A 256,550-nucleotide genomic window follows, 5' to 3' on the forward strand; every position below is an offset into this window, starting at 1 on the left:
TTTTTGTACGATTGCTTAAGTTCGAATGAATTGTAATTTTTAGGACTCTATATGCCCTAACTAATGCAAGTTGTTTAGCCTTAAGATAATGCAGGTGGGTCCTACATTCTATGTATATCTAGGCTATGAAACCTAATGAAAACTATGGGCTGACTATATGCTTCCTAGTCTAGCCATCGGTTCGACTAAATGTCTAACCGATCGACTCGAGGCCTCCTAACTCTAGGGACACTCACACGACAGGACACACCACATCAATACAAATCAGGACCAACTCCAACTCTAAAACACCCTAAATATCTAGGACAGACTCCTAACTCTAGGGGAAGATCCTTTTGAAAAAGGTTTTGAAGTTTTTTTTGTATTTTTGGGAATGTTTGAAATGTTTATTTTTAAAGGTTTGGCTGGACCTGGGATGTGGATCCCAAGCTGCACTACGTACCTCGTGGAAGGGGATCAAGCCAACGTAGTTCGGAAACGATTTTCCTAACTACTCCTAAATGACTCAAGATTTTTGAGATTTTTGGATTTTCAGATGTTTTTGATATTTTTTGACTCAAGAGGACAAAATCCTATCATCATAAGGGGAGGACAAGCTCCCGATATCCCGCAAAGGTTGGACAGCATCCTATGCTTTGCGGGGGGAAAAGACAGAAACACGACTCTGCAAGGGTTGGACAGCATCCTATACCTTGCAAGAGCGGATAGAAGAACATGATCTGATGAAAGGTTGGATAAAATCCTAACCCCTATGATGATAGAATTTGATTCCTGAACAAGAGGACTGACTCTCTAGACTAAGGACGGATTCCTATGCTATTGGACTTTCAAACCAAAATAAAGCTCACAAGTAATAAGGAAAAAAGAGACCCTGTGCATATTTGGCAAAGGAAAAACACCCAGCCGGGCCGGACAGCTACCTAGCCCTAGGGTGCAACAAATGTGCAACCCAATACCCATAAGGGTAGGGGTATGTTGCCAAGCCGAGTAAGGTGTTCTCCCAAAACCAAACGACGCACAAAGAGGAGGTTTAGCAAGAGAATGACACTGGGTAAGTCTCTTAGACACAGAGGTAGGATAGAGAAAAATGCTAGCAAGACTGGGCAAGTCTCCTAAGCATAAGGATGAGCTCCAAGTAACCTTATCATTGCCTAAACAATGATAAGAAAATGAGATAACTGACAGACCAAGTTGGTCTTCGACTAGAAGAGGGTTTAAGACCTGTGAGACTAGAAGTAGTCTCCTATGGGTTGACTCAGGTTGATTCATTAATGAGACAATGCCTGTCTCCAAAGATTTGGATCTAAAAGACTAGGCAAGTCTTTTGAGAAAATGGAATGCTATTTGGACTGTTCAAGTCTCCCTAGAGATGGGCTTGAAATGACAAAGGAAAGAAACCTGAAAGACTTAAACAGTCTCATAAAAGGAAGAAAAGATTAGAAGGGAAAGCATTACTAGGACTATGCAAGTCCTCTAAAATAATGGGCTCGGGATGACTCCTTCATAGCCCTTGCAATGAGAGGGGATTCTAGTATCTAAAGAAAATTAACAGAAATCTATAAGACTGTGTTAGTCTATCAAAGATAGAAGAAAAGGCTACCAGATAATCGCAAATTCCATTCTATTCTTATAAAAATAAATCAAGTGCTAAGCAAAGAAGAATTTTTAATAAAAAAAAATCTATAGTAATCATAAAATGATAAACAACATTAATTAGTCCAGACCAGCCGCTGGATAGCCTAATAAAGTAAAAGAAAACAATATCAAACACTTTTATGCCCAACCACAAACACCACCCCAATATGGGGATGAAATCAGATGATGCTAAAGTAATCATCTGATATCACATACACATGATAATATTTCTATACCCCGCCTTGAAATCAGACAGTACTCATGTCGATAATATCGAATAGAGTAGTCATCTGATCTCCTTCTTCCTATTAAACAATTTATTTAAATAAAAAGGAATGAGTATAATAAGCTTTGAGATAATCTCACCTGAACAATCCATTTATTACCGTCTTCGAACCCTAACTCAAAGGTTAGTATGAAAGAGAAGTATTAAATTTATAAATACTGGACTATAGGCTTAATGTTGGAAATCCTTATCGAAATCTTCTCAAATTTTATTTCAAAGTACTCTTTATTCAATTTTTTTTTATATATTTATCAAGACAAAGAAAAATGATTTTCTCTGCATAAGACATAGCTTGTCTCCCTAAACAGGGACTCTAGAGAACTCTTTCATTGCCCATGCAATGAAAAAAGGAACCAAAGGTCTAAAAGACTAGGCAAGTCTTCTAAAGAAAAGAGATAAAAGAGGGTGTTAGTGAGACCGGGCAAGTCTCCTAAAAGAGAAACTGGATTCCAAGTATCCTTATCATTGCCTCTGCAATGATGAAAGGATTAGGACAACTACCAGACCAAGTTGGTCTTCAAAAAAAGGAGTTTCTAATAATGAGGCTAAGCAAGCCTCCTACGCGCGACTCAATAATTAGACAAAGCCTGTCTCTTAAGGATTTGAATTTCATGCTGAGACATAGCTTGTCTCCCTAAAAAGGCTCTAGATGACTCTTTCATTACCCTTGCAATGAAAGGACAAATTCTAAAGGTTTCTAAAGACTATGTAAGTCTATAGAGAGAGAAGAAGAAAGAAGGGGGTACTACCACGACCAGGTAAATCCCTCTAAAGATGGGCTTAGGCTAGTGCCTTCATCGCCCTTTCAAGGGAGGAAAGAACTACTGGATAATGACCCCAAATGAGGCTCAAATATCAACGCAACACCTAAAGGAGGAAAAAAAGTAAGCTTTTGGTACAAAGTACTGTTTAGTTGCCAATAGGTCCAAATAAAACCATATTTCATATTTGCATATGGAGGCCAATAACATAACTAGATCAATATCTTTAAAATTGGCCAAGCATGAATCTGTAAATTAACACAATATACACGACACATTATAGATCACAATTATGGGATGAATAATATAGAGAAGAGTCAAATCCACATTTACATGATCAAGACACATACATACATTCACAGATACACTCACACACAGACATATAAATACACACACACACACACACATACACACACTAATGTGGACATTACCACAAGTTATTGGAGCAAACAGCTCCTATTCACGCCCACTTATTTATGCATTTATAAACACCATCGTATCTGTAATTATCAGAATGAAAATATGGATGCCAAATATTAAGATGAAGTGGTGGGGACACAAAGAAATGTGTACATTTAACTTGTATTTGCAAAATTCAGCATGGATTGAAATCATTTCGATTCACATTATCAAATGAAACTATAGTCATGGATTAGATTTCATATTTGCTATTGTATAAGGGAACATGAACTGACCTATTATAGCTTCAAGAGATGTAGCTTCAAATCACAATCGGTCAAACTAATATGCTAACTGAATGCAATGCCACTATTTTGCATCCAAAGATATTTGGTGCAACAAACCAAAACCATGAGCAAATCACATGTTCATCACTTGTCTCCCAATTCAAAACAGAATAATATGAGGAAGAAGTAAAAACAAAGATAATATAACAGAGAGCACTAAGAGTGAAATGAAAGAAGTGAGTAAAGGAGTTACTGGATTAAAGTTGATAGTGGCCGGAGCCAGATTGCAGTATGGTGCGAGCTTACCAGACTTTTAGGCGAGTGACCGGAATTTGGATGAATGGAGTACGGAGCCTGCTCTTCAGATCTCCCTTTCTCTGCTCAGCTTCCTCTTTCAAACCCTCTCTCTCACTCTCCTCTGGAATTTTCTATCAAAAATGGGAGTAGGCCCTAATTCTCTTCAATCTCTCTACTCGGAGGATCCGCCATTAAAGCTCTAATCGATGCAAATAGTCATTTAAAAGTAAAGATTTCGGAGAAAATTAGCACAAAGTTTTCAAGAATCTGCTCTTCAAAGCTTTAGATCTGCCCTTAGAGCTCTAATAACATGAAATCAAAATTTCACGAGCTTAAAGTAAAGAAGAAGGGCTTGTAATTCCTAGAACTGAGTTTGGGATTTCAACAAAACCAAAGTTTACAGAGAAGGATCTTTAGTCTAAATGAAAAATTAGGAATAAAATGAAGAGGACAAGTTGATCGGAGCTTGCCGGAAAAGCAATACCGGAGAAGAAAGATTTCAACCGGAGAAGAAGGATATGAACGAAGAGGGTTTGAAATCTCAGATCCGTTTTCTCTCTCCTTTTCTCTGATTTTCTCTCGGGGAAGAAGATGCCGGACGGAGATTTGCCGGAGAAGATGCAAACGAGCTAGGGCTTTGAACAGATTTTTCCTTCTCTCTTTCTCTCCTTTTACAGATCTGGAAATCGACTCCCTCCTCCCTCTTTCTTAGATCTGATTTTTGCAAAAATCCAGAGAGCAAATGAGACGAAAAAATCAATATTTATTAGGCATTTTCGGGTGATGATAATGGCACTACCATTTGTGATGGGCGCGCGGTTGCGCGAAAAAAGTGATAAGCGTGCGGAGAAATCATGTCCTTTCTGGAATAAATTCGCCCCCTCTCAGGATAAACTCACCCCCTTTCTGATTTACACCACGAACACCTCTTTGGTTCGTTCGCTAGGCAAACGCACTCGGATTTCAACGAAATTTTGCAGGGACCTAGCTGGGATCCTAACCTAGCTTAGGGTGAAATTTGAGGCCCTAGCTGATTGATTTGGTTAGGTTTTGCTCAAACATGGGAGGTTTTAGGGCACGGTCAAAATGGGGTGTCTACAGACTAGTGTAACTAGATCGATGGCACGGTTGCTATCCATAGCAAACGCTCATGATGAGGCTGGACTCTTAACTCTAGGACTCCCTAAAACTTAGGACACAACGTGACGTAAGTGTTCCTAAGGGCCCCTAAAGGTTCCTACGATAGGAGATCGTAATCCAACGGCTCCTAAGGCGCGGATCGAGTTAATTCGATTTGTTGAACTTAATGATTTTTAATTTTTGAGAATTTTCGATTCCTAAACATCTAAGGAATACCAAAGGCTCTGTGGTTCGCAAGTTTCGGCCTTTAATCGCAACCATGGAAGGGAATCGTGCTCTCAACCCTTGTATAATTTAGCACGTAAGTTATAGTATCTTATTGCCTGGCATGTTTCTCAGGATTTTCGTGGACAGTGGACCTCGGAGCCAATAACATACTATAATTTACGCACTCTAATCATGCTGGATCGATCGCAATTAGTATACGATTATGGTTACGATCTCGGCAGTTAAATTGTCACAGCATAGCCAATTTACAAAGGCAATCTATGAACCCTAAGGTTTCTGTTTCAAAAACGTTAGGGATTGAATTTATGATGAAAATTAAGGTTTTTTTGGAGATTTTTACTGACTTTTGAATTGATTTGCTATTAAATTGTGATTTAATATCATTAAGACCAGATTGCTAGGATTAGACAGTAACCCTAAGCAATCGAACTCCAACTCAGTTGAAACTTTTCCAGTAACAAGATATGGATGATTGTGGCTTACTGAAAAAACTTCATGAATTATCATTAAGATTTGATATCAATTTCTAATTTTTCAAAATTCAAATCAGATTATAGATTAACACAGTAACCTATATCATATCAATTTTAAATTACTCCAAAATTTTACAGAATAAAGATATAGATGATTAAATCTTACGAAAAAATTTGCATGAATTAGCATTAAGATTAGTTATCAATTTCCGATTTTTCAAAATTGAAATCAGATTATAGATTAACACAGCAACCTATCGCATATCAATTTCAAATCAACTTAAACTCTTACAGTATAAAGATAATCATGATCTTAGACTACTGTATGACTTTCATGGATTTTTATTACGATTTGATGCCCATTTAAATTCACACAAAAATCATATGAAACCAACGAATTACTTAAAAAGCACACCTAATGGTATCCTAAAATCAAATAAAAACTCTCAGTAGATATATAATAGATTATAAATTTTTTTATCAAAATTTCAAAACTTTGAAAATTAAATCTCCTCCATAAAATTGGTTTTTAAATATAAGAGATCAACTTCTTTCCTAAGCGTTAAAACCCGTTCATTAAAATAAATTGTAAAACCTTATCAAATCTTTGCAAAATTAATTGAAAATATTTCTCTAATATTCCAGTAACCTAAGTTACTGGTTTGTAAAGAAAAATTTTAAAAATATATTAATTTAATGAAAAAGAATTATGCAACGTAAAATGGGGAAGCGATTAGAAACAGTAAAAACCATATTTATTTAAAAATATTTTTCAATGGAAACTTCCATTTATTATTAGGATTTAATTCTGGAAAGTTTCATCAATTTTTAAAACTATTTGGTATTTATTAAAAATAGGAGAAATTTAAAATAATTAATAATCCGATTAAATAAACTCCAAAAAATATGAAATTTTTTTGGTGATCTAAAAACCTTGTAAAACTATTGGAAACAAACTTTCACTAAATTTGGACATTATTTGATATACTTTTGGCTCCATTCATTAAGAAATAACCCTTTTCGGGGTTATTATTTGAAAAATAGAATGAAAAATAAAACGGCCGAACTGCGGTTGGAAATTAAGTTTTCAGTAGTTTTGTATTTTATATAAAACATAGAAAATATCATTTTTAAAAAAGAACCATGTTTTCAAACACTTGCTTTGATAATCTAATTAAATCCATATTAAATAAAAACAAAAGAAAACCATTTTTTAATGGAGAAAAATTAATTTTTGGATTTTGAAAACTCATAATCTATATTATAACATACTGGAATTTCAAAGAAAAACTCGTTGATTTGATCCATCAAAATTAAAACCCTAGCATGCTTTTTCTACTTCACAAAGATAAGGAATCATTACCGTTGATCGCGATCCTTGTCTCTAGGGTTGGTGATCCAAGTTATACGCTTTGTCCAACCCTTTTATATGCTAAAAAAGATCCAAAGAACACTTCAATAATCCTTGATTGTGTGATACTTTGGAGAAGAAGAAGGAATTCAAGAATTCCTTTTATGAAGAACACTTGAGAGAGATATGAACACACTTCAAGAGAGAAGAGATTTTTTTTTTTGGTAGGAGAGCGAAAAAGGACGAATTTGGATTTTTTTGGATCTTTTCTAGGATTGTTTGCTTTGATTTTTATACAAAAAAGCTATGGTTAAGAGAGAAATAGTAGTTTCCAATGTAAGAGCTCTCTTTTTGGCTTGTTTTCAAATTTCCCCTCTTGCTTTCTTTCTTTCTTGTTTCCAAATTGGATTGATTCCAATCTTAATTTCTTGTCAATCAAGACATGCTATTCTTTATTCCACATTGCTTCTTTGGAAGAAAACCTTTTTTAAGCAATCATTCATCTTTTCCTTCTTTCATTCTTTTCTTTTTTTATTCTTTTAACAAATATGATGTCACCATTGTGACATCATCAAGGTTGGGTGCTCAACTCATGTGGGTCAGCCATGTGAGGCGCCCACCATGGTGGTCGACCCATATGGGTGAACCCACTTGAGCTCCATCTTTGCGGGCTTTAGCCCAATGGGCTATTTTACACGGGTTTCGGGTTTTTCCGTAAAAATTCAATAAAATCTTTCTAAATTCAACATTCTATATATGGACCCAACCCATTTGACATTTATGGTGCATCCCTCACACATGATCGAACCATCTTTTTTGAGAAAATAATTTTTCGGACCAAAATGCCCCTATTTGACAATTACACATCTAAATGTGACCAAAATAACCTTAAATTGGTTCACCACTAAAGGAAAAAGTTAAAAATGGAAAGTCTTTGTGATCAAACTTAAAAAATAGAAACTTTTAAAGTTGGGTCCTTTTGATGAGCAATATAAAACAGGATCATTTGGTACCCTGAAAATACCCAAAATGTCCTTCACACATAAAATTTCCAAGTCAAGCGAAACCCCTGAGAAATTCTAAATTTAGCAGGTTTTCCAAAATTCAGGAAATCATTCATAATCTCTCAGACATATTTCGGGGATCAAAAGAATTACACAGCGAAAGACCAAATTACCCCGAGGTGCTAGAATTTGGCGAGACTAGGGAAAACCCTGAGAAATTCCCAAAATAGCAGATTTTCAAAAATTTATGAATGGAGTCAAGATTTCTTAGACACAACTTAGTGACCAAATATGATATATTGGAAATGTCTAAAATACCCCCGAAGTGCAAGACTAAGAGAAAATCTTGAGAGATCTAAATTTAGCAGGTTTCCCAAATCTTACGAAATTACTCCTAATCCATCAACTGTACCCTCAAGATGGTTTTGGATATATGAGAAATGATTGAAATATCCATAAGATGATGAAAATGTGGAAGCCCCGTGAGTTTCTAAAAATAACAGCTTTTTCAAAATTTGTAAATTCACTCCAGATTTCTCAAATATAACTCGGGGGTCAGACGAGACACATCGGGAATGACCAAAATACCCCTGTAGTGTAAAATGGGCAAAAATGAGGGAAACCCTGAAAATTCTAAAAATAGCAGGTTTTTTCATTTGCTTGCAAACTTGAACTTTCATCTTTCAGAGGCCAAAGGAACACCCTAGAAACCTTTAGGATCGCGAATCAACTTCAAAATTCCTTCAATGAAGCGAAATCTACCTTAAAATGCACAGATGCCTAATCCTAGGTGGAATACGGACTCGAAACTTGACAAACTACCAAATCTTTTACTTTTTTAAAGTCTAGCAAAATGGGGGTGTCTACAGATGCCCCTCTTCGGTAGAGATGACGTTGTCATCGAATACCAAAGCAAAAGTGACAGAACCATTTTGCATAGCATTAATCAACAAATGATTCACTTAACAAAATGCAACCTAAATGCAAATACATACTAAATGCTTCCTAATGCAAGACTCTAGACGAAGTCCTAGAATTGAAATGATCATTTACCCTAAACACCGTGACTTGGTGGTTTAGAATAATGGAGAAATGGATCCAATCTGGTTTGTAAAAATTACACAATTCAGAATAAAAGATAATTAGGAGGCAGGGCAATGAGGAAATGGGAGATCATTTTCGAATTGATACCGCTTTCAGACAGGCTCAACAGAAATGAGGGACCGTAATTGTACAGGCCAAAGGGAAAATAAGAGATAGATCATTTTCGAATGGACTCATAGAGAATGAAATGCCATGTTTATACAGATTCCAAGAAAATAAGATATCATATTTATATGGATCCCAAAGAGGGACAAGAGACCATTTTAAATGTACTCAGAAAGGATGAGATACAGTATTTGTACAGTTCTCAAAGGAAATGAGACATTATATTTATATGGATCCCAAAGTGAAACAAAAGAACATTTTTAAATGAACTCAGATATGATGAAATACCGTATTGTTACGGATTCCAATGAGGTGAGACATCACATTTGTATGATGCTCAAAGAGAATAAGAGACCATAGTTGTATGGACTCGAAGAGAATGAAATACCATATTTATACGAATTCCAAGAAAATGGGACATCACATTTGTATGATGCTCAAAGAGAATATGAGACCACTTTTGAATGGTCTCAGAGAGAATGAAATACCGTATTTATACGGATTCCAAGGAAATAAGACATCATATTTGTATGATGCTCAAAGAGAATAAGAGACCATTTTTTAATGGACTCAGAGAGAATGAAATACCGTATTTTTACGGATTCCAAGGAAATGAGACATCATATTTGTATAAAGTTTAAAGAGAATTAGGAGATCATTTTTTGAATGGATTTAGAAATAATAAAACACCATATTTTTACAGATTCCAAGGAAACGAGACATCATATTTGTATGATGTTCAAAGAGAATTAAGAAACCAATTTTTAATGGACTCAGAGAGAATGAAATACCGTATTTTTACGGATTCTAAGGAAACGAGACATCATATTTGTATGATGTTCAAAGAGAATTAAAAGACCATTTTTGAATGGACTCAGAGAGAATGAAATACCATATTTATACGGATTTCAAGGAAATGAGACATCACATTTGTATGATGCTCAAAGAGAATAAGAGACCATAGTTGTATGGACTCGAAGAGAATGGAATACCATATTTATACGGATTCCAAGGAAATGAGACATCATATTTGTATGATGTTCAAAGAGAATAAGAGACCATAGTTGTATGGACTCGAAGATAATGAAATACCGTATTTATACGGAGTTCATGGAAATGAGACATCACATTTGTATGATGCTCAAAGAGAATAAGAGACCATTTTTTAATGGACTCAGAGAGAATGAAATACCATATTTTTACGGATTCCAAGGAAACGAGACATCATATTTGTATGATGTTCAAAGAGAATTAAAAGACCATTTTTGAATGGACTTAGAGAGAATGAAATACCATATTTATACGTATTCCAAGAAAATGAGACATCACATTTGTATGATGCTCAAAGAGAATAAGAGACCATAGTTGTATGGACTCGAAGAGAATGTAATACCATATTTATACGGATTCCAAGAAAATGAGACATCATATTTGTATGATGTTCAAAGAGAATAAGAGACCATAGTTGTATGGACTCGAAGATAATGAAATACCGTATTTATACGGAGTTCATGGAAATGAGACATCACATTTGTATGATGCTCAAAGAGAATAAGAGACCATTTTTTAATGGACTTAGAGAGAATGAAATACCGTATTTTTACGGATTCCAAGGAAACGAGACATCATATTTGTATGATGTTCAAAGAGAATTAAAAGACCATTTTTGAATGGACTTAGAGAGAATGAAATACCATATTTATACGGATTTCAAGAAAATGAGACATCACATTTGTATGATGCTCAAAGAGAATAAGAGACCATAGTTGTATGGACTCGAAGAGAATGGAATACCATATTTATACGGATTCCAAGGAAATGAGACATCACATTTGTATGATGCTCAAAGAGAATAAGTGACCATAGTTGTATGGACTCGAAGAGAATGGAATACCATATTTATACGTATTCCAAGAAAATGAGACATCACATTTGTATGATGCTCAAAGAGAATAAGAGAACATTTTTGAATGGACACAGAAAGAATGAAATACCGTATTTTTACGGTTTCCAAGAAAACGAGACATCATATTTGTATGATGTTCAATGAGAATAAGAGACCATAGTTGTATGGACTCGAAGAGAATGAAATACCGTATTTATACGAAGTTCATGGAAATGAGACATCACATTTGTATGATGCTCAAAGAGAATAAGAGACCATTTTTAATGGACTCAAAGATAATGAAATACCGTATTTTTACGGATTCCAAGGAAATGAGACATCATATTTGTATGATGTTCAAAGAGATTAAGAGACCATAGTTGTATGGACTCGAAGAGAATGAAATACCGTATTTATACGGAGTTCATGGAAATGAGACATCACATTTGTATGATGCTCAAAGAGAATAAGAGACCATTTTTTAATGGACACGGAAAGAATGAAATACCGTATTTTTACGGTTTAGAAGGAAACGAGACATCATATTTGTATGATGCTCAAAGAGAATAAGAGACCATAGTTGTATGGACTCGAAGAGAATGGAATACCATATTTATACGGATTCCAAGGAAATGAGACCGTAATTGTACGGACTCGGAAGGAACATGACGCCGTAATTATACGGACCCTGAAGGGAATCAGACACTGTAGTTATACAGCCTCAAAGGGAATAGGACATTGTAGTCATACAGGCCTAAAAGGATAAGAGTCCATAGTCATATGGACTCAAAGAGAATGAGACACCGTAGTTGTACGGGTTCAAAAGAGATATAAGACAACTTCGGTTGAGATGAATTAATGAATTCGACAATGAAGAATTTGTAGATTTTTCATGAACTTGAATTTGAGGTAAACTCGAATTTGATGAATTTTAGATGCTTGAAATTGGTGTAGGATGATATCGGGGACAATAGAAATCGTGCCCGATGAAGATATGGGAAACTAAGACTTTGACGAATGACGAGATGACAAACCTTAGGAACTATGCAACATGATTAACGAGAATGGTTTAGGAACGCTATCAGGAAGCTTCAACATGATTTTTTTTTCACAAAGAGATTGTCTGTCTTTTCTTCTGGGGATTTTGATAACTGAAACCTTGATCTAACTACCTGGTATTGGTAATCTAGAACAACGGTTCTCTTGAATACTGAAAATTGGGAACTGGGATTTTTCCTTTGATAGGTGTTTAGATAAACACTTCTTGACTAGGATAATATTCAACTACCAGGAAGGAAATTAAAATTTTTAAGGGTTCATCTTTCTGAGAAACTGGCCCAATCATCATCACATATGAAATCCTCCATGCCTCAGGTGCCTTTCTGGGGCATGGTCCTCTTATGGAAACTCCACTTCCCGATGTTTCTACTTCGGAATGCTTCTGAGCTGATCTTCTTTAAAACGAAGCTCTTTGACTAGATTCTCGAGATCTTTTCTTTAGGATTAACTTGGCACAGATACAATCGTAGGGAGCTGATGACACCGGGCCTATTTCACTGAGACAGTTGCATCATTTGGACACAGGGACGATGGCTGACTCTTCTTAAAGAGGAAATTTGGGTAAATGACACTATTCAAAGGATTGAGAAACTCCGAAAGAGTGAACTTAGAATGACAAAGATTGACTAATTACACTGATAGACACAGTGATGCTTCTGACTTAGTTAACGTTTTGTTTGGTAAGTCTATCTTTTCAAAGAGTAGTTTCTCAATTAATAAACACTGGACTTCTTCCTTAAAATAGTAATGCATCAAGGATTTGGTTACCATTCCTAGGATTGCTTAGTTTCAATGCCCCTAATTTCAAGGATGACACTTGAACTCGCTTGAACTTCTTTTTGATCTTCAGTCTTGATACCGGCTGTTGCCTTCTTATAATGATTCTCTTATCGTGACCAAGTCATCTCTTCAGGGTTTTTAACTTGGCGGACCGTGCTAGCCTTAACTTTTGCCTGAACCGCCTTTCTAGGTTTTCGATCCAGCAAGCTATCTCCTTAGCTTTTGCCTAAGCCGCCCTTTCGGGTTTTCAACTTAGCAGGGGAATGATCTTAAATTTTGCCTAAACCGCCTTTTCAAGTTTTCAGTCTAGCAGATCTTCAAACTCCGTTTTTTTTCTTATTCATCGTTTTTATTTTATTTTTAGGAATAGATATTTCATTCTGAACATCTGAAGGACTTTAGAGGTAGGATAGTGCTTTTCAAAGAATGGCTTACGGTTTGAACAAAGATTTCGACCGAACCTGTGAATAGGTTGCCTACGTATCCCAGGGTAGGAATCAGGTAGTGTGTAGTTCAGGGCGAATGCCCCTAGTTTGAAGATAAATTGTTTGAAGGTTCATTGATTTTTCTTTTTTTCTTTCTTTCTGGAATAATTTACTTCTCTTCTTTTGGAACTTGTCCCTCTCTTTTTTTTTCTGGAACGATTAAATTTCTTTTCTTTTTTTGAATCGACCGAACTCGGTTTAACCGAGCTGCCTACGTACCCTAGTGTAGGGATCATGTCTCGCGTAGTTCGGGGCGAATACCCCTAGTTTGATGGGTTTTCAAGAAAATTTCATTCAGGTTCAAAGGGTTTGGAAACCGGTATTTGTTTTGACATTGGGTTATGATTCTGGGATTTGTTCGGCCAAAGGTAGCCTTCCAATGTTCAGGTTTGAAATTGATATAGGTTGATGAGTTCTCTTTATTATTATTTCTCTTTTTTTTCGGAGTTTGACGGAATTTCCAAGTAAGAGATAATGGATCTTCTTCTTTCAAGATTCTAATATGTGCTTTCGAGTTTCATAGAGCGAAACTTGTTCTTTGACATCCTCCATCTATGGATTTGTAACTCTTGATATTTGATGATTACTTTTCAATGCTTGCTCTTGAACTTCTTATCTTGAATTTGTTGGCTTCATGTTATGAATTTGAGAACCAAGGTCATTGATTGGAAATATGAAAGTTGTTTCCACTCTATGCCCCTTGTATAGCATATGTCTCTCACTTTCTTCATTCTCTTGAGCTTTCTATCTATGTCTTGCCCCTGGTATCGGTTGTATCGTTTCTAGACAATCTTCTTATTCTTGAAATAAGTTTATCAATTCTCCACACTCTTGAGAGGGTAATGTACTTTTAATCGGCATTCACTGAATCAAAGTTTCAGTGCCAATGTTTATCACTTCAGTTTTATCTTTAAGAGGCCACGCTCGACGCTCCTCTTGTTTGCGCATATGCTACAAACTAAGGGGAGTTTTGTTGGCATTTCTTTCCTCATTCGAGACGGGAGTCTTATTTTTATTGTTATGAAAGTTAGAAGCAAACACACTAGAATGTATGAAGAAGCAAGATTTATTGAATGGAAAGAAATTATATCATTATTGGACTCATCCTGAACAAGCTCAAGATTTACACTATCAGAAAAGGACTCGCTTGGACAAGGCACTGACAGTGACTTAACTGACATGGCCAAAATAAAAATTTATTCAAACTTCAGAAGACAAAACTAGATGACTAGACTCAATAAAAATAGCAGACGGACTAAGACTCTAACAGTTGCGACTGTCTGGTGTTGAAGGCTCGGCGAAGGCTGGTTCGTTCTGAATCATCATGATGGCTGATACTTTCAATTTTGGATTCTTCATGTTCTACTGCAGCTAGACCTGAGCTTCTCAAACTTCGATGTGTCTAAGCCTTATCTGGCAATGGTGCGGCATGGTTCCACTCAACATTTGGCGTTTGCTGGAATGATAGCTTGTGCTCATCAATCAATTTTTGGATCACATGTCTCAAAGTTATACACTGATCGGTGGTGTGCCCTGATCTTCGGTGAAAGTCGCAATGTTCATCTGGCTTCCACATCCTGGGGAGTGGATTTGGAGAATCCCTAATGCGAGGTAAATAGATATCGCCTGAAGCCAACCCTTGTTGCTATATAACAGATGGTGGAAGCGAGAGGGGGGCGAATTGCATATCGGGCTTTTGCTGAGGTGTAGGTCTCGGTTGATCATATTCGATTACCATAGGCTCCTGTGACCAGTTAATCCCCTTTTTCCTTTCCTTAAACCCTTTCAGGATACCAGATCGTGATATAGGCAAATCAGTGAATTTTCTACTCTGTTTTGAAGCTGGCTTCTCTTCTTTACAGACTAGAGTCTCAAGAGGTTTTTCGCAATTTTAGGCAATACTGCCTTGGGCAGTGACATCTTCACGCATAATATCCATGTTGATGAAGTGCTCAGAACTTTGACATTGACAACAATGGGTGGACATATAATGTATCTGATTCTTCACTTGACTGACTTCGCCAACTACCACGGCTGTCTGCAGAGAGAGGTTCATGAAGAATTTCTCCATCTTTATGTACGCATCATTTTGAGACGATTTCAATGCATCATAGAGGTTATGATTTTTGTCCTTAGAAGCAATAGTGGCTGGGCCAAGTTTCTCATCCAGCTGAGCCTTAATGCATTGATTCTCTTCCTTAAGTTCTTTCATCTGTTGGACAAGCAGAGCCAGGGTTTCTGTGACATGAAAGAGTTGGAAATTTTCCATAGAATCTGCCATCGGTAGGAAAAAGTTGATAGAGAGACTTTCAACACAAATGGGGAGTTAAATTTTCTCACTTAATCCAGAATAAGTTCAAACCCAAGAAATTTTCCAAGATTCTCAGTGATGACCAATCCTGACATAGAAACAATAAACACGAGATGTAAGCTTGACATTCAGGGAATTTTTTTTTCTATGATTGATATGATAATTATGATACGACTAGTTAAGGAATGGGAGATAAAAGGATGGTTCCTCAAAACAAATAAATATAACCATGATGACATGATAGCACATGGGGATGCCTCTGGTTTAAGGATTATCGGAATGAACTCTGAAGGAATTTAGAAGATGATCTTGAAAAAGGTTCCCCCTAGAGTAAGAAGGAATTGACCTTAAGCTAGGGATGCAATGATCTTAAGAGAAAGATGATCTAGGCTAAACAATTTGAATATGTAAACTACATCCCAGATGTATGAACTGCCTTAGGGAAAGCCTAAGTGATAGGTCACACGACCTATAATGACACAAGCATGACTAGGCCATTGAGAGAGAGAAATTAAGATATCATAATCATATGATTTAGCAAGATCGTGCAAGATAGATCTGAGAGATAGATCGAGAGGAAGCTATCCTATGAAATCTTTGGAATGATGGGATTTATATCCTAATCTCAAAGGAAAAGTTTTTTAATCTTCTTACATTTTAACAAGTGCTACCTGAAGGCATCAATCCTAATCCTGATCTAGCGGAGTGGAGAAAGAATCTCGACTCTTGACTTTGTTTGTATACCTAAGGACCAATCGCAGCCATTGGAAGATGGACTACCGCCTAATCTAGACAAAAATGGGTAGGATATCGTAAACTAGGCTCACACACATGGTGCACGTGTGTTCGTATACTATATGCATGTATGGGTTAATCTAGGGGTAAGGCCAAGAATTCCCTTAGCGCGAATCCGTGTTCGATACACTGTACCAGTGTTCGGCGTATCAATACGTGAACCAACGAATCCGTTTACGCACCATAAAGGTACTAAGCTAAGGCTAGAATGCTTCTCTAGCACAGAGGCACCAGGTGATGAAATCCCAGTCAACCATGCTAGATAACACTCCGAGTTCCTAAATATGATGTGTGTGCATGTGAGATGCAAGAGTTTAGATGCAAGTGATGTAAGTGTGTGTAATATGTTTGCGCAATCTATGATGCCTTCAGGTTTTGTTAGATTAAGTTTGAGTATTATGTGATGAGAAAGTAAAGCAAGCAAACTAATCTACCAAGTATAAGATATAAGATAGAGTGTTTTATGCGCCAGTTAAATTAAATTCAAACGAGTTATCCTTTGAAGTTTTAATGAAGTTAGGTGATCCCCAGCAAAGTCGCCAAACTGTGGGACCCCGATCCCGCGAGAGGGGTGAGGCGCGAGCCGCCACGCTCTCTCTTGGTCTCTCGTACCCACGCGAATGGCGTGTGCTTTTTATTATTGATTTTAATTACCCAACCAATCAGGCAGTAACCAAGCCATAGGGTGCAAACAAACGTGCAACCCAGTACCCATAAGGGCAGGGGTAAGCCGCTGAGCCTAGCAATGTGTGATTTAATTCATCTTTTCCGTGAATTTGGGATCACTAAGGCAATCCGAATTCCACACAAAAGAGAGTTATAGAATCGCCACCTAGATGTGGGATCTAGGACCCATAATTGACCAGAAATCTAGACTCGTTACCTGGTTACGAGAATTGAAGGTATGGGGAGTTACCACCACATGCACCATTCCTGCCCGATAATCGGTCTTCAATTCCAAAAGTTAACTCTTTTGAATTTATTTTGAATGGCTCATTTAACTCTATATTATTGTGCGAACTACATGACATGCATCCTAAGATCTAATTTCAGTGTAATTCCTAATGTGTATCTTGATTTTCTTAATTTGTTTGAATTCAATCTAAGTGAAAGTTCTCCTAAAATTCTAATTTCATGGAAAGTCCTAAGTGATTTAATTACTTTTAATTTAAGGATTAATGTACAAAAGCCCACCAGTTATGTGTGGAGCCGACTCGGGCTTGGTATGCCATTCAAGTATCCAAGTTGCCTACGTATCCCAGCCTCACTGGAATCAGAGTCGATCGTAGTTCGGTGCACCTGAACTAAGCTACTTATGCTTAACTCATCTAGGACACCGAGCTAGACTGGATTGACTGTTTTAATAGTTTAAGAGAAATTATTTAATTCAAGTTGAAGATTTTATTATCCTATGACTTAATCTAAGATACTATATGGTCCTATCTAAGTGCAAGACGTCCCTTAGACTAATGCAGGTTAACCTACATCCTAGGTAACTAGGTTTGTCCTATGGAAAAATTGGGTGACTAGTGTAACTAGATCGATGGCACGGTTGCTATCCATAGCAAACTTCCGTGATGAGGTTGGACTCTTAACTCTAGGACTCCCTAAACCTTAGGACACAACGTGACGTAAGTGTTCCTAAGGGGCCCTAAAGGTTCCTACGATAGGAGACCGTAATCCAACGGCTCCTAAGGCGCGGATCGAGTTAATTCGATTTGTTGAACTTAATGATTTTTGATTTTTGAGAATTTTTTATTCCTAAACATCTAAGGAATACCAAAGGCTCTATGGTTCGCAAGTTTCGGCCTCGAATCGCAACAAGGGAAGGGAATCGTGCTCTCAACCCTTGTATAATTTAGCACGTAAGTTATAGTATCTTATTGCCTGGCATGTTTCTCAGGATTTCCGTGGACAGTGAACCTCGGAGCCAATAACATACTATAATTTACGCACTCTAATCATGCTGGATCGATCGCAATTAGTATATGATTATGGTTACGATCTCGGCAGTTAAATTGTCACAGCATAGCCAATTTACAAAGGTAATCTATGAACCCTAAGGTTTCTGTTTCAAAAAAGTTAGGGATTGAATTTATGATGAAAAGTTAAGGTTTTTTGGAGATTTTTACTGACTTTTGTATTGATTTTCTATTAAATTGTGATTTAATATCATTAAGACCAGATTGCTAGGATTAGACAGTAACCCTAAGCAATCGAACTCCAACTCAGTTGAAACTTTTCCAGTAAGAAGATATGGATGATTGTGGCTTACTGCAAATATTTCATGAATTATCATTAAGATTTTATATCAATTTCTGATTTTTCAAAATTCAAATCAGATTATAGATTAACACAGTAACCTATATCATATCAATTTTAAATTACTCCAAACTTTTACAGAATAAAGATATAAATGATTAAATCTTACTGAAAATTTTACATGAATTAGCATTAAGATTAGATATCAATTTTCGATTTTTCAAAATTAAAATCAGATTATAGATTAACACAGCAACCTATAGCATATCAATTTCAAATTAACTTAAACTCATACAGTATAAAGATAATCATGATCTTAGACTAATGTATGAAGTTCATTGATTTTTATTACGATTTGATGCCCATTTAAATTCACACAAAAATCAGATGAAACCAAAGAATTACTTAAAAAGCAAATTTAATGGTTATTAAAATAAATTGTAAACCCTTATCAAATCTTTGCAAAATTAATTGAAAATATTTCTCTAACATTCTAGTAACCTAAGTTACTGGTTTGTAAGAAAATTTTTTGAAAATATATTAATTTAAGAAGAAAAAGAATTATGGCACGTAAAACGGGGAAGCGATTAGAAAACAGTAAAAATCATATTTGTTTTAAAATATTTTTCAATGGAAACTTCCATTTATTACTAGGCTTTAATTCTGAAAAGCTTCATCAATTTTTAAAACGATTTGGTATTTATTAAAAATAGGAGAAATTTAAAATAATTAATAATCCGATTAAATAAACTCCAAAAAATATGAAAATTTTTGGGTGATCTAAAAACCTTGTAAAACTACTGGAAACAAACTTTCACTAAATTTGGACATGATTTGATATATTTTTGGCTCCATTCATCAAGAAATAACCCTTTTCGGGGTTATTCTTTGGAAATTAAGTTTCCAGTAGTTTTGTATTTTATATAAAACCCAGAAAATATAATTTTTAAAAAGAACCATGTTTTCAAACACTTGCTTTGATAATCTAATTTAAATCCATATTGAATAAAAACAAAAGAAAACCATTTTTAAATGGAGGAAAATTAATTTTTGGATTTTGAAAACTCATAATCTATATTATAACATACTAGAATTTCAAAGAAAAACTTGTTGATTTGATCCATCAAAATTAAAACCTTAGGATGCTTTTCTACTTCACAAAGATGAGGAATCCTCACCGTTGATCGCGATCCTTGTCTCTAGAGTTGGTGATCCAAGATATACGCTTTGTCCAACCCTTTTATACGCTAAAAAAGATCCAAAGAACACAACACTTGAGAGAGATATGAACACACTTCAAAAGAGAGGAGGTTATTTTTTTCTTTTTTTTTGGGAGGAGAGCGAAAAAGGACGAATTTGGATTTTTTTGGATCTTTTCTAGGATTGTTTGCTTTGATTTTTATACAAAAAAGCTATGGTTAAAAGAGAAATAGTAGTTTCCAATGTGAGAGCTCTCTTTTTGGCTTGTTTCCAATTTCCCCCTCTTGCTTTCTTTCTTTCTTGTTTCCAAATTGGATTTGATTCCAATCTTAATTTCTTGTCAATCAAGACATGCTATTCTTTATTCCACATTGCTTCTTTGGAAGAAAATATTTTTTAATCAATCATTCCTCTTTTCCTTCTTTCCTTCTTTTCTTTTTTTATTCTTTTTATTTTTCTTTTAACAAATATGATGTCACCATTGTGACATCATCAAGGTTGGGTGCACAACTCATATGAGTCAGCCATGTGGGGCGCCCACCATGGTGGTCGACCCATATGGGTGAACCCACTTGAGCTCCATCTTTGCGGGCTTTAGCCCAATGGGCTATTTTACACGGGTTTTGGGTTTTTCCGTAAAAATTCAATAAAATCTTTCTAAATTCAACATTCTATATATGGACCCAACCCATTTGACATTTATGGTGCATTCCTCACACATGATCGAACCATCTTTTTGGAAAAATAATTTTTCGGACCAAAATGCCCCTATTTGACAATTACACATCCAAATGTGACCAAAATAACCTTAAATTGGTTCACCCCTAAAGGGAAAAGTTAAAAATGGAAAGTCTTTGTGATCAAACTTTAAAAATAGAAACTTTTAAAGTTGGGTCTTTTTGATGAGCAATATCAAACAGGATCATTTGGTACCCCCTGAAAATACCCAAAATGCCTTTGACACATAAAATTTCCAAGTCAAGCGAAACCCCTGAGAAATTCTAAATTTAGCAGGTTTTCCAAAATTCACGAAATCATTCATAATCTCTCAGACATATTTTGGGGATCAAAAGAATTACACAGGAAAAGATCAAATTACCCCAAGGTGCTAGAATTTGGAGAGACTAGGGAAAACCCTGAGAAATTCCAAAAATAGCAGATTTTCAAAAATTTATGAACGGACTCAAGATTTCTTAGATACAACTTAGGGACAAAATATGATATATTGGAAATGTCTAAAATACCCCCGAAGTGCAAGACTAAGAGAAAATCTTAAGAAATCTAAATTTAGCATGTTTCCCAAATCTTACGAAATTATTCCTAATCCATCAGCCGTACCCTCAAGATGGTTTTGGATATATGAGAAATGATTGAAATATCCATAAGATGATGAAAATGTGGAAGCCCCATGAGTTTCTAAAAATAGCAGCTTTTTCAAAATTTGTAAAATCACTCCAGATTTCTCAAATATAACTCGGGGGTCAGACGAGACACATCGGGCAAAAATGGGCAAAGGAACACCCCTGTAGTGTAAAACTTGTAGTGTAAAAATGGGCAAAAATGAGGGAAACCCTGAAAATTCTAAAAATAGCAGGTTTTTTCATTTGCTTGGAAACTTGAACTTTCATCTTTCAGAGGCCAAAGGAACACCCTAGAAACCTTTAGGATCGCGAATCAACTTCAGAATTTCTTCAAGGAAGCGAAATCTACTTTAAAATGCACAGATGCCTAATCCTAGGTGGAATACGGACTCGAAACTTGACAAACTACCAAATCTTTTACTTTTTTAAAGTCTAGCAAAATTGGGGTGTCTACACCTGGGTGTCTGGTGCATGCCCTGTATGTCATTCACGCCAAAAGCAGTAGAGGATTAGAAAAGTGAGTTCTAATCTTAGAAAGTACGGAAAAGTAGAAAGGATGGTGGACCATATAAGATTGCAATCTTTCTACGAAGTTTCCCAATCAAATTTCTTTTTTGGTACGACTACATTAGAGGCAAGTTTAAGGGAGAAGAGTAGAAAAAATTCAAAAGAGGATTTCTTAATTAAAATATTTTTCTAATTTTTCCAACTCGGGATAGGATGCAAAGTTTAAGTATGGGGTATTCTTGTTCTTATATTTTGAGTATTTTATCAAAGAAAAATGATTAGAAATTTTTGGCTTTATTCTATAGTGAGATTTGGAAAGAAAAGTTTATTTTTGGAATTTTGTGTATATTCACTACAAACGCTCACGAGATACAATTCGTCCACTAGGGTAACCTAGGGGTTTAAAGGCTTGTTGCACTTGCTAAGTACAATAGTGATTCCTACGAAAGTGAGTTAGGATTTTGTTTTTGTTTTGTTTTTATTTTTATTTTATTTTTGTTTGCTCGAGGACAAGCAAAGCTTAAGTATGGGGGAATCTGTTGAGCACATTAATGTGTGAATTGTAGGTAGGAAAAACATGCGTATTTTATGTTTAGAGTGGTACTACTAAGGTATTTTGTGTTTTTTGGTGTTTCAGGGTTCTAATTGAAGTTTTGAAGGAATTAAAGCTAAAAATGAAATATCAAAGAGAAACAACCAATTTCCAATGTTGACCGAATTTCAAAAGAGACCAACGTGGCTGAATTATACAGAAAGCCAAATTATCTCATAGCACAAAAAATTGATGGTCTAGATCGTCCTATGAGATTTATTAAGCGGCCATGATCAATTCACCTTATGGCCCATTTTTGGAGTGAGACAGAGGGTGGAAATTTTGATTATATATGATCATCCGGACCATTTGTAGGGCAACCCAACCTTTGGATTTGTTGAAATATCGGGACAAGATAAACTCCCACTAATAATTTTTGCACCACCATTGAGGCTTATTATTTGATGGGTTTAGATCATCAAGGCTCACAAAATTGATGGATCGGATCATCTTGGATCACCTGATTGGAATTGTTTAAGGAGTGCAATTAACATTTATATTATGGCCCAATGAAGTGAACAGTTTGGATCGGCTTGTGGGAATTGATTAGAAGGGACACCATTTATATTGTGGCCTAATTAAATGAACGGTTTTGATCACCCCATAAAATAGACGTGCATGTGTGTGTTTTTTTAAGAAAACACAAGATCGTACAATTAGTATGGGGATGATCCGAATCATCCATTTGGTGAAGACCAATGATTAAAGTAATCAAGAAAAGTGGGGTCCAATAAGGAAGACAAGTAGAAAATGGCAACCTCTTAGTTTTCCAACTATATACTTTTGTTAACAAGCTCCATCTAAAGCCTTAATTAGCAACCCACAATTTCCGTTTGTGTAAAGATGGTGTCCATGAATGGCTGCAATAATTTGTCATCATCTTTAAACAATATTTAGCAAGTCCCCAAGTGAAAAGGTTGCTAAACTTTCGCCCATTCCCAATTTTGTATGGGTCCCATGTTTTAACGTTTTGGCAAATGCCCCTCCATTAGAAAGTGGCCCAATCAAGTGAATGGTTTGGATTGCCCAATTTGATTCAAGTGGGCTCACCAATGTGAAGGAAAATATATATTAATTATTGGAGAGAGACATGTTCGGCTAAGCTTGAAAGAAGGGGCTCACCAATATAAATATTTGATTTAATTATGGTTGGATGAGAATTACATCAAGCCCCACGTACAGTTGTGGATACACCATGCATGGGTGTCTAAAAATAATGAGAAAGAGAAAAAGAATGTGTAATTATTGTCTTACTTTCTCTTTTACACTATTGGTTGCATGGTGAGAAAGATGGAAAACCTATTTAGAATAAGAAATTCGAAGAAGTCCTTTTGTAGACACTTGCTAAAAGAGAGGACATGTGTCACAATTGCGCTATTCCTTTTTGTAAATAAAATCTTTCTACATATTTTTTTGGAAAGTATCCGTTGATAAGATACCAAAAAGAGGCATTTTTTGGACTCTTCCTATTGGGTAAAAGGGGAGGTCTAAGCATGATTGTGGAAAATTTGCTCATTTTTGGAAAGAAAGATCTCGGATTCACATGAATAGCAAGAGGGTATTTTCACGCATGTCTCTCACGCATAATATTTTCTCCACCGTTTATTATTGGCAAGTTTAAGATTTTGGAAGATAATTTGCATGACCGTTTATTATTGGAAAATTTGCATGGACGAAAAGACAAGCAATTGAAGGAGGGCCATTATATATATTTTCTAGCTCTCTTTCTCTTCATCCCATTGGAATTTTCGTTTTCTCTTTCTCTTTCCCTTCTTAATATTTTTAGCCCAATTTCTCTTTCTTTCCCTTTAATTTTTCATCCATTTTACCTCTCTTGCTCTCTCTCCCTCTCCTCTATATTATTTTTCTCTGTACACACTCTTTACATTCTCTACTCTCTCTTTCTTTCTACCACTCTCAAGCTTTTACTATCTTGTTCTCTCTTTTTCTTTTTCAAGTTCTTTTTCTCTCTCTACCAATGATCAACCATCCAAGGCTCCACTCCAAGCTGACATCAAGAGAAGGAGAAGGACAAGTTGGCCGTTGCTCGAAGGAGAAAAAAACTAGTCTTCTTTATTTTTATTTATTCTTGTTTCAAGTTGGTGTAATCTTGTTATAAGAGCAATTAAAGAAGAGTTTTTTTTAGTTTATTTTTCTTTACATTTAGATGGATATGTTTGTGTTCTACATTAATTTCTGTGATTCTTTTTCTTTGTCCATGAACAACTAAAACCCTCTACTTAGGGTTTAGATGAAACCATGGGGAAGGGGAAGGAGTTTTGATTAAATATTTTGATGCATAAAATAACATAACATATATAGGTTGTATAATTGCTTTATCCCAATCAATCATGCCATCGGCTTTCCCCATTCGTATGATTAATTGTTGATGAAGTAGATTATATACTCTTACATAATCTTTAAAACTTATTAGAGAATCGATAACAACTCATGGGAAATGATATCTTTCGATCTTATCTTTCATACACCTTGTTTATCAATTATATAATGAGTTAAAGAAAAATTTTGGTTTAATTAATTATCCCAACCGGAACCTGTGGACCCCGATCCGAGGACGGTGGGGGAACGAGTCCCTACATCCTCTGGATCATCCACGTGAATGGAGAGGTCTACCAAAGAACTCTCGAAACGGATGCCACCCTCACAGCATAGCATGAGTGGCGATATAAAAAGAAAGAGATACATCCTGATCAGGAGCCAAGGCTCGAAATCAAGATATACCTAAAATAAACTCAGAGTCGCCATCCATGGATACGCCATGGAACAAAAAAAAATGCTCTGCTTGCAACAGATAACCAGAGATACAGAAGGTCCGTGCCTGATGACGAATGGAGAAGGTCCGAAGAGCACCCCCAATTCGCCCGAGTGCGAACACTTGGTCTCTTATGCCATTTATTTATTAACTGCAAATAATTTTGGGTGAAATCAAGTGAAATGGGAACAAAATATCCCCGAGTGAACGTCTACCTAATCATGCATGACTCGAGGATGAAATAATAAACACGCATAGAATAAAATGAAAGATGTGTCACCTAATGACAACTAGGTTGTGAGTGACATGCCTAACTGGTGTCTAAGTTCTGGTGGACATACACATGCAAGCTACAGCTACAGGTATAGGGTCTGCACAAGAAAGTAAGAAGCACAACAAAATATATAATATAACAGCACAACAAATCCTAAGACTCTAAACGATTTAGCCCGAGTCCTTGGATGGTTTGATGTTCATCCAAAGAAGCCTAAGTATCCCCGCCTCCACGAGAATCAAGGCAACGTAGTTCTTCGCACCTATTCTAAACTATGATGCCTAAGACACCTAGACATCTATCTTAGACTCGATCTAAAAGACCGGACTAGTTCTTAAAGCTTCTCGTACGATTATTTAAATTCCAGTGAATTGTAGATTTTAGGACACCCTATATGCCCTAACTAAATGCAGGTTAGCCCTAAGCTAATGCATGTGGTTCCTACAACCTATGTGTAACTAGGCCGTATTTCCTAAGGAAAACAAAGAGTTGACTAACGCATCCTATTCTAGTCATCAGTCGGCGATGTGAATCGCCCACTGACCGGACGGAGGCGCTCCTATAACTCTACGACAAACCCCTAACTTTAAAACAAACACAAACAAGCACACAACAAATCAAAGACAAACTCATAACTCTAAAACTCTCTATCTAGGACAAACTCCTAACTCTAGAGGAAGATCTTGTTGAAAATAAGATTTTGAAGAAAAAGGGTTAAAGCATTTATTTACAAAGTTTGGCTGGACTTGGGATATGGATCCCAAGCTGCACTACGTACCTCGTGGAAGAGGATCAAGCCAACGTAGTTCGAAAACGAACTTTCCTAATACGCTATAAAACTCAATACTTTAGATTTTTTTTAAAGGTTTTTTGATATTTTCAAATGTTTTTGAAGTGCTTTTATGTTTTTGACGTTTAAAAAGTGTGTTAACACCCTTTCGGCTAAAGGGGATCCGATAGAAGAGCCTCTATACCCACCATATCACGGTAGGGTATTAAAGAGGGAAACGGGATCCCTAAAGCCTTGGGGAAAGAAGACAAACGAGGGAACTAAAATTCCGATAAGAGAAAAATAATCTCAAAGAGATGACCAAAAGCTGACGAGGCTTAGCCAGTATCCAAAAGAGACGAGTTCTAACCTGCGAGGGAAAACCCTAAATAAACGAGAGATGAAAAACCTCTAACCCAAAGGGGAAACTTCTAAACAAAAGGGGACAGATAAAAACTCTACAAGAAGATCTACTAAACGATCAGCCACTTAGGAACGGTCCTAACTGGCTAAACACTCTAAGAGGAGAGAATCCCTTAACCTGCGAAAACTCTAAGGCAGGAAGGGAAGAGGCTGGCTCAAGAAACATTCTGTCATTGCCCTAACCCGACAAGATGTGCTCCCAAGATCGATGGAATCTTAAACTTCGAAAGTGATCCCGAGGGACATGCGAAGAATGATCAGAGAAGAAAGGAAACCCTGCGAAGACCCTAAGATGGGGAAAATGATAAGAAGGGCAAGGGGCTGGCTCAAGAAATATTCCGTCATCTCCCAGGCCAGACAGAAAACCTCTGAAATTGATGGACAATATAAAAATCCTAAAAACTAAGAGAAGCCTCGAAAGGGAAGGAAAGAGAAAGATAATGGCGCTCAATAGTAGACGAATCCGGCATATGGGACATCTCTTGAAGTGGAAGAGGATGTCATTGACCTCATTTTTGGTGAGAAAAGGGGGAGATAAAAGTACAAGCACAGGGCATTTTGACACAATATCCGCCTTTGACTGCCTCGAGCAAGATAGGATTCAACACAGGTTCTACATTTATGAGCCCAAGACTAATGAAAATGACCAACATATTCATATATATTTCTTAAAGAATATATACCATTAATCAATGCGACCGAACCCGTGCTCCCCAAAACTAAAATTATAAAATCAGTATAAACAAAAATGAATAGGGGCTGAGTTACAAACGGCATGGACTGAACCTGTGCTAAAACAGGGGCAGCAATGGACTAGTATAGTGCTGAAACAGGGGCAGCAATGGGGCTGAATCTGTGCTGAAACATGGGGCTGAAATAACTAAATGAACTTACACCACCAACCCTCTATACTTTTTCCACAACATCAGATGCCACATTATTCAGAAATTAACATGCATGTACTTAGATCAGATACCGCTCAAACAATGACCAAAACAGAAATCCAAATGTAAAAGAATCGGTTATCATTACCTAAAGCATGTGACACACTAAACAAATATAAATATAAAATATATATGAAGGAAAACTGAAGCTGACTCTAGCAATTACCTCTTAAAGGCACCATTTTCTTTGAAATAGGCACTTAAAATAGAGAAAGAGATGTACCTGTTATGAGCCAATTTTGGTATCATGAAACAAATCAGCTGCAGAAAATGATATTTGATTGTAGAAGCAATCGAATTTTCCAACGAGAATCAACTCAGTAAGCTTCCAAATTTTCCTGCTTCGTAGCTCTGAGAAACAATTACGGTATCTCCTTCTTTAAGACAAGAAAATGCTCTAATATGGAGATGATATTCTGATTTTTGTGAAAACCCTCAGATCTGCTAGCTAAAAATCAACATCTAAACTTGAGGCCAAAAGAAAAGAAAATCCGAAGACCTCTAGCTCTGGATCTAGATTTTTTTCGCTGAAATAAGGACCGTATCTCTTGCTATAAAGAGGTAGCAAGAGTTAGAAAGCTAAAGGAAAATGGAGAACAAGGAGATCATACACTCAGACTCCTAGCTGGAGCTCCGGCAAGCTCGCCGGTGATGGTTAATCAAAGAATATGAGAACGAAAGGTTAGGGTTTGTCTGGGATTTGAAGCAAGATAACAAAGAGAATCAATAGCTGAAATAAGGAAGAAATCAAGAGAGATAAGGCGAGATTAAGATGAAAAAGGTGCTTGCAGGAGAAAGTGAATTCGCCGGCCCGAGGTTTTACCGGAGAAGACGATCGGGAAAAGGGGTGAGATAGAGGTGGCTGTGAAGTGGAGGGTAGAGATGGTGAAATGGGGAAAATGAAGTGGGTTTTGAAGAAGATAATGGACGTTGGAAATGGGTTAGGGTTGAGGAAATAGTGGGATGGTAGCTGACAATGGAGGAGGGCTTGCCGGATTTCGGCCAAAAATGAGGCCGGAGAAGAAGATGGTGGTGATAATGGTGGGTGTGGGTTTTGAGAAAAAATAAAAGAAGAAGAAAAAGGAGATGGGTTTAATGGAGGTGGATTTATGGGGGGTGGTGGCTGAAATGGTGTTGCCGGATTCCAACCGGTGGTGGTCGGAGGTAGAAGAAGATGGTGCCGGATTGTGGGTTCGATGGTGGCTCAAGGTGGTCGGATTCCGGCCAGGGTGGCTGATGTGGGTTTCGATGGAGATAAAAGGGAAATGGGTTTAATCCAATGTCAGAATGGAGATGAGGAATCGGGTCTCTGAGATGGGGAAGCGATGGTCGTCGATGGAGGGTCGGAATGGTCGGAGAAGATGGGTTGGCCGGCCGGAGATGATGGGTGGAGGAGATGGGTTTTCTCCTTATTCTTCCTCTTCTCTGCTCTGTTTTGGTCGAGAATCCTCCCTCTCTCTCTCTGTTTCTCTCCCTCTCTGCAAATGTTTTTTTTTTTTCTTGCGGCTGCCCAAAATCCAGCTCCTCTGTTAGGAGAAGAAAATGAAGAGCCTCCCCTTAGCCCTAATTCGTTGTCCTTTTTATAAGGGGAATGATAAATTCGACCCCCCCCCCTTTTGCATTTTGGACAACCCTATGCTCATTTGCATTTTGACTACTCTTTTACTCTTAACAGACCCTTCTAGTGTATTATGAATGCTCTTTTCAACTCTGCAGGGGGGCCAAGTAGAAAACAGGGTACACTTTCTCTTCTTTTCTGGATTGATATGGGCACCTTCCTGAATGGACAATCCGCTCCCCTTCTGCCTTTGCACCGTGCACACTGCACTACGCTCGTTTGCTAGGCAAACCCCGACGGTTTTCGACGTAATTTGGCACACATTATTGAGGTTCTAAACCAGGTTAGGGCATATTTGGGAACACTAATTCACTTATTTAGAGGAACCTTATTCAGAATGACAATTTGGGGTTCGGTCAAAATGGGGTGTCTACAGAACCATGGTGGATTCCAAACCCTAAGTAAGTTTTTAATCTATCATTTATCTCTTAAACAAATCTTGGTTTTAGTTGTCTTTTAATTCTAGGTTTCAAGTTTGATTTCTAATATGATTTTCCCGTTTTAATGTTGTTAGTCAATTTTTAAAGCCAATTTTGGACAGGTAAACGACCAAATTAGGAAACATCGTAAACATAAAAGTTTATAGCTTTAAAATCCTTCGAAATGAGTACTGAAGGGTGAAAATTCGAGTTACGATGAGTGAGATATGACTGTTTTATTAAACAGTATTTTTAATTCCAGATTCTAAAATTCAGATTTTAGTTTTTGATTTTCTAATTAGAATAGTTTTAAGTTGTTTGTTAATTAGAACTGATTTCTCTCATTAATTGGAACTGATTTTCCTTATTTAGTAGGTACTTAATAAAATTATTAAATCTTTGGTTCACTTTGCCTAGATATAGGAAATAAAGTAATAATCAAATTAAAGTTAGTTTTGATCTTCGTTTTGTTTAAGGAGTAAATTTATAGTAAGTTGTTGGCACCGAGGTAAATCCACAGAAATCCTGAGACCCATGCCAGGCAATAACTTATTATACTTTTATTTTCTAAATAATATAAAGATAGAAAGTCTACATTCTCTTCCCTGAGATCGATCCGTGACTGCATAATGTATGTGCACTTGCGGTTATTTAATATCACAATCAGTAACAAAGAGTTAGGATAATAACGGTAATAAAATAATTAATAAAAGAAGAAAAAGAAAAAGAAAAAAGGCTTTGGGCCCACGCGCGCGGCCGCCGACCCACGCAGGGCCCCGCAGTGCTCGTGTGGTATGGTCTAGCCCACCGGGCCGCCCGACGGCTCATGCGCTAAGGACCCTACTTTTCCTCTTCTCATTCATAAGACATAGAAAAGTGGATCTATATATATATGCCCATAAGTTTATCCTCTATTCTTCGATCTAGGAAGAGTTGGAGGGAAACTCAAAATTTGAGCTAAACGGCTCAAAAGGCAAAGAGAGTCACAAAGGACAAACCATAAAATGGCAAATCCACCATTTGTAATCTTGAATTACAATTTGGTTTTTTCAATAAAGAAAAATCAACAACTGTACTTACCTTTGGAATCTAATAATTGTTACCTTTTCTCACAAAAAAAAAAAACAATCAATTTTAGACTCATAATAAGTTCTAAAAACCCAAAACAAACGTGGCCAAATTTGAGTCCAATGATCAATCTTGGACTCACAATCGGTTCTCAAAATCCTCACAATCGGTTCTCAAAATCCATAACAAACAGGGCCTAACAACTTAAACTTTTCAAGTAATTAGTTGTTTCACATTACCTTCTGAGGTGAGACTGTATATTTCTTCCTCCTCTCCATTTTTTGCGACGGTGAAGAGACCCAGATGGGCGAGGCAGCGCATCATCCAGCAGAGGACGTCGGTGTTTGTACAGGGCGGTGTAAGGGAACAAGCGAATTGGGAAAGTGTGATCGGACGACCATGATTGAGTATTATGTTGCTATTCCCAGCTCAACCATCCATTCTGTAAGGACTGTGTCCATAAACCCCACTGTCTGTTTCCAGACACAGGCACGATTTTTTACCTCTTGTGTTTCTTCCATGGTCTCCATTGCTATCTCCTTCTCTACAATCTTTGGTTTGTTCACTTCATTGTGTGGTGTTTATAGTGCTACGAAGATGAAAAGGTCAGAGAATTGAAGTTGGGGACTTCGATTTCTGCAGTCCTTGCACTCCTTTGTTTCAACAATGAAAGTGACTCTGACCTTTAGTACTTTTATAATTTTCTTTTCAAAGCTGTTATATATAATTTGCAAGATACTCTCAATCATTGTCCTACTCGCTTGAACCTTTTAACTTCCCTGAGTTTTTACTTGAGTTTTGGCCTCAATTAAGACTGTGACGGGAAAAAATCGAGTTTAATACAAAAAAAAAATATAGCAAAAAGATGAAAACACAACAAAACCCTTTAAAATTTTGTTATTTTCAAAATATAGCAGGGATAAATTTGAAAAATTGGCGGGAAAACGAGTTTAATATGTTTAAAATGTATTTTAAATGTTTTCTCTAAAAATTAGAGCTTTTAGTGTTGGTGGGAGGAGAGATTTGAGAGGGCACGACGGATATGGAGTGATGAGAAGTAGCTAAAAAACAGGGAATAGTCAATCATATTTTGAGTAGAGTCTTATGTTCAGGCTTTTTTTTTTGCCCTCTTCCCACTCAGTCACTCTAGTATCTATCCCTCTCCCGCAATCCCTCACCATTGGGTAAGCTAACATTCCAGGGGAAAAAAGTTCATGGTCGCCAAACGTGCCCTAAAAGTTGTAAACAGAGTATTAAATGGCAAACCAATAAAACATGTTATTTTTTCAAAAAACACCGTTTAAAACAGTGTTTTGCTAACTATGTCTGGAAATGCCGTTTTGCTAACAATGTATGGAGTATAAATGATTAAATAACACTTACTATAACATCTTAAGCTTTTGGAGTAATTGCTTGATTAACAATTATACCTCACTGTAGGTCTAGGATTCAAAACCCAACAACTTCTTAATATTAAAAATCCAAATGCATGGCCAACCTAAAAAAAGAGGGGTCACACATGAGGGGGAGTGTTGAAATATAAATGATTAAATACCACCAACTCTAACCACTTAGTAATCATGGGTCATGGGTTGAACGGTTTTCAAGTTGAAAAATAGGACCCAATCACAAGATAGGTCATCAGGTATAAAGAAAAAAAACTTGAAATCGGACACAACTCTTATAGGTGTGCTTTGGGTTTTTAATGACCTCTTGAATAATATTGTTATAAATGCTTTCATTGAGGTCGTCAAGTTTGTGTGCAAAAGCAATTTTTAAAAAAATTTCTTTTATTAGATGACTTAAATTTAGTGATTTTTGATGAGAACATTTGTTGTTTTCTACATTCTTGGAAATTAGTCTCTACCATAAGCTAAATATTAAAAACACGACCTGGCTTGAGAGACAATCTCCGGTAGGGTCAGCTTTTCCCATAAAAGAACCCGACCCAACCCGACATGAGATAATTTCTTCGGTAAGTTAGGATTTTGAGAAACCCAACCCGCCCAAACCGATATGCAATCCTAGTCCCATCCATATGATTAAGGCCTACGATATTCAAAAGCTTTATCATTTTCCTGGTGGAACCATTTGCAGGTCATATGATATATGGGGTCCATTCGTAAGTGCCCCAGTAAAAACGAAAAAACAAAGGAGGTCAGTCATTGGGAAATGATATCCCCCTCCCTTCTCTAACTGTTTCCGTGAGAACCACTGCATGAGGATAAATTCACCCCCTTTTAAAGATTTTCTTTGCCTTTAAAACTTAACGAAAACCGTTCTGGGGGGATTTTATCCGCCAAGGGAGGAGAAATATGATTTCCCCAGTCATTGGGTGATGATAAATTTGCACCCCTTGTGGGATGATTCACACCTTTAACGTGAATTGACATCAAAAAGCGTTAAAGTGTGACACTTTTTTGACGTCAAGTCACGTTGCAGGGGTACGAATTTATCATCTCCCTTTTGGAAAAGCCAAATGGGCGTGGAAATATCATTTCTATTATTTATATTTATGTGTGGGGAGTGAGAACCACGTTCCAATCTTTAACGGGATATCGCGTTGAAAAGGGAACTGGTATTTGCCACCCCCTCTTTTTGTCTTTCTGTTGATAAAAAATGGGAAGTCATATTTCCCATCCCCCCCTCTGACGGATAAAATCTGTAAGAATCAGTTTTCCTTTTTCCTATTCTGCTAATTTAGATTGTTTTCTTTATTTAAGTTATTTTCATATTAGAGTAGGATTTCCTTATTTCTTTTTTCTATTCTGCTGATTTCTGTTTCCATATTTTGCTTTTCCTAATTTCTATATAATGAGGATGCCATATGGCTTTTTGAGCAATGAATGATCAAATTACGTGCAGTTTGCATATTGGAGGTTGAGTTTCCTCGAATTAACTCTTTGGAGGCATGAGTTTCCTCGAATTAACTCAATCTTTCCCTTTTTCTATCATCTTCTTCCCTATTTTCTTTTATGATAGAACGATGTTCTATCAATGATAGAACGATGTTCTATCAATGATAGAACGATGTTCTATCAAGTTGGTATCAAAGCACTTTCCTGGTGGATGCCTCTGACACGTCTTCAAAAGAACGAGCTCGGTATTAGAGATTTGAACGCTTATTCCATTGTTGCCGGGAACAAGAATGGTTCGTCATAAGAAGAAGCCTTGGAAGCGAAGTTGGATGCAAAGATCACGAAGTTGGATGCAAAGATCGATTCGAGATTCCAAGCTTTCGAAGAGAAAATAATGAAGATGTTTAGAGAATTTCTTTCTCAAAATCCCAATCTTCCTCAGGTGATGGCACTAGCACCTGGCATGAAGTTAGGAGAGCCTCTAAGTGAAGAGTTCAGCGAGAGCACAGTTGAAAAGGCTTACACGATAAAAAAGAAAAGACGAAACAGAAAAAAGAGCGAAAGAAATCAGTTCAAAGAGAAAACAAAAAAGCCACAAAAGAAAGGAGTTCATAATTATCAATGTTCTCGAGTCCAACAACGTCGACGCCGAAAAATTTGCCATGCCTCTCAGCCTTTCCAACACCATAGAAGCTTTGATGAATGTCATGATGGGATCGGTTTGCAATTGTTGTGGCTTCAACCCTTGATGATGGTGACTAATTACAAGACAAAGAAAGGACAAGAAGAACGGAGCAAGAAAAAAGAAAATGAGAAGTGAGAAGAGATTTGGAAAGTCTTGCACAAGATCAATCTTCAACCTTGGGGACAAGGTTGAAATTAAGGGCGGGGGAATGTTAGAATCTGTTTTCCTTTTTCCTACTCCGCTAATTTAGATTGTTTTCTTTATTTAAGTTATTTCCATATTAGAGTAGGATTTCCTTATTTTCTTTTTATATTCTACTGATTTCTGTTTTCCTATTTTGCTTTCCCTAATTTCTATATAATGTAGATGCCATATGGCTTTTTGTGCAATGAATAATCAAATTAAGTGCAGTTTGCATATTGGAGGTCGAGTTTCCTCGAATTAACTCATTGGAGGCCTGAGTTTCTTCGAATTAACTCAATCTTTCCCTTTTTCTATCATCTTCTTCCCTATTTTCTTTTATGATAGAATGGTGTTCTATCAAGTTGGTATCAAAGCACTTTCCTGGTGGATGCCTCTGACACGTCTTCAAAAGAACGAGCTCGGTATTAGAGATTTGAAGGCTTATTCCATTGTTGCTGGGAACAAGAATGGTTCGTCATAAGAGGAAAAAGCCTTGGAAGCGAAGTTGGATGCAAAGATCGCGAAGTTGGATGCAAAGATCGATTCGAGATTCCAAGCTTTCGAAGAGAAAATAATGAAGATGTTTAGAGAATTTCTTTCTCAAAATCCCAATCTTCCTCGGGTGATGGCACTAGCACCTGGCATGAAGATAGGAGAGCCTCTAAGTGAAGAGTTCAGCGAGAGTACCGTTGAAAAGGCTTACATGATAAAAAGAAAAGACGAAACAGGAAAAAGAGCGAAAGAAATCAGATCGAAGAGAAAGCAAAAAAGCCACAAAAGAAAGGAGTTAATAATTATCAACGTTCTCGAGTCCAACAACGTCGACGCCGAAAAATTTGCCATGCCTCTCAGCCTTTCCAACACCATAGAAGCTTTGATGAACGGCATGATGGGATCGATTTGCAATTGTTGTGGCCTCAACCCTTGATGATGGTGACTAATTACAAGACAAAGAAAGGACAAGAAGAACGGAGCAAGAGAGAAGAAAATGAGAAGAGAGAAGAGATTTGGAAAGTCTTGCACAAGATCAATCTTCAACCTTGGGGACAAGGTTGAAATTAAGGGCGGGGGAATGTTAGAATCCCTTTTCCTTTTTCCTACTCTGCTAATTTAGATTGTTTTCTTTATTTAAGTTATTTCCATATTAGAGTAGGATTTCCTTATTTCCTTTTTTCTATTCTGCTGATTTCTGTTTTCATATTTTGCTTTCCCTAATTTCTATATAATGTAGATGCCGTATGGCTTTTTGAGCAATGAATAATCAAATTAAGTGCAGTTTGCATATTGGAGGTCGAGTTTCCTCGAATTAACTCATTGGAGGCCTGAGTTTCCTCGAATTAACTCAATCTTTCCCTTTTTCTATCATCTTCTTCCCTATTGTCTTTTACGATAGAATGGTGTTCTTTCAAAATCCCCCCTTTTAACGTTATTTGTTAAGTTTTAAAGGCAAAGAAAAATGTTAAAGGGGGTGAATTTATCCTCAAGCAGTGAACCATTCTCACAAAAACCGTTAAAAGGGGGATTTTATCCATTTGAGAGGGGGGGGGATATCATTTCCTTAGAAAACATGTGTAGACTGATTTCAATGGAGGCCACTTGTTTCAACGATTCTAGTATTTGCCTTATATGAGTCATGTGCAAAAGACTTTTTTTCATAAAAGCATTTTTGGATACCTCTAAATTTTTTTTGCATATAATACAATATACAATTGGTTTTAATGTTAAATATGATTAAAAATAGAAATATATACCTAAACCACGAACTGAGGAGCTACTAAGGAACTAGAAGCAAAAAAAAGCACTACTTCTCTATGGAGCTTGGAAAGTGATCTCTCCGAGGAAGACTACACATAAAATCAGCAATCACATCAAGAAATTTCCAAGGAAGAAAGAAATTCGAGTTGGGATTTCCTCTAGCTTAATGGTTCATTAAGGCTTTCTTCTTCAACCTAGAGGTCAGAGGTTCAATCCCAACTTAATTACCTACCAAAGAACAAGGGAAAAGTCCAGTTTTCATATGTTGCGTGTGTGAAGTGCAATATTTTTCATAAAGTAGAGTAAGGCCCACACTAGAGAATGATCCAAACCATTCATTTTTGGGCCACAATGTAAATAGGTTGCACCCTGTAGATAATCTCAATAGTATGGTTTAACATTCCTATCTATATAAGTTTCTATAATGTACAGTCCCTCTGCAGATCAAAGGGTTAAAATCATCCCTATGGAAATGATCTACAGGGTACTGCCTATTTACTTTGTGGCCCAGTAAATGAATGGATTAGATCATCCTATGAAGTGGGTCCCATTGTACTTTCTGAAAAAAATTCTAGACTTCACGTGCACTCACCATATAAGATCTCAAAAGAATTCTCTAAAGAAGATTACCCAAGTCTTTTAAACATTTGATGATGCCAAAATCTGGATCCGTGATCATGCGGCCGATAAAGAATCTCCGGTTTATACCTACAATCACAGATAAAGGAGGTCAGGGGGTCTAGGCTTGGTCCCGGACGACCACTTTGACACCCAAGTCAGATTTCGACCTCAAACAAATAAATGAACCAGCAAGGTAATGGGATGGGTAATTAGATTACCGGATTCAACTACGGGTTCTTTATAGGGTGTGGGTGATTCAAGGAGGGAGTAGGGTTCGGGGGAAGGAGAGTAAGGGCGTCTGGCACGTCTTACACTTCCTTTCCAGTAGTTATCCTCTTTGACATGCAATTAAGGCCCTTCTTTAATGGCGAAGAATGCTCCTCTGGTTTTTCCTGGTTTTTGGACATTGAGATCTCTCTGTTGATTCCAGTCCCTTTCTTGTCGTTGTTTTTCCGCATATATCTTGTTTGTCATACATGCAATCTCTTTTGTTGTGTGCCATGTGACTTTCCTCATCATTTGAGGAAAAAGACTTCAGTTTCTTGGATTGGGTAGAATGTTGGTTGCCATAGGGAGTTAATAACGTACGCCGCTTGCTTATTCTCTTTTAGAGATAATAGATAATGATCATGATGAGTAATGATGAGAGATCTTTTATGGATAATTATGGACACGTGGCATGATCTTACGATTATAACGTATTTTACCCCATCATAATACCTCCCTACTCCTTTGGTCCATTAAATGGGCCAAGGGAGTAAAAATCCTTACTCTGTCATCGAGGTGCTTTCCATAATTATGAAGGCTTTGGAATTCGAGAGGACGGGACGGTTACTCGGTTGCATCCTTTGAGGGATTCCAATGTAATTATGGAACGTCTGTTGACCCTCTTGTTAAAACACGTCACGTGGAGTGCGCTTTTTACCTTCTCCTTCCTTGGAAATTTATTTATACCAGAGAGTAAAAAGTTTAAGTATCCCTCTCACAAACGGATTCTTTCTTCTTCTCCATTGTTCTCCTTTTTTCTGAAAAAATGTCGAGATCATTTGGTGGTCCCTCCCTTAACTCTAAGGGTAAGGCCCCTATAGTTGTCAATGATGACTCAGAGTCCGATCGGGACTTAATGAACTCGCAATATTCCTCGAAGAGAGCCAGGAAAGATAGGACCTCCGCTCGGCTTTCCCCCTCAACATCTTCCTTCCCCTTCTCAAGCAAACGAGCCCACGGAAGCTTTTGTTGCCAAGAAGAGGATGTTTTTCTCTTATGTCCACCATCAAGAAATGGAAATTTACTATCGGATGTTGGAGATGAGCCAACAGCTTAGGAACCTTCAAGTGGAGAATTACTGGCTAAAGAAGAAGGTTTGTGAGCTTAGCGACCAATTGGTTGTTTATGAGGTGGATCCCCTCATGGAGAATTCTTCAGAGGAGAGGACAAATAACGAGGGCGTTTCTGATGAAGAGAACTCGCTCAACAGTCAGTCGGATTGAGGGGTGCTTGTGGGGCCATCATTTCAACGGCTCTGACTTTTGAAGATCTTTTCAAGAAATTTCTATACTTAGGTTCCGTTGCTTAAGAACCTTCTTTTTTCTTCTTCTTTCTTTTCACTTTTATTTTTGTTTTTGTGGAAGGGGCCCTTGGGGCCAGGTTGTATGGGGCCTTCGGGCCAAATCTTGTATGGGGCCTTCGAGCCATTTTGTGAAGTGAATAGAATCTTTTTTGTTTCAATGCTTGTCTGCTTTTCTGTTATCGTTTTCTATCTTTACGCTCTAATAATCATGTTGGAGGAATCTGGGTCGATAGGGTAGCTTCTTTATAAAGCTCAATCTTTTCTTCGTTCAACTCAATTATTTTCTTCCCTTACAGTAAGATTTAGGGGAATCCGAGCCCCTTTTACTTAACCTGACTCCCTTCTTGACCCAGAAATGGGATTCGGGGGAATTTGAAGGTAAGGGGAGGATTTCTTTATTGAATCCGTGCTCTTTTACTCAACTTGATTCCCTTCCTTACCCAAAACTTGGATTTTGAGGGAATCAGAAGGTAAAAAGGGGATTTATTTTGCTGAATCTGAACCCTTTGCTCAACTTGATTCCCTTCTTTACCCAGAAATGGGATTTCGAGAAAATCAGAAGGCAAGGGTCCTAAGTGAGGTAGTTCCATTTTTCTTCGGATCACAACAAAACTCCCTCTCACAATACATACAACTAGCCTTAGGTTCACCCACCTCATTAAAAAAATTTGTAAAATGGTCCCACACATCTGACCTAGGCTTCATCCCCTTTCTCTTCCGTGCGGTTCTAACCGTTTGGTTTGAGTCTGTGGGGTTTGAAGATTGCTCGCTAGAAATAAGATTAGGAGCTTCTCCTTCTTGCGACATCTACAAAGATGATAGAAACAAGACACTAAGGCACCCATTACCCAACACAAAATAAGCTACCCAATAGAAAACAAGATAGACAACAAATGAGAATGACATGACTCATAAGTGATTAAGTGTTACCTTCGTAGTTTGTACCCAATAGCAACGAGCCAAAGAAGATAGAATGATGCTAACACTAATAGCCCCTTGAGTGGTGGCTCGAATCCAACTATCCAAGAACAACAAACCTATATTGAAAGTTACAAACCAAGAACAACAAATCCAACTATTTGTCAGCATACAAAAAAAGCAATCCAACTATCCAAGAACAACTAATCATAAGTTAACATACAATTATACAAAGTGTTAAAGTTACAAACCTCAATTCTAACAAAGAAACTCTTATCAATCTATTTCTTGAATGTAGTATATCAACACCTACATGAAGGAAAAAGAGATCGAGAAACATTAGAACTCCACTTGGGTAGGGTTGGGTAACTTGGGTAACTTGGGTCTTGGGTTGAGCTTTTGCTAAAAATGAATAGATATCAATCTGAACCAGTGAACCATACTACCCCATTTTAAGGTAAAAGCTCAACCCGAACCAATGAACCAGTCCAAATTTTCCTGAGAAAAGAATTCCCACAAGAAGTATTTTTCTAATGTTTGATATTTCTAAAATTCCCACAAGAACTACCCCATATCAGGTATATTTGATATTTCTTGAATATGATTGGTATGTACACTCCCACCCTCCATTGTTGGGTATTAAGGGTGCAACTGTGATCGATTTTTGGGAATTTTGGTTGAGCTTTTTCAATAAAATCGGGTCAGGTTTCGGTTGATTTCAATTCAGTTTTTAGCAAAGGCTCAGCCCGACCCGACCCAAATTGCACCCCAGCCTATTTGGTATTGGGGTGCAACTCAGTCCATTTTTCGGAACTTTTGTTGAGCTTTGCAATAAAATCAGGTCAGTTTGAGTTGATTCATATTCATTTTTTTAGCAAAAGCTCACCCCAACCCGTCCCCAACATCTGTCCTCTAATTTTATTGTGATTTTCAGTATTTTAGGTTAAAATAAAAATAAAAAATGGAACCCACTTTTGTAGAATTTCAGAAGAGATAATGCCGCTTGTACCCCTAAATCCTTCACTTCTTCATCTGGGTATAACATACAAAACACAAATACTCAAAAAAATATTTAGTAAAATGAAATTAATTGATAATAAAATCTAAAATAAAAGAAAAGAATAAAGAGATACCTTGAATCGTACTCTGTTTAGAATCTTTTTCCAATCCTTTGATGGGGGAAAATCACAAATACAAAACACAATGCTGTGGTGATTTCTAATTTTCTATGGATGCAAAAGAAAGAAGGGGAAAACCGGAAAGGTATTACTATCCTTTCGGGTAGAGAAATAGAAAAGCACAAATCCAAAACCAAAAACGAAAAAAAGAAGAGAGAGAGAGAGAGAGAGAAAGAGAAAAGAAGGATAATGCTAGAGAGAGAGAGATGCGTAGTTGCATACCTCTGTGAGCTTCGAGAGAGATGTTGAAGAAGAGGGTTTGACGGTGTTCTCAGATTCCGGCACTTCTCTCCGCTCAAATCTGGTTGTTCCTGTGGAAAACAGAGAGGGAATGAGAAGAGAAGGAAAGGAAAATAAAATGAAATAAAATAAAAGAAAAGCTTTGGGTATTTCTTCTTACATGAAGAAAAATCAAAGCTTCTTCCTTTCAATATTTCTTCTTAAATGGAAAAGGATGAGGAGATGAGGGCATGAGGCGGCGTCGCGGCGGTAGAGTCGTAGAGAGAAGAGGAGATGAGGAGAAACAACAAAAAACCCTAGCTTTTGCCTTTTGCCTTTTGCCTTTTGCCTTTTGCCTTTTGCCTAAAAGTCTTTTGCTGTTTTGCAATTTACACTTATGAATGTGGGTTTTGAAAAAAAGAAAAGAAAATTATGAATCCTATTTTTTACTAGGGACAACCCACTTGTCTAGCTGTCTTTGACTCTTTGTCTTCTTGCCTTGAAGGAAGGCTTGAATCTCATATTCATATAAATATATAATGACCAATGGGGCCATGGGGGCTGTCCAAAGTGAGAAAAAAGGGGGCGTGGATCCCATTCTTAATTTCGGTCTCTAGAACCGAAACCGGAAACCGATACCGAAAACCGAAATTTAAAAGCTTCAAATTTAAATTTTGGTTTTCGGTTAAACCGAATTTTGTTCCTTCCGAAACCGACACCGAAACCGAAAACCGAAATTCTTATTGGTATAAACTGAAACCGAACCGACACACCCTGAAACCGAACCGAATTGACCGAATTAATTCGGTTCGGTCGGTTTATTCGGTTTAAACCGATTAATGCGCACGCCTACTTGCTAGGCTCGGCGGCTTACCCCTGCCCTTATGGGTACTAGGTTGCACGTTTGTTTGCACCCTATGGCTTGGTTTCTGCCTGCTTGGTAGGGTAATTAAAATCAATAATAAAAAACACACGCCAACCGCGTGGGTACAAGAGACCAAGAGAGAGTGTAGCGCCTCGCGCGCTCGTGACCCTCTATCGACCCTCTCGCGGGATCGGGTCCCACAGTAGCATGCATGTGTTTGCCCACTAGAACTTAGACACCTATTAGGCATGACACTCATAACGTAGCTATGCTTAGGTGACATTTTTTTTATTTATTTTGTATGTGCTTATTATCCCCGGGTCATGCATGTTTAGGTAGACATTTTTCTCGGGGATATTTGTTCCCATTTCACATTATTTTCGCTCAAAACTTTTCAAAGTTAATAATAAATGGCATAAGAGACCGAGTGCTTGCACTTGGGTGGATTGAGGTGCTCTTCGGACCTTCCTCATTCGTAACCAGGCACGAGCCCATATATTTCTGGTTATATATTGCACAGAGGATTTGTTTTTGGGTTCCATGGCCTATCCATAGATGGCGACTCTAATTTGTTTTAGGTACGTCTTGGTTTAGGGATTTATCCTTGGATCAAGAGGTATCTCATTTTTATCGCCACTCGTGCTTTGCTATGAGGGGTGGCACCTGGTTCGAGAGTTCCTTGGTAGAACTCTCCTTCATGTGGTGATCCAAAGGACCGACGGGGGACCTGTTTCCTCGCCGCCTCTCAGGATCGGGGTCTACAGTTGGGACCAGTATCCCAAAAGGATAGGAATTTGCTGTGGGAGGAACTAGAGAATGCTGACGAGAGATGGCATCATCCTTGTTGTGTAAGGGAAGATTTTAATGAAATAAGATTCATAGAGGAAAGGGTGGGGGGATGACGGATTGAGTTACAAGAATATGATTGCTTTTGAGAAAAAAATGGCAGAGAAGACTTTTTATTCGATCAATTGAGAAAAAATTGCTGAATACAATAATATTCCTTCATGTAGTTTCTTATGATCTAAAAATCAATAAAAGAATTTAATGAATAAATGATTGAGTTTAATGATAAAACAACTATTCGCCAAGGTATGTGCAAGGCTTCAAAAACCAAAACATGTCTAGAGGCCTTGCCTCAGTGCTAGAAACTGAGATTTTCTTGTTTTCTACATCTTCCACCACTGGTTGCTTTGTTATCCTATTCTGCTCCACCTGTTGAAGAATCCCTCTCACCTAACCAATCAATTAATAAATAATGTAAGAAAATTCATCCAAAATTGTTGTATAAATTATGTAGAGTTGATATTTCCATTAACGAAATGCATTTATTATTTTAATTTTATACTTTTCGGTGCCACTTATATATTTGTCTATTCCATTATAAATGCACATTGCTGAGATGGTCCAACTAGGGCACACTTGCAAGGTTGGACTTCAGTATAGCCTTTCACTTTTAGTAAATAATTTCAATAAGGGCTCGTTTGGATGCCGAGAAGATTGATTTTGATTTGGAATTCTCACATTTGCAGCCCTTTTTGCGTTGACATTTGGATCCCGATCAAGTCCTTGAATTTCCAATTCAGCGACTGACAGTGAAAAGAATCAGATTTCCAAATAAGCTGTGGAAATAAGAAATCGGGAATCCACAGATGTGCCAGTTTCCTTCACCCTCTTGGCTCCTCAACCTCTCCCCTGCAGCAGGAATTACCCCCTTCCCTCCCTCAACATGAGCTGGGAGATCTATTCATTTTGTATTGAAAACTCAATTCCAAATCCAAATACAAAATCTGAGGTATCCAAACGGGCCCTAAGGCTATGTTTGGATACCTCATTTTTTTGGATTTGGATTTGGATTTGAGTTTTGAATACAAAATACATCAATCACATGCTCATGTTGAGAGAGAGAGAGAGAGAGAGAGAGAGAGAGAGAGAGAGAGAGAGAGAGAGAGTCTGGCTACTGCAGCAGCAAGGGTGAAGGTACCACAAATATTGATTCCCAAATAATGTCTTGTAGAACAGATTTGAAAATCAGATCTTTTTTCACTGTTGTAGCTGATTTGAAAATCTAAGGATCTGATCAAATTCCAAATCTCAATTGCAAATGTGAGAAATCCAAATCTAAATCTTGTCAGTATCCTAAGGGATTTGCTAACGAATTTCACATAAAGCCATTTCGCAGCTGGCTGTTGCATTTAAGAACAGCCACGCAGGTTGACTTTTTGGCATATTTTTGTCTTCATTTAATCCATCTGAGCTGGTTGTTCTCCCATGCAAAAGCCAGCCGCGAAATTGGGTAGCAAACCCCTACATATCTTACACTTTTTAATTGGCCGTTAAGAGCTTTTGGGGATTTGTAATAAAAAACAAGGTGAGTTGGCTGGCTCTATTATCAAAACATGTTCCTGGGAATATCAAAACATGTAATAAAAAACGAGGTGAGTTCGCTCTCTTGTGGAAAGCTAGCCGTAGACATAAGGTTTGCATTTGCATATGCATATGCAAAACATGTTTCAGGGGTGCATATGCTACCTTGCCTGTGTAGCTTGCATTCCTCATTTATTATAAACTTTGTTATTGACACTTTTTTGGCAACTAAGAAAAAGTGTAAAATAAAGAGAGGAGTGCCATTATAAAGACAAGGGAGCATATGTATCAACTGGCATGAATGAATGGAAGAAGTAGAGGGACTTACTCTCGGCTTAGGAGGCTTAAGAGAGGTGGTTTTGGTGAGCTTTTGTGGGTTACAGGGGGATGAAAAGCGCTGAGGAGAGGGAGGACATGATCTAACTTGTAAAAACCGCTGCTCGCGTTTGCCAACATTTGTTGAGACAGTCAAAACATGAATGTCTTCACTCTCTTCATTTCTGTTGCAATTTCAAATAGACATCAAATTAAGAGGTAGGAAATCTAATGAGAGCGCCAATAAACGAGCTTTTTCAAAAATACAGTGGGACCCACTTTATTAGAAAGATCCAAAACATTCATTTGTTGGGCTTAAAATGTGCCCAAATATTACCTACATAGGATAATCCTAACCCTCTGATCTTTAGAGAGAACACCGTATAGAAACCTCCACAGATGGGAGGGGGATTTGGATTAGAGATGGTTTTCAGAGCACCAAAATACATTTAAGTATTTCTTTAGTTGTACATTTTTCAGAACTATTATAAATGCACTTTGATCATGGGGATCCAACGTGGGGGCGTGTTCTTGGGTACATTTTTACAAGGCGCAGGGAGCAGCACATAGTAACTTGCCAGTGGTAGAAGTACAATAAGGGCATGTTTGACAACCGTGAAAAAAATATTTCCTTCGAAAACAATTTTAAGGGTTGGTAATAAGTTTTGGTTACTGATCCCATCTTTTATTTTTTATTTGGCTTCGAAGAGCTTTTTGGGAAATGTAATAAACTTTGACAGCTGTATAAATAATAATGCTCCGTTTGGTCAATCTGAGGCCTCCCACCACAACTCACTACATCTACCTCTTCAGCTTTAATAACTGTATTTGCCAAGTGTTTACTTACCAACTTCTCCAAAAGCTTAAGCTGTTGGAGAAAGGCGTTATTTATCTTTTATACTTTAACACTTTTAACACTAAGTGGGTTCTGCATGAGACCAGAAATTGGGAAGAAGATCAGTTAAGACTGGTTCCGTTTCTCAGTTCGTGGACTTTCTAATGGATGACATGAACATTATGTTGGCCATTTAAATTAAGCAATACACATGATAGGAACACCGATATGAAGTTCTTGGAAGGAAAGCACTTGAATTTACATTTATGAGGTTCTAAATTGGGGACCATTATCAGCACAACCATGTTTTGATAATGGGACGAATCAACAGCCAATTAAGGAGGTGTAAAACAAGGTGATTACGTTATAAAAACCTTGTCGTACTCCTCATTCTATATCTCCGCATATTATTCCTTTCCCCATTTTAACTCCCCTGAATTCTGTCCCTCACTCTTCAATTCTTCCTACTTTCTCTTTCTAATTTCCTAAATTCCTAAATCTCCTCATTTAAACTTGTCCTAAATTCTCCACTATTATCTTTAGCTACTGATTTTGACACTAACATGTTTCAATAATTGCACAAACTCAACCTGTCTTTACTTTATTAATTGGCTGCAGAGAGCCTTTTGGGATATGGAAGAACCTTTGATAGCTGTTTAAACAATGGGAAATTATATGATGCCCGACCGTCAAAATGTAAAGGGCAAAAACTGCTGCCTTGGTTTTTGAACCAAGGAAAAGTAAAAGACGGTGCTTTCCCTTGGATCAAAAATCAAGGGAGAGCTTCTCTCCGTCCTTTATTTTGACGGTAGGGCATCATATAATTTCTCTTAAACAATAAAGAGAAGCTGAGTTAGTGCAATTATTAATACATGGTAGTGCCAATATCAGTAGCCCTATCGTTTTCTTTTATTTAAAGAGATGGTCTCATATAAACGAAATCCACCTTAGATGGCGCATAGCTACACGAAACTATTTAATCTACTACAGAACTGTTCATCCCTCGATACCCTGAAACAACCCCACGCACTAGCCGTTACAACATCCCTCTATTCAAATCCCATCATCATCTCTAAAATCCTATCTCTCTATGCAACTTCACCCTTTCTGATCTCTACTACGCCCAAAATATCTTCCACAGAATCGAAAACCCAACAACCCACGTTTGGAATTCTATGATTAGAGGTTTTTCAGCCTCAAATACCCCGCAGAGAGCTCTATCTATGTACACCCACATGCTCATTTCAGGTGATTTTCCCGATAAATTTACTTTCCCTTTCCTTTTAAAATCTTGTTCTAGATTACAAGCAACAACGGTAGGAAAATTGGTTCATGTTCATGTGATAAGACTTGGTTTAGAAATAGACGTTTTTGTTCAGAGTGCTTTGATTCAATTGTATGTTAAATGTGACAAAATTGAATGTGCCCATAAAGTGTTTGATGAAATTCTTGTGAAGAATGTTGTTGTTTGGACGACTATGATTAGTGGGTATGTAAGAGCAGGTGGTTTTAAGGATGCAATTGGGTTATTTAGGGAAATGGAGTTGGAGAATGTGAGACCAGATGAGGTCACACTGGCGAGTTTGTTGTGCGCTTGTGCGAATTTAAGGGATTTAGAATTGGGTAGAAGGCTTCACCATCTTTTAGGTGAGAAAGATATTGTTTTGGGTACTTCTCTGGTTGACATGTATGCGAAATGTGGGAGGATTGAGATTGCACGGAAAGTGTTTGATAGAATGCCTCAAAGAGATTTGGTTTGTTGGACTGCAATAATTTCCGGCAATGTTAGGTGCAATTGTCTTAGAGAAGCTTTTGAGCCCGTTCAGAAAGATGGGTTCACAGAATTTTACGCCAGATGAGGCTGTTATCGTCACTATGTTATCTGGCTGTGCTACATCTGGTGACTTGGATATAGGTAAATGGATACATCATTATATAGAGGTTGGAGAGGTTGGGTACAATATTATGATTGGAACCTCCTTGATAGATATGTATGCAAAGTGTGGAGAAATTGATATTCCGTATCGAATTTTAACAGAATGTACACGAGGAATGTTTGTTCTTGGAATGCCATGATTGGGGGACTGGCCATGCATGGTGAAGCAAATAGAGCTCTTGATCTCTTTGCACAAATGCAAGGTGTTGGCATGGAGCCCCAGATGAAGTTACCTTCATTGGAGTTCTGAATGCATGTGACGACAAAGGTGAGCACTACTTCAATTGCATGAGCCGAGTCCATGGTATTGAGCCTAAGCTTGAGCACTATGCATGCATGGTTGACCTTCTAGGTTGTTCAGGGCATCTACTAGAAGCCGAAGAGCTTGTTACCAATATGCCAATGAAGCCCGATGCTGTTGTTTGGGGGGCTCTTCTGAATGCCTCTAGAGTCCATGGCAATGTTAAGCTAGCCGAAAGAGTGGGCAAGGTACTTCTTGAGTTGGAGCCTCATAACCATGGTGTCTATGTGCTGTTGTCAAACACATATGGTCCAGCCAAAAGGTGGGAGGATGTAGACAGAGTAAGAAAATTGATGAAGTTGAAGGGAATAAGAAAGACAAGAGGGTGTAGTTCAATCGAGGTGAATGATGTTGCACATGACTTTGTTGTAGGGGACAGATCACATGTTAGAGCCAAAGAAATTTATGAAAACTTAGATTCAATAGTAAAAAAGGTGGGATTGATGGGGTATGTAGCAAAAACATCTCATGTGTTGTTTGACATAGAGGAAGAGAAAGAACATCAACTCTATTGTCATAGTGAAAAGCTTGCTATTTCATTTGGTCTTATTAGCACAAGCCCAACAACAACACTGAACATATTGAAAAACCTTAGAATTTGTGAAGATTGCCATAGTTTTGCAAAGCTAGTCTCTAAAAGTCTCAAAAGAAGAATAATTATTAGAGATCTGTATAGATTTCACCATTTTGAAGGCGGCATATGCACATGTGGAGAGTATTGGTAAATGTTACAATTTTGCTATTATATGTTGTAATCTTGTTATCTAATCACAGGGAGAATGTTTTTTAAAAACAATTAACACTTTATTCCATAGGTCATGAATCATACATCAAGCAAGGGACAAGATGTCCCCAAAAATGATACAGATTACAGGCCAATAAAAAAAAAGCCTCCCACAATGAGAGAACTTCAAGATGTGCCCTTCCATCAAGTTGGCTGAACCAAATGATCGGCAATGGTCATCCTTGTTGCCACTCCAGATGCCCCATTGCGAGCTAATTCGTCCGCCATCCCGTTAGCGGATCTCCTTCTATGTTCCGATATTGGGCGTAAATGGAAAGGCGCCATGGGCGATGCCCGGGCATCGTCCTGAAGCCCAGGCGATAGTGTTGGAAGAGTCCCCTTCCACAATTAAAGGGCTCAAGTTGTTCTCGCAAACCATTTCAATCCAAAGAGCAGAAGGAAAGATGAGCAATGCTCAACCAAATTGATATATTATCAATAATTTAAATTTATTCAAAATCCTCCACTTATAGAACTTCTACATTGGATTCTCCGCACAATATTAACTACTATAATTCTCAAACACCACAGCTTACTAGACATAAAGAAACACAACTTACTAGACTTAGCTAATGAAATACAACTTATTAGGCACTAGTTAATAAAGCACAACTTACTAAACGTCTTAATGAAATACAACTTAGTATGACCAATAATGCAGTAGTTGTAGAAAAGTCTTCCAAGATTGATTACAAAACAACCTTCATACTTTATTTCTCCCAAAAAAAAAATCTTGGATACTCTCCCAAGCCACCTAGGTGTGGCTACCAAGTTGCCACTGCATCAAATACAATGATGTTCATTCATCTCCTCTTAACAGAAGAATCAGTAAGGAATTCTAGGGAAATGCTTCAATTACAGACTGCAAAGTCAAGGTGCGCTTTATATTACATCCGCTGAATCCGGCAGTTGACAGCAGTTTTCTCCATTCTTTCTCAGTCCTCTCCTTTCCTCCGGTCAGCGCTACCATCATCATGTCGTAAACCAATCTCACATGGTCTAAGTCATCTCCTTCACCTATATCAACTACAATATCAACTATGATCAACTTCCCTGTCTCTGGTATAGCTTTCTTGCAATTCTTCAGTATCTTCAAACACTCCTCATCAGCCCAGTCGTGCAGTGCACACTGCAACCAACACATTGGTAGAGAATAGGCAAAAAGAAATGTGTTAGATAGAGCTACAGATTTCAACAACCAGACTAAGCAAATATTCATCATGGGATAGATATCAGCTATGTGAAGAAGAACCTGAAACAGTTGATCATCTTCTTCTTGTGCAGTGTTAAGTACATGGATCATATCATATGTTGTATCAGTAAGGGTATGAGTTTTCGAATCCGACATGGGTATCTAGTGTCAGATTCCGCAAAACTCAAAAAAAAAAAAAAAAAAAAAAAAAATTTGTTGATTTGCCAAAATAGTTTAATCAATTCTCAATTTTAAAATTTTTTACATAATAATAAGATTATAACAAGTAATATATTGAAATTATTAATAGGCTAAGTAAACATCGCGTTGTATTTCCATTTAGGAAACTTACTATTAAGATGGGTAAAACTCAAAATATGCTATAAATGTAAAGTTATTGTAGTAATATTAGGAAAAAAACAGATACACGTAAAGTTATTGTAGTAGTCCAGTATTTTTTCAAAAAGCACAGTGGGACCCACTTCATAAGATGACCCAAACCATTTATTTATTGTGCCCCAATGTCAACAGTTTGTACCCCATAAATCATGACCCACTTCATAGTGTCAGGGTTAGACTTAGTCAATTTGAGCCGGTAGATCCTTTCACCTTCTTCATGAAAATTTTCTAAAGAATTCATTAGCCGACTCCAACTCGTTTGGGATAAAGGCTTAGTTGAGTTGAGTTAAACAACCGGAAGATTGGAAATTCTGGAAAACTGCTTCCTTTCAAAAAAAAATTGACAAAATTCCTGCAATGCAAAGAGGGTGTCGCTTGTAACCACACATCCTTGAAGTCTTTTTTTTTTAATGTTGTCATTTACAAGGCATGTTTGGACTGTGGAAACCATGAAAACATTTTAGCAGTGATATATTTGCTCCCTTTTCATCCTTGGGATTGGCCCCTCTAGTGTATTTATAACTACGCTTTTACATTACAAGTGGGTGGCTCTAGGAAGAAAAAGGCCCGAAATTCCCAAAAACATTCCATGGAATATTTGTGGGGCTAGTTGTGCGAGATGACAAGAGAGAGAGCTTGAGAGTGCGGGTGCAAAGACCTTAAAAACAGAAAAGTAACAATTAATTCTAACTAGGGTAGGGTATTTATTTTCACAATTGGGCCCACTCATATTGGAAGGAATAATTTTTCATGGCTGCCAAACGGGAAATAAAAAAATTCATATAAAAATATTTCATAGAAAATAAAATTCACAATTTTCCATGAAAATATGAAAACTTTTTTATTTTGGAAAACTAATCTAGGAAAATGAGTTAGCCAGACAACAAAAAAAATCACTTTCAACAAAATTTTCCCTACATCCAACCAGGCCATGTTTGGCCACCATGGAAAAATATTCTAATGGAATATTTGATATTTGTGGGGTCAGTTCTGAGAGAGGGCGGGTGATGGAGAGATTTATGTACGAAGGTTTCCCTCTAAATAAGTCATGACAATATCATTTGGATCCCATAAAAAGGCATCCAAATTTTAATTCCTCATTAGGCCCTGTTTAGATTGCAGGAATTTCCTTGAAAAGTTAGGAAAGGAAAATCTTTTCCAGAATTTCCTACCTTTCCATTATTGGATTACACATGAAAATAAGTAACTTTGAGAGTATGTATAAATTCATGTTCCAAAGACCAATTAAATGACACTTAATGAGTGCCCCATTACCAAAGCCCTTGAACTATATATCAGAGATCTTGTGATTAGGGTTAATATGCTTACCATCAGCAAAACTGCATCTGCCTGTGGTACAAAAGAAAACATGTCCCCGGCCACACAATCTATACCGGGGTTTTCTGGTAAGGTCTCCACCACATGAGGAAGGTCAAAAACAGTGCAGTTTATATGTGGAAATTCCTTGTTTATCTCATACAAGGCCGTACCAGTGCCTCCTCCCACATCCACCAGAGACCTTATCCCCTCTAAGGTCTCTCTACAAGCACCAATCAAAGTGGGTGTCAATATTCTGCTAGAAGAAGCCATGGCCTCATTAAAAATATTGTTCTGATTTTTATCCTTAGAGGCATAAGACCACAGGCTCTCCCCATGAACCCTCTCAAAGGCCGGGATGGAAGCTTCTCCTTGTAAGCAGTACCCAATTGCAGCCATTGACTCTTTGGTTTTCTTTAGCATTTGAAGTCTCATCATTGGGACGATGCTCTTCTCTGCGTCTTTCAAGAGGTACTTACCTGTTAAAGTACAAATGATTAGTAATCGGTTGTTTCACATGGTATCAGAGCGGTTTTTAAGTTCAAAACCCAACAACTCCTTGATATTAAAAATCCACAAACCAAAAGCAGTGTTGAAGTATAAGGACACGTTTGGCTACCATGATTTTTTTTTTTTCATGATAAACTACGTCTCAAAGTGATGAGAGAGGGGCAGTGCAGGGTGAAGTGACTAATCAAGAAAATGGCTAAAAGTAAGGAAACAAAAAACTGTACTCAAAATAGGATCGACTTTTTCTTGATTTTTAGCCACTTCTCACTCCCATCTCAATAGTGAGGTTCAAATCTCTCACCTCCCAGCCAACTTACCCTTTCTCACCACTTTGAGACACTAATTTATCATGAAAAAAAAAATTTCCTCGCTGCCAAATAACACCAACCATAACAGCTTTATCTTATGGAGTAATTGGTTGTTTCACATTACCATCTGAGGTGAGACTGTATATTTCTTCCTCCTCGCCATTTTTCGCAATGGTGAAGAGACCCAGGTGGCCCAGGTAGCACATCATCCGACGGAGGAAGTCAGTGTTTGTACATGGAGGTGTAAGAGAAGAAGCCAGTTGGGGAACTGTGATCGGACGGCCATGATTGTGTATTATGTCTGCTAATCTCAGCTCAACCATCCATTCTGTGACAACAGAATCCATGAAACCCACCGTATGTTTCCATACACGCGCATGACTTTTTACCTCTTGTATTTCTCCCTTGCTCTCCATTGCTAGCTCCAGCTCTGTAATCTCTACTTCTCTGCAATTTCTTGCTCTGTTTATGTTATTGGTTTTCGTTTGTTCACTTTATTGTGTGGTTTTTATAGTGCTAAGCAGGTGAAGAAGTCAGAGTTGTCTATTTGAGAATTGATACGTGCTGTCCTTTGGTTCAAATACTTTTCTAATCTTCTTTTAAAAGCTGTTATAATTTCCAAGATACTCTCAATCATAGTCCCGCACCCTTGTACGCTAAATTAGTGTCTCCAAGTGGTGAGAGAGGGGTATTGCAGGTGGGAGAAGGAGAGATTTGGGAAAGCCAAACAGGCGTGGAAATATCATTGATTCATTTCCCTTATTTAAATTAGGTATATATTAATTATGTTTGGGGAGTGAGACCCACGTTCCAATCTTTAAGGCATAGTTGGTATTGAAAAGGGAACTGGTATTTTTTTATTTATTTTTGGTAGGTAAGCTGGGCAGCTACAAGGGAAAGAAAGCAAATATAATACAAATTTCCAATATCCCAATAACCCAAAGCCAAGAAACAGGCAAGCCAAGACACAAACAACAGTTGGAGGGTGTTATAAACGAGTGTAAATTGTGCCGGTATCAGATCAAGAGGGAGGGAATCAGTTGGGATGAAAGAAGGGGTGGGAACTGGTATTTGCCACCCCTTCTTTTTGTTTTACTGTTGATAAAAAAACATGTGCATATACAGATTTCAATGGAGGCCACTTGTTTCAAAGATTCTAGTCTTTGCCTTAGTATGCAAAAGACTTGTTTTTCTTAAAAGAAGAGGATGAACGTGGATGTCAGAGGTCAAAATAGAAAGATATGAAAAAAATTGTACCTAAGGCTGTGTCTCTTTCGACATAAAATGGGGGTAAAAACAAATTTTACTCTCACTTTTACACTTAAAAATAAAAATGAGCCTAAAATCTATTTTGTGTCCTTTTATACGTCCGAAGTGTTGGACAATTTCAAATAACTTAAATAGAAAAGTCAAAGATACTTTTGTTTTGTGTTTAAAATTTGGAGGGAAGATTCAAATTAAAGTTCTCCCCCTCTTTCTTTGAAAACTAGAATCAATTGCATGAATGGGGACTTGAACCCAAGACCTTGATGTGTGTGTGAACATTGTGCTCTCTAAACCAAGGCAAAACAAATAGTCCCACATAGGAGCTTGAGAGAATTTTTCTCATCCATATGAGATGGAGAGTTGGAGAAGCTTTAGAATTTGTTGGGTCTTGGGCTTTTAGAAGAGCACAAGCCTATGTGTAAAAAACACACGCGCCCGCACCTCACCGGGTCCGGGTTTGGGTTTGGGTTTAAATGAAAAGGTTATTTTATTGCAAAAAACCGTTTTAATTTTTATCCTTTGGTTTTAATATGGACACACCACCTTAATTGCAAAGAACCGTTTAAAATCTCAACGGTCACAAAAATGACTATTGGGAGAAAAAACGTTACTGGCCTTTAAGGGTGTGTGTTAATGGTGGCTCTCCCCAACAGACATTTTCTGGTCTATAAAAGGGAACGAGACAGATTGTTTTGGACACAGAAAATTACACAGACGTTTTTGCACCTTCTGTTATGTTCTTCTTCCTCCTTCGTTCCGTTCTTTCTTAGCACAGTTCCATTGGTGATTCTGGGTGGACCAGTCAGCGAGTGCACGTGGACTGGGGCCAATTTCAGCTGTTTTATCTTGGAGCGTCGGTTCGCAAATCCCGGTTGCACCGGTAGGGGGCGGATACGATTCTTAAGGAGAGTGACCAGTGGCACGACTCAGCCTTATTCTTTTCAATCCGATTTCCAGATGGTTTTTTCAATCAAACAGATAAGTTCTATTTTATTTCTGATTTCCAAACAGAAAGAGTTTTTTCATTTCAAATTGAATTTTTGGGTTCGAATAAACCATAGATCAAATCCATATTCTAAATATTATTATTTTCCAACAGTAGAAACGGAGCCCAGCTCAATAGAAGACCGAAAAAGCCATCAACAATGGCAGGTGCACTACTTTTCTACGGAGCTCAACCACCTTACACGGTCGAAAGTGATCTCTCCGAGAAAGACTACACATGAAATCATCAATTACATCCAGAAATTTCCAAGGAAGAAAGAAAGTCAAGATGAGATTGAGCCTCTAGCTAGCTCAATGATATGACGTTCAATCCCAACTTAATTACTTACTAATGAAAAAGAAAAAAAAATCATTTTCATATGTTGTGTGTGCATGAAGTCCAGTATTTTTCAGCCAAAACTAGGGGATGATCCAAACCATTCATTTTTGGGATACAGCGTAAATAGGCTGCACCCCTTAGATGATCTCCATAGGATGGTCCAACCCTCGGATCTATATAAGTTTCTATAATGTACAGTCCCTCTCCAGATTGGAGGGTTAGGACCATCCTATGGAAATGATCTAAGGGGTACAACCTACTTACGTTGTGGCCAGTAAATGAACAATGTATCAATGGCTAAAGGGGAGCTACTGTACTTAACGTCAGAAGAATCCAATGGATTTGATTGCCACGTACACTGGCGTTGGGTGTCCCTGGTAATCAAAAGGGACGTAAATATCATTTCTCGGCATTTAATGCCTTTGACTTTTTACATTTTTTGTACTATTATTATAAGCCCAATGGTTTCCAGTTTGGCATTCACATCTTATTTTGATGATTCCAATACACAAGTGATTTATGATCACTAATGTGTTTGATTGTCTAAGTTGTAGATCACATTGGTGCTAAGACAACATTGCTTGGATTGAGGCCAAGAAGATCTCATTGGACCACATCATGAAGGCCAAAGACATCGAAGTCCAAGACAAATGAAGACTTGAAGAATCCATTGAAGATCAAAGTCATATTTGAATGTATAAGATCAAATCTTAGTTTTAGATTTTAAGAGGCATAATTAAGTTAATCTCACACACCCTAAATGTATAAGAGATTGTCCTTGTGGTATTCCAACACCTTGGAATCCTCATAGCAATCCCAACTTGGTTGAGAATTGGAAGCCCAAAAACAAAAAGTGAAAATCTACTCAACATAGGCTTCTCGGAACTCCGAGAAATCCTCGGAGCTCCGAGCTCGGAACTCCGAGAAATCCTCGGAGCTCCGAGATTTGGACCAGTAGACATTTTCATCTTCTTTTTGTATTCCCGGAACTCCGAGAACACTAATAACGGTCAGATTTATATCCGTTGGTGTTTTTTCTAGAATTACCACTATGCCACCAAACGGTCATATTTGGGTTTTTCTATATATATGGGCATTCTAAACTTCAAGACCATCAATCCTAATACTCTAAAACTTCATTTGAACATCCAAAGAGTGAATCAAACTTGATTATGCCTCTCATCCTCTAAAGATTAGGATTTGGATCATAGGCTAAATTTGTACATCTTCTACAATTCTTGTAAACCCTTGTGAGGGATTTTTTGCTCTTTCTTTCTTATTCAAAGACCTTGTATCGGGCGAGTGTTCGGAGAAGCGTAACCCACTCTCCGTGGTGAAGATTGCCACCAAGGTTAAAGGCATTCGGAATTGTAATCGGCATTGATCTTCGCCGAAGTTAAGAAGATCGCATAGTGAAGCCATCAACGGGTTTGGTTGGTGGAGTGGAGTAGGCCTCACATTTGGATGACCGAACCACTTTAAATCTCGGGTGCAATCTCTCTTACTCTTGCTCTTTATTTGCATTTGCACTTTAGATTTAACTTGTGTGCTTGAATTTTATTGTTGATCTCTTAATTTCCAAAATTGGGTTTGAGTTTTCAAAAGAGTTAAAACTTGTTAGCAACCTAATTTCTCACTCCTCATAAGTTGCCGTACTCGGGACCACCCTTGGAATTTCAATTGTAAGTGCACTTTAGTGGGTTTCAACCAATGGGGGCACCCTTTCATCTTATTTATGCAAGAGCGCCTTGTAGTTTAGACTTCCTCTTAAAATAATCATATTCCTCGTAAATAATGATTAATTTTGGTTGCGTTCAAAAGATTCATTTTCTTAATCATCTGATCGAGGAGAACTTTAGTGCATGGCTCATACATAGCATTAGCAAGGTCTATAAGAAAAATGGGCCAGATGTTGAATACGTAGGCCCCACTTCTGCATACCCATAATTTTACAATAACTATGACATTGATATCTGCACCATCATATTTTGATCGTGGCACTACTCACTTTGTATTATACTTTTCTTATGGGATGGAGAGAGCACCCTTTGAGAGTAGTGTAACAGCCTTGAAAAGCTAACTAAAAAGGTATAAAACAAAGTGAGTAGTCCCGTTATGAAAATGTGGCAGTGCCTACTAAGTAGGGCTGCAACTTGAAAACCCGACCCGCATCGACCCTACCCGAAAATAGCTTGGGTTGGGTTCATGTTTCTCGAGTTTCAGGCTGAGCCAGGTCTACGATCCAAAAGCCCACATGAATCTCGGGTCGAGCCGGGTTTGAAGGGGGCCCGACCCCAGTTACTTAAGTTATAGTATGTATTTTTTTTTCCTAAAACTTTGTTACTTTAAAAGTGAAAACTTAAAAGTAAAACTCACGCACGCACGCAATCACAGGAACTCTTTCCATCTTCTATTCGTTTCCCCCTTTAACTCTAGGGTTTCAAGTTTCAACTAAATAGTTAATGCACTAAATAGTTTGTTGTTTATCTCATATGAGTATAATCATTTCCATTTGGTAATGCATCAATTTAAGAGTATATTCTTGTACCCATGCACATTTTCTGCATAGTTTCATCTCTTCACTTGCATTTATTCAACGCGGATAATATCATATTTATCTCAAATTTTATTTTTTGGGGCATAACCGATCTCTGTGTAATTTACCATAAATCTATTAGTACAACTAATCAGGCATAGCCTTAAAAGCCTTTTGCTTCATGAGCTGAAAATGCACAAATATTTTTCTTTTCGATGACCAATATAGGTTGACTTTGGATGCAACTTTTGGATAAGTACAGAATTCCTTTCATTTGGTTGAAAGGATTGATTCCCCCATTACTTCAGTTATGTGTTCTCAATGCTAGTGTTTGTTGGATGTTCAACAATGCTAGTGTAATAGCTGTATTTCATGACATCTTTAGATTTTGTTTACACTATAACATTTTTTTTTTTTTTTCTTAATTTGAATTTTAGCGACATAATAGTAAGCCAGATATAGGCTTCAGCTGTAGCAGTTGTTGGACTGTTGTGCTAATAATATAGTAGTTTGTCATCTTCTTGTTTCGTGTCTATTAGTTTTATGTTGACTGCACTATTACTCTCGTCAGCTCAATGACTGATATCTTATTGAATCTCATTTTCTGCCTCATCTTTTGCTTGGGTTGATATCTTAAATTATTAAGGTATGTTTTTATGGCCTTCCTAACAGCTCTTCGATTATGTATTTGGCTCGTAAATATCACAAATGACAACATGTGAACACTAGAATTTTATCTAGCCATCAAGAGTCCATGACTTGAGAGCATAAATTGGGAGCCACATAATTTTTCAATATAGTTCTATAGCAACATGGAGTGTAACCATTATGATCTATGTTTGATGATGTTAATCATAGATACAATTGCTGGCGGACCTCAACTTGAAGAAAACACCTCAGTTGGTAGAGTTAGTTGATGTTAGTAAGGTGAAGACTATCCCTTTCTTGATTGTGATTTTATTTGTCTTCGAAATATTTTCATTTTTCTCTCTTCAAATAATTGCAAATAGTTGCACAATTGAGTACTTTGTTATGGTTTGATATTCAGGATGTTGAGGAGCTAATGAGTCTACCACCAGAGAAAATCTTACTAAGGTGGATGAACTTTCAGCTGAAGAAAGCAGGGTACAAGAAAACCATAACAAATTTCTCTTCACATGTGAAGGTAGGTAAAATGTGGGTTTGATTAAATTATTGAAGCATTTTCATTTTATCATATTATGTTTGGAATTTATATTTATTTCTTTTCTTATCATCTTGAACTAGTATATTGTCATGTAGTGAAACTATGCCAGCTAAGGGAGTGTTGCATTAAACTGTATGTATTCAATTCTTTTATGTTTGCTAATGAGTTGGACAAAGGTATGAAACCTTGAACTTGATTGTGGTCATGTAAAAAGAATTGAGAATTTTGTAAGATTTGATTGAGTCTTTATTACTGGTTGAGTGATCTGATTCTATTGAGTTTGAAGTTGACTCTTCAGGCTTCTGAACTCTGGATCTGTCAGGGTCTTACTCAGTGCACTTTTTGAAAACTCCCCAAGCCAATCCTTGACTCGTCTAAGTTGACTCGGTTTTACCTTGATCGAGTTCTTGTCTGAGTCCAAGTTTGTCTCTATAAAGTCAATCAAAAACTCCTTCCAATCGTCCTAGTTGATGAAAATTTGACTACATCAAATATTTACTTGCCCGAGTTGATTTTTTACCTTGGTTGAGTTCTGTCCGAGTTCAAGTTTTTCAAGTTTGTGTGGAGTTTGATCTTGAGGTGCTTTGATATAAAGTGGTTTTCACAGCTTTTTTGATTGATCTTTTTAGCAATTAGATAAACTTGTCCTTTGGGGATAAATATATCCATGGTTAGAAGATTGCCTCAAAGATTAAGAGTAAATAAAATAAATACCTCCCCAATACTATTTAATTCCCATAATATGCCTCTTGCATGGGCATTGGAGCATTATTGTTCCATGGGACTTGTTATATAGCTTTTTTCAGTGCAAAGCTGAAGGACAGTAGGCGTTGATAGTCAACATACTATGTTGAGTTTTTTGCCATTGTTCAGGCTCATAGTTATTGGAGGCATTATTTGATTTCACGGGAATTCATTTTATTTTCGGATCATGAGGCCCTAGAGCACATTAACCTAAAACACAAAATGAGTAGTTGACATGATAGATGCGTGGGGTTATATAAAGGAATTTACCTTCTTCATTCATCATAAGGCAGGAAGTTAGAACATAGTGGCTGATGCTTTGAGTAGAATAGTCGTTATTTACCTCTATATATGCCAAAGGTATCATGTTTTACATGATACTAGAGTTACATTCAGAGGATGTGGATCATTCTATAATCTAGGCTCAATGTAGGGTTGCAACTCAGGTCGGGTGGGTCGGGTTTTCCAGAACCCCCTACCCTACCTGAGAAGTTATCTCGGGCCGGGTTGTTTTTTTTTAAAACCCGAGATTCCTAAATCCGACCCTGCTCGAGATAGTTTTTCATGTTGGGTCGGGTCGGACACGGTTTTTCTACATTCTCAATACATGCAACATGAGTACGGATTGCTTGACCCTTGTTCTCTTTAATCTCTTTTATGTTATAACTGCTGACCAAGTGCCTACCCTTGTAAATTGTAATATTGACTAATAATTCACTTTAATCTCAATTTATTCTGCCTACCTGTCCACTAGCTTGTAAATTGTAACCGTGATTTCAGTTTGGGAGAGCAACAGTACATGGTGCATTGGGAAATGGTAATTAAGTACCATGGGTAAAGAATTTTAGTTGAAAATTAAGTACCATGGGTTTGATAGATTCGATTACACGATCCCCAACAAAATCAATGAAGCCCATCTCAAGCTTTAAGATCTTTCCTTACTACTCTTTTCTATTAGATAAATACTCATATCCATCATCATCGTCAGCAAGTAAGCACACCTTTCTAGGATCAGAGGAATTTTAGAGGAAACACAATTCTAGCTACTTGAATTATATCCTATTGGTTGATTGTTACAAGTCATCATTTTTCTATTTTCTTTCCATTCATTACACAAAAATTGGAGTTGCAACTCAGGTCAGGCGGGTCGGGTTTTGGAAAACCCGACCCTACCCTACAATCTATCTTGGGTCGGGCCGGATCATATTTTTTTTAATAAAAAACCCAAGAGTTTGCCATGCTTGAGTTTTTCTACTTCTATGAGTTGAGTTGCCTTGCCAAACAAGAGTTTTCCTTAAACAATTGCGTCAACGTAAAAAAACCCGACCTGGCCCGTCTCGACCCAGGCGTAAGACCGGGTTTGAGAATCGTGGGTTTTCCAGAAAAAAACCCGACCTGAGATATTTCTCGGGTGGGGTCGGGTTCTTCAAAACCCGACCCGCCCGACCCTAGTTGCAGCCCTACTACTAAGTCCCCTAAAAATATTGGTCTACATAAAAATCAATTGTCGTATGTGTCATGGGACCATATTTTTCGCATGCTGGTCACGCCAAGGGGCTGGGCTTTAAGACAAAATCACGATGTTAAATATCTCATTGAAAATAGGTGTCACAGCATTTGACCGTTGGCAAAGAAAACGAGGAATAGGAAAGTGAAATGATATCAGCACAACCGTATTTTGATATTTTCGCTAACCCATCTTTTCTTTTCGTATTTAAAGAGCGACAAAGGTTATTACATTTGCCAAAAAGCTCTCACGAGCCAATTAAAGAAGAAGAGACAATTAGGTTTGTGCAAATATCAAAATATGGTCGTGCTGATATCATTGCCCATAAGAAATAATTACAAATTCAGTTTTGTTTTCTTAAAAAATAACTACAGGGCGTGGATGTAATGGTTGACGAAGAGGACTTTGCCTCATGTAATATTTTCCGCCTGACTTTTGTTTTGTAAACCTTGTATGTATATTATTAGGACGAAAACACTTTCAAATTGTGATTTCGTTTGGAAAATAAAGACCAAAGTGAAATTGACAAATCATAATTCGGTCATTTCTAATTTTTGCAGACGAAATCCTGTTTTGCTAGCAGCTCAACACATCCAAAACAGGAATTTGTTTGGAAAATAAAAACCAAAGTGAAAATGAGAGACTAGTTGGTCATTTTCACAATGGTTCCGATTAGAAGTCCTTCTATCATGTGTTTCAGCACACTCAGAAACATTAGAATCACTAGCATTTTTGGGAGCACTGAGGCTTTTAGTTTTACTTCTTGTATTATGAGCCATTTAATGCCGCATAATGCATCGGGTCCAACCAGGCGTGCCAAAAAGATAGTGTTTGGCCTAAATGCGCTCTAACGCGATTGATGGGTGCAACCATGTGCGGAGTGGAGCGTGTGTGTGCGCACAGGCATGCCAGTTTCTCTCGAGGCAAGAAATCGGAAACTCAATTCGAGGGTTCAACGACCGAAATGTTTCCATCCCATGAGAGGAGTGGGTTTCAGACGATTGAGAAGAAGGGAATGACACTTCTTCCTTGGGCTCCTCTGTCTTTTCACATGTCAAAAGGACTTTTTTAGGTGCAGATTCTTCTTCCTTGGGCTCGTTTACCTTTACACAGGTGGAAAGGATTTTTTAGGTGTAAACACGTCGCAAAATGTAAGAATGTCAACACGCGCAGAACGTGAATGACTCATGACTGGTCGATGCACGCATAATGCAAACGACTCCCATGATCAATAGACCATCCGATTCAAGCAAAATGACACAAATGAAACACCAATGCGAGGGATAGATGAATTAAAGAGAAAGACTCACCTGGGAAGATGAATTCATTGCTTCCTTAATTCTTGTAAAAGCTACAGGTACAAAAAAGTAAAAATATAGGTGCTGGAAAGTAAAGATAAAATGCTAATACACATTTGGATTTGCTTCTGGGACAACTTCCTCAGAGACAGATGCCTCCTTATATAGCCTTATTCAGGTAACCGTTCCTCATTACCCCACATTCTCTTGGAGGGAACTTTTGGTAGCTACGCATGCTAGGCTCGCTTATTCTCACAGCCTCCATTTCAAGGTGGCTATCATCCACCTTCCCACAATTGGCAATTGTAGTGCCACATCTTTGACTCAATCCAACCGGATGGTACTTTGACAACTAGGTCTTTTATGACCGATTGTACTCAGAAATGGGTGCAAACACCATGATGGGGGGCGGCATGCATGGTGAACCAAATAGAGCCCTTGATCTGTTTGCACAAATGCAAGGTGTTGGCATGGAGCCAGACGAACCTACCTTCATTGGTGTTCTGAATGCATGTAACCATACCGTGTTGGTGGACAAAGGTGAGCACTACTTCAATTTCATGAGTAGAGTACATGGCATTGAGAGTAAGCTAGCTTGAGGACTACACATGCATGGTTGACCGTCTAGGTTGTTCAGGGAGTCTACTAGAAGCAGAAGAACTTAGTTAACAACATGCCAATGAAGCCCGACGCTGTTGTTTGGGGTGCTCTTCTCATTGCCTAGTCCATGGCAATGTTGAGCTAGCTGAAAGAGCGGCCGAGGTACTTCTTGAGTTGGAGCCTCACAACCATGGTATCTATGTGCTGTTGTCAAACACATATGGTGCAGCCAAAAGGTGGGAGGATGTGGACAAAGTAAGAAAATTGATGAAGTTGAAGGGAATAAAAAAGACAAGAGGGTGCAGTTCAATCAAGGTGAATGATATTGCCCATGGCTTTTTTGTAGGGGACAGATCACATGTTAGAGCCAAAGAAATTTATGAAAACTTAGATTTAATAGTAAAAGGGCTGGGATTGATGGGTTATGTGGCGAAAACATCTCATGTGGTTTTTTTTTCACATGTGTTGTTTGACAAAGAGGAGGAAGAGAAAGAGCATCAACTCAATTATCACACTGAAAAGCTTGCCATTTCATTTGGTCCTATTAGCACAAGCCCAACAGCAACACTGAACATATTTAGAAACCTTAGAATTTGTGAAGATTGCCATAGTTTGCAAAGCTAGTCTCTAAAAGTCTTAAAAGGAGAATAATTACTAGAGATCTGTATAGATTTCACAATTTAAAAGAAGGCATGCACACGCGGAGAGTATTGGTGAATGTTACAATTTTACTATTATAACTTGTTATCTAAGCACAAAGGGATATAGAAAATGTCATTCTTCTATTTTGCGTTTTCTCTAGTACTAAAATGCAAGGGGTAAGAACCCAAGTAGAGAAGAGATATGGAGGTCACAATTTCACTGCTGAATGCACAGAAAGAAACACCTTTTTTTTTAAAGAAAACTTTATATGTTGTGATAAACAACAAAGTTATTTTTCCCCACATCCCCATAGTTTTCTTTCTAAGAATCTCAAGAAAGTAACAATTACTAGGCAATCCTAAAAAACAAACTGAGTAAATACACCATTTTCCATATAATCCCGGGCCTATTGACTAGAAATACACTACTATTCATTCATCCCCTCTACAGAAGAATCATTGAGAAATGCTAAGGAAACGCTTCAATTACAGACTGCAAGGTCAAGGTGCGCTTTATCTTACATCTGCTGAATCCGGCAGTCGCTAGCAGCTTTCTCCATTCCTTCTCAGTCCTCTACTTTCATCCGGTTAGCGCTATCATCATCATGTCATAAACCAATCTCACATGGTCTAAGTCATCTCCTTCACCTATATCAACTACAATGTCGACGATAATCAAGTTCCCTCCCTCTGGTATAGCTTCCTTGCAATTCTTTAGTATCTTCATACATTTCTCATCACCCCAATCGTGCAGTACACACTGCAACCAACACATGGTAGAGAATTGGAAAGGAAATGCGTTAGAGCTGCAGATCTCAATGGACATACAGTTATGCAAGAAATGAAATGGCATTTAGATGCATACATATGATGCACCAATATGGGAGAATCTGAGACAGATGACTTGTGGATTCGCCAAAATATTTTATTCAATTCTTAAATTTTAGTTTACTTTACATAATAATATGATTATAGGAAGCAATATAGTGAAATTTTAAATATAGTGAACTTTTAAATATGTTAAGTAAGTAGAACGACTTATTTTCATATAAAAACTAACTATCATGATGTATAAAACTGAAAACATGCGGTAATTGAAAACTTGTGGTAGTAATATTCAGAAAGAAAAAAACATATAAAAGAGATCTAGAAGTGCCACAAAGAATCCTAAAGCATTGGACTCCAACACATGTTGGACGCGGGGTACTTTGCCCATTCAAAAGAATACGTGGACAAATGAAGCTCTACTCTTCGCTCTGGTTAGAGTAGAGTATATGATAAGGATGGTGATCTGAAACATTGTTAGTAAGAACTAATCAAATAAAAGAAAAATAGTAGGGAATTTTGATGGAGTCTTAAGAACAAAAGCATATGATTACATTCCCATATGAAACCAACCCAGAAAATAAATTTTGTTCAGCCAAAAATATGATGTCTTCCGTTTGTTGACATTCATCTTCTCATAGTAGATTCAATAAAAAGACATCCAAATTTTAATTCCTCAAGCCCTGTTTGGATTGCAGGAATTTCTTGGTAAAGTTTGTAAAGGAAATACTTTTCTAGAATTTCCTCTTTTTCCTTGTTTTATGACTGATGAAAATAAACAACTTAAAGCAGTTCTGTTTGGTTGCACGGCATAAACTTGGATAGTGGAATAAATAGTCAACAGGGAGGAGACAGGTTTGGATTTCCCCGTAATTTTCCTTGGAGTTAGTGGTAAGTAGTGTTTGGTTGTCACCCTCATAGAGTAGCAGTAGGGCCGTCATTACCAATACAGAGAGAGGTGAGAGAGAAAAAAAGAGAAAGGGCATCATTCCCAATAAATTCGAGCAAAATTCCACCTATTTTTGTAGATTTTGGCTTGGAAATCTTAGGGAGGGGACAATGTTAACAGTCACAGGACATGCAATTATTAGCCAGGAAAGATGTAAATACTATATTAAATACTATATTGGCAACCAAACATTGGATTTTGGTTATGTTGCACCCAAAAACCAAGCAAAACCCCTAAGGCCCTGTTTGTTTGAGATTGTGACAACTGATTGTAGACCCCAAACCAATTATAGGACTCAAAATTACATTTAGTTTTGAGTCCTGTAAGCGGTTTAGGGTGTTGAAAATTAAATTGATATTTTAATGTTTGTCGACAACTCTTGAGATTGGTAGATCTTTGGCGGTTGGGCAAAATAAGATACGTGAAAATCCTTTAGCATTGTTTTTCTTTGTTTTGCATTGAATGTGTAAGGTGTTATGTGATGTAATTTGAAAATGACATGCATTCTATATAATGCATGGTGTGTGAAATAAAAGAAATACGAATCTTAACATCTCTCTCTCTCTTAGCTTTCTCCTTATCCAATAGAAGAAATACACTGGTGCAAATATCAGTTTCCAAAACGAGAGTTATTTGAGTAGTTACTACAGAGTTTCTGGTTCCAACATCTGGTATCAGAGCCAGGTTTGTCAGTTGAATCATGGCGGCAACAAATTCGATTCATTTACAACTTCCAAAGCTCATGGGGAAAAATTACGACAACTGGTCCGTCCAGTTAAAAGTATTTTTTCGGGCCCAAGATTTGTGGAATCTGATGGAGAGCGGCTACACCGAAGTAGTCGATTCAACAGCATTTGAAGCATTGAAGAAGGAGGAGAAAGATCTATTGACGGAGACTCGCAAGAAGGACCAAAAGGCACTGTATGCCATCTTTCAAGCTGTAGACGAGTCGGTACTTGAAAAAATATCGGCGGCGGAGACGGCACACGCGGCTTGGGATCTTTTGTAAAAATCCTATAAAGGCGATAATCGGGTCTAGCGAGTGCGGCTACAAACGTTGAGAGGTGAATTCGAGTCTCCAAAAAATGAGCGAATCGGAATCTATCTCAGAATTCTTTGATCGGGTGCAATCCATAGTTAACCAATTAAGGGTTAACGGTGAAAAAATTGAAGATCAAAGGATTGTGGAAAAGATCATGCGATCTTCGATTACGAAATTTGACTATGTTGTCGCCGCAATTGAAGAAGGGCAAGACACATCAAATGCTGAAGGCCGAATCAGTATTAAACGAGCAAATGATGAACCATAAGGCCGGCAGCTCTAACATGGAGCATGCGTTGCAGAGCAGATTTGTTCAGACAAATCGTGGTGGCTATCAAGGCAGCCGAGGCCGAGGACGTGGTCGAGGTAAAGGAAGAAATAATATCACTGGTAAATATAAAGCTGGTGATTTTAATAATTTCGGTGGTCGCGGTGGTTATACCGGAGCACGTAACAAGTCCAAAGTTAAGTGCTACCGATGTCAACAGCTCGGGCACTACAGACTTGAATGCCGAAATCAAATGCTGAATGAGCAGGCAGAGCATGCAAATACAGTTGAAGCTGAAGAAAACATGGTTCTGGCGTGCAACGATGTTGAACCAGATTGCGAGCGTACAAATATCTGGTATCTTGATACCGGGTGTAGTAATCATATGTGTGGAAGAAAGGAGTTTTTCTCACGCTTGGCCGAATCAGTACGTGGTGAAGTTAATTTTGGAAATCGATCCAAAATTCTAGTGATGGGCAAAGGTGGCATAAAAATCCAGTCTAAGAATGGTACTGACATTACCATTACAGACTGTAGACACCCCATTTTGACCGAGCCCTAATTGGCTTTGTGTAAATAGATACCCCATCAAACCAATGATTTAGAGCCCCAAATTTCACCATAAGCTAGGTTAGGATCCCACCAAGTTCCCTGCGAAATTTCGTCGAAATCCGAGCGTGTTTGCCTTGCGAACGAGTCAAGCAATATCGTAGTGCAAATCCATAAGGGGGGTGAATTCTTCTGGAGAAGGCCGACCCAGGTTCGAATGAGACACGATCCAATCGCGCACCTCATCAATTTTTCTACGCAAACCGCGCACCCTATCAAAGTGTAGTGCTAATATCAATTCCTAGAAAACCTATAAATACCACTTAACCTCTCATTTTTCATAAAAAAAATTAGGGTTTCTCTAACCTAATTATAGAGAGAAAGAGAGAGATTTTGCTTTTCCCCAAATCTCAAACCCTAATCATTTTGCATCTTCTCCGGCGAGATTCCGGCCATGTTCCGGCAAGCTCTGGTTGATTTTCTCCTCAAATGATATTTGTTGTTCCTTCATTAGTCTTTGCTGTCTCTGTTTTTCTTCCTCTTGCATCTTTAAATCCTAGATTATTCTTTTGAAACCCTAACTCCGTTCGTCCTTCCTTCTCCGGCCAAGGTCCAGTCATATTTTGGCCAAACGTTTCTTGTAATCTGTGTGTGAATTTCCATTTCATCACTTCATTTCTTTCATCTTTTGCTGAAAATTCACTTTCGTTCTCATGTAAAACCCTAACTTTTTCACATCTTACAACATGATTTGTTATCTTCCTCTTTGAAGCTTTAGATTCTTTCAAAAAAAATCAACATTTAAGCTCGGAAATCTCAAAATCTGAGTTGTTCTAAGCGATTTTTTTTCGCATTTCGTTGAAGAGCTTTGGGATTTTGTGGACCCGATCCCGCGAGAGGGGTGGTGGCGCGAGCCGCCCCGCACTATCTCTTGGTCTCTCGTATCCACGCGATTGGCGTGTGCCTTTTATTATTGATTTTAATTCGTCTTTTATGTGAACTTGGGATCACTAAGGCAATCCGAATTCCACACAAAAGAGACTGACAGAGTCGCCACCTAGATGTGGGATCTAGGACCCATAATTAACCAGAAATCTAGACTCGCTACCTGGTTACAAGAATGGAAGGTATGGGGAGTTATCCACCACATGCACCATTCCTGCCCGATAATCGGTCTTCAATTTCAAAAGTTAACTCTTTTAAATTTATTTTAAATGGCTCATTCAACTCCTTGTTAATGTGCTATCTATGTGACATGCATCCTATGATCTAATTTCAATGTGAATCCTAAATGTGTATCTTGATTTCTTAATTGGTTTGGATTCAATCTAAGTGAAAGTTCTCCTAAAATTCTAATTTCATGGAAAATCCTAAGTGATTTGATTGTTTCAACAGTTTTAAAAGTGATTAGCCCGAGTCCTCAGATGGTCTGGTATTCATCCAAAGAAGCCTACGTATCCCCGCCTCCACGAGAATCAAGGCAACGTAGTTCTTCGCGCCTATTCTAAGCTAGGATGCCTAAGACACCTAGACTTCTATCCTAGACTCGATCTAAAAGATCGAACCGGTTATTAAAGTTTCTTGTACGATTATTTAAATTTCAGTGAATTGTGGATTTTATGACACCCTATATGCCCTAAGCTAATGCAGATTAGCCCTAAGCTAATGCAGGTGATTCCTATAACCTATGTGTAACTAGGCTGTATTTCCTAAAGAAAACCAAAGGTGGACTAGCGTATCTTACTCTAGTCATCACTCGGCGATGTGGATTGCCGACTGACCGGACGAAGGCGCTCCTATAACTCTAGGACAGACCCCTAACTCTAAAAACAAGCACACAACAAACAAACAATCAAACAACCTATCAAAAGAAAAATCCTAACTCTAAAACTCTCTATCTAGGGGAAACTCCTAACTCTAGAGGAAGATCTTTTGAAAACAAGATTTTAAAGGTTTTTGAAGAAGGTTTAAAACGTTTATTTACAAAAAAGTTTGGCTGAACTTGGGATGTAAATCCCAAGCTACACTACGTACCTCGTGGAAGAGGATCAAGCCAACGTAGTTCGAAACGAACTCTCAAACTACGCTTCTAAAAGAAACACCCACACTTCAGATTTTTTAAGGTTTTTTTATATTTTCAAATGTTTTTGATATTTTTAAAGTTTTCAAATGTTTTTGAGTTTTAAATTTCTAATATTTTTGGATTTTAAAGCTTTTCCAATGCTCAGGACCTTTAGATGAATTCACTCTTACAGAGAACAAACAAGCATAACCATAAACTAGGGCAGAGCCCTAAAGCAAAAAGGGGAAACCCCAAACAAGCAACTAACGCCTCAAAGAGACGAACCACAACAAGAAAGATAGCGTCCCAAGAAGAGAGAAAACGATCCAAGATCTCAAGCAAGCAAAGCTCTAATAAGACTGAGTTAGCCTCTAATCAAAGCGAAGTAATCAACAACTCTAAAGGAGAAACTCCGAACTAACAACACTAAAGAGGGGAACAAATGAGTCAGAGACTCTCTAATAACACTACCGAGTCAAAGACTCACTCTAAAAGAGGCTAGGTAACTCTAACATGAGGCTAGGTAAGCCTCCTAAAGGGGAAACTCTCTACATGAGACAAGGCTTGTCTCCGAGACACAAATGACGTAAAAAGGAATAAGAGACCTTGTGCACATTTGGTAAAGGTAAAACACCCAGCTGGGCCGGACAGCTACCTAGCCCTAAGGTGCAACAAATGTGCAACCCAATACCCATAAGGGTAGGGGTATGAAGCCAAGCCGAGTAGGGTGTTCTTCCAAAATCAAACGAAGCACAAAGAGGAGAACTAGCGAGAGAATGAGACCGGGCGGGTCTCCCAAACATACACAAAGATGGGCTCTAAGCAACCTTATCATTGCCCTTGCAAGGGGGAAGCAAGGCTAAGACAACTAATTGACCAAATTGGTCTCTAATTAACAGAGGCACAAATTGAGGTGCAACCTCAGAGAGGATTCTACAAATGAGGCAAAGCAGACCTTCTTAAGGAATTAAGATGTGACAGAATTTAAGGTCCTTTAAAGATTTTAAGATGATTTTCAATTAATTTCAATTTTTAATGGATTTTACCAATTTTTAACCATATAAGTGATTTTACAAGTGAAACTGTTACAAACGAATTCGAAATGATTTGAAATTTCTGTAGCAACAAGATGTGATAGAATGTAGCTTACTGGAAGATTTTTACAGATTTCTACATTAAACTCATATTTAATTTCGATTTAAAAATTAATTGACCAGATTGTAAAATAACACAGAAACTAATAGAAATAGAAATATAAATTCAATGAAATTTCTACAGTAATAAGATATAAGTACAAATAGCATGCTGTGAGATTTTCATGAATTTTGGAAACCATTTACTATCAATTTCGGATTTTTCAATTGTCAGACCAGATTATGAATTAACACTACATCTCACATGAAAACAGATCCAAATCACTTGAAAATGTTACAGAAACAAGGAATATGGAATATAAGACTACTGTAGAAATTTTGAGAATTTTAGCTGTGATCTCATGTCAGTAACAATTCTCCCAAAATCTGTTAATTTTCAAAGAAAGAATAAAATAATATACCAAACGAAATCCAAAAATCTTTAAAAATTCATGGTAGAAAGTATCAGTACCATATTAGTTTTCCACGAAATTTCATTAATTTTGGAATCTGTTTAGTATATAATTTATTTTTCTTCGTCAAAAAGATGTTTTTTGAAGAGTTTTCACGATTTTCGGAAAAATTCGGAAAAATTCGGAAATTTTTCAAGAACAATGTACCTACTTGTGGTGGAGATCTCCGCCGAATCCGAGAGCCGAAGAAATCCGAAAATCCGGCCGACGTGCGATCCGCTCCGCTTCCTTCTTTGTTTTTTTTCTTTTTTCCTCTCTCTCTCTCTCTCTTATTTTTTCTCCCTCTCTTCTTTTCTTTCTCCCCTTCTCTCCTTTTTTCTTTTTTTTTTTCTTCCTCTCATCACCTCTCTTTATATAGTGAAAAATTTAGTGGACAGGTGGAAATAAATAATGAGAATGGTGGGTGTAGTGGAGAATAATGGAATATAAAATGGTAATGGTGGGAATGGTGGTGGGAATAATGGAATATATAATGCTAATGGTGGGTGTGGTGGAGAATAATGGAATATATAATGGTAATGGTGGGAATGGTGGTGGGAATAATGGAATATATAATGGTAATGGTGGGTGTGGTGGAGAATAATGGAATATATAATGGTAATGGTGGGAATGGTGATGGGAATAATGGAATATATAATGATAATGGAGATAATGGTGTTATTTTAAAGGGAAAAATGAAGTTAGTAGAAATGGTAGAGAAAGTTAAGTCATGCTAATGGTGAGTCCCACTTTGTGGGTTCCGCAAGTAATGGGTCCTGCCGATATTGGGTCCCGTTTGGTGGGTCCAATGTGGGCCCCCCCGGTTGATTCGAATTTAAACAAATGTTCAATGCGGGCCCACCAAACGGGTCCAAATTTAATCAAAATGCATGATGCGGCCCCACCACATGGGTCCAACTTCTTTCTTGCTCGGATTCTTATGAATAATCTTTCTCAACATTTAGCGGGAAAATGCGAAACACGACGGAAACGACCAAAAATATTTAGAAATGTAACAAACGGACGCGGGAAGGAAAGACATTGGAAAACCGATGGAAAAACCCTAATTTCTTAAGGCAGAGCAAAATGGGGTGTCTACACGCCCAAGCATAGCGAACTTGGGTCCGGTCAAAATGGGGTGTCTACAGATTTAAACTTCTGTTGACAAGATCTGATCATTATAATATCATTGCTGATTTTGAAAGCTCCGATCGAAGCTTTATGTTGATGAAATAGCAGTACAAAGACATTTGACAATTATTTTGGGAGAAATTTCAGGTAATAACTCTGTTTCTTCTTCAATTATACTTAGTGTGGATGTAGATATTAATAGTTGCTATGCACGTTTGAGTGTAGGATAAATAAAGGTTCATTATACATTATTTTCGCTTTGGTTTACAGATTTGATTACAGTGAATTTATTTTCTGTTAAAAATAACTTTATAGCTTTCAAATTTTAGTCTTGGGGTCCAATCTATTATGATGACTACTCTTTTCAGATGATATTCATGCTCTCAGAATTTTACTTACATTTCATTAGCATTAATTGTCTTATGAGCCATATAAATTGTGATCTTTCATTAGGCTTTGATGATAATACCATGTGTTATGATTCTTTGGGAGCTGGGATAATACATTTATATGGATCGTCTTCTTTGATTTGTTGTGCTTATAATGTTTCAGGCATCATTTACATGTTTCCCTTTTTAAAGTTCAATTTGAACGATGTATGTCTGGAGATTTGAAAGGCATTTGTTGTGTTTGCATTAGCTTTTATATCATAATGATGCCTTGGTATTTGTACAACTCAAGGGGCACATGTTAGACATTGGCTAGGTATAATTTCAGTCCATTAAAAAAAAATGTGTTGTTTGTATTCAAACTAGCAGGATCAGGATTGGAATATGTCCTAGTTTATTTTTTCCTTTTGGTTGTTCTACTGAAATTTTTGGGACTAAAGATGTAATACATATCAGTGCACACACAGTAAACATAGTGACGTTAATGTTATCTTCTGTTAAATGATTACATGAGCTGGATTGTTAAGTATATATATTTCATGAGCCCTCATACTTATTTGATATTGACAGCCCACACTCTTGTGATATTAGAAGCCCTTACTTCCCCTTGATAATGGCAGCCCTTACACCATTGTGATATTAGCAACTCACACTCATTTAATATTAATAGCCCTCATGCATTTTTTATAATGGCAGCCCTTGTGACCTTGTTTTGAGAGCTATGCCCTTGATAATTGCAGCCCTATGCCCTTGATGATAGCAGTCCTTATACTCTTGATAATGGTAGCCCTTTTCATCTTAATAATGACACCCCTCACACCCATGATTGGGCAGCCCTTTCATCTTGATACTGACATCCCTCATTTCATTTTTGATATGTACAACCATCTTTACATTTTGATATTGACAGCCCTCATTTTGTTGTTTGGGATAGAATAAAGTCCATAGCAGCCCTCCCTTTTGTTGGATGAACATGATGATCTCTATAGTGGCATCATCTTATAAATTCTTGCTCAATTCCGTTCTTTTGATCAAAACTAGATAAATTTTGTTATGTTTTAAGATTCCTTGGAAGTTCTAAAAATGGTTAAATTTGTGTAGTTTGCTTGTGTGTTCCGTTCTATATGAAGTTTAAAGTAATATTTTATAGAAATCCTGGTTAAAAGTATGTGAGGTGAAAGAATAATAGGAAAGCTGGAACTTGTTGAAAATGTAGGTTCTTTTCTTTCATTTGGAGTTGAATTGTTTACCTCCAAATATGAGATTTGGAGCTGAAAGATCCTTGTCCATAAATTGATTTATTTAGCTTGTCCTGAAACCAACGAAGTGAATAGTCATACCAGTCATGTAGTTGATTTCATGTTATGCTTATAGCCTCATTCATTGCTGTTGTGAAGGTTTTCTTTTTTATGAAAACGAGCATTTGAGGTTGGTGCAATTGGATGTTGTATTGCTCTGTTTGTACTATAGTATGTGGTTAGTTTTGTGTTTTTATTTAGGGGAAATTAGCAGTATGATAATATTTTTCAGAAATTGACATAATCCGAATTATTGGTCAATGAAAACTTATATGACTTGGTTTATTGGATCAATTTTACAATGTTTATAAAATAAATAATAGTATAAAATCTGTTATATTTGGTTTCCAGAAGATGAATATTTGTATTAGTATGAATGCTTGCATGATTGAGCTATCACTAGTTGAACACAGATGATAAGCACTTATTATATCTATATAGTAGTTTATATCCTTAGGAGGTAATGCCTTTGAAATGAGTTTATTTGGTTTTAAACTACATAGTTATTCATACATGAACTGTTTGGGTGCAATGAATTGTATAATCGTATGCCTGACTCACTAGAATGATGTAATGTTTTCCCAAAAATGGTTATCTTTCTAGGTGTTGTTGAAATTTTAATATAGCTATACCTTAATCCTTACTCCTTTTAAATGCAACACATTCTAGAAAATTGCATATGAACTTTACTAGATTTTTTTATTATTATTATTGCAGGATGCTTTACTTGGTTTTTTTTTTTTTTTTTTAGAAAGTCATAATGGGTTTAGGTGGTACTTTGTTTGTAAAAGAGTTGAAATTTGCATTGGTTTTGGAATCTAGTTGTCATCATTTTCTTTCAATGGACTTGCTCAGTCCTAATAGCAACCCCTCTTCCCCTTTATAAAGACTTATATAGTCTCTTAGATAGAATCATTCCCCCATGGCAAAGGCGATGAAGGCGTTAGCCCAAGCCCATCCTTAGGGGACTTGCTCGGTCCTAGTAGCACTCCCTTCTTCTATTTAGAAGACTTTCTTAGTCCTTTAGATACCCTCAGACATAGGTTTTCTTGTTCATTGCAAGGGCAATAAAAGAGTCATCTAGAGCCCACCCTTTTAGGAGACAAGCTATGTCTCGGTAGAAAAGTCAAATCATTTGGAGAGAGGCTTTGTCTCATCAGTGAGTCAACCCTATTGGAGACATTCAGTGTCTCACTAGAGTTAGTTGTTTCTCTCATAGGAGACATGCTTTGTCTCATTGGCTCTAGTTATCCTCTTCTTTTAGGAGACATGACATGTCTCCTTAGCACCCTTCTTAGAGTCACTAGCATAGGAGTCTGTCCTTAGCCAGAGAGTTCGTCCATTAGATAGGAGTATGTCCTCTAGTGTTAGGAGTCAGTCCTTCAGTCTCAGGAGTCTGTCCTATCATCATAGGGAGCTAGGATTCTGTCCAAGCTCTCATCAAGTCACGTGATTCTGTCCAACCCTTGCAAGGCATAGGATTCTGTCCAACCCTTGCAGAGTCGACATTCTGTCTACCCCTCGCAAAGTATAGGATTTTGTCCAACCTTTGCGAGATATCAGGAATCTGTCCTACCCTTATGATGATAGGATTCTGTCCTCTTTAGTAAAAAAATATCAAAAACATCAAAACATCTGAAAAACCAAAAATCTCAAAAGTCTAAAGTCATTAAGAGTAGTTAGGAGAGTCTGTTTACGAACTACGTTGGCGTGATCCTCTTTCACGAGGTACGTAGGTAGCTTGGGATTCTTATCCTAAGTTTAGTCAAACCTTTCAAAATAAACATTTCAAACCTTCCAAAAATATAAAAATTCTTCAAAACATTTTCAAAAAGATCTTCTCCGAGAGTTAGGAGTCTGTCTTAGAAGTTTGGGGTGTCTTAGAGTTAGGAGTCTGTCCTGGTTATGTGGATGCTTTGTGTGTCTTGTCATGTAAGAGGCCTCGAGTCGTGGTCGGTTAGACACTTAGTCGAGCCGATGGCTAGACTAGGAAACACTTAGTTAGCCCATGGTTTTTCTTAGGACACACAGCCTAGTTACACATAGGTTGTAGGAACCACCTGCATTAGCTTAGGGCTAACCTGTATTTAGTTAAGGCATATAGGGTGTTCTAAAATCCACAATTCACTGGAATTTAAATAATCGCACAAGAAGCTTTAAAAACTAGTCAGGTCTAGTTGATCGAGTCTAGGATAGTGGTCTTAGATGGTTAGGCATCGTAGTTTAGAATAGGTCACCAAACTACGTCGACTCTTATTCTTCCCGAGGCTGGGATACGTAGAGAAGCCAGGATGGATGGCCATCTTGGTCCGAGTCAAGTATCACATTAGAGTCTAGGGTTTGTCGTGTCGAGTCGTGGTTTTGCTGTGTTTTCTTACTTTCATGTGCAGACCTTATACCTTTAGCTGTAGCATGCATGTGTTTACCCACCAGAACTTAGACATCAATTAGGCATGACACTCATAACTTAGCTACTCTTAGGTGACACTTCTTTCATTTATTTTGTGTGTGCTTATTATACCCATCTCCGAGACATGCATGATTAGGAAGATGTCTTCTCGGAGATATATGTTCCCATTTCACATGACTTTCGCCCAAAACTCTTCAAAATCAATAAATAAATGACATAAGAGACTAGGTGCTTGCACTTGGGCGGATGAGGTGCTCTTCGGACCTTCCAAATTGGTAACCAGGCACGAACCTTTTGTATCTCTGGTTATCCATTGCAACAGAGCATAGTATGGGATCCAAGGTCGACTTCCTTGGATGGCAACTCTTCTTTGTTGAAGGTACGTCTCGAATCCGGACTAGTCCCCGAATCGAGAGGTATCTCACTTTAGATCGCCACTCATGCTGTGAGGGGCAACTTTTTTAGAGTTCCTTGGTAGAGCTCTCCTTCACGTGGATGATCTAGAGACTTTCGGGGGCTCATCCCCCCCTCTCTCGGATCGGGGTCCACACGGACATATTCTTTGTGCCGGCGTTGTTCTGGAATTTGTTGAGTATGGAGCAAATTTCAGAGAAAGGGCACGATATTCATATCCTAAATGGTGTGTGCACCATCAAAACTAAAGGCGGACGTATGATGGCAAAGGTGCAGATGAGAAAAAGCCGAATGTTCTCATTGAATCTTCACACGAGAACCGAGATGAATTTACAAGCGATGGAGAAAGATATCAATTGGCTATGGCATCTTCGGTTTGGTCATCTAAATTTTCGAGGATTGAGGCTCTTGGTGTAGAAAGATATGGTAACGGGACTACCTTTTATCAATGCTCCAGATCGGCCATGTGAAGGTGTCTTCTCGAAAAATATCATTGTGATTCTTTTCCGGTCTGAAAATCACGGAGAGCCAAACAACCGCTGGAGTTGTTTCACACAGACATATGTGGACCAGTTGAGAAAGAATCTCTCGGACACAAGAGGTATATGCTACTTTTCGTAGATGATTTTACGTGAAAAAAGTTGGGTTTATTTTCTAAAAGAAAAATCAAAGGCATTTGAAAATTTTAAAGAGTTTAAAGCCCTTGTTGAAAAACATAGCTGCTTTAACATAAAAACGTTGAGATCAGATCGAGGAGGAGAATTCACCTCAACTGCATTTAACAATTACTGCAAAATTCAAGGTATCCAACGTCAACTGACAGCTAGCTATACACCTCAACAGAATGGTATAGCTAAAAGAAAAAATAGGACAATTTTATAAATTATATAACCCAGTATCAGGTGCAGTGATCGTGAGCAGAGATGTCCAGTTTGTTGAAGATGAAGCCTGGTCATGGAACCAAAAAGATGTCCTCATCGAAAATGAACCGTGGGAGGACGGACAGATCTTTACCCATCAATTCATCCCCTTTACAAAGTTCTCAATCACAGGCAACAGTTCTGGAGCCTACGGAACGACCAAAGCGAACGCGGGTGATTCAGGCCCACTTACAAGACTATGTGATCACTTCAGACAACGATACTGATAAAGATATTACTGATGAAACTTTAGTAAATTTTTGTCTATTCGCAGATTGTGACCCAGATTTCTATAAAGATGCACGATGGATTCAAGCTATGGATGAGGAGATCCATGCAATAGAAAAAAATGCCACATGGGAATTGACTTCTTTACCATCTGGAAAGAAGCCAATTGGTGTCAAGTGGGTGTACAAGACAAAGTACAGACCCGACGGTCAAGTCGACCGATTCAAGGCAAGGCTGGTGGTCAAAGGCTACAGACAGAAGCCAGGGATTAACTACTTTGAGGTGTTCACACCTGTTACCAGAATGGATATCATCCGGATGATCGTAGCACTTGCAGCTCAAAATCGGTGAAAAATCCAACAGATGGATGTCAAATCAGCATTTCTAAATGGCGTCCTTGAAGAGGGGGTTTATGTTGAACAACCAGAAGGTTATGTCAAGAGAGGCCATGAGAATCAAGTGTGTAGGTTGAAGAAGGCATTGTACGGACTGAAACAAGCACCACGTGCCTGGTACACGTGAATCGGCACATACATGCTGGTAGATGGGTTCCAGAAATGTCCTTATGAGCACACGTTATATATCAAGTAAAAATCCAACAGTGATATGATGATTGTATGTCTTTATGTTGATGACTTAATATTCACAGGAAATTGCAAGGCAATGTTTGCTGAATTCAGGGAGGCGATGACCCGTCAATTCGAAATGACAGATATGGGATTGATGACCTATTTCTTGGGCATCGAAGTGCAACAGACAGATGATGGCATATTTATTTCTCAGAAAAAGTATGCTAATGATATCTTGAAGAAATTCAAGATAGACACCGCGAAGCCAATTCGGACTCCGGTTGCAGAACGTCTAGAGATGAAGAAAGAAAGAAGTGGAGAACTGGTAAACCCCACGTATTTTAAAAGCATAGTCGGTAGTCTACGATATTTGACGTCCACTAGACCAGCTATTGTTTATGGAGTGGGGCTTATCAGTCGATTCATGGAGACACCACAACAATCACATCTACAAGTGGCAAAACGGATCTTGCGGTACGTCGGCAGTACTCGAGATCATGGAATTTTTTATACATGTTCTGACGATTTCAGTCTAGTAGGTTACACAGACAGTGATTGGGGAGGTGATATTGAGACTCCGAAAAGCACTTCCGGGTATGTTTTCTATCCGGGAGTAGGAGTGTTTACGTGGTCATCAAAGAAGCAACATGTTGTTGCGCTGTCAACAGCAGAAGCAACAGGTTCAGGGGCATGTCAAGTAGTATGGTTGGGTTGCATGCTGGATGAGTTGAGGTACAAACATGGAGGCCCTACCAAAATCATGTGTGATAATAAATCTGCAATTGCACTTGCCAAGAGTCCAGTTTTTCACGGCAGGAGCAAGCATATTGGGATTAAATATCATTACATTCGAGATTTGGTCAAAGATGGGGAAATCGAAATCGAATTTTGCAGATATGAAGATCAAGTGGCAGATATTTTGACAAAACCGCTGCAGGCAAATTCATTTGAGAAATTGAAGATGATGCTCGGTGTTGTTGATTTTAAAAATCGATTTAAGGGAAGCTGTTGAAAATTATGTTTGTCGACAACTCTTGAGATTGGTAGATCTTTGGCGGTTGGTCAAAAATTCGGCGCATGCAAATCCGAAAACATCAAAGCATGCAAAATAAGATACGTGAAAATCCTTTAGCATTGTTTTTCTTTGTTTTGCATTGAATGTGTTAGGTGTTATGTGATGTAATTTGAAAATGACATGCATTCTATATAATGCATTGTGTGTTTAATAAAAGAAATACGAATCTTAACATCTCTCTCTCTCTCTCTCTCTCTCTCTCTCTCTCTCTCTCTCTCTCTCTCTGCTTTCTCCTCATCCAGTAGAAGAAATACACTGGTGCATATATCAATTTCTAAAACGAGAGTTATTTGAGTAGTTACTACAGAGTTTCTGGTTCCAACATAGGGCCCACAATCGGTTGCCACAATCTCAAATGAACAGGGCTGATCCATTCGGGCTTTTGTGCAACCACCATTAATTTAAGATTAAACTCCATATCATATTATATTTTAAAAAAAAAACTAAGTGACTTAAAAGAGTTAATTATCTTACCATTAGTAAAACTGCATCTGCCTGTGGTACAAAAGAAAACATGTCACCGGCTACACAATCTACACCGGGGTTTTCCGGTAAAGTTTCCACCACATGAGGAAGATCAAAGACGGTACACTTTATATGTGGAAATTCCTTCTTTATCCCATGCAAGGCCGTACCGGTTCCCCGTCCCACATCCACCAAAGGCCTTATTCCCTCTAAGGTCTCTCTACAAGCACCAATCAAAGCGGGTGTCAATGTTCTACTAGAAGAAGCCATGGCCTCGTTGAAAATATTGTTTATGTTTTGATCCTTGGAGGCATAAGACCAAAGGCTCTCCCCTTGAATTATCTCAAAGGCCGGGATCGAAGGTTCCCCTTGTAAGCAGTACCCAATTTCAGCCATTGCGTCTTTGCCATTCTTTAGCATTTGCATATGAAGTCTCATTAGTGGGGCAATGCTCTTCTCTGCGTCCTTCACTAGGTACTTGCCTGTTAAAAGTATATATGATTGAATAACATCAACTCTAAGGCCCTTTGGCTGGGTTTGTTTTGGATTTTGAGAACGGATTGTGTCCAAAACTGATTGTTGGACCCAAAATCCAAAACAAACAGGGCCAAATTTGATTTTGAGTCCAATAATCAGTTTTGGGGTAACATTCTAGAAAAACTAACGAGGAGGCAGATGAGCTCGCTAAGGAGGCCAGGGTGGAAAAACATGAGATGGAAATCATAATCATGAATTTAGGTAGCAGCCGGAATGGTGCACAGGGACAATGTTAGAGGGAATAGGGTTAGGCAATACATTATGTCACGCCCCGACCACACTGTGTAAATATTGTTCGGTTCTGGGTTTTCCTACCCTTTCAGGTTTTGTTGTTCGGTTCTGGGTTTTCCTACCCTCTCCGGTTTTGTTTTCCAGCAGCACTAACCATGCCTGAATCCGCTCCGCAAGGCCCGTCCCTTGGAGATGCTGAAAACGTGTCTACATAGGGAGAAGGAGGTTTTACATATACAGCCCAGAAACTCTCTCCCTTTCCGATGTGGGATCTTACGCATTGGTTGTAATGAAGCCGGATGACAACTTTTCGGCCACTTCATCACTTACCCGCACTTACCTGTACTTACCTTTGGAATCTAATAATAGTTACCTTTCCTCCAGAAAAATAAAATAAAATCAGTTTTAAAAATCCAAAACAAACGTGGCCAAATTTGAGTCCAATAATCAATCTTGGACTAACAATCGGTTCTCAAAATCCAAAACAAACTGGGCCTAACAACTTAGGCACTCTTTGTTTTAGATTATGACAACTGATTGTGGAGTCCCCAACCAATTATTGGACTGAAAATTGCACTAAATTTGAGATTGTATATTTCTTCCTCGCCATTTTTTGCGACGGTGAAGAGACCTAGATGGGTGAGGTAGCGCATCATCGCGCGGAGGACGTCGGTGTTTGTACATGGGGGTGTAAGAGAAGAAGCTAGTTGGGGAAGTGTGAAGGGGCTCCTGCAGGGACGGATCCACGGGGGGTCCGGGGGGGCAATCCCCCCCTCTCCATTTTTGCATAAAATTTCCTGAGTCGAGGGGATTGGATAGCCCAATTTTTTTTTCCTCTCTACGGAAAGCCAAAAGCATAGTGGTAGATTTTGATGTGGGTCCCATTTGTTGTTCAAAATCGAAACGTTAGCCAACACCATAATGGTAAGGTTTTTTATGTGGGTCCCATTCATTGTTCAAAATCAAAACGTGACATGAGGACTCGCTGCGCTTAAAGGAGAAGTTTCAGGAATAAAATATAGGAAATGATATACTCAACCCTTTTATTAATTGGGACAGCCCACTTTATTGTAAAAGAGGAGTCACAATTGCACTAGAGGGGCTGTCCCAAATAGATCATTACTTTCCATTTTTTTATTTATGGAAAATTATTATATTTCTAGTTTGGGAAATGTTATCAACACAACCATATTTTGATATATGCACAAACCCAGCTCTATTTTCTTCTTTAGTAGGCTCTTGAGAGCTTTTTGGGAAATGTAATAACCTTTTGACGAGAAATTATATGATGGGTGGCCATACAAACTCATATTTTCAAAATGTACACTACGGCACATTCCATAGGATGATCCAAAGCGTCAATGTGTTCGGTCACAACGTAAATCGGTTGTGCCCAAAAAAATCATTTACATGGGATGGTCCTAACCCTTCGATCTATAGGGAGACTGCACATTATGGAAACTTCAATAGATTGTAGGGTTAGGATCATCCTATGGAAATTGTTTTTGGGGCCCAACAATTGGACGGTTTGGATCATCCTATGGAGTGGGCCGTACTGTACATTATGAAAAATAAGAGTTTGTACGGCCACCCATCATACAATTTTTTAATTGAAAGGTTTGTACAGCTACCCTCATATAATTTTAAAAGTGAAACTAATTTGAATAGAAATTTGTGCAACTTTAATTTTTTTACTTTATAATAATTTATTAATTGATGTACAACAACTATTTTTTGCCCTCTCTGGTGCACATTCCTGGCTCCGCCCCTGGGCTCCTGTGATTGTGTATTATGTCTACTATTCCTAACTCAACCATTCATTCTGTGAGGACAGTGTCCATAAACCCCATCGTCTGTTTCCACACACGGGCGTGATTTTTTACCTCTTGTGTTTCTTCCATGGTCTCCATTGCCATCTCCTTCTCTACAATCTTTGGTTTGTTCACTTCATTGTGTGGTGTTTATAGCGCTACGAAGGTGAAGAGGTCGGAGGATTGTAGTTGGGGACTTGATTTCGGCCGTCCTTTGTTTCAACAGTGAAAGTGACTCTGACCGTTAATACTTTTCTAATTTTCTTTTCGAAGCTGTTATAATTTACAAGATACTCTCAATCATTGTCCTACTCCCTTGTACCTTTTACCTTCCTCGAGATTTTACTCGATTTCCAGTTTTGCCGTCAATCTATAAGACTGACGGGGAAAATTCGAGTTTAATATACTTCATTTGGTTTAAAATTTTGTCATTTCCAAAGTACAGGTGGGATGAAGTTGAAAATAGGCCGAAAAATAAGTTTATTATGTTTAAATTGTGTTTTAAATGTTTTCTCTAAAAATCAGAGCTTTTAGTGTGGGAAGACTGAAGAGAGATTTGAGAGGGCATGACCAAGATGGAGTGGGAAGTGGCTAAAAATCAGAAGAAAAAAAAAGTCAATCATATTTTGAGTAAAGTTTTATGTTTTCTAACTTTCCAAGCCTTTCTTTTGCCCTCTTCCCACTTAGTCGCTCTAGTATCTATCCCTCCCCCACAATCCCTCATCATTCGGTAAGCTAAAATTCCACGAAAAAAATTCATGATCGCCAAATGTGCACTAAAAGTTTTAAACGGAGTATTAAATAGCAAACAGATAAAACACGTTTTTCTTTCAAAAAAAAAGTTTTGCTAACTATGTATGGAAATGCCGTTTTGCTAACAATGTATGGAGTATAAATAATTAAATAACACTAACTAAAACATCTTAAGCTTTTGGAGTAATTGCTTGTTTCACAGTTATACCTCACTGCAAGTCCTGGGTTCAAAATCCTTCAAGTCCTTAATATTAAAAATCCATGTGTACGGCCAACCCTAAAAAAGAGAGGTCACACATGAGGGGGAGTGTTGAAAATGATTAAATACCACCAACTCTAACAGCTTAATAATCATGGGTCTTGGGTTGAGGCAGTTTTCAAGTTGAAAATACGACCCAATCTAAAGATAGGCCGGGTTTAAAGGAAAAAAAAAAACTGAAACCACAAATCTGGCCTGACTCTTTTAGGTAGGGCTGCAACTTGGGTCGGGTTTTACCCCACCCGCATCGACCCGACCCGAAAATAGCTTGGGTTTGGTTCATGTTTCTCGGGTTTCGGGTCGAGCCGGGTCTACAATCCAAAAGCCCGCATGAATCTCGGGTCGAGACGGGTTTGAAGGGGTTCGACCCAACACGACTTACTTAAGTTATAGTAAGTATTTTTTATTTTTTTTCTAAAACTTTGTTACTTTAAAAGTGAAAACTTAAAAGTAAAACTCACGCATGCACGCAATCACAGGGACTCTTTCTGTTCGTTTCCCCCCTTTAGCTCTAGGGTTTCAAGTTTCAACTAAATAGTTAATCCACTAACTAGTTTGTTGTTTATCTCATATGAGTATAATCATTTTCATTTGGTAATGCATCAATTTATTCTCTTTGGACTAGTTATTAGTTAATGCACTAAAGAGTTTGCCATGCTTGAATTTTTCTACTTCTATGAGTTGAGTTGCCTTGCCAAACAAGAGTTTTCCTTAAAAAATTGTGTCAATGTAAAAAAAACCCGACCCGACCCGAGATTTATCATGCGTAAGGCCGGGTTTGGGAATCGTGGGTTTTCAGGAAAAAAACCCAACCCGACCTGAGATATTTTTCGGGTAGGGTTGGGTTCTTCAAAACCCGAGTTGCAGCCCTACTTTTAGGTATACTTTGATTTTTTTTTACCTCTTGAATAACATGACAAATTATTTTCCAGTATATTGTTATAAATGCTTTCATTGAGGTGGTCAAGTTTGTGTAGTGAAAAAAGCAATTTCTTTCTTAAATTTAGAGATTTTCGGCCAGAACATTTGTTGTTGTCTACATTGTTTGAAATTAGTCACTACCATAAGCTAAACATTAGAAACCCGACGTGGCCCAGGAAACAATCTTGGGTAGGGTCAGATTTTCTCGCAAAAAAACCCGACCCGACCCGACCTGAGATAATTTCTAAGGTAAGGTAGGGTTCTGAAAAACCCAACCTGCCCAAACCGATATGCAATCCTAGTCCCAACCATATGATTAGGGCCTACGATATTCAAAAGCTTCATATTCTTTCTGGTGGAATCATTGCAGGCCATATGATATATGTGGTCCATTCGTAATTGCCCTAGGAAAAAAGAAAAAACAAAGGAGGTCAGTCATTTTTAAAAGCCAAACGGGTGTGGAAATATCATTTCCGTTATTTAAATTGGGTATATATTTTTGCGTGGGGAATGAGAACCACGTTCCAATCTTTAATGGCGGGGCGAAAAAATTTCGCCCTTGATGGGGTGCTAGCATTCAAAAGGGAACTGGAGCCTAAGTCAATGGAAGACCAACAAAACCATCAGCAATGGCGGGTGCACTACTACTTCTCTACAGAGCTTGGAAAGTGATCTCTCCGAGAAAGACTACTCATAAAATCATCAATCGCATCAAGAAATTTCCAAGAAAGAAAGAAATTCGAGTTGGGATTTCCTCTAGCTCAATGGTTTAGGCTTTCTTCTTCAGCCTAGACGTCGGAGGTTCAATCCCAACTTAATTACGTACCAAAGAAAAAGAAAAAAAATATATAGTTTTCATTTGTTGCGTGCTCATTAAGTCCAATATATTTCATAAAGTAGAGTAACGCCACACTAGAAAATAATCCAAACCATTCATTTTTGGGCCACAATGTAAATAGGCTGCCCCCGGTTAATCTGAGCTTATCAGAAGCTTGGTCTAAAATTCCCGAAAAATTAGCTTTTTATGATTACATCGGTAATAATTCGGTGAAGGGGGGATTTCTGGATCCATCTCACGTCAATAACTCGACCCTTTCCGCCTATAGGTAATTTTAGACTAGTTTCCTTTGCAGTGGATACCTGAATTCAAAGTATGGTTCCAATCTATGTAAGTTTCTATAATGTACAGTCCCTCTACAGATCGGAGGGTTAAAATCATCATATGGAAATGCTCTACGGGTACTACCTATTTACCTGGTAAATGAATGGATTAGATCATCCTATGAAGTGGGTCCCATTGTACTTTCTGAAAAAAAATACAAGACTTCACGTGCACTCACCATATAAAATCTCAAAAGAATTCTCCAAAGAAGATTACCCAAGTCTTTTAACATTAAATAGAGTCGCCCTCAAAAATCAGCGTCGGCTTAAGCTGAAGTTAGTCCTACTCCTTTGCCGCAGCCCAGAGTATCATAAGCTCCCCCTAAATATGATTATATGCAAAAATTGGTTATAATAATTTCAGAAATAATTTAATTAAAGATGCCTTAATATCCTAACTACAAATAAGATTAAATTAAAATAATCATATTCCTTGTAAATTATGATTGATTTCGGTGGCGTACAAAAGAGTCCTTTTCTTAAACTCACCTTGTCTTCTCTTTTAAATTGGATTGTGGGCTTTTTCTAGATGTGGGACAAGGGGATAACTCTTAACAGGTTGTTACTAAAAGACAACGAGAGTTGGTGCAATTATCAAAACATGATAGTGCAAATATCAGTTTACATGATTTATAGATATTTTCCTAACGAATCAAATCTAGACCGTTGTTTTTTTATTTTTTAAGCTCTTCAATGTCCCAAATTGAAGGCTAAAAATCATCTGATTAAGGAGAACTTAGTGCATGGCTCATGCATAGCATTGGCAAGGTCTAGTAGATAAATAGGTCAGATGTTGAATAAGTAGGACCCGCTTCTGCATACCCATATTTTACCAAAATAATTGTTATCCGCACTATCATATTTTGATTACGGCACTACTCTCATACTCTACTCGGTGGATGTAGGTAGCACCATTTGAGTATTGTAACAACCTTGAAAAGCTAATTAAAAGGGTATAAAACAAACTGAGTAGTGCCGTTATCAAAATATTGCACTGCGGATACCACTCCCCTAAAAATATTAGGACGAGTTCAAGCTTTGACTGTATTTTTCTTAATGGTCATGTAAAAGGGACTGTTCAAAATAGGTATCACGGCATTGACGGGAATCACCTGTCGCAGACAGTTGCCAAAGAAAACACGCCTTATTTGACTGGTTAACAAAGAAAATGACGCTGCCAAATTGTCCAGCTAGCCAAGAGGGACAAAGATTTGGAAAATCCTAGCTTGAGTATTCTTTGGGTAAGTATCACCGTAGGTGGGGGCGGGGAGAATTTAAATGTCTGGTAAAGCAAAGCAAAGAGTAAGTATAGTTCAGGAAGAGACATAGAGATATAAAGTTAGAGAGAGCCAGAGACTAGGGAGGATTACCTAAAAATCTCTTTCATTTTTTAGATATTTCATATGAAAAAAGGACTGCTGCCGTGTCACCCAGACATGCAGCACATTTTTCTTTTGTGGTAATCTCTAAGGATTTTGGTGTTACTTTGGCAAACAAAAACCACAAGTAAAGCAAAACATGCATTTTTTTACTTGGGGATAGCTTAATGATCCCTTTTACTTGGCATCCAAACAGAGCCTAAGAGTCACGTTTGGATTCAATTTAAATCTTTTTGTTAGATTCCTCCTACAAGTTTTTTCTTTATTTCATTTATTTGTTTCCTTCTTGTGCCAGGAGTTAGAGATCTTTTTTTTATTCTAGCTATTAGTAGGTTTTTGACGAATATGACTTGTTGCCTTTACCTATAATTTGAGTCCATAGGTTTAGAAACTAGAAAGTGGAGTTTTAGTAGGAAAGGAACATGGCGTTTATAAATACCCTAGGTGCAAGGGATGTTCGCACATTTTGACCTTTGTTTTGCAATTAAAGAAAATTTCACTTTCGTTCTTGGAGAAAGCGTTGGTTATTTCTTATTCTTTATAGATTCGTAGAACAGCTCTTCGTGGATTCAACAAGCACCCTTCGTGGATTCGAAGGTTATTCTGATCGGAGGTTGAAGGCGGTCAACCCCCGACTCGTTCTTCGCGATTACGGCTATGCCAGGTGGTTTTAAAAACTTGTTAAGTTCCATGGCTTCACATGGAGAATGGGATAATCAAGAAACTGTGACAGTGGAGATGTTCAACACTCTACAAGCTACCGTCATGGTTTAAAATTTCGGTTTCGGTAACCGTTTCAAACCCCATCAAAAACAGAAATTTCAGTGAAATCCGACCGAAATTCGGTATATGGCGAAAAATGAAATTTAGGTAAATTTCGGTTTCGGTCCCTACCGAAATCCGAAAACCATGACTACCGTTAATCAAATAGTGGGGCAATTGGCACGGTTGAATCCCATTGCACACGAGCAACCGATATCGATGCCGGTGATCGGCAATAACATGCCCAAGTTGTACACCGAGTCTCACTTCCTGGCCCTAGAGTTACGTATTTTTTCGATGATGAATACACTAGCAAGGAGGAATTTGAAGATATCATCCATCTGAGGTATACCCGTGGCCCCGCTCCGCACACTGCGGCTTGTGATCACGATTATCATATTAAGGTGGATTTGCACGAGTTTAATGGCTAACTCCGTATCAAAGATTTTCTTGATTGGCTTACGGCGGTCGAGAGATTGAAAGACTACGTGAAAGTACCCGATGAGAGAAAGAAAAAATTCATGGCTTTAAAGGAGGAGCCTCGGCATGGTGCAAGCAAGTCTAACTCTCTCGTAAAAGGATGGGAAAGCAATCATTTTGGACATGGGCACGGATGCGTCATATCCTTCGTGAGAGATTTCTACACATCAATTATGAGCATATACTTTTTTAGCAATATCAAAATTGTCGCTAAAGTAGTAGATCAGTGCAGGATTACACAGAAGAGTTCTACTAGCTATTATCCAGGAATGATATTGCAGAGATCGAGATGCAACGTGTGACACGCTACATCAACAGTCTTCATTAGGAAATCTATGACCACGTAACTCTTCACCCGGTTTGGACACTATCTGAACCCGTGAAGATGGTAGAACAAATTGAGACCATGATAACCCGTCCGGAACTCTTCACCCGGTTTGGACACTATCTAAACCCGTGAAGATTGTAGAACAAACTGAGACCATGATAACCCGTCCGGCTGAAAGGACTTTTTACGTGAGTCAAGCCATGGTAGAGACACCACATACGGCAATTTTGATGGCAAAAGAGAAGGTAGAGACACCACATACGGCAATTTTGATGGTTCTCAATCCTAATATCGGGGAAAGCAAACCTGCCCAAGTGATCCCGACGCGAGGAAGAGGACGTAAAGATATTCCATCTACTTCGGCAACGACTCCAATTCCACGATGGGATCCGTATGAATCACAATTCGAGCAACTAATCATATGCTAGTATTGGGATTTTGAACTAAGAACGCAGTTGGAGCATCGGCGGGGATTTTAGTAGGCTGGGATTCAGCTTGTTTGTTATTAATTGACTCATGGACGGGTAGTTTGGTGTTACTTTGGCAAACAAAAACCACAAGTAAAGCAAAACATGCATTTTTTTACTTAGGGATAGCTTAATGATCCCTTTTACTTGGCATCCAAACAGAGCCTAAGAGTCAAGTTTGGATTTAATTTAAATCTTTTTGTTAGAATCCTCCTACAAGTATTTTCTTTATTTCATTTATTTGTTTCCTTCTTGTGCCAGGAGTTAGAGATCTTTTTTTTATTCTAGCTATTAGTAGGTTTTTGACGAATATGACTTGTTGCCTTTACCTATAATTTGAGTCCATAGGTTTAGAAACTAGAAAGTGGAGTTTTAGTAGGAAAGGAACATGGGGTTTATAAATGTAATAACCGGTAATATATATATATATATATATATATATATATATATATATATATACAAATAAATAAAAATGGCCTCATAGGTGAGTAATCATCGGCCATTACTCATTTTACCCCGAGTTAATCGGGCATGAGGACATCTGGCATAATGGGGCATACGCGATTCGAACCCAACGCTGAGCGAGGATTGAACGGCTTCCTACCACTAAACCACCGTCCCAGATGTCAACTAAAAATGAGTAGATACTTACACATATTAAAAATTACCAATAGTCACTATTCATAATTATTATTCACAATAGTCACTATGCAAGATTACTATGCAGAAATACTACGTAAGATTACTATGCAGAAATACTATGCAAGTTAACTATTGAGATAAACTATTCAAAAATTACTATTCACAGTAGGACCCACCGAGTACTATTCACAAGCGGGTCCCACCAACAGTGGGTCCCACATCAGCAGGCCCCACACAAGCGGGTCCCACATCAGCGGGCCCCACACAAGCGGGTCCTACCACCAGTGGGACCCACAACAAGCAGGACCCACAAATAGCGGGACCCAACGCCAGCGGGACCCATCACCAGTGGGAACCACTACCAGAAAGACACATCGCAACCACTTTCATTAACTCATTGGTTAAGCGGGTCACTCCACAACCACTTTCATTAATAAGTAGTTGCGCTTCACCGACGAAAATAATAATTAAATAATATTAATCATCATGTTACTATTCAAGCAGCCTTTACTATTCATTTATTTATACCTTTACTATTCCTATATTTTTGTAAAAGCATTTAAGAGAAGCATTTAAGAGAGTAGTTGTGAATTTAAGAATGTAGTATCTATAAATAGAGGCTCTCATTTTGTTATTTCGACAAACCCTAGTAGAGCTAAAAAAATTCAGAGAAGAAAGAGTAAGAGAGAGAGGAGAAGGAAAAAGGAAATCCACTTCATCACTACCAAGGTAAGTCTTTCATATAGATAGTTAAAGTATTTATTATTGGTAATATGGTTGGTTCTACCACCTATGTAAATATTAGGATAAAGCATGCATAAGAGGCGATAACTCGCTATAGATTATGCAAGTTTTATCATCTTATTTGAACGGTGAAATGCTAGCATAGTAACCGTAAAGTAAACTTTAATCAAAGAAAGGCGAACTGCTGAGCATAGTAGCCCATCTTATTTGAACGGTGAAATGCTAGCATAGTAACCGTAAAGTAAACTTTAATCAAAGAAAGGCGAACTGCTGAGCATAGTAGCCAAGAAATAAACTAAATCAAAGAATGGTGAACTGCTGAGCATAGTAACCTGTGGGGTCCACATGAATAGTAACATGTGGGGTCCATATGAATAGTGCATGCTGGGCCCCATGATTTTAAAAAATTTAATAGAAAGAACACTGAACACAGGGAACATTATTTTGGACATAGATGGACATTACCTGGACATAAAGGACACTGCCTTAAAACATGAATTTGATAAAATTAGAATATATTTACAGGTTATCCACTCCAAGGTGTAAGCTCAAACAAACCTGTGATCAGAAAGCTATATGTAAGGGTTGTAAGGGTTTTTCTTCCATTGATTCTCTTTTGCTATATGTAAGGGTTTTCGTCCATTGATTTTCTTTTGATATATGTAAGAGTTTTCTCCATTGATTCTCTTTTGATATACTGGATGTGAATATTTCATATTCTTTGATTCTCTTTATACGCAATTGCTATAAGAGTTTCTATCCTTCTAAGATCCACAACTGATGAGAATCCAAGGGGGATCCTTTCTTTCAGACCCCATTCCTTTCAGATAAATGATTTTACTGATAAAGCTACAATTCTATTTTGTATCCTCGAAACTTGTTTCCGTGAGATATGTTTATGTTTAGGGTTTATCTTGTGATACCCTAATTCTGGATATGGACTGAGTTATGATATGATGACGGGTGGATGCCTTATAGTCCTCCATGTGCACGTGGGTAAAGACGACTCTAGAGAGTGTAAATCTAGAGGATTATGAGCCGAGGTATGGCTATGAATGGGCCGAGATATGGCTATGAATGAAAGCATCTATGCTTAATGAAGTCTATATATATAATTCTATATATAATTCTTGATATCAAGTTCTGTAAGTTTTCTCTATACGTTTGGAAAGTATGTTGTGCTTATTCTTTCTTTCCATGTTTATAATGTGAGATGTCCTATCTGCAAAATATCATGTTCTTATGAGCTCTGCAAAATATCATGTTCTTATGAGCTCTGCAAAATATCATGTTCTTATGAGCTTGACAATTCTACATCACTTGTTGTTTATACCCTACTGGGCTATTTGAGCTCACCCCTTTCTTTTTCTTGTTTTATTGTTCCAACCCCCAGGTGAAGTATAGATGAAAGATGAGGAATGCTAGAGTTGAATGCAGAACTGTTCTAAAGGACAAATATGTTTTAAATATGTATCAACTATGTCTTGAATTAAGATGTAATAAGTTAGACCTAATTTCTGTAAACCCTCTAAACGTAGTTGTTGTATTTGAGATCTTGAGAATAATGAAAGTTTTTTAAAAGATGATGTAATATTCTTCTACGCACCGAGTTGGTATTTCCAAAAATCTGGAGCGTTACAATAAATACCCTAGGTGCAAGGGATGTTCGTACATTTTGACCTTTGTTTTGCAATTAAAGAAAATTTCACTTTCGTTCTTGGAGAAAGCGTTGGTTATTTCTTATTCTTTATAGATTCGTAGAACAGCTCTTCGTGGATTCAACAAGCACCCTTCGTGGATTCGAAGGTTATTCTGATCGGAGGTTGAAGGCGGTCAACCCCGGACTCGTTCTTCGCGATTCCGGCTATGCCAGGTGGTTTTAGAAACTTGTTAAGTTCCATGGCTTCACATGGAGAACGGGATAATCAAGAAACTGTGACAGTGGAGATGTTCAACACTCTACAAGCTACCGTCATGGTTTAAAATTTCGGTTTCGGTAACCGTTTCAAACCCCATCAAAAACAGAAATTTCAGTGAAATCCGAAATTTCGGTCCGAAATTTGGTAATTTGGTTCGAAATTTCAGCCGAAGTTTTGTAACACTTTTTTTTTAAAATAAATAATGGCATGTAATTGTAATTTAGGACCGAAATTCGGTATATGGCGAAAAATGAAATTTCGGTAAATTTCGGTTTCGGTCCCTACCGAAATCCGAAATTTCAGTCGAAATTTAAAACCATGGCTACCGTTAATCAATTAGTGGGGCAATTGGCACGGTTGAATCCCATTGCACACGAGCAACCGATATCGATGCCGGTGATCGGCAATAACATGCCCAAGTTGTACACCGAGTCTCACTTCCCGGCCCTAGAGTTACGTGTTTTTTCGATGATGAATACACTAGCGAGGAGGAATTTGAAGATATCATCCATCTGAGGTATACCCGTGGCCCCGTTCCGCACACTGCGGCTTGTGATCGCGATTATCATATTAAGGTGGATTTGCACGAGTTTAATGGCTAACTCCGTATCAAAGATTTTCTTGATTGGCTTACGGCGGTCGAGAGATTGAAAGACTACGTGAAAGTACCCATTGAGAGAAAGAAACAATTCATGGCTTTAAAGGAGGAGCCTCGGCATGGTGCAAGCAAGTCTAACTCTCTCGTAAAAGGATGGGAAAGCAATCATTTTGAACATGGGCACGGATGCGTCATATCCTTCGTGAGAGATTTCTACACATCAATTATGAGCATATACTTTTTTAGCAATATCAAAATTGTCGCTAAAGTAGTAGATCAGTGCAGGATTACACAAAAGAGTTCTACTGGCTATTATCCAGGAATGATATTGCAGAGATCGAGATGCAACGTGTGACACGCTACATCAACAGTCTTCATTAGGAAATCTATGACCACGTAACTCTTCACCCGGTTTGGACACTATCTGAACCCGTGAAGATGGTAGAACAAATTGAGACCATGATAACCCGTCCGGAACTCTTCACCCGGTTTGGACACTATCTGAACCCGTGAAGATGGTAGAACAAACTAAGACCATGATAACCCGTCCGGCTGAAAGGACTTTTTACGTGAGTCAAGCCATGGTAGAGACACCACATACGGCAATTTTGATGGCAAAAGAGAAGGTAGAGACACCACATACGGCAATTTTGATGGTTCTCAATCCTAATATCGGGGCAAGCAAACTTGCCCAAGTGATCCCGACGCGAGGAAGAGGACGTAAAGATATTCCATCTACTTCGGCAACGACTCCAATTCCACGATGGGATCCGTATGAGTCACAATTCGAGCAACTAATCATATGCTAGCATTGGGATTTTGAACTAAGAACGCAGTTGGAGCATCGGCGGGGATTTTAGTAGGCTAGGATTCAGCTTGTTTGTTATTAATTGACTCATGGACGGGTAGTTTCTCTGTGACAGTTGGGTTAAAGAAATTTATAATGGTTTCATGTGGACCTTTTCCAATGTGTAGGGACCAGTATCCCAGAAGGATAGGAATTTGCTATGGGAGGAACTAGAGAATGTTGGCGAGAGATGGCATCATCATTGGTGTGTAAGGGAAGATTTCAATGACATAACATTCATGGAGGAAAGGGTGGGGGATAACGGATTGAGTTATAAGAATATGATTACTTTTGAGAAAAAAATGGCAGATGTTAGGCCCAAGATCGGTAACAGATATGACAGTGACAGAAGAGCTGATCTGGCGGGTCCCAGCAGTTAACTCAAGAGTTATCATGCACAGGAGCGTACAAGGTCAGAAGACCAACCCGGAGTGGTAGCTCCGGATAGGCTCTTTGACACTCAAGTCAGTATGAGTAGGAGAGAAGCCAAACATGGGATTGTAACTTTTCTTAGGGATTTGTGGACCCCAATCCGAGAGGGGCGGGGGACGGGCCCCCACGCTAAGTCTCAGGATCATCCACGTGAATTGAGAGCTCTACCAAGGAACTCTCGAAAGAAGTGCCTCTCACAGCATGAGTGGCGATAAAAGGTGAGATACCTCTCGATTCGGGGACTAGCCCAGATTCGAGGCGTACCTTAAACAAAGAAGAGTCGTTATCCAAGGAAGTGGGCCCAGGATCCCATATTATGCTCTGTTGCAACGGATAACCAGAGATATAAAAGAAGGTTCGTGCCCGATTACGAATTTGGAAGGTCCGAAGAGCACCTCGTCCGCCCAAGTGCAAGCACTACGTCTCTTATGCCATTTACTTATTGATTTTGAAGAGTTTTGGGCGAAAGTCATGTGAAATGGGAACGAATATCTCCGAGAAGACGTCTATCTAATCATGCATGTCTCGGAGATGATTGATAAGCACACCTAAAATAAATGAAATAAGTGTCACCTGAGAATAACTAGGTTATGAGTGTCATACCTGTGGACCCCGATCCGAGGACGGAGGTGAGGGAACGGGTCCCTACCACCCTCTGGATCATCCACGTGTGAAGGAGAGCTCTACCAAGGAACTCTCAAAACGGATGCCACCCTCATAGCATAGCACGAGTGGCGATATAAAAAGAAAGAAATATGTCTTGATCTGGAACCAAGGTTCGAAACCGAGACATACCTAAAATAAACTCAGAGTCGTCATCCATGGATATGCCATGGAACTCTAAAATCAAATCCTCTGTCCAATGGATAACCAGAAATATATATGGGTTCGTGCCTGGTTACGAATGGAGAAGGTCTGAGAGCACCCCCAATTCGTCCGAGTGCAAGCACTTGGTCTCTTATGCCATTTTCATTAACTCCAAAGAAGTTTGGGTAAAAATCATGTGAAATGGGAACAATTCTCAAGAGTCGTCTATCTAAGCATGCATTTTTTGAGAATACAAATAATAAACACACATAAAATAAAATGAAAGATGTGTCACCTAAGCATAGCTAGGTTATGAGTGACATGCCTAATGGGTGTCTAAGTTCTGATGTGCAAACACATGCAAGCTATAGCTAAAGGTATAGGATCAGTACAAGAAAGTAAGAAAACACATCAAAACATACAATGACTACACAACAAATCCTAAGACTCTAAATGATTAGCCCGAGTCTTCGGATGGTCTGGTATTCATCCAAAGAAGCCTACGTATCCCCGCCTCCACGAGAATCAAGGCAACGTAGGTCTTTGCGCCTATTCTAAGCTAGGATGCCTAAGACACCTAGACCTCTATCCTAGACTCGATCTAAAAGACCTGACCAATTATTAAAGTTTATTGTACGATTATTTAACTTCCAGTGAATTGTGGATTTTAGGACACCCTATATGCCCTAACTAAATGCAGATTAGCCCTAAGCTAATGCAGGTGGTTCCTACAACCTATGTGTAACTAGGCTGTATTTCCTAAGAAAAACAAAGGGTGGACTAGCGTATCCTATTCTAGTCATCACTCGGCGATGTGGATCGCCGACTGACCGGACGGAGGCGCTCCTATAACTCTATGATAGACCCCTAACTCTAAAACAATCACACAACAAGCAAACAAACAAACAACCTATCAAAAGAAAAACCTAACTCTAAAACTCTCTATCTAGGAGAAACTCCTAACTCCAGAGAAAGATCTTTTGAAAATGAGGTTTTAAAGATTTGCTTATTCAAAAAGATTTAAAATGCTATTTATAAAAGTTTGGCTGGACTTGGGATATAAATCCCAAGCTGCACTACGTACCTCCTGAAAGAGGATTAAGCCAACGTAGTTCGAAACGAACTCTCCTAATTGCTAATTCTAAAACATTCAACATTTTAGGCTTTTGATATTTTTTTAATGTTTTTTATGTTTTTAAATTTCTAATGTTTTTGAGTTTTAAAATATTCAATGTTTTTGAATTTTAAAACTTTTTCCAATGTTTTTGAAGTTTAAAGAGTTTTCACCATTTTGGTCAAAGACCTAAGGGAATATACAAAGCAAAACTCTAGGGTTAAAACCCAGGGCTAACAGGGGAAACCCCTAAACCAGATAAATTAACGCCAAAGACGAGGGAATGATCTAAGATCACAAACAAGAAAAGCTCTAATGAGACTGTGCTAGTCTCTAACAAAGAAGAACGGCGACAACACTAAGGAGAAACTCCCAACTAATAACACTATCGAAAGAGAAGGTAAATGAATCAAAGACTCTCTAATATCATCAACAAAAGAACGAATGAGTCAAAGACTCTCTAATAAAGCTATTAAAAGGATAAATGAGTCAAAGACTCTCTAATAACACCTAAAGACAACTGAGTCAAACACTCTCTAACAACACTACCCGAAGGACGAAGGAGTCAACGACTCTCTAACAAAGCTATTCAAAGAACGAGTGAGTCAACGACTCTCTAATAAAAACCACTAACGAAAATAAATGAGCCAAAGGCTCTCTAATACTACAACTTAAAGGAGGAATGAGTCAAAGACTCTCTAAAAGGAGCTGCTCTAATATAAGGCTGGGTAAGCCTTCTAAAAATGGAAACGCTCCAAATGAGACAAGGCTTCTCTCCAAATAGGGGCTCAATAAATGAGGCAAGGCATGCCCCCTCTGGGTATACTCCCTACCAAACTAAAGCGACCTCCCTAAGGGTAGGTCCAAAATAACAAGGCTTGTCTACGAGGGAGAAACACCTTAATGAGACAAAGCATGTCTCCTAGCACGGAACTTGCTAATAAGACCACAATGGTCTCCTAAATGAGGAAGAGAAACTATCACTTAAAGGTTTCTAAAAGACTAGAGAAGTCTCTAAATAAAAGAGGGGAAGCTCTACTAAGACTGAGCAAGTCCCCCGAGGCCGGGCTTAGGCTAGCGCCTTCATCGCCCAAATATCCACATCCTCAAGTCTTCTCTGAATTAAATCCAAACCCATAAAAGAAGACCAGACAATCAACCTCTTCCCACCTTTGAGAGAAGTTCGATTAACACGACTCACATCTATTTTTATACCAAAGATCATCTCATCAAGCCTCTTGATCCTTTGACCCTTTTCTTCTAAGCACTTGGCAGCAAAATACCCAAAGTGCCTATTATCACTAGCAAGGGTACCTCTATGCATCAAAGAATCTGTTATAGATGCCCACTTGTAAATAAAATCATCGACCCAAATCTTTGTAGAGGTGGGTGAGCTCTTGATAAACAACAATTCAATGCCTTTTGCAGCCATGAAATCATGGGAAATATCAGTCATATCAAGAAAAGTTTCACTAACTGGAAGGAGATTTCCATCGATCACCCAAGCATTGTATTCATACTCAAGACATTTTCTTATCACATAGGCCATAACTAAAATCTCCTTGATCAGCTCCTCATTAGACCCTTGAAACCCCATCAATTTATACCTTCTAATATCATTGATCATTTGCTCTGCGTAAATCACGGGATGTCCTCTCCTCGCAAGATCAGTCAGAAATTCAGAGTTGACACCAATCAGAATGCAGTTCTAAATATTTAGCCTCTCAAAATGGCAGAGCAAGTTCATGTGCTGCTACTCCAAAAGACCAAATGTCTGCCTTAAAATCATATCCATGCAATTGCTGCATACTTCAGGAGCCATCCAGCATGGATTCCCAACAAACGTATTTCTTGGGCGCTGTCTGCCGCCAGTATCAAAACATGCATGCTGAAACATCAAAGTCTGCTAACTTTACAGTGCCATTAGCAACGATTAAAATATTTCCAGACTTAACATCTCTGTGGATATGCCCATGGCCATGGAGATAAACAAGAGCTTTAAGAACCTTCCGCAAAAAAAAGGTTGCAATAACTGGCTCTTCAAAACCTTCTGGATGAGCAGACTTCATTATATGAAGGCAAGATCCCCCAGACATGCAAGGCATCACAACCCAAAGGTTGTGGTCTGCCGCGAAAGAGCAATGCCCGAAGTAAGCTTGGATGATTAGTCAAAGTCATGGTTTGCATCTCACGACGGATTTCATCCCAATCATTATTGCACATTTCCAGGTCCAGAACCTTAATAGCAACTACCTCATTAAGCGGAATGCAGAGAGCCCTGTACACAGCAGCACTGACGCCTTCCCCAACTTCCTCATATAATTTGCACTCTTTTGAACTGACTGGAAATCTCATCTCAGATACCTGTTCCATGGTTCTTTCTTATAGCACATCATTAACACCCTCTGCACCCCTGGATATTCCATAATAGATACTGAGTTTTACAACAAATGGAATATCAGCCAACTTAATATGAAGTGTCTTCCAATTTGGTAACAGCTCCCCTTTGCTCAAAACAAAATTTGTACACGAACCTAACAATTCCATGAAGTTGGTCACACTCAATATTACTATATCATGTAAAAGCATACGTAATTTTGTACAAGTGATGATTTAAGAACCCTAATCATTTCCAATAAAGACCAGTATCTGATAATCTCACTGTGCATTCAAATTTATTTCTTCAAGTAATCACATGATGCGATCAAATCCTGTTTCAAAAATCTCGAGAGCAGTCCTCTCCAATCCAAAATTTGAACACCTTGATACCAGGCATCTTGCCAGAAACCGCATATAAGAGAGGAGGCATTAGCGATACTCATTAGACGACTTCCAATGCCAAAGATGATGCTAACTGAGCCTCCAAATGAGCATGTTAGCAGTTCAACCATTTTGAGTTTAGAGAAACATTCTCTACTAAGAAGATATCCAATGAATCAGTGAGAAATAAGATTGAGACAACCTGAACACTTTCAACAAATCTTTAGAATTCTATGCTATTTCCATTGTTTCAAACCCATTTCATTCGTTCCCATCAGGCTAATACTGAATTCATGACAATTCACAAGAATAGACGCTAACATAGATTGATAAAAAGAGAAATACAGGCTGATTGTATGCCATAGCTAAAATTACATGGCGCTGCAAGAGAGAAAATAAACAAGGTTTCTTTGATCCAAACAAAATGAAGAAGTGGTCGAACATCAGCACATGGGAAGCAAGCATGAAAATAATAAGATCTAATAGAACGGAAAGAAACGAAGTGAACATATATTACCTTCTTTACTCTTCTTCTCTGAGATTTGGTAATCATCACTGCAGCCACGGAATCGCAATTTTCACGGTATCGGAATTGGGGGACACCGGCCGGAATTACAGAGGAGGTGGAAGAAGGTTGAAAAGGGGATTTGAGGGATCCGGTGGGTAGTGAACGGAAAAGGCGATGACCGGCCGGAGAAGACAACAGACTTTGCCGGAATGGTTTGTGATTGCCGTGGATTGGGTTTCCAGGTGGGTTTGGAGAAGAAAAAAAATGCATCAGAGCAAGATGGAGATTTTAATGGAGGTTGATGGTGGAGGATGTGGCGGCTCAAGATGGTGGTGGCGATTGGTGGAGCATAGGGTCGGATTTAATGGAGGTAATGGCAGGCCGATCGGAGCTCCGGCACCGTTGCCGGAGGAGAAACACTCTCCCTTTCTCTGCAATCTCTTTCCCTCTGTCTCACGAGGAAAATCTTAGATCTGGATCTGAGATTACCTCTTCAAATCTCCTCCTCTCTTCTCCCTCTCTCTTTCTCTCTCTCTCTCTCTCTCTCTCTCTCTGAAATTCCAGCAAAAATGATTTCTCCCCCTTTTTTTCATTCGTTACAGGTTTATATAAACAAAAGATGGCTATTGATATTCACACTCCCCAAATGATGATCGCACAAAATTTGATAAGCACGCGAATCGGCTCCGTCCCAGACGGGATTATGCACCCCCTTCTACGAAAAAATGATATATTTGCCTCCCTTTTTCCGTGGACAACCCCTTTTTCAAATGCTTCACCCCCCTTCTGGTCTGCATTGCGCTCACTCCCTTGGCTCGTTCACTGAGCAAACGCGCTCGGATCTCGACGAAATTTTACGGAGACCTATGGGAGACCTTAAGCTACCCTAGGGTTCAATTTGGGACCCCAGCTCACTGATTTGACGAGGCTTCGCACAAGCGACGTGAACTCGGGTTCGGTCAAAATGGGGTGTTTACAATACCTAATTGGTGTCTAAATTCTGGTGTACAAACACATGCATGTTATAGCTAAAGGTATAAGGTCTGTACATGAAAGTAAGAAAACATAGCAAAACATACAACAGAATTCAATTCGATACGTGACTGAACAAGAAGAATCCTAAAACTCTAATGCAAGACTTGACTCGGACCAAGATGGGCTGCTCTATGTATCCCGGCCTCAGGAAGAATCGGAGTCAACGTAGTTCGATGACCTATTCTAAACTATAATGCCTAACCAGCTAGAACCGATATCCTAGACTCGATCCACTAGACTCGACTGATTTTTAAAACTTTTTTGTACGATTGCTTAAATTCAAGTGAATTGTAATTTTTATGACTCTCTATATGCCTTAACTAATGCAAGTTGATTAGCCTTAAGCTAACGCAGGTAGGCCCTATACCCTATATGTATCTAGGCTGTGCATTCTAAGGAAAACCATGAGCTGACTAAATGCTTCCTAGTCTAGCCATCGGTTCGACTAGGTGTCTAACCGATCAGGACTCGAGGCCTCCTAACTCTAGGGACACTCACACGACAAGACACACCATATCAATACAAACAGGACAGCCTCCTAACTCTGAAACCACCCCAAATATCTAGGACAGACTCCTAATTCTAGGGGAAGATCTTTTTGAAAATGTTTTGAAGAATTTTTGTATTTTTGGAAGGTTTGAAATGATTTATTTATAAAGTTTGGCTGGACTTGGGATATGGATCCCAAGCTGCACTACGTACACTATTGAAAGGGATCAAGCCAACGTAGTTCGGAACAGATTTTCCTAGTACGCTCCTAAGACTCAAGATTTTTGAGAATTTTGCCTTTTCAAATATTTTTTGAATTTTCAAGTGTTTTTGACTCAAGAGGACAAATTCCTATCATCATAAGAGTATGACAGACTCCTGATATCCCGCAAATGTTGGACAGCATCCTATGCTTTGCGGGGGAAAAAGACAGAATCACGACTCTGCAAGGGTTGGACAACATCCTATACCTTGCAAGAGTGGATAAAAAAATCACATGATTTGATGAGAGGTCGGACAGAATCCTAACCCCTATGATGATAGGACAGACTCTTGAAAGACTGACTCTCTAACTAAGGACAGACTCCTAGCTAAGGACGAACTCATATCGAAAAGACTGACTCCTAGTGCACAACCCTAAGAGGGGAGTACTAGTGAGACTAGGCTAGTCTCCTAAAAGAAGAGAAGATAAAGGAGGATGCTAGTGAGACTGAGCAAGTCTCCTAAACACCGAGGTGGGCTCCAAGTACTTCCTTTCAAATGATAAAATCCTAAGCAAATATACAACAAAATATAAAGGAAAAGCAATAATTCTTATCAATGATTCAAGAAAATCAAGATAATGTATAATAAAGAGGATCAAGTCTGGACTTTAAAGCACATTCAGCCATAAAATGAAATCAATGTATAATAGGATGATAATAAAAAAATCAAGACCTAAACTTATTATCTCCAAATCATGGGCAACAAGGACTATGGCATAGGGTTCAAACTAAGAAAATAAACTCCTTACCAGCAAGAGTAAATGATTACGGGTTCTCAAATACACACGAGCATATATGATTTCTGACGAATTTGAATTATGACAACTAAAGATACATAAACAAGTGGGTATTCCAAAGAGTCCAGGGGTTATGGTGCATGGAACCTAATGATAGCATATCAATAGCCTAAAGGAATATAATTACATCAAGAGGCCAATCCGAGTCAAAGAAAAAGTAAAAACTTGAAATGTTCACGCAAGAGTAATTGATTGTGCTTTTATTTTCCCTGAGTTGAGTAAATATTCTCTGATTAACGACAACAAAAATGATTAGACCTGAATTGAGGATTTTAAAGCTCTGGAATCATCGAGTACTTTGCCGGACGACAAGGAAGAATGACCGGAACAAGAGATTTCGTCAAAGAAAATAGCTGCAAATCATTTTCCTCTTCTTCTTCTTCTCCAAACTTCCAAAACCCTTTTTCTGTGCTTTTCTTAACAAGGATCCAAGCTCTACTTTTCTTCTTCTCTCAGATTATACACCAAAACGATGAGGTTATTGGAATGAACCGATGTAATTGCAGAGAAGGCCACCGAAATATACGAAATCGTTGTAAAATAGAGAAAATTGATGGATCTAATGATGGCTTAACTGAAATTACAGACGTAGGTGTAAATGATAGGGGTTTTAAGAAGGAATCGAAGAATATTTTGGTGAACGCCAACTAGATCTGAGATTCGAAGATGGAGAAAATAGCAAAAGTAGCCAGATATTTTAGATTTTAGTACAGATTCCTCTCTCCTCTTTCTCCAATTCTCTCTGTATATTTATCCCCCTTTGCTAGGGTTTCAAAGATGGAAAATTATAGATCAGAGCTCCGATCGGAGTTGACCAGAGAAGAAAAGATCTACCGGAAAGGAGATAAAAGATGTGCGAGGTGAGGATGGCTGGACGGAGAAGAAGATCGGAGGAATAAAAAACAAAAGCTAAGGCATAATGAAATTGAAGAATCTAAGTGACGTTTGAGTGAAGGGAAGAAGAAAGAGAAGCTGGATTTTAGGGCATATCCGAAGAAGATTGCCGGATTCCGGCAAAAAATCGACGGAGAAGATAAGGATTCAACGAGAACTCCTCTCTCTCTCTCTGGAATTTTCTCTAATATCTCATATCTGAGAGATTTTACAAAGATTTGCAAGAGATCTTGATGTTCTGATCTTCGCAAAAATCACCAAACCTTGAATGTATAGGAACTCACCGGAGGATGCAGAGTCTTGCTGGAATTGGATCGGATCATCGTCTTTGGCCAGAATCCGGCATACGCTATCGGAGAAGATGATTAAAGGAGACGAAACCCTAGCTCTCACTCTCTCTCTGTGAAATTTTTTCTTTTTTTTAGAAAACGAGCTTTAGCTTAGTATTTATAAACATTTTCAATTTTGATATTCGCACTCAAAATTTGATGGGCGCGCGGAAATTGATAAACGTGCACGCGTAATCCGCATCTTTTTCGGCTCAGATTCATCTTTTCTAGGATAAATTCGCCCCCCTCTCAGGAGAAACTCACCCCCCTTTCTGATTTACACTACGGTCCTCTCTCGGCTCATTCACTAAGCAAACACGCTCGGATTTCAACGAAATTTTTCAGGGACCTTAGTAGGATCCTACCCTAGCTTAGGGTGAATTTTGGGACTTTAAAACATTGGTTTTATGGGGTTTTTCATAAAATTGGAAGGTTAAGGGCATGGTCAAAATGGGGTGTCTACAGATGCCCCTCTTTGGCAGAGTGTGCTTGTCGCGCGAATGTCAAAGCTGAATTGACAACACATTTTGACTGGCCCAAAATTGATTGGAGAGAAAGAAGAATGAAGAAGATGATTTGGTGAATATTGGATTTTTGAAAGGATCAAATACCTCAGGGGTTATGATATAGAATGGATGCCTCAGGGGTCTGAATGGAAAGGATTTTGGTTACTTGCTTGATGCTCTCAAACATGTTCTCAGAGTGACTTTAACTTTTTCTACGCTCGGGGCGAATACTTTCAAGGAAAATTTGGTTTCTTCACTCGGGGTGAATGCTCTCAAAAAGAAATTTGATTTTACGTTCAGGACGAAAACTCTCAGGTGAAATTGGGCGAATGCTTTCATAAAGAATTTGGGTTCTACGCTTGGAGCGAATGCTTTTCAAAGAGACAAATTGATTTTACGCTTGGAGCGAATGCTTTCAGGAAGAAAATGGGTTCGAATGATTTCGGGAAGAATTTTGGTTCTACGCTTAGAGCGAAATGCTTTTCAAAGAGAAATTGATTTTACGTTTGAAGCGAATGCTTTCAGGAAGAAAATGGGTTCGACGCTTGGAGCGAATGCTTTCAGGAAGAATTTTGGTTCTACGCTTAGAGCGAACTGCTTTTCAAAGAGACAAATTGATTTTACGCTTGGAGCGAATGCTTTCAGGAAGAAAATGGGTTCGACGCTTGGAGCGAATGCTTTCAAAGAGAATTTGGGTTCTACGCTTAGAGCGAATGCTTTCAGGAAGAATTCGGTTTCTTCACTCGGGGTGGATGCTCTCTGGGAGGATTTGGTATTTTCACTCGGGGTGGATGCTCTCAGGGATAATTTGGTTTCTTCACTCGGGGTGAATTCTCTCAGGGAGAAAATTTGGTATTTTCACTCGGGGTGGATGCTCTCAGGAAAAATTTTTGGTATTTTCACTCGAGGTGGATGCTCTCAGGGAGAAAATTTGGTATTTTCACTCGGGGTGGATGCTCTCAAGGAGAATTTGGTTTTAAAATTTCATATTCAACATGACTTATGAGTAATTTGGTGAAACGTTGGACACATAACTCAGCATTCAAAACATATTGGTGAAATAGCCTCCCACCAGACATATAACTTGAGTAACACATCGATCACACAGGTATTCCTGACTCCGCACTTGGGTGACGGCACACTGTGGAACGACGGATCATGACTTGAATTTTCATTACTAACAACAAAATAACTAGATAGAGCTGCGGTCCAGTTTTTCACCAAATTAGACAAGAAAGAACGACAGTTGAATGAAAATTTTGATCAAGGGTCTATGGCAATAAGCCACAAAGAGCCTTGTAAAGAACGAGGGTCCACGGTGGTAAATCGTGAAGAGCCAGGTAATAATGTGGGGTCCATGGTAATAAGCCAAGAAGAGCCCAGCAAGAAAGATTTTGGGTGATTAATGGATTAGAAAACTGGGAATCAAGGGTCCATAGCCATAAGCTATGAAGAGCCAAGAAGTAATCGAGGGTCCACGGTGACAAGCCATGAAGAGCCACGCAATGAATATAGTGTCCATGGCAAGAAACCATGAAGAGCCCAGCAGAAAGGAATCAAGGGTCCACGGCAATACTCCGTGAAGAGCCAAGCATTGAATCTGGGGTCCATGGCAATAAGCCACGAAGAGCCCAGCATTGAATCTGGGGTCAATGGCAATAAGCCATAAAGAGCCCAGCAAACAGAAACAATGACAAGTAAAAGATATGAATGGAATGATTATGAATAGTGGGTCCATGATATATCTGAAAGACATATCACGAAGTGCCACAAAGGAGGCAAGGGTTCATGCCATACCTGACCGGTAAACCATGAAGAACCAAGAAAGGACAAGGATAGTGGGTCCATGATACAGCGTAGAAGACAGATCACGAAGAGCCACTTGGGAAGCAAGGGTCCATGGTATACCTGACCGGTAAACCATGAAGAGCCAAGAAAGGACAAGGATAGTGGGTCCATGATACAGCGTAGAAGACAGATCACGAAGAGCCACTCAGGAAGCAAGGGTCCATGGTATACTTCAATAGTAGGCCACAAAGAGCCTTGGGAATCAATGGGTATTGCTGAGAATTGATAGATTTTGAATGATTTTTTAGATTTTTTTTTATTGTCTCTTGCCGAGAAAAATTTGGAGTACGAGTTCCTTGCTGAGGATCAAACTCAAGTAACTTGACAGGGGTTTTCGGGTATTGACCCTTCTTTAACAGGTGAAAAGCATTCTGCTGAGGTTTGAAGGTTGTGGGAGCAAATTCTAGACTCCGCTGGAGAAATTGATTTTCTTTGAAAATTGACTCTTTTAGAAAGAGTCCTTCAGAAAGAGGGCTAATTTGAAGAGTTCAGATATTTAGCTTAAGACGTGCTCGTATCTCTCTTATCTCAACTTGTTGTAAATATTGGCACTGATTGCCTTTGTGTGTTCGATATCTTTTATGACGCAAGTCATAAAAGATGCCCCTAGTATATTCTACTTCCATAATAAGAGTCCTAAGAAAAGTAAAACAGGATAGGTAGAAAAATTTGGGTTTGCATGGGTTCTTTCCTTGGAATAAAGATAAGATGATGGCTGAGCCAGAAAATTTCTCTTTTCATTGACTATTATTTGAGGTTCTTTCCACCACTCACTGCTTGAAACTTGACATCTTCGCCATATCTGAACAGGATATTTCTCGCTTTTCTCTGGTACCTAAACCAGGGTCTATTCTGAGAATTTTTTTTTTCACTTTGGAAAGTATACACCCATTCTCCCAGTGCCAGACAACTTTGGACCTTGAAAGGAAAATGGATAAGAATGAAGAACAGACTTCCAAGACTCTATCAAAGAAGATGTACATTATTCAAGGGACTTGACTCACTTTTGATTCACCCTTAGACCTAATGTATTTTTTTTTTTAGTAAAGTTAGCCACTCTCAAAATAATTTCGAAAACCATGTCAAGAAGTTCTAATTTCCTCCTTCATGATTTCTGTCATGGTTATTACCCCCTTTGGATTGCTCAGTTTTAATGCCCCTAGTTTAGAAAGGAGTCAAAGTAAATCTCACTGACACTACTTGGATTCCAAGATCCTGCCCTGTGTACTGATTGCTTCTTCATCTCTTCGAATTTTCTCTGGTGGGAACTCATGATTATTGCATTCCAGGTTTCTGGTCTAGCAAACCATTTGCTTCAGCTTTTGCCTGGAATTCTCATACTACTCAAACTTCAGAGTTCTCCATAATCGAGGAACTCCTTCCATGTCTTATCAGCTCAGTTTTTGAAAAATCTTCGCCTCTGACTGGATTGCCTCTTCATGTTTTCAATCCAGTAAACTGCTACCCTCATTTTGCATAAGCCGGCTCATTTGGTTATCGACTTAGCAAACGCATGATTCTAGGCTACCCTTTCGGGTTTTCAACCTAGTGGGTCTTCAGACTTTCGTTCTTTTCATTTCTTTCTGTTTTTGTTTTCAATTGCCTTGAACATTTGCTCGTATTACCAGAAGAACTTTATAAGTAGGCTCGGGTTCAAAAGGGATAGATATCAAAAGTTCAAACGATTTGGACCGAATCTGGTCTTGCCAGACTACCTACGTACCCCAAAAATGGAGGATCAGATCTGCGTAATTCGCTTTGGGGTTTAACAAAGAATGGTTTAGCTTTTTAGCTTCAAAATTTTGAAAGGGGGATGATTTAACTTTTATCCCAAAGATTGACCGAACTTAAATTGATTAGGTTGCCTACGTACCCCTGAAGAGCTGGGGATCAGGTCCGCGTAGTTCAGGTGCATAAAATGCCCCTAGTTTATAATGTGGTTGAAAGAATTATTTTGTTTTAAAGTGTTGGCTCAAAGGGCTCACAAAAGGATTTTTTAAGCATTGGGATTTTGGCTATAAAGGCTCAAACGTCTAATGATGGCCTCCTGGTATTTTGATGTACAAGCTTTTGAGGAATAAGGTTCAACAGCTTTCAATACTTTTGTCGATGAGTCTGGCGGTATTTGCGAGCAAGACTTCCATCACGATGCTCCACTTGAATTTGCCCTTGATTCAAAGATCTTGAATTTATACTCAAGGTTATACAGCTTTCGATAGTTTCCAAATGTTGGAGACAATTCTGATATTCAATCTATCTCATAGACTCCATCACTTGGGTCTTTGATTTTTCTAAGGAGTTGTCTTAAGGACACATTCCCTTCCCCTTTGGTCTTTCTCTCGTGCTTTCGCTTTCTTCTAGATATTTTCTTTCTTTTGGACATAAGAATTATCTCTTCTCTTGAAATATTCCACCTCAGAATTTCATTTAAAAGATGTGGCCCAAGTGCTCTTTAGGGCTCAGATCTATGACTTTATTTTCTAAAAGTCTTCACTCAATATCAAATCAACTCCACTGGATGCTTGATGTTCATATCTCTCAAATTCTTGCTTTTCGACTGAGTGTCTAAAGCAGAAGGAGTCTTGCTTTCCACAACGGTAGGGCATTCACCCGGTTTATCCTTATAGGATCAAGCAAAACCACCTCGAATCCCTTCTAAATAGGTTTATCAATTCTTTGCGCTCCTCGGGAGATAAAGTTTTGCCAATCCATCTTTCCCGAGTTTCAAATTTTGATACCACTATCAATAGCTTCGATTTCTTCTTTAAGTGGCTATGCTCGACGCTCTTCCTCTTGTTTGACCATCTTTCAGATCTCGAGGGAAATTTCGTCTACATTCTCATTCGAGAAGAGTGTCTTTAGTTTTAGTTTAAACATTAGATCTAAAAGTGAATCATAGAACATCAAAGATACAAAATGAACAACTTTATTGAACTGAAGACTCTTAAGTACATCAGTAATTTTTTATTTTTTTTCGACGCGCCTCAATGGGCTCTACATTGAACTTGACAAAGGACGGAAACAACTGACTATGAATGAACACGACTGACAAACATGACACCATTTTTTTTTTTTTTTTGTTTTTTTTTCGTTTTTTTTTTACATCGAGACAATAAGACTTACCAACTCTAAGAGAAGAAAGTTGGTGTACACTCAACGAAAGACAAACATCACATGACACTTCTTCGATGGTAAATGAACTGGCATTGAAAGGTTATGGGTGGTACTCCTTCCTCCATGATGTCCATAAATAGGGGTTCAACCCTGGTGTAGGTTCTGTTGACCTGGCTGGGTGAAATGAAAGGAAACTGGTTCAACAGATGGGTGAAGTCAGTTAGGTCTGACTCCTGTCATGGAAATGACAAACACTAACTTTGGTATGAGGCAATCTCGTTGAATGTTATACACAAGTTGAAACAAGAGATAATACAAACACATCTCTCCCTTGGATTAGAACCAACAGCATAACAATTGTAAGAAGGGTCATGGTAAGATAAACACATGATTTATCAATATCGCTAAAGGATAGCAATCACACTGAAAATGTATTGGGTAAAATCCGGCAGCATGACAGCTATATAAAGGGACCCCACAAGTCATCATAAAGGTATATGGATAAACTTGATAGTATAGGACTCTCAGCAAGGATACTTGCACTCAAATGATGGTGGCAAGATGCAAGATAAGCACACAATCGATAGAAGGAATATGGTCATCGAAGAGATGTACTCAAATGAAGGACTGACCATGAATGACGACGCTTGGCCATGGGTTGGATTTGCGACAAAAAGACTGAAGGATAGATCATGGCAATAAGAATGGTGATGAAAAGTCATCGATCTAATCATATTCCAAAATATGAATGGATAAGGATAATTGATTAGATTAGGAAGGAAAACCAAACTAAGAAGTAACCATAATCTAATAATGTAAATACACGATGAAAAACATGGATCAACATTATGAACAATAGATCAAGGGATAGATTATGGATAAAGAGCCAATAATCTAATTATTATCCACAGAATGGATAAATAGAAAGAATTGATTAGATTAAGAAGGAAAACATAACTAAGAAATAGGCCTTAATCTAAATATATGGAATATGGATCAATGATACAAGGTATGAATCAGATCTATGATCAAAAGATCAGAAAAAAAGACCATGGTCATAACGATGACAAGTAGAAGTCACCGACCAAATCTAAATCTCAAAGAATATGACTGATTGGATTACATAGGAAACATTACAAAGGAGTAAGCCCTAATCTAATAATCAATAAATAGGTATGTATACATATATATCCTAACCAGGGGCACCAGCCCTAAATATAATCTCGCAGAGTTAAGAAGCTTGACTCAAAGCAGACATGTGAGTGTACTAGGACCGCGTTGTAGCCACATAAAGTGAACTACAATAATCTATGGATAGGACATGGCTCCTAAATCTAGGCTCCAACATGTATAAGCAACACATGTTCGTCCTTATATGAATGTAATACATATATAAACACATGCGACTCCTAATTGGGTTTTACTAAATCAACAAATATATCCATGTACATAATATACGTAAAAGGAAAGTAGAGCTCCGGACTCAAAATATCGGGTACTATGCTTATGATCCATACTTAAAATGTATAACACAAGTACCCTAGTGTTATACATAGTATGCTTCATTGCTCATCAGCTGCTGTAAACACGAGTACGCCTAGTGTTTACGGCTGCAGCACCAGCGCATAGCTTTGAAATAGATACAACAGCACCAACAGGGTAATGACATCCCATGTGGCACGCATTGTATCTATCCTGTGAAGCCAATAATAATAAAAGAAAATAAAAACATGACAATGTATGCTGTGCAGTGTGTGAATCCATTGTTTTAAACATCTATTTGGTGCCCCTGGATTCTAAGCGATTAAATTCTCATTTCATATCATTTTAGCCCAAAATTCTTCAAAATTAATTAAAATGGCATTTTAACAGAGTTAAGCAATATCTCGAAAGAATTCCTCAGCAGAGTCGCCAGCCTGTGGACCCCGATCCGAGAGAGGCAGGGGGACGAGCCCCCACGAGACAGAAAGTTTCTCTCTAGATCATCCACGTGAATGGAGAGCTCTACCAAGGAACTCTCAAAAGAAGTGCCTCTCACAGCATGAGTGGCGATAAAAGGTGAGATACCTCTCGATTCGGGAACTAGCCCAGATTCAAGGCGTACCTTAAACAAAGAAGAGTCGTCATCCAAGGAAGTAGGCCTAGGATCCCATACTATGCTCTGTTGCAACGGATAACCAGAGATATAAAAGAAGGTTCGTGCCTGGTTACGAATTTGGAAGATCCGAAGAGCACCTCGTCCGCCCAAGTGCAAACACCTGGTCTCTTATGCCATTTACTTATTGATTTTGAAGAGTTTTGGGCGAAAGTCATGTGAAATGGGAACGAATATCTCCGAGAAGACGTCTATCTAATCATGCATGTCTCGGAGATGATTGATAAGCACACCTAAAAGAAATGAAATAAGTGTCACCTGAGAATAACTAGGTTATGAGTGTCATACCTAATTGGTGTCTAAATTCTGGTGTACAAATACATGCATGCTACAGCTAAAGGTATAAGGTCTGTACATGAAAGTAAGAAAACATAGCAAAACATACAACACAATTCAATTCGATACATGACTGGACAAGAAGAATCATAAAACTCTAATGCAAGACTTGACTCGGACCAAGATGGGCTGCTCTACGTATCCCAGCCTCAGGAAGAATCGGAGTCAACGTAGTTCGATGACCTATTCTAAACTATGATGCCTAACCAGCTAGAACCGCTATCCTAGACTCGACTGATTTTTAAAACTTTTTGTACGATTGCTTAAATTCAAGTGAATTGTAATTTTTATGACTCTCTATATGCCTTAACTAATGCAAGTTGATTAGCCTTAAGCTAACGCAGGTAGGCCCTATACCCTATGTGTATCTAGGCTGTGCATTCTAAGGAAAATCATGAGCTGACTAAATGCTTCCTAGTCTAGCCATCGGTTCGACTATGTGTCTAACCGATCAGGACTCGAGGCATCCTAACTCTAGGGACACTCACACGACAAGACACACCATATCAATACAAACAGGACAGCCTCCTAACTCTGAAACCACCCCAAATATCTAGGACAGACTCCTAATTCTAGGGGAAGATCTTTTTGAAAATGTTTTGAAGAATTTTTGTATTTTTTGAAGGTTTGAAATGATTTATTTATAAAGTTTGGCTGGACTTGGGATATGGATCCCAAGCTGCACTACGTACCCTGTTGAAAGGGATCAAGCCAACATAGTTCGGAACAGATTTTCCTAGTACGCTCCTAAGACTCAAGATTTTTGAGAATTTTGGCTTTTCAAATGTTTTTAAATTTTCAAGTGTTTTTTACTCACGAGGACAAATTCCTATCATCTTAAGAGTATGACAGACTCCTGATATCCCGCAAAGGTTGGACAGCATCCTATGCTTTGCGATGGAAAAAGACAGAATCACGACTCTGCAAGGGTTGGACAGCATCCTATACCTTGCAAGAGTGGATAAAAAAATCACATGATTTGATGAGAGGTCGGACAGAATCCTAACCCCTATGATGATAGGACAGACTCTTGAAAGATTGACTCTCTAACTAAGGACAGACTTCTAGCTAAGGACGAACTCATATCGAAAGGACTGACTCCTAGTGCACAACCCTAAGAGGGGAGTGCTAGTGAGACTAGGCTAGTCTCCTAAAAGAAGAGAAGATAAAGAAGGATGCTAGTGAGACTGAGCAAGTCTCCTAAACACCGAGGTGGGCTCCAAGTACTTCTTTTCAAATGATAAAATCCTAAGCAAATATACAACAAAATATAAAGGAAAAGCAATAATTCTTATCAATGATTCAAGAAAATCAAGATAATGTATAATAAAGAGGATCAGGTCTGGACTTTAAATCACATTCAGCCATAAAATGAAATCAATGTATAATAGGATGATAAAAAAATCAAGACCTAAACTTATTATCTCCAAATCATGGGCAACAAGGACTATGGCATAGGGTTCAAACTAAGGAAATAAACTCCTAACCAGCAAGAGTAAATGATTACGGGTTCTCAAATACACACGAGCATATATGATTTCTGACGAATTTGAATTATGACAACTAAAGATACATAAACAAGTGGGTATTCCAAAGAGTCCAGGGGTTATGGTGCATGGAACCTAATGATAGCATATCAATAGCCTAAAGGAATATATTACATCAAGAGGCCAATCCGAGTCAAAGAAAAAGTAAAGACTTGAAATGTTCAACCAAGAGTAATTGATTGTGCTTTTATTTTCCCTGAGTTGAGTAAATATTCTCTGATTAACGACAACAAAAATGATCAGACCTGAATTGAGGATTTTAAAGCTCTGGAATCATCGAGTTCTTTGCCGGACGACAAGGAAGAATGACCGGAACAAGAGATTTCGTCAAAGAAAATAGCTGCAAATCATTTTCCTCTTCTTCTTCTTCTCCAAACTTGCAAAACCCTTTTTCTGTGCTTTTCTTAATTAGGATCCAAGCTCTACTTTTCTTCTTCTCTCGGATTATACACCAAAACGATGAGGTTATTGGAATGAACCGATGTAATTGCAGAGAAGGCCACCGAAATATACGAAATCGTTGTAAAATAGCAGAAATTGATGGATCTAATGATGGCTTAACTGAAATTACAGACGTAGGTGTAAATGATAGGGGTTTTAAGAAGGAATCGAAGAATATTTTGGTGAATGCCAACTAGATCTGAGATTCGAAGATGGAGAAAATAGCAAAAGTAGCCAGATATTTTAGATTTTAGTACAGATTCCTCTCTCCTCTTTCTCCAATTCTCTCTCTATATTTATCCCTCTTTGCTAGGGTTTCAAAGATGGAAAATTATAGATCAGAGCTCTGATCGGAGTTGACCAGAGAAGAAAAGATCCACCAGAAAGGAGATAAAAGATGTGCGAGGTGAGGATGGCTGGACGGAGAAGAAGATCGGAGGAATCAAAAACAAAAGCTAAGGCAAAAGCTAGGGTTTGCAGGTTTCTTTAAATGATAATGAAATTGAAGAATCTAAGTGACGTTTGAGTGAAGGGAAGAAGAAAGAGAAGCTGGATTTTATGGCATATCTGAAGAAGATTGCAGGATTTCGGCAAAAAATCGACGGAGAAGATAAGGATTCAACGAGAACTCCTCTCTCTCTCTCTCTCTCTCTCTCTCTCTCTCTCTCTGGAATTTTCCCTAATATCTCAGATCTGAGAGATTTTACAAAGATTTGCAAGAGATCTTGATGTTCTGTTCTTAGCAAAAATCACCAAACCTTGAATGTACAAGAACTCACCGGAGGATGCAGAGTCTTGCTGGAATTGGATCGGATCATCGTCTTTGGCCGGAATCCGGCATACGCTATCAGAGAAGATGATTAAAGGAGACGAAACCCTAGCTCTCTCTCTCTCTCTCTCTGCGAAATTTTTTCTTTTTTTTTAGAAAATGAGCTTTAGCTTAGTATTTATAGACATTTTCAAAATTGATATTGGCACTCCAAATTTGATGGGCGCGCGAAAATTGATAAACGTGCGCGCGCAATCCGCATCTTTTTCGGCTCAGATTCATCTTTTCTAGGATAAGTTCACCCCCCCTCTCAGGATAAACTCACCCCCCTTTCTGATTTACACTACGGTCCTCTCTCGGCTCGTTCGCTAAGCAAACACGCTCGGATTTCGACGAAATTTTTCAGGGACCTTAGTAGGATCCTACCCTAGCTTAGGGTGAATTTTGGGACTTTAAAACATTGGTTTTATGGGTTTTTACATTCAATTGGAAGGTTAAGGGCACGGTCAAAATGGGGTGTCTACAGGATTCGGTCCTCTACCTTGGTATTTGTGAAGGCCATTTATAGCGAGAGCCTTGGGTAGTTGAATTCCCTACCCCAGGACAGGTGTCAGCCCATGTGTGGGCCTAATTTTACCTGCCCTTAGCACATTACCTGGCTGCCCCTTGGACTGGTGCCAACTTCTTAGTGGGCCCTCCGGGGGCCACGTGTCGACAGCTAATTGGAGATGACTTTCCATACCCCATCATTTGCCCCCCGGTTCTCCAGGTCATTTTAATGACTTGGGGAAGCATAAGAAGTTGCGTTCCTGAACGGTTGAATGAGTCGAGGCTCGGAATGAAGTGCGTAGGCCAGCTTCTGGTGCCCTGCACGGTTCGGGACGACCAGAAATATGAGGCAACACATTCTGTCCAATCAAGCCTTCTGCACGGCCTAGGATGACCAAAAATAAGAGGTGAAACATTCTGTCCGGCCAAGCTTTCTGAACGACCTGGGACGACCAGAAATATGGAGCGAAATATTCTGCCTGGCCAAGCCTTCTGCACAGCCTGGGACGACCAGAACTAGGAGGCGAAATATTCTGCACGGCCTGGGACGACAAGAAATATGGAGCGAAATGTTCTGCCCGGCCTGGGACGACCAGAAATAAGAGGCCAAATATTCTTGCCGGCCAAGCCTTCTACACGGCCTGGGACTCCCGTAATCGTGTTGATGATACCATTAAGCTGAGATTGGTTCATTTCGGGACGCGGGCTCATTGGGGCAGGAGATTCATGCCTCACGGGTAACAATTGAGGCTACCGATGGCTCTTGTCCTGGGGCTTCTCTCCCTGCACTCCCTTCTGTCGCCATCATTTTTCACATATTTTTTGAGATATCCTCTGTTTATCAGTAACTCGATTTCTTCTTTCAGATGCCTGTATTCATTGGTGTCGTGACCGTGATCCCTATGGAATCGGCAGTACTTGGATTTGTCCCTCTTATTTCCTTTTGAAATCATCTTGGCCTGCCATCTAACAAAGTCTTCTTCCTGGATTGCGGCTAAGATTCGAGTTCTGGACCTGTTAAGGGGTGTGTAATTTTCCTCTTTCCTATGAGGACTTCTTTCCCTTCTCGAAAATTTATCATCCCTACGCTGTTTGGTAGGGTTTTTTTCTTCTGATGTCCTCTTCCTGCTCAAGTTCAGGGCAGCTAATGTTTCTTCCAGATATGTATTCTTCTGCTCCGGCCATGAGGTCTGCCAGGGAGTGCAGATTTCGGCGGGCTACTGATCGCCTGAAGTCATTGGATTTGGCGCCTGTGTGGAGGGCGTTCATAGCAGCGGAAGGATCAAGGTTCGGTACTTGAAAAGCTTCTCTATTGAACCGGCCCACGAATGCTTTCAGAGACTCGTTATCCTCTTGTCTCAAGGCCATTAGTGATGCCGCGGTTTTTCTGGGCCGCTGACTGCTCATGAAGTGCCGGGCCAGGTCATCTCCAAAATCCTCAAAGTTATTAACGGAGTTCGGCTTTAGCCATGAATACCAGTCTCTCACGGCCCCCGTCAAGGTAGTGGGGAAGGCCCTGCAAAGAAACCCGTCGGAAGCGCCGTGGAGGAGCATCATAGTTCTAAATGTCTCCAAATGGTCTACGGGATCGGTGGTTCCATCATATTGTGGGACCTGTGGCATCTTGAATCCTCTGGGTGCCGGTGCGCGCAACACTTTGTCAGTAAAAGGTGATCTGCTTGAGAACGTCCTCAAGATAGGCCGGGCCCTGATCCTTTGCCAGTTCTTCAATTCGGTGGTCTATCTCTTCGAATCTCTGTAGCATCGGATCAGCCCTTTCTTCTACTCTGCCCGTTGGCCTGTTCCTCTCTTCTACAGTGGGACTCGCGGCCGAGTCGAAATGGCTTTCTAAGCTCCTTCGACGATGCCGAGATTTCTCCTGAGGCGCACGATCCTCCTTGGCTTGGCGCCTCTGCACCGATCGAGACCGTGACCGGTGACGGTTATGAGGCTCCTTTTGCGCATGCCTAGTTCGGGAGTGATGGACTCAGCTTGAGAAGTGGTGGGTCTGATCACGGCGGGGAGGTATAGGTTCTCCCCTGGGGGGCTCGACCTTTCCTGTACAGGTCAGGAGGCTTCTGGGAGATGTTGCTGAGGTGCTTGTTGGATCAGGTTTTTGTATTGATCAACAAGAGTTGTCGTTTGTTGAAAGAGAGTTTGGATTTGTTCGGGAGTAGGAGCAGGATTCAGGTGCTCCAAGTGAGCCGGGCTATGTTCCGTTGTTGCAGAGGGAGCTACCACCTGTGAGGCGATTCGCTCACTTCGAGCCCTGCGAGGCGCTTCGGCTCGGACTGCCTGTGCGGGGGTATCCAAGCACTCCTCCGTCTTGCCAATTGAAATGAGACTTAGAACAGGTTTTAGTTCATGGTCCCAAGGATAGAGCCAATCTGTTAGGCCCAAAATCGGTAACAGATATGACAGTGACAGAGGAGCTTATCCGGCCGGTCCCAGCAGTTGACTCAAGAGTTATCCTGCACAGGAGCGCACAAGGTCAGATGACCAACCCGTAGTGGTTTGATAGGCTCTTCGACACTCAAGTCAGTATGAGCAGGAGAGAAGCCAAACATAAGATTGTAACTTTTCTTAGGGATTTGGTCCTCCACCTTCGCATTTGTGAAGGCTATTTATAGCGAGAGCCTTGGGTAGGTGAATTACCTACCCCATGTGTCAGCCCATGTGTGGGCCTACTTTTACCTGCCATTGGCAGATTACTTGGCTACTCCTGGGGCTGGTGCCAACTTCTTAGTGGGCGGGCCACGTGTCGACAGCTAATTGGAGGTGACTTTTCCACACCCCATCAGCTGAGAAGACTTTTTTTTATTCGATCAATTGAGAAAAAATGGCAGACTACAATAATACTCCTTCGTGTAATTTCTCATGATCTAAAAATCAACAAAAGAATTTAATGAATAAATGATTGAGTTTAATGATAAAAACAATTATTCGCCAAGGTATGTGCAAGGCTTCAAGAACCAAAACATGTCTAGAGGCCTTGCTTCAGTGCTAGAAACTGAGATTTTCTTGTTTTCTTCGTCTTCCACAACTGGTTGCTTTGTTATCTTTTTCTGCTCCACCTCTTGAAGAATTCCTCTCACCTAACCAACAATCAATTAATAAATAATGTAAGAAAATTCATCCAAAATTGTTGTATAAATTATGTAGAGTTGATATTTCCCATTAACGAAGTGCATTAATTATTATTCCTTTTAATTTTATATTTTTCGGTGCCACTTATATATTTGTCTATTCCATTATAAATGCGCATTGTTCAGTATAGCATTTCACTTTTAATAAAGAGACCGGGGGGGGGGGGGGGGGGGGGGGGGGGGGGAGGTGTGCGTGGGTGCGTGGGGTGTAGTCTGGCTGCTGCAGCCGCAAGGGTGAAGGTAGCACAAATTTTTATTCCCAAATAATGTCTTGTAGAACAAATTTGAAAATCGGATCTTTTTTCACTGTTGTAGCTGATCTGAAAATGTAAGGATCTGATCCAATTCCAAATCTCAACTGCAAATGTGAGAAATCCAATTCTAAATCTTGTCCGTATCCAAACGTGGCCTAAGGGATTTGCTAGCCAATTTCACATAAAGCCATTTAGCAGCTGGCTTTTGCATTTGAGAACAGCCACACAGGTTGACTTTTCGGCATATTTTTGTCTTCTTCATTTAATTTACCACACGCAAAAGCCAGCAGCGAAATTGGCTAGAAAACCCCTACATATCTTACACTTTTTAATTGGCCTGTGTAGAGCTTTTGGGGACTAATAATAAAAAACAAGGTGAGTTGGCTCTATTATCAAAACATGTTCCTGGGAATATCAAAACATGTAATAAAAAACAAGGTGAGTTCACTTTATTATCAAAACATGTTCCTGGGAATATCCGTAGCCTTAAAAAAAATAGGCAAAAAAATATAATTTGAAAATTGAATAAAGGGCATTTTTGTCAACAAAATTTGAGATACATAAATAGGGAACTCACGGAAATACTTTAGAAAAAAGTTACATTTTTGACATTTCATTATTAATTGGCCAGTATACTACTTTGCAAATCAGGGATTTACAGGTAAAACCTTGTTTTGATTTATGGCACTCCTCTCTTTGTAGACATAAGGTTTGCATATGCACCTCACATATCTTTATGTTTCAAGGGTATGCCTTGCCTGTGTGTAGCTGCATTCCTCATTTATTATAAGGGAGCATTGTATCAACTGGCATGAGTGAATGGAATAAGTAGAGGGACTTACTCTCGGCGTAGGAGGCTTAAGAGAGGTGGTTTTGGTGAGCTTTTGTGGGTTACAGGGGGATGAAAAGCGCTGAGGAGAGGGAGGACATGATCTAACTTGTAAAAACCGCTGCTCGCCTTCACTCTCTTCATTTCTGTTGCAATTTCAAATAGACATCAAATTAAGAGGTAGGAAATCTAATGAGAGCGCCAATAAACGAGCTTTTTCAAAAATAGAGTGGGACCCACTTTATTAGAAAGATCCAAAACATTCATTTGTTGGGCTTAAAATGTGCCCAAATATTACCTACATAGGATAATCCTAACCCTCTGATCTTTAGATAGATAACACCACATAGAAACCTCCACAGATGGGATTAGAGATGGTTTTCAGAGCACCAAAATACATTTAAGTATTTCTTTAGTTGTACATTTTTCAGAAATATTATAAATACACTTTGATCATGGGGATCCAATGTGGGGGCGTGTTCTTGGGTACATTTTTAGTTGTACATTTTTCAGAAATATTATAAATGCACTTTGATCATGGGGATCCAATGTGGGGGCGTGTTCTTGCCTCTTGGGTACATTTTTGAAAGGGGCAGGGAGCAGCACATAGTAACTTGCCAGTGGTAGAAGTACAATATGGGCATGTTTGACAACCATGAATTTTAAGGGTTGGTAATAAGCTTTGGTTGCTGATCCCATCTTTTATTTTTTATTTGGTTACTGATCCCATCTTTGCTAGGGTCCATTGCAGAAGGCATTTCGTGGCTGGTCTGTCGCATGTCAGACCAACAGTATTTGTCTCCATTCATGAGGTGGCTGGTCCGATGTGCGACAGACCAGCCGCGAAATGCCTTTTGCGATGGACGCTAACATTTCCCAAATAATAAAAGACAAGATCTTTCAGGGGAAATGATAAATGCACCTCTTTTCGTTACACGGGGGACACCCAAGTGCAATGTATGTGGCAATCAAATCCGTTGAATCCTTCTAACGTGAAGTACATCAGCCCCTCTACAGTCATTGTTTATACACTGCTGCTGGGTGTCACTAGTGATGAAAAGGGGCGCATTTATCATTTCCCTTTTTAAGCACAATCATCAAAATAAGGCGGTGCAGATTTCAGTAGCCCAAGTTTTTTCATTAAAAATTATATGGGCAATGATAAATGAACCCCCCTAATATCTTAAATTGACCCCATCCCTCTCTCTATCTCTATCTCTCTCTAAGCACTGCCCTATATGGGGTCGATTTAAGATATATGCGGTTGATTTACCACCCCCCAAAATTATTTCAGGTAAAAATTTTCCCCTGCTTGGCACAACCATGAAAAAAAGTCCATGGAATATTTGTCTACCCAAAGAAAAATTAAGGAAAAAGCGCTTACTTGTTCTTCTTCTCTTCCTCCTCCTCCTTTTCTTGACTCTTCGTCTTGTCCCTCTCCGTTACATTCAACGCCAATTTCTTCAATTCATTACAGAATTCCGTCACCTGATTCAATATTTCTCTCCCCGCAAACAGATTCCGCGCCGAAACTGTACTCCGAAGCTTCCTCTTCTCTTCTTGCGAAGAATCCATAACAGAATCTGAATCGGATTGGGGGGGCTTCTTCGTCTTTTCTGCACTCGATTTGATCGAGTCTTTGATGATTTTATTGCTTTTCATTGCTCGTTTAGGAGAGTGGGCAAATGCGGGAGAAGAATTCGGATTCTCATTCTCACCATCATCGTTGAATTTCTTCCGAGGTTTGGGTGCGGTTTTCTCTAGTTGGAAATCTCGGAGAGCGGGAATGGTGGAAAGAACTCCTCTTCTTTTCAAGGTTGAATCTCTGAAAAGAAAAATTGGAGAAAATGAAATATGAGTGAGTTCGTGGAGTGATCTGAAAAGATTGGACGAATCGGTGAGTCGCGAGTCGGTTTGATTACGGGAAAAACGATACCTGATTCTTTGTTTTACTAAATTTACTAATTTATCCCGTGTAGTCCCAGTGTATTAGATCATTATAACTTATAAGACGCTTTTGGAGCAATGAGACCAGGGGTAATTTGGTCATCTCAGAGAAATTGACAAATTGGAGCTCCAACTAACCATAGACTCGATATGCACTCATTTCGACTCGTTCTCTAGCAAAAATAAAAGGGAAAAAGATACACCCCCCCCCCCTCAACTTTCTCACACTTTCAACTCTAACCCTAACTTTTATAAGTCACCAACTACATCCCCCAAAGTTTCAATTTGTATAAGGTAGACTTCCTCAGTTGACGGTTCGCCCACAGATCGAATGGTTAGGATGATCCTATGGAGCTGATTTTTTGGGCCCAGCCTATCTATGTCAAGGACCCATCAAATGAACTCTCTGGATCATCCAAACAATGTGAACCCACTGTGTTTTTGTAGTGTTTGTATTCGGGTCTTCATTAGCATTGATAGTGTTTCAAAAGCCCGGGGTCTACCTAATACAAATTGAAACATCGGGGGTGTAGTTGGTGACTTTAAAAGTCAGGGTTAGAGTGGGACTAATTCCCCCCCGATGCGCGCAATCACCCGTAAACCACACACATGGTAAGCCCAGGGGGATTCGAACTCTCATCTCAGTGAGCATACCCAAGACTTTAAGCCACACCTGTACGGGTTAAGGCAGGGTTAGAGTTGATAATGTCATAAAGTTGAGGGGGGTGTAAGTGTGTAACTGCATTTTTGCCAAAATAAAAAGAGAATGAAAAGATATTGGGAAATGTTATCAGCGCTACTGTATTTTGATGAGGGCACTCCTCACTTTATTAAAAGTAAGATATGGCCTTAGCCATAGGATGATCCAAACCGTCCATTAGATGGGCCACAGCCTAAATAGGTTGTCCCTCAAAAATCATTTTCATAGGTTCATCCTAACCCTCCGATCTGTATGTTAGAGGGTTGATCCTAATCCTCTATTGATCGGAGGGTTAGGATCAACCTATGGAAATATTTTTTGGGTTACAACCTATTTAGGCTGTTGCCCATCTAATGGACGGTTTGGATCATCTTATGGTGAGGGCCATACTGTACTTTTAATAAAGTGAGGAGTGCCCTCATCAAAATACAGTAGTGCTGATAACATTTCCCAAGATATTTACCCTCTTCGGTGCATTATAGCCAAAAATACTCTGAAATTAGGTTCGAGACTTGAGAGTGTGTGTGAGTCGTTCGATCAAAAATTCTCACAAACATTGATAGGTGCTACCTATAAATCCGATGGCTCAGATGGGCCGATCGGGCTGAGTGTTACTATTGGCGCAGGTTAGCGAAAATGAAAATCTCTCCCATGGAAACCTTCCAACGGTCCTCAAAATATCGTGAGAAATTCCTTAACGAGATTTGAGATACTAGGGTTCCAAAAAACTTTAAAAAATACCTGCGATTCCTTTCGCCTAACGGTACGGTTTCCAAATTACTCGTCGATCTCACAAGAAATTTCACCTGAGAAATCAAAAAACCAAGGAAAAAAAAATCGTCACTGAACAAGAGAAAAAGGACAAAAAAAAACAGAGGGAAGAGAGAAAGAGATTTTTTTGAAACGAGGTTCCAAAATTGAAACCTTGTAATCATCGGCGCTCTTTGGATGCTGACAATCTGGAAAAATTGTAAAAGAAAAACAGAATCAGCTGGAATTTCCACGAAAATCTAAGAATTCTGGAAAAAAAATTCAGATCTTACCAGGCCTGCAAAACCAGGCTTCGTCATCTACTGATTGGTCTGGAGCAGAGAAATCGAACCATTTTGGAGCATTTATGTGTTCGAATAAATCGTCTTTGAGGAATCTCGAGTCTATATTCTTCCAATCTATATTGATTGGCTCCATCTGCTGGAAATTCTACAAAAAATAAAATAATGAAGAAGAAAAAGAAAGAGTAGAAAGCAAATGCAGAAAAGAGTAGAAATCTGAGGTCTTTTAATAGAGCTCAGGTGAGAGAGGCCTTGAGAGAGAGAGAGAGGGGGGGTGGAATAGGCTTTTTGAGGTTTATTTTATGTGAACGTTAGTGTTTATGATTTTTTGACCGTTGGAGACTTTCATTTTTATTTTTATTTTTCCGTTGAGGTCCCCACATATTTCTTCTTGAGCTGGGGCGTTACATCATGTCCTCATTGTAATAAAAAATGATGATGTATATGCAGAGAAATTATATGAAATGTGGCCGAATAATGGCTGAATAAACCTGTATTTTTCAAAAAAGTATGGTAAGGCCCACGCCATAGGATGATCCAAAACCGTCCATTTGATGGGCCCCAGTGTAAATAGATTGTGACCCAAAAACCATTTCCATAGGATGATCCTAACCCTTTGATCAATAGAAGTTTCCATACTGTGCAGTCCCTCTATAGATCGGAGGGTCAGGATCATCCTGTGGTAATGATTTTTGCGGCATAACCTATATTTACGTTCTGGTCCAACGAATGAACGGTATCGATCATCCTGCGGTGTGGGTCGTACCGTACTTTTTAAAAAATACGGGTTTCTATGGCCACACATTATACATAATGGCCCCACATTTTGTTGATCTGGACCGTCTACTAATGAGACCTTCCAACGATCTAGGCATCAAGGGGCTCACCTATTTGGGTGAACTAAACCATTAATCTGTTGATCTCAGCCGTAGGTTAGGTCTTTTGTACCCCAAACAAAAGTCTTCTCAATTCTTCCTTCTCTCCCACTCTCCATAATAAGCCTCTCGCACCACTTGGTGAAATAATATTCCATGAAAAAAATTGCTGGGTTGCCAAACGTGGCCTTAGGTAATTAGAGATGGACATTACAAATGGGCTAACTATATAAAGGAGTCTAGTTATCAAGTCATGACTCATGAGTGTGCATATATAAGTGGGCCCCTTTCATTATCTATAATCAAAACCATTCAACTTCAAGGACCCCTTTCATTAGCCTGTAAGAGCCAATGGAAGAGTTACAATAAAGTGGGCAATGTGGCGGTGTACATATCAATTTCCCATGGTTTAAATGCCGAATGGTAACAGGGAAATGATCACATGTGAAAAACACACAGTATAACTTCTGCATTTCTAGTAGAAATTGCCAAAAGGTCCAATACAATAGCAATGGTATAAATACATATAACTATTTCTGGATGGTTAAAACATATGATAGTAGAATAAAAACTCATGCTTAGAAGAAAAAGTGTACCTCTTTACATTACCCAAAAGTTCAAACCTCACCCAAAAATGCTAAAATATGGTATTAGCGCCAAAAAATAATTGATACAAGATGTTCACCCTGGGCTCAATTCCTTTTTAAGGATGCAGCCTAGTTTGGATCAACTTAAAAGGAATTGTTCAGATTCCCCATGCGGAATGATAACAGTAGAATCAAGGAGAGTGAAGCTAAGTTCGCTGAGAAGGCCCCGAGGCCTTCAACCACAAGGGCCGTCCCACCATGGCACTTTCATGGACAGCAAGATAAGCCGAATTTAACCTGGCGATCAATGTCAGAGTTCAAACACCCATGATAAATGGAAATAAAACTAAAAGACATGTATCCTGTAAAAGAATGCAGAAGGAAAATGAACTTACTTATCCACATCTGGTACAGCCAAAGGATCAAAAGCTTCTTCCCTTTGTTCTATCGTTGGACCAGAAGGAACCATAGCTGCCATTTCTTGAACACCCTCAACCTGAAAATCAAACAAAAGAAGATCTGGTAATCACAGAATCGTAGGTTCAATTTAGCCTATAATTTATTTTCATTGAGCAAAAGGATGCTAACAACTCATCATTCACCAGGTGTCCAGCAATATGCATCGGGGCAATCAACCATCAAATGATAGGGATTAATGAGTTTATAGTAAAAGTCCACCTTAGACAGGTGATCATGTGCTTAATCCAATTAGTTTATTCCTTTAAAAATGTGCTAGAAAGCAAGTTTAGTCCAACAAATTAAACAAAGAACTAATGAGTTTAGAGTAAAAGTCCAGGGAAACTAATTGGGGTTAACCTCGAATAAAAAAACAGTCACTACAACACTAGCCATAAAAAAGGGAGGCGGGGTAAAATGTTGCAAGTTTATGGGCAAAACATAGAGGGATGTCAATCAAACTGAACAAAAAATGTGTTAGGCAGCTCTAAAGATGGAAGCCAAATAGATTATGAATCTGATTTAGGCGGCCTAAAAAGCGAGGGTAGATGGATAACAAGAACCAAAAGAAGTCTATGTTTCCTATTTCAACCCCTGGCCCGATCAATGTTGCACCAGGCAGACAGGTCAAACCTGACTGGTTTAAGCTTGCCCAGGGTTTCAACCAGAAATTTGAAAACTCAGTGACTTGATTGAGTAGAGTTGATTTGGACTTGAACTCATATCTAGTAAGTCATGTTTTTCAAACCTTCCCTATTGTTTTGTGATAGTGATCAGTTTAACATGTTCACCCAAAGTCATAAGAGAGCACAGCAGGCCCATGCTTTTGTTCTAAAAGTCAAAATGAGGAGGCTAAATTGGGAAGCTAATAAAATCGTTGGTATCCGACAAGTGGAAGAGAGGATTGCAGATAGAAAAATCCCTAGCCGCTTGGAGCGGGTTCCGGAGGAGCTTCTTATAGAAATGCCGGATTCTCTAATCCAGCATATCTTGGACGAATTGGAGAAGTGTGCAGTTTAGATGTTCTGGTAAGTTGGGACATATCTAAGTCTGGTATGAAAGGTTAGTTCTCTTGCTAAGACTGGGTTCTTCTTTACAATTTTTGGTTTGACAGTAAGAGCAAGTGTGGAATACCAGGTGGGTGTGACTTTTTTACTGTAAAGGAAGGAGTTACGGTTTTTTGGCTTTTTTGTCTTATTTTCCTGGTTAAGGGTTGCATGTACCAATTTGACATTTTGTAATTCAGTGCGGGACTCCCGGTCCCTGCTGCAGTTCTAATATCAATGAAATATGTCATCTTTCAAAAAAAAAAGTCAAAATGAAGTGAGATCCACAAAAAGCACCAATAGGTTTTGAATAGCATCGAAGATTAATATGGGTTTTAAATTGTTTACAAGTTTCTACAATTTGTGGAACAATTTCTATACATTGCAAGGCCTAGGGCCATCGACTTTATGTGATGAATGAATGAAAAAGTGTTTCTTTGCAACCTTGCAAAAACCGTGTAATGCCTTGACCTCCTTTGGTGTGATACTTTAGGAACCCCTTGGTGTGAATGTGTGATGCCTTGGCTCATGTTGGTGTGATGCATATATCTATCCCCCTTTATCTATCTTTTCATACATGTTTCTTTCATTTCATATTTCCACCTTTAAGATCTTTAGTTTTGTGTTTTCCGACTCATATCATTTTCTTCCCATTCATTTTCTAGTCCATTCATACTTTCATTTTCCCAATCTTTCATTCATCTAGGGCCTGGGTTGTTAACCCGTTCTACTTGCATTCGAACCACATAGATAACCCCCTTTTTTATGAAAATTACAAAAACTGTATATCAGATAACCCTATTTTCAACATGTTGCATAATAGACATCATAGATATGCTATTTTGAGCCTGATTCCTACATATTCTGTTGCATGAACTTATCCAAGACCCTAGCCACAAGAAGACCCGAGATCACCTTTCTAGTCCCTTTTTCCCTAAGGTCCTACATCATTTTTGTTACCGGAGCTACAAAAACTAGTTTTATTCCCTTTTGGTCCTGAATCATTTTGTTTTATGTATTATCAAGATGAAGGAATAAAATGATCTTATAGTTTCATTTTGTTTTATGTATTATATCAAGATGAAGGAATAAAATGTCCTATTGGCTAATGTGCTCGTCGTTTCAACATGATAATCATCTAAAGTGAATATGAAGATAACATCTTAGTATTAGTGATTCGAAAAGAAACAGCGCTCTATTTTTTTCCAATACTTCAAGTTAGCTCAGCAAATCATAAAACAATATGAAGTTTTCCTCTACAAACACTTGGGCCCATATAGTGGAAATCCGTGGTAATTAATTGAACAAGAACGGTACCAAATATTCCTAAATCAAAGGTGCAAGGATCAAAGCAGAAAGATGACTTACGAGTATGTTTAGTTGTATACTCAAATTGCAGTGCAGCATACACCCAAATTATACATAAACTGCAACGCGCCAAAAGTCCCAAATTGCACCCATGGATTTAAATTTCGGTTCGGTTTCGGACATAGCCTAAATACCGAAATTTCGGCCCAAATTCGGTAAAAAATCAAACTAAAAAAACAAACTTAAAAAAAAATAACATTTTTTCTGAAATTTAGGCCGAAATTACCGAAATTTGGTACTCTGGCAGAAATTTCAGGTTTGGGTGATTTCGGTTTCGGTCCCAACCGAAATTTCGGTATTTCGGCTCAAATTTAAAACCACGATTGCACCTCAATTACAGTTCGGGCAAAAATCCAAACACACGAATGTAATTCTTGCCTGTTGAGGATATTGTCCATATCCGGCATAAGCACCATATGTATACAACGATGGATCTTGAGCAGCCCCATAAGCATAGGCATCATAGCCTTGTCCATAACCATAGTAACCACCATTCCATTGATTAGGATCTGCTTGTTGACCCCAGCTACCAGGTTGGTCCTGCAATATGGTTGGCACAAGTATGGTATCAGGAACAGTGTAAATATAAGTCTCAATTTATCAAAGAAGTGATTAATGGGATTCATAAAGAGGCCAAATGGAAAACCATTTTCTATTGGCAGAGACATTTTGATAATCCAAGCCACAAAGATAGTATTCCATCATGGTGCTAAAAATAACTTTTCTTCCAAAAGATATAATGCCAAGTAATTCTTACATGATCATAAAATATTATCATACAGTAAGTAGCCAACAACATTATCATACAATAGAAGAGATTCGACTTGGAGGAGATTCGACTTGGAGACAGTGCAATCCAATTCCTATCACAGAGATTTAAAGTTCAATCTCTGTCCTAAAGCTTTCAAAATTAGGAAATATGGAATACAAAAGTATGAGTAAATTGAAAACCAAATAACATACCGCACATTTTTTTTTAAAAAACGTTACATCTTGCTCATATATCTTTTGGATGATACGGTTTGCATGAATTAGCAACCCATACAAATTAGAGTAATGATCTATCCTAAGTTAAAATATGATGATTTAATTTTTGGGAGAGGTTTATTCACACGACAATGAAGTCGTTCGACTAAATGCAAAATTACTAAGTATGTAGGTACAGAAGTGAAGGAAGAAAATAAAAAGTCTCCAAACAAAAAATAGAAGAAGATGACTATCAGGGACGTCTTCAGAAGCCGTCGGCCTCCTCCTACGGCGGCCGTTGTGTCCAGGTTCCCGGTGGATACGCCTATTTGTTCTTGCGGCTTTAACCTTGACCTCACAGTGGTTCGCTTCCAAAATTTCCTTGAAGCAGGATATCCTGATCTGGAAGTATTTGAATCATTGGGGATCCTTAATATCTGTTGTCGGAGGACTCTCAGTTTGTTTGGGCAAGGCGACGACCTGAATAGGCCTCAGTGGGCTCCTCTAAGATCCCATTCAGGGCCCTTGGGTAGCATTGAGGACAGGGAGACCAGAGTGAGACGACTGGAATTCGGGGCCAGAAGAATCCCTGGCTGAAGAGCCTCTGAATTTAACCGTCGATTGCCTTCCAGTGGCAGTGACTGGATGTGTCTGAAATGCCAATACAGAAACTTTGGAACGCGAAGCGCCTGTAGAAAATGTTCTTATCTCAAATCCAAATTGGCCCCAGCCATGGTTTGGAGGCCTAAAGTCGGACCTTCTCAGGGTGATATTCATGATGATCCCTTAGCCCTTGAGATCCCAATTACATTGATAGAGGAAAGAAAGAAATATCTAAAGAGCTGCTTCATTGGGAGCTTGAAATCTGTATCCTGGTTACTGGAAGACGTATGGGAGTGGGCTAAAAGATGTTGGGGCTTGCCGGAGTTGCAGAAGCATTTCTCTATTAACTCAGTAGATATCCTCTTCTTTTTTGAGTCAGAATCCAAAGCGACTGCCATCCTCAGGCGTGGAGGGGGCGCCTTGGGAGGAATTCTCTCTTCCCTTCAGCCTTGGTCCCCGGCTTATAATACGGGAACTAGAACCATTAGGATCAGATTCTATGATATCCCTCTTCACGCCTAGTCAACGTCAACTGTGGAGTATCTTGGGCAACATCTGAGCCAGGTGATCCAGACCCAGCTATTTGGTAATCACGACCACTGCATGTCTTTCGCATCAGCATTGGTCTTAACTCCCCCGTGGAAAACTATCCCCTCATCCATTAATATAAGAGTGGAGTCCAGCATTTATTCTGTTGGAGTTAAGAAGATTTCTGAGAATAGCATTAATAGTTTGGTGGTATCGCCTATGGGGGAATCCAGCAGTAAGGATAATATGGATGTTTGTGAGGGCCCCGAGCAGGCTTCCGGTGTTCAGCTGCCTGCAATGGATGCCTCACCAGAAAAGGTGACAAGCACTAATCCCGATACCTGCAACACTTTCAGGGACCGTTGGTGGGTCCCGATTTGAATTTTGAATTTCCCAAGCTTACCGCCACCAACTCGCCTAGAATGTCAGAGAGCAGGAAAGCTGCAGTGATTGGAAAGTGGGGTCAAGCCGAAAGTGGATCGGCACGGAAAACATTAAATGCAGTATCTTGTGGCGAGAAAGGAAAAGCCTCTCGAAAAGATGTTGCTGACAGTTGTATATTGACTTCGGCAAAGGAGAAAAAGGCTCTAAAGTTAAAAACTAGATTCAATAGTGAAAATAAAAATTCTAAGGACAAGCGCCTAAGTACAAGAAAAGTTTACACCATAGAAGTACTAACCGTGAAATACAGGTACTAGCTACTAGCGGTGGTCTTTCCGTATTTACAAAAAAAATGAAAGGTATTGTTAGGAAAGAAAATTATAGGAGGAAGAGACTAGTTGTTGAATCTCAGAAGTTCCTTCAAAGTTTCGACACTACCACTTCGCCAGCTATGTCAGGAAAGGAATCGGCTCAGGATGAAAATTCTCCGCTTGCCCAAGGATTTTTGTATGAGGATGGAGATATTGAACTGCAGAAAAATCTCCGCTATAACGAAAAACTTGCTAGGAAGGAATCGCCCACCCTTTGTGAGACTTATCTTAGCCCGCTAAAAAAGCGTTGGGCCCAGCTAAAGAAAAACCCATCCACCATCAACAGTCTTGAACTTAATTCTGAATCGACTAATGAAAAGGAATTGTACTTACCCCTCCTTGATCTCCCCATATTCAGTATTGTTCTAGAAAAGGAAAGACGTACTCGTCGGCGCCTCTGGGAGGAGGAAAGAAAAACTGTTATCAGAAACCTGGAAAACAATTGAACCAACCCGAATCCTGAGGTAGCTGTTGCATCGGCCATCTCAGGACGGATTGAAGATCTGCAAGCTGAGGGGACCCAAACTTCTATGAACCCTAAAGGTAAGGCAAAGAGGTTGATGATAGCTCAGAAGATTCAAGAAGTAGGGGATCGTTCTTGGAAGAATTCAATGATTTGTTGTCGATGGGGGATGTATTTGGGATTACATATAAGGAAGACTTGGGGGCAATGAAAAACATATTTCTCGCAATGAAGGCAAGAAATAAGGAAGAAAAGAAGGCAAGAGAAAAAGAAATTGAATAGAAGATTGGAGAAGATGCTTAAATAATTTAGTTTCAGAGATGAGTATTGGCTTCCTCTCAGTAAAGTGTCTGAGGGGGTAATGCAGTATTGATTTAGATTGGTGGCTCTGATTGAAACTACAGGATTTGGGTTGTAGGATGGTAGTGAGTAAATTCCCTCCAAAATCTCTTAGGATTTATATTGTTTAAAAGCAATGTCATTGCTGGTCGTTATCCAGAAGTTTTCGATTTCCAATAGCCATAGCCATAACTTGAGAGATTCGTTCTTTCGCTTAGGCTTCCTAGTCAAGATTCTCTAACTGTGCTATTTTTCTTGAAATTCTATGTTAGATCTAGAGTCTTAGAATTTCAGTTTGCAAGTCTAGTAGTTTTAGAAGCTTGAAGCATTGGCAGTCTTTAGAAATTTCGGTTTACCTATAACCTCAAGAAGTACGTAATTAGGAAAACTAGAATTATGTGCAGTTCAAAACGGTACAGGCAAAAGGTTGGAGGAAAGGAATAGACAAAGGCATAGAGGAGAGGATTATGTGCAGATTAGAATTATGTGCAGTTGAAGAAATATGTGCAGTATAATAGAGGAAAGGAATAGTTGGTTTTTTTGTAATTTATTCTGGCTACTTTTGAATTGGCTTCGGGTATGCCCGCGCCAATTCATCTTAATATTTTGTATTGCAGGATGGTTGTATTGCAGGATGGGACTCCTGGTCCCGAATGCTATTTGAATATTAATGAAATTTTTAATCTTTCAAAAAAAACAAAGCCATTTTAGCAAGTGTGGATAAAGCTGTTGTGGCTTTGTAATTATTGCACATAACATGATACGCAATTCTATAATGTTTTCTTCTCATGAGAAATGGTTAACTTGATTAGCAATGAAGGAAATTCTATAACTGAGAAGAAGCAAAGACTAACCAGATTTCAAAACATGTCTGAAACATCTACAAATGCTTTTATTAGGCCTGCTTTGCCAGGTGGGGCAACCCTTTATCTTGAGCAACGGTGTTCAGTGCTCCATTGCTACACATGTGGAGGCATTTTATTGAATTGTAGAAGCAAACAAGACAAGTGCAACAAGCTGAAAAAAAGGAAATCCAGTTGGTGAACCATCAAGGGGACCATCTGGTGATAGAGGTGTACATTGTGGAAAATCATTCACGATACGGCCTACTGGGGTTGGGGGGAAACAAGCGACAGGAATTCACAGATAAAACCAGTTTAGATCAAAGCATGAAGGATCAAGTTTTTTTTTTCTTTCTTGAAAGGTAGGATAAAGAGATTTTTCATCCAATGGGCTTTTCCTAAGGGAGGAGTTTTGGGCATCATGACACATGATCTACAGTGGATGTTGAAGAATATGGATATGGGGGGGGAGATGATTAAGAATTGATAGAGCAGCAGCTAGACAGGTAGCACCACCAATTGGCACCCTCAAACTCAATTTTGAGTTATACTCTTATGGAAATCCAGGCACCGCCAATCTAGACAGAGCTCTCAATAATACATTCTGAAGACCACAAGTATTAAAGATTTAAAGTTCTACTGAAACCAAGGCTCTGGGCTTTCTTACCATGCATTGGTTTTTTTTTTCTTTTTTTCTAGCAATGTTTCAGGTTAGCAGTGGAGGTTGACCAAAACCGATCGCATGGATTTAAATTTCGGTTTCAGACTTTCGGTAGGGCTGAAACCGATTTTATTTATTTTTTCCAAATTTTGGTCATTTCGGCCTCAAAATGACCAAATTTCGGCTGAAATCCAAACTGAAAACCGAAATTTTCAGATTTCAGACCCAACCAAAATCCAAAATTTCAGATTTTGATCCGAAATTTCAGATTTCGGCCGACATTTAAAACAATGTCTGATAGTACTAAAATAGAAGTCCAGGAGCCATTCAAAAAAATAGAAATTTGATAAGAAAAGGCCGAAATTTCAGATTTCGGCAGAAATTTAAAACAATGTCTGATAGTACTAAATAAAAGTCCAGGAGCCATTAAAAAAATAGAAATTTGCTAAGATACACATCTTCTTTAAGCACATATTGAGGGAAGTGAAAAGGTAGTCTACTATAGGAATGTGAGCAAAATGAAAATGAAGCTCTGAAAGCCAAGGCGATCTGAAACCACATGGAGACTAATTTGCTAGCTTTTTGATAGAATTCACTTATCTATAATGTGAGATGTAATGAAGGAACCTCATCAACAAAGAGTGAAAAATCTCAAAAGAATGATCCAAACCTCCAGAGTAATACAACAATCCATCTTAACCCCATTAGATAGCTATAAGAATGTCTCGTATGGCCACAGAAAGTGCTGATTAAATCCTTGAAATTATCCCACGGGAAAAACCAGCTTTTAAACTTAAGAATCCCATATGCCAAGGGGGCAACAATATTTTAGAATGTCCATCCCTCTACAGTTTAAAAAAAACACCTCTGTGGTCCTTAAATCTCAATTCTTTCCTAGGTTTAATCGAACCAGCAAAGTAACAAATCCATAAATCTACTTGGCTGACAAGGAGGTGAATATTCTAAATAGTTTTGCTTCATTTCAATATAATTGTAAGAACAGACCACAGAAGAAACAAAGCCAATATCCCCCTACCACTTCCGCCGCAGCACCTCTCCTTTTAATAAATTAAGAAATGCAATTAAAAAAAACGGTCAAAACTACATAATGCAGAAGTGAAAGCTAAGGTGGGTCGAAACTCCAAATACACAAAGACGGCCTTGTTGAATATTCTTCAAAAAGGGGATCCAGATCTCATTTGCTTCCCAACAAAAACATGAATAAATCAATCAATCAGCCATCTAAGGACACTTGCCTCCTCCAAGCTCCAAAACATCCACAAGTTTAAGGACTAAGACCATCACCACTTGCCCACCAAATCTGCTTATGCTAATCACCCTCAACAACCAATGGACCTGCATATGCCGTCTAGAGCTTGACACCATTCCAAACTCCAAATTGGTGGGATTTGCTGCAAGCAATGGAAGTCTCAGTCCTTGAGTGATCATCCTTTCAACTAAGCTTTTCACTTTCCACATACTCAGAAGATTTCTCAAAAGAATATTTTTTTTCTTTTCTGTTAACTAACCAACGTCTCCAAAAGCTTAAGCCTTTTGGAGAAGTTGGTTAGTTAACATGGTATCAGAGCCAAAGGTCTCGAGTTCAAACCTCCCGGATAGCAAAAATCCACATGCGATGGTCAGCCTAAAGTGGGACCACATGTGCCACGTGTTTGCCAAGTGGGCCACACGTGCGGGGGAGTGTTAAAGTATAAAAGATAAATAACGCCTTTCTCCAACAGCTTAAGCTTTTGGAGAAGTTGGTTAGTTAACATTTTCTTTTCTTTTTTTTTGCATTAATAGGAAGAAAGAGTTTGCACATGTACTCCACAATGTTCTCCATTAACAATTTATAACACACCAGTGAACTTTAGGTGGTACCAGAAGGTCCAGAAGTATAGCCATAGGAAAATTCTACTTAATCTGTCAATCCCATTCAGGAACCACGTGATTCCAAGCGCTTCAACCCCTAAAGAAACTTTTTGTACGTTTTAGAATCTACCTCTGCGACCCTGCCACAGCTTCAGAACAAAACAGCTGTTATCTTGTTCCTGTTCTTTAATCTGTAATCATGTGGACTTTCTTTATCATTTCAGATTCACATACTTTGGACCAAGACCCAAAACAAGGACGCAGAAAAAATCGGAGAGCCAGATGAACATGTATTATCTCACACAGTAGCATTCAGCAAACATCAGAAGTATAAGTAATGAATTGCACCTGCTTAGCTGACGGGCTTCTACCCCATGAAAGGCGGACTGTCTGTTGACCAATCATAGTTCCATGCAACCTTTGTATTGCTTCTTCAGCAGATGCCCTATACAGCAAGAACAGAGATATCACTAAATAATATAAGAACTTGTTTGACGTCAACAGACTGGAAGGAAAAAAAATTATAACTATTTAACTAAATTTCAAATAAAGTAATATGTTAGACAAATGACTAACCCATGAACGGGAATATGTAAATCGAAATAATCACAACCAAATGGAGATGCTAACTAAACAGCCATATTACCTCATTAAAAAATAGAAATAGATGCATTATTGAAGTGAAACAGAGGGATCATTAGATTTTGAACATACCTAGTGCCAAACTGCACAAAACCACATCCTTTACCAAGGGGTATCTTAACATAAACAAGCTCCCCAAACTGCGCAAAAATCTGCCTCAGTTCATCGTCCGAGACATTAGGGTCCAAACCACCAACAAATATCTGCATAAGAATGAAAAGGAATAGTAAGAGCACTTTAAGATAAGCAATGTGTAATATGGCTTAAGGAATCGTGTGTGGGCTTACTGTTGTGTTAGTGATATCATTGTCCGCAGGAAATGCCTGCACTGTTGGCGCGCTGTAAGTTGGCATAGGATATACAGCTGCCAATGAAAGCATAAAAAGTGAATGCCATTACAACTTTGTTCAGAACCAAGTATCAAAGGACTGCTCAAGACACGAGAATTTTGCACTGGCATGGCTATCTTGTTGTGCATGTAATTTTCACATGAGATTAAGATAAAAAAATTCAAAATCTCACCGTCAACAAGTTCATTAGAACCTTTGTTGGATTGTCAAGACTGATGTAAGAGCTCCCTCAGTAAGTAAAAAGTTTGATTGGAAGGACTCTCTCTGTCACAGTAAGTACAAAGTTTGATTGGGAGGGACCCTGTCTAAATTAATCACTCAGACACTGTCTTAAAATATACAAACCTGATTTTTGGTCATGGTGTGCCAGAAGAAGACAATGCAAACAAGATGGATTGACATAACATTTCTGAATCAACTCCAATTAGTCAAAATAATGCGCAAGTGTGGCCAACTAGACATAAAATATATGTCTGTAATCATTTATATAGGGTTTTTTTTAACGGTCAATCATACTATAACGTTTTTGGTTCTCAGCAAATGTTTTGAATCTCATGAGAAAGCCAGAAAGGTTAATTGGTCTCAAGTTAACCTCCTTAATAAAAAAAATAGGTCGATTAAGGATGATGCAGCGGCATACCTCAAGAAGAAAATGGAAATAGAGGGTCTCATTTGGTCTAGAGGGCTTGATTATTTTATTTGTAGGGAGTTATGGGGATTTTTAAGACATAGGCGGGTTTGAGTTACTTCTATATGGAAAAGCATGAATAATAATTTTATCTATCTGGTTTGAATTTTCGAAGTCAATAGGTCTTTGGTTGGGCTGAAATTTGGAGCGTGGTACATTTATGACTTGTCTAGAAGCCCTATCCAGAAAGAAAGAAAGAAAAGTGAATAGCAGATTTTTTTTTTGTTTTTTTCTTTTTTAATGGTAAGTGACTAGCAGAATTGGGACTGAAACATGGGCATATTAGTTGGGATTGAAACATGGGCTTTTTAGATTAGAACTCAACTCAACAAAGCCTTGTCCCAAACTAGACGGAAAAGCGGGGTGTAAAGGCCATCAAGCCGATTTGGTTGCCACCGCCGGAGGGCACTCTTAAACTCAATTTTGATGTAAGCTCGATGGGAAATCCAAGACCTGCGGAGTTTGGGGGAGCAATTCATGACTTTAATGGAACCACCATTATGACATTTTCTGGACCGACGGGTGTATGTGATGCGAATGAGGCGGAAGCCAGAGCATTATCATTCGGGCTTCGTTGGTTTAGGAATCATAATTTGGGGCCCTTCATCGTGGAAGGTGATTCAACCAACGTCATTGCATGGGCGAGGAATCAAGGTCCTGGCCCTTGGCGGCTTGCAAACGAGATTGATGAGATACGAGATCTCATGGGTATCATACGTCCGTTGATAACGCATCGAAGGCGTACGGCTAACACTCTGGCCGATCGTTTAGCGAAGGAGGGAGTGGGATTATCGGTTCCGAATGTTGTATTTAATACTCCGGGAGAGAATCTCTTGTAATTCACTGTATTACACAGGGACATCTTGTCCCTTCTTCGTGTAATTTCCTTCCGGGAATAAAATAAACTGTTATCTTTACCAAAAAAAAAAACTAGTTGGGGCCTTTTAGATTAGAAAAGTTTAGGAAATGTTGGCACTTGGTTTTATGGAAAATGATATGGTATGGCACTTTGTTTTATGGAAAATGATATGGTAACCGAGAGTAAGACCGATGGGTACAACCAACAATCAAAGTGCGCCATGAGTACAAAAAAAATCACCTCGGAGAAAGAGTTATAAGTCACTTGTGAATAGGTGGCAAAAACGGATTTGATCGATTTCCTACTCGGTCATAAAACCGATTTCCCTAGAATTACTCTTGTTTTATTGTTCAATTAGAGTTTTCAAGTTGCTTGCTGAAGGGTTAAGATTGCTCTAGAGAGTCATAGACCGATACCAGTATGTGTGCGTACGTCATGCATGCATGCGTTTCTTTCAGGTTTTTTGAGGCAAGAATTACAGTTTATCCCCATGAGAGATTCTCTTCGTTATAAACCCTGGCTTTCCAAGTCTATAAAAGGAGCAGCCCAGTGCACGAGGCTCCCGCCATTGCGGGGTCTGGGGAGGGCTAGATGTACGCAGCCTTACCTCTGCTTTGCAGAGAGGCTGTTTCCGTGACTCGAACCCATGACCACCATGTCACAATGGAGCACCCTTACCGTTGCGCCAAGGCTTTCCAAGTCTATGTTTTCAATAATTTTTGAAAATCTCAGTTAAGTATCTTTGTTTTGGATTGACGCTTTCATGAAAAACCACACCAAATGAGCCCTAGAATTTCAATAGTGCAACAACAATTCATTCAGACATCTATCACACGAAAAAGGGGCAGTAATGCCAGAAAATCCAGCTTGCAACCAAAATGTTTACCGCTGTGTTTATCGCGGAAACAAACATAATACCCATTTCTGAAACTTGATAAAGACTGACGAGCAAAACATGAAAAAATAAGAAGAATAAAAAAAGGCATGCTTGTCAATCCTGCATGAGTGTTAAGGCCCTGTTCGTTCAAGATTATGATGGTGAACCCCAGAACAGATTATTGAGCTCAAATCATTCCAAAGAATCTGTTCGGGGGTTCACCATCAGTTGTCATAATCTCAAACGAACAGGGCCTTAATAAGAATCCATAACCACTTCAGCAATGATTACCTTTGGTTGCTGGGTACTGTTGAGGAAAACCAGTAGTCTTCTTTGGAGTGGCAGCACTGATACGCATGGGTCTCGTTGAGCAATATACACCATTCATTTCAGTCATGGCACGGTTTCTTTCCATCTCATCAGAAAATTTAACAAACCCATAACCCTTTGAACGCCCTGTATTAGGATCAGTTACCACCTTGGCACCTCTTACTGATGGATATTGAGCTCGAAATGTCTCTTGTAACAAATAATCCGTAACATCAGGTGCCAAATCCCCTACAAAAATAGAATGCTCGGGTCCAGCCTCGGGACGCCTCTCTCCAATACCGAAAGAAGCCCAATTCAGCCTAAATGTTTGTTCTGTTCCGGGCATCTGTGTTCCATTGTATGTCTGCAGAATCCTTTCGGCTGCTCCATGGGAAACAAACTCCACAAAACCATAACCCTCTGGCTGGCCAGTGATCTTGTTACGTATAATTTTTATTGAAAGAACCTATGATTCAGGTGAAATCATTTGTTTAGCACGATAGATCCAATCATGTGCATGGGAAAATCATTTCTACAAACCAAATGAAATTAGGATGACAAATTGCAACCTAAGATGCATAATGAAAAATTCCACACTAGAAAAACCAACAAGATGCCATCTACTAAATAAATAAATAAAGCAGTGAAAATAGGTGTGATAAATCTGAAAATGAGCAGATGGAAGTTTCTGATCCCCCCTTCTTCTTCCTTCCCGCAAAAAAAAAAGATGAAACATACACAGGGATGAACTTAAATTTCACACAAAATTCGAAAACAGTGCAATGGGAAGATCGCACAAAGCTCCAAATCCTATAAATCAACAAAAATATGCAATAAGAATGGTATAAATCAGATCATACTTAGAAAATAACTCTATTTAGAAAATTAGTAACAACGAAACCGTTAATTCTACAACATACACTACAATGTCCAAGGTTTGGATCATTCAACCAGTGTCCTCACTTCAAAAAGATTAAACGGATAAAAACAAAAGACCGAGTAAGCAAGCAGGAATTGTCCTTTACTAAAAAGTTCACAGTGGAACACTACAAACAGCACAACAAGGACTACATCATCGAAAGTTCACACCCAATTCAACTCAACTCAACAAAGCCTTTGTCCCAAACAAGTTGAGGTCGGCTAAATGAATCCTTTAGAAAAAAATTCATGAAGAAGGTGAAAGGAATCTACCCCGCTCTAATCCTGGCTCTAGTTGGGTTCTTCTACGTGGATCATTTTCTTCCATTCTATCATATCCAAGGTCATGTTCTCTGTTATGTTCCTAGCTATCAAGTCTTTCCTCACTGTTTCTACCCAAGTTGTTTTCGGTCTGCCCCTCCTCTTTTTACTCCATCAACTTGGCACAAGTCGCCTCTTCTCACCAGAGCATCCAAAGGCCTACGTCGGATGTGTCCAAACCATCTTAAGCAGTGCTCTCTCATCTTCTCCTCAATTGGTGCCACCCCCACCTTTTTACGAATGTCTCCATTTTTAATTCTATCTAACCTAGTGTGGCCGCACATCCATCTAAGCATTCACATCTCCACTACACTCATCTTATGCACATGCTGCTTTGTGGTGGCCCAACATTCTAAGCCGTAAAGCATGGCTGGCCTCACAGCTGTCTTATAAAACTTTTCCTTCAACTTGGTAGGGATTTTACAGTCGCACAAAACTCCTGAGGCAAGCTTCCACTTCAACCAACCTGCTCTTATTCTATGCACTCCATATTCTCTGTCTTAGTCCTACTCGGTCTAAAACCTTTGGATTCCAAAGTAGTTCACCATAACTCTAACTTAGCATTTACTCCTACTTTGGTTTCGTCGACTAATACTATGTCATCTGCAAATAACATACACCACGGCACCTCATCCTGAATACCCTCCGTAAGCTCATTCATAACTAGCATAAAAAGATCAGGGCTTAGAGCTAATCCTTGATGCAGTCCTATTGTAATTGGAAACTCACTAAACGTGCCATCCGTCGTTCTAACACTAGTTATTGCTCCATCGTACATATCCTTAATCACGTCAACATATTTAGTAGGCACTTTTTTCCTTTTAAGGACCCACCACATAACACTCCTCGGAACCCTATCATACGCTTTCTCCAAATCAATGAAAATCCATATGAAGGTCCTTTTTTATTTTCTCTAAATCTCTCCATTAACCGCCTAATCAAGAAGATAGCTTCGAAAGTCGATTGTCCGGGCATGAAGCCAAACTGATTCTCTGACACCTTAGTCTCTTTTCTTAGTCTATGCTCAATTACTCTCTCCCAAAGCTTCATGGTCTAACTCATTAGCTTAATTCCCTGGTAATTGGAGCAACTCTTAATATCCCCTTTATTCTTATAAATAGGTACTAATTACTCTTCCTCCGCTCATCAGGCATCTTCTTAGTCTTCAAAATATTGTTAAATAATCTAGTTAACCAAACCAAACCCACATCACAAAAGCATCTCCGAGTCTCAATAGGAATATCGTCAGGCCCCCAGCCTTACCTAATTTCATATTTTTCATAGCTACTCTTACCTCTGATGTTCGGATTCTACGAACAAACCTCCGATTTGTATCATCAAAAGCGTTATCAAGTTCTCTCAATTCGCTACAGGTTCTCCATTAAACAACTTATCAAAGTAACTTCTCCACCTCTCTTTAACCTCATTTTCTTTTACTAACAATCTTTTATTCTCGTCTTTGATGCATTTTATATGATTCAAGTCCCTGCTCTTCCTTCTCTCGTCTTAGCAAGCTTGTAGACATCTTTTTCACCCTCTTTCGTCCCTAACCTGTGGTACAAATCCTCATATACCTTGCATCTAGCTTCCTTTACTACCTTCTTAGCTTCTTTTCTAGCCAATTTATACTTCTCAATGTTCTCCTCATTTCTACACTTATGCAAACATTTATAACACTGTCTTTTAGACCTAATCGCCTTTTTGACCTCCTCGTTCCACCACCACGTGTCTTTAGACGGCGGACCACTTCTTCTAGATTCTCCAAGTACCTCTCTAGCCACTTTCCTGATATAGCTAGACATCCCATTCCAAATAACATTAGTCCCCTCGTCAAGACTCCAAGGTCCTTCTTTAAACAGTCTATCCTTAAACATCTTTAGTTTTTCCCCTTTGAGATCCCACCACCTAGTCCTCAGATGTCTAACATCTCTATCTTTTCTCCTCCAGCGTTTGATGCATATATCCAACACCATCGGCCTATGTTGTGTGACTAAACACTCCCCGGGTATGACTTTACAATCTTTACACGCAGCTCTGTCCTCTCTCCTAGTGAGGATAAAATCTATCTGGCTACGGTTGGTGCCACTGCTAAAGTTATCAAGTGTGAATCTCTTTTCTTAAAAAAAGTATTTGTTAATATCAAATCATGTGCCACTACAAACCCTAAAATATCTTCTCCTGCCTCATTCTTATTGCCAAAACCCAATCCTCCATGAACCCTCTCAAAACCTCCGCTAGTATTTCCAACATGTCCATTTATATCTCCTCCTATAAATAACTTCTCTCCATGTGGTATTCCTTGGACTACTTCATCCATATCGTCTCAAAATTGCCTCTTGACATAATCATTTAATCCTATTTGAGGGGGGCATACGCACTAATAACATTAATCGTCTCTTCACCTAATACTAATTTAATTAGAATAATTATATCACCCTTCCTTTTAGCATCTACAACCTCAACTCTTAGGCTCTTATCTATTATGAAACCCGTGTTTTCTATTTCCCTAGCTTTTTCTCCTACCCATTTAGTCTCCTGAAGACCAGCTATATTAACTCTTCTTCTACTCAGCGTATCAACTAATTCTCTCAACTTACCTGTTAGTGAACCTATGTTTCAACTGGCTAAACAAATCCTACTCTCTTGGACTAGCTTCCTCGCCCCCCGCACACGTCCAGTAGAGTGCGAGAACCCTTGCCCATTTTCCACCACACCCGGGCGCCGATGTGGCGACTCACTAAGGGAGTGACGGCCCAGGACTAGCCTCCTCACCCCCTTGCACCCGCCCATGAAGGTGCAAAGACCCTTACTCATTTAATACTACATCCGGGCACCGATGTAGCGCGTCGCTAAGAGGGTTACACCCCCAACGAATTTTCTGTAGGATTAATTTCATAGAAGAGTGGCAAAGTTTACGACCGGCTGCCAACCTGACGCCAACCCCCCTCCTTTATTCTGGCTTGGGACAGGCTGTGAAAAACACAGGCTGAAGAGTGGCAAAGTTTCGACCAGGGACATCGAAAGTTCACACCCCTATGAAGAAAAATAATAAATTGATAAATAATAGCACGGCCTTTCATGAATCAATTAATGCAATTGAATAAAAGTAAGGATGTGGACTATCCTTTCGTACTTGTGGATGAGGTGATTGAAGACATTGGAAAGACGAATATAATCGAGTTGTAATACATATTGAAGTCTCAGCCTAACTTGTATGAAGAAAAATTGATGGATCAAAGACACCATCTATATTAGTCGTCGTTGAATTTCCCATTGCATGGATTTAATATTGGAAGACATCGGCAAAAATATAATGAAAAACAGTTCACTAGTGGGAGGAAACCATTACGATCTGTAATCAAAAGATTTGCCATCAATTAAATAGCTTTGGAGATACTTTTTAAGCACAATGCCAGGGTAAGGCACACATCCTTATGTGAAGAATACAATGCACAATATGGACAAATAAAAACTAGCTCTCACAATGAAGTCAAGAAAAATCTCTTAGTGACATTCGGGAGAAGATAAGAGTAATGGTAAAGTGTTTTGAGACTTAAATCAGGTTAGTCCAAATGGTAGATTTTTTTTAATGATTTAATCCAACTGGTAGATATTGACGAAAATCCAATCATGGGTAACTTATGAGGCAATGGATATGGCAAAAATTGGTAATAAGAAGAGATGTCAGTTACAACAATAATTACCGGGAGATCATTGAATGAGAAAATACATTGCATTGTAATTTGAACGCAACAAGTAAATTAATTTGTTTATTTGAGTTCTAAATTATAATATTAAATTGATTATATGTTGTGTCTTGTAATGGTTAGTATATTTTTAAATCCTCAATTCCATATTAGAGACTAACACGTGTAAACAAATTGAAGTCATTAATGAAATCAACAAAAAATTCTAGTTTTTTTTTCAATGATGGAGAATTATATTAATCGAGAACACAAACTCTAGATATGCCCTTTTTATTTTTCTAGTTTTACATAATTTAAATGTTTGGCATCATGTACACTAAATCGTAATCTCCATTTGACTCTCTAACAATTCCCAAAAGAAATCATCATGGATAGACCTATTTAAAACGCATCCCTAATCTCCCAAATTCAACCCAACTCAAAAAAAAAACAGTAAGGAAAGATAAATCCAAGAAAAAAAATCAAAAGCCTCTTTCAAATTCAAACCAACACAATAAAACAATAAGAAAAAAAAAAAATGTTACGTGACTTAATGGGTCCCACGTCTGCTAGAATAAATTGATGATACGTGGATTTCATGCTTTTGAATAGGAGTCTTTGAACTTATCTTTTTTTTTTTTTTTTAAGTTGACAAATATATTCATACTAGCAAAAATACAATGGGGACCAGTAGTCCCACTAGATATACATAGTATGAATCACCGAGGAGCATTCTCCTTGATGGAAAGAAAACCTTAACACCTGGAATTAAACAAACATCTTTACATTTTCCTCTACAGTTTTCAAAAACACCAAGCAAAAAAAAAACCAGCACCGGGGCTTCCCTTGGATTGGAAGGCCTACAAATCCTTCCGCTGAAGAGAGTCTTCCTGTAAACGTTCCAAAAATCAACAAGCAGAAAGGCCAATTTGCTCTACTGATATCAGACTTCGGGTATCCAGCACTTGATAATTGAGAGCCTTAAGTTCCCTTCTACCTCTACCCGAGGTTTTTCCTTTTTTAGTCCGGAGTCCTTTTTTCCATATCTAGGAACATTTTCTTAGTTTCTTCTATATTTTCTCGAAATCCTAGTTCCAATTGATCTCCCATTTTAGTCATCTTATCAAACTCCTCCGAGGACATTCTTTCCTCCGTATCCGATGAATTTCCTCTTTCCACTTCTGAAGCCTCATCCCCAGGAGATTCCTACCCTGTTTCTTCTAATAAGCGTTCCCCCCTCTCAAGGCAGGATTTAATTTTCCCTCCAAGCTCCACTTCCATTGAATCTCGTCATCTTGGATCCTTCATCACGGGGTACCTCCTTTTCCTTTCCCCTTTGTCCTGTCCTGCCTGATTAGCCTCTGGGCCATCCTTACTTTCCTTCCCAAGCATTCCATTAGGTGGGAGGGCACTGTCTAGATTCGCCTGAACCTACATCCCAAAGGACCGTCTTCGAAGGCCACTGCTTTCAACCTTAGTTTTGAGAGTTGGTATTTGTTGAATTATTTTGCAATTTCGCTTCTCGATGGGGAACCTCTTGTGGTCTACCATATTGTTGTCCCCGATTTCTTTTTTATCTTCCTTTTCCCTGTAATATTTACTCCTTCCTTTGTCATCATCTAAATGCCATGCAATCCCTGACTGCTCATAATCATCTATCATTTTCATTATGTTTGATACAAAATGTTTCCTTTTTTTGGTTTTTCTGTTTGGACCACTCCTCCTCCATCAATTTCTGTGAAACTTGTATCCAACTTTCCAACCTTCACTGGTAGGGTACGGAGCTTTGGTTTTATTCGAAACTTTTCTTTCACGGAAATTCTGTGATTTCCGTACTTTTTCGTCTTTCCAGATGTGATGTCTTTCTACAGAACTTCTGGGGTTTCGACTACACAAGGTCTTTTTAAAACCAGATCTCACCTTTTTTTAGGTTATTCCTAGCCTCTGATCCTTACCTCCCTTATGATTGGAGGCAGTGTTTGACTGTCGATTAGTCAAAGACCGATTTAGACCACCATGGAGTGGGAACTCCTGCTCAGGATCTATAGGGGATATGGCATTTAATGCTATCTGCTCAGGATCTACAGGGGATAAGGCATTTAATGCTATCTGCTTGGTAGTCTCTATCATTGGCCTAAGAGAACCAGCTAGAGAGGTCTTTGCCACCAGAGGGTAGGTGGAAATTTGAAATTTGGACCAACGGTTCTTGTCTGCCAGAATTTTCCTCCCTCAGAGCTAAGCCTTCCTCCGGTGCCGGAGGAAGAAGGCTAGTGATCTTATTTCCCAGTTGGCCAAATGATTGAGATGGATATTTCCTCACTCCACCTCTGGCATACATTTCACTTGCACTAGGAACAGTTTGTTATCCACTTTTAATCATACAAAAGGCGGTATCAATTTCCAGTGCTCTGTTAGGACTTTTACGGAGGCAAAGGCCACACAATAGTCATTGTTGCTTGATAGTTGCACCTTGGTCACATGCCCAAAAAGCTTCCACAGAGCTTCGACAGCTGATAATGACCAAGCATGGAGAGAGATATCATAGAATTTGAGGCATACTGTTTTAGCTCCAGTATGTGTCGCTAGGTTCCAGGAGGACAAGGAGGATAAATTAGGTCCCAGGGTTTCACCCCCTTTTCGTAGGATTCGCAATGCTTGTTGTTCCGAATCAAATCTAAATAACACCTCCTGGTTATTAATGGCAAGTGGTTTCGGTAGTAATGGTACGTACCATTCTTTAATAGCCCATTGTCAAGTCTCTTCTAGGTCCCATGAATCAGTTTTCATGCACCCAATCAGGCACTTTTTGAGCTCCTTTCCCAGGTCTTCCACTACTTTGCCATCCACCTCTATTTCTGGATATTTCCCCAAGGTTTCCAAGCCAAGTGGGATAAAAGTCTCTCCCTTATCCATTCTTGGTTCTGTCTCTCTCTCCCTTTTCCATATCCTTTTCTCTGTGTTTAGAGCACATGCGGCATCTAGTACGCGATCCAAAGTTGTAATACTCACAGGATGAACAGGTCCAATTGTCTTGGTGATTTTCAATCCAATTACCTGCTTGCCGCCTGCGGATCGGAAGAAGATATGGTGACCTCTCTCCTCTGCTTTCTGTAAATAGCTCATATTCACGGGGACTTCTCCTCCTCATTCGGGGGGATGATGACTCATACTCAAGAGGGCTTCTCGGCCTCGTTCGAGGGCATAGTAACCTCCTTCCATTACCCAACAGGATCAGGTTCCTCCTGCAACATTCCCTATCAATCTCCAGCCAATGCAGAGCTTCAAATATCGTATAACCAGTCTCTCTTATGTCTTTGTAAATGTCTTTGAGACTTTCTATTCGATAGCCACAGCTATATGTTCCATTAGCTATATTCTTTCCCAGATAAAACAATATCCGGAGGACTTACCCGTCGTTTTCCGAAGTAATCCCTTACCCCCATTCTTCGTGAACACCTCGGATAGCTAGGACGGTCACCTGAAGAGGAGCAAGAAGGGCTTGAGCCCTCTAGGAAAGGGGGGCAACAACAGCAACGGAGATGATTGCCAGAGATGATCGCCCTTCTTTTTCTCTTCCCTTTCCTTTTTTTTCTCTCGGGTTTTCTTCCACTGAGGAGTCTTTGAACTTATCAAAATAAAGATATGTTAGACTTCTAAACATTAAGGACTCCTAGCTGACACTAACATATCTTTTTTTTTATGTCCTTTATGTTTAGAAGTCTTTTGAAATTATCTATATTAGTTATGATATGAATAGTTGAGTAACTATAGGAGTGAATCGTGAGTTACCTATTTGTATTTAAGGAGATTGCAATGAATAAAAAGCATGAAGAAATTTATTCCCAAAAGTGTGTCTTGCACAAAGGAGGAGGACCCTTCCCTCGAAGTGGGTCAAGAGGCTGATCTTCCCTCCAAGAAGATCAATCACTTGCAAACCGATTCGGGTTCATAACAATTGGCATCAGAGCGGTTGATCCTACGCCATGGCTACGCCTTCAGAGATATTGGAATTGATGCGTGGACATCTTCAGAAGATCAAAGCAGTTGTTTTGGAAATGATGGAATGACATGTCGGCTTGTGGAAGGCTTGAACAAAATTGGCACAACGATCGAAAAGGCTTGCACAATGAAAAGGAAACGACAAAACAGAAAAAGAGGAGAAAAGAAGAAAGGAAAATATCATATAGAAAAAAGGTGAAAAAGCCACAAAAGAAAGTTCGTCGCCGGAGAGTCTATCGTTCCTCTCAAACTGTCTACCGCCATCGAAAAAATTCTCGCCCACAACTATCCGTGCGTCAACATCCAAATCATTCCAGAAAATCACAACGAAGGAGCTTTGATGATCGTCGCAATGATATCAGTTTGAAAATGGAGTTCTCTCAACCATTGATGAAGACATACCACAAGACAAAGAGAAGAAGAAAAGGAGGGAACCAGAAAAAAAACTTTCGAAAAATGTGGATTTTTCACAAACTGGTATGCAATCTCCAACCTTGAGGACAAGGTTGATTTCAAGGGGGGATGAATGTTACGTGACTGAATGAGTCCCACATGGGCTAGAATAAATTGATGATACCTGGATTTCATGCTTTTGAGTAAGTGTCTTTGAACTTATCAAAATAAAGATAAGTTAGTATTAGGTCGGAGTCCTTTATGCTTACGAGTCTTTTGAAATTATCTAAATTAGTTATGATATGAATAGTAGAGTAATTATTGGAGTGAATCGGGAGTTACCTATTTGTATTTAAGGAGATTGCAATGAATAAAAAGCACAAAGAAATTTATAACCAAAAGTGTGTCTTGCACAAAGGACGACGACCCTTCCCTCGAAGTGGGTCAAGAGGCTAATCTTCCCTCCAAGAAGATCAATCACGTTGCAAACCAATTCGGGATCATACAATTGGCATCAGAGCGGTGGATCCTACGCCAGGGCTAAGTCTTTAGAGATTTTGGATTCGATGCGTGAAAATCTTCAAAAGATCAAAGCATTTGTTTTGGAAATGATGGAATGACATCGTCGGTTTGTGCAAGGCTTGAACAAAATTGGCACAACGATCGAAAAGGCTTGCACAATGAAAAGGAAACGACAAAACAGAAAAAGAGAAGAAAAGAAGAAAGGAAAATATCAGATAGAAAAAAGGCGAAAAAGCCACCAAAAACAGTTCGTCGCTGAAGAGTCTATCGTTCCTCTCAAACTATCTACCGCCATCGAAAAAATTCTTGCCCACAGTCATCCGTGCGTCAACATCCAAATCATTCCAGAAAATCACAACGAAGGAGCTTTGATGATCGCCGCAATAATATCAGTTTGAAAATGGTGTTCTCTCAACCATTGATGACGACATACCACAAGACAAAGAGAAGAAAAGGATGGAGCCGGAAAAAGACTTTCAACAAATGCAGATTTTTCACAAACTAGTCTGCAATCTCAAACCTTGAGGACAAGGTTGATTTCAAGTGAGGGTGAATGTTACGTGACTTAATAGGTCCCACATGGGCTAGAATAAATTGATGATACGTGGATTTCATGCTTTTGAATAGGAGTCTTTGAATTTATCAAAATAAAGATATGTTAGTATTAGATAGGAGTCCTTTATGTTTAGGAGTCTTTTGAAATTATCTTAATTAGTTATGATATAAATAGTTGAGTAATTATAGGAGTGAATTGTGAGTTACCTATTTGTATCTAAAGAGATTGCAATGAATAAAAAGAGTGAAGAAATTTATTCCCAAAAGTGTGTCTCGCACAAAGGATGACGACCCTTCCCTCGAAGTGGGTCAAGAGGCTGATGGGAAATCTCGACCCTAACCCCTCAAAATTCGAGTTACAAACTAATAAACGAAAAGGTTAAAAAAAAAAAAACAAGAAACTAAAACATAGAAAGAAACCCTAGAAAAAGATGGAGCCAGAGAGAGAGAGTGAGAGAGAGAGAGAGAGAGAAGGACCTCTCCAGTGTGAGCAAAACAGGTGTGGAGATAACTCTCATCGACCCAGTACTGCAAATCTCCGATCCAAAGTGTTCTAATTTCTTCTGCAGACGTGGGTTGATGGTAGGGTTGAGATGAAACCCATTGCCCCTGCCCACTCATCATCCTCTCTCCAATCTCTCTTTCTTTCTGCTATTTCTGTTTGTGAGTCTCGACCCGTTTCTTTGCTTAAATAACGAGCGTAAGAGGTCCAAGTTTTGGAAGAGGCATGATGGTGGGGACCACCTGAGTAATGATCAAACCATTCAACATGTGGTGCCCACAAGGAGTGGAGAAGAAGCCTATCGATAGTGGGGAGAACAATTAGGCGGATAAATCGATAAAAAGGAACACGTAATCCTAACCCTTGGATTGGTAGAGGTTAAATTTTGGCTATTTGAGTTATATTTCTTTTGATTGATTTTTTGATATAAATCTCTAATTTTGAAAATAGTTGAGGTCTAAACTGAAGGGCGCCCTTTCGGAAGAGGACAAAACCACGCCCCGTGGTTGTAATTTTCTTACCCTTTTCCCTCTAAATATGGAATTTTTCCTTTCTAGAATGGCCGATTTTTCTCCCAAATCACCAATGTTTAGGGGTTCTAACCTTCCTTCCAAATCCAACCTTTCTCAAAACTGTCTAATATTTACGGTTTTCTCCTTAAAGGCAGTCTTTTTTTTCAAAATTGCCTAATTTTAGGGTTTTTTTTCCAAAACTCGTTTCTCTGGTTCTCTCACAACCATGGGCTTAGGCGAATTGCCGATATTGACTATTAGATTGTGATATGCTTTTCTCTCTCACTCTCAATCTCCAATATCGTTGTGCCTTTGTGTAACCGAATGAGCCGTTATGTGACCGTTAGATTAATGGAGTAAAGGGATGTGAAAGGAATGAGAAAAGCCATGATGAAAGGCTATGGTGAAAGGCCATGAAGGCCAAAGGGCATGTGTGGTCTTCTATCAGAAGAACCCATCCCCCCCTCTTGCGATTCATTCAAATAAGTCCTTGATTATGCGATCGGCACGCAATGATTTTCTTGTTGGAAGAAATATCAAAGCACTCCCTCTCCATTTTCTCATCTCATAACGTTTCTCTAATTATTTGCATTTGAAAATCTCTCTCCGTAAAGCATCACTTTGTCTCTCTCTCCACTCTCTCAATCTCAATCTCCATAATCGGTTTGGCACTCAATTAGTTCTCAAAATCCAAGACAAACATGGCCTCAGTCTCTCTCCCTCTCCTCTCTATCTCGATCTTTCGGTCTCTCTCAACCTCTTGGAGAAAATCATGTTTTCTGGGAAAATGAATCCGTATGTGCTTGCTTGTGTCCTTCCAAAAGAAAGGACCCCTTCAACGCTTCGCATTCTCCATTTTCATAATGAGAAAAACAACGAAACATATTCATGTGGAGTGACCCCACCCCATTAAAAAAAAATCAATAGTTTTAGCTGTTGGGAATTAGGGATTTAGAGAAAATGGATAGGTGCTTGGAAAATGCCACTCCTTGTTTAAAAAAAAAATAGATTGATATATATATATATATATATATATATATATATATGAGAAAACGGTTCCTACACATATGTGTAGAGAGTTCTCTACACACTAGCTTAAAATACAGTGGGGGCCCACATTGTTTGGGTGATCCAAGCCATCCATTTTAAAGGCCCTCACATAGATAGGGTGTCTACAAAAAATCAGATCCATAGGATCATCCCAACCCTACGATTTGTGGAGGTAAAATGGATGTCTTTAAACCTTTACAAATTAGTCCATTTTTTGCCTCCACAGTTCGAATGGTTAGGATGATCCTATGGATCTGATTTTTTGTGGACACCCTATCTATTTGAGGGCCTTAAAAATGAATGGTTTGGATTACCCAAATAATGTGGCCCCCACTGTATTTTAAGCTAGTGTGTAGAGAAGTTATCTACACATATGTGTAGGAACCGTTCTCTCTCTCTCTATCTCTCTCTCTCTCTCTCTCTCTCTCTCTCTCTCTCTCTCTCTCTCTCTCTCTATATATATATATATATATATATATATATATATATATATATATATACACACACACATATAGTTGGGGCTCTCATAATTAATGCCCCATTAATTTATAATCTCTTATTAGGGGTGTCAATGGATCTAGACGGTCTGATGGATCGTCCGAATCCAAACATTAATGAACGGGATCTAAACATATGAATAGGATCCATGGCATATTTCGGATCATCAAATCTAGGATCCGAAAAATTTTGGATTGTGTTTGGGCACGCCACAGATGCCCATTGGATAGTCACGATCCGAAATGGTTTACAAAAATACCCTCCAAATTTTATTAATGCAAACCATTCTATGAAGGGTATTTTGGTCAAAACATATCTTATCACTTAATGAATCGGATTTGAATGCGATTTCACTCGTTTCATTTCATACTTTCACGAAGGAAAAGAGAGAGGGGTTTTGTTCTTTATGCATCATATTCTTTGATAATAGTTATACATTATATTTGTGTATGTCATTTTGATTAGTTTTATTGTTTACAAGCATTATTATACACATAGATTAAACATAGATAAATTTATAATTCAGTTGAAGAAAATGCATAGAGACACACTAATAGTGGACTGCCATTCTATCTCTTTTTAAAAAAATTAATTGTTTACTTAGCTTAGTGGGATATAATAGGACACTCCGATGAACGGTCCGAATTAAAATGGATCGTGATCATGGCGTGGAAAGTAGGATCCGAAGAACAATCCGACTCCGACCCGACCGATAAGGAATTTGAATGGATCGTGACTGTGACATAGGTGGATCCGACCCGAATTGGATCTGTTGACACCCTTATCTCTTATATCGTATTGCTAGACCAGGGACCGGGATTGTTCCTACGTTTGTAATTTACAACCTCTTATTTTCTAATACTTAATAAAGAAAAATTTTAAAAATCTATTGATATGAGATGTAAGAGCGTAACTTTACATTACTAATAGTTGCAAACCCGTGCGTTGCATGAGAACAGAAAACAAAGAAAAACAGAGGATCAAATGAAGCGAACGAAAAATATATCTTCATACCAAGAGTAGGGGTGTAAACGAGCCGAGCCGAGCCGAGCCAGGCTCGGCTCGGCTCGTTAAGCTCAAAAGCTCGGCTTGGGCTTGGGCTCGGCTCGGCTCGGCTCGGCCAGGCTCGCGAGCCTTACCGAGCTCGGGTTATATTAAGTTCACACCCCTCATCTTCCCTTGACAGCCCTATCTAGTGTAATTTGACTACTTTTTTTACACTGTAGGGGGTGGTCCAAGTAACAAATGGGGTTCCAAAAATGAAGTGAAATATTTTGCCTCCCCCTTTCACTCCCTGGATAACCCTTTTAGTGTATATATTAAAATATAATATATATATTTAAATATATTAAATTCTTAACGAGCCTTCGAGCCGAGCCGAGCTCGAGCCAAGCTTTTTTCGAGCCGAGCTCAAGCGAGCTTCCGAGCCCAAGCCAAAATTGACACCCTTAACCAAGAGCATTATAAATTTCCAACATATAAAATCTTCCAAAAATAACTATAACCTTGATTTATGAAATATTACACTAGCAAAAATGACGATTATTTTATACAAATACAATGAAAAGGAAAAATGTCAGCAGAGGGTTTCATCTAAAAAAAGCAATGACTTGGGAAAGTCTAACCTTTGAATAATCAACGCAGAAAGAGAGGCCTTTTGAGCGACTAATGTAGGGATTTTTTAGAACACAAAACCCTGTAATCACTAGACCATCAAATAAAATCCAATATTTAATTTGAATAGTAAAAAATGTAAATACATCAAAGCAATAAGTTCTTACTCTGAATAGGATTTGAAGAGAGAGAGAGGACCTTAGCTGTGAACGAATTATGATGAAGCCAAAGGGGATTCAGATGGAAACCCTTTTTTGCAACTTGTTTTATGAACCTCAAACCCAGAGAAGATTCATATAACAGACAAAAATTTCATCTTGTGGCAATTAATGAGAGAGGGAGAGGAATAGGATGGCAGATGAGAAGGCAGGAGATGAACCGTATTGTCGTTTCAGAAGAAATGGTGTAAAAAATGAAGGAGAATGGAAAAAATATAAAAACGAGATACAGAGGGATTGCCACGTGGCGCGCTCACAAAGTGCAGGATTTTGTTTTACTTATATATAATATTGTTAGATTAGATATGTAGGTACAACATAGGAGAAGAAGAGAAAAAATAAAATGGAAAAGAAAACAAGTGTCAAAATCAGCATATCCTAATAGCATTTATACCACTAGCATTATGACAGGATTGGAGGGTGCGTATATACAAGATGTTCGTAACCAAAAGAGTGTAAGATTGTTAACTTATCTCTCGAACTCATCTCTCTCAACTGACAAGTGTAAGACCACTCATCTCTCTCTCCACACTCTCTCTCCCCCTGGGTTTTAGATGCTAAAAAGAAATGAAATTTAAGGGGTGGTGAGATTGCAGGAAAATCGGGTGATAGATTTATTTTCTAATACTTAATATGGTCTAATATTTTGTATTATAGGATGCCACGGAGAATATAAAATATAAGAGCCCCAACTATATATATATATATATATATATATATATATATATATATATATATATATATATATATATGAGAAAACGGTTCCTACACATATGTGTAGAGAGTTCTCTACACACTAGCTTAAAATACAGTGGGGGCCCACATTGTTTGGGTGATCCAAGCCATCCATTTTAAAGGCCCTCACATAGATAGGGTGTCTACAAAAAATCAGATCCATAGGATCATCCCAACCCTACGATTTGTAGAGGTAAAATGGATGTCTTTAAACCTTCACAAATTAGTTCATTTTTTGCCTCCACAGTTCGAATGGTTAGGATGATCCTATGGATCTGATTTTTTATGGACACCCTATCTATGTGAGGGCCTTAAAAATGAATGGTTTGGATCACCCAAATAATGTGGCCCCCACTGTATTTTAAGCTAGTGTGTAGATAACTTATCTACACATATGTGTAGGAACCGTTTTCTATATATATATATATATATATATATATATATATATATATATATATATATATATATATATATATATATATGAGGAAACTGTTGGTGAGCTTAAGCTCACCAAACTTATGGTGAGCTAGCTTGCCCAATCACATGGGTCCCACATTTTGGGGAGTGATCCAAACCATTCATATCTGCCCCATTTTTGTCCTCCACAAATGGAGGGGTTAGGATGCTCCTATGGAGCTGATTTTTGGTACACCCCCTATCTATGATAGGGCCTTGCAAATGAATGGTTTGGATCACTCCCCAAAATGTGGGACCCATGTGATTGGGCAAGCTAGCTCACCATAAGTTTGGTGAGCTTAAGCTCACCAACAGTTTACTCATATATATATATATATATATATATATATATGAGTAAACTGTTGGTGAGCTTAAGCTCACCAAACTTATGGTGAGCTAGCTTGCCCAATCACATGGGGGCCCACTTTGTTAGGATGATCCAAACCATTCATTTGAAAGTCCCTTACATAGATGGGGGGTGTACCAAAAATCAGCTCCATAGGATCATCCTAACCCCTCCATTTGTGGAGGACAAAAATGGACAGACACAAATCTGCCCCATTTTTGTCCTCCACAAGTGGAGGGGTTAGGATGATCCTATGGAGCTGATTTTTGGTACACCCCCTATCTATGATAAGGCCTTGCAAATGAATGGTTTGGATCACTCCCCAAAATGTGGGACTCATGTGATTGGGCAAGCTAGCTCACCATAAGTTTGGTGAGCTTAAGCTCACCAACAGTTTCCTCTCTCTCTCTCTCTCTCTCTCTCTCTCTCTCTATATATATATATATATATATATATATATGTGGTGAGCTTAAGCGCCCCAATCACATGGGTCCCACATTTTTTATGGTGATCCAAACCATTCATTTGTAAGGCTTTATCATAGATAGGGTGTGTGCCAAAAATCAGCTCCATAGGATCATCCTAACCCCTCCATTTGTGGAGGACAAAAATGGGCAGATTTGTGGACAAATAATGTCTGTCCATTTTGACCTCCACAAATGGATGGGTTAGGATGATCCTATGGAGCTGATTTTTGGTACACACCCTATCTATGATAGGGCCTTGCAAATGAATGGTTTGGATCACCACATAAAATGTGGGACCCATGTGATTGGGCGCTTAAGCTCACCATAAGTTTGGTGAGCTTAAGCTCACCAACACTTTCCTCTATATATATATATATATATATATATATATATATATATATATATATATATATATATATATATATATATATATATATATATATATATATATAAGTTATCTACACACTAGCTAAAATACAGTGGGGGCCACATTGTTTGGGTGATCCAAAGCATTCTTTTGATAGGCCCTCACATATACAGGGTGTGCCAAAAAAAAACCAGCTCTATAGAATCATTCTAACCATTCGAACTGTAGAAGCAAAAGAATGGACAAATTTGTGATGGTTTATACATGTCTATTTTACCTCCACAAATCATAGGGTTGGGATGATCCTATGGAGTTGATTTTTTGTGCACACCCTATCTATGTGAGGGCCAATCAAATGAATGCTTTGGATCACCCAAACAATGTGGCCCCAACTGTATTTTAAGCTAGTGTGTAGAAACTCTCTCTCTCTCTCTCTCTCTCTCTCTCTCTCTCTATATATATATATATATATATATATATATATATAAGCTTATCTATACTCGAGTGCACAAACAGGGATGGGCCCACATTGTTTGGGGATCCAAAGCATTCATTTAGAAGGCCCTTTCATGGATAGGGTGTCCACAAAAAAATCAGTTCCATTGGATCATCTTAGGGTGTCCATTTGTGGGGTGAAAAAATGGGCAGATTAATGGACAAAAGTATTTGTCAATTTTCACCCCCACAAATGGACACCCTATGATGATCCAATGAAGTTGATTTTTGGTACACACCCTATCCATGATGGGGGCTTTCAAATGAATGCTTAGGATCACCCCAACAATGTAGCCCTACCCTTGTTTCCTGCACTCGAGCGCAGGAACCCTCATAAATATATATATATATATATATATATATATATATATATATATATATATAAAACACCATAACTGACGTGTAAACCTCACAGAATTTTCGAAATATTCAAAAAATTCTCTAATTTCTCTTCTGCTATAATGTATATAGATATATATATCTGCTATATATATATATCTAGAGGAAACTGTTGGTGAGCTTAAGCTCACCAAACTTATGGTGAGCTAGCTTGCCCAATCACATGGGTCCCACATTTTGGGGAGTGATCCAAACCATTCATTTGCAAGGCCTTATCATAGATAGGGGGTGTACCAAAAATCAGCTCCATAGGATCATCCTAACCCCTCCATTTGTGGAGGACAAAAATGGGGCAGATTTGTGTCTGTCCATTTTTGTCCTCCACAAATGGAGGGGTTAGGATGATCCTATGGAGCTGATTTTTGGTACACCCCCCATCTATGTAAGGGACTTTCAAATGAATGGTTTGGATCATCCTGTGAGGTTTACACGTCAGTTATGGTGTTTTTTGAATATTTTGAGAATTTTTTGAATATTTCGAAAATTCTGTGAGGTTTACACGTCAGTTATGGTGTTTTTTACTACAAAACCCCTTCACTACCATACTGTTTCTATATCCATATGTAAGGGTAAAATAGGAAGTTTCATGAGCTGTATCCACACGTCTCTTCAATATCTCCTTTTAAGAGATATTTCTGTGTATAGTTATGTCAGAGATGTTTGACTTTTTCCGATAATTGTCATAAACTACTACATGTTGTTCGTATTTATTTCGTAATTTAAAAACTTTGTAACCATTATAGGTAATTTGTCATTGAAAACTTTATAACTTTAGCTTATTTACTTTTCTTTTGTCATGATTACTTCTTTTTTTGCTACCAACATTTGCCATCATTTTGACATGCGGATCTTTGCACAAGGATCTTTTATTTGTAATTATTACTTTTTTTTTATGTTTGCTAGCAACAGTTGCTATTCGCATCTTTTCACCGAGAAAATTTCAATCCTACCCCCCTTGATGCTTTTAACAAAGGCACCCATTATATCAAATAATTTCAATCCTACCCCTCCTTTATGCTTTTAACAACGGCACGCATTAAAGCCATATAATTTCGATCTTACCCCCTCATTTATGGTTTTTTAATTAAAAAACTATAGGGTGATCTTGACCATCGGATTTAAGATAAGAGGAATTATGGAAACATTTATAGATTGGAGGGCTAGGATCGGCCTATGGAAATGATTTTTGGGGCACAACCTATTTATGTTATGTTCCTTCACATGGACGGTTTGGATCAACCTATGACGTGGTCCGTACAGTTCTTTGTCGGCCCGTGCATCGCACGGGGTTTTTTACTAGTATATATATATATATATATATATATATATATATATATAGAGAGAGAGAGAGAGAGAGAGAGAGAGAGAGAACGGTTCCTACACATGTGTGTAGAGAGTTCTCTACACACTAGCTTAAAATACAGTGGGGGCCCACATTGTTTGGGTGATCCAAGCCATCCATTTTAAAGGCCCTCGCATAGATAAGGTGTCTACAAAAAATCAGATCCGTAGGATCATCCTAACCCTACAATTTGTGGAGGTAAAATGGATGCCTTTAAACCTTCACAAATTAGTCCAATTTTTGCCTCCACAGTTCGAATGGTTAGGATGATCCTATGGATTTGATTTTTTGTGGACACCCTATCTATGTGAAGGCCTTAAAAATGAATGGTTTGGATCACCCAAATAATGTGGCCCCCACTGTATTTTAAGCTAGTGTGTAGATAAGTTATCTACACGTGTGTAGGAAGCGTTTTCTCATATATATATATATATATATATATATATACTACTATATAACAGAAAATAAAATGAGAGAATTTTGTCCATTTAACACGTCAATGTGGATGATTTTTACCATTTTTTGCCCTCCTCACATATCTGTACATACTATCTATGTGAGGGTAAAAAAGGTATGAATGTTCGAATCTTGATTTGCTAGCCACCTTCTCCAAACGCTATGTCTCACCCATCCTTTGCAATTGTATGTATTCAAAGATTTGTCTTATTAGATGTGACGAAAAACTGCATGAAAATACCATTTCTTGAAAGGTTGCTAGCAATAATACGTAAAGAAAGAAGCTAGCAATAATAATCATTACGTAGTAAAGTGAGGGAAATTACGGACAACGGATATCTGGATATGACAATTACGGAAAAACCACAAAAAAAAGGTATCAAAATATGACAATTACGAAAAAATTACTTTTCCTTATTAGTTTTTTCAGGATATTACGAATTGCGCACACCTGTAAAAATATTTACAAATTCCTGGCACCTTCAGGCAAACAACAGATTATGAAAACCTCTATAGATTGGAGGATTAGGATCAGCCTATGGAAATGATTTTACCGGCACAATCTATTGATGTGGTCCGTACAGTTCTTTATCGGCTCGTGCATCACACGGTTTTTTTACTAGTGTATATATATTATTATATCTAATACAATAAGCTGGGATGAAAAGAGGAGAGTTTTTTCCATTTTTTTGAAAATCACGTGAGAATTACACGTCACATTTTTTGACTTTTTTGAACAAATGCACCCATTCAACTCATATAATTTCAATCCTACCCCCCCCCCCCCCCTTTATGCTTTTAACAAAGGCACCCATTGAATCATATAATTTAAATCTTACCCCCTCATTTATGCTTTTAACAAAGGCACCCATTAAAGCCATATAATTTCGATCTTACCCCCCTCCTTTATGGTTTTTTAATTAAAAAACTATAGGGTGATCTTGACCATCCGATTTAAGATAAGAGGAATTATGGAAACATCTATAGATTGGAGGGCTAGGATCGGCCTATGGAAATGATTTTTGGGGCACAACCTATTTATGTTGTGTTCCATCACATGGACGGTTTGGATCAACCTATGACGTGGTCCGTACAGTTCTTTGTCAGCCTGTGCATCGCACGGGTTTTTTACTAGTATATATAGCAGAAGAGAAAAGAAGAGATTTTTTTTGAATTTTTTGAAAATTCTATGAGGATTACACATCACTTTTTTTGACTTTTTTTAACAAATGCACCCATTCAACTCACATATTTTCAATCCTACCCCGTCCTTTATGCTTTTTAACAAAGGCACCCATTAAAGCCACATAATTTCAATCTTACCCCCCATCCTTTATGATTTTTTAATAAAAAATCTATAGGGTGATCTTAACCATCCGATTTAGGAGGTATTATGGAAACCTCTATAGATTGGAGGGCTAGGATCAGCCTATAGAAATGATCTTTGGGGCACAACCTATTTATGTTGTGTTCCATCACATGGACGGTTTGTATCAACCTATGACGTGGTCTGTACAGTTCTTTGTCGGCCCGTGCATCGCACGGGATTTTTTACTAGTATATATATATATATATATATATATATATATATATATATATATATATATAGCTAGAGAAAAAAGGAATTTCTTTTCTTTTTCTGTGAGATTTACACATCAGCATTACTCTTTTACCATTAACCCCTTTGCTGATATCTAACATCTATCTCTATGAAACATTATTTGAGGGTAAAATCGTAATCTGTATACGAAAAGTACCGGCCCGGGTACCTATCTATGAAAATTACGAAAAAAGTACCAAGAAGAGGTAAAGACAAATGACAATGACGAAAGAACTACTTTATATTACTAATGCAAGACACTTGCAAAATATTGACGGATTCCGAGCACCTAAAGAGGAACAACAATTATGGAAACCTCTATCGATCGGAGTGCTAGGATCAACCTATCGAAATGATTTTACGGGCACAACCAGTTGATGTTGTGTTCCATCACATGGACGGTTTGGATCAACCTATAACCTGCTATAGATCGGAGGGTTCGGATCAACCTATGAAAATTATTTTGGGACGCAACCTATGTAGGGAGTGACCCATCTAATGGACGGTTTGGATCATCCTTTGGTACGGGCCATACCATACATTTTATTAAAGTGAGGAGTGCGATCATCAAAATACGGTGAGTAGTGCCATTATAAAATATGGTAGTGAGGACATTAACACTATATATAATTTCAAACCATCGTTGTTACTTGGATGTTCCCACGCGGGTCGGGTTCAACTCGAATTTGGGTTGGGTTGGGTTAAGCTTTTTCGCAAATCGGGTTGGGTTGGATTACACATCACTTTTTTTGACTTTTTTTAACAAATGCACCCATTCAACTCACATATTTTCAATCCTACCCCCTCCTTTATGCTTTTTAACAAAAGCACCCATTAAAGCCACATAATTTCAATCTTACCCCCCATCCTTTATGATTTTTTAATAAAAAATCTATAGGGTTATCTTAACCATCCGATTTAGGAGGAATTATGGAAACCTCTATAGATTGGAGGGCTAGGATCAGCCTATGGAAATGATCTTTGGGGCACAACCTATTTATGTTGTGTTCCATCACATGGACGGTTTGTATCAACCTATGACGTGGTCCGTACAGTTCTTTGTCGGCCCGTGCATCGCACGGGGTTTTTTACTAGTATATATATATATAGCTAGAGAAAAAAGGAATTTCTTTTCTTTTTATGTGAGATTTACACATTAGCATTACTCTTTTACCATTAACCCCTTTGCTGATATCTAGCATCTATCTCTATGAAACATTATTTGAGGGTAAAATCGTAATCTATATACGAAAAGTACCGACCCGGGTACCTATCTATGACAATTACGAAAAAAGTACCAAGAAGAGGTAAAGACATATGACAATGACGAAAGAACTACTTTATATTACTAATGCAAGACACTTGCAAAATATTGACGGATTCCGAGCACCTAAAGAGGAACAACAATTATGGAAACCTCTATCGATTGGAGGGCTAGGATCAACCTATGGAAATGATTTTACGGGCACAACCAGTTGATGTTGTGTTCCATCACATGGACGGTTTGGATCAACCTATAACCTGCTATAGATCGGAGGGTTCGGATCAACCTATGAAAATTATTTTGGGACGCAACCTATGTAGGGAGTGACCCATCTAATGGACGGTTTGGATCATCCTTTGGTACGGGCCATACCATACATTTTATTAAAGTGAGGAGTGCGATCATCAAAATACGGTGAGTAGTGCCATTATAAAATATGGTAGTGAGGACATTAACACTATATATAATTTCAAACCATCGTTGTTACTTGGATGTTCCCACGCGGGTCGGGTTCAACCCGAATTTGGGTTGGGTTGGGTGAAGCTTTTTCGCAAATCGGGTTGGGTTGGATTACACATCACTTTTTTTGACTTTTTTTAACAAATGCACCCATTCAACTCACATATTTTCAATCCTACCCCCTCCTTTATGCTTTTTAACAAAGGCACTCATTAAAGCCACATAATTTCAATCTTACCCCCCATCCTTTATGATTTTTTAATAAAAAATCTATAGGGTGATCTTAACCATCCGATTTAGGAGGAATTATGGAAACCTCTATAGATTGGAGGGCTAGGATCAGCCTATGGAAATGATCTTTGGGGCACAACCTATTTATGTTGTGTTCCATCACATGGACTGTTTGTATTAACCTATGACGTGGTCCGTACAGTTCTTTGTCGGCCCGTGCATCGCACGGGGTTTTTTACTAGTATATATATATAGCTAGAGAAAAAAGGAATTTCTTTTCTTTTTATGTGAGATTTACACATCAGCATTACTCTTTTCCCATTAACCCCTTTGCTGATATCTAACATCTATCTCTATGAAACATTATTTGAGGGTAAAATCGTAATCTATATACGAAAAGTACCGACCCGGGTACCTATCTATGACAATTACGAAAAAAGTACCAAGAAGAGGTAAAGACATATGACAATGACGAAAGAACTACTTTATATTACTAATGCAAGACACTTGCAAAATATTGACTGATTCCGAGCACCTAAAGAGGAACAACAATTATGGAAACCTCTATCGATTGGAGGGCTAGGATCAACCTATGGAAATGATTTTACGGGCACAACCAGTTGATGTTGTGTTCCATCACATGGACGGTTTGGATCAACCTATAACCTGCTATAGATCGGAGGGTTCGGATCAACCTATGAAAATTATTTTGGGACGCAACCTATGTAGGGAGTGACCCATCTAATGGACGGTTTGGATCCTCCTTTGGTACGGGCCATACCATACATTTTATTAAAGTGAGGAGTGCGATCATCAAAATACTGTGAGTAGTGCCATTATAAAATATGGTAGTGAGGACATTAACACTATATATAATTTCAAACCATCGTTGTTACTTGGATGTTCCCACGCGGGTTGGGTTCAACCCGAATTTGGGTTGGGTTGGGTTAAGCTTTTTCGCAAATCGGGTTGGGTTGGGTTGGGAAAATCAACCCGAATTGGAAATCGGGTCAAGTCGGATTGGGTTGTCAGGCAACCCGACCGACCCGAAACCCGAATTTGGGTTCCATCTGAAGAAGTTCTGTATATGTGTTTTTCTTCTTCAACATTGAAATAGTCTCCACATCCCACAATGGACGGTTTGGATAATCCTATGGTGCGGGCCATACCGTACTTTAATAAAGTGAGAAGTGTGATAATCAAAATATAGTAGTGCGGATAACATTTCCCTTTGTTAATTGTTAGTCCCTGTTTGGTTTGGATTTTGAGAATCGATTGTGAGTTAAAAACTGATTATTGGTGACTCACTATTGGTTCTCAAAATCCAAAACAACCTGGTTTCAGTTGAGGTGGTCAACAATTGGTACTATATCAAATCGGGTAAACCCGACCCGACCCGACCCAACCCAACCCGAATTGGAAATCAGGTTGGGTCGGGATGAGGAAATTGCAAATCGGGTCGGGTCGGGTTGAACCCAGTTGGGTTGGAAATTAGAAACTACTTTTCCTTATTCACTATGTGCGGGTCAAATTACGAAAAGTTTAATATTACAAGGGCAGGACACCTGTAAAAATATTGACGAATTCTGGGCACTTTAAGAGGAACAACAATTATCGAAACCTCTATAGATTAGAGGGCTAGGATCAGCCTATGGAAATTATTTTACGGGCACAACCTATTTATGTTGTGTTCCATCATATGGACGGTTTAGATCAACCTATGATGTGGTCTGTACAATTCTTTCTCGGCCCGTGCATTGCATGAGGTTTTTTGCTAGTATATATATATGAGAAGTGTTTTTGCGAACGTGCGAAGGGAGCTCCCTGCGCTTAAGTGGCTTAAAAAGCCACCGATTGGTTGCTTTTTGTGGACCCGCCATACGAACCAATCGGTGGCTTTTTAAGCCACTTATGCTCAAGGAGCTCCCTGCGCACCTGCGCATAAACACTTTTCTCTCTCTGTATATTTCCCATTCTTATTTAGAGACATTTCCAAGCATATAAGAAAATAAAAAAGCGATTCGCACCCATTATAGGATAATTCGCACCACTTTCCGATCATCGCACATTCGCACATATAAAATGATACATTGCTCATTCTCTACCGTCCCCATATTTCTGCAACGTACCCTCTTTCCCTTCACTTCGGTCTCTCCTTCCATCTCAAAATCCATGGATCCCTCATACAAGAACAAGAACAAGAGACCTTCATTGGCCTAATCCCAATCTCTCTGCTTCCTTAAATGAACAACCCTCGAAGATGATCAGACTAGATTCCTTTCAAAACCCTAGACGAGAAGAAAATATCTCCAATGTCGGAACCGAATCATATCCACGATCCATTGCTCTCAAAAAGAGTTGCAGATCGATACCTAAAACGCGAGCTTCTCGGCGAGGGCACGTATGGCGTTGTCTTCAAAGCCATCGACACCAAGGTAAATCCGATTCTTATTACTACTTTTGGTTATATTTCGCCTTTAGTAGGAAGATTTTAGGGTTTTGTGTGAATTTTTCCTCTTTCTGGTGGATATTTTAGGGGTTTGTATGCTAATTCGAGGTTTTGCTGAAATATTGAAATAAAGTCTGATTCTTAGGGTTTTGTGTGAATGTTTACGCTTTATGGTGAACGATTTCCATTGTATGCGAATGCGAGGCTTTGTTGGAATATCAAATAAAGTCTGATTTTTAGGGTTTTTGTGCGAATGTTTTCGCTTTCTGGTGGAAAATTTCCTTTGTTGGAATCTTGAAACAAAGTCTATTTTTTAGGGTTTTGTGTGGTTTCCTTTGTATGAAAATGGGAGGCTTTGTTGGAATCCTGAAATAAACTCTGATTTCTAGGGTTTTGAAATTTTCTATTTTCGTTAATTTTTGCTATTTTTTGTTTCTTTTTGATCATGGAGGATGTGATTTAGTGTCTTAAGTTAAGAAAGCAGTTGTTTTTTGCATTCCGCAAACTGAAGAAGCCTTTATTTCGTGTTGATTGTAGTCAAAGGTGCCATGTTCTGTTATACGTGTAGGCTGATTGACGGATTATTTGAGAACCAATTCACTAATCTGGCACCGAGCACTCATGAATCTGCCTAGATTCTTGGGTACATTAGGGTCGACCCAGTGCCCATATTAACTTTGTGCGAGTCAGAGCACAAAGTTAATACGCGAGCAGAAGCACAAAGTTATTTGAATGTGACTTTTTTTTTATGGTTGCACGGTTTCATATGCGTTCTTTTGTGGAATTGTTAGCTTCTGCGCGTGCGCACGCATATATATATATATGTATATATATATATATATATATATATATATATATATATATATATATATATATAGAGAGAGAGAGAGAGAGAGAGAGAGAGAGAGAGAGAAGTGTAGCTACACATACGTGTAGCTAACTTAGCTACACCGACACCTTAAAATACAATGGGCCCCACATTGTTTCGGTGATGCAAACCATTCATTTGATGGACCCTCACATAGATAGGGTGTGCCCAAAAAATCAGCTCCATAGGATCATCCCAACCCTACGATTTGTGGAGGCAAAAATGGACGTGTAAAAGCCTTCACAAATCTGTCCATTTTTGCCTCCACAGTTTGAAGGGTTGGGATCATCCGATGGAGCTGATTTTTTGGGCACACCCTATCAATGTGAGGGCCTATCAAATGAATGGTTTGGATCACCCAAACAATGTGGGCCCACTGTATTTTAAGCCGTCGGTGTAGCTAAGTTAGCCACACGTATGTGTAGCTTCACTTAACTCATATATATATATATATATATATATATATATAGAGGAAACTGTTGGTGAGCTAGCTTGCCCAATCATATGGGGGCCCACTTTGTTAGGATGATCCAAACCATTCATTTGAAAGTCCCTTACATAGATGGGGGGTGTACCAAAAATCAGCTCCATAGGATCATCCTAACCCCTCCATTTGTGGAGGACAAAAATGGACAGACACACCTATCTATGATAAGGCCTTGCAAATGAATGGTTTGGATCACTCCCCAAAATGTGGGACCCATGTGATTGGGCAAGCTAGCTCACGATAAGTTTGGTGAGCTTAAGCTCACCAACAGTTTCCTCATATATATATATATTTCATATTTGGAAACTGTCTGTTATCAACACCTACCTTTTTTTTTTATTGTGTTCAGTAATTGTTGTCTGTTTTCTATATCAATGCTTATGATAGTTCTCATGGTTTATGTATCTTTGAATGTAATGTGCAATTAATGGTTCTTCACATGCCTCCTTTTTTTTTTTTTTGAGAATGATTCTTCACATGTCTCAACTCTCAACCAGTTATATAGATTCACGGAGCTTGGAAATGATTTTGATATTTTTTTGTAATAATTTCGAGTTATGTGCCCTATTGTTCAACCCATTCATCATCATATTTTACGGGTATGTGGTATTTTCGCCTTTGAGATATTGATCTTGAGTCCAAGCCCATGGATGTTTCATTTTTATTTTTATGTTGCCAATCCCGTAGAATTTGTTGTCATACATTGGCTGCAGTGCTGCGGGCTAGGACTTCTCTGGTGACTGTTCTGAACTTATAATCTACTTTGCTGAACTAACTCTGAAGAAGAATTTAATGTTAATGGGTTCTATATCCTCTTAGATCCACTATTTTAATCTCATATTTTACTTCACTTCTTAATGTTTCTATTAATTTTCTACTATTCTCTTGCTCTAAAACCTATGGTTGGTTTATGTCTAATACGCTACATAACTTGTGCAGTCAGGACAAACAGTTGCAATTAAGAAAATTCGACTGGGAAAGTACAAGGAAGGTGTAAATTTTACTGCACTTAGGGAAATTAAACTCCTTAAAGAGCTAAAAGATCCAAATATAATTGAGTTGATAGATGCTTTCCCCCACAAAGGAAACTTGCATCTTGTGTTTGAGTTCATGGAGAGTGACCTGGAAGCTGTTATTCGAGATAGAAATATTGTTCTTTCTCCCGCTGACATAAAATCATACCTGCAAATGACATTGAAAGGTCTTGCCCACTGCCATAAAAAATGGGTTTTACACAGGTATTTGATACTCCATCTGCTAAACTTCATATCATGTGTATTTGCTTCAGTATATGCTTTTCAAATTTTATACTAACTCTAGTGTACAGGGATATGAAGCCAAATAACTTGCTGATTGGAGCTGATGGACAGCTTAAGTTAGCAGACTTTGGTTTAGCACGTATATTTGGGAGCCCAGATCGCAAATTCACTCATCAGGTATGACCTCTATCTTTAAAGTTTTGATGTATGGGAATGCTATGATAACCGCCAATTATGTCCAGGGTGCTAGGATGTTTGGCATATGCAAGATCGTGTCCTTGTTTTTCATGAAAACATGTATGCGTAACATGTGTTTTGTGATAAACAAAGCTATCGCTAGTTGACCGTTCTCTTGTTTTTCTATCTCCAATTTTATGTTGATGATGCAATGCTTTCTTCATAATCTAGAATGCAGGACCTAGGTGAAAGCTTACACCATTAATATTGATGGCACGCTTTCCTTGATCTCTTCATATTATCTGCTCCTTCCACCAAAACAGCAGGCAAGTTTACGTAGCAGTCCATCTTTGGGGTTTAGATGTTAAGTTTGGAAAAGGGAAGTCCCACATGGAAGCATAGAGTGCCTGAAAATTTCGACTTGCAATGAAATCAAGGCAGGGAAAAAAAGACTAGAATCAAAGATAGAGATGTGAAAGTTATCTGTCTTAATGGAGAAATCCATGGGTGGATAACTTGGGTAAGTAGTTCAGTATCAGTTGTTTGTCTTGATGGTGAAATTCATGGGTGGACAACATGCATAAGAAATTCTGAAACAGAGACGGAGATGTGAATTTCATCCTAATGGAAAAGTCCATGAGTGGATAACATAGCTAATCTGGTCTTGGTTGGTCAAAGTGGCGCAGTGGAGAAGGCCCTTCTGTTATCATGTTTGAGAGGGTAAGGTGACTTGTGAGGAATTCTAAATTTCTGAACTAGAGGGGATGGGGCATGAATTCTCAATTCCCGTCCAAGATTTGATGAACCGACACAAAACCACTTAAGCGCAACCAATAATGGCGTAACTTGTTTAAGTCTCAAAGAGAGGGCCATGGAAATAATTTTGCACACTTCCAATAAGACTCATTTATCTAAGATCCCTAATACCCACCACATTCTATAGGAATTTGTGATATAAAAGCATTGGGCGTGCGATGGCAAAAAAATAAAACCCATCCAATATGTTCATAAGATCTAGCTCAACTGCCTCCCAATCTTGTTGGAAGAAACAAAGGGAGAAACCAGGTCCCAAGGCTTTGTCCTTATTTAAGCTGAAAACAACTCTATGGATCTCATTCTTGAAGAAACAAGATTCGAGGAAAGCCGCATCCTCTGTGATTTGTGGAAAATCACCAAAGATCTAGGGTCTATTACCCACCCAGGTTAGTAGATTTTAGAATAAGATTTGATTCCTTCCTTCAATTCTTCTCTTATTGGGAACTCTCAATCAGAGATAGATAATTTGCTACTCAACTTTTTCATCTTTCCAGATGTGGCGGTTGATGATAAAAACTCAAGAGTTTTTGATAGCTAGGAACCAACTAAAAAGATCTAGATCTGTCATTAGAAGACTTCTTCTTGGTCTATGACCTTGACCCACTCGGTTTTTAAAGTTTCCCTAGATTTCCGATCAGCCTCGGTTAGCCTAGTTTCCTCTTCTTGACGTCAAAACGTGCTATCTTCTACATGATCATATTTTTACGCACAATACAACTCAACAACTCAACAAAGCCTTTGTCCCAAACTAGTTGGCGTTTATTCTATTCTCTGAGGATACCTTTCAAGGCTTCAAGTTTGTGAAACACAGACACTAGGTGCCCCATCAACTACATTAGATGACAACCAATTGTGCGATAACCATATTTATTCAAACCTAAAAGCGGACGATCTTCTCAGCTCATTATCCGTACCCAATATAATGGGGGCATGATCCGTGATACGGTGAGAGAGCATCCTCTGAAAGGATCATGGAAAAAGCTCTCCAATCATGAGAGATGAGGGTTGTATCCAATCTACACAAGATTGGGAGAGACTCTCGGTAGGCCATAATATTTAATAAAGTAATAACATCATAGTCACCGGCCACACACCATGGCTCTAATAAGAATCCTTGACATTGAACGGATTAATCCATTGGTGGTCCCTCTCCAAATCATTACCAGGGGCATAACATTGTCGACACCAGCCAGGAAAAGGAATCTATAGATAATTGGATCGAGTTGACCAAGTACCAGACTAATTTGACCACTCTAAAACTGGGCATACATTGCCGACACTAGCCTGGAAAAGGAATCTATAGATAATTGGATCGAAGTTGACCATATGCCATTGCTAATTTGACGACTCTAAAACTCACAAGGGTCCCACATGACCTACAAATCTCCTGCGAATCCTGAGAGGGAATTATCGACACACTAGTTCCATCCTAGATGGAGCGAATATTGTCAAGAGGGTCCAATTCAAGCTTTGTTTCCATAAGAAAAATGCCACCGACAGGTATAGTCCTTGAATTTCATAGCCTCAAGCTTCACTTTTTGGTTTTAGACATCTCCCATATTAAAAAATCCTTTATCCATCGAACAACCAATAAAGTACTTGCTTTGGTTTTTTCTCTATAACAATGTTCATATCATTGGCAAAGTTGCCCTTTCAATTTTTGCAAAGCTTGAAACAACTCTGGTTCAGTCAATTGTTTCCTCCACTCGTCATGGTCCGTGAAATCACTAACCAAATTGGCTTTGATACCAACTAATGTAAATGTACTATCAAAGAGGAAAGAAATACAACATGCAATGGATCCAAGAAGAAGATCAAGTTGAAGAGGAGGAGAAATAAGGTAAACCATAACCCTCCCTGTAGAATAGAAAACAATAGTTAAGAAAGTTCCCTTCTTTCTATTATATATAAAAGCCTAGGTTTGATAACCCCCCTACGGCTTTTCATGCTTGTAAAGAAACTAAAATTGCACCTCCCATAAGTATGAAAAAGAAATTGATAAATCTGCTCCTATTTGCAATAATTAATAAATCGGTTTTCTCCTATTAAATGTGATCTTCATCGCACCAAATTTGAACCATAGGTAGTTGACTTGATGATGATCCTCTATGCAAGTTTCAACTCAGATGCTCCAAAATGGAGCCGACAATAGTGACCTGAAGTTAAGCTAGAGTTTGGGATTGCACGCACAAATCACCTCTTCTTTCTGCTTCCCTCGATCTTTAATATTCTTCTTTGATTCTTTGAATCACAGGAGATTACATTTGCATCAGTTATTAGGCACTGTATTAGTGATATTCTAGTCCTGTCTACAGAGGGAAAAAATGTAAAATTCTCAAACTTATCTCTTTGCAAGTGAAGGGCGAAAGGAGGAATAATGATATTATTATAAGAGAAGGGGATATAGACTTTGAAGGTATCGATGGGTTCAAGGATGAACAAAATAGTGAAAAGTTTGGGGGGTTGATAATGAAGAAAGGTAATAGTGCTTTTCTTATTTTCTGCTTTTTATTATGGGCCAGCTGGCATGGTCTGAGTAAGTGGAGATGGAGAGTGTGTGATAGGCCTTACTTGGGTGGTCTAACAATTGGTCGAGAGGCTCATTATGCTTGTAGCAATGTTTGAAAACTGATTTTGGGCTTCGATATGTGGTTGGAAGTGGTTTGTGTTATTTCTAAGGAGACATCTTTTAACATTAGGATGTTGTTATCCTTCAAAGAAAAAGAAAGAAAGAGAAACACAAATAACATTGAAATGTCATTGTAATATTTTGCCTAGCTTCTATTTTATGCCTACCCTTGTATGAGTAAACTATCTAAATTGTTGCGATATGCGGTGGATAGATTTGAAACGAAGCTTCAATTTTGGAAAGGAAGTCACGGAGGGGAATCATGCTTAATTAAATCGCCGTTGTTGAAGCTTCGGTCTTGGAAAGAAAGTCATGGAGGGTGAACCATGCTAATAAAATCAGCACTGTCAAATGTGTCATGGTAATTTTGTAGCTTTGTTCAATTGCCCTAGAGGGGGTGCTAGTGGCATGAACGCCTTCAAAAGGATTTATATGAAGAGATTGTGATTATAGCCAAAAGTACTATTTAGTTCTATAAGAGGAGATACATAGAGCCTAGGGAGGGACATTTTAGAATGGGGAAATGATACCCATGCTCCGATATTTGATACATACACTCCTTCAATTTACACATTTCTAGTTAGTTAAAAGGCTGTTAAATCCCCAAAAGCCATCATCATCTGATCGGTAAAGTGTTTATCAAAGAGATGAGTGCTATTATCAAAACATGGGAGTGCATATATCATTTCCCTTGAGGATATGTTTGTTAAATGAATTGATTAACACATTGTTGGGAAAGTTTATAGTTATATTTTTATGAAAAGCTGTTACAATTCCTCAAAAGCGTCAACTGATAATCGAAAATGTGTTTATCAAGCAGATGAGTGCTACTAGCAAAACATGGGTATTTTTGTTGAGGATATGTAGGTTAAATGATATGTGGGTCAACAGATATTTTTGTTCATTGTCCCGATGAGTGTGGTAGAGAGTGACTTTAGTGTTCAAAAGGATTTCTTTTGTAGTGATATGGAGGATACCTGATAAGGCACCTAGTTCTATGGTAGGAGTTATGTATTCTGAAATATATTTGGGATTTGGGAATATGTAGGCTAAAGGAGTGGAATAAATTATTTTTGGGAAGCGGTTGTAATTTGAAGGTAGGGGGATGAATTGTGGAGGTAGGTGATAGCCAAAAACTATGGTGTGGTTGTGGGGGATAGGAATTAAAAAGTCTACTAGAAAGTTTGGGTTCGAGCATTCAGGTGGTACTTAATAGGTTGGGGAGTTTTGTGGTTTATCAAGGGTAGGTGTTAGTGATAGGATTAGGTTCTAGGAGCGGAGGATTTACTGTTTAAAGTGTCACATATGGTCTTGTTTAGAGTGGCTGGGGTTAGAGATATCAATGTGGTTTGTTTTAAAGTGTATCATATGGTCTTGTTTAGAGTGACAAGGGTTAAAGTGTATCATATGGTCTTGTTTAGAGTGACTAGGGTTAATGGTATCAATATGGTTTAGTCCTATGCAGTTCTGGATATTTTTTGTTGCGGATGCGGGAACATTAGGATTATCATAGGACTGCCAACCCAATGTTTTTGCTGTTAACCAAAAATAATTTAATCATGTTGTTGTGGTTCCGTGTTCTCTTGAACTGTTTTAGGTTCTGTGAGTGCTTATGGTCTCACAATCATTATGTTCTTCCAACTTGAAGAGGAATATTGGATCATATTCAACTGTTTGTACAAGGCGTTTTCAATCACATTTATTAGCTTAAGCAAGATTTGTCTTTGGCTTTTCAGAAATACAAATACATCCCTGATATTCATACTGATTTTTATCTCCATTTGGGGATGGCAAAAGCTGTATCAGCTCATCTTTCCAAAAAAAAAAACAAGCTGTATCAGCCTATTCAAACTTCTAAGTGTCCCACGTTGTTCCTGTTATAACTGTCCGTAGATCCTGGGACATTTTTGGGAGACCAAAAATGGGGAAAGCTTATCTGGTTTTAAATTCTTATTTTGTTTGTGATTTCCACTTTAGCATACTTCACAATCGAAGATAGAAATTTTTATATTAATTCTCCACCAATCTAGATGGAAATTGTGATATCGAAGGAACTTGCGCAATGTGCATCACGCCATCACTTATGAAGTCCTTTGGATCACGAAATTCCATGACTAAGTCTCCTTTTCAACAACACATCATATTATGCAAGGGCACACGCATTGTGCCTTTGAACATTAGCCTTGGGTTATTGAGCCATATCTCTACTCATGTGGCTGGGTCATACTGAGTGTTCTCATTCTCCATTGTGTGTAGAAGCAAAACATCTCTGAATACAGTGGTTGTTGCTTCTTAATCGTAAAATACTTGCACAAATAGCTATATCAAATAGGAATTGCATTTACATGATTTCAAATGAGATTATCAAATAAGGCGACTGGAACGAATTCACCGAACCAAAAAGAAACTTCGAATATTTCTCTCTTTACTTTACCTTTATTCGGCAGAAAAAAAAAAGTCCGTTTCCACTGCTACAATTTAATCTCTATCGAATTTGAATATCAGAATAGCGGATATAGTCATCATTCAATGGGACTTTTTTTTGTAGATATCCTGTTGAGTTTTCTGGGTAACAGTTAGCATGAGTTCATTGTAATTGCACTGTTATTTGTGAGTATATGATCTGTCCTCAATCAACAAGCAATTTTAAGTATAGTTACTCATAAGCATCTTCTCGTAATGCACATTTGGTACATCTATTATTTCCAATTGGTCTTTTAAAGTGATACCTCTTATACTTTTTGTTTCCTATCAAATTCATGTATGCACAGTGAAAACAAATCCTATTTTGCATCATAATTCAAAATTTAAATTTAAGCTTGTGTCTCACTTTACATTTATTAACTTTCAGTGTTAATAATTCCTCTTGTCCAGGTGTTTGCTCGATGGTATAGAGCCCCAGAGTTGTTGTTTGGTACCAAGCAATATGGATCTGGTGTGGATGTCTGGGCTGCAGCTTGTATATTTGCTGAGCTTCTCCTCCGTCGACCTTTTCTACAGGTGAAGCATTATTTTTTTGTTGTTTTGTACATTGTGGAGTTACTTATGGAAGCTTTTTACTTATGGAAGACCTTATCTTTTTACGCTAGTTATGGATGAACTCACAGAGGGGATCCAAGATGAGGTGCCGTGGTGTATTTTATTTGCAGATGACATAGTATTCATTGACAAAACCAAAGCAGGAGTTAATGCTAAGTTAGAGTTATGGAGAACTAATTTGGAATCCAAAGGTTTCAGACCGAGTAGGACTAAGACAGAGTATATGGAGTGCAACTTTAGTAATGTAAGGACGCGGGGCGAGGATGTAGTAAATATGACTAGACAGGAGGTACCTAAAAGGGATATCTTTCGCTATCTTGGTTCAATCCTACATAAGAAAGGAGAGATTGAAGAGGATGTTAACCACATAATACGAGCAGGTTGGTTGAAGTGGAAGCATGCTTCAGGAGTTTTGTGCAACCGTAAAATACCTTCCAAGTTGAAGGGAAAGTTTTATAAGACAGCTGTGAGGCCAGCCATGTTGTACGGCTCATAATGTTGGGCTCCAAGAAGCAGCATGTGCATAAGATGAGTGTAGCGGAGATGTGAATGCTTAGATGGATGTGCGGCCACACAAGGTTAGATAGAATTAAAAATGAAGACATCCGTAAAAAGGTGGGGGTGGCTCAAATTGAGGAGAAGATGAGAGAGCGCCGCTTAAGATGGTTTGAGCATATCCAACGCAGGCCTTTGGATGCTCCAGTAAGAAGAAGTAACTCGTGCCAAGCTGATGGAGTAAAAAGAGGTAGGGGCAAACCGAAAACAACTTGGGTAGAAACAGTGAGAAAAGACTTCATGGCTAGGAACATAACAGAGAACATGACCTTGGATAGGATAGAATGGAAGAAAATGGTCCATGTAGACGAATCCAACTAGTGTCAGGATTAGATTTGGTCAATTTGAGCCTGGTAGATTCTTTCACTTTCTTCATGAAAATTTTCTAAATGATTCATTAGCCGACCCCAACTAGTTTGGGACAAAGGCGTAGTTGAGTTGAGTTGAGTTGAGTTGAGTTACTAATGGAAGCTTTGAATCATTTCTACAATTTTTCCGGAGATTGAATATGCTTGTTTAATCAAATGCATCCTTAACAATTAGTTGTTTCCATAACTTGTTTGGGGATAGTTACAAATGATAGTTTCATGATAGAACACACGCAGCCCATCCTTGCTTGAGATTTCCCTGAACAAGGAACTTTCAAAATCTTCAAGTTTTATCCCTCCGTCTTCAGACCAAATTTGTAATCCCTAGGGGTCTTGTATTTTGCCTTCTTTACTTTATTCTTGTTAGAAGTATGTATGTGAGCCTAAGGGCACTTTGGTCCTTGTCCCCTTTTCACCTTTCAAAATCCTCGACATTTGCCTCAATTTCTCATAATTCTCGAATCTCAAACCAAATTCGAAATCCCTAGGGGTCTTGTATTTTGCCTTCTTTACTTTATTCTTGTTAGAAGTATGTATATGAGCCGAAGGGCACTTTGGTCCTTGTACCCTTTTCACCTTTATATAAATATATATGTGAGGGGGAGCTATCTCCAACTCACTCTCTTCTTCTCTCATTCTCCTTTCTTCTCTTCTCTTGTAACGTGGTATCAGAGCCATAGGGTTTTGATCCCCTAGTGACCACCATTGCAACCCCTCCCTTCTTCTTCATTTCCCCCACACCAACCAAAACCCTAACCTAACCTAACCTCTCATCGGATGGGACCCCTGCTCTCTCGTGGCCACACCCTCCATCCACAAGACCGGACCCTCCACCCCACATCTACTACTTCTTCTTCTTCTAATCCCTCAACCAAACCCTAAGCCTAACCAGCACCTTTCCTCACCCAAACCCTCGACCAAACCTTACCCACCTTCTCGACCAGCCCTAACCCTACCCCACTCACGGCACCTCTCATCTACCACCCTCTCCTATCTTCCCCACTCACGACCAGACCCTAACCCTCCATCCTCAAGCCACCTCCTCCCATCTCCACCCCTCAAAACCCCTCGTCAGCCCTCTTCATCACTAGCGCCGTAACCCCTACCTCACCCAAACCCCTCACCGCTCTCCATCCTCCCACATCAGCGCCATAACCCCTCCCTCCCTACCCTACCCTACCAGTGCCGTAATCCCCTTCTCTTGCTCTAAAACCGACAACCCCTTCCCAAATCTTTTCTATTCCTCTTTTTTACCCTTCATCAGACCTTAAAACCCTATTTTCTCTCTTCTCTTACATTCTTACTCTCTCCTTAATGGATTAAGTTCTCTTGGGTGTATTTTCTCTTAGTCTCCGCGGCTCCGATTTCATCTCCTAGCCTCCATTGTCAATTTGGCTAGTTCTTCTATGTCTCTTTTTTCCTTTGTCTCTCCATCGGAGCCGCTGTCTCTTGGCTGGGCCTGTCCCGTGCTCTCCTTGCTTCTTGCCACTCTCTTGTTTATCATCTGTCGTTGTGGTTGAGAGTCTTCTTCTCTCTTGGTCTCTATGGATCCTCCTGTCATCATGGATCCTCTTGTCAGCTCGACTCCTCCACTTACAGCTCCATCTTCTAGTTACTCTCCGTCTGTGGAGCACTCTTACCCACGGATGACTTCGGAGGAATTCGACGGGTCCAATTACCTCAATTGGCATATGGCAATTGAGACCTACCTCCTGGCCCGAGGTAAGGTCGATCTCATTGAGCGTGATCCTCCCCCTTCCACGGATCCCTCCTATGCTCGGTGGCGACAGGATGATGCCGTGATCCGTTGATGGTGGACGACTTGTGTAGATTTAATAGTCACTTACAATTTCTAATTAAAGATAAGTTAGAATCTTATTAGATTACAATTAGTTAGTAATATTAGTATTTTAGTTGAGAGAAATTAGGAAACAAAAACTCTATAAATATTGCCGAATGTGTATCTTGAAATGATCTCTCAATGGAATAAACTCGTTTCAGTTTTCTCTTGCTTGTGGATTCAAGGTTTTATCTTATTTCCTTGTGGATTCAAGGGATTTTATTGAAAAAGACGGTGTTTTTTTTTCTACCGGGTTGAAGACCATCTTCGCCTTTTCCATATGCTTCCGCCTACGCCATCTGCACTCTTCTCTGGCATAACATGGCCCCTCATGTGGCCGGCATGATGGTAATGCGCTCACCACCTATGATAGTGGTGACCGGTTTGGCCGTGGCGGTGCTACCTTTGGCAGTGGTAGGGGTTGTCGAGGCCGTGGGAGTGGCTGGACATCATGTGGATACTTGCTATGCCTTGCATCCCGAGCTCCGTCTACATTGTTCTGCTCATATTACTGCCACCAGTCTTCTTGATGCCCCTACATCATCCTCTGCCAGCACAACAGACGCACTTGGTGATACCTTCGTCGTCTCTAGGGCCGACTTTAAGGAGCTTCAATGCATCCGTATGAGCAGCCGGCCTCCAATTGCGTGCTTTGCACAGCATGGTAGTTCATTTGCCTCTCTTCTCACCACCTCCAGCCCCTGGATCATTGATTCAGGGGCCTCCAAACACATGACGGGTAATTCTACTTCACTTAGTTCATTTCTGCCATTTCATTCTGTCTCTCATTCTATTACTCTCGCCGATGGGACCACTGCTCCCATTTTTGGTGTTGGTACTTTCTCCCTTCATTTTGGACTTACCTTATCCTCAGTACTTTGTGTTCCGAAGTCTCATTTTAATTTACTTTCTGTCAGCCAACTTACTAAAAATCTTAACCGTTCTGTCACTTTTTTCCTTCTTATCTATTTCATGATCTCTCGACTGGGAAGACGATTGGTTCGAGTCATGAGGTGGATGGGCTGTATCGTCTTGACTGCACACCCTCGCGTGTCATTTTGCATACTTCAGTCAAAGCATATCAGTGGCATTGTTGCCTTGGTCATCCCTGACTATAGTGACTTCAGCAGACATCCATTGTTTCTAGTCCTATTCAATCTTTTCAGTGCGTATCCTGTGAACTTGTGAAGCACCATCACGTGTCTTTTCCCTCCAGAGTTATTAGTCGGGTCTCAAGTCCTTTTGAGTTGGTACATTCAGATGTATGGGGTCTCTCGAGGACTTTGTCACTTTTTGGATATAGATATTTTATCATTTTTGTTGATGACTTTTCTCGTATTACATGGCTATTTTTACTTCAAGACCGCTCTAAGGTCTTTCATTCTTTTTGCACCTTTCATGCAGATATTACTAATCAATATAATTGCATTGTTAAATGTTTGCGCACTAATAATGCTAGGGAGTACTTTTCTACATCTAATGGCTTTTAGGACTTCTTATCTACTCATGGCATTGTGCATCAGTCCTCTTGTGCTTACACCTCTCAGCAAAATGGTGTAGCTAGGAGGAAATTGTGATATTTACTTGATATGACCCTCACTCTTCTCTTTCATATGCGAGTTCCTAAAGCCTATTGGAGCAATGCCATCCTTACCTCATATTTCTTGGCTAATCGACTTCCCTCCTCTGTGCTTGAGGGAAAATCTCCTTTCCCCGTCTTACATCCTTAGCATGCTCTTTTTCCTCTCACTCCATGAGTCTTTGGTTATGTTTGCTTTGCCCAGCACCTCTCTCCTGGTCTCGATAAGGTAGATCCTCGGGCGGAAAGGTGTCCCTTCCTGGGATACTTTCGCACCCAGAAAGGTTATAGCTGTTATAGCCCTCGGCTGCGACGCTTATTTGTTTCCATCGATGTCAGCTTCTTTAAATCCGTCTCGTTCTTTACTACTGCTGAGAGCAGTCCCATTGTATTTGACTCTCAGGTTCCTCTTCTTCTTCCTGTTCTTCCTAATCCCGTGGTGCCCCTTCCTCTCCATTGCAGGTGACTTCGGCCCCTCCTCCAGCTCATATGAAGGTCTATCAACGGCGACCGATGTCCGATGCCCCCCACCCTACGCCCGAGGCATCGTCTTCTCAGCTGGAGATACCTGCTCCTTCATTTGGGGTACCTCTTCTTCCCTCTCCAGATGTGTCTGTAGACTCTCCTATTGCTTCCAGTACTCGATCCCGTTCTACTGCACATCCTATTTCTCACTTTGTCTCTTATGATCACCTCACTCCTCTAATTCGCAGCTTTGTGTCTTCCATGTCTTTTGTTTCTTTCGCGGTTTGTGTCCGAGGCCCTTGCTCATCCAGGATGGCGTGTTGCTATGGATCTTGAGATGGCCGCTTTTCAGGCCAATCATTCTTGGGATTTGGTCCCTCTTCCTCGTGGTGCTTAGCCCGTGGGCTGTCGTTGGATATTTGCCATCAAATACTTGCCAGATGGGACACTTGAGCACCTTAAGGCGTGCTTGGTTGCCAAGGGTTATACACAGACATTCGACGTTGACTATGCAGAGACCTTCTCCCCCGTTGCCAAAATCCTCTCACTTTGGGTGTGTTGATTTCACTAGCCGTCAATCGAGGGTGGCCCTTATATCAGCTTGATGTCAAAAATGCCTTTCTGCATGGAGACCTAACCGAGGAGGTTTACATGGAACAACCTCCAGGGTGTTTTGCTCAGGGGGAGATATCCTTCTCAGTTTGAAGACTTCACATTATATGGTCTCAAACAATCTCCTAGAGCTTGCTTTGTGAGGTTCAAAGATGCTGTCATGAGATTTGGCATGAAACAATGTGCGGTTGGTCACTCCGTCTTTAGCCATCAACCTAATGCTGGACATGTTCTTCTCATAATGTATGTGGATGATATTATCATTACATGGAGTGATTTTTTTATTCAGTCGGCATACAGAAGTTGAAGACTTTCCTGCTGAAAGAGTTCTCCACCAAGGATTTGGGTTGCTTGAAATACTTTCTTGGGATTGAGGTAGCGTATTATCGCAGTAATCTATCCCTTTCATGAGATTTTATACGGTGTAAGCCCTTATAGTCCCTTATTTTTCAAAAAGTAAGGTACGGGCCACAATATAGGATGATCCAAACTGTCCATATGATGGGCCATAATGTAAATAGGTTGTGCCTAAAAATCATTTCTATAGGATGATCTCAACCCTCCGATCCATAGATGAACTGCATATAATGGAAACCTCTATAGATCGGAGGGCTAGGATAATCGTATGGAAATGATTTTTTGGGCACAACCTATTTACGTTATGGCCCATAACATGGACAGTTTGGAATCATCCTATAGTGTGGTCCGTATAGTACTTATTAAAAATAAGTGACTATAATAAGGGCTTACACCGTATAAATTCTCCCCTTTCGCAAAGAAATTATGTATTGGACTTATTAGATAAGACAGGCTCCCTTGGGGTAAAACATGCTGCCGTGCTTATGGGCTTGAGTGTAAAATTTCATCAAGATGAGGGAGAGTTGTTAGATGATCCTGGCAGGTAGAGGAGGTTGGTTGGCAAACTTATATACCTTACAATCACTCGTCCAGATATCTTATTCGCTGTAGGAGTAGTCAGCCAGTTTATGAGCTCACCACATACCTTTCACTGGGCAGCAGTTCTTCAGATTGTCATTATCAGGTACTTGAAAGGTGCTCCAGGGAAAGGATTACTATTCAAGAAACACGGGCATGGGAAATTAGAAGGATTTTGTGATGCAGTTTGGGTAGGGTCACCAGTAGATAGGAGATCCACTACTGGCTATTGTACCTTTGTTGGGAGTAACTTAGTGTCATGGCGAAGTTAAAAACACGACGTAGTGGCCAAATCGAGTGCATAATCAGAATATTAAGCCATGCCACATACGAGTGGAGAGCTTATCTGGTTGCGCTCTCTCCTATCCGAGATTGTTCTCTTCCTTATCCCCAGCTCAACTATATTGCGACAATAAGGCTGTTGGCTGCTATTCACATTGCTACCAATTCTTTCTTTCACGAGAGAACCAAGCACCATATAGGTGGACTGCCATTTTATACGTGAGAGAATCCAAATGGGCGAGATATGCACTACCTTCACTCGATCGGTGGATCAGCTAGCTGATTTTTTTATTAAGTCTTTGAGTAATGCTAAGCTAAATGATATTTGTACCAAGCTAGGAATGCATGATATATACATTCCAGCTTGAGGGGGAGTGCTAGAAGTATGTATATGTGCCTAAAGACACTTTGGTCCTTGTACCCTTTTCACCTTTATATAAATGCATAAATGAGGGGGAGCTATCTCCAACTCAGTCTGTTCTCTCATTCTCCTTTTTCCTCTCTTTTCTTGTAACAATTCTTCTCCAAATAAATCCTCAAAAAAATCTCCTTGCTATTTTTCTTTTTGTTTGAGGATGCATTGAGTGTCATCTAAAATTCCAACTTGGGCCTTTCGTAGTGCAGTTTGCACATAATTGCAATAAAAAAGAGCCTAAATTGCAATTTTGTTTTACACCTAAAACACACCCTAGTTGAGTTGAATAAGAAATTATGGATTAAATTTGGGTGCGGATACCATCTTTGGATATTTCCCTTACTTGTGGGTCTGGCCCAAGTAGGGATGCCCCATTAGGGGAAGTCTTGTCTCTCTGGACATCCTCCTCTTAATCACTTATACTTTACTTCTTTCTGGTTAAGGTTTAAAATTTCGGTTTCGACTGAAATGCAGAAATTTGGTTAAAAAAACAATTTCGTTAAAATCTTATTTTTGATAATTTTGTCAAATTTTTGAAAATTCGGAAAAAAATTTAAAAAAACATTTGGCCGAAATTTTTGAAATTCCGAAATTTTGGAAATTGGGTGAAATCTGGGCCTACACCTATTCAATGTACTTTCGGTGTCAGTCCCAGCCGAAATCTGAAATTTCGGCCTAAATTTCAAACCATCTTTCTATTTTTGTTTATGAAAAACATTGTTGCAAAAATTGAAGTTCATAATTGCCCTTTTTTTTCTACTAGCTGCTCCAAAATGTTTATTTTGTAAAAACTCCCTTGAATATGATAGATCATCGAGATAGTAAAGAAGTAAAAGAGAGAAATCGTGAAGTCAAATGTCAGTTCCTTTATATTCAATAATGTAAAATATAGGTTACAAATGATATTTATACGGGTTTGGTAAAATGACCAAAATACGCCTATCATTAATCACAAACTTTTTTGTATGGTGGTGCTTATATAAATGAAGAAGGAGGGTAAAATTCACGGCTTCTTCTAAATAGCATAAACAAATCTTCAGCCATAAGTAACACCATCTCTAACCCAACTTCGCTTCATTCACCTTAACCCATTGAGCAGCACTTTGACCTCGGTAATTCTGAGCGGCCCCGAGAAGACCCAAATGATTTCTGTCTCCTAATCACGAAGGAAATCCAAACCAAATGATGCAGATCATAGGCCAATAAGTGGCATATTTGCCCATTAGGATTTCTAGGCATTTATTTTCCATGTTATTTAGTTTTTAGGCTGTTATTTTCCATGTTATTTAGAATTAGGAAGTTTAGTCTTTTAGGAATTCTTATTTTAGTAGGTTTCATCTTTTAGGTTGTTAATTGCCTATTTATAGGCCTCTTTACAGCTTTATTGTAAACTTTTGATGATTAATTGAATTGATTGAGAGCTTCTCCCCCAGATTTCTATTCTTCCTTCTCTTCTCCCCTTGTCCTATTATTCTTCTACTTCTCCCTAATTTCGTCTCTTCTTCTCTACTTAGTCTTCTTCTTCTTCCCCTATTCTTCTTCTATTCTTCTCATCTATTCTCTTCTTCTCCTTTCCTCCCCTTTCTTCTATTTCTCTTCCCGATCCTACATCAAATTTGGTATCAGAGCCAAAGATCCAAGCAAAAAAAAAACCTCATCACTTTGGTATCATCTTCTTCAACAGCACGTTTTAAACTTACAATTCTCGCTAATCCCAGCCCCTTAAATCTACCTGAAATCCCCAATTTCTACACTCCCCAAGATCCTAATCATTAAAAATCAGTTTGTTTGGGTACCTTCTTATCGTTCAACACTACCATCTCATCTACATAGTGTTTGTTATGCACCCAAACTCATCAAAACCAACATCCAATCAGCTGCCCCTTGCAGCCCCAAAAAGTGCAGATTTTTGCACTTGCTTTTCTCTAACCAACCATCTTTACCCTTGTCTTTAACAACCCACGCAAGTTCATAACAACACCCTTTATAATCCACCTCCCATATCCAATTATTCCAACACCTTCAACCTCTGTACACAGCTCAAACCCTTTCTCTCTCAAACCCATTCTCCCTTGAAACCCGAAACCGTATCCCATCAGAAGAAAGAAAAAAAAAAGTGGGGACGTACACCACGCCACCTCGCCGGAGCTTCCGCCGGAGCCATCACCGCCCACACCATCCTTCGCCTTCACCACCGTCTCTGCCTTCTTCTTTGGTGAGGTAGTCGTGACTCGTGAGAACGGAACTCACGGAGGGTTTCCTTGAAAATCTCTGAAAGAAAACAAAAAAGGCTGGTTGCTTTATCCTTTTAAGTCACTTATCCTTTTTGTCTTTAGTAATTGCTAGCCTGCTGTTGTGGTTAATATAGGGTAAAAGGTAAGTTTCTACTTTTAGATGCAAAAAAAGGAAAGAAAGAAGAAGTTACATCACCACAGGAACTTGCCTTGCAAGTTATTGAATCCACCATCTCTCTCGTAATTTTTCTTGTAAGTGACGTATTGTAATCATTCTTTTATTCGATTGATGGTGGAGCACAAAATACTAAAGAAACCTGTGAGAGGCAAGTTATCTAATATCATACCCACCCCCTTTCTTCCCTGGGCACTCCATTATTTGACTTAGCTAATATATTTCACCCCCTCTTTTACCCCTTGGACACCCCTTGCCATTTACGAAAGGCAAATTTAACCCCCCTCTTTTTACCTCTAGTCATCCCCCCCCCCCCCCCCCCCCCAAAAAGGAAGAAAAATCAGAAAAAGTCAGTACTTTCTCTCTCTACATTTTCTCTCTCTTCACTTGAGCCATTTCCGCTCAAAACTGGGTTTCGGTATCAACACGAAAGTTGTTCGTGACAACTTTTAGAATATATCTAGCCCACTTTCAGAAGTCAACGGTGAGTGCAAGCACTACAACTACCAACTTTGGGCGTCCGTCCATTTTGGTCCGATCGCTGATCCGAGCCATCCGGGAGTCCGATCTGAGATCCGCGAAAAACAGTGTCGTCCATTCGACATGACAAACAAATCAGACGGTTGATTTCAGTTTTCGACACCGATCCTTATGGCTCCACCATTTGTTCCATATTTTGATGGGTACGACGAAAGCTATTGGCAAGGCCGCACTCACTATAGCTATTATGAGGATGCATGTATACAGTAGATCTATACTTTGGGTGCATGTTATGTGTACTACGACGACGATGAACGTGCACCCATCTGCCAACTCTGAAAAACTGTAAGAGGGCAAGCTCAGTCATTTTGGACACACATGGTGACACAACGCCGTAACTTAGGCGAACCTCCATACAGTCGATGGAAGGATGTCCGTCATAATTTTCTGAGAGCTTATGCGCCAGTGCCTCTTTATCACTGCGAGGTGAGGTTGGTACGTGAGGAGGTAGCCCGTCGTGAATGTGAAGCCGCAGCCCGCCGTGAACAAGAAGCTGCTGCCCGTTGTTCACGAGAATCCGAAATTGAGCAGAAAACAGATGTTTGGAGAGCCGCATGCATGAGAAGGAAGTTGCGAACATTATTGAGGACCTAGATACTAGTGTTGATGAGACCCTTATAGTTGTTGAGTCCTTGATTATGTCAGATACCGAGTCTATGATGGCAGATAGTGAGTCAGAGATCCCCGATATAGAGCCACAGAGTTCAGTGATTGCTGAGGCCAATGACGATGAGCATGATGATTCAGAGATTTCCACAGGGCCGATTACGGAGCATTATCCTGTGTCAGAGCCGAGTGACCTGACTTTTGAGCCATTACCTGAGACAGATGATCGAGAGTATATTACGGAGGATTGCCTATCATTTAGCCGATTGAGCAGATTGTCGAGCTTTGTGTTGACACAGTGGAGCTTGTTACGCAGATTGATCAGGAGGTCTTAGCATTTACAGAGATTGGTTCAGCTGGACAAGATGAGACTACGGTTGAGAGTATTATGGGAAAGTTTTGCCGAGGCTTGTTAGAGGACTTTGTAGAGCAGGGATTGATACTTCCTGAAGCTCTCATGCCAGTATAGGAGGAGTACGTTGTTATATTCCCTGCCACATTACTTGTCAGGAGAGGTTCGTTTCTTTATGGTTCTTCATGGATGATGTCTTCTCTATCACTACGCTCGCATTCCATACCACTTTCATAGACATCACGAGCGTTGTACGGCATTCCAGAGTTCGACGGATTGCGACTCATACTACTTGCGTGGGTTGTCTACATATTTGATCCTGACGGATTAGAACTCGAGGGTGAGTTCTTTTCAAGCGGGGGAGAATGATGCAGATCGTAGGCCAATAAGTGGCATATTTGCCCATTAGGATTTCCAGGCATTTATTTTCCATGTTATTTAGTTTTTAGGCATTTATTTTCCATGTTATTTAGTTTTTAGGCTTTTATTTTCCATGTTATTTAGAATTAGGAAGTTTAGCCTTTTAGGAATTCTTATTTTAGTAGGTTTCTATCTTTTAGGTTGTTAATTGCCTATTTATAGGCCTCTTTACAACTTTATTGTAAACTTTTGGTGAATTGATTGAGAGCTTCTCCCCCAGATTTCTATTCTTCCCTCTCTTCTCCTATTCTTCTTCTACTTCTCCCTAATTTCGTCTCTTTTTCTCTACTTATTCTTCTTCTTCTTCTTCCCCTATTCTTCTTCTATTCTTTTTTCATCTATTCGCTTCTTCTCCTTTTCTCTCCTTTCTCCTATTTCTCTTCCCACATCACCAGTAGGTCCTGAATTTCCTAAACAGTCTACCTCAAGCTCACATGGTTCACGAGGCATGTTAAGCTTGTTTACTAGCTGATGATTATCAACTGCAAGCCCCTCGGTGAAGACATCTGCGGTATGTTCATGACTTGTAACATCGTAAGTACATACTTCAACACTCCACTTTCACGATTGAGGTGGTAACCTATCTCAATATTTTTGGTCCTGGCATGGAAGGCCTGGTTTTGTGACAATTTGATGACACTTCGGATGTAACAAACCACACGAGTGCCTAGCCAGAGATGGATCTCCTCCGTAAGATGTCTCAGCCATGTGAGATCTAGGTGCATTTCACCCTTGGTTCATTCCACTCCTACTCGAAGCAAATAGTGAAGATGTCCCAGACCCTTCATGTCAAGGATTCTTTAAAGCTATTTTTGAGTTTTTGAATGCCACCATTGTCACTACTCGAAGGAATGCTGATCTCGTCGCAATAAGTCTCCGCTGGTCTTCGCCTGAGTGAAGATCAGTATAGTAATCCATAAAAGCCTGACCGATGCCTTTCTGTTTTTTGAACTGGAGTTTCCAACCTTCAACCTCAAAATTGTTTTTCCTTTTCTTCTGGCATTTGCTATTTTGTGGGAATAAGCAGTGTTTCTGTCTCTATTTGAGACTATTTGGTCTAACATAAATTTCTTGGTTTCACCAAGTATATTTTGTAGCCTATGATCTCTATTTGTGACTATGCTCTTGAACGCCTGGTTTCAGAGTTTCTCTCTATAATGCACTTATTTTAACATGTTTTCTTGGCAAAGGAATTTGGTTTATGCTTCTTACGAAATGCATGCATAATTTGGGCTATGTGAATTCTACATTATAGTCTCATTTATTATCATAAAACTAGCATCTCTATATATGTCCTCTTCTTAGGTTGTGGGATGTTTTGCATGTATGGATTCTCGCCAGCGCTGGGTTCTTTTCTCATTTTACCTATTCGTATCATATCTGAATTGCCTAAGCTGGGTCTTCTTTTGTTTTAATGCTGAAAGGTGCGATGTTCAATTGGCAGGGTTCGAGTGATATTGATCAACTAGGAAAGATCTTTGCAGCCTTCGGGACTGCGAAGCCCTCTCAATGGCCTGACATGGTTTACCTCCCTGATTATGTTGAATACCAATTTGTTCCCGCCCCTCCACTGCGTTCCCTGTTTCCCATGGCTAGTGATGATACTTTAGATCTATTGTCAAAGATGTTCACTTATGACCCAAAAGCCCGAATTTCTGCACAACAGGCATTAGAGCACAGGCAATCGCTCTGGTTCCGATAATTATATTGGAGGCAACTATTTGTTGTTCAGTTATTTCCCTTTTTTTCTCTTAAATAAGAAAAGTGTCTTTGTTTTTATATAGGTATTTTTCATCTGTACCTGCACCAACAAAACCGGCATTGCTTCCTAGGCCGCCCCCTAAGGGGGAATCACTCAATTCTAGGCCTATGGATTTTAATTCACGGGAAGGTCCCATTGTATTGTCTCCCCCAAGAAAGTTGAGGAGAGTAATGCCCCATCGCGAGGGATTAGAAACAAATGAAAGCGGAGTTGAGAAGGCAGATGAAAGGCTGCTGGGTGAAGCTACTAGTCAGAGCAAAATTATGCCTATGTCAATAGACTTGGCTGCTGCATTTGGGTCAAGACCTCCTCCCAGACCAACACTTAATAGGTAATGTTTTATCCGTTGACGATTGAATTTGATAATTAACGCACGCACTTGTGATGTGCTTTGTGATTGGCCACATGACATTTGCCCCCTTCTTCTTCTTCTTGTTTTTTTTATGAATTGACCGTTCCAATTATCTTGCCTTGTTATTTTGTTATGTGGCCGTTCCAATCAGTCTGTGCAATTGTTTTTTTCCTTATATGTAGTTATGTACAGCATTTTCGTAGTTACTGGGCATAAGTGAAAGTTGTCAATTTCAGTTTTAACATTGCGTGACAAAAAGTGCCCTTATTCGATTTTCTTTTCCTTTTCTTCGAGTGCGTCACATGACAACCTTTTATTTTTGACCGGTATTATAATGGATTTTTAACTATGATAATGTCGTAATTAACAGGCAATTTGGAAGGCATCCTTAACTACAGAACTGGTAGCAAAATTACGGTGTAATTGTCACCGTTTTTTTTTATGAAAAGACTAATGGTAGCAAGAACACTCACTTATAAGTAGGAACAGCTGAACAGCCATGCGGTATGGATTGATTGTAGTTATCATTTTCAAAACAATATGGGTAATGATGTCCAATGGATGAGCCATTCAAAAAAAAGTCCAATGGATTATTAAATATCCACTCATGCCATGTATCTTTACTCGAGGTATGCGGGTTCAGGATTGATATTGTTTATAGCACTAAATTCGATTTCTAAGGGTGCTTCAATCTGGTACTTGACTCCCAAATTTCAACTGCCAAAATGACAGAAAATTAATGACCTTGGCTTATGTAGAACGAGTTTGGAGATTTGCTTTCCCTCCCAAAAGAAAGTGAAATGTTGGCTGCAAAAGCTCGTTAGTTTCCTCTTAATATTGTGTTTCAAAGTTGCATGAATCGTGATTTTTGTTTCTTTTTGTAGTGCCGACAGGTTACATTTTAAGAGACGACTTGATTTGGATCTTGAATTTGAGCATTCCCAATGAGAAGAGACTGCCTTAAAAACAGATTTGGTGGGGCTCTTATTTTTTATTTCGCCTTCCAGGTAATTTCTTTATCTGCATTCCTTATTGGGAAATTTTAATAGGGATTTCAGAGTACAAGGCCTAAGTGGACTAATATATGTATGTCCTTGAAGTAGGTTTCCAATTTGTTAAAATGTTCCTATGGGAGTGCGGAAAATGAGGTTAACAAAATTTAGAGTTGTATTTTTTTGTCCTCGATAGCTTGTACACTAGACATAAATGAGCCAGAGATGATTCAGACTTTTGTTTCTATAATTTAGCTACAATGAATATGAAGATCTAAATTGATTGGTTTGGCTGCTATTTTTTTTTTGTATGTCAATTTGAAGAAATCATTTCCATCACAAGGAAATATGGTATATACTCAAACTTCGTTATGATCATTCGTAATTGCCCCTTCTCTATTCTACAGGTGCCACAAGTGGTCACTGATCTTGACTTTGTGGACACACTTTTGATGGACCATAATTGATAACCCAAATTTAGCACCGAACAGTGAACATTCCAAACCACACATGCTGCTTTCCCACTGTCCTTCTAGCTATGATTTAGCCGACACTTTGAATTTATTGCTGTCATGCCATGTACGACACGCATGTGCACACGCGTCGACACTATTTTGGACACTTTTAAATATACCGCTAGAAGTGTAATGTAGGCGTGTGGACATACTTTTGTATTGTGTCAAGTGTGACAATCTGTTTATTATTAAATATTGTATTTAACTATTGTATTAACTCTTCTTTTATTATAAACTCTTTATTTAGCTCTTCTTTAACTAATATTTGCTCTTATAACCCCTCCCCTAAACCTAAATTCCTAAACAAGCTCATTCCAATATTATATTATTCATTGCATCATATTGGCCTCCCTTTCTTGTCGCATATTGGGGACGGAAGGAAAAGTAGATTAAATTGATGAATGTGTTGTTATTTGATTATGTCACATTTGTTTTAGATTATAGTTAATTAATTCTAAGATTTATTAGTTTATTAAATGAATAACATATCTACATTGTTACAAATTATGATAGTAATAAATAATTTTATATGTATGTGCGTATCACCGTTTCTAGATTTTTAGATGTTGCATTGTCAGACACCTCATATCCGTGTCGAAACTCGACACATGAATCTGTATCCATAAATCATGATTATATACACTTTGGGGTCGTTTGGGTACGCAGATTTTAGAATCTAGGTTTTTAGTTTGAAAACAGTGTAAAAGATGGTTCATGATCAAGCTGCTGCTGCTGTCCTGGCAACATTTCTTGAATTTTAAGTGAGGGAGGATCTGCTACTCTCTTGCTGAAGATAAGAAGGGCGAGAAGTAAAAAACGAGTCAAAAACGACGGCTGGTGCGCTTCTTCTCATCTCTTAGCTACAATTTTGAAGAAATCCAGGATTCTAAAATCCGCATATCCAAACGGCCCCTTTCTGTTTTAGCTGTGTCCGCATTTCTAAATTTAGGGGGTTATCGTGTCGGCCACTCCATCTCCATGTTGACACACAACACATGTCCGAATCCACAAATCACAGCCTTTTAGCTATCTATTTGTTGGCTAATAGTTTGGATACAATTGTCATATTGTTGTGATTTCACGGGTTGTTCTGAACGAGCGAAGTACCTGTGTTGGAAATGTATCAGATTCCAATACTTCGGGATTCATTGGTGATGATGCCAAAATCCGTCCCTGTGATCGAGCGGCTGGTAGAGCTCCGCCGTTTATCGAAAATTTAATAAATTACTGATTATAATTAAATTTCTGGATTCGATTAAAATATTTTGGCCAATATATAGTCCTTTTTTCTTTTTTTTTGAGGTTTGTCCAAGCTGACACTCGATACCCATGTCAGGTTTCGACACTAGTACCCGTAGTGATGCAACATAGCGCATCACCCAAGGTTTCTTGCTGACTTTTCTTCCTACTTTTCTACAAATCCAGACTATCTTTCAAATTATTGTAAACTACCTACCTACATAAAGACTTCAAAAAAATAAATAATAAATAAACTACCTAGATACCCCGGTGTTCAGATTTTTAAATGAGCATTGTCCTAATCATGACCTAAGACTAATTACATTATCATTTACCACTAATCTTCTAACTCTTCTTAGATCTGCTTGAAATTTTGTCAATCCTCACCTCTACCATGGTGTTGGAACTGTCCGCGAAAGTTCGAGGAAGGGTCATCCTGCTGAGGGCAACATAGCGATTGACAACGGCAGTTGACGGCAACCTTATGTTTGTTGAGATATGGTGAAAAAAAGAGAGAATATTCTGCCTCTCCTCAGCAGATCTTCCTAACAAGCTCTCAAATAGGAAAAGGCAAATGATATCAGCACAACCATGTTTTATTAATTGCACAAACTCAGCTTTAACTTTTCTTTTTTTAATTGGCTTTTGAGAGCTTTTTGGGAACTGTAATGATCTTTGACAGCTCTTTAAATAATAAAAAGACAAGATGAGTTAGTGCAAATATCAAAACAGCTCACACGGGTTGTCCTGAATTCTGATATCATTTCCCTAGGAAAATTTTATCAATAGTAAGTAATTACAGCATGCAAGAAATAGTACTCACGGCAAGAACTAAAAAGACACCAAAAAGACAGAATGTCCACCCTTGTTCAAGGGTTTTGTTAACCCCTTAATCCCTAATTAAATTTATTGTAGACCTACATCTTCAGTGCACCTCATAAAATAACAAGCACACCTCTAGTTTGGTTTGCGTACTGTTTTCTTGAAATAAATGAAGGTAAATGTCTGTACTCTGTTTGTTTCAATAATGGCACTCCTTTCAAGCTATCTATTTTGTTCTTATAGGCTATTACAAAGTTACATAAGGCTATCAAGTATCAACAACCAGCAAAAAAAAGTGTTTAATAGAGTGAGAATCCACAACCGAATCGAAGGATTGAGAACATAAAGAAAGGAAAATGATACATTTGACCCCTTTTTACTAAGGACAGCCCCATATGGTGTATAATAGTAGTAAGAAATACTCTAGAAGGGGCTGTCCCAAGTAAAAAAAGGGGGGCGAATGTATCACCTCCCTAAATAAGAAAATTCTATAAAACCTCGACCTGTGTGATATTTGCCATTGATTTTAGTGCAATGTGTAAGGGCGTTGGGATGGGGAAAGATGGTGCCCAATGAGTGCTCTCTCAGTCCTTGCCGTTGTACTGTCGGAATCAGGCACTGGCATTTTGTTCTGATTGTTCCTGATTTGGAGAGGTGCAGAATTCAAAGGTCAATGATATTAACACCACCATGTTTTGATAATTGTGCTAACCCACCTTGTCTCTTATTACTTAACCATTTGTCGTCCAAGGTTAATACAATTTCCAAAAACTCTTCGAAGCCAATTTCAAAAGAAAGACAAGATTCTAGGTCTTTTATTACTTAAGAGCACTCGTTTAAGGAGCATTAAAAGCTCTTTTTTCCTCGTTTTTAGATGGCAGCCCCTCCTTTCCCACTTTTCATTAAATGCCTACTACTTTTTTCAACATCAAGAGAAGATTGAAGCTTTAGAGGGGTGTCTATACCAAAAACTCCTTTCTATTATTAGCATAGTTAAATAGTAAGAATAATTGCTTTGATATCCACACTCCTCAAAAGCCTCTCTTATCTAACCCTACCTATTAAAGAGAGAAGTGCCCATATCAAAACAAAAGTGGGTCTCCCATATATATAGCTGGATAATATTCTACCGGAGTCAAAGGTGAGCCCAGAGACGGAGATAAGGGGGGTCTAGGGGGGGCACTCCCCCCCCCCCCCCCCCCTCCTCATTTTTTGCCGAATTTTTTTCTGCATTTAGGGTTTGGATAGGTCCAATTTAGGAAGCCGAATTTTTGTTCCCTTTTTCCTGAATGAAAAGTTAGCGGCCTAGTGGGAGGGCTTTTGGTCCCAATAGACCTGTCACGCGGGTTGCGGGTCAAAATGACCCGCATTCCTACGGGTCAGCAACCAGGTGACCCATACCCTGTGCGGGTGGGTCGGGTCAACCCGCGGGTTACCCGTATGTTTTTCCAAAACACAGTTTTTATTGGGCGGTGATAAATTCATCCCCTTCTATATATGAATTCACCCCCTAATTTTCAAAATGGACGGTACAGCCTACACCATAGGATGATCCAAACCGTCCATTGATGGGCCACAACGTAAATAGACCGTGCCCCAAAAATATTGCCATAGGATGATCTCAACCGTTCGATCTATAGAAGTTTCCATATTTTCAGACCCTCTTTAGATCGGAGGGTTAGAATCATCCTATGCTAATGATTTTTTGGCCACAACCTATATACATTATGGCCCATCAAATGCACGGTTTGGATCATCCTATGGTATGGGCTGTACCTTCTAATCATCAATTTTGAAAAATAGGGAGTGTATTCATGCATAGTAAATTAGTAATGCTCATGAGCTGCTGGAAGTTGGGAGTTCTCAAAAAGTGAGATGCTGTTAGAAGGGCCGATTTCCAAACACAAGTGCACTATTCCAGCTCAAAAAGTGAGATGCTCTTAGCCCTTGATCTCATTTTCTATTTTAAAATAAAAAATGTTAAAAAAATCCTAAAAATCGCGGGTGCCCGCGGGTTGACCCGATCCGACTCGTGTTTTTGCGGGTTGGGTCACCGGCGGATCGGTTTTGGCGGGTCACTAAAACCCCGACCAGTGCCCGCAAATTTGCGCATGGGTTGGGTCGACCCGCGGGCACAGGTCGCGTTTGCCAGGTCTAGGTCCCGATGTCCCATTCGTTCTACAAAATAAGAGGATGCGGTTTTTGTGCCTAAACGAGAAGTTTCCGGTTTCAAATATAGGGGATGACATATTTGACCCTTTTATTACTTGGGACAACCCACTTTAGTGTAAAAGATGAGTCATAAATGCACTGGACCGGGTTGTAAAAAGTAAAAAAATGGACCAAAAACCTATCGTCATTATTTTCCATTTTTTCTAGTTGTGACGGGCTGATGGGTGGCAGTACAAACCCATAATTTTCAAAATGTACGGTGCAGCCCACTCCATAGGATGATCCAAACCATCCATTTATTGGGCCACAATGTAAATAGGTTGCGCCCCAAAAATCATTTCCGTAGGATGATCATATCCCTCCGATCCATAGCAAACTTCAATAGATCGAGGGTTCAGGATCATCCTATGGATCGGAGGGTTATGATCAGCGTATGGACATGATTTTTGGGGCACAACCTATTTACATTGTGGCCCAACAAATGGACGGTTTGGAACATCCTATGGAGTGGGCCAAACCGTACATTTTGAAAAATACGGGTGTGTATGGCCACCCATCACATGATTTCTCTTCTACCCCTTTCCCTGAATTTCCACCCTTTTGTTTGTCTTTTCCTAAACTAACTCTATTATCAAGGAAAAATTAGGGGTGAAAATGTAGTCATTTAAAAAACCGATGTCTTTTCCTAAACTAAACCGTTGGAAATGAACGATTTGGAGCATCATACAAGTGGGGCCCATTAGGTAGGTGACAGGATCAATGGTGACTATCACTTAAGTTCATGTATGTGCAAGCATGATAAAACACATCAAGCCAGAAGCCCAGAAGTATATCAACACTATAATAAATCCTAAAAGGGCGGGCTGAAGATCTAAAAGTACCCAATCAAGGTGTTCTCCACTGGTTGATTATCTAATGAATTGAAATCAAACCTATAATGAATATATATATATATATATATATATATATATATATATATATATATATATATATATATATATATATATATATGAGAATAATAGGGTTCCTGCGCTTAACCTCAGAAACGTTACCTGCGGTGAAGTGTTATACCCCCTTCCATTGGCTGATAGATGTGGGGCCAGTTGCGCTACAGATCTTAAAACGAAAAACCAAAAAAGACAGTCGAGCCCTCCTTTTTTCACTTACAAAAATAAAATGACATTCGCATCCTTTTTACATTTTAACATTTTCTCTGAATCGTGTCTCTCTCTCGCTTGAGAGAAACCCAAAACTGAAGCTAGGGTTTCTGGATCGAGCTTCTCTCCCCCTTCGTCCAAGGTTCTCCTCTTCCCTCTTCGTCCAAGGTTCTCCTCCGGAGAAACCCAAAACCCAAAAAAGACAGTCGAGCCCCCCTCTTCCCTCTTTCCTTCGCTGCCGGATCGAGCTTCTCTCCCCCATCGTCTCTCCCACACGAGCTTCTCTGCTGATTTTGGAGAAAACCCCCACAAAGGTCAGTCCTCTCTTCTTCAACCCTTTTGGATTTCGATTTTTTTCTTGGGTGGAAAGAGTAAACCCATAAATAAAAACCCAGAAATCTAAGCATCAGGGATTTCGATTTTTTCTTCATTTTTATCTCTGGGTTTACATTCCAGCATAAGCTGAGATTGTGGGTCTCCAATGAAAAGTTATTTTGGGTTACGATTTCTTGATTTTTTTCTTGCTTTAAATTTCTGGGTTTCAATTTTTTCTGCTTCTCTTTCTCTTCCAATCGGTTTAAAATTTTTTACATTCTAGTCCCCCTCAAATCATAAAAGGAAAAAGCAAAAATGAAAGCGAGCGTTTATCTGGTTCTCCTTGTTCCCTGTCCCTCTTCATCCACGGCTCGGAGGCTCGCAAAACCCTAGGGCTTCTTCACTTCTCCTCTTCTACGTACGAAGGAGAGCAGATAGAGGTGATTTTCAGCCGTAGATCTTATGCCCTTTCTTCGTCTTTCCCAATCCAAAACGAAAGCGAAGGTCAGTCCTCTCTTTCCCTACTTCTACTTTGCTATTTTTCCTTTTTTTGTTGAGATTAGGGCTGTTGTTTTCATTCATTTTTTCCCTTTAAACCTCTAATTTTAGGGAGTTCTTTAGGGTTTTCTGTTTGAGGGTTCTATTTTTAGGGTTTATGGTTGTTGTTTTCAAGATTCTTTTCAGTTTTTTGAGGATATATATTTGTGTGGGCACATAGTGTAGTATTTTGTTTGGGATTTTGAGAGCCAATTGATGAGAATTGTGTGCGCATCATCCTACAGGGGGTGCAAATTTATCATCTCCCTTTTTAAAATTCTCATACTTTCGATTATTTTATGATAATTGTTTCAGATGGGATGTTAGTATGATGGACAAACTTCCACAGTATTTGATGAGTATGATACAATAATCCCCCTTCATTGATACAATTGGGTTCAAAGTACTTAAGATGTTGGCAAAAAGTGGATCTTTAGCTCAAATGGTAGAGCACTTGGGAGAGAGAGCATGACCCCAATTTTTCTCAAGAGGATGGTGGTTCGAATCCACCAAGATCCTTAACTTTGTCTCACCCACTGATTATTTGTGTATTCTAGAGGAAAAAAAAATCATTGATTGGTTTGTAGATAACCATTTACTGCCGAGTCAGTCTACGCATTGGGTGTGATGCTTTATGGGAGAGTTCAAACTTCAGAAGTCCTGATGATAAGTGTAAAGAAATTATGCAGGATTAGCATGGAAAGAACAAATGGAAATAGAAAAAACAGATTATCTTAATTGTAATTGGTTGGCACAATCTCAAATGATATTTGATCCGTTACACACATTGATAATAAAATTGGGCCCATTCATTAGTTTCTTCCATGTTTTCCTTCATGTAAGGTGCGTTTTCCTTCATGTAATTTACTCAGGAACTTTACCCAACATTTTTTAAGTGCATAATGTAATTTACTCACGCCCAAGTTGCACCCCTACCGGGGAAGCATGTTTCCAAATTTTGGGAAGTGCTTGTCCCAATTTTTTAAATTTTTTTAAAGAAACTTTTCTTTCCTATCCCCAAATATACGAATTTTGAAGAGAGAATTTGATGGGTTTTTTTTCCGCTTATCTAAGGACTGTAATTTCTAACAGTGTTCCTTTAAAAGAACACAATTGAGGCGGGTTGTATGTTTGGAAGCTCAGAGAAGCCATTGGCTAAACAACTACTCACTCCCTCTTAGGTTCTTCCAGCTCCAAGCTTCCTCACCACTTAGTAAACTAAAATTCCATGGAACAAAATTTTATGAAATGATCCTAGCCGTGAGTGTGGAATTTTCACAAAATCTAAACTTTTAAGAGGCAATATATTTGAAGGGGAATTGGTTATTAAATGTAGAAGAGGCGAAGGATTCAATCAATTAGGTTATAACAACAGCTTTGTTAATGTGTTAACTGATACAGATAGTTTGAAAGACAAAATGGAGCAGCACACTTGGTAATGGAATTCTCTTGATAATGTGTTTAGCTTTCATCCGTACATGTTCATCACTTGAGCGGCAAACGTTCTAACAGAATTCTCCCTTTCAACAACGTTATCCAATAATTCATAAAGGGAATGAAACTCAGGACAAAACTAAGACACAGAATTGGATAAAATCCCTAAATTATAATGATGAAGTTCCTTATATCAAACAGATGACATTGAAAGCATAGATATAAAAGTTTTTATCAATTGACAGAGCATGGATATTGCTAGACCTTTCACTGCATGCTTCATTTCAAATTCCTTCTGAAAAACAGCACTACCAGACTTCCACTACTCCAATTGAAATCCAACTGAGGGCAAAAACTATCACTGCTGAAAAACTCACCTTCGATGGTAATTCCTTCGCAAAATCCTCAATATGCAGACAATTTGAATTCAACATTCCAGAGAGTACCATTACACAAACAAAAGAGTAATAAACCTGCACTTTCGAAGAAATCCTTGCAACTCACAAGGATAATGAATGAAGATTAAGGGGGAAAAGTTTGAACTCAAGCTGATATTGTTCTCTTGTTGAGTGTCTAGTTCGACACCAGCTGTCTGTGTATTGAATGATCAATTTCACATAGGAAGCTCCATAATCTGTTTTCACTATTCTACTAATGAAATCACATTGTCTTTTACACAAGATATCTTCAAAAATTAAGATACCCTCTTGAAGGGTAGTCAACTAAGCATGTACAGACAAAAACATAGGGTAGACAAATATATCTAAAATACTCTCATTGAGTTCAAACTGTATAAAATGTAAAACCTGTTGAAAGTTAATTACAGAATGTCAAAAGATGTACAAATTGGATTCTCTCTACTCTAAATTATACAAAACAACTTGCTAATCCACTAATCCGAGTCATTTTCATTGAAATAGCCTTCAAGGAGCCTTCAAAACCAACCCTCAACCAGCCTTGGAGCTTCATCACCCATTCCATGCCACTTGTACTACCTGCATTGAGAAAAAAACCAGGAAAAAATATTATTACTCTCTAATCAACAGGTTGTACATTTCAATGGTTCTCAAATTCTAAAACATACAGGGATTAAATAGAAATCTAATAATGGACTCAAATTTACATTGTAAAACCTAATAATCAGTTTTGGAGTAAACAATCTGTTTTTTTTTTAGTACAAGCGACTAAAAATAAATTTGAGCATAAATCAATGGTTCTCAAAATCCAAAACAAAGTAGCAAGATCACATACCTAGCTAAATAAGCAATATTAGGATGCAATATCTTCTTCTTCCTCTTCCTCTTCCTCCTCCCCCTCCTCCCTTGTACTCATCTCCTCCATTATACGCATCTATAGGCAGTAATAAACATTAACTCACATGGTTTAAAAATTTACAACATAAAAGAAGACAATCTTTACATTTGTAAATTTTTTTTAAAAAAAAGCCTCCAAACCTTCTGTTTCTTTCGTTTTTGTTCGTCCTTAACTTTCTTCTCACAAGTTGTCAAATAATGACCCATTTTCCCACAATAAGAGCACTTCCGTTTCTTTCGTTCTTCTTGGGAGGTCTCTGTTGAAGATTTCATCTGTGAAGCAATCTTCGGGCGGCCCTTGGTCTTCACAACTGGTGGGTCTCGGATAGTTATCTTCGGTATTTGACTACAAACAAAGTTTGACTACACTTGGCTGCCAATGATTTCTGACTGACTTTGCTTCTCTTTCTTCTTTTGATCGACTTCCGCCAACAATGCATCACACATTTCTTCCATCTTGTTGAAAAGAGTCTCATCATTATAAGATTCCTCGTCCAGTATTCGTTGTTTTGCCTTTAGACACCACCTCCTTAACGGGGTTACGCCATTTTTCCTACCTTGTTCCCTTGTAGGAACTTTACCCAACACTTGATATCGTGCATCAACTGTCCATCTCCTAAGTATGAACCCTCAGGAATAACAATTAAACACTTTTTCTCGAATATTTTAAGTATATGTCTGCATAATATGCCTGAAGTCTCGAACATCACGCAGTCACAAGTCGCACTTACACATTCGGCATCGCTATATAGAACAATATGTCCTTTTTTGGTTTCAAAATCACCATCCATGCATACTACATTGTATGTTGTGACATTCCCATCCTTACTAAGCTTCTTACACCAATAATCATAACTTCTCTTAAGCTCCGCCTGAAATAGCCCAAAAATAGCCCTTGTATAGTATTTTCCAGCCTCCTTTTCCAATGGGCTTAATGTTATCATTGTAGCCTTTGAATTTTTCGACTTAAAATCTTCCTCTGTTTCCTTCCTACGACGGTCAGCAAGTGCTTTCTCGTATTACTCTAGGAAATCATGCAGAGAAGTCTTTTGGTTTACAAAACCATCGAAGTAAGCATTCATGCTTTCACTGCGCTGACTAGAAGTCACGCCTGCAGTGAAAGTACCTCGCCAATATGCTGGCACCCAATGAATCCTAAGCTCCCACATCTTGGAAAGCCAATGCTTCTCATCAATCTTATGCTTCTCAACTAATTTAGCCCATTCAATCTCACATTCATTTATTTCATTTGAGTAAAACCAACGATTGTAGTCTTTCAGAGACTCACTCTCTGCCTCTCTCATTGTTGCAACATTCTCAACTAAGTGCCTGCCAATGTGCCACAAACAGAATCGGTGACGAGTATTTGGGAATACAGTCTTAATCGCATTCCGCATTGCCCCATCCATATCAGTAATGATAGCTCCTGGAGCTTTTCCATACATGCATGTGAGCCACTGCTCAAATAACCAGGTGAATGTCTCCTCGGTCTCATCAGCTAGGAGTGCACATCCGAACAGGATAGACTGCCTATGATGGTTGCTTCTGTAAATGGTGCGAAAGGCATTAATATCGGTTGGTCTTGTACGTCACATCGAACACAATAACATCACTAAAGGTAATGTAAGAATCTCTCACCCTTGCATCCGCCCAGAACATGGACCTCATCGTCCCATCTATGTCTAACTCCATAGAAAAAAAGAAGTCTGGGTCTTCAGCTCGTCTCCGCAGAAAATGGTTGGCCACATTGACAGCGTCTTGGCCCATATTGCTCTTCCTCTTTACTTTCAAATGGGATTGCACCTGGTTCGTTGAAAGAACACCTAGGTCTCTATCAGATACAACGTTAACACTCTTCACGATACCAGCAGGCATCATCCCTATGCCATGGAAAGAATTTATCAAATTCTTAACAGTCTCTGTCTTATGGAGTTGGTTATGAGAACGATGTAGGGATCTTCTAAGAGGAGAGGTAAGTTCATGGCAATGTTTATCGTGAAAGGTTGTTACTAACCACTTCTTATCTCTTAATTTTATGACCATCCTCGCTTCACAACCAACTCTGAGAATGCGACGTTCTTTTACTTCCTTACCAGTACTTCTCTTGTCATTTGGATATTTTTTCCCTCCTTCTCACATATGTATAACCTAGAAATCACATCTCCCGTTACCTTTGACTTGGTTGTACTGGATTTTCGTACTCCAAAACCTTTAGCCAAACCATACGCATTATAATACTGATATGCATCCTCACATCTGTCAAATACCTGGCCAAGAAAATGCTTATTTTCTACCGTCTCCTCGTCATTCCCATTACTGTCAACATCTATTGCATTATCTTCACCCCCATCCTCTAAAATTAACCTATTTGCATCTATGTCACTGATAGTTAAGCCGCAAGATTGCGACACAGTGTCATTGACAAAATATGAGGACGTGGCACCAACATCTTCGATATGAAACTCACAACCATGTGATGAAGAATCAGTCATTTTAGGTACCTTAAGACAACAATGCGCACAAGGAAACAAAAATCACGCAACAGAACCCCAGAATTCATATAACCAGCTAATTCAAAGAAGAAAAAAAAGGATGAAACAAAATAGAGAAAAAAGAAGAAGAAATCTAGAAATAAAAGCCAATAAGAAATTGAAACCCAGAAATTAAAAACAAGAAAAAAATCAAGAAATCGTAACCCAAAATAACTTTTCATTAGAGACCCACAATCTCAGCTTATGCTGGAATGTAAACCCAGAATAAACCCAACCCTAGAGGTAAAAAAAAAAAAAATAGAGTAAAGAAAGAGAGGACTGACCTTTTTGGGTCGAAGAAGAGGACGAATCTGTTGTTTGGGTTGAAGAAGAGGCACAAACCCTAGCTCCTTCGTTGGGAACCGCAAAAACCCTAGATTGTTTTTTCATTTGGAAGAGAAAGAGAAGCAGAAATATGTTAGCGCATTTTTCCTTTTATGATTTGAGGGGGACTAGGATGTAAAAAATTTAAAACCGATTGGAAGAGAAAGAGAAGCAGAAAAAATTGAAACCCAGAAATTTAAAACAAGAAAAAAATCAAGAAATCGTAACCCAAAATAACTTTTCATTGGAGACCCACAATCTCAGCTTATGCTGGAATGTAAACCCAGAGATAAAAACGAAGAAAAAATCGAAATCCCTGATGCTTAGATTTCTGGGTTTTTATTTATGGGTTTACTCTTTCCACCCAAGAAAAAAATCGAAATCCAAAAGGGTTGAAGAAGAGAGGACTGACCTTTGTGGGGGTTTTCTCCAAAATCAGCAGAGAAGCTCGTGTGGGAGAGACGATGGGGGAGAGAAGCTCGATCCGGCAGCAAAGGAAAGAGGGAAGAGGGAGAACCTTGGACGAAGAGGGAAGAGGGAAGAGGGGGGCTCGACTGTCTTTTTTGGGTTTTGGGTTTCTCCGGAGGAGAACCTTGGATGAAGAGGGAAGAGGAGAACCTTGGACGAAGGGGGAGATAAGCTCGATCCAGAAACCTTAGCTTCAGTTTTGGGTTTCTCTTGAGCGAGAGAGAGACACGATTTAGAGAAAATGTTAAAATGTAAAAAGGATGCGAATGCCATTTTATTTTTGTAAGTGAAAAAAGGAGGGCTCGACTGTCTTTTTTGGTTTTTCATTTTAAGATCTGTAGCGCAACTGGCCCCACATCTATCAGCCAATGGAAGGGGGTATAACACTTCACCGCAGGTAACGTTTCTGAGGTTAAGCGCATGAACCTTATCCTATATATATATATATATATATATATATATATATATATATATGAGTTAAGTGTTTCTAGTCGGTAGTGTAGATAAGCATATCTACTCCACCATGTTTAACAGCCGTCGGATTATAAGTGTATCTATCCAAACCGTTGAAGATATAATAATAGAAGGTGGGTTTTAAACAACAGAAACACGATGCAGCCATCCTCTTCTCCGAAGTTGGGTTTTGGGTTTCCGACCGACGCATCCCTCTTCTCCCTCGCTGAGTTTTGGGTTTCCGACCGACGCACGCCTCCCTCTCTCCCTCGAGGTAAGCTTCGAACCACCACTTTTTTTTTCTTTTTAACCCATTTCTGTTGGGTTTTTTTTGTTTTCAAACCCATTTCTGTTGGGTTTAATGTTTTGAAACCCACATAAAACCCACCCAATATAAACCCTCGGTTTTTTGAAACCCATTTCCAAAAAAACCGAGGGTTTCTATTGCCTTTGAAATGGGATTCATTTGGGTTTAAGCTTTGGATCACCAATAGAAACCCATTTCTGTTGGGTTTAAGCTTTGGATCACCAATAGAAACCCATTTCTGTTGCTTTGGCCGGCAGAAACCCACATAAAACCCAATACAAACCCTCGGTTTTTTGAAACCCATTTCCAAAAAAAACGAGGGTTTCTATTGCCTTTGAAATGGGTTTCTATTGGGTTTTTTGTTTGGAAACCCATTTCCAAAAAAACCGATTTTCCAATTTGGGTTTCTGTTGGGTTTTATTTTTTCAAACCCATTTCTGTTGGGTTTCTGTTGTTTTGAAACCCATCTAGATCACCACTTTTCCATTGGGTTTTTTTTTTAAATTTTGAAACCCATTTCAAAAAAAACCCTTTTAAAGAAAATAATTGAATTTTCTCTTTTCAAGCCAGATGTTCTGTCCAAATTTCTATATTGTTTGTATGAGTCTTAAATCATTGTTGTATTTGTTATTAAAAGGTGCTGAAGTTGTATGTATGTGATGGATAGTAATGTGTCGCAAATTTCTGGGCATTTGATTGATGAAGTCGACTGTAATGGTTTAGTTGTGGTTGATGACAATGAAGTTGATGGCAATCAATTAGATATGTTGAATGAGGGGGAAATTCCGAATGAGGGTGTTGTAGGTTATGTTGATAACGACGAGGGGTGTAGTGGTGTCGTTACTACGCCTAATAAGGATGATGGAGGGACAAGTGTAGCTAATGAACCCTTTCTTAATCAGCAGTTTGAAACCCCAGAAGCTGCGTACGAGTTCTATAATGTTTATGGTTTGGCTGCAGGGTTTGGTGTACGGAAAGCCAAGACCAATAAGTCAAAGAAAAATTTGGAATTGATAACGAGGAGATTTGTTTGTGAGAGAGAGGGTTTCAAAAATACTAAAGACAAGAGACAGATAGGAAAAGAAGTGAAGTTACGCCGCTCTGTAAGAGAGGGCTGTGAGGCACAGTTGGAGATTAAAAAGAGAAAAGAGAAGTGGGTTGTGACTAGTTTTGAACCCAAACATTGTCATGATCTGACCTCTCCTACCAGAAGAGGAATGCATCGTTCACATAATAAATTCGTGAAGAATATGGTTTGTAAGAATTTGATGGAGAAGCTCAGTGACCATGGGGTTAAGCCTTGTAACATTGCTAGGGTGTGTACTTCGGCATCTGGTGGTGGCAGTGGCGTCACAGCAAATCAGGTGGTGTCCCATTTGAGGGTACGTAGGCGTAACAATATGGGGCAAGAAGCATTCCTAATAGCTCGATAGTTCCATGAGAAACAAGCTGAAGATCCAAATTTTTATTTTGCGATGGAGATGGATGACATTGGGAACTTGAGATCTATGTTTTGGGCAGATTCAAGGGCGAGGAATGCTTACCTCACCTTCGCTGACGTAATTGTATTCGATGTCACATACAAGACGAATAGGTTTCTGATGCCATTCGCACCATTCACTGGAGTTAACCACCACAGGCAGTCTACTCTATTCGGATGCGCGTTGCTAGTAGATGAGAAAGAGGACACATTTACATGGTTATTTCAACAATGGTTGAAATGTATGTTTGGGGTAGCTCCGGGTTGTATAATTACAGATATGGATGTGGCGATGAGAAATGCTATTAGAAATGTTTTTCCGAAAACCCGTCATAGGTTTTGCTCGTGGCACATTCATAGGCATCTGATTGAGCATTGTGCAGGCATGCGAGATTCTGAATCTGACTTCTGTAAGGATTATAATAGGTGGTTTTATAAGAGAGAAATACCCGATTGTGAGAAAGAATGGGAAAATTTCATGGATAAATATGGGATTTCTGAAAACAATTGGCTAGCGAAAATGTGGGAGCTACGAAGTCATTGGGTGCCAGCGTATTTTAGAGAGACTTTCATTGCTGGCATGACTTCTAGTTCACGTAGAAAGCATAAATTCATTCTTTGATGGATATGTTAATCAGAGCACTACTCTACCAGAATTTGTGAAACAATATGCTAAGGCGCTTGCTAATCGTCGTAAAAAAGAATCTGAAGAAGATTTCAGGACTAAATCTTCAAATGCTGTTTTGATTTCAAGGAACAAACTGGAAGCACAAGGTGAGAAATGTTATACGAGGACAATGTTTAACATTTTCCAATCGGAGTTTAAGGATAGCAACGACTGTTGGTATGACTTATTGGGTGAGAATGGCAATGTCACAGAATACAGTGTTGGATTGAGTGATGAGGAGCCTTGGAAATGGTGCAAAGTTGTCTATGAAGAATCTGACGAAGGTGTAAAGGCCACATGTGCGTGTGCGAAGTTTGAGACGGTAGGGATTTTATGCAAACATATCATTCGCATAATGTCCCTGAAGCGTTTAAGTTGCATTCCGGAGCGATATATCCTAAATAGGTGGACAATTGGGGCAAGATTTCATGTAGATGGTAGGGTGGCCATAGGCGAAGATGATAATGATGAAGTAACTCCAGTTGAGAAATGGTACATACTATCAAAGTGTCAGAGAGTAGTAGAAGTACTTGAGAGCAGAAAAACTGTTTACAAGAAGATGGATGAGACTTTAGATGCGTGGCTGGAGGAATGTGAACAGGAGAAGAGAGAGAAGCAAAATGCGTTGTCAAGTAGTGGCAGCAAAGTGCAATCTAATTTTATAACTGAATCCCTTGATATATCTATTCGCGACCCCCTAGTTGTGAAAACCAAGGGTCGGCCGAAAGCTGCATCACGGTTTAAGTCTCCGTTGGAGGTCTCCCAATCCGAATTAAAGAAACGGACATGTAAAAAATGTGGAGGAAAAGGCCACTATTCAACAACCTGTAACAAAAAGAAAAAGGTTTGGACTTCTGCTTACTTATGTATTAATTTATAAATCACATGAGTTAACATATATCACTTATTTGTTCTTACTGTGTGTGTGCCAATAGATGACCACACCAAATTTTGAAGGCGAAGAAGGGGACCAACAACACGAAGAGGAGCGTATGGAAGATTGAAATAGGTTAGTGTATTTTCACATTGATAAGGGAGCCCATTTCTCTCTTTATGCATTTTCTCTTCTTAACTTGTCTGAGATGGGATCAATTATGTCTGTTTATTATATGCTTTGCTTGATTGGATGATGGAGAATCAGAATTTAGTGCCAGGATGCAATTCCTACCGTTAGATTGACCTTTCTTTGAATGGATTGTTGAGATAGTGATGGGGTGTAATTCTCAATTTCTCTCATAAATCTAAGACAATCCATACAGTTTGATTGAACGATAATTTTGCACGTCGGATGTGAATTAGGTGATTGATTTGATAACAACTACTATAATGAATAACATCTCTTTCTTTCTTGACTTGATCATTGTGTTTTGTTTGTCTTCTCTGTCAAGAAAATGTTAGCATTCTTTGAGAAGATATAATTTTGTCAAAAAAAAAAAAAAACTGAAATTCGATCTGTATTCAGGCCGTTGTGTCTGCGTTCTAACCGAGGCTTTGGGTTTTCCCTTAACTTTCCTACAATTTAGTCATACCCATCAATTAGAAAGTTTCTTTTCATCTAAGTGGTTAAAAGTCATTCAGGAAATGAACCACATGATGTCATGACCTAAGATTCAACCCCAGTATACTGCTCTCTCATGCAACAGCCGCCCCACGAAATTTTTGGCAACAAAACATCATTACATCACAAAACAGACAAAAATTCACACGATTAAAGCCTGAATCCTTATACAAGTGACAAAAATCCTAACTGACAAAAATTCTACTCTCACTTAGTACTTCGAAGGAAAAAGAAAAAAAAGAAGAAAACCACTATTACTACACAAACTTTATACATGGAATTTTCATTCTTTAGCATCATAACATCATTCTTAAGTTCGTTGTTGCAGTCTTTAAGCATGGAATTTTCAGTCTTCAGCATCATAACATCATTCTTAATTTCGTTGATGCGGTCTTTAACCATGGAATCTTCAATCTTCAGCATCGTTACATCATTCTCAAGAATGCTGATGCGGTCTTCCATCGTTCTGCCTTCGCGTCTATGGTGAAAACTCGACTCCCAGCCTGCCTCGTTCCCATCAAACGGAAGGTCAGCCCAGACGAAATATTTACACGTGTGGCCCTGCACGTTATTGACGCTGTTTAGAATTTCAACTTACCAAAAAAGTTATCAAAACAATGAATATCTCATCTGTAACTCAACTAGGTATCCAGCACATTTGAAGTATGGCCGGCCTTGGTTACGTGTAATTTTTCGAACTGCTGGCTTATTACAAAAACAATTTATGGCTGTTGGTTGTACGCCATGTGAGATGCCACTAGTGTTGCTTGAAGATGCCATGGTTGATGCTTCTGTAATTAAATAAAAAAGATTCCAGAGAGTAAAAGAATAATTTAAGCATAAAGCAACAGAACACCAATAGAAAAAAAAGAGGATTCACAGAGAGTAAATCCATTTAAAAAAAAAAACGATTTTTTGAACTTGTGATTTCAAAAGAGAGGACACATACTCAGGAAAGCTACAATACAACAAGTCATGAAGAAACATAAAGACAACGACTCAAGGAAGCAAGGATAAATGTTCCTATCATTGATCCATTAATGGACAGCATCCACAATGAAATTAACGTGTTGTTATTGCTTAGAGAAAAGAGACGATCTAAGAATGGAGATAACTTGAACAGTAGCAATTCACAATTACTAGCAATAATGGAGATACCTGCAATTATTTGCTATCTCAGAGGCAATAATGGAGATACCTGCGATTTAGATCTACACTCTAAACAGAAATTTCAGCAGAGGACACTCAATTGAATTGAAAAAACTGATATGGTTCAAGACTTATAAGCAGGAAAAGTGGTGATCTAGATGGGTTTCAAAACAACAGAAACCCAACAGAAATGGCTTTCAAAAAAAAAAAACCCAATTTCAAAGGCAATAGGAAATGGGTTTCAAAATAAATAAAAAAAACCCCAATAGAAACCCTCGGTTTTTTTTGAAATGGGTTTGAAAAAAAAAAACCACAGAAACCCAAATTGGAAAAGTGGTGAACAGAAATGGGTTTCAAAATAAAAAACCCAATTTCAAAGGCAATAGGAAATGGGTTTCCAAACAAAATAAAAAAAAACCCAATTTCAAAGGCACCAGAAACCCAACAGAAATTGGGTTTGAAAAAATAAAACCCAACAGAAACCCAAATTGGCAAATCGGTTTTTTTGGAAATGGGTTTCCAAACAAAAAACCCAATAGAAACCCATTTCAAAGGCAATAGAAACCCTCGTTTTTTTTGGAAATGGGTTTCAAAAAACTGAGGGTTTGTATTGGGTTTTAGCCGGCCAAAGCAACAGAAATGGGTTTCTATTGGTGATCCAAAGCTTAAACCCAACAGAAATGGGTTTCAACCCAAAAAACCCAAATGAATCCCATTTCAAAGGCAATAGAAACCCTCGGTTTTTTTGGAAATGGGTTTAAAAAAACCAAGGGTTTGTATTGGGTGGGTTTTATGTGGGTTTCAAAACATTAAACCCAACAGAAATGGGTTTGAAAACAAAAAAAACCAACAGAAATGGGTTAAAAAGAAAAAAAAAGTGGTGATTCGAAGCTTACCTCGAGGGAGAGAGGGAGGCGTGCGTCGGTCGTCGGTCGGAAACCCAAAACTCAGTGAGGGAGAAGAGGGATGCGTCGGTCGGAAACCCAAAATCCAACTTCGGAGAAGAGGATGGCTGCATCGTGTTTCTGTTGTTTAAAACCCACCTTCTATTATTATATCTTCAACGATTTGGATAGATACACTTATAATCCGACGGCTGTTAAACACGGTGGAGTAGATATGCTTATCTACACTACCGACTAGAAACACTTAACTCTATATATATATATATATATATGAGGAAAGTGTCTCTAGTCTCTCCCCTAGATAAGCTTATCTACTCCTCCTTTTAAAAAAACACAGTGGGCCCACGCTGTTTGGATGATCCAAAGCATTCATTTGATAGGTCCTAACATAGATAGGGTGTGCCCAAAAAATCAGCACCAAAGGGTCATCCTAGAACTTCGTTTTGTGGGGCACACCGTGTCCAAAATGGACGCATATAAACGTGGACGCTTATATGTGTCCATTCTGGGTACCACAAGGCCCCACAAAACGAAGTTCTAGGATGACCCTTTGGTGCTGATTTTTTGGGCACACCCTATCTATGTTAGGTCCTATCAAATGAATGCTTTGGATCATCCAAACAGCGTGGGCCCACTGTGTTTTTTTAAAGGGAGGAGTAGATAAGCTTATCTAGGAGAGAGACTAGAGACACTTTCCTCTCTCTATATATATATATATATATATATATATATATATAAAGAGGAGAATTGACCTTAATACTAGTTACCCTTAAACTTGCCTAGATAAGGGAGAATATAAAAAGAGGAGACAACACATCGCGCCAAAAAGAGAAAAAACAAATCTAGCCAAAAGTAAAGTAAATTCCAAGATTTTATATCTAACCAAAAAGAGACAAAACACATCCAATAACATAAAAAGAGTACATAGTTTTTTTAGAGAATCACTTTTCTTAAAATTTCAAATTAAACACGGGATTTAAGCCTAAGTCTTTTGATTTGTTTTTCTTTCTTCCGTGTGCTTGTGACAAATCAACATTTTCCTTTTCAGGACATGTTGTAACATTATGACCAGCACGCTTGCAAAGTCCACAAGTCTTGATTTGCTTTCCTAATTCCCTTCCACCTCTCATTCTCTTCTTCTTAGGCCGGCCTTTTGTCTCTGAGATTGGAGGACAATAAACTGAATCATCTTCATCGGCTTCATCATTACCATCCAATATAACATCTCCATCTGATGTGATTTCTTTATCCAACATATGCACTTCCTCTCCATTATGTAATACTTCACGACACCAACGTGATGGTAAGTACATAAGTGGAATTCTGTAACAATCTTTATGAAGAAATACACTTAATACATGGCGACAAATTATCCCCCAAAATTCAAAATGCTTACAACTACAAGTAGTTGTTTCACCATCCCAAAAAACCATATGCTTTTGGCTATTTATCTCCTTATAATGATTTACCATAAAATCATTACCATTCTCTTGAATTATCGGATATTGAGTTGCTCTCCCAAACTCCTCTTGAAACTTTTTGAAAGCAAATGGTGTGAGAACACCATAAGCTTGCTCTTCTAATGGTGACTTTGTTCTTAAAAAAGAACCTCTATATTACATTATATCATGCATTTGCACTTGTTCAATATCCTCAATAGCAAGATCAACCTGAAAATTTAATTCATGAACTAGTTTAGAAGTTTTCTAATAATGTAAAAAACTTTAACAACTATTTATCAAAAGAATTAAACAATCGCATGCATTTCATATAAAAAATAATTAATAGATAACGACTAACCTGTTTGACAAATTGACTCAAGTTTGTGTGCGAACTAACAAAATGCTTGATAAATGCATTTATACTTTCCGATCTTCCAGTTGTTGTCATCCCGCCAAAGAAATGAGTACGAAGCTAATCGGGTACCCAAAAGTGCTTGATTTGGTATAAACCATTCACATGTTTGTTGAGATGCATGTTATACTTCCTAATCACTTCATACCATTGATGCTCAAATTCTTCAGGTCTATCCAACTTATATATAACTTGTAAAAATCAGCACACCATTTTGAATATTGTTTACGAAGAATTCCGGTGAACGAACCACTAAATTTAGCGGTAATATGCCATATGCAAAAGCTATGTTTTGTGAATGGTAATTCTTTTGCAATTGCATCTGTCATCCATGGATCTTGATCAGTCAAAATAGTTTCTGGTGGCTTCTTCATCAGAGAATTAAAAGTCTGCAATCAAACTAAAACATATTAAAAAACAACACTATATAGCCAAATAAAAATATTACCATATAGCTAAAATCTTACCTTCATTAATCAACGAAGTGCACATCCAAATAGTATTGTCTTTCCATGATTGTTAATACCCACAAGAATTCCAAATGGCATTTCATAGGCATTTACCTTGTAAGTTGTATAAAAAACAACTACATCCCCATATTTTTTGTACCAATCAAAACAATGTGCAGGAGACCAAAACACATGCTCTAACTTTCTATCTTCATCTATTGTGAATGCGTATTGAAACTTGTGGTTTTCTTCCTTTGCAGCTTTGCAATATTGTAAAAGACCTATAACATCATTCTCAGCTTGGTTTTTCTTAACTTTGACATAAAGGTTACGAATATCTTTTTGAAAAAATGAAAGATATCCATGTTTGATGTTTTTCTTTAACTCCATAACACGTAATATATGTCTCACCGAAAGGCCCCCTTCTTTTAATAAGAGAATACGATCTTCATCATCTTTAGTGATGGTTCGATTTGCTGGAAGAAAACGCATTTCTAAAGGGGTCAACAATTCATGGTTATGGTTTTCAATAAATTGAGTGACATGCCATTCTTCTGGAAAAATATCGAAAGACTTTAGCAGAGTAATTCTTAAATGAGCTTTGCATCCGCATTTTGATGAGATTCTATTCCGTTGTTCTTTGAATGGTTCCACTATTTTTAATGGTTGTCTTCCTTCAGGGTGGCAAAAGAAGTCACGCCTTCTTGGTTCTCCATCTTTAGCAATAAATCGACCTTTTCGAATTGAAAACCCATGCCGCTTTGCATAATTTTTATAAAAAATGTAGGCCTCTTCTTCACTAAGAAAACACTGACCAATAAAAGGTAGAAGGTCATTCTCTTTTAAAATCTCATCTTCGTCCATTCCCCCTAAATCCAAATCATCATATGACAATATTGACATTTCTTTTGGGGGTTCATTTAAATCAATCTACATTAGAGAGCTTGAAAAGCATTTTAATTGGTTAGAGATACACAACCTAAACGTGAAAATACAAAAAACTGCATTACAGAGATAATAATGCTAAATTCTATTAATGTTAAAGCCGTCACTAAAAGAAATCAATTGAAATACATAGATCTACTAAAATTGGATTATCAATTGAGATTGCCTAGATCTAACAGTATAAATATTAAAAGAAATTATCGGAAGCAAACAAGATATGAAAAATATAACTTTACTGTTCATATTAGAAATATGTCTAAACACAATAAGTGAATACATAATTACATACTTCATTTATTGGATGCCTCCAAGGAGTCCAAGAAAGGCCTAACCAAGGCCGGACGGAAGAAACTAGAATGTGAAAACAAAGAAACTATCAGATTAGACCCAATGTAAGTATCTTGCAACAAAAAATAAATTTTGTTACTTGGTTTAAATATCACATAGAACAATCCACCAACAAATTCAATAAAAAAAGGAAATATCAATGAAATTCAGGTAACAAAAAAAAAGATTTCAGCAAATAGGGCAGAGGAACTAAGCAAGTGTTTTTGTGATCTTCTCTTGTAAAGTGGAAAAAACCATTGAAATCAAATGAATAACTACCTCAAACAATTGTCTGAAGGTTCCTTTGTCTCAAAAGAAGCTAGAGAATCCCCTCAAGCTTGATGAAAGGGAACGACGTCCCTTTCTTCACAATTCTGGTAACAGGAGAGAGAGAGAGAGAGAGAGAGAGAGAGAGAGAGAGAGAGAGAGAGAGAGAGAGAGAGACTCTTGATGTTCATATTAGAAAGTTGTGCTTTTTCCATTTTCATTTTCCTTTTCTTTTGATATGGGCACTTGTGGACCCCGATCCGAGGTAGGCGGCGAGAGGGAACGGGTCCCTAACACCCTCTTCTGGATCATCCACGTGAATGGAGAGCTCTACCAGGGAACTCTCAAAACGGATGCCACCCTCATAGCATAGCACGAGTGGCGATATAAAAAGAAAGAGATATGTCTTGATCCGGAGCCAGGGCTCGAAACCGAGACATATCTAAAATAAACTCAGAGTCGCCATCCATGGATATACCATGGAACCCTAAAATCAAATCCTCTGTGCAATGGATAACCAGAAATATATATGGGTTCGTGCCTGGTTACGAATGGGGAAGGTCTGAGAGCACCCCCGATTCGTCCGAGTGCAAGCACTTGGTCTCTTATGCCATTTATTATTAACTCCAAAGAAGTTTGGGTAAAAATCATATGAAATGGGAACAATCCTCAGGAGTCGTCTACCTAAGCATGCATTTCCTGAGGATAAAAATAATAAACACATATAAAATAAAATAAAAGATGTGACACCTAAGCATAGCTAGGTTATGAGTGACATGCCTAATAGGTATCTAAGTTCTGATGTGCGAACACAAGCAAGCTACAGCTAAAGGTATAGGATCAGTACAAAAAAGTAAGAAAACATATCAAATCATACAATAACTACACAACAAATCCTAAGACTCTAAATTATTAGCCCGAGTCCTCGGATGGTCTGATGTTCATCCAAAGAAGCTTACGTATCCCCGCCTCCACGAGAATCAAGGCAACGTAGTTCTTCGCGCCTATTCTAAGCTAGGATGCCTAAGACACCTAGACCTCTATCCTAGACTCGATCTAAAAGACCAGACTAATTATTAAAGTTTCTTGTACGATTATTTAAATTCCAGTGAATTGTGAATTTTAAGACACCCTATATGCCCTTAACTAAATGCAGGTTAGCCCTAAGCTAATGCAGGTGGTTCCTACAACCTATGTGTAACTAGGCTGTATTTCCTAAGGAAAACAAAGGGTGGACTAGCGTATCCTATTCTAGTCATCACTCGGCGATGTGGATCACCGACTGACCGGACGGAGGCGCTCCTATAACTCTAGGACAGACCCCTAACTCTAAAACAAGCACACAACAAACAAACAATCAAACAACCTATCAAAAGAAAAACCCTAACCCTAAAACTCTCTATCTAGGAGAAACTCCCAACTCTAGAGGAAGATCTTTTGAAAACAAGATTTTAAAGGTTTTTGAAGAAGGTTTAAAACATTTATTTACAAAAAAGTTTGGCTGGACTTGGGATGTAAATCCCAAGCTGCACTACGTACCTCGGAAGAGGATCAAGCCAACGTAGTTCGAAACGAACTCTCCTAACTATCACTAAAAGCAAACATTCCAAATGATTTAATGGTTTTAATGTTTTTCAAATGTTTTTTATGTTTTAAATTTCTAATGTTTTTGAGTTTTAAATGTTTTAACATGTTTTTGGATTTTAAAGTATTTCAATATTTTTTGGATTTTTAAATTTCTGATTTCACACTTTTGGTCAAAGACCTAAGAGAAAATGCAAAGCAATACCCTAGGGTAAAATCCTAGGGCTAACAGGGGAAACCCCTAAACCGAACAAGCTAGCTATCAAAAGTAACGAAATGATCTAAGACCCAAAAGGCAAAGCTCTAGTGAGACTGGACAAGTCTCAAACAAAAAAAAGCGACGACAACACTAAGGAGAAGCTCCTAAAAACAATTAAAGGGATGGGGAAATGAGTCAAAGACTCTCTAATACTGCTATCAAAGGACGAGCGAGTCAAAGACTCTCTAATAAGGACAAATGAGTCAAAGACTCCCTAATATGAACAAACGAATCAAAGACTCTCTAATAAAATAACTAAAGAAAACAATGGAGTCAAAGACTCCCTAACAACAACAAATGAGTCAAAGACTCTCTAATAACACTGCTAAGCAGAACAACCGAGTCAAAGACTCCCTAACAAGAACAAGTGAGTCAAAGACTCTCTAATAATACCAACTAAGAAAATGAGTGAGTCAAAGACTCTCTAATAAAACCGACTAAGAGACGAAAGCGTCAAAGATGAATGAGTCAAAGACTCCACTAACACCAACTAAAGAATAGACGAGTTAAAGACTCTTTAAAAGAAATGGAAACATGAGTCAAAGACTCCAATAACACCAACTAAAGAAAAGACGAGTCAAAGACTCTCTAAAAGAGAAAGAAACATGAGTCAAAGACTCCACTAATACCAACTAAAGGATAGATGGGTCAAAGACTCCCTAAAGGAACAAGAATTTGCACATTTGGCAGAGGTAAAACACCCAGCCGGGTCGGACAACTACTTAGCCCTAGGGTGCAACAAATGTGCGCCCAGTACCCCATAAGGGTAGGAGTATGAAGCCAAGCCGAGTAGGGTGTTCTCCCAAAAACCAAACGATGCACAAAGAGGAGAACTAGCGAGAGAATGAGACCGGGCGGGTCTCCCAAACACACACAAAGATGGGCTCCAAGTAACCTTATCATTGCCCCTGCAAGGGGTAAGCAAGGCTAAGACAACTAATTGACCAAATTGGTCTCTAATTAACAGAGGTACAAATTGAGGTGCAACCTCAGAGAGGATTCTACAAATGAGGCCAAGCAGGCCTTTTAAAGGCTAATTACTTACAAAGCCAAGACAGATGACTCCCTAATAACATCAATAAAGATCAAATGAATCAAAGACTCCCCCGATAACATCACCACACAAACGAATGATTCAAAGGCTCTCTAAATGAGGCAAGGCATGCCTCCTATGGGTACACCATTTATCAAAATCAAAGCAACCTCCTTGAGGTTAAGCTAAAAAAATGAGGCTTGCCTCCAAAGGAGGACTTCCTAATGAGACAGAATATGCCTCCTAGTATAGGTTTTAGTATCTAAAGAAGTCTAGAAGACTGCGCTAGTCCACCAAGAGAGCAGAAAAGACCTACTAGGCAATCTCAAATTTCCATTCAATTCTTATATAAACAAATCAAGTACTAAGCAAAGAAAGACTTATAACTAAAGAATACACAACCTGTAATAATAGCAATCATAGCATGATAAACAATATTAATTAGCCCAGACCAGCCGCTAGGTAGCCTAATGAAGTAAAAATAATATCAAACACTTCAAAGCCAACCACAAACCTCAATTCGGGGACTCCAATGAAATCAGATGATGCCAAAGTAATCATCTGATTTCCTACACGTATAATATTTCTACAAACCGCCTTGAAATCAGACGATATTCGTGTCAAGGACATCGAATAGTGCAAATCATCTGATTTCCTTCTTCAATTAAACAATTTATTTAAATAAAAAATAATTATGATAAGCTTTCAAGATAGTCTCACCTGAACAGTCCATTCATCTTCAGAACCTAACTCAAAACTTAACATAAAAGAAGAATCTTAAATTTTCAACAAATTATACAAATGCATGCAATGATATTTCTGATTTTTATAAATTTTGGTGCATAACAAGGGGCATCAACTTGTGCAGATTCAAGTGCAAAAAAAACGGTGAGCCACAAAACACAAAGACGGGTTCCAAGTAACCTTATCATTGCCCAGAGAAGGGTTCTTTTTAAAAAAAATGGTTAAAAGAAATCCAAAAGGTTGGGTAGGCCTACTAAACAAAAGAGGGGAGCTCTACTTGGATTGAGCGAGTCTTCTAAAGATGGGCTTGGGCTATCGCCTTCATCGCCCCAAAACTCTCATCGGAAACTGAAACCACGACCTCAACACAAATCAAATTTAAACACCACACTCATCCTTTGCGTTGCAGATTTCAATATAAACAAAAGAAAGAACAACAATTTTAACGCGATTGAGGGCATAAGATGAGGCAAGGTGTACCTCCCATTCACAAAGGGGAAGCAATTACCACTAATGAGACCGTGTATGTCTCTTTGATGACTTAAACCTCAATTATTACACTAGGTAAGCCCAAAAAACTCAATTATATGAACCTCTGTCCAAATCTTGACATTACAAAGATGAAGAATAACATGGAAATTCTAATTATAATGAATCAGGATCGAGATCCGATCACTCAGAATATGCGTCATAACGCGAAGATTTCAATCAAGATTTCAATCAGAATAAACAAAACTTAGCAATAGAAATCATAGATGATAAGAAAAACACGCAAAAATCATACAATTCTGAAAATAATCAACAGTAGCCACACAAAAAGAATGACAAAACTTTTTAAATGCCAAATAAACTGAAAATTACCTTATTCTCTGTTCTACGTTACCCTTTTTCTCTCTTTGCCCTTGCTTTTCAAATCAACAGCCTAATCCCTTGAGAATTTTCCATAGCTTCTTATCCTTTCGTAACCTCCTGAATCTTGTAGAATATGATGATAAAAACCTTTGAAGACTACAGATCAAAATAGAAAGCACCAGATCTAGATTTTCAGGTAATAAAGAGAACGAAATTAGGGTTTGCGAAAGAAGTAAAACAATAGATCCAAAGTCCCTAATGGAGGTAAACAGCAACTTAAAAGTTCAACTACAAAGAAAATCAGAGGAAAATGCCGGCTAGAATCTGGCCGGAATCTCGCCGGTGATGGATCGGAGAAGAAAGGGAAAGGAAAAGTACGGCTTCAAAAGCTTGAGATGAAGAATACTCAGGGTTTAAGATAGAAAAATTAACAAATCCGAACTGAATGAGGAAGAACAGATACTTTGGAGGAGAAATATTGCACGCCGGAGCTCCGGCAAGGTCGGTTGGAGAAGAAGAGTCCTTGCCGGAGAAATAAAAAAGAAAAAAAAAACAAGGTTAGGGAGATGATGCTGGTGGTGGCTTAGATGGTGGTGGAGGTGGCGGATTGGGCGGAAATGGAATGGGGTTTGGGATGGAGAGATGGGCGGAAGTGACAGAGGTGGAGGTGATGGCCATCGGTGGTGGAGATGTGAATGGGTCGGATTTCCGGCGAGAAACCCACCGGAGAATAAGATCAGAGGTGGGGAAAAAATCTCTCTCCCTCTCTTTCCTCTCCGTTTCTCCTTCTTTCCTTCTTAATTTCTGAAAATCTCAGATCCAGATCTGAGATTTTCTCCCAAATCTCAGATCCGGATCTGAGATTTCCCCTTCAAATCTCCTCCTCTCTTCTCTCCCTCTCTGCAATATCTCTTCCTCTGTATTTTCCGCTGGAGATGACAGATAGAAGTGGCGGCAGAAATGGAAGATAGCCTAGGGTTGCTGGAGAAGAAGATAGAAGAAGAATCTGATCGGTGGTGGGGAGATGGAATCTACCGGAGAGGGAGGTGGATTGGAATCGGAGAAGAAGAAAAGAAATGAGGATTTGGGTTTTCTCTCTCTCACTCTCTCTCTCTCTCGAATTTCTCTGCGAGAAATGAACAGTGCCTCCTCCCTTTTGATTTTTGCTTTTTTATAAAAAAAAAAAAAAAATTTGATATTCGCACCTCCATTTGATGAGGCGCGCGAATCTGGATGAGTCGCGCCCGCCATTTTTGTCTTATTTGGCCTGGGCGCGACCATCACAGGATAATTCGCCCCTCTTCTCACTCGGACAACCTCTTCAGCAGATAACTCACCCCTCTTTGGATTTGCACTACGCCTCCTACATCGCCTGTCTTATTTGACAAATCTGCTCGGATTTTGATGAAATTTGGCGGGGACCCTGGTGAGACCCGATCCTAACTTGTAATGCAATTTGGGATCTTAGCTTGGTAATTGGATGGGGTTTCGCACCAACACAGCGAACTTGGGTCTGGTCAAAATGGGGTGTCTACAGGACTCCTCTCTTTAATAGGTAGGGGTGAGAAAAGAGAGGCTTTTGAGGAGTTCGATATCAAAACAACTATTCTTACTATTTAGCTATGCTAATAATAGAAAGCTGTTTTTGATATAGACACCCCTCTAACGCTTCAATCTTTTCTTGATGTTGACAAAAGTGGCGGGCATTTAATGAAACGTGGGAAAAGAAGGGCTGCCATCTAAAAATGAGTAAAAAAGAGAGCTTTTAATGCTCTTTAACGAGTGCCCTAGGGCACTCGTTAGTAAAACCCAAAATGTAATCCTGACCTGGGCGAAAATTATAAGAGATTCCTGAAATTGCACTACCATGTTTTGATAATTGCATTAAGTCATTACAGGAATTAAATTAGGAATCATAATAGGATGTCGATTTTGATTTCCTATGGGAGGCATCCCTTTTGTTTTTTAGCTTTATAGGTGGTCTAATTAAAATCGATTTCCTAAGTTTTGGGTAGATGGGTGGATGGACCAACCTAAACAATAATTAAAAATCTATTGTTTAGGTTTCTAGATGGAAAAACTTAGCCCATAATGTAATTTTTAAAATTTTTTTATGAATCAAGCAATGGATTTTGGAGACCATTACCAGATTTATTCAAATATTAAATAAATAAATCAATTTCAAAGGAGATAATTCAATTTTTTTTTTTTGGGATAGTAAGCTGGGGGTTGGCAAGACCCCTCCCAGATAATTCAATTCATTCTCTATTGATACAAGTAGCTATCAGTGGTTGATGTCATCTTTGGGATAAAAATTATCCATCTTGTTCCCCTGATTATGGATTGATCATGACCCAAAAATTGCAGCAATTGATAGTCATAATCAAAATTATATGATCAATCCACTATTATGTGCATCATATCTGTGCTGTGGATGGGATCTGGTTCGTTGATCTTGTTTAGAGTTCCGCCAAGAAAAGCCAAACCATTGATTTTTGTGGGGCCTATATGGATTATATGTCCCTTCGGCTTGGTTACCTCATAATGGTCTATAAGATCTATGGTCTCGATCGGACGTTAGGATCTATTCAGACATCAGATCGAACCGACCTTGATCCAACGGCTTGGATCAAATCTGGGAAAATTAAAGGCTCCAATTGCTCATGTCTGCCATTTCAGGAAGGCTTTGGTAAGTAAGTTTTTTCTTTCTTGGAACCAAAAATCAAAGCTTACTTCATCAAAGGGTAGAGAATATAGATCATCTGTTTATCATGGGCCCATAGAGTGCGATTGTCATTAGCATTCACTTAAGTTTAGGAATCAAGCTTTGTATTTCCAAACACTGGGTTTTCTCATATAAAATTTCATATATATGATACTACTTTTTTGTGTCTGAGATTTATAACACCTCTCTCTCTCATGGCGATCGCAGCTGCAGCAGTAGTAGTCCCCTTGGGCCTTCTCTTCCTTCTATCAGGCCTCGTTGTTAATCTCATTCAGGTAATATAGATAATGCCTTTGTTTTTTTGGATTTGTGGTTTCTTTATCTTTTTTTTATGTTAGGGTTTTCATTCATTCGAGTAATCTTTTTCATATTCGGGAATTTCTGTGATTTTGGTTCCAGTTTTAGTTGATTTTTCCATTTTTTTGTTGTTTTTTTGGTTTTATTGTGGCCGATTTGCTCTTTTTTTTTGGCTTTTGGATCGGTTTTAGGATTCTATTTGTGGATTTTTTTTAAAAATTACATTAGTTTTCCTTTCATGAAATTGATTGTCTGGATTTGTGGATGTTTTTCGTTTTGTTTGTGATTTTCTCCTTTTTGTTTTCGTTTTAGGTTGTTTTTTTTGCTGTTTCTGATTTTTCTGGGTTTTCAGAGAATTAAAATTCTATGGTGTTTTTATTCTGTATTTGTTTATATTTTTGTTAGGAGCTTGTTGGGTTTTCTTATTGTTTGTTCAAGTTTATATAGAGTGTGATGTCTTCTTTTTGTTGTTCTATTTTCTGGGTTTTATGCGAGTTACTGTTGTTGGGGTTTTTTCGGAGATGTTATATGGAAATTCTTAGAATTTTTATGATTTTCCCCTTTTGAAGTTTTGGTTGGTCTGAATAATCCGTTCACGAAATTCTTTGGAATTTATTTGGTTGTATTGTTTTCATTTAATTAATTAATTAATTTATTTATTTTTTATTTTTATTTTTATAGTTTTTGGTTTTAAGGTTGCTGACTTTGTCATCGTTCGTTGCATATCCGTTGATTTTAGCAATTCATTTTTTTATTTTTTTGTTGTTGCCCAGGGACTGGGACTGAGGGGACTTTTTGTTCTCTATGAAATTGTTTGTTCTAGGATTTTTCCTTGTTTTTCTTTATATTTATTTAGTCTGATATGAATCATGATACCATAGCTTTGTCCTTTTCTATTTCTTTTGTTGTTTTTGCAAGCAATTATGATAATACTGGGGTCCTCTATTTTGAGCTTTTATCTGTCTTGCTGATTGTTGTATTAGAAACTTTTTCTTTGATTTTTTTTTCTTAAATGTTTGTATCTGATTGTGATGATCTCTCTCTGTTTTTGTTTGTATTTCTAAAACAATCTATATTTCTTGGCTTTTGTTGTGTTGTATTTACCTCGATATTCTGATTTTTCCTTTTCTTTTCTGCTGCCTTGTCCTTGCTTTCTTTTCTAGGCTATTTGCTTTGTTTTTCTTCGTCCGCTGTCGAAGAATGTATACAGAAGGATCAATAAAGTAGTTGCTGAGTTGCTGTGGTTGGAGCTTATATGGCTCTTCGATTGGTGGGCAGGCATCAAGGTATTGCCATTGTTTCAGTCATGTTTTTTGTTCATTTCTGTACTAGCTTTCATACTTCATATTCATAGTGTAATTTATTAGTTGTCTGATGACTTCCATTGAATCTCTTATGATTCTTCAAGACATGATTTTTTTATTGAGTGGGTAATACTAGCAAAGTCACTATTCAGTAAACATAGAATCTTCCATATCTAATTTGTGTAACAGCCCTTTAGTCTGGCTACAATGATAGTGATCCATGTTTATTTGAATTGATTGGAAGGGGATGCTTTGCTAAATTTTTTTTCTCCATTTCTTTTCCATGGTACCTGTTATCTGTTCTGGATAATACTATTTCGGCTGGAAAAACAAATTTTTGAACACATGAATAATGAAAATATTTGTTTGATCAAAAGTGCCTTTTCAAAAGTGGAAGATACGAAGCCCTAGAGGATGGGTTTTTCTCTCCATTTTTTTTTCCATTCTCTTTAGCGGTATTATCACAAATCTATTAGGATAAAGCATATCTTGTTAATGGCATCTTACCTAATGAAAATAGTTGACACAATAACAATATAACATAGATTATTGTCTTTACTGTCCGGAAGTTTATTACATTGATACCTTTGGCATATGGGGAAATGCATTTGCTGATTCCATTTTCCTATTCTTTTTTTCCCAAAAAAAAAAATATAGTCCTGAGTAGGAAAAGCAATTTTTTTGTTGCAGATCCTCTTGTATGCAGATTCAGAAAGTTTCCATTCAATGGGTAAGGTCAAAATTTTTTCTTACCTGAATTATGGGTGCTTCTATTGTGATATGTGACAAATATTCTTCGTCACGCGCAGCCATTTAACAGTTAATAAATTATATTAATTTTATAGCTTATACTGGAGTGTTTTCCAGGTAAAGAGCATGCGCTTCTCATATCAAATCACAAAAGTGACATTGATTGGCTTGTTGGATGGGTGTTAGCTCAGGTGCATATCTTCTGACATTCTAAATTTTAAGTTTAGATATGTTGATGTGCTTGTATTATGTTTTGTGGTTCATTTTCAACAAAAAAAATTATGTTTAGTGGGTATTCATGTGCTCCTTTTGCACTTGCAAGTATTATTCATCTACACTTGTCTAATCCTTATCTTCTCTATTTATTGGTGATTTGATCTGCGTATTCCAGCGCTCAGGTTGCCTTGGAAGCACACTAGCTGTCATGAAGAAGTCATCAAAATTCCTTCCGGTGAGTTTTTTTTTACTCTGTTCTCGTTTAACATGGTTAATTTGCATGTCAAAAAACCTTGATCGATGAAGGTTGCAGAGCTTCAGCTTTCTATTTCATTGCCCTTTTTAATTTCTTTCAAGCTAAGGGACTTGTGGGGATTTACCCATCCTTAAAAGTTAGCATAGGCTAATTTAAAAAGTTCGACAACAAACTGCTTCATCCTCTTACTGATCAAATTACCATTAAAAAAAATTCATTAAGGAACAAACCTGATATCTGAATTGTCTCAACTTGAGATTTAATACGTTACTTTGTAAAGTTAAAACAATATACTCAGGTAAGTATATTCATGGTTTATCTCGTTTTCTTTAATAAAGTCTTCTGGTGCCATTCTAAAAAAAAAAACACGAAAACAATATATACTCGGGTAAGTAGTGCAAGGCCTCCATCTAATATGTTTATCCCTGTATTATAGATATGATTGATACAGTCATCCAATATGTTTATCCCTGTATTATAGATATGATTGATACATTCATGGTTTTATCTCAATAATGTCCATGACTTATGCATGCACACATACTGACATACATTCACAAACAATTCTCAGAGAGCTATCAATTTCAGAACAAGGAGCTATGGATTTCATCGTGTATGTGTGGTGGATTTTTTTTTTTTTTTTTGGGGGGGGGGAGAAAACATATATAGGGATTGAACATATTACCTTGAGGTTGACGTACACAGCCTCGTCAATCTTTCTTATGAAGGCAAAAATGATGCAAAACTCCAATCCATTAATCATAGATATCATATGACAACAATTGGAAGACGGATAAAAGAAGAAAAAAGGTATGAGCTAGTCAAACATGAGCAAGCACATCCTCATACTTTCTTTAGTTGACATAATCAATGTTGTTAAAATCGTATGATCCATGATTTGAATCGTAATCGAATTGTGGGTAAAATGATTCAAATCGGAAGGAAGAATCGTTTTCTGTAAAATCGCGTGATTTTTTCTATTCATTTTATGATTTTTACGATTCTTTTTATGAATTTTACGATTCTTTTCTTTTTTGGCTTGTTTTTCTATGGTGGACCCTTTGCGATTAGAAATAAATTGTATATAAACCCCTCGACCCACCATTCAAAAAAAAAATCCTCGCTCCAACTTGCAACCCAAAAACAAGTAAATAAAACCCTAACTTTATTCTTCTCCCTTTTTTTTTTGAATGGTACTATTCTTCTCCTCCTCGTCCTTCCCACTTGTTACCAACTTAGAACCTATAAACCCCTTCTCCTCCTTATTTTATATTTAATTTAATATAATAGTTTTAAACGAAAAATAGATAATTGCTCATTTTATTCTATTTTTGATATTTTTATATTTTTAATATATTTTCTCAATTTTTCCGTTCAAAAAAATATTTTTCTCATTTTATGTATAAATCTGAAAAAAATCTTATGCTTTATGATTCAATTTATGATTTGATACGATTCGAGCCATGTTATGATTTACGGTTCGATTCCGATTTTCAGAACCTTGGACAGACTGTCCTAGTGCACATATTCCAATTTTTAAATTTTAAGTGCCCTTTAGGTATCTTTTTTTAATGGTAAAGGATTGCATTCATAAAAAGATTGGGAAACCCTGCGACCAAGGTGGTCGATACAAATTGTGACGAACAAAGTTAGAAAATAGGAATACAATGATGCTCTTCAAGGGGGAAGAAAATCGAAAATCTCTAAGCTTGCCCTTACCACACCATCTCTGGCAAGTCTATCGCCCTTTAGGTGTCTTTTAAGTCCATTAAGTTATAAGAGGGGCACCATAATCTTTTTGATTTTTTAAAGTTGTAGGTGTTTAAAATAAAGCCCACATTTTTATTATGAAAATATTCACTGATAGGGGCATTTAAGTCTTTTATTATTAATCACTTAAGTTCTAAGTTCTAAAGTGATCACAAGGGTTCAAATTGTAACACAGGGAGTCCTTGTATTTGTGAGACTTGATGTTGGTTAAAACTTAAAACCAGTTTTTGGTTGATGGGTTCTCATAAATAGAATACTAGAGGAAATGATTCTAGGATTTATGATAGGATTATTTTTTAAGTATTATTTTCTCATATTTCTTTAGAATCGCTAGTTATTATGGTCTCTTGGAGTAGCAGAAAAAGAAAAGAAAAGAAAAGGAAAAGTCTATGCCTTGCAGATGGGTTTCCACTTTCGATGGAAATAGGTAAGTTCATGTCATGAAATCAGATGCCGACCATGGCTTCCCTAATCCTGAAGCTTTTGAGCTAAAAATTGACATACGAAAACTAGAGCAGTGGTTGGAAAGCAAAGCTTCTCCTCTTTCTCCCTTTAATTTTTTCTTTCCCTTCTTCTTTCCTTTAGTCGTTTACCTCTTTTTCTTTTTTCATCCTCTTGTCCTCCTGCTGCTCTCAGTTGTATGGTTATTTTGGTAATTATCATTTTGCATGTCACAGAAGATACAAAGGGTGGATAGAGGGAAAATTTTGGGGGAAGGAGGGGGATATATATATATATATATAGAGGAAAGTGTCTCTAGTCTCTCCCCTAGATAAGCTTATCTACTCCTCCCTTTAAAAAAACACAGTGGGCCCACGCTGTTTGGATGATCCAAAGCATTCATTTGATAGGTCCTAACATAGATAGGGTGTGCCCAAAAAATCAGCACCAAAGGGTCATCCTAGAACTTCATTTTGTTGGGCACACCGTGTCCAAAATGGACGCATATAAACGTGGACGTTTATATGTCCAAAATGGGTACCACAAGGCACCACAAAACGAAGTTCTAGGATGATCATTTGGTGCTGATTTTTTGGGCACACCGTATCTATGTTAGGACCTATCAAATGAATGCTTTGGATCATCCAAACAGCGTGGGCCCACTGTGTTTTTTTAAAGGGAGGAGTAGATAAGCTTATGTAGGGGAGAGACTAGAGACACTTTCCTCATATATATATATATATATATATATATATATATATATATATATATATATATATATATATATAGAGAGAGAGAGAGAGAGAGAGAGAGAGAGAGAGAGAGAGAGAGAGAGAGAGAGAGAGAGAGAGAGAGAGAGATTTTGCAGCCTTCTTTTTCTCAAGAGAAGTGCCACCTCATAAGAACCTCATCCGAATTAAATGAATAAGACAAATTCTGCTATTAGGTGGCTCTTCTCTCTTGAAAAAGAGGAGCCATGAAATGGCTTTTTGCGAAATGGCCTAGACACTCCCTATGTATACATACATATATGAATCACCAATCTTAAAATTAGGCATCTCACAACCAAGGTTTTGGTTTCGGTCATCAGCGAAACTGAAACGTTTCGGTTTCGGTACGAAATCTTGTAAAAATTTCACCGAAATTTTCGAAATTTCGGGTGACATTTTGTAGTTCACCGAAATTTCACCTAAATTTCACCGAAACGAAGCCGAAATTTCCGAAACGTTTCGGTGAAGTTTGGTACTTTTCCGACTCAATGTGGATTTCGTTTCTTTTTCGAACGAAAACCTAAATTTGAAACCATGCTCACATCCATGTCATTTGTTTTACCTGATTTGCTTTTACTTTTTTATCACATTGAACAAACTGACATGGTTTCATGCCTATATTTCCCTTTTCTCTCATTTATCTGTGAGGTCCAGCAGTAATCGTTGTTTACCTTTTTTCTTGAGACGTCTGTGTTAATTGTTTCAACTGATCTGGATGGACCTTTATTCGAAACTTGATAATTCACTGTGTTTGGAAAACAGTCTTCTGTCCCTTGTGGAATCTTTAGACTTGTTATAGTTTGTCTTAATTCTGTTTGATGCGATACTTTTTCGATTTTTTCTCCTTTACCTTGGTTTTGAGGATATAAGTGTGGTCATTATATGCAGGTCCTTGGTTGGTCAATGTGGTTTTCTGAATATGTTTTTCTGGAGAGAAGCTGGGCCAAGGATGAAAGCACATTAAAGGTATAGTATGCTAAATAATATGATGACTACATTCTTGTTCCTATGGGCTCTGTTTTGGATTTTACCATTTTTAATAACATATGACTGTGTACTACAGTCAAGTATGCAACGGCTCAAGGACTTCCCTCGGCCTTTTTGGTTGGCTCTTTTTGTAGAGGGAACTCGATTTACTCAAGCCAAGCTTTTAGCAGCTCAAGAATATGCAGCTTCAACTGGGTTGCCTGTTCTGAGAAACGTTTTGATTCCTCGTACCAAGGTAAAATCCTTCTCTTCACCATTTAGTTCCTTTTTGACCTACCCCCGTGCCATTTTCTTCATTATTTCACTGTTATGCCCTTGCCAACATATTTTATTAATCATATTTATTTATAAATTGAAGTTATTCATAAAGAAATGTTGTTTTACATGACTTGAAAGCACATGCCCTGTTTGTTTTTCTCTCCTCGCTTCCATTTTGAAGTGGAACCAAGTTATTGGTCTGTGTAGTGATGCTGATTGTTTTTGCGGAAAAATCATATATTTGGATTTAATCAAGTGACCTATCAGCCATGTGGATGTTTACTATTTGCATTTAGAAGTACAAATGCAATTCTCTCTTCTCTCTCCTCTAGGGCAATCTCCTCCTTCTCCTCCGCCGCCTCCTCCTCCTTCCTATTCTCTTGGGGCACTACTACAAATCCTCTCCCTGTTTTAAGGAATGTAGGGTGATTTCGTGGCTGGTCTCTTCTAAGAATCTTAGGCCCCTGCCCTGAGGGATTTCAAACCTATACACCCACTTTCCCCTTTTTATCTTCCAGGAATCTTTTGAAGCGGATGTTTTGTTCCTTGTGCATTGAAAGAGTCACGGAGTGTAGGTAAATGAACCCTACTTCAGAGTAGATGGGATATTTCCTCTCCTAAATTTCCTACCCAAATGAGTTAAAATTAAGGGATCTCCACTTCCGTGCTGGATGGCAACGATCTTTTCCGTTTTGGCTGGTAGGTTGCACAGACTAATTCAGATTCTTCTGGAGACACCGTTGATTCGCTTGTTGCATGCTGCTTGGATTTTGGGTGGAATTATGCCTAGATTCTCCGTTTAAAATAGAGATAATGTTGGAATATGCTAAGCAGAGCTCAACCGCCTGTGGAATCATTGTTGAAAACCCATTGGCTATTGGTGAAGAAACCTTTGGCTCCTTCATAGGTTGGTTTGGATGATCATGAGGTTGATCTGGGTTGGAGATTAGCCAAGAAAGTGATTAATGAGTGATTAGAGGACAAACTGTTGATGGAAATCCTTGTCTACGAGGCCTCTGGCTGTGTTGGAGATGGTGATGCCATGTCGCCTTCAGTGAGTGCGACCATGGACACAACAAAAATGGTTGCCATTGTGAGCTATGGGGTTTATGACTGTGCCGAAAGTAATGGTGTAGTGTCATCGTTGGGGAGCTCTTGGTCATGCTCTGAATAGACGGTAAAAGATTGCAAAGAGAATAAAGTGCAGGATTGTTTTGCAGGGTTCCTATTGTAGCCATTGTACTATGGCTGTGCAGCAGTGAAAAGTTGTTAGATTAAAATGGCAAGTTAAAAAAGCTAGGCAGGTTTCATGGCCTACCAAAGATGATACTGTTAAACTACATGATATATATATATATATATATATATATATATATATATATATATATATATATATATATATATATATATATAGAGAGAGAGAGAGAGAGAGAGAGAGAGAGAGAGAGGAGGCGTGAATGGGGGAGAACGTTAACTGTTCTCTCAACACGCATATTAATTAATATATATGTGCAGCTGCACAGATAAGCTATCTGTGCATGGCTGCACAAACCATAGTGGGGGCCACATTTTTGGGGGGATCCAAAGCATTCATTTGGAAGGCCCTTCCATGGATAGGGTGGAGGGGCAAATGGACAGACACTGTTTCTGCCCATTTTTTCCCTCCACATATGGCAGGGTTAGGATGATCCTAAAGGGCTGATTTTTGGTACACACCCTATCCATGGAAGGGCCTTCCAAATGAAAGCTTTGGATCCCCCAAAAAATGTGGCCCCCGCTATGGTTTGTGCAGCCATGCACATATAGCTTATCTGTGTAGCTGCACATACTTCATTTCCTCATGTAATATATATTACATATTCCTATTATGCCCCTTATTACTTTAATATTTCTAACACTCCCCCTCAGGTTGGAATGTATATATCGTACATTCCTAGCTTGTTACAAGAATATTTCAACTTACGCACACCCTAATGGTTTGGTAAACATGTCTGCAAGCTGCTTTGTAGATTGAGTAAACACAATGCAAAGTTCACCACTCTGAATCCGATGACGATTGAATTGACAGTCTACTTCAATATGCTTGGTTCGCTCATGGAATACTGGATTAGTTACGATATGAATTGCAGCTCTATTATCACAATACAACTGTGCTTGAGATGTCGATGAAAAACCAATCTCTAACAAGAAGGAAAGAAGCCATATCAACTCCCCACCAGTATAGGACATAGCCCTATACTCAGCATTGGCACTAGACTTAGAGACACCATCTTGCTTTTTACTCCTCCGTGACACCAAGTTACCTCCTACAAACGTACAATATCTTGTGGTTGATCTTCTGCCTGCAGATCCTGCCCAGCCTGCATCACTGAACCCTTCTCACTTTTCATGTCCATATTTTCTAAAACATAAGCCTTTACCTGGAGTACCCTTCAGATACTTGATGATCTGAATGACAACTGCCCAATGGGAAGTACGTGGAGCACTCATAAAACGACCAACCATGCCCACTGCAACCGCTATGTCTGGCCTGGTGACGATAAGATATATCAACTTACCAACCAGTCTTCTGTATCTACCAGGATCATCCAACAACTCACCCTGATCAGGAAGAAGTTTCACATTTGGATCCATAGGAGTAGCTGCAGGTTTTACCCCCATTGATCCAGTCTCCTTCAAAATGTCTAACACATATTTTTTTTTGCGATAGAGAAGGCCATGACGAGAGCGAGCTACCTCAATACCGAGAAAATATCTGAGTTGACATAAATCTTTAGTGGAAAATTCCTTCTGAAGAAAGGATTGCAAATTTTGTATCCCCATTGTCATCTCCTATAATCACAATATCATCAACATACACTATCATAAGGATATATCCAGCTGATGATCTGTGACTGAATACCGAATGATCAACTGCACACTGCTTCAGCCCAAAACGCAGAACTACACTACTGAACCTACCAAACTAAGCCCTCGGCGATTGCTTCAAACCATAAATTGCCTTCTGAAGACGGCATACTGAGGTGCACATCTCCCTCTGAGCAACATATCTAAGAGGTTGCTCCATATAAACTTCCTCAGAAAGATCGTCGTGGAGGAAGGCATTTTTGACATCCAGTGAAACAAAGGCCATCCACGATTCATAGCCAAAGAGATCAGTACCCGTACCGAAGGAATTTTAGCCACTGGAGAAAACGTCTCTTGATAGTCAACACCAAAAGTCTGAGTATACCCTTTGGCAACAAGGTGAGCTTTGAGTTGCTCTGCAGACCCATCTGGGAGATACTTTATAGCAAAGACCCAATGGCACCCAACAGGTTGTGCACCAGAAGGGAGAGGAATCAACTGCCACATTTTATTTGAATGAAGGGCAGCCATCTCTGCATCCGTGGCATCCCTCCACCCCGGATGATTGAGGGCATCTGTAACAGACTTAAGCAAAGTAACAGAAGACAAGCTAGAGACAAAGGAACGAAATGAAGGTAAAAGATGCTCATAAGAAACAAATTTGGAAATAGGATGTGTAACAGTGCGAGATCTAGTACGAGTGGCAATTGGCGAATCAGGAGGAAATCAAATACCTGAAGCCGGACACTCTAACTGTGGAGGAGGATCAGCTGGCTGAGATGGTGCCTCATTTGTAGAAGCCGATGGAGATGATGTCTCATTCGTAGGAAAAACCACTTGTCGAGAACTCCGAGTATAAGTTAACACCTCAGGGTCCTTTGGTATCTCTGAAGAACCTAGAGGATCAGGGGCTGCAGGTGAGATAGTTTGGGGAGAACTCATCACAAATGGGACTAGAACACTAAGTATGTCCACAGATACGGGTAGAGGAGGATTAGCCGAATACGGTTGATCCTCGAAAAAAGTGACATCAGCAGAGATAAACATTTTTCTAACATGAGGGCTGTAACACTTATAACCTTTTTGGGTACGAGAATAACCCAGAAAGATACATTTTTCTGCCCTAGGTTCCAACTTTTCAAGACCAGGGGACAATTTCTAAACAAAGCACGTACACCCAAAAACACGCGGCACTAACGGAAACGGCTCTCCTAAAGGATACAGAATTGAGAAAGGTGTTTTCCCAGATAGAATAGAGGAAGGAAGACGGTTCCCGAGATAGCATGCTGTAAGAGCTGCATCTCCCCAGTGAAGCTTGGGAACTTTCATCTGAAACATAATTGTGCGAGTCATATTAAGCAGGTAACGCATCTTCCTCTCTTCCTCTCTGCAACACCATTCTGTTGCGATGTATATGCACATGTTGATTGATGAATAATACCACGAGATTCAAGGAAATCATGTAATCCATTATCAACAGAAAAATATTCCTTAGCATTATCAGTGCATAAACAATTAATGGAACATTTAAACTGATTAACCACTTCAAAGAAAAAGGTACGAAAGACATTAAAGACGTGAGATCTATCTTTAAGTAAAAACAACCAAGTGGCAAGAGAATAGTTATCAACAAATATTGTAAAATATTTATAACCATGTAAGGAAGTAGTTCTGGAAGGACCCCAAACATCAGAATGTATAAGTTCAAATGGACGAGAGACACTACTACTAACTCGAGGGGGGAAGGACACACGATGGTGTTTCCCCAACTCACACGACTCGTAATGAAACGACGGAATAGTATCTGAAATAAAGGAACATTTTCTAAGCATATCATAAGGTGGGTGTCCTAAACGACAATGCCACCGATCATACTACGAAGTGTGACACCAGCCCCAGTCCAGTCAAGGTAATATAGGCCATCGATCTCACGGCACGAGCCAATCTTCGTCCCAGTCTTCATGTCCTGAAAAACACAATGGGAAGAAAAAAAAAACAAAACAATTCAGAGATTTTGTTAATTGACTAACAGATAACAAGTTAGCAGGAAAAGATGGGACATAAAGAACTGAACAAAGTTGAAAACCTGCTGAGGTGATGACTACACCCATGCCAGGAGAAGTAGTTCCATCAGCTAAGGTACCAGTACGAAGGCCAATAGAAGGAAATGGCTGAAAGGAAGAAAAGATGTTAGGATCACCAGTCATACGGTGGGATGCGCTTGAATCAATGAGCCATGATCCAGGAGGGGTACCTGAGAGAAAACAAGAGCGACTACCTTGATTGGCAAATGTAGCAAATGTGGCAACATGATGCTTCCCTTTGTCTCTGAGACGCACAAATTCATCATATTCTGCACAAGATATTGCCACAGTATCAGGGGTAACAGAGGAAGTCGTAGAGGCATATAGACTATCAGAAACAACAACCGAAGCACTCGAAGGTCTGTAGGGACGAAGCTTAGGATGTAAGTCGTAGCAATACTCAACATTATGGCCATCCATACGACAATGTGTGCATTAACGGTATCCTCGGCCACGACCACAACCATCTTGGCCTCCCCTTGACTCACGACCACCCACACGTCCACGTCCACAACCTTGGCCACTACTATTGTGGCCACCCCCACGGCCAATCCGACCACCCCGACGACCACAATCAACTCCAACATAAGTTACATGAGTAGACCCATCCACCACAACGGGTCACCAGACGGAATCACACGCATATGCTACACACGAGAGAAGACATTGGCCAGTCTGCTGACTAAGCTGAAGATAGTTCGGTCCTAAGGAATCAAGAAACCGAACAACCCTTAACTTCTCGTGGCGCTTTTTAAGAACGGCAGGATCTACAGTAAAGTAGACCTGGCAAAAAATGATCCCCACCCGCCCGCAAATTTGCGGGTGTGGGTCTCTAATTAGTGACCTGTTTGAAGCCGGGCCGGGTAAATCCGCCGGTGCTCGTAGCATAAAAAAAAAGCAAAAAATGAAAAATGAAAAAAATCAGACTTTTAGAGGTTTTAAGCCAAAGGGCTTTTAGAGACCAAAATGCCCTCATGTACATTAAGAAACTCCACGATATATATATTCTCCCTCAGTGTGTGGGTCGGTTTCTACTTTCTAGGGTTTTTGCATCTCACAAACCCTCGCATTCGAGCAGCAACGAAAGAAGGTTCTCTCCAAAAATGGTATTTTGAACTCTCCCTCTCTCTCTCTCTCTACATACAGTAGATTGTTGAAAACCCTAGTTTTTTACAGTATTTAGTGTTAAAGGTAATTAGGTCAAGCAAAGGGTGTTGTCTGCAAAAGCGTGGAGAACTGGAGATAACCCGTTGAACCCTTGTCTGCAACGAGAGATTAGAATCAAGAAAAGAAAACCCAACATAAGTATGCAGCCACAAGAACAAGGCCCAAAAAATCAAGCTCTTTTGCAGGTTTAAATCTTTCAATCCTCTGAATTTGTAATGGGCTCCACTGCTATGTGAAAACCCCCAAAATCATTTGAATCCTCAACTTGGAAAGAGGGTTTGAAATCAGTTCTCTTTTTTTAATTTTTTATTCTTCGTGGGAAGAAAGAGAAATACACGTTTGTTTGGTGCATATACCTTGGAGAATGTGATACCAATAGAACTCCAAAATTTGCCGGGTTACCCGCGGGTTTACCCGTACCCGCCCAGATGGGGTCTGGGTACATGAAATGGCTACCTGCAGAATCGCGTGTATTTTTTATCCGTATCCGCTGGGTCGTACCCGTACCCGCGCGGGTTACCCGTTTGCCAGGTCTACAGTAAAGGGTAATAATAAATTAAGTTCCTGACCCAGAGCAAGGTAATAACTATAGTGGGTCCCCACCGGCTTGTCGCCTCTCAAAACGAAACCACTCAGAAAAACGATCACAGATATGAGTCAGATTATCCGCCCCAGAGTACATGGTAGCGGTCTGGTCCCAGATTTCCTTCGATGATTGAAGATTACATCAAGGAAGTAGCAATAGGAGGTTCCATACAACTTTAGAGAAACGAGCAAATAGCAGCATCATCTTCACGCCGCTGATCATAGGACAAGTCGGTGCTAGCAGGAGGTGGCTTCTGAAGAAACCTGATCTTCCGACGGCCAAACAGATACGTGTGAACAACCATCTTCCAGGGGATAATTTGTCCCATCCAAATTTATAGAAGTCATTTGAAGAGGAGGTTCCACATGGGAATAACTAGATGGAGCATTGGAGGACGAAGAGTGCCCCACATCAACCTTGAGTGAAGTAGTAGGCTCCGACGATGAATCAACAGGATCCATAAGAAAAGCACCAGTAATAACCAAAAAACAAACAATAGATCCGCGAACAACAGCAATACCACAAATATCTGCCAACTGATCACCGACCAAACGTCTCGGGAACCACATCAACACTAACAATAATCAGTAGGAACCTCCACCAACCACACACCAACACATCCAACAACCAATCATCAACAAGAAATAATCAACACCTCCAACAACTAAGTACCACTATAAAAATAGCCACAACCATAGAATATTCCAATAAGACAATCATATGTGTGAGAGAACACATGGAGCAAACTAACATCAGAAACGAAAGTCACAAATCACCAAATCGGTCAAGTAACTACCAAATCAGCCACCACAAATCAACTAAGGCACCAATAAAGACACCAACATCAACAACCACCAATCACAACTACCATCACCAATAATCGAGACGAATAAGCAACAAACAATGTCTCATAACAAGAAATCGAAAGAAATGAAGATAAGAAACAAGTTTAGGGCATCAAGAAGAAGTGCTTTAGGGCTGATTTAATGAAAGAAGGGGGCGCGGCTGTGGGAGTGGGAGAAGGGGGGGCGGCGGCTGGGTTTATGGGAGAGGAGAAGGGGGCGGTTGGGGAGAGGAGTGGGGTAGGGTTAGGTTTAATGGAAGAGGAAGGAAGAAGGGTGGACGGTTAGGGTTAGGGACAAAAACCCAAATTGATTTCAATTAGGGTTTCAAAGGAAAGGAAAACAAGATGATGTGAAGAGAAAGATGGTACCTTTGTGGATGAAAAGGATCTTCAACCTCTAGCTTTGATATCATGTTAAACTATATATATCTAATACTATATAGCAGAAGAGAAAAGGGAGAATTATTGTCCATTTAACACGTCGATGTGGATTAATTTTACCTTTTTTTGCCCTCCCCACATATCTGTACATACTATCTATGTGAGGGTAAAATCGTAATCTACATACGAAAAGTACCGACACGGGTACCTGTCTATGACAATTACGGAAAAAACTATCAAGAAGAGGTAAAGACATATGACAATGACGAAAGAATTACTTTATATTACTCATGCAGGACATTTGCAAAATATTGACGGATTCCGGCCCCTGAAGAGGAACAACAATTATGGAAACCTCTATCGATTGGAGGGCTAGGATCAACCTATGGAAATGATTTTACGGGCACAACCGATTGGTGTTGTTTTTCATCACATGGACGGTTTGGATCAACCTATAAAGCCCCCCTCCTTTATGCTTTTTAAATAAAAAATCTATAGGGTGATCTTAAGCATCCGATTTAAGAGGAACAACATATTATGGAAACCTCTATAGATTGGAGGGCTAGGATCAGCCTATGGAAATGATTTTTGGGGCACAACCTATTTATGTTGAAGGTTTGGATCAACCTATGATGTGGTCCGTACAATTCTTTGTCGGCCCGTGCATTGCACGGGGTTTTTTACTAGTGTGTGTGTATATATATATATATATATATATATATATATATATATATATATATATATATATATATATATATATATATATATATATATATATAGAGAGAGAGAGAGAGAGAGAGAGAGAGAGAGAGAGAGAGAGAGATGAAGAGAGGGAGGCGTGAATGGGAGAGAACGTTAATTGTACTCTCCCACACGCATATTAATTAATATATATGTAATATATATTACATATTCCTATTATGCCCCTTATTACGTAATATTTTTAACAGATACTAATAGCAGAAAGGGTGGGGTAGTCAAGCTTCAGTGTTTTTCCAGCGACAGCTAGTTCTTTCATATTGGTTGTGTACGACGCTTGTGAGATATGGAAGCCGCCTGTTAGTGGTGGGCCTTGTGATTGGGGTAGTGTGAGCACTTCATTGATTCTGGATTGAACCTTGCGGGCCAGAACTCTTGGGCCTTAAAGAGTCCATCTGGCTTCTATGCTCTAGCCATCTCCTAGCTCAATCGATAAATTTTAGGGATATGCCTTCTGTTGACTTATGGGCTGGTTTTCTTGTTCAAGACATAATGATTTAAGTTCGAGTTGGTGCAATTCCCAACTCTTATCTTGGCCTTCCCCTCTGTGTATTGGGAGGTGTTTCAAGAGCTTGTGGGATTCGATTATCGAGAAGGTAGAGAAAAGATTATCCCCAGCGTAAAAAGTTTATTGTTGTTGTTGGGGGTGTGGGGGGAGGGTCATAATTACTCTTGTTAAGGATGCCTTGGCTAATCTTCCCATCTAACATTCTAACTTATTTTCTAAATCTCTTTAAGATCCCTCCTCTTGTGGCTGATAGAATCAATAAGGTCTTCCGGAACTTCTTATGGAACGACGTTGCTTTCTTTACGAGAGTTCATTTGCTTAGCTAGGAGACAATGTGTCAGTCAAAGATTGAGGGAGGTCTTGGAATTAAGAAAGTTTTTTTTTTTTTTTTTTTGAACTGGTGAAACTTCAATATTTATTGAGGGGTTCTTTCCCAAGAGAAAAGTGGAATTAAGAAGGTTAGAATCCCAATTGAGGTGCTTTCGGCAAAATGGTGGTTGAGATTGTATTCAATAGCAACAGGGACTTGTGGGCTATGGTATTTTTCTTGAAGTACAAGTCTGGGCAAATGCCTTTGGTTGGGTAAGTGGGGAGATGCAGAGTGTAGAATTTGGAAGAATTGGAAAATGGTCTTTCATATGTTTTTCTCTCTCAATGTCATTGTGGGTAACAATGCAAACACAATTTTTTGGCTTGATAACTAGTGTGGGGTTTATCTAGGTATGGCATCCATGAACCTTTTTTAGGGTCGTTAACCCCAGTGTTGATTGCATACATGTATCCAGAAAGTCTTGACTCCATGTTATCGTTGAGGGCACCTCTCTTAAAATTTATGATGAATTCTTGCGACTTTCTGCTCTGATAAGTAAATTCTACTTCTTGGCTTAAAATTATGATGATTGGATCAAACTTGTTGGGTAAATTCTACTTCTTGACTCCATGTTATCGTAGAGGGCACCTCTCAGATTTTATTAAGTAAATTCTATTTCTTGGTTTGTTCTTTTGAGAAATTCATAGTGTTTCTTTCGCAAAGTCCTATACTAAGTATAGAGGACTTGTCTGTCACCCGAGTTACCCTGAAAATTGGAACTCTCTTGCTTCCCCTAGAGCCATGGCATTTCTATGGTGCGCTCTCTATGATAAAATTCTTACGAAAGACCAACTTATTTAGAGACATCTGTGATACCCTTGATTGCGTGCATTGCGGGTTTCTTGAAGAGTCCCCTTCTGATGGTTCGATCAAACTCCCTTTTGATTGCTGTAGGAAACTCCTTGCTTAGGTGGGCATCATGGTTTGTTTATATGGCTTTGTGTGTGTTTGCGGCATTTAGAATATTTAGATGAAAATAGCATGACCCGTCTTATACTGCATCCCTAGATAGAAAGTTGACTTTACAAACTAACATGAGCTTGGGTCTAAGCTTTAAAGCTTTGAATTTTCTTAAAAAGCACTAAACCAACATCATATTGGGTCTAAAACCTTAAAACTTCCACATTTTTTAAAAAGCATTGTGTGCTGAGAAGTTTCTTAATCATGCTTTGATAGAGGTGCACATGTTAAATCCTAAATTTATTAGAAATGTATTTAGTAGAAAATGTCCTTTCAAGTTTCATCTCTATTCAGTAGCTTTGTTGATTTATTACTAGCAACCTATTGGAGCATTACATCTTTATCCATGTTCAATTAAATTAGGGCAGTGATAAATCGACTCCCAAATATCTTAATCGACTCCCCATGTGTCTATCTCTCTCCTCTTTCTCTCTCTAACCCAGAGGAGAGAGAAAGACACATGGGGAGTCGATTTAAGATATATGGGAGTCGATTTATCACTCCCCTTAAATTATGACGTATTATTTACTGCCCATTTATGTGGACTTGCAACATTCTGCCAACTCTAAATATAATTGCAGCCACTGACATCTGTTCAACCAATCTCAGAACAATCACACACATCAACTTTTCATGTTCACATTTTGTCTTGCTTTGTATTTTTATTGTGCACAGTTATCTTGCTTATGGCTAGTTTTGCTATCCAGATAGTCATAATAAACTTTTAAATTTTGACTGTAAGTATCCACTTCAATTCTAACTCATTCGGCTGTTATTTAGGGTTTTGTTGCAGCTGTAAGTAATATGAGGTCCTTTCTTCCAGCTGTATATGATGTCACTGTGGCTGTTCCTAAAAATCAGCCTGCGCCTACGATGCTCAGACTTTTTAAGGGGGAATCTTCTGTGGTAAGCAAAACAAGAAAGAAAGAAAAAAAAATCTAAGGCCCTGTTCGTTGAGATTATGCCAACCGGTTGGCATAATCTCAAAGGAACAGGGCCCAATAGTTCATCTTTCATTAGAACCCGCCTGATATCGCTTCATCTTGCAACAGCTGATTTAGTTGTGCTTTCAGATTTTATAGTTTCATAAACTTAGATTCTTATATGCACAAGTTAATAGAGGTTTAAACTTAAGTATTTTTCTCTCTAAAAAAAAATTAAGTATTTGAGTTCTGAACTGAAAGCAGTGTGCCATCTGAATTTAAGGTTAGTTGGCACTGGCATTAGCAAAAACCAGGTGATATTCAGTTGCTAAAATTAGGTATGATTTGTTGTTCTTCTTGATCATTGTCTGCGATATCTTCTGGTCTATTGTGTACAAAATCCCTGAAAACCTTGACACAGTTAACTATTTTACTGTAGAAAACAGTGTGGAAATTATGGGGTCAGTTTTAGGAGAAGGGAAAAGTTTGGAGCCCTCCTAAATATGGTAGTATACGTAGGAATAGCCGATAATGTTCCAGGCTTTATTTTGGAGAAGGAATCTCATTCTCGGCCATCAAATATTTTTGTGGTCTTCAGCGAACGCTGGCAGTTTTAGCTGCATGACTGTCAAAATTCAGGCATGCTTAAATGGGACATAGGATACAAATGTTTTATTTGTGCTTGTTATATTAAGAGGACAATTTGCAGATGCTTTATCTTTCGAAAAAAATGCAGCTGTGTTGGTAAATATCTGTCATTAATGGCTTAAGTTCATGAAAGTTCCATCAAATGTACAGATTTAACTTCAAAATTATTCTTCTCATCAATTTATGATAAACTATGAAATAGGTAATTCTTCATGATATTCAAATCAGAACAATACCTCTACATGAAAATCATGTTATAGGTATTTCCTGGAACACTTCACGGAGGACAATGCTTTGAGAACTTCAAAGATTTTTCATGCTTGTGATGATTATTATTATTCAATTAAAAATAAAAGGCTTTTTTGACTTCTTGAAAGTGATTGTCGGGGGTTGAACTAAGACGCTTTTTTGGGCAAAGGGCTCTAATTCTCAAGTCATGAATTCAATCCCAGTTTACCAACCAATGAGCCTAAAAATGGAAAAGAAAATTGGAAAATAGACAACCCTACTTTAGTTATTTTTTCTTTCTTTTATTGGATATCTGTTGATGTATAGTCTGTATGATGAGTAGCAACTATCAAGGTTTTAAATTTCGGTTTTGGTGTTGGTTTCGGCCCCACCGAAATCGAAAATATTTTGGTTTTGGTGGAAATTCTGACCGAAATCTTGTAAAATTCAGTGAAAATTTTTGGTATTTCTAAATTTCGGTACAAATGTCTAAAATTTATGTGGAAATCTTTAAAATTTCAGTGGAAATATTTAAATTTCAGTGAAAGTCTTGTAAATAAGTGTGGGAACGAAAATTCGGTTGAAATTTAGATGAAATTTTGGCGAAATCTTGTAAAAACGGTTCAATGTGTATTTCATTTTGGTCTTGGCCGAAACTCAATATTTCCGCGGAAACAACATGTTTTGGCTGAAATTTTAAATCATGTTATGTAGTGATTGTAGGGTTCGGGTTCGGACATGTTTTTCAATATTTCCAAACCGAGTTTCTATGAGGGTTATGTATTTTAATTTGTGCTATACATTTCAGGTGCATGTCCACCTAAAGCGACACTCGGTGAAGGACTTGCCTCAGACAGACGATGGAGTTGCACAGTGGTGTCGAGATATATTTGTTGCAAAGGCATGCAATTAACTTTTGGATACTACTGGAATTTGGGGGTTGTAGGAACTTTAGAAGTTCAATCCAATAGTATAAAATTCTCAACGGTACTCCTGCTCAATCTTAATTTTAAATTTTATAGTGAACTTGTACCTTCTGTTTGCTGTACCACAGGATGCTTTATTGGACAAACATCAAGCCGATGGGACTTTTGATGAGAGAGAGTTTCAACCAATTGGTCGGCCAGTAATTTCTTTATTGGTAAGCTATTATTCATTTGTTCTGACCATTTTGACATAAAGAAATCATTACTTTCACGATCATAGAGATATGGATGTTTTTATGTGAGAAGCAAAAATAAGTATGTCAAGTAATGTCTTTCTTTAGTAATGATACTAGAAATTTGAATGGTGGTCATACATTTCTGGTTTAGAAACTTCCAACTAATGCTGCCACTGGATAAAATCGACTTGATAGCGTGCAAATCAGAATACTCATCATACATTTAAGGTTCAGAAAGTTGCAACAATGCTGCCACTGAATAAAATCAACTTGATAGCATGCAAATCAGAATAGTCATCATACATTTAAGGTTCAGAAAGTTGCAACTAATGCTTCCACTGATCTAAATCAGCTTGATAGCATGCAAATCAGAATCATTTCTTTATAAGAGTAGGACAAGATATTTCCTCTTTTACTTTTTGTCTTGATAAATAATAAGCTCTGATATTAAAAGATAATGAACTAAAGAAAGAGCTTACAACTTTGAAGACAAAAACTCAGGATAGAAATGGAAAAATTTCCATAGCAAGATAGTTGGTGTGGCTGTTACTTGCCAGTCTATCCAAAACATGGGGAAAATGATGTCCACAAGCCAAACTTAGCCAATTACAAAAGCTAACATCCTAATTTTGATTCATTGAGGCTTTCATTAAATCTCATTTATGTCTAGTGAATCCCCCTTCACCTAAAGGGGACCCATCTAGAATTTTAAATAATATCATTCTTTCCTCCTATTGAATCCTCACTTCCACCTCATTTAATTTTCTAATCTCTGTCAGACCTGAGCATGCTAACAAATCTCCTCATTTTCATCTTTAATAATGCTACTAATCCTTGAAGCACCTAGATTACTTCTTGATTATTATCATAAAATTGTGTACATCTCGAAAGAATTGATGCTTTTTGTTCATAATAAACTGGTATACGATCTCAATGAATGGAGGAATGCTATTTTAGTCGAATTAGATAATCATGGCTAATATACCTGCATGCTATCCAGTTCATGACTATGCAGACACCAAATTTGTTGCTTTGGGAGTTAATTTTTCTGTACTGGTTAATGGACAGGTTGTCCTATCTTGGTCATGTCTCCTGATATTTGGTGCTTACAAATTCTTAAAATGGTCCTCATTACTCGCCACATGGAAAGGAGTTGCACTTGCGATGGGTGCTATACTTCTGGTTACAATTGTTATGCATATCTTCATTCTATTTTCTCAGTCAGAGCGTTCAACCCCTGCAAAAGTTGTGCCCACTAGGCCCAAGAGCGCGGGAATGTCTTCCCCCACAAACAATGACAAGCAGGAGTAACCCCACCCTGCATGGTAAAAATGTAAGTTTCATTGATTTTATTTGTCTCCCAAATCAATGTGCATTATTAGATAGCTTAACCCCTTCTGTGGACTTCCGTGGAGTAGAAATCTTAGTTTGATATATCCTGTTTTTTTTGTCCCCAAATCATTAGGCTTAATCCGTCATCTTAACCTCTTTTGTAGTCTTTCCTGTGATAAATGAGTCAGTTACTGTGCATGATGGAAGTACAAATGTCTGCCTATTTCTTCTGTAACAAAGCACTATTTGTATGAATATGCATATTCATTAATTACTTCTTTTTTTTTCCTGCTTACTCTGTTTTGACACCTTTGTGAGGGTATGTGCTGTGGATCAAGAGAATAAATCTTAACTCAATAGGGTCTTTGAATCTCCAATCTTTCTCTGAACCTCTCTGGTAATTTCTATCCAAAATTTTGCTTGTTCATTCTCTGTCCCTCTGTTTTTCACCGAAGTTCATCCCCATTTCATTGCACTTTTCGTTTAATATCCTTTGGGAGAATGGTGAATGTCTTTAAAGTGGCTTAAATCCTGATTTCTTCTGTAGATGTCTGCAAGTAATCATCTGGCAAGAAGGCGTGATTCTAGGATATTAAATATGCATTTTTAAAAGGGGCGGTGATAAATTCATCCCCTGTTGGATAAATTCACCCCCCTGTACCTATCTGTGAAGCCACAACACCCTACAGCACTTTTCTATGACCGGTACTTAGTACTTTTGTATTCCTCACACCCCTCCCTCTCTCCATCCAATATCAACCATTGGTTGGGCCAAGGTCTCTTTGCGTTAGCCCAATAAATGAACGGTTTGGATCTTCAAATCAGGTGCCCCAAGTGATTTATTAAAAAAATACGCTTTTTATAATGTAAGGTGGGCCAAGGAAACATTTTATTAAAAAAAGGATGAGGAAGACATAGAACTAGAGAAAGACAATGTCCTTTCAAGGGAAATGATATCGGCAAAACCAAATTTTGACATTCTCACAAAGAATCTTGTCTTTTAGTATTTAAAGAACTGTCAAAAGGGAATTACATCTCCCAAAAAGCTCTCACGAGACGATTAAAGAAGAAAAAAGATTTGTACAATAAGTATTGAAGAAAGTACGGCATGGTGGCAGTAGTTTTGAGAAATTAGGGATTTTGAGTACTCTTAAAACAATCATCAAACACGGGTGATTCTTCACAAACGGGTGGAAAAAAGACTTACATCAACAAGAATCTCCTTCAGCTTTCTTTTTCATTACAAAAAATCCCCTTGTATTTAATGCCTACTAAATTGGAGCGCTTCACAAGGTTTCTTTTGGTTTGTCTGAATGTGTATTTGAACCGATAAAACCTTGTGTTCGTTTCTATCTTGGCTGTTGGAAATAAGTAGAGACGGATGGATGCTTTGCACGCGTTAAAAAAACTTTTTGGAACATTGGTGCCTCTATATACAGCTGGTTTGGTTTGGATTTGAAATTTTCCTTTGAACCCAGAGTTCCTTGGGTTCGTTTAAATCTTGGCTCCACGACATGTGGACACCAATATGGAATTGTGGCGTCTTCTAATAATACCTCCTCTTTGTATGAGATTCCGCTGGCGTACCCATTATTTCCGCTGGCGTACCCTTGAATTCCGCCGTCGTACACCATATTTCTGCTTGCACACTATATTCGCTGGTGTACCCCTTGATATTCTGGCAGCGTTCTTGATATTCCAGCGGCGTACTCGATACGTTTGGAACACATGTTTGAACCCAGAAAATCCGGCAGTATACTCGATATTCCGGCGGCGTACTCTAGAATCTGGCGTTGTACTTGATATCTTTGAACGATAGGTGTTTCTTGAATCCGGCAGCGTACTTGATATTCTCGCAGCATTCTCAACTAAAAGAGATGTGAGAAATAATAAAATATTCAATAACATAGCCGTTCTAAGCAAAACGAGGTGAGAAATAATAAAATATTCAATAACGTAGTCGTTCGTAACTTCATATCTATAAGAGACGTGGGAAATAATAAAATATTCAATAATGTCCTGTTTTAAGAAAAAAGAGACGTGAGAAATAATAAAATATTCAATAACATCGCCGTTCTACGCCCAAAGATATGTGTAATAATAAAATAGTCAATAACGTAGCTGTTCTCATCCAAAAGAGAAGTGAGAAATAATAGAAGATAATGATTGACGTTGGGTTGTGAATTTGTCAGGAAGGGCAACATACGAGAACTCTGATCATGTCACAAGGGTATTGGGGTCTATTTTCCACCCGTTTTTGAAGAATCTCCCGTGTTTGATGATTCATTTAAAAGGTACCCTAAATCCGTAATTTTCGGTAATTACGGCGCCGTTCCGTACTTTTCTCTTTTTAAAGAACTGTTAAAAGGTAATTAAAGAAGAAAATACTGCTGAGTTTGTGCAATAATATTTCCCTCTTTCGGACGTGATTTTAAATGATGTGTGCACATGAAGTCCAGTACTTTTAAAAAAACTACAGTGGAGCCCACATCATAGGATGATCCAAACCGTTCATTCGTTGGGCACAGTGTAAATAGGCTTAACCCCATAAACCCTCACCGTAAAAACTACAATGTGATCTCTTTTAAATAGGGTTTCTTATATGAATTGAAAAAAAAAAGTGCGTTGAAAAACTAGTGATGGCCGATTGTTCAATAATCCAAGCCATTTATTTCCTATGGATGGTCCCAAGGTCTTATTTGCAGAAGATTTATCGCCGTCCATTTAGTGGGCCCAAAACAGAGGGTTAAAAATCATTGAATCAGGGTGGTTTTTTTCTTGTTTTGTGATCAGATCCATTGGTCTGAGGGGCCGCCGGATCTGGTCTGAATGACAACCATAAGTCCGGCCAAATGCTGTGGAGAACACATTGATCGGATGATCTAGGCCGTTGATCCACAAAGCCTCAATTTAGTATTCTGCTAAAAAAGGCTGAGCTTTGATATTCGTAGCCCTTATGCATGACATGCTGCTTTGAGATGGGACCAAGATCATGTTGGTTGCCTCATCGTGCTCCACAATATCAATGGTCTTAATTTCACACACACGTCCTCCATGCCCTCAGTGTTGGCCGCAAAATTGCCATTTACCATTCATTGTGAAAGTGACTTCCTCTGTGGCCATTTTAAAGGTAATTCAAGGCATATCCAATGCTTGTCTCCTCCCTGTTGACTACTTATTCCAATATTCTCCTAGTCCGCGGCAGACTCGTAGAGCAGTGGATTAAGTAGTCAACAGGGAGGAGACAAGCAATGGGTTTTCCTGGAATTACCTAGTAGAACAGTAGTAAGTAGTGTTTGGTTGAGCGGCATAGACTCAAGGAGTAGGGGAATAAGTAGGGTTGTCATTACTAATATAGAGAGGGAGAAAAGAAAGAGAGCACCATTCCCAAGATATGTAATAATTACCCTTGAGATAACCGAGAGTCTCCGAGGAGTTCAATGCAATACTAGCAGCCAAACGAGGAATGACATTCCAAATCCAAACAAAATCCTTCCGAGATTTTGTGCAACCAAAGAAAAGTAACGATGTAATCAAGGGGAGCTTACAAAAGAATTTCCCCCAGAAAAAAAAATCAATGGCTATATTTTTGGAAAAGATTGGAAATGAAAGTTATTGTACACTTAAAAAACTTAAGTTGATATTCAATTTTTATCGACCTTCAATACATTGTGATATCCCTCAAATTTAACCATAATAATATTATTTCCCTCTAAATTTAAAAAAGAAACAAAATTTTCAGTGACATCTTTTTCTTGCAATCCAAACTGGTTAGAGAAAATAATCCTCTTTGTAGTGTCTTGTAGAAAAACTTTATGTTTCTAGTACCACGTTCTTTTTCATCTTAAAATTAGAAATTTGCAAACCATGCTTTAATAGAGAATCTCAAGGAGATTAGGAAGACACAAATGCCGGATTGGAAGGGATCTCATGATCTTCATGCCAGTAATTTTAGAAATTTGATCTTTGATCTTATCATTTCGAAGCCTGGTATAATCTTAAATAGATTGAAAATCTCCATGACTTTTGTTGCAGAAGAAGTATCTGCTACTAATGACTTGATTTTGGAGTCACAATCAGTTCTCAAAATCCAAAACTGACAGGGCCCAACAATCTCATGTCATCATCAACAGATAGTACAGATAATAGGTGAGTGATGTTAAACATTGCCTAACTTACCTTCAGTAAAGTACTGAAGTGTGGTCCATGAGTGCTGCATTTCTTCAACTGATCACAACTTCCAAAAATTGTTGTTTTAGCTGTCCCCAATATGGAAATAGATGCAAGGCTGGAAATTTTCACACTACTAGAATATTTTGCCATACCCACGAGATATAACTTTGATGTATTTACCTTTTGCCCAATCATTCGAGATAGAATATCTTCCGTGGGTTTTCCTTAAGAAAATTCCATAAACTCTTTTTTTTTTATGACATAGGGTAACCCATCCCAATTTTTAGGGCTTGACTATTCCATACGGATGCGTGCAATTGCCCTTTAAACCCTCAAGGAGAAAAGCAGAAGACCCAAGTACCAGATTGGAAGGGATCCCGTCTTCATGCTAAGAGCTTTCGAAACGGAAATGATATCAACACAACCATGTTTTAATAATTACCCAGACCCAACTTGTCTTTTCTTTTCTAATTGCCTTTTGAGTGCTTTTTGGGAACTTTAATAACCTTTTGCCAGCTCTTTAGATAATAAAAGATAAGATGCATTAGTGAAAATATCAAACCATCGGTTATCATTTCCCTTTTTTAAATTGGATCTTTTGTACTGGGAAAATGAGATGGCAACCTAGAGTAGAGTAAGACCAACAATGATAACGCAAAAGAACCTACTTTTTGTTGATTTACTTAAACCAAAGGGTAAGAAATTTTTTTTCTTTTTGTTTGGGTAAGCTGGGGTTAGGCAAGACCCTTACCAGATATCATTAAAAAGAGAAAAAGTACAATCAGGGGGGCTCAAAGGCCAACAGTTTGTGGGGCAGGCTCCAACAAAACCTGCAGCAAACAATGGAAGAAACTATTGAACAGATAAAGAGACAAACGGGAGAAGGGCTCCTAAAGAGCTTCCCTAGAAACATAGCAAATGAGAATAAAATAGACATGGGAACTACAATCTAGTATACAAAGTTCCAGATGAGTCATCTAAGACAAGGGCCATCAGATCAGGGGGCAGGTTTGAGGGAGGAAGATCTTCTCCTTTGATGCAACAATTAGTTTTGGATAAAAGATCTGCTGCTGAGTTGGCTTCCCGCCAGATATGTGTAATCTTCCAACTCTGAAATTCACCAAGGAGAGCTTTGAGGTTGAAGAGAATTGGATTTGCTTCCATTGGCATTTGATTTTCCCATTGATAGCATTGACGGCGAAGAGGGTGTCAGATTCAATCCAAAGGTGATTGAGGCCTAACTTCCTTGCTGAGGTGGTACCAACAAGAATCGCTTGCATTTCCAGCTCCTGGATGGATTTTGGAGGCATATTAATGGAGAAAGTTGTAATGATGTTGCTGTTGGAGTCTCTGATTAGCCCTCCAATGGCTGCTTCAGTTTGACAGAGAGATGTGTCAGAATTCAGTTGAATCTACCCTCATCCGGGGGAATCCAGCTGCATGTTTTTATCAATTCAGGTTTGCTGAACTTGGGAAGTTTCAGCTTAGCAGCCAGGAAATCGTCTTTGGGGTCAAGGTTTCCATCCAATCTGAGGAAAAGAATTTTAGATCGTATAATATGAATGATATTCCAGAGGATGCTCTGCTTGTGGCGATTGCATTTGTCGAAGATCCTTCTATTCCTTTCGATCCAGATGCAGTAGATAGTAGCACAAAAGGTAAGGCGGAGAGCAACCAAATATCTGCCTTTAGAATTTATGTTATTTCTGATCCATGATTCTTCTTCAAGCAATGTTTTCTTTGGTTTCTTTCTAATCGAGAACCTCCATAATAGGGATCTCCATATCCAGGAAGTGAAAGAGCAGTTGAAGAAAAGGTGGTCCAAATCTTCTCTTCCCGAAGAGCATAGGGGACAAGAGGTTTCAGTAATGATCCCTATAGATAGGAGTTTAGCTTTGGTGCTAAGTTTACAATGGAGCGCTTGCCAAGCAACCAGGCTATGTCTAGGGATGTGGCCCTTGAACCAGATAGAAGAGAACCATTGAATTTTGGGATGGTGGGTTCTGATACTTTGCCAGGCACTTGTCAAAGTGAAGTTTCCATTTGGGTGAGGTTTCCAAATTACTTGGTTATGGTTCCCAGGGATGATAAGAGCTGAGTTTAGAATGAGGTGAAGGCCAGGAAGAGTGCGCTGGTTAGTTGGGATCTATTCGCCGTTACTGAGGAGGTTATCAACTGTGGTAGATTGAGGAAGAGAGTTGAGAATTCTTCCTTCTAGGTATAAGTGAGAGATGAGACCATCAGGGTGCCAAGGGTGTTTCCAAAAATCAATTCCTTTACCATCTCCAATGACATAGCAAATGAGCCGGTTAGCTTCTTCTCTGGCTTTGAAGATACTTTTGGCTCCTCAGGAAGGCCTGGATGTCATATTCACAGTCCAGAAGTTCTTCTTTTCAAGTATTTGTGATTAAACCAATCCGACCATAAGGAGTTTCTGCCATTAATAACATTCCACAAGTTTTTCATCTGGCATGCAGAGTTGATATCATGGAGTCTTCGAATCCCCAAGCCCCCTTCAGATTTTGGAGTGCAAATGGTGTTCCATGATATTGGATGAATAACTTTTCTTTGAGAGTGCCCAGCCCAAATGAAATTTTGAATGATCTTCTCAATTTTATCAAGAATAGTGGATGGGAGATTGAATGAGGCAGACCAGTAGAGTTGGAAAGAGTTTAGGACTGTTTTAGCAAGTTCAACTCTCCCAGCCCTAGACAGGCATCTGTTAGCCCATCCAGCAATACACTTTTGGATTTTACTGATTAACATGGTGCAGTCAGAAATTCTAAGTCTTGTAGAGATGAGGGGAGCCCCAAGTATTTAATGGGGAATTGACCTTCAGGGATAGAAAGAATGGATGAGATTGAGGTATTGACCTGCTTAGCTTTTTCAGTGAAGAAAATCTTGCTTTTGTTTATGTTCACCTCCAGCCCGGAACAATGGTTAAATTGTTAAATGCATCTTTTAACTCCAAGGGCAGATTGGGGGGTAGCTTCGGCAAAAATAAGCATATCATCTGCGAAGAGGAGATGAGAAATACTGATTTCACCATGGGAGAAAGGAGTAGATATCTCTGAATTTGATATGGCTTCATTTATGGATATGGAAAACATTTCCATACAAAGACTAAATAGCAGAGGAGATAGGGATCTCCTTGTCTGATCCCATTGGTGGATTGAAAAAAACCAACAGGGGATCCATTAACAAGAACAGAGAAAGAAGCTTTTTGAATGCATTCTTTAATCCAGGAGCACCATTTGTCATTAAAATCCATTTTTCCTATGAAAAGAATGAGAGAATCATGTCGTACCATGTCAAATGCTTTCTTCAAATCCAGCTTTAGGCACATTCCGGAGAGTTTAGTTTGGAGGTGGAAATTATGGACTAAATCATGAGCTAGAAGGATGTTTTCTTGAATGATCCTCCCTTTTATGAAAGCTGACTGATTCGGGCTGATAACTCTGCACATTACTGGCCGGAGCCTAGTAGCCATGATTTTTGTGATGATCTTGGATATAGGCCTAAACATTTCAGGAGATGATGCATCTTTAGTTTTGGGGATCAAGGAGATGAAAGTGGTGTTAATCTCAACTAAGAGCTTATTAGTTCGAAAGAAGTGGGTAATAGCTTTTGTGAGATCTTTGTGAATCAAATACCAGAACGATTGGAAGAAAAGCCCATTGAAGCCGTCAGGACCAGGTGCTTTACTCCCATCACAATTCATAACTACATCTTTGATTTCATCTTCTCAAATCTCTCGGGTGAGATAGGCAGCTTCAGAGGGGGTTAATTTGAACTTAGGATCAGGGATATCTTCAGGGGCAATGGTAGTTCTTTGTTGGTTCAGGAGGGATTGGAAATTTTTTTTGAGGGTGGCTGAAATTTCCTAAGAGTTAGAAGTGAATTCTCCATTGCTGGTTTTGAGAGCCAAAATATTGTTTTTGTTCCTTCTCGAAGCCAAAAGCAGAATAGAAGAAGACAGAATTTGTGTCACCAAGATTGAGCCAATCAATTCTGGCCTTCTGCTTGAGCATTGATTCTTCATGCCGAGAAATTTTGATGAGGTTTTTCTTTGCTTCAATTTCATCTTTTCGGAGCTGAAGAGTAGTGGGATCAGAAGCAATCCAAGACTTGATGGTATCAAGAATTTGTTTAGCTTCTGGTTTTTTGATATCAATCTTTCCAAACACATTGGTGTTCCAAATTTTCAGATATCTTTTTTACTTCTCTATGTTTGCAGGCCAGTTTGAACATTGGATTTCCAAAGACAGAAGAATTCCATGCTCTTTCCACCACCTCGAAGAGGGAACTGTCATCCAACCACATATTGTGGAAGCGAAAAGGTTTAAGGCCACAAGGGATTGGGTTGGAATCATGTTGAATCAGAATAGGAGAATGATCAGAGAGACCTGGGTGAAGATGGATTGCAAAGGAACAAGGGAAATGGCACAACCATTCTTCATTAACACGAGCTCTGTCGAGCCTGCGGAGTTTTAGCTTATTGATTCTGGAGTTGTTAGACCAGGAGAGGGATTGGCCAATGGTCTTGAGGTCAGCCAAATAGCAGTCATGAATACAAGAGTTAAACTCTTCCATCTCTTCTTGAATAGGCTTAGCTCAACCGAACCTCTCACTATGGAACCTGGTGATGTTAAAATCTCCAATGGCAATCCAGGGGAGATTGGTGATTGATCTTATGTTCTAAGGTCACTCCATAAAGATCTTCGTTCAATGCCAGCATTATGCCCATAGACTGCAGAGAGACTGAATTTGAGATTGGAATGAAGGTATTAAATCTTTCCATGAATAATTTGGTAGCATGAGCTGAGGGGTTGGAAGTTGAGAATTTGAGGGTTCCAGAGGATCCATATACGACCTTTGACTGCGTGATCATAATTGGTGAAAAAAGCCCAACCAGGACAGATTTCAGTGGTATATTCAATGAGCCTGTCAGTGGTGACCTTAGTTTCAGAGAGGACAAGGAGGGAAATTTGGTTTTTGGAAGTAAGGCTCTGAATTTCTTCCCTCCGGAGCTTCGTGCAAAGCCCTCTAACGTTCCACGCTACCAGCCTTATCATTGGAAATGATTGAGGATTGAGTTTGGGCATCGAGAGATACTGTTTCATCTGGTTGAATTTCTCCATCATTCAAAGTGATTTTTTTGTTCTCCGGTATAGGGGACCAATTTGATTTCAAATTGGCAAAACTACTAGAGCTTGGGGGTTCAGATTCAGATTCCTCCGCTGATCCCTATATGGGGAGTTCCAAATCTTCATCATCCATGGGTTCGAAGCTGAGAGTGGAAAATGGGTTATGGGTGGGGATGGGGGGATTAAGCAGTTTCGATCCAAGGGGGTGAGAGATTGCTGGGGGTTCTGTGGGGGGGGGGGTAGATAGGGCCAGAATCATTCTGAGTTGGATGGGGAACTGTGGGACCCGATCCCGCGAGAGGGGTGTGGCGCGAGCCGCCATGCTCTCTCTTAGTCTCTTGTACCCACGCGATTGGCGTGTGCTCTTTTATTATTGATTTTAATTCATCTTTTATGTGAACTTGAGATCACTAAGGCAATCCGAATTCCACACAAAACGAGTGTGACAGATTCGCCACCTAGATGTGGGATCTAGGACCCATAATTACCAGAAATCTAGACTCGTTACCTGGTTACAAGAATGGAAAGTATGGGGAGTTACCACCACATGCACCATTCCTGCCCGATAATCGGTCTTCAATTCCAAAAAGTTAACTCTTTTGAATTTCTTTTAAATGGCTCATTTAACTCTATATTAATGTGCGAACTATGTGACATGCATCCTATGATCTAATTTCAAAGTAAATCCTAAATGTGTATCTTGATTTCCTAATTTGTTTGAATTCAATCTAAGTGAAAGTTCTTCTAAAATGCTAATTTGAAGGAAATCCTACATATTTTAATTAAGAATTTATAAGAAAAGTAATATACAAAACCCGACCATTTGTGTGGAGCCGACTCGTGATTGGTATGCCCTCAAGCATCCAAGCTGCCTACGTACCCAAGCCTCACTGGGATCAGAGTCGACGTAGTTCGGTGCACCTAAGCTAAGCTACTTATGCCTAACTCATCTAAGACACTGATCTAGACTGGATTGACTGTTTCAACAGTTTTAAAAGAAGTTGTTTAATTCAAGTTGAAGATTTTATTATCCTAGGATTTCATCTAAGATGCTATATGATCCTATCTAAGTGCAAGTTGTCCCTTAGACTAATGCAGGTTAACCTACATCCTAGGTAACTAGGCTTGTCATAGGAAAAGATTGGGTGACTAGTGTAACTAGACCTATGGCACAGTTGCTATTCATAGCAAATGTCCGTGATGAGGCTGGACTCCTAACTCTAGGACTCCCTAAAACCTAGGACTCCCTAAAACCTAGGACACGACACGACGTAAGTTCCTAAATAGGGCTCTAATGGTTCTTGTGACGGGAACCGTAATCCAACGGTTCCGAAAGACATGAGGTAAATCGATTCAAGTTCTTGAAGTTAATGAATTTCAGATTTCAAGGATTTTCGGTTTCTGGACATTTAAGGAATACCAAAGGTTCTAAGGTTCACAAATTTCGGCCTCGAATAGCATCCACAGAAGGGAATCGTGCGCTCTTTCCTTGTGCAATTTAATACTTAAGTTATAACACCTTATTGCCTGGCATATCTCTCAAGATTTCCGTGGACAATAAACCTCGGAGCCAATAACATGCTATAACTTAAATACTCAAATTGTCAAGGATCGATTGCAATTGGGATACAATTATGGATGCTATGGCCATTTTACAAGGAAAATCTAAGGCTCCTAAGATTTCTGTTTCAATGGATTAAGGAGTGAACATGTGACAGAAATTTAAGGTTCTTTAGAAATTTTCATAATAATTTTGATTAATTTCAATTTTTAATGGATTTTATCAATTTCAGACCACCTGAGTGAATTTACAAATGAACTCATTGTAAACAAATTCGAAATGAACTGAAATTTCTACAATAATGAGATAGGAATGAATGTAGCCTACTGGAAAAGTTTTACAGATTTTTATATTAAGCTCCTATTAATTTTTGATTTAATAACAATACGACGAGATTGTTAAATTTACACAGAAACTCTTAGGAATAGAAATGTAAATTCATTGAAATTTCTACAGTAATAAGGTATGAGTGAGCATAGTACACTGTGAAATTTTCATGAATTTTAGATGCGATTTATTATTAATTTCGGATTTTTAAAGATTCAGACCAGATTATGAATTTACACTACATCCCTTAGGAAACAAATTCCAAATCAATTGAAAAGTTTACAGCAGCATGAAATATGGAATATAAGACTACTGTAAAAATTTTGAAAATTTTAATTATGATTTGATGTTAATAAAAAATCTCACAAAATCTGATTTTTTTCAAAGAAAATATCAAAAAGTATAGCAAATAAAATCATAAAATCATTAAAAATTCATGGTAGAATATATCAGCATCATATTATTTTTTCACAAAATTTCATTAATTTTGGAACCTATTTGGTATATTTTCCATTTTTCTTCTTCGAAAAGATGTTTTTGAAGAGTTTTCTATTTTTAAAACATGATTTTTGAGAAAATTACGACTTCGGAAAATGTCCTTTAACATTGTTCTGATGTGATGAACATAAAAAAATTTTAATATTCCAAAAAATAGGTCATCCTGAGAAAGCTATTTTTTCCAATTTCTTAATATCTCAGTCATTATTTTAAATGAAATTCAATTTTTCACTCAAATTCTCAAAATCCTTTGATCCAATGTCCGATCCGATCTGATGGTTCTTTTAGTCTATTTAAATAGATCAGCGTATTAAACTTCGAGACGAATCAGACTTGAAACACTCATGTAAAACATGATTTTGAGCATACCCATATAATATTGAATTAAATACAATTAAATGCTAAAACCATGCAAAAATATATTAAAAAAATACAGAACAATTCTGGAAAAATCTGAGAATAGTGCACCTACCTTTGATCGAAATCATCGCCGAATCCAAGAGCCAAAGAATCCAAAAAAAGCTCGCCGACGTGCAATCCGATCCCCTTTCTTTCTCTTTTTCTTTCTTTGTTTTTCTTCACCACTGTAGAGAGAGAGAGAGAGAGAGAGAGAGAGAGAGAGAGAGTTAACTGAGAGAGAGTGATAACACAGAGAATGAGAGTGAGAGACAGAGAGATAGAGAGAGAGGGATTAAGAGAGAATGAGAGTGAGAGAGTGATAACAGAGAGGGAGATTGAGAGACAGAGAGAATGCGAGTAAGATAGAGAGTGAGGGAGACAGAGAGTGTGAGAGTGAGATTGAGAGTGAGATAATGAGTGATATAGAGGGTGAGAGAGACAGAGAGTGTGAGATCTAGAGAGATAGAGAGTGAGAGATAGAGACAGAGAGATGGAGTGAGAGAGACAGAGAGATAATGAGTGATATAGAGAGAATACGATGCTCTGTTCTTTTGAACGTGAGAGAGTGAGAGATACAACGAGATAATGAGAGAATCATCTGCTCTGTTTTTGAACGTGAGAGAGGGTGAGATGGAGAGAATCCAAAAAGCAGAGAGAGCAGAGAGGGATGACAGAGAGAGCAGAGAGGGATGACAGAGAGATAGATAGGGAGGAACAGAGAGATCGAGAGATGGAGAGAGTGAGAGACTGAGAGATGGAGAGTGTGAGAGTTAGATATAGAGTACTCTGTTTTTTTTTAGTGGGCTAGAGAAGATGAGAGTGAGAGTTTGAGGGAAAGAGTGAGAACTAGAGAGGTTGAGAGTGAGAGAGTTGAGGGAAAGAGTGAAAACTAGAGAAGTTGAGAGTGAGAGTTGAGGGAAAGACAGAGACGAGAGAGAGAGAGAGGTGGATATGGAGTGCTCTGTTTTTTTTCAATGGGCTAGAAAAAGTGAGAATAAGAGTTTGAGGGGAAGAGTGAGAACTAGAGAGGTTGAGAGTGAGGGAGTTGAGAGAAACAAAGAGGGAGTGAAACAGAGACAGAGAGCCGTGGAGAGTGGATGTTGGGAGATGTCCGAGTGAGAGGGGATGTTCAAAGGCTGCTGCTCTATTATAATGTTTCTCTTCTTTTCTCTCTCACCTTCCTCACGAGAGAGATAGCCATTTTTGTATTGATCAAAATCCACCATAGAAAGAAAGTTTCTGTCTTTTCTTTTCTTTTTTTAGATAAAAACCGACTCCTCAATTTAGAACCTTTTCCCTTCTTGCCGAAATTTTCCTTTCCTCTTAATGAAATTCGGAAACAATAATAGCAATTTTTATTCAATGGGAGAGGAAGGTTAGGTGTCACAAAGATCCAAATTTAACATTCCCAAAATTACCGACTTACATAAAGCAATTTCTACTTTTGAGAATCCCAAATCTGTCCACTCCAATTCCAACACTACCTCCTTCTATAAGATGATCTTAGCCGTACATTTGACATGCTACAATGTAAACTGAGTGCGCCTGCTCCAACACTATTTTGATAAGATGATCCGAACCATCTAATCAATGGACCAAGATGTAGAATGGCCGCACCCAAAAATCATTTCCATGAGATGATCTTAACCATTCAACTAACGGGCTTCAATATAAATAGATCATACCCTTCAAATCGCCCCCATATTGGTTAATTGATGCCCCATAAATCTTTTCTGTTAAATTTAAATATGGACCCAGAAGAATAGAATTGAATCACTTTGGGTGGGCCCCACGCATATTTAGTGGGCCACTCGATTTTGAATCCCACAACCAAATGCTAGGCCCATTCCTTAGCCGAATTTTCCATGAGATCCATTCATCAAAATTTTGATGGGCCCGCTTGCTTTAACTTAGTGAATCCCATTCCATGTTAGACGAATTTATTTTTTCTCGAAAAATTTGATCTTTGAAAACCATAGTGAACCCTACAAATGACTTGAATGTTTCTTACATGGGCCAACTTGCTTGATCCAAATCTAACCAAAATATTCGATGTGGCCCCACCAAATGGGTCCAAATTCTCTCTGGTTTGGATTCTTCTGAATAACCCTTCTCAACACTTGGCGGAAAAAATGCAGAACATTGCGGAAATGACCGGAAAGATTGAGAAAAAGGTAAGAGACGGACACGAAAATGGAAAACGGTAGAAAACGGATAGCAAAACACTAACTTCTTTGTTGATTAAAGCGGAGCAAAATGGGGGGTGTTTACAGGAACATAAGCTATTTCTTGAGGTTGAGGTTGAGGTTGACCATTGGGTTCACACGCAGGAGAATCAGTGGAGTCACTGTGGTTTGGATTTTCTTGAAGGTCTGAGGTTAGATTTCCCTCATTTCTGTCAACGAGCCTCCATTCCTTACGAGTTTTAGGGGAAGCCTTTCCATCTTGGGGCATTTTTCAGTTGAATGATTGAAGATTTTGCATTCTCTACATGAGGAAGGTTTCCACTCATATTCAACTTCTTGTTGAGTGTTTCCATATGGTGATAGTATCTCTAATGAGTTGGGAAGAGGATCCCTTGCTTCGATTTCGATACACAGCCTCGCATAACCTAGACGAGTGGCTTCCCCTGTTTGGGAGTCCATGTACAGAGGGGTTCCGATATCACACCCTATCTTGCTTAGGCCCTCATTGTTCCAATATTGAAGACGCAAGCCCGAGAGTTTCACCCAGATTGGAATTTTGGATAACTCTGGTTTTTCGAGGGCGATTCCCGAAGACCATCTACGAAGGATAAGGGGTTTGCCTGCATAGGTATGACCCTCGGTTTCGAGAGTTTGTTCATAGTCCTTGTTGTTACTGAACTTGAAAAGGAAGAATCCATTCCGGAGCGTGGAGACTTGAAGGCTGCCTTTGAGTTTCCATTTTCTTTCAAGGTTTTCTCGAAGATTTTGGACATAAGGCTGCCGACCCAGAAAGAAGCCGACCAGACAATGATCCCGTTTGGTGCTTCCTTTGTCTACTTCCTCCAAGGAGAAGGAGATGGTTTGGGTTCGAAGATGTGGTCCTTCAGGAATCGAGAGTTTTAGATCAGAGGAGGAGCTTGGAGTGGGTTTGGAGAAAAGATTGGTCCAAGCGGGGGCGATCTGGGATTTCACCAGACAAGGATGGTTAGAGGGGGAGTTTCCAGCAGGGGTGGGAATATCAAAACCTGGGGGTGCTGCTGGATAAGAGTTTTTAGGAGGAATCAAAGGTTCCCACTCGGTTTGAATTTTGAACTTGGTCAAAAGGGATTTTGATTGGTAGGTGGGGCCAGTTAGAGGGCGGGAGTTTGCTAAAAGGGGAAATGGTTCGGTGGGTGCATCAGGGCCATTGGATTGGCAGTCAAGGGGTGAGATTGAACGGTCCCTGCAGGGGTTTGTCTCCCTCCTCTCGCCTTCAGAGAGAGGGGAGTTTTGCTGGGTGTGGGGGTGGATGAGGAAGCTGGATAGGCTAGGGCGGGGAGGGGGAGAGAACTCCTTTAGAATTTCAGGATCAGATTTCGAATGTCTTAGGACCAAGAGAGCTTCAGGTTTGGATCTGCCTTTGGGACTGATCTTCTTTTTCCCAGGAGTTGACTTTGATAGGACTTGTTCAAGATGGGTTTGATGAAATCTTGTATCTCTTTTGTGGAGGGTTGTGGGTTCAACTGGGGAGATAGGAGATGAACTGCTTCCCAGCTCACTAGCAATCCACTTTGGTAATGCTACAGCTTCTTGGGCGGAGTGGGTTGATGCTTCTTCCTTATCTAAAGCTTGAGCTTGAGCGGCCAGGAAGTTGTCACGAAGAGCCCCCACGAGGTTGTAGAAGTTCTCAGATGGGGTATTGAGTGCCGGCCAACCTTCTCCTTCCAATCTCCGAGGGGGTTTCTTTCCTGGGTCAGGGGGCTCCATAGTAGCAGCACCATCTCTCTGGCCGTGTTTTCTTCCAAGCACCATCTCTCTGGCCGTGTTTTCTTCCAAGCACCATCTCTATCTCAAGGAGTAAAAAAAATTTGCCATGGTGAATTGGGTAAGAAAGTTTCACTATCCAATGAGGGTAAATTCGAAGGTCATAGAACACAGATCTATCAGAACAGAAATGAAGAAGACGATTGATAGAATAAGAGAAAAAGGGAGAAGACAATGAGTTAATTCGAGAAAAATCGGCATCCAATGTGCTAGCAATACTAAATGTGATTGTTGCTTACCAAATAATGAAAAAGCATTAGAATTCAAACAATGAAAAAGCATGGCACTTTGGAAAGGGCCGGTGATAAATTCACCCCCTTATAGGATAAATTCACCCCTTTAACGCCCCATAACGTGAAACGTTAAAGTCTCAGTTAAGCAGCTGGTTCACTTAGGAAGCCGGTTACCGATTTTTTTTAGCCCCTCTCTCTCTCTCTCTCTCTCTCTCTCTCTCTCTCTCTCTCGTTCTTCGCATGGTATTAAATTTCGACCGAAATCCAAAATTTCGGGATTCGGTCAGACCGAAAACTGAAATCAAAATCAGGTATACCCGAAACGTTAAAAAATTTCGACCGAAACCAAAATCATGTATACCCGAAACATTACAAAATTTCAACCGAAAATTTGAAATTTTGTGTTTTCCCGAAATTTAAGGAATTTTCACCCTAAAATCTCGATTTTGTTCATTATTTAATATTTTCCTAAAATTTTAGCCGAAGTTACCGAAATTTCAGTAGCAGCATCTCCCCCGGCCGTGGTGGAGTGCAGCCAATGCCTCTCAAGCAATTTGCCGATGGTGTTCGCTCGGGCAAATGACAAGTCAGCTTGGACAATAAAAAGAATGAAAACTGGTACGAGGAGGAATCTAGACAAAAATGCAACTGGTAGAAAAGCAAAATCTTCTTCTGCGGAAAGAAAAAGAAATAGGTAGAATGTTAAAGAACGGCTGACAGGATGAGAAAAAATATTACTTTAATAGATTTAGTGTAACGACCAAATTTCCACAACGGGTCGCTACGGGGAAAAGACAACAAAAACCTCATGATTTTTTTTTAAACAGTACATCAATATACGAGACAAAGAATTTTAAAAGTAAATAAATGAGTGAGCAATCTTATTCCAATTCAATAAAGTCTATTACATCAATCAATAAATTCCATCACTAAACACGTCCATAAACTAAGTAAGACCAAAAGAAAAACTCAAATACTATTGGATAAGACAATGATGTCAATCCAAAAACACTACGATTGCTCTCTCCTCCTAGAGTGGCTTCAAATTTGTTCGTCGGCAAAAGCACCATTCTCATCTTTCCTTACATCACCTGGTAGAGACAACTGAGTCAGAAAACTCAGCAAGATCCTTTAGCTAACTCATAAAATAAAAATACATTAATGACAATGTATTATAAAATAACCCTTAAATTGTCAACTAAGTAGGCGAAACAAGTAGAATACAAGAAGCTCACAAAAAAATGGCAGGAATAGTGATCTCTGAAAATGACAAGAAAAATGATCTAAGTATATGAGCATGGCCAAAGAAGAACAATGTAAAGGGGTCCATTGAAAGTGATCATCTACTCCTCAAAATTTCTTCATATTTTCATAATACGGTTCAATCAAATTTATCCTATGCATATACCTGGGTCAAACATCACAAGTCATCACTAGCGGTTCAATCATAAATATAAACATCAGGCACATACATAAGGATCTAATATTCTCTTCCAATTATTTTGCATGTTCTAGGCCAGAGAGTAAATACAGAAATATGATAAAGGGACAAAGAATAATATCAGAATCATTAAGAACACTGTTATTATAGAGTTTGCTATCACTTGCCTTTTTGTCTCCGTGTAAGGCGAATTTCAAATGGATTACTACGAGTCAGTAAGAAGGTGCCCTGTAAATTACATATTTAATGGTGTCAAAATACTATTTCTACTAACCTGTTCTTCTCTAAGTTAATTGGTTTCTTAAGTTAACGATGACAGTTCACATTACAAATTTTCAAATGCTTTTACAAGTTATTTTTAACAGAAAATACAATTGGGAACTGTGAAATTATCAAAACA

At 38.7% G+C, this 256,550-nt stretch overlaps 7 protein-coding genes, 2 long non-coding RNA genes and 2 pseudogenes across 11 annotated transcripts; 4 read left to right on the plus strand and 7 right to left on the minus strand.

The window, feature by feature from the left end:
• Window positions 1-39,461: 39,461 nt before the first annotated feature.
• Window positions 39,462-121,703, minus strand: LOC143891770 (uncharacterized). Its single transcript, XM_077396302.1, has 7 exons — window positions 121,444-121,703; window positions 121,325-121,359; window positions 121,142-121,206; window positions 119,138-119,578; window positions 43,980-44,314; window positions 40,586-40,674; window positions 39,462-39,494 (listed from the first exon to the last, which is right to left on the minus strand). The coding sequence occupies exons 1-7, from the start codon at window positions 121,586-121,588 to the stop codon at window positions 39,462-39,464; spliced, it is 1,143 nt and encodes a 380-aa protein (XP_077252417.1). The 5' UTR covers window positions 121,589-121,703.
• LOC143847095 (uncharacterized) lies at window positions 45,894-52,208 on the plus strand. The gene is made up of 2 exons (XR_013234938.1): window positions 45,894-46,212; window positions 51,892-52,208. It is a non-coding gene; the product is annotated as an uncharacterized LOC143847095 (long non-coding RNA).
• LOC143847094 (3'-hydroxy-N-methyl-(S)-coclaurine 4'-O-methyltransferase 2-like) lies at window positions 48,483-52,215 on the minus strand. Its single transcript, XM_077355775.1, has 3 exons — window positions 51,836-52,215; window positions 50,906-51,372; window positions 48,483-49,114 (listed from the first exon to the last, which is right to left on the minus strand). The coding sequence occupies exons 1-3, from the start codon at window positions 52,125-52,127 to the stop codon at window positions 48,824-48,826; spliced, it is 1,050 nt and encodes a 349-aa protein (XP_077211890.1). The 5' UTR covers window positions 52,128-52,215; the 3' UTR covers window positions 48,483-48,823.
• LOC143845785 (serine/threonine-protein kinase BLUS1 pseudogene) lies at window positions 96,909-97,557 on the minus strand (annotated as a pseudogene).
• Window positions 116,324-117,885, minus strand: LOC143846583 (uncharacterized). The gene is made up of 2 exons (XR_013234790.1): window positions 117,767-117,885; window positions 116,324-116,619 (listed from the first exon to the last, which is right to left on the minus strand). It is a non-coding gene; the product is annotated as an uncharacterized LOC143846583 (long non-coding RNA).
• Window positions 121,704-122,884: 1,181 nt separating the features above from the next.
• Window positions 122,885-147,681, minus strand: LOC143893043 (polyadenylate-binding protein RBP47B'-like). 2 transcript variants are annotated; one of them, XM_077397991.1, is made up of 8 exons: window positions 147,407-147,677; window positions 136,518-137,001; window positions 133,740-133,816; window positions 133,525-133,655; window positions 133,159-133,255; window positions 126,163-126,324; window positions 123,310-123,410; window positions 122,885-123,211 (listed from the first exon to the last, which is right to left on the minus strand). In XM_077397991.1, the coding sequence occupies exons 1-8, from the start codon at window positions 147,551-147,553 to the stop codon at window positions 123,121-123,123; spliced, it is 1,290 nt and encodes a 429-aa protein (XP_077254106.1). In that variant the 5' UTR covers window positions 147,554-147,677; the 3' UTR covers window positions 122,885-123,120. The 2 variants fall into 2 exon arrangements, with proteins under 2 accessions (XP_077254106.1, XP_077254107.1); XM_077397992.1 differs by lacking the exon at window positions 122,885-123,211 and adding an exon at window positions 125,785-125,910 and having other exon boundaries at window positions 123,330-123,410; window positions 147,407-147,681.
• A 14,320-nt stretch (window positions 147,682-162,001) lies between these two features.
• On the plus strand, window positions 162,002-186,910 carry LOC143846518 (cyclin-dependent kinase D-1-like). 2 transcript variants are annotated; one of them, XR_013234773.1, is made up of 8 exons: window positions 162,002-162,375; window positions 164,684-164,982; window positions 165,072-165,180; window positions 171,500-171,625; window positions 184,488-184,723; window positions 184,828-185,136; window positions 186,042-186,164; window positions 186,557-186,910. XR_013234773.1 is itself a non-coding variant. In XM_077354967.1 (7 exons), exons 1-7 carry the CDS (start codon window positions 162,253-162,255, stop codon window positions 186,103-186,105), a joined length of 1,266 nt encoding a protein of 421 aa, XP_077211082.1. In that variant the 5' UTR covers window positions 162,002-162,252; the 3' UTR covers window positions 186,106-186,447. The 2 variants fall into 2 exon arrangements, 1 of the variants encoding a protein (XP_077211082.1); XM_077354967.1 differs by lacking the exon at window positions 186,557-186,910 and having other exon boundaries at window positions 186,042-186,447.
• Window positions 186,911-197,219: 10,309 nt separating this feature from the next.
• On the minus strand, window positions 197,220-197,696 carry LOC143891772 (protein FAR1-RELATED SEQUENCE 3-like). Its single transcript, XM_077396304.1, has one exon. It carries the CDS (start codon window positions 197,694-197,696, stop codon window positions 197,220-197,222), a length of 477 nt encoding a protein of 158 aa, XP_077252419.1.
• Window positions 197,697-201,211: 3,515 nt separating this feature from the next.
• Window positions 201,212-202,894, plus strand: LOC143891773 (protein FAR1-RELATED SEQUENCE 5-like). The gene is made up of 3 exons (XM_077396305.1): window positions 201,212-201,671; window positions 201,808-202,727; window positions 202,819-202,894. The coding sequence occupies exons 1-3, from the start codon at window positions 201,212-201,214 to the stop codon at window positions 202,885-202,887; spliced, it is 1,449 nt and encodes a 482-aa protein (XP_077252420.1). The 3' UTR covers window positions 202,888-202,894.
• A 3,551-nt stretch (window positions 202,895-206,445) lies between these two features.
• On the minus strand, window positions 206,446-208,701 carry LOC143891774 (protein FAR1-RELATED SEQUENCE 11 pseudogene; annotated as a pseudogene).
• Window positions 208,702-216,651: 7,950 nt separating this feature from the next.
• On the plus strand, window positions 216,652-238,677 carry LOC143846309 (1-acyl-sn-glycerol-3-phosphate acyltransferase PLS1-like). The gene is made up of 11 exons (XM_077354741.1): window positions 216,652-216,809; window positions 217,995-218,117; window positions 218,826-218,865; window positions 219,003-219,076; window positions 219,277-219,336; window positions 223,227-223,304; window positions 223,402-223,560; window positions 234,870-234,995; window positions 236,697-236,789; window positions 236,943-237,029; window positions 238,119-238,677. Exons 1-11 carry the CDS (start codon window positions 216,729-216,731, stop codon window positions 238,359-238,361), a joined length of 1,164 nt encoding a protein of 387 aa, XP_077210856.1. The 5' UTR covers window positions 216,652-216,728; the 3' UTR covers window positions 238,362-238,677.
• Window positions 238,678-256,550: the final 17,873 nt, after the last annotated feature.

The sequence above is a fragment of the Tasmannia lanceolata genome, unplaced genomic scaffold (genome assembly GCF_043159265.1).
Source record: "Tasmannia lanceolata isolate RefF3 unplaced genomic scaffold, GAP_Taslan_0.1 ptg000015l, whole genome shotgun sequence".
NCBI lineage: Eukaryota > Viridiplantae > Streptophyta > Magnoliopsida > Canellales > Winteraceae > Tasmannia > Tasmannia lanceolata.

Coding starts and splice junctions, on each gene's coding strand:
- LOC143847094 (XM_077355775.1), bottom strand. CDS start 52,127: ATGGAGAGCAAGGGAGAAATACAAGAGGTAAAAAGTCATGCGCGTGTA. Junction 51,373..51,835: donor ATACAGTCTCACCTCAGATG/GTAATGTGAAAC, acceptor GTACTTTAACAG/GTAAGTACCTCTTGAAAGAC. Junction 49,115..50,905: donor CAGATGCAGTTTTGCTGATG/GTAAGCATATTA, acceptor TGTTGGTTGCAG/TGTGCACTGCACGACTGGGC.
- LOC143891770 (XM_077396302.1), bottom strand. CDS start 121,588: ATGGAGCCAATCAATATAGATTGGAAGAATATAGACTCGAGATTCCTC. Junction 121,207..121,324: donor AGAGCGCCGATGATTACAAG/GTTTCAATTTTG, acceptor TTGATTTCTCAG/GTGAAATTTCTTGTGAGATC. Junction 39,495..40,585: donor CTCTCTCGAAGCTCACAGAG/GTATGCAACTAC, acceptor TCCTTCATGTAG/GTGTTGATATACTACATTCA.
- LOC143893043 (XM_077397991.1), bottom strand. CDS start 147,553: ATGATGAGTGGGCAGGGGCAATGGGTTTCATCTCAACCCTACCATCAA. Junction 137,002..147,406: donor GTTTTGCTCACACTGGAGAG/GTCCTTCTCTCT, acceptor CCTGAATCATAG/GTTCTTTCAATAAAAATTAT. Junction 123,411..126,162: donor ATGGACAATATCCTCAACAG/GCAAGAATTACA, acceptor TTTGATTTTCAG/GTTGAGGGTGTTCAAGAAAT.
- LOC143846518 (XM_077354967.1), top strand. CDS start 162,253: ATGTCGGAACCGAATCATATCCACGATCCATTGCTCTCAAAAAGAGTT. Junction 162,376..164,683: donor TCAAAGCCATCGACACCAAG/GTAAATCCGATT, acceptor TAACTTGTGCAG/TCAGGACAAACAGTTGCAAT. Junction 164,983..165,071: donor AAAAAATGGGTTTTACACAG/GTATTTGATACT, acceptor TCTAGTGTACAG/GGATATGAAGCCAAATAACT.
- LOC143891772 (XM_077396304.1), bottom strand. CDS start 197,696: ATGGTCATAAAATTAAGAGATAAGAAGTGGTTAGTAACAACCTTTCAC.
- LOC143891773 (XM_077396305.1), top strand. CDS start 201,212: ATGGAGATGGATGACATTGGGAACTTGAGATCTATGTTTTGGGCAGAT. Junction 201,672..201,807: donor TAAGAGAGAAATACCCGATT/GTGAGAAAGAAT, acceptor CATGACTTCTAG/TTCACGTAGAAAGCATAAAT. Junction 202,728..202,818: donor CCTGTAACAAAAAGAAAAAG/GTTTGGACTTCT, acceptor GTGTGCCAATAG/ATGACCACACCAAATTTTGA.
- LOC143846309 (XM_077354741.1), top strand. CDS start 216,729: ATGGCGATCGCAGCTGCAGCAGTAGTAGTCCCCTTGGGCCTTCTCTTC. Junction 218,118..218,825: donor ATTGGTGGGCAGGCATCAAG/GTATTGCCATTG, acceptor TTTTTGTTGCAG/ATCCTCTTGTATGCAGATTC. Junction 219,337..223,226: donor AGTCATCAAAATTCCTTCCG/GTGAGTTTTTTT, acceptor CATTATATGCAG/GTCCTTGGTTGGTCAATGTG.